At 39.0% G+C, this 288,358-nt stretch overlaps 1 protein-coding gene across 5 annotated transcripts; it reads right to left on the reverse strand.

Annotated features, from left to right (window-relative positions):
* Positions 1-43,179: 43,179 nt before the first annotated feature.
* On the reverse strand, positions 43,180-220,824 carry PLD5 (phospholipase D family member 5). Of its 5 annotated transcripts, XM_069009899.1 has the most exons (11): positions 220,704-220,824; positions 218,451-218,636; positions 144,844-144,980; positions 106,795-106,963; positions 98,554-98,668; positions 74,993-75,120; positions 55,869-56,066; positions 52,448-52,587; positions 50,525-50,690; positions 46,703-46,817; positions 43,180-44,723 (listed from the first exon to the last, which is right to left on the reverse strand). In XM_069009899.1, exons 2-11 carry the CDS (start codon positions 218,634-218,636, stop codon positions 44,488-44,490), a joined length of 1,590 nt encoding a protein of 529 aa, XP_068866000.1. In that variant the 5' UTR covers positions 220,704-220,824; the 3' UTR covers positions 43,180-44,487. The 5 variants fall into 5 exon arrangements, with proteins under 5 accessions (XP_068866000.1, XP_068865999.1, XP_068866001.1 ...); XM_069009898.1 differs by lacking the exon at positions 220,704-220,824 and having other exon boundaries at positions 218,451-219,264; XM_069009900.1 differs by lacking the exons at positions 218,451-218,636; positions 220,704-220,824 and having other exon boundaries at positions 144,837-144,914.
* Positions 220,825-288,358: the final 67,534 nt, after the last annotated feature.

Below are 288,358 nucleotides of genomic sequence, written 5' to 3' on the forward strand. Positions count from 1 at the left end.
TACTGACTGATCTGCCTAATTCTAGGACTTCGGTGGGTCTCTGTTTGTAAATGCTTAATCAATTTCAAAACACAGAACAACGTAAAGTTTCCTTTTCATTTGACCGCAGCTTTATTTTTGCCCCTGTTAACCCAGAATCACATCCTTTAAGCGTGAGATCATTTATCTTAGAAATCATGGGCCACAGCTGTATGAAGTTGGCTGAAGGAAGGTGAATGCTGCAGCGTTTTTCTAAACATCATCTACTTGATGTAAAGAGACTGAGGATCTCAGGTAGGCTGTTAAATGTGTCCATTGCTGAGTGGTTGGAAGAACAGCGCTGTGAAAAAACCCTCTAATCAGGAATAGGTTAAAATACAGGTTTAACAACAGCCAGAGGCTATTGGTTGAAGCCTAGATCCAGCAGAAGTCGGTGTCAAAGCTTTCATTGATTTTGTTGGATCAGGATCTCACCTGGGGAGTGCAAATGAGAAGTCAATGGAACTGCAGTTGCAGAAACAGCACTAAAGCAGCTGTGGTCAATGTTTCATATGTAGAAAAAAATTACAAACCTACATTATGAGCTTGATGTGAAAGTTAAGAGTGGTTTTGAGGTGTCTACCCATTCTGAAGAGAAGCTGTAAGACAACATCATGGGAGATGATTAGAGCATGGCCTGGGCTCTGGCCATTGGGAGTTCCTCTCTCCCAAAGAAAACTCACAGCTGTCTCACATTACTGACTAAAGCAGACTCCTAAGGGGAGAGATTCCTCACAAATTACTTGTGAGAGCACAACAGCACGGTTCAAAATCCCAGAGGACTTCTGGTTACAATTATATAACAATACTAAAGTCCATTGAGCTGATGGCTTAAGCCAGAAGTAACCTTGGCTGATGATGAGCTCCCTTGTATGCTGTAGAAATCCTACCTGGTAAATATTCACAGAGTTTGCACCCACCAGAGCAGCCCCCTGCTCCCTCAGAAGTGAGAACATGAAGCAGTCATTCCTACCCTATAGGAATTGGTTTGGGAGAAGGCAGCGTGCAAGAAATCTCTTTTTGTTTAGTTTAAACAACACCTCCTTGGGTACTCTGAACAACTCATGAATAGTTAGTAACATTATTATTTCTCTTCCCCTCCACTGTTTTTAATGCTAATAGAACCTGAAGGTAGCAGGTTTTTTGTGCTTTGTAAAGTTCCTTTTAAAATCATATTTTATAAGGATTTTTTCTTTGCAAGGTTATGACTAGAAAAGACCTGGAGTTGATGAAAAAAATCTCTCTCTCAGGTGCTGTATTCAGAAACAGATGTGAATTGTCTTCTATGGGCAACTCGTTGACATCTTTTATTGTTACAGTCGTTGGATCAAAAATATAGTGGAGATAGTGGAGACAGCAGGCCTGTGAGCAGCCTAGGAGCAGGCAAGCAGCAAATGGGAACTTCACAGAACTGATTTTGTACGGCAAAAGCTTGGTACACAGTGCCCTCTTTGTTCCACAGAGAAGAGTGCATCCTTCTGAACCTTGTTGTTGCAAGAAATAAGCAAAATTCTAGCTAAGAAGTATGTTGAAGGGATGCCAGCCGTTCAACTAGGCCTCCTTCTTAATCTTTGTGTGTTTGGAAATGCTGTGCAAGTTAGGGCTTCTCCAGCCCAAAGTGGAGACTGCAACAAATTAGCTTAGACATTTGTGTCCCTGCAGGGAGATCTATCAGACACAGACACACAAGCCTTTGCCAGCAGAAGAGGGGCTTTGACTCTCTGCAGGTGCACCAGAACTGTGTTTGCTTCACATGCTTTCTGTTGAAAGGCTCTTGGAGTCTGGAGAATTTGAGGGACCCAAATGCAGGGATCCAGTGAGATGCTCACTTGTTACATTCTCTGTGCCTCTATCAGAGTTCAGCCAGGCTTGTCACAAGCTGGAAATGTCTCTCCCCTCCTAATTTTGGTAGCAACAGCAGGATGGCTCTTTCAGAGAGCCTTCCTCATTGAAAGAAACACAAAATGCAAACGTATCAGGAGCTAAGAGTTTTCACACTCCAGGAGAACACGGAGTTTCTGAGTTAAAAGAAATCTGCATGGGAAGAATCTGAAAGAAGCCTGTTGCCCAGTGGTGGGGAAATGCATGTGGTGGACAGACTGCACTCGGCATCCAGGGATGCGGCAGCTGCTGTGCCTGGCGCACGCACAGGTGCTACTGAGGCCTCAGCTGCTTACAGTTCCAGGAACTGGAGGAAGAGGCAGCCAGAAGGAGCAAAGAAAACACAGATTGAATAATCAGGAAAAGAAGATAAACTGTGCTGAGTGGCAGCTGGTCTTTAGAAAACAGGCTGTGTAAATACCCCAAGGGCCTTGTGCATCATCCCTGGGAAGCTAGTCCCCAGAGAGGGACTCAGCTGGATCACCACGCCACTCCACACTGGAGGTATGTTTACTTCTGCACCGTCTTCAGTGTTTCCTGTGAGAACATTCCCCTGCTCATAATCAGTATCTGCTGACCTTCAACAAGCAGTGTTTCCCTTCTGTGTCTATACACATCTATCTGTGCCAGAAAAAGCCTCCATATAAATTATTTACTGCTGATCTTCTTCAGGCCACTAAAGGAAAAGGTGCAGTCCAGTCCCACTTTTTACAGTGTGGAGGGGAGACAGCAGTGACCAAATAACAGGATTGTGCATTTTGTCTTCAATGCATAGTTGACATACAGCGTGGTTTCTCTACCTGTATATAATGGAAGCAGTTTGTAGGAATAATTTTCTGCATCATATATACTGAGAGTTCTACTGATACTTTTGTGGTGGTAGGGATGGGTGGCTTTTAGAAGAGGGATGCAGCTTGCCAGCAGTGTTTCAGTGACAGCTGTTAATGTTGCTTCTGGCTGTAATTGTGCAAACCATCCTTCAATGAATATTTGACAAAAGGTATCACCAGTCTGCTCTTCTATTTACCCGTAGATCCATTTTGTGTCTGCTATATCCCTTTCTTTTTCTGTTCATCCTTTATTTTTTGAAAATAAATGTGTTTCTCTCTTCTCTCTCTGTCCCTCCCATGGTTCTCCAGCAACATGCCTCATAATGTTCATTCCCTGCAATTCATTTGTACTGGTGGGCTTGCCAGGCCTAGAGGCACACAGAAGTTCTGGCACTGGCTTTGATATGATCTCCAGTGATCTTGGCAAAAGAACTGACCCTAGCCTGGAGCTGTGGGTTTCCTTATTATGGCTCTGCAGAGGCCCTGCAGAGCAGGGGTGACCACAGGAGAGAGACAGCTGAAATGATTTGCTATCAAACAGTTTCTTTGTCTAAGCTGAGGTTTGGACCAGAGGAGCAGTGCTGTCAAAGCAGCACTTAGGTGCCCTCTGGCCCTGCTTGGCACTTGGGCTGTAGCTGTTGTAGCAATGAGACATTTAGTCTTGCACCCTCCAAATCCTTGGTCTCCCTTCCACTGTCCCTAGGCTGTGGTTTCCACCCACCTTTTCCATGCTTTTGGTACCTCTCATCACCCAACACCTGGTTCATCGAAGGAGCTGTCTGTCAGAAAACTTTGGGTAACTGACTTGTTTAGGTAATTAATAAACAAATTCTGCCTAGTACAGTCCACATCAATGGCCTGTCAAGTGTATGCCTGTAGTGCTATAGGCACACTGTGCTTGGTGCCTCACACAGACAACATCCCTGCTCTAAGAAACTATCAGCTTGATTAAGAGGTAAAAACAGGAGGAAGAAGAGAGGAGATGTGCTCCATGGCAGAGATCTGCCCTCTGCCCAAAGCATGCATGTTACTTAGAGTGTTTATTTCATGCAGGGGAAAGGAGCTGGGGGTTAGCTGTTGTCTTTACTCTGTGGGCAAGCAGCAGGTAGTAGGAACAAACCAGGGAGTGGAAAAGTAGTGCAAAGAATTGACTTGCACATTTAGGAAAGGTGAAAGGAACTAAACGCATGGTGACTCCTGGAATCTACTTCTGAACTTACTGTTCCACTCCTTAGTCCTCTATCTAAGATCCATACTGCGTCAGTTAAGGATCTGCGTCATCCCTTTGTTTATTGGCTGTTCATGGTGCCCACAGACTCCAAATGAGAACAGACAATTATTTGCATTTCCTGCAGTACTAGGGAACTTGTGCTGTGTGTGAGAATCTAATTGTTCTAGGAACACAAACAAACAGGAAACACAGAAGCACAGAAAGAAAAGCAAAATTGCTTTCCGTCTAAGAAGATTAAAAAAAAAAAGGAGCTGGAGAGAGAAAGCATTATCACTTCCTTTTCATGTATGGGAACTAGAGCATTAAGAGATCATATAACTTGCTCAAAGTCATCGAGAGGGTGGGCCAGGAAGTGAACCCAATCCATCACTAGCCTTTGCTTGCAGTCCCATCTCTTCATTAAATAAGGACTCTGCTCCACCTGTGCAGGGAATGTGGTCATATAGCTACCTGGCAATAGTCTGAATGGGAGCGTAAAAATCCCGGTTTAGCATGTAGGTTAAATTGTAGTTTTTATAAGGGATAAGAGCTAATGCTGCTAATGACTGGCTACCCAATTCCATAGATCCACGAGAAGGACTCAGATTGTACTCACTTGCACCTGTGACTCACCTAAATCTCACAATTTACAGGAGCTGCAACCACCTAAATGCTAAGGGCAGTGTTTTAGGACAGAAAAGCAGGGGAACTAAAGACTTGGAACAAAAATCTGTTTTGAGCTACCTATTTTTTAATGAAGACTGTCTTGAATATCCTCTTGAAGAAAGCCTGCCTAGAAGTTGCTGAGGGATGGAAAAGACAGCTTGTTTTTCCAGAAGCTGAAGTGGTTGCAGCCACTTGTTGTGTTGCAGGTGAGCAGTGGGCATGCAGCTGGTGGCTCCTGTGAGTCCATCAATTTGCCACTGTCATCACAGCTGCTGGAGATCCATTCCTGTATCCTGCCCTCTGTAAACAGCACATAAGCACAAAGCATCAAGCATCTCTGGTCCAGCATCAGCTCAGGGAGCCAGAGAGCTGCCTGCTGAAAGCTGCTTTCTGTTTGCTTGCAGACGTGTCAATATTTACTGAGTGAGGCTCCACTTTTGCCCAGCTGGAGCATGACAGCTTTGCCACTCTTGCACTCAGTGGCCCTATCTCCCAGCATTAACATCAGGAGGTGATGAGTGACCAGGCTGGCCTGATAAATGGGAAGAGATCTGCAAACAGAGAACAGCAAACACTTCCTGGGGGGCTCAGGACACCTGCTGAGAAAGATGTTCTTTTTTGTGAGGATCAGGTAGCTTCTGATGCTGTAGCAGGAGAGACACAGGAAAGATGCTGTTGGTAGTGTTGGGTGCTGGGGAAGGCACAGCTGTTAGCAGGGATACACAGTGAGCTGTTAAGGTGGTCTTGTGGGGAAGGCACGGTGCCACATCAGAGCTGTAGCTGTGTCACTGGGCTTTCAGCAGAGCCCTGCGAGTGCAATACTGGGGGGGGAATGACAGTCCATGAGGCGCACCAGCAAGGTTGACCCCTCTCCTGTTTCTGATGGGGATGGGGAAGGCAGGACGCAGGACACACTTGCGGGGAAGGTGCCATCACAGGCTGGAAGGCACTGAGCTCTGCTGCACAGTTACAGCTGCAGTTCCTCAGTTATCAGATGTGTTGGAGTGACCCATTATATGCAAATAAAAATCAAGAGGCCAGTTTCTGACGTTTAGTGTTCAAGCTTAATTCTCTGGGATTTCACAGCTATTTGCAGGCACTTTAGTGGCTGACACAGTACAACTAATGGCTTGAATTTGGCCGGAGCTTACTGGCATGGTCTGCTCTGCATTAGGTGGACAATAGCTCCCAGTGGTGGGGACTGGCAGAAGGGAAGGATTAGTAAACAGCAGAGACACTGAGGGAGAATATTGTGAAAAAGATAAGCTGTTCAGCTTGGGATTCTTCTAGATTAGGTTTTTTTTTCATCCTTCTCCTTCAGGACCATAGGGAAGAAATTTAAATGACTGAAAACTCAGCCTTTTTGTACAGCTTAAGTTACAGGATAGTACAATAAGTTCTCCAGACTTGGCTGAGACACCTTCAAAAAATCCCTCAGAGACATCAGTGTTGGTGGCAACATTTCCCAGAGGTTTTAGGAAATGAGAGAGGGTGAACAAGGAGGATATGAGGATAGGAAGTCCAGACATTATATAGAATCATAGAATCATTTAGGTTGGAAAAGACCTCTAAGATCACTGAGACCAACTGTTAATCCAGCACTGCCAAGTTCACCACTGAATGGAAACAGCAGAATGCAGAATTAGGGAGGCAGCGATAGATCACATATTGAAGGAAAAGCTATAGACAATGAAAGGAAGACAGGAAAAAATTATACAAAAATGGGGAATAATGTAGTTTATGCACTAAGTGAGAAATAAGAATTTTGGCAGCTGAACTGTGTGTACAGCCAGGCAGTGTCAGTAGCCTTTTCTGGCTTTTCTAATGCCAAGCTTTTCATCGTGGCTGGTTTAACGTGGTGTGGGACTAATGACACAGAGGTTCAGATTTCCTTTCCTGTTATGGATTTGACAGTTCACCTCAGTGGGGCCTAGCATCCTACAGTGATCGTGAGGGTTCATTTAAATGATTTTTCATAAAAAGTGTATGAAACAAGCTGCCACACCAGAAAAGGGTACCAGCAGGGCCACACTCAGTACTGTCATCTGAGGAGCAGTGCAAGACTGCAAGGATCCCAGCCCTGCTACCCTGATCTAGCAGAGCCTGGGGCAGGCAGCAGCTGCACTGGGCTGCCTCCCAGGAGCAGGGTGGACAAGATCAGCCAACATCTGTTCCCCTTTAATCTCTTGTTCCTTTATGTTTTGGTGTAGTGCTTTTGTGTGTAATAAGTTGCATGCTCTGGCACATCCCCAGCCACTGTCCTGGATGGTGGTTCCTCAGGCAGACAGTGCTGCTGGAACTCCGAGGCTGGGATGTGTTAGGAGGTGGTGCAGGCTACAAACTCCAGCATGTTTCTGCTGGTCCAGCTCCTCCTGCCCTGCTGCGCTTGGCAGGATTCCCGGGGCTCACCAGACCCCATCGGGAAGAGGCTGAACCATGAAACTTGGTTCCCCTTCATGCCACTGCTTCCTGTTGTTTTGATTACAAGAGGTGCAAGTCAGGACAGTGTCCAGAGCTTCCTTTCACCCACACCCTGTTAGGCAGTGTCTGCAAGGACAGTGTCTGCACCTGCAAGGTCCACTCGTCTGGAGCCACCGATGCTTTTCACCTCATGCGGATGCCACTGAAAACATTCAGTTGCTTTAGGAGAAATAGAAAGGGGAATAATGTACTAACAGTCTTCCACAAAGGCCTTGTGCTTTCTCAGGTTCCACTATTGCTTCAGGAATTTTACTGGGACCCTGGGAAGAGAGCTAAAGATGGTTTCTTGATGAGAAAAGTGGCCGCAGATACTCTGTGGCATATTTCCCCATTTAACCCCCTGCTGAAGGAACTCACAAAGCAGCATCTAAAAGTGGCTCCTTGTGAAACAAAGGGTTTAGACAGATTTTAGGAGGGGAGGCACTTTCTCTCCAAGTAATGTATAAAATTCCAGATAACTTTGTTCTGCCTTGGTGTTTGATGGTATGCCTGCAACTCATCCAGGTTGGGAAGCACAGAAAGATAATATTAATTGCCTTCCAACTCTGAGCATTTTGAAATATGAGAGGTGGGATCCTTACAAATGTTTTTCATCCAGAAAATCACCAGCAAGAGGAACATACACAGCACTCAACTTAGCTGAACTAGTGAGGTACCAGCTTCTGCATGGCAGCACACTGCAGCCAGGAGCAGTATCGCACATGGAAGAGCAGTTCAGATGGAAAAGGGATGTCAGGAATACACAATGGAACAGATATTGGAGGGTAGTGAACCTAGAGCAGCTCCAAAGGATTGTGAAATGACCCTTCTCCATGTCCAGTTCTAAGACAAAGCTGGCTGGATTTGTATTCCCAAAACTCAGAGCAAGGGAGGATGAATAAAGCATGAGGCCCTAAGCAGAGGGAGCTGCTGGCTTCCAAATTTTCCAAACCAACATCACTCTGGCCAGCATAGCTCTGCTTGGGTGGATGTGTTCTCCTATTGAAGTCACAAGGGGAAAGGGAGCAAGAAAAGACCTGGAAGGCTGAGCTGCTTGCCCTGCTGTGCTGGTTTTGTCTGGGATGGAGTCAGTTTTCTTCATAGTAACTGGTACAGGGCTATGTTTTGGATTTGTGATGGAAACGGTGCTGATAACACTGGGATGTTTCCTTTATTGCTGAGGGCTTGCACAGCACCCAGGTTGTTCCTGCTCCTTATCCCTGCCACCAGCAAGGGGGCTGGGGATGCACCAGAAGTTGGAAGGGGACACAGCCAGGACAGCTGACCCCAGCTGACCAAAGGACCATTCCACACCACACAGCATCGTGCACAGTGTATAAAGCTGGGGGAGAAGGAGGAAGTGGGGATTTGGAGTTGCTGTGTTTCACCTTCCCAAGGCCCCGTTATGCACAATGGAGCCCTGCTTTCCTGGGGATGCTGAGCACCTGCCTGCCCATGGGAAGCAGTGAATGAATCCCTTGTCTTGCTTTGCTTGTGGGTGTGGCTTTTGCTTTCCCTATTAAATTGTCTTTATCTCCACCCACAAGGTTTCTCACCCATATGAAGTTGAACCACAACACCTGCTGACATGTCCAAGAGGCGGGAACCAGCAGTGGCTGTGACCTGTTGGTGATGCACCAGTGGATATTTGGGCACCTTTTCCTGTCCCCATCTCTTTGCTGGGGTGAGGATGCTGGACTTCCTCATACCTTCTCCCTTGGGGTCTGCACAGCAGGGCAGGTTGTGATGGCTGGGGAGCACATTTAACTGTGGAAGCTGTTGTTGTTCCACAGTTGGCTGTTCAAGGGCTCAACCCTTTGGTTTTTCTTTCACGTTCATGACAGCTTCATTTTCCAGAAGCCAGTGAAAACAGGATATGATGACATCAAGTGAACCTCTCTGATTGCTTCTCCCAGGAAAACAGCCTATGGGCAAGGACCCTACAAAGCCAGGAAGGAACTGCCAGGAAAAACAAAACAGTCTCTTAGCTGTGACTTCCTCTCCAGCTAGGGAAACCTCTGCTGTGTCTTCAGTAACAGAACAGCTTGTATCTCCCTCTTCATGTCACTGCACAGATCAGGTACTTGGATGCCAGACACCCTTTGTATGTTGTTTTGCAAGAGTAGACGGTAAGGGTAAGAGAAACAAACAAAGAGCAATGAGCACTTCAGTACTGGTTGTTCCTTTCCACTTCTCATCCTTCACTGAGAGCCAGTTTGGGAACCTGCAGAGGATGCTGATAAAGAACAGATGGGGCTTTAATTTACCAGAAAGGCCATGGGTTAGTGCTCTCTATTGGAAAATCACTTTGCTTTTTTTTCCTAGCAATTTCTTCTAACTTTGCAGGTTAGAGACATGTCATATGGGCTTACTTGCTCTGGGTCCTGGCTCCTGTGCCATGGAGGCATGAAAGCCTTTTGGGCACAGAGCTGCCCACACCAACTATCCAAAAGACATAAAGAGAAATTTGTTCTCTTTCCTGGGAATCAGTGTTTCTCAGAACAAATGAATCCTCACTTGGTTTGCTTTTGCTTAAACAGAGATACAGGCTTGAATCAGTATTAGAGTCAAAACAAAAGCTGTTTGTTCTTTGATTATTAATCTTTAACAGAAACCTGAAAACAGTGGACTATTGGGATAATGCTGTACTGGATATGGTGCATTAGTGCCTCCAGGATCTGAGATACAGGCTGATGGAGCTGAGTGTTGACTTCTCAATCTCAGGGAAAAAAAATATTGCTGCAGACTGTAGGAAAGATATCTGGTTAGCCATGTTTGCAAATAATCTCTCTGAGAGGAGACAATAAATTTTCCCTCTTTTTTTCTTTTTCTTAAGACTTGTCATCATTGTTACAGTTCAGGCCCATAATGTTACTGTTAGAAGAATTAGGATTTCTTTTCTTAAATATAGGATCTAAGAAGGGAAGGAAGGATTGCTATCTTTTATTGCTTTCTGTTTGGAATCAGTTTAGTTACTTAAGCTTGCTTTGCTTCCCAGATTTTCAGGCTCTGTCACACACAGGGCATGCCTACTCCAGCATCAGCATTTAATTGCAGCATAGCAAGTTCATAAAAACTCTTAACAGGGATGAAGTAACAGCAAGACAGACATCCAGGGAGGCCAGTCATGTCCAGTCAGGGGCTTAAGCAAGCTTGTTAGACCTCACTGCTGCAGCTTGACTGCTGCTGACATCCTGACTACTTGGAGTTAGATGAGCCTGCCAGTGCACCATTCCCTTCTCCAACTGCATTTTAAAAGGGAACATCTTGTGAATCCCTCTGCAAAGTCCTGGTGTTACGTGCCATTCTGCACATTGGGCAGGTTTTCTGGGGCACTCCAGTGTCTCCAGATCACACTGAAGCTTTTAAATCTCTGCACTTTTAAAGATAATGAATCCCAAATCCATGAAGGGAGCTCAGCTCTCTGATTTTCATGCTGCCATATTCCAAGGGCTGGTGTGATCCCATCAGTAGCTAAAGGAGGCTGATGGATGGACAGAAAGGGAATAAAGGGAGGAGGATGATATGGGGATTTTGAATTTGGGTGCCAGGTGGATGATTGACAGCTGACAGAGGGAAAAGTTGGAAAGAGATGTGTCTCAGCTATAACACTGTCCGTCAGACCCCACCAGCAGGGAATCTACTGAGAGGTGAATGGAGGAGGAGAACTGAGTTGGTGAGTATTAATGACTCCAAGACTTGCACAAAAACACCCACTCAGTGCCACAAGAGAGCTGGATATGGCAGGCATGCAGACTGGGCTCAGACAAGCAGACAGGAGATGCCACCTTTGAACTGTCCTGGTTTGTAGCACTTGCTTTATTGAGCACCTCTAACCTGGGCAGGTGGGCAGCTCCTACCAAATGACAGGCCATGCCTCTGTCTTAGCACCATCTGCTTGTGTTGTGCTGATAGGGACCCTCAAAGCCCCAGGAACAGTGTAAGCTCTTCCCTTCCTGTGCAGAGGATGGACACCAACATATCCCTGCGTACCACAGCTGTAGCTCTGCAGCTTTGCTTTGCTTTCAGCACCAGCACTGTGTGATCCTGCCAACTGTGTGAATTCCCAGCTTGCTAAATCTGCTCTTTGAAGAGGCTCAGGCAGCACCAGGGTCTGCAGTGCCACAGCTCTGCTAGCTTGCCCTGTCCTATGCTCCTCAGGCCCTTACTGGAAGACTCCTTGCTCCCCTCTCCTACCCTGCCAGGCAGTTGGGGAGGGCTGCCTGCCCCTGAGGAGGGACCAGGCCGGACCACTTCCATCATGTCCATCCTGTGGGCTGTGAGATGTGGGTAGTTGTGTCCATACTGCCTGATGCCCAGCTCTCAGTCCCTTTGGGCCACTGTAGCACAGCCCTTCCAGCCCACGGCTCACTATTGGTTCATCAGCACAGCAAACATCTCACTGCCCACTGCCGTGAGGCTCTGCCAAATTCTGCTACAGTAGACAAATCCAGGCAGTGAGGAAGCCAAACCTGGACTGCAGGGCAGGAAGAACTTTTGTGTCCCCTCTCCAAACCTGTCTGCACATGTTGGTGGCACTTCACATCAATGCTATTAATTCAGTGCTCACTTCCACACGTCTTGTTCCAGGCACCAGCTCAGTGTTTGCACAGAGCAAGATGTCTCAGCTTCCCTCCCCACCAGAAGAACAGTTCTCCAGAATCAGAGCAAATGGTGATGTGTCCCATGGGCTGCCTCCAACCAAGGGCTCAAACACGTGCTTCACTGGAAAGGCGTGGGAAGTAGAAAATAGCCCTGGTGTGAAATCAGTGTTTCTCTAGAACCAGCCCCCCCCCCCAATATGTTATAGGCTGGCTTTACTCACTAGTCACCTCATGACTGTCAAGTGCTATGAGCTGCTCTTCTTGACCAAGAATTTCTATTCCTGGCTCATACTAGGCTTACCCTAACAGAGCTTTGATCTTTCATTAGAGGAGCAGAATATGAATACCTCCCATTCACAGCCCAGTATGTCACGTGAAGGAAAAATACAACAGGAAAACTACACATATTTCCTTGTTTCATTTCCACCAATTATTCATAGTTCTCTCCTCCTTTATTATCCTGAATAATTTCTCATCACTCTTCAAATACTTGGAGGCCAGGATTCTGCTCCTAATCAAACATCCCTTAGGCAAACTAGATTTTGCTTTTGTAATGTTTTTCTGTGTAGTATCTCCAGCCTCCTAATCACTTTTGTTGCTGTTCTTTGATCTGCTTCTCATTTGCCATGATTCTTCTGGTAAATGGGATTCCTTGAAACGAGCGCAATATTCCATCGAGTGCCATATTCCAGGCGTAGGAGCCCTGTGTGTCCCATTGCGTGTGTGATGTTGCCCTCAGGTGGTTACTCCAGATAGAAAATGCAGCCTTAAAAAAAGCCTTTGATATTTCAGGGCAGATTTGGAACGGCACAGGATCTGCAGAAAGGATAACTCCGTGCTCCCAAGTGATGCCTTTGCAACAGAAACCAGGGCTACACTGGCTTTTTCTGGCTGTTGATACTCAGATCCAGTTCTCTGCATTTTAAGTGTATTTCCTAATGTGCATGTTGCTGTGCTTAAAGAGCAGCAGGAAGAAGCTCAGCTTTGGTGAGCTACACAAAGCTGAAAGGGAATGCTAAGACAAGAGGCACAAGAACTGAGAGACTTTCACCATCATCAGCTTTATTAATACTAATTTTATCACTACAGCTACTTGTCTTGGTCACACTTTTCAGCAATTCTTTTTGTCTCAAAACTCTACACATCATAAAATCTGATTTCCTTTATTACACCATGTGTTGTGTAATTCCTAGATTATAATTCACATAAAGTCATGGAAGGTGCTAGAAGATGACAAGAGACTTTGCTAAAGGTGTAATTAGAAATTCATCATGCTGTCTCTCCCCTGACTTAGCTCTCACAAAGCTAAACCATAGTGCTCACTCATTCCCTTCTCCCATCACAGCCTCCACTGTCTCATTGACTATGGTGCCATTGTTTTTCCAGCCTTTTCTATTCCTCTCTGCCCCTTTGTTATGGAAGTGATCATACTTATCACTGATTTCAAAGTAGAGATACACAGCTGATTTGTTTAGAGGTTATTATGATAGTATATACACGCCTGACCTATTTAATAGATAACAATTTATTCTGGTTTTCTTTTGCTCTGCACTGAGATTCCTCTCTTCACACTGCACTGTTCTCCACAGAGGTGCCCAGAGCTTTTCCTGCAGATCAGCTCTAACTCTGAATTTTTTCATTTAAATATTAGGTAACTGAAACACATTCTTCCAGCTTCCCTTAACTTGTACTGGCACACAGAGAGTTCCATCTGCCATCACTGTCACACATTTAATTTTTGGTTCATTCCCACTGAATACAAATGCAAAAACTCTCACTTGGTTTAAAAGGAGTGGCATTTACTAGGGCCTATGGAAAGTTTTACCAGTCATTCTTATCTTACATGGATTCAGCCACCTCACTGAGCACTTCGTCCTTTGGATATGGCACAAAAGTAAGCTCTAATCTCTGTACTGGCACTGAAGATTTTGCCATTGAAACCGAAGGAACTGGATCGTTCTTGGCTACTGTGTCTCAGCCCTGATCATGGGAGTTCCCTTGCAAATCCCTTCAATCCCACAGTGCTAAGAAATGGATGCTTTCTTCTGTATTTTCTTTCACAACCTCACTTGAGTTCTTGGCTTCCCACAGAACCAATGCTTGTACAATCACTTGGTGGGTCTATAGGTGTGTCGTCCTAGTAATGTCTTGATCTGTTTGCCAATTTCAACAACTTCACCAAGCAGAGATTTCAAAAATAGTTCTGAAAGGTGTTTCTACATGTTTCATGAAAACTGATTGTTTTGGAAGGTGCAGGGGGAGTTTTATAAACACACCTAGAGAGAACAAAGTCTTAGAACAACTCAAGTTAGAAAGCTTTTGTGTTTGTACTTGCAAAATACAAAGTCTTTGTGTTTGCAAATAGTAGCTGCATTTTGCAAATACATGTAGAAAATGAGGCTTCATTAGTTCCACTGCTTGTGGAACTGATTATTAATCTTTGGCAAGCATTCATTCTGCAAGCTGTTGTTGCCAAGTTTTCTTTAGAGCCACTTGTTAAGGGCTTTATCCTTGTACCTTTTGGGAAGGGCCAGTCAGTTATGTATGCTGGGATTTGGCTTAGCTAAGTCTTTGCAAGAATGCTGAAAAGATGAAGGGAAAGAAATATACTTACAGACTTGTTGATAGAGTCTTGTTTACTGTATTCAGACAGATATGTTAAAAAACAATCCCTACCTATTTTCCCAGCTATAGTTCTGGGTCCTCACATTGGGCTCAGGGTCCGTAGTGCTATTTTCTTTAGGTGAGATGTCTGCAGTGCTGTTATTACATTATGCTCAAACATGCCTGGTTTTCCAGACTAGCTGTTTTTAATGAAAAATGAAAATCATATCCTTATGTTAGAAGTTCAGCTGATTCAGTCTTCATTTTCTTAATGCCTCTGGACCTGAAGAGTTTCTTCACATTACTGTTGTTGTTATACAATGTAGGCATAACAACTAATAATGGACAGCAGAGCTACCATAGAGGGAATAAATAATTACTCAGAAAGGAGGCCGCTGAAGTGTTTCCAGATAGCTAGTGCAGTTCCCAAAAGGAGAGGAAATAATGCACAGATTCGGAGCAGAAAAGTCTCCAGAATTTCCATTGAACTGAACAGATCATGAGACTGACTTCTCCAAACACGTCTCCTCTTGTGCATTTCCTCAGGCCTGCAAAGGGGAGCTCACGCTCCAGCAGCCCCTTGGCTGCCTCCCAAACCAGCTTGTGGGAGCCCTGCGGGTGCCTAATGCTCAGCTGGTATCTCTGCAAAACCATGCCTAAATCTGTCCTTCTCCTTTCCCCCCTGAAGCCCTTCTTTGTAAAGGCTACTTTTGGGGAGCTGCCTATGCAGAGCTATGGCAGAGCAATAGGACAGAGAACCTGCCTCTCTCCTGCAATGCACCTATCCCTCACATCCCACAAATCCCACTGATGCTCACCAAAAGCAACACCAGGAGTTTGCCAAGAAAAGGATGGAGAAAAGGAACTTGGGATCTGGCCTGTGACAATAGTTACTATTAAAGAATCCTCAGCAGCAGTAATTCCTATTGAGAAGGATGGAAATCATTCTCTGCCACTTCTTTTTGCGTCAGCCAAGTATGATAATTGCTTTTTTCGATTTTATTTTGTAAATTATATAAATTATTGAGTATAGACCCCCTACTCATACTGATTTATCAGCAACCCTTTGTCGAAGACATGATCTTTTTTTCTGCCACCAATATTTCTGTCACTACAATAATGAAAAATCACCCAGGATATTCTTTTCCTTAAGACATTTATATCTATATTGTCGCACAGATCTTAGGACTAGCCCTTCCCTCAAGTGCATTTGACCAGTTGATTGTGTGTTTTTAACGATTTTTGGTTTCTTTGCACGATGGTAATTTTACATGGCTTGGAGCAATGGTTGCAGGAGATACATAGTGCACTCCTAAGACTGTAAAACAATAAAAATGGCAAAACTGACCAGAGTTTCTCTACTGTTTCTCTACTGACTGTATGGAGTTTACTTCTATATGAGAAATTCCTTGTGTCTAGGCTGCTGTGCACCCAGGTTAGCTGGTGCACAAGCCTGCAAGCCTCCACCACACAACCAAAATGCCAACGATGTGTCCAAGCCCAAGGGGGCTCTGCCTCATGTTACACTCCAGGATTAGCACTCTGTGTGCAGCGTGACAGGACCTGTATCCCAGAGCACAGAAAGGACCTGTGCACCCAGCTTTCAGTGCGTGGCCAGCTGCACACACAGGGACCATCACGTCTGATGCACCCCCAGGCTCTGAGCCCGAGCTCCCAGTGCCTGCTGCCTGCGTCCCATCACCGACATCCCTGAAATACACCTGGGGTATCGCAGACCTAAATACACTGGTTTGGACTTGAAAGTTGCCTTTGTTTTTAATGATGCCACGTCTCTAAATCCAGCACACGTAACAAGCCGCCTGTTTCCAAACAGCTGTTGTGTAACTCAGCTCCCCACCCCCAGAGATGTTGCCTGCCATTCATTTAGTGGGCTCGGTTTCACTGGGAAGTGCCTGGGGGAACCTCTTAGCTCCCTAATTAGCAACAGAAGGGGCCAGTCCTGGAGGTAGCACTGAAACATTTGTGAGGTCTCGTGACAATAAGGGAGGCAGAGAAGGGGCCGTTTCCAGCTGGGAAAACATTAACTTTTATTCAACTTGCAGTGCAGAACAGAGGACTGAAGAGAAACTGTTGGAGGGAAGGTACCTGTAGAAATTATGAGGCTTTCTAGGCAAGAAAAGAGCATTTGTGAAGGGGGAGGAGGGAATGAGAGAGATTATCCACGTTGTCCATTGCTGCAGTCTGAGTTTTATATAAAACACTGTGGAGCAACACAGAAGCCTCGTGGGCTGGCTGCTGGTGGAGACAGGAGCGAGGCATTGCTGCGATCTGCTCTTAGATGTTTGAGCTGCCTCTTGTTAATAAGATTCAGGAATTAACAGCTTGGAAGTGCTTAGGAGCTCAGTGTTTCCTCTGAGGATGTGATCACTGAGGCTGAGGACAGAGCCTGCCATTCAGCACTGAAGTAGACTTAGGTGCAAAACAAGTCTCCCGCCAATCAGCTGAATGTCCTGTGACCATACAAGGAAGGGGAAAACTTTTCTCATCCATTGACCGTATGGTGATGTGCTTGGGGCTGTTCCTTAATCCCCAGGACGCAGATCCATGTGGTAAGCTCTCTGATTTTTCCCATGCAGTTCCATTTCTGAACAAGGCTTTTTTCATACCGTACCAATTGAGAAGAGTTCTGGGAGCCTGAATAGGCCCAGCTTGGACCCATTGGACCTTGGGGACCATTCTCCTTCAGAAGTTATGCAGAGAAATACATCATTCAGTATCTCTGGACTGTGGGAGCAAATACCCAGCGAAGCAAAGGAAGGCCTTGCCAGCCTTAAGGACCTTCTTTAAAAGCAAAGAAAGAGGGTGAAGTTCAAAGATAAAATGAAATTGTCAGGCAATCAGGGTTGCAGAAGCCTGGAGGAGCAGAGGGGAGATCTTAAACTTTCAGATAGCATCCTGCCCTGCAACATCACTGGCCTGGAGCTCACTGGTAGTAGTGGCCGCTCACCAGGTGATCTTGTCCCTGCTATTCATGAAGATCCCTTGTTACTGAACACCATCTGCTCTCTGGTTATATTCTTAAGACAGTGAACCTGATTTTGTGCATAAATAAAGAAAATTATGCAGCAAAGACTTCATGCTGTAAGATGAAGAGCAGCACATTACAGCCAGGGCCATAACACCCAGTGAGGGCATTGCAATGACTCTGAAGGGCAGAATAATAATTTCTGAGTTGCAACAGCATCTCAGGTTATAAAAGAGCTGTGCTAGAAGCTTTTGTGGTCCACTCTTACCCATGTCCGTGAGCTCATTTCATAACCAGAAATCACCAGCTTTCCTTCTTGTGTCTCAGCTTTGGTATTAATAGTATTTATGGGGCTTGGATTATGATTATATGCAATTGGAAATGAGAAAGAAGAAAAGTTAAAAAAAAAAAATTCCTGAATAGAAAAAAAAAGTGGAATTATGCATACTGCAAGCTCCTCTCTTGCACTAGCAGGCACCCAGCATTTTGCAGAACGCCTGCCTGGCCTTTGAGTGCTTTTTCCAGCAGCACTGAATGGGCCTGGGAGAGCTGGCAGGTTATGTTGTGTTTGGCTCCTCCTGCTCGTATCCAGCTGCTAAACCAGCTGAAAAAATACTGTATGCAGTTCCATGTGCGCATTTTTTGTCATTGCTGCAAGGGTGATCCTGCAGATCAGTGACAAGAGCAAGACAAAAACACAGGAAACAAGCTCTCTGTTAGTATGTGATTTGTGCAATGGAAACATATTAAATCCCCTTATAAAATTATGCCAGTTGGAAAAAGACTACAGGGTGGCAACAACTGGAAGTTCAGATGGAGATGCAATAATGAGATACAGTATATCGAATATTAATCTCTGTCTTGTTCATTTTGTTGTTGTTGTTGTTGGGGTCCTTCTTCCCATGCCAGAAGAGCAGCTACACCAGCAAAATCACAGCAGTGGGACAAAGGCAGAAAACTTTCTGATAGTGCTCCAAGGAGGATTTTTAAAAACACATTTGCTGAGACACCCTCCGGTGTAGGGAGATGCCCTGAGACGTTTGTGCGGATCCTTTCCTGTGGGATTCCCCTTTCCTTTTGTGACACATGCATCAAAATCCAGTGGAAGGCAGCCTTGCTGAATCCAGCAAGTAGCTTCTGCCTGGATTTGTGCATTTTGGCCACTAGAGGATGTAAGCGAGAGGGGAAAAATACTATTTTCAACCAGACAATCTGCTGCAGCATCCCAGAGTGGGATTTTCTCTGGGACCCTTTGATCTTTGTCCATCAGAGCTCACACAAAACTCCTGCACATTCCTTGCATATACGTAGACTGGATCCTGACATCTCAGCTATTTCAGATTTATCAGTGGCAGTCTGTTGCCTTTTAGCCCCAGGGCATGAATGGCCTTAGTGTGATCCCTTATATCTGAAGTGAAAGTTCTTCTGATTCCCAAAATCTTTTAGACAGAGAGCAGCAACTTGTATCTTTTCTCTGCAGCATTAACTACCTCCTTGGCTCTTTTCACACACTCCTTGAATAGATCATTTCACTCTCAGATGTTTAAGACAGACCTTCTCTCCCCAGCCTTTACGCTTTTTCCTAGGGCTGAGTAAGAATTGGAATTTTGCTATGGTCTCCTGGAAACATCACTGGCCTGTTGTACCTAAACTTGGCACCTTACAGGGTCCTCAGCTACCTTCTACATGGGCTGTAATTCTTTCCTCTAGTTGCAAATAATTCTCTGGTCTTCTAACTATAGTACCTCTGCAGTCAGGGATACCATCTTCCAAGAAGCCTCGAGAGAGCTGGATTTTGTCTGGGAAATACAATGTGTATTCCAAAGAGTAGGCATGATCAAATACAGCTGTGGTGTAGCAGTAAGTTGAACTTCAACCAGATGAAGGATTTGCAAGCTTTTCTTCCTGATGGCCCTTTTTAATGGCGCAGTGGCTGCATATGAGCTCACAGCAGTACGAGACCTGATCATTACAGAGCTCTCTGGTGATGGGACTCCACTCCAAGCCTTGCACACAGATAGGAATCATGTCCTCTGCAGTAAAATGTAGCTATTCCTATATGGAGTGAAGTACAGCAAAGAGAGTGCAACAATTGCATTTCCCTGGCTACAATTTATCTCGGAATTTTGGGGACAGGGTAATCAGCACAATATTTTAAACCTTCAAAAAATACTTCACAATCTTAAGCTAGTTATTTTTTCTCCAATAATTTTTATGTCAGTATTTTCAGCTTTATCATCATGTGATTGAAAATGAATAATGTCTTCAGTCCTAACTCTTTGTCGTGCACAACAACCAGTAGACTGAGCTTATTTACCACCACTGGAAGAACCAAAGAGTCTCAATTCCAGCATTTTGTGGATGGTAAATAGCAGAAAGTCACACTGATGATAAATGTATTGTACTGTACCTTATAGTTCACATCTTAATGTACAGCCATGGCCTTGGTTGTGTAATTTTTGTCAGTCCTTGAGTTTAAGAGACAACCACTTGTGTCATGGATCTCAAGGTCCTCAATTCAACTGCAAAAAAAGAATGACTAAATTCACATACCTTCATATGTCCTTATTTACGCACTCAAAAAAACCCCAAAACCCTGGAAGAAATCCTTTTTTCTTCTTCCACCTTAAAACTCACTGACTGCAAAGCAGAACCTCAGACTTAGGAAAACAAGCAGCACAGATTCCCCTATTACTTAGAGTTCATGGATAGAAATCTTTTCTATCTGAAGCAGACTCACAATTTAGTTTTTATAACTGGGGCTCACCATTGCCTTATCTTCTCCACAGATGGGGACAGCAAAGTGTCGTGAGAGAACCCACCAAAATGACTAAAATTCAAATTTCAAGTTTCCTTGTTTTGGATACAAATGGGTCATGCACATGCAATGGGTCCTTCTAGCCTAGTCCCTGCCTCTGCTGTTCTGCTTACAGCCTGGAGAGGGGAGGGAAGGTTTTGGTATCAGCCCTCTCTCTGTCTTTTTCACGTTGATTTGGGAACTTGCTAATCAGTTAGGAAATACTTCAGTGACACGGCATGTCACAGACACTGAAGATGAAAAATGTAACCAAATAACCCCAGTGAAAAAGCTTGCACAAGAAGAGCCAGCTCTATCTCAAAACAATAAACCTATTCTCTTACTTTTTAAAAAAATTCAGTTTAATTGCTTTGTCTCTGGGTTTCTGAGACTTTCTGTTTTTTAAGATACTAAGAACATTTCTGAGTCAGAAGACCAGTCCTAGATTTATCATATCGCAATGCTGGATTTAGTTGAAATCCCTAAAACTAGAAGAGAAAAAAGAAAATAACCCCACTCATCAGATAAAGCAAAAGAAAAAGTTTGATTTACAATCTGCTTCTGCAGAAGGCCTCACTCCTATATGTGCAATCAATTATTCAAATAACTTGTTGACAATTGATATAATTATTTCTAATTATTCTTGATTAGAGTCCTCTAATTATGTGATTACATGTTGATGTATGCATCATAAATGCAGAAGATGCAGCCTAGATGAGGAGGAAATATAGTTTTATTTTTCAGTTTATTAATTTTTACTAGATAAAAGGACTCAGAAAGTTTAACTTTCATGATCCTAAACAGAGGCTCACTGAACTCATCTTTATCACATTTCTTTTTGTAAGTTAAGTAGTAGAATGTCTTCAGTTATGGAAGCAAAATTCACTGTGTTTTTTTAATATTTAGGAAGGCTAAAAAACATAGTAGAGTTGTGTGACTGACATGCAAGTAATGTGAGTGTGCATGTTTTCTTTCTACAAAATCAAGTCTGTAGTGCTAAGGTAAGTGGGCTATTCCTAGGAGAATAGAACCATTGGAAAAGCAGCGGTTAATTCAAAGTTAATTTGATAATTTCTCTCATGATTCAGACTTAAAATTTATGTTTCCTTCTACTGTAAATTCAACTATGTTCTTATGATTGTTTAGCATTTTACAATTACACTGCTGCTTAGAAGGTTTTAAGATGTATCAGATAAGCATCTGAATTTGATGCATTAATTCATCTGGGCGTGCAACTGTGAGAGTGGAGGAGATTGCTGGCTCGAAACAGCTGGGGTGTGTGTGTGAGGGGCAGGGGCAGGTTGGGCCTTGCTCTGGTGGCTGCCAATCCCTGGCACCCCGGAGGCAATGCTCCACACCTCCCTCTGGAGTTCCAGTCTAGCCCCAGAGTTGCCAGATGACAGCAAGTCCCACCTGGGGGAATGGCCCAGGAAAGCCAAAGGGCACTTAAACCTGAGGCAAGCCTGTGTTGGCCCTAACTCCTCTTGGAACTTCTATGAGCTGAACACTGCTGGAACTAGGAGTGGTAGCTATACTTGTCCTTTTCTATATATTTTCTGTCTTTCTCCTTCTTCTTCTAAGACCTTCTTGGAGTTTTCAGTAATTTAAAATCAGACAGGCTTGTAGTTTGCTAAGTCAAATGGACTAAATTAATACTTTGTGAAATATCTTATGTTGATTGCATGCTGCTCTAAACCTTTTGCTGAAGTTCTCTGATTTTCTAAAGCTGCCATTAAAGTTTTTTGCTGTTTTGACCTCTTGAGAAGATCTTGTCAGTATTTCTCCCGTGTATTTAACTCAGAGTACATAAAAAACCATAAGCCCTTTTAAGACTCTCATTGAGCAAGTTTTTGGGGCTTTACAGCAACCTAGAAGGGTACTAAGCAAAGCAGATGCTGAGTAAGCTCTATCTAGTGAGCCAGAATTAACCTGATCTCATTGCTCCTATGCATCTTCCACAGTTGAGCAGATTGATTACACTAAAATTTCTTCCTTTTTAAATGATTCTGCTTATTCCAGTCCTTTGCTGATGCCTCCTCCTCATTGATTTTTACAGTCACTAGGGAGCTAGATCCTTCATTGTCATCAGCTATGTAATAAAGATGAGGGAATTATATCTCATAGTGGCAGACCCTTGCATCTGTGTATTGCTCTGAACTACTGCTGGACTTATCACCAGGTTTTCATAATTTTAAGTCCAGCTTCTTGTGCTTGGGCAGAACAGTTCTGTGTGACTCAGTAGCAGGCAAGAGCATGGACTGAGCTAAGGACTGCTGTTGGAACCTCTGTACCTTGGATCACAGCAGCACTTTGCTTCATCTGCATGATATGATTTCTGTTAGGAACAAAGCCAGCCATGCAGAAGTCCTGAAGACAAGAGCTGGATGAGCAGGGAACTGGTAAGATGGAGGGAAGAGCAGATGAGGATGAACTGAGTACCAGTGCTAGCAGTTGCAACCATTCTGAGGGGCTGCTGTACCTGCACCCTCAGCTCTCATTATTTACCAGGTCTGGAAAACCCCACTGCTTCAATTTGACATTCTGGATTATTTCTCACTGAGCTACAGACAACTGCATTCACATGCCCGTGCTTAAACCTTTTATGTCTCAATGGCATCTGAATTCAAAGGTATTGTGGACTGAGTTTACTCTTGCTTAGTGTCTGGCTCTCAGAAAAGACACTACAAAGTATCTAGAGGGACAACAGTTATTATCAGCCTATTGTATACAGTGCCAGTGCTGACATCAAGATTTTTCTGGCCTCAAAGAGTGCAAGGAGGTGAGGGATTTTGAAACAGAGCTAAAAGAATGAAGGTGAGAATCACATAAAGCTTTCCTATCTCTTTCCGGCTTTGTTCCTCTGTATTTACACCCAGCTGAAATGTTGCAACTTGATGCTAGGCTTGGCAAAGCAACGGGAGCAAGAAGAAGCTAGGGATATGCCCAAGCAAAGAGATTTCTGCTCTGAACCTGCAGAGTGGAGGGGAAGGCAACTGGCACCAGGGTAATGTTTCCTTGTAAGATAATGCCATCTTCTGAGCCTTGCTCTAGCAGAGGAGGCAGTGCAAATGAACTTGGGGTACAAGTCTGACAGACCTAGAAGTGCTGCCAACCAGCTATGTCAGCACAGACAGAATGAGATTACATTTGCAGTTAGCTCCTATATATGGTTTAATAGAAGAAGGTTTTAGAGATTTTTCATTCCTTACTGCCTCATACATTGCCATGGAGTATGACAGTGTACATACATCCTGTGCTGCGCTCAGATTGGCTATTACTGCTGTAAGCTTTTCCCTCTGGGGTGAAAACCAAAGATGTGGTATTGTGATAGAGCAGTTGATACTTTCTGGGTTCACTGCTGTGTCACCTTTAAGTCCAGGGCACGTTGAACAGTGCATTTGTGATTCCTCCATCATTCCTGCGGTGGATAGACAATGATAGGATAGACTTGTCTGTGAAACTGATGCTCTGATGAGCAAGTAGGCTTGCCTACTCACCACAGTTCCCAAAGGTATGATCCTGAAGGCATGTTTGTTTGTGATATGCATTTGCTGGTTGAGCTGAGATCACTTATTTGATTAGAAGTGTAAGATGCTGGTGCCAGACTTCAAATCCTATCCTGACACAGAACTGCCACGTAACATGAGGACAGATGAGGAGCTGGGAACTTTCCCAAGCTGTTCCTGTGAGAGGTTTCTTCATGTATATTTTGTTTGATGACAACACACTTGGAAGAAATTCCCCTGAGTGCAGATGTTGTATATTTCTGGTTTTAGTTTGTTTTTTTTTTTTTTATGGAGGAGGCATGGTTTTAGGCAAGCTGTTGCCTCAGCTGCCTGAGTCTTTTAGGAAGGAATAGCTTAGTCATTACTGCACACCTACAAACATCTCAAGCTAGTTACTCTTCCCCCTCAGAGGTCTGATCTAGAAAGGATGCTCAGATCACACCCTGTGCACATGGATTCATGCAGAACACTGTTCCTGCTGCTTCTGTTAACAGCTTCTGGGAGGGTAGTGCTGCCTCTTCCCTCACACTGTAATTCAAGACCCTGATGTTCAGGGCATAAGCAGCAGAGATCTGGCTCTTGTTCTTGCCCTTGCCTGCAAGGATTTAAATCACAGCTCCTGCCTCTCAGCTCTAGCAGGACTTCTGAGCTGGTATATGATAAATCAGCTCTCTGCACGTTGTTTGCCAAGAAGGTAAAGGAAGCAATCCCCAGTAGCACACAGACTTGACTTGCAATGAAAGCAGTAAGGTGCAGTGTTTGTCCACCCGCAGCAGAAGCTTCCTGTGGCCTTGGGACATGTGGTAAGGGATTATGAGCTGCATGTCGCATATGCTTTAAGGGCTCTTGCTCCAGAGGGTACAGCCATGGTGATTATATTTGATCTGAAATGGCATACAATGTGCTTCCTTAGTAGTACTGCACCTGCCTGGCTGGAAATTCTCCCTGAGAACTTTTGAGGATTTTAATATGATGCATTTGCTTCCTTCTTAGTAACAGCCATACCTGATACCTGTCACTAAGAGGTAGTTTACAAAAAATACCAACCTTTGATTGTGGTTCAGGTCTGATATGTAAACTGCTCAGATAAAGGGCAAGTAGCCTTCCTTACTTGCAGTATCTATTACTCTTGGCATTTATTTCCTACAGTCAACTGTTAAACAGCAGCTGTCCCACTTTATGAATGCTAAAAAAGTACAACAGCTCAGTATTTCTCTTTCCTAACAGGCCCATTTTAGAGGCCCTCACTTAGCAGCTTCTCTGATTCATGCCAAATGGAACCAATTTCCATGACTATTAAGGGTCATTTGCAGAGAGTTACACATACCACAGCACAGGTTTGCAGTGAACACTCTCTGAGAGCTGATTTTTCTGCTGGCTATGGTCTGTATCACAGCAGCACCATGACCATTTGTGGGTCTCCCTGAATCTGTGTGAACAGAAGCACTGTATAAAACCACAAAGGTTAAGCGAAAAGATCTACTGCCAAGGGAAATCTCTTATATCTTGTGAACAGCTTTCTTCTTTTTAATGTGTTAACTCCAACCCAAAATTGCTTAACGTAGGAGCCTTTGTTTTATCCCTTGTAGGACATGCATGCATTCCAGATAGAAAAGCCATTTCATATGCTTGAGGAGGATGAAATATGAGTCTGCTGAGTCACTTGGAGTGATTTTGCTTTGAAATTTAAAATGGCACAGTCTGAAGTTAGTTCTGCAAATACCCTAACACTTAGCTATTTTCAAGGCAGGACAAAGCATAAAAATGAAAGAAGAACATTCAGGGCTTCTGAGTTTCCCTCTTTGGATAGCAAAGAGGGCATCTAGCTCTGTGTAGATTCTTGCATAGGGCCGAGCTGTCACTGAGACCCTTATCCTCTAACTATCCCCAGAGAGCTGCAGTGAATGCGACAGAAAGGTTGCACCTAGTTAGTAGCAGTGTGCGAGGATTCATCATTTTTGCAGCCTCATTCTTTGGTTTGAGGCATGCTCTGTCAGACTTGAACTTCACCTAGAGGCAAGGCACTCTGTGCATTTAAATTATAAGCAAAACAAGTAAACAGACAGAAATAAGAAGGTGATTAGCATCATTAAAGGGGTTTGCAAACTCGGTTTGATCTTTCTGCAATTACTTAATGGAACAAATACACTTCAATTTCTGTTAAATCTTTCAGATTGTCTCAATCAAGACTGAGGGGTGTGAATAAGCAGGGATTAGTTTGGTCAATGCTGTGGTGAAAGAAGGGGTAGTGAGTGCTGACCTTGCACGTGTGAATAAAGGGACTTTTAATTCTACAAAGGAGAAGCAGAATGCCCTAGATAACTTATTGAATTGCCTTCCAGACTTACTATGATGTTATCCCCTGTGGCATCAGGTCTGCACAGGCCATAGGTTTGTAAGGGCAAATGACATATGGTGTCAACTTGGCCAGCAAAGGGTTTTTCCCCTTCACTGTTTTTCCTGTGCTTTGTTCACCTTTGTTAAATTCCTCCAGAGCCTCCTGCGTGTTGTAACAGACCTCACCAATGCCAGCTTTTCACTACACTCTTTTCAATAGACTAGTCTGTTGCCCAGAGCAATAGCCTGAGCAAGGCTAGGGACTGAAAAGATCTAAAATTAAAACCCTGCAGAGAAACTGTCTTTGTTCTTTCCCAGAGAAATGAAATACAAATATATCTTTGCCAGAAACAAAGGAACCTGTGTCACAAAGAAATGACAGTACCCTGTCCCTCTCCAGGAGGACACAAGAGGACTGGATGTGGCTCCAGACTGCGAGACACCCAGGTCTGAGAAGCAAAGTGACTGTGCCTTGCTCTCTGTTCCCTTTTCCCTTGCTGAGCACTGAAGGGAGCACGGGAGCCATGTGACCATTACCCTCATGACATCAAGCAGAAAGCGCTGCTGCCATTTGGAAGCTCAGCCTTGCTTAGTTTTCTCCTTTCTTTACATTTCAGATACCAAGCTTTCCCACAGCATGGATTTCTTTGTTACAGTGATGTGTACCCAGGCCAGTGGACTGCACAAGCTGTTCTTCTGCACGGCAAATAACTGCTGTGCGAATCATTCATTTTCCATGCAATGCTTCTGCTGTGAAGGCCATTTTTCAGCAGCTTGGCAGAAGAAAAGGGCCTGCAGAAGGGTGGGACCAGACTATTTTTTCATTTGGCTTGAGAACTACTCAGAATACCTGCATTTTTTGACAGGAAATACCTGAGAAGCCACTAGACTCACCTGCCCCCCTTTCAGCACTCACACATGGTGGGACGCCAGCATGGGCTGTGACTTTGTGTGCGTGGCCCCTCTTCTACAGATTGTTTTTGTTTTTAAATGGGTTTGAATCAAATGAAATGGTAACACCCTTTCATGGAGACACACAAAGGCTCAGGAGGATGATGCTACATGGACTGACTTCCAGTCTTTTATCTTTTGTAGGCACATCCTGCCTGGTACCCTTACATAGTAACTGTCATCAGAAAACATCTTGAGTCGGAGCATGCCTTTGTTTCTTTGTTGCTACTTCTCTTTGTCTCAGGAGCTAAAAGTTTTAAAATGTTGAGGAACAGCACTTACCAACATTGTTAATTTTGATGCTGGCCCTAGCCCTTAAGGCAGGCCAGTGGAGTTGTACTGAGATGTGAGCTGAAAAGTACTGTATGGTGCTGATATAGATGTTTTTCTTTGCTTAAGCTTGGACCTTGTATAAAACAAAGCAATATGAAAATATGTGATGCCGAGCTTAGTTGTGACATAATCCTTCTCAAATTGGCACGTTTCTTTTTATCAAATTCCCCATAATTTTTCATTGTTGTTTCAGGGAGGGGAAGCATTGGAGCAGGACAATGTGCCTTTGGAAACTGAAAGTGTCTTAGCAGGATTGTAGGATTTGAATTGAAGCTCTGCTGAGAAGGGAGGGAGTTCTCTGCCACGGAGCCAAGGAAAAGACCTGTTAAAAGCTTCATGGTACATTGTGTCATTTATGCTTCATAGATTTATTGGCTTTGTGCATTTTCTGCTCATCACCCATGATGCTATAGGTACAAAGTAATTCTGGTTACCTGTAGGTTTGCTCGTCTGAGAACACCAGGAATTTTGAGAAGAAGAGCTTTACTAGCTGTGTATGCGTCTAGGACACCTGGCAGACAATTGGTACCCTCTGCTATGGCAAGATAAGGAGAGACTGAAATGAGATGAAACACTTTGTCTAGTTCCAGAGCAAAGCAAAACGTGTAAGAGTATCTTTGTGCCATCTGGGAGTACCTGAATACTTCAGCATGCCAAAGAGAGCTGCTTGTACCAACCATGACATCTTGGGAATTCTTACTTCTGCTACAGCAAAAGTTGCTTATTTTTCTGATAGTGCCACTTTATAATTCCTTTTTCACAGCATATAAGCAATTCTTTTTATTATTTGAAAGAAGAGACAGTTTCTTGAAGTATTCTTGAGAGAGATTAATGAGCAGTAAAAGCCTGCTCTCTATTTTCATCTAACTACAGTCAGACCTTTAATGACTGGTACTATGAGATGTAGTTATTTTTGTCTGGGATATGATCTCATGCTTTTTGTGACCTACTGTAGCCCAGAACTGGCCCGGATAAATAAATTAAAGGATGTGCTGTGAATTTATTCAGGCCTTTGTCACTGAGTACTCTAGTGATGGCAGACCAACATACAAATTGCTGATGTGAGCTGTTGTTCCTTTGAGCTATGACAAAACTGATCTTTGGTAATCTCTCAAGTGTTACCCTTAAGTGCAAGCAGTTCCTAATCCAGCAGGATGGTATACAGTCTCACTGGGGCTTGCAGTTACTGTGCACATTGTGTAGCTCATTTGGACAACTGGGACTTGATTTTGATCAACAGCTGCTCCAAAGATCTTTGGCTTGACCTCAGAGCTGGGGCTAAAAATGTTAAAATGGTTTCATTTGCTATGAATTTCTAGCTATGAGATCAGACAGGCCTAATTATGGGCATGTTGCTGTGAAGTCAGGAAGCCTGTATGCAGTTTTGAGGAAAAATATCACTAACTGATATAAAGAGAGGGATATTAAGTTTATGTGGAGTACATCAATTGTTTCAAATTGTTACCAGACACCTTCGCTGTGGGAGGACGAGGTTCTGCCTCTGGCTGGGGCCACTACTGACTGCATTTTCAGCCTCTGCCTCTAGGGAAGGAAATGTGCCTGATGGGGCTCTGAGCATTTAACACCACAAACTGGTCTAATGGCCACTGGTCAGGCTGCACCGGATCTCATGGGGCCCTTTGCCAGCATACCTGGGGACTCTCGAGCACCCATCCAAAACTGAACTCTGATACCTGACTCTGGCAAGTGAAACCTTTCTGGTCCTTGCAGAGAGTTTCCTTCATTGCTTGTAAACTTGTATGGGTCCTGTGGGAATGCTAATTTATGCCAGGATTAATCTGTGCACTTCCTTCTTCGAGTCTTGTCTTTGTTACAGAATTCTGCTTTTTCCTGAGGGAGACTTTTGTGTACAACAGGTGCACAGTATCAGGTGGGCAGAAGACCAAAAGGGATCACTTGGGTAGTATCTTAAACTAATACTTCTCACTTCCAGATTGGAGGTCCCCATTCTCTCATTAATTTCTTTGCTGTTAATATAATTCATGTCCAATTCCTGTACACATTCCAGAAGCCATAATGAGAGTAAACCCCTCTCCCACATTATTAACCTAAAGAAATGCAAAACAGGCTAACAAAACTTGGTGGAATTGCAAATGAGCAGTTTTGTAGGCTATATGAATAAAACTTGTGACAAATGACTTTTCTGTTTCCTCCTTATAGAAACGGCAATGGAATAAGTTCCAATTTTTTTTGAATTTCTAGTCCTGGCATTTATTATTAATGTGATGTGTCTGGCCACAGTGTGCCAAAGGCAGCAATGTGCATTCCTGACAATACAGCCTTTAAGGACTAAAGATCATAATCTTGCCATTTTGTTCCTTGTTCTTTTATTTTTAGATTATTATAATGTGGTTTTTACCTTAGGTTCACAGGAAAAACAGATCATTTGAAAACATTCTCCTGTAAAGCATACTTTTTAGCAGCTGTTCTGAACTTTTCATTTGCCTGCTTAAAGATAGATAAGCCAAAATCTTCAAAGTGTTCCATCCTTATCAAAATTTTAAGTCTCTAGTTTTTGTTGTATTGCACATAAGGTTATACTCAAAATAGAAAAGTAGTCCTCTATTGCTGCCTGTTTCTTACTTGGCTCATTCCATAAAATGTTTTAGTTAAAGAGCTTTCAGGATTGGAGAAGGCTTGGGACTCCAGGCATGTTGGGACTGAAACCTCATGGCAGAGCTAATACCTAGATGTGTTTTTCAACCTTTTCCTCAGATGTTGTTATTTTTTCTACTTTCCTGTTTGTTACCCTGTACCTATGGTGCAGTGATGAATGCAGCTTATTTTCTTGGATTACATATTCACTAACGTGTAATATGCTTGTTGTCCTGTAACCTGCAGAATTTTTACTCATGTGAGTGACTTTTATCAAGTCACCATAAAGAAGGATGCATGTCAAGTAGCTCCCTCTATCATACATATATATATAAACCATTGTGGAGGCATTAATTCTGACAAGGCATTGTAACAGCCAAAAATGTGAGGCCTCCTTGCAATAAATTTCACCCTTCAGGGTGAGAATTGACTTTTGCTGTACACTTAGGTCAGAGTACAGATCAGTGATGGGGTGCAGACTTGCACTCTTTTGCACCATTTCCTTGCAAGCACAGAAGTACAGACGTAAAGAGGTCAGGCTGCAGCACTCTGTCTATTTTGGGTGTCTCATGATATGGGTGAATCCATTGTATTGAGTTAGAACAACTTTTCTCTCCGAGTCAGGTGATTGAGAACATGGTATTTTTGAAAGATTATTCTGCTGAGAGTTTGATACTTAAAGCTGAGGACCAGACTTTCCAGTATGGTAGCCACAGCTTGGAATGCTATTTTCATTGCCTATATATATATATTTTTTTTTTTTTTTAATTAAGCTGATGCCACACCCTTACCCATCTCCATTTTCTCTGCTTGTAGATCAGAAGACTTTAAAAAAAAATTGAAGGGGTTCAGGAGAGTGTTCTTGGACTGAAGATCACTGGATGTAGACTTTGCTGCTTTGGTTATCTGTAAAGTATTTGGCTGTGTTGCTAATATAACCAGGGTCCATTTTAAAAGGGCCATCCCTGAAGTTTTCAGTATTTACAACTCTCTAAATTCTGTATCAATATGAACAGAAATGAATGTGCTGATCCTTTGGTTCTCCCTGAGATTATCCCATTGATGTAAATGGCACCTTTCATTAGCAATGGGTTTGTATGACCAGGTCCTTACCTTTTAAGCTTGGCCCTGCAGATACTCTTGGACTGTACTGTTATGATACTTCTACATTAATTGAGATGCTTTAAGCATTTACAAGCTTTTAAAATGGAGCTCACTGAGCTGGTTCTGCTGTAGAAGACATGACCTTTCTGGGAGATCAGAAATCCCTTGGAGGTATGTTAGCATCCTGCTGTTCGCAGGCTGAACATAGTCTTTGGGAGTACTATGTTACACCAGCAGTAAAACCTACCTAAGGGCTTACTGCCAGACTGGTTCAATAGTGGCTATATCCATAAAAAGGGTACAGGGTAGAGACTGGAACATGATTCTTTGGTACTGAGCCATGATTTGTGTTTTCATCTTTGTGTTATCTAGCATCTTGAATGAGTTTTAAACTGCAGGCTGCAGAAGGCTGTGCAATGGTTGAAGAAAGCCATCCCTTCTGTGTCTCAAAATAGCACTTCATTCAGAGGAAAAAATTGAGACATGGGAGCCTGAAAGTGGCTTACTGTTGTTCAATTATTTCTTTGCCCTCTAATTTCAGACTTCCTGTGCATCATTTTGATGACACTGTTTCACCATTGGTTGTGGGACAGCAGGAACGAAGTGATTTGGAAGGTATCTTACAATGAGCCAAACACCTGTTCTGAATATTTTTCTCCTGTCTATAATATGGTTCTAAGGTTCTGGGCTACATTTAGCAGAATTCTCTATGTGGGCTGGAGTTTTGTGTTGGGCCAACAAATACAGGCTGTTCAGGAGTTATTTAACCAGGGACAGCCTGTCTCAGCACACTATTAGTGTGTTATGTGCTTCAGCTACTTTAAAGGGTGTGCTTGTGCTGGTTGTGGCCTGGGTAGGGTTCATTTTCTTCCCAGGGGCTATGCTTTGGATTTGTGCTGAACACAGGGCTGATAATATAGAGATGTTTTTCTTATCGCTGAGCATATTTTGAAAGGAAATTTAACGTGAAAACAGATGTCAGCAGCTGAATTTAAATTTTGTGTATTCTGCAAACTAGTTGTAGTAACACAGTGCACAGTAAGCAGTTAAAGTAGCTAACTATCTGTAAACAGGACTAATATTTTGTTTCCTGCTTCATATATTGTTGTGAAGCTGCATATGTGAAAAGAATATTGAGTTCCTAAATGCAGATTTTTGTGAAGTGTATACTTCATTTTTTTGTGAAAATGGGCACTAAAATAATAATCAAGTAGAATAATTGTCTTGCAAAAAGCATGCGAAATGTGAAAGTGAGGTGCTCTGATACTGTCAGAAAAAAATGGGGACATAAGTATTTTGGGAATTAAGGTAAAGCTTCTCTTCATGGGAATTTATTCTTTCTCCTTGTTCTGCCCTCATCACTCCCGCTGTACCTGAAATCTGTTGAGATGTTGTATTTGAAACACTGTGGGTCACAGTGCAGCAGCTATTGCTCACCCCACTGGGACCTGTGCAGTCAAAAGCTGTGTCATGGTTTGAGACAAGTTTAGGGGGAAACGCTCTGGAAGGAAAGTCTCCTCCACAGAAGGCAGGTTTCAGCACTCCCTCTCCTACCCATACGAAAGGAATTTCTTGGATGAAAGTGAAAAAAACTATTTATTTAACAGAGTGCCAGCAGGGCACAGGGAAAATGAATAACTGTTAAAATATTAAACCTCCTCGATGCAGAGAAAGCTGGTGGATTTAGAGTTCCTTATGTAGTTGGCTCAACCCCTCCCGAGGTCTGAGGCCAGGCTGCCATGTCCCCGCAGCCTCCCTGCTGGTCCACGGGGTCCGATGGTCTGGTTCTCGGATCACAGCTAGGCCCAACAGTTCCAGAAGAAGAAGTTACCTGAGGATTTTGGTATGCCAATATGGAAACATTTCTTGCCTCAGCTAACAGGCTGGCTAAAAGCAGGAAGGTGCTCCCTCGGCTCTGCAGCAGTGAGAACACAGGGGAGTGTGTGTGAGTCCTTGAACACAAACCACTCTGAAGGATTCACCTGGCTTCTCTCCCCCCCCCTCCTGGACCCAGCTTAAAGCTGTGGGACCCATTTCTGGGTAATAAGCAGATGACAGGGAAACACAGTATTATCATAAAATCACCCCAAGACAAGCTGCCTTCCTGGTGCAACATAAAACAGCTCCTACAAAAGCACATGCTACTGAGGCCGGTGCTTATCTCAGGAAATTCAGCTTCCTCCCCTCTCCTGTCAGTCTTTGCCTTTTTGTTTGAGTATTACCTGCTCCTGAGTGTTCTCATTTCCAAACTACTTGGAGCATGAGTCTCCACAGAGCAAAATATTTAGAATTAGATCTGGTTAGAAGCTTTTTAGATGCAAATCAGAGAGGAATTTATGTTCATTTGGTATGGACTCTCTAGTCTTAACAGAATGTGACAGCAGTTCTGGCAACAGAAAATCATGACGACTCTGGCAGTCTCCTGAGAAATGGGAAATGCAGCATAGGGCCTGCTTTCCCAGATTCCAACTAGGATCTTAATGTGAGTCTACTAGAAAAGAGGATCACGTTGCAGAAATCCCACTGGTCTGGCACCAGTGCCAGTGCTCCTCAGGATCCACAGAGCCCTGGATGGAGGCACCAGGTGGTCTGTCAGTGCTGCCTGCTGTGCCTTTGGTGTGTGTATGCACAGAGGAATGGGAGCCAGGGTACTGGGAGCTGGACACTAGGGGCTAGCATCTGAGATTTGGTGCTCACAGAAACACACGCTGACAGAAACAGACCAGAAAGAATGAGAAAAGCATTATGTACTGAAACAAGATTCTTTATTTCAGTGCAGTACAAAGAAATGGGAGTTACTTTGCTTTGAATGAAAGTACCGAAACTAAAAAATGGAGCAGATAAAATACATTTGTGTATTTCTAGGAATCCTTGGATATCAAAGCAGTGAAAAATGGTATCTATGATGCTGCAGCATTAAAATCAATATTTACATATCTTTAAATTAATGCATTACTACCTTGATTTACGTTTTATCATTGGTAACTTAGTTTCCAGCAGTATATTACCACTGACAATGCTGTCTTAGCCATCAGTCTTTCAGCCAGTGATTTGCTTATGTTTAAAATGCATTGGTACAGAAGCAACACTCTGTACCAAGCTAGGTCTCCAAAACCTCAGCAAAATCAGTCTCTTTTTTTCTTCCAAAAGATGAATTTGATCAGTTTTGTTAATTGCATTGAACTTTGGTTATGTATAATAATACTGTAAACAGTGGGCCCAGTTCACAATCAAGTAACACAAACTCGTATTAAGGTCATGAGAAAGTATTGTTTAAAGAAAAAAAAGATTGCTACATTGTCATCCTGCAGCACCAAACACAATGGCTGCTCAGGACTGCACGTTTTCAATTACAGCACTGTTTTTCAGCTTGCATCAGGACAGGTCATCTGTTTTCCTAGTAAATGTAGGTTTACATTTTCAAAGGTACCAAAGCATACTGACATAGTGGTTTGCAGCAGAGTCAATGGCCCCATTTACAGATTCAGGGATAATGTGGGTTTTTTAATAAATAAACATTAAGTACACAGGTATTGCTGTGAACCAAGCCCATTGTCTAAAGGAAGCACATTTCTTGCCAAATTAAGTCTTTACATAAGAACATGTTTTTATAATGAATTTGAATAGCTGCTGTGCAAGTTATTAAAATCATGTGTCTTCCTGCTTGCACTTTGTACAAACACAAAAAAAAAAGAATAAACATGCAGTAAAATGTAGCATTGTTTAGAAAATAATGTGTAAAAAAACCATTCAGTATCTTATATTAAAGCATTTACACTGCATAGGCATTCATATAAGGATATAGTATAATAAAACTTATCAAATATACAAGCATGCAGCAGTTGCCTTATATTCACAGTTCTAGAAATGACCACACATTGATTTCCTCAAATATAAACTGGATTATCCAAAATAGATTTTGCAGCCACTTTCCTTTGCAGTGGCAAACTATGTTCTCATGTGCATTGCAGATACTGACCTATATAACAGGCCTAAGCTATGCCGCTGTATTGTACACATCTGTGATAAATACTGTGTTTTGGAATAGGAAGGATAACGAGAAGTGATCCATACTTCTCATAGCAGAACTTGGAGACTACACAGTGCTTGAATTGAACAAAATATATACGCATATTAATTGTATTCTCCTTAGAGAGTAACACTGTAACCTTGCCACAGATCTAGCTACTGCATAAGCTGGCCATGCAGTTTTCAAAATAAGTTTAGACAGATTTTTCTATTTGATATTTATTCCATCAGAAGAGGTATAGTAGGAAACATATAGTACATACCCTTTTTGCTCTGCAAACTCTGCACAGGACTCCTGATACTTTTAGATTGTGTTGGGAAATACAATGCAGTGCCAAAGTCACACTCAGAGATTTAAAATATGTTTGCAGAGAGATCTTCTTTCTTCATTTGCTCCTTTGAAGGTGGCGGTGTTATATACGATGGTGAGCTTGGACCATCTTAACTGTCACAAGACGAGAAGTACCCAGGTTAGACCCCCTCTGTGGCCAAATGCCACCTGGAGGATAAAGTTGAGGTCACGTGTCTTGAAGTTGTCTGTGGTTTTGACTCACTTGTTATTGCCTAGCTTGGCAGGTTAACCTGGTGTGTGACTCCAGGACAACAGCAAACAGAACACCTGGAGGCGAGGCTTGTGTTAGTTGTGCAAGGTTTGCAAAATTGAGCTCTAGATCCTGATACAGGTTTTGGATGTTCCAAGGTGAAATCAGATTGAGGAGTATGACTTTAGACCTTTTCCCTCCAGGCATTTTTCCAGTAGTGCCTGCATTCTGCTTTTGCCCTGACCTCCCTTGTCTTCATACACAGTAATTTGTGTGCCTTTAAACATCGTGTGCATGCACTTCCTTCTTCTGAGCACTTCAGGTAAAGCTAGTGGAAGTAACCTTGTAGGATGTTACAGCACCAACAGTGCAAGTTGCAGGAATTCATCCTTGTGTACAAAGCAGTAGCAAGGGATTCAGAAACAGCATTTAGGAAAAAAGGAAAAAGACAGATGAGGCAAAGATGGTGGAAACATTTGCTAATTTGCAAAATGGAGTGTGGAAAGGGAAGAAAGAAATGGGGTGGTGATTGCTGTTCTCTCTATTGAAAAAAAAAAAAAAAAGGAAAGGTATAATCCTCTCTGGAATGTTTCATTCAGAGAGAAACACTGCCCTTTGTTTTTTAAAAAAGTGAGCTTTGGCACACATGCAGTGTGGGAATGACAAGGTGAGTAGATGGCTTTGGTGTGTGCTATCAGAAATGGTGACACTGATGTCCCTCTGTGCTGCAGCCAGGAGTCCACTCATTATTCTGAGTCTCTTTGTGTGCATATTTGCATTTTCTAATAAAGGATACTGACCCTTTCCAGAAAGCTGTACTATTTCCTATCAGCCTTACTTAAGAGTAGGACAGCAGTGGAACAAGTCATGGTGGACGTTCCAAGCTCTTCTGGCATAGATACTCATTTTTCCTTTGAGGATGTGTCTCTGTGTGTACACGTGTGAGGAGCCTAAAGTCTGTATTTGGAATCTGATACAAGGACATTTGGAATCTGAGCTGGATAGGGGCATCTGAATGCTTTTATTGTATCAACTAGCACTTGGAAATGGGCTTGCAGCTTTTTTTAGTTGGCTTACTTGCTGCCACAGATGTTGCTTTTCTGCCTTTCTCCAGACTTGTTTAGTAAGATCTCTGTGGTGACATCTGAAGACACAAATGCTGTGAGAAGTGACTGGTTTTCAATGATTATTTGGCAGAAGATCTGCATAAATATACACAGAATCTCATTTTTTAGGCTACCTTTTAAGCTGTATACATTGAGAAATGGACATACGACTTTGAATGCTGAAACCTTTGTGCAGCGTATCAAAAGCAGTTCACTGATTCCTCACTGCATCTCTGCATAATGAGAGCAGCAGTTTAGATGTGGGGACTGTCCATAAAAGTAACAGAGTTTTGGTTTATAAATTTCAGTCTCATTAATCTAAGTTACTGCATTAGCCTCTCAATTATTTTCCCAAGTTTCCTTTGTTGGCAAAAATGAGACCGCCTTGTGGTTTTGATCCTGATTTTCTACATATCTTAATATTTATACTATGTTTTTTGGATTCCTCGCTGAACCTGCCATTCATTTTTCCTTTCCACAGGGAAAATTCTTACAATCTAGTTTAGTAATGCCTTTGAAGAATCTGGAGATTGTTAAAAGCAGATGTCACAACTGTCTTGAGCATAGTGAGAAGGAAGAAAAGCAGCTCTCCTGAGAAGTCTGACAGTTTGCCACAAAGAAATTGTTGCTAAAGCTGTGAGCCCAAATTTCCCACAGAGATGCACCATCTTGTGAGAATTAATAGAAGTCAGATGCATAAGATCTTTGCCTTCTTTAGAAACCTTATCAGCCCTATTTCTAGTAGCAACCTGGCCTATTCCCTCAGAACAGGAACCAATGTTACCTGCTTCTTCCACCTGGCCTACTTAGTGAAGAAATTAGTTCAGTTCATAAAGACGAGGGGTGTTTGATCTCTCACCTTTTCATGCTGAAGTTAGCCACACATTTCAGTCATTGCAAATCTGTCTGTGTAGTAGTGAAGAATGGTTTATTCTAGAATAAAATAAGTTCACCAGAAGAGGTATTTATATCATCAGAAGAACCTCTACCTCATTTAAAGCTTGTCAAGCATTCTCCCCACCCCCACCTTCCATCTCTGTTTCCAAATTTTGTGTATGTGTTTTTCCAGGTAAAGAATTATGTGAGGCAGCTGGAATTATGTGCTTGGCCTCCTTTACTATACTTTTAGTATCTCATTAGATGAGGGATCTCTCAAAGGGAAAAAATATGTTGAACAGCCAGCAGTTTTCAGAAACAGCAGGTGACTAAAAATACTTAATTGTCTTTGCTACTCAAGCAATGACAAGTGTAAGCCTGGACTGGGTTGCTGAAGAAGTAGGAGGCAATAAGAGGACAAGTTAGATGTGAGAAAGCCCTCTGACCTTTAGAAAGAAAGAGCTGTCACTTCCAGGAGCATCCTGCTTTTTTGTCAAGTTTCAAGTAAAACACCAAATACAGGTACAGTGTCTCTTGAAGAAATACAAATGAGGAATACTTGCAGAGTAATTTAAGAGAATATTGTGAAGTAATTGAATGTTAAGCAAATCCACTAGAAAATATTTGTTAGCAGGTCAGTCAACAAAATGTAGGTCTATATACTTCCACTTGAAGAGCTTCTCATTTTACATTTTTATGCTGTCTTGCTTAGACACCACATATAATGGTGCACGTGTTTAATACATAACAGAAAGATTCCTTCCTCATTAAATTCCCCGTTAAGTCCCCCAAAATGATATCTGAAAATAATTCTAGCTTCTAAGTGACTTATAAACTTTATATAGTTGGTTCTTCTGGGAGGATTCCTTTTCCTCATTTGAGTGTGTCAAGTTGGATTGCCTGATGCTTGTGCTTAGTTTTCACCAGTTTATCAGTAGTTCAGAATGGTGTCTGTCTGATGACCGTGCTTGTACATTGAGAGAACACAAGCAAATGCCACGTGTGATGTGAAATCTGCAGGCATGTGCTATGTTGTCAATTCTTGCTTATATTACACTAGAAACTTCTAATGTGCGAAGGAGAGTCCTCTTTCAAATAGTGCTTTACTACTCAGTACCTGCTAAACAGAAATGAATGGGCTTGTATTCATGCTGATTTCTTTCTGTTAAGCATAAGTTTGTAGTTGTTAAAGGTTCTTTCCTCATTCCGAAAACAATCGCAGGAGTTCATTCATATAAAGACAAGCAAGGAGGATGCATAAGGAATACAGGATTTTGCAGAGAAAGGAACAAAACAAAAATGCAGTCCAGAGTTTTTAGGTCAGCATCTAGTCCATTAACTCAAGCTGATTCAAGTTAGTTTGCCTCTGGCTCTTTTTGCCCCTTCCTCTCTACCCTTACTACATTTTATGCTGTTTACAGGAGGGATGGATTTTACTGTATAAGATTCAACATCCACCACATGTTCACACAACACCATTGTGATACATATAATTCATATTGTTCATGTTTGCGGCCATGCAACATAAAATAACGCAAAATAATCCTCTGGAATGCTGCAGTTGCCAGCCATTTTATTATATTTTGTTATGTTCTGTAGCCTGAATTGGCTATCAACCTTCTTTCTGTTCTTAAAGAGGGAATGATCATGGTTATTTTACAGGGTTAAAAAGTTATTGAGTCTTCCTGTAAAATCACAGTGTAGAATTTGTTGTGAGCAAAATAGAGCTTACAACACTACTATAGCAAAATAATTTGCAGCCAGAATTGAATTATGCTCTTAAAATATATTTTTAACAATGTTTTCAGAAATAGGCTGCAGTAGCTTGATTTTTGTCCTACATGTTTTTGAACTGTAGGGAAAACCTGACATTAGCATGTTTATGCAGTTGTATCATATAGATGTGGAATATAAATGTGGTTTCGTGACAATCCAGTTTAAGTTACAGTGTTGAATCACTCAATACAGCTGGATTCTTCACCCAGATTCTCTGTAAATTCCTGATTGCAAGGTAATTCAAACACAGAGTTCTCACAGACTTTTCTTGGAAGCCCATGCGGGGTTATCTAAACAGGAGAGAAATACAAAGCTCCACTTGATGGTAAGACTGGAGTTTATCCATTGACTTCAGCACCCTTCAGAGCATAAAGCACATGAGTTCTTCTTTTCTTGTCTAAACTATTTTGAATGAGGTCTCTTTTACATGCTAGTTTGGCAAGCTTCTAAGGCATTTGTGCAAAGTGATGATCCAAGAGCAACCTGATTCAATACTGAGAAATTCATAAATAACATCCAGCAGTAATTAAAGTGAAAAACTACAGCTAAGAAAAGCAATCTCCTACAGCTTCAGTTGAGCTGCTATACCTTGCAGTGTTAGAAGTGGAGCATGTTCACTGGTACCTTCAACTTGGGAGGCATCACTGTGAATTTTAAACACACCAAGGATTCATTCTGATTTCTTTACACAGATTGCATTGGAGTAAGGATGACTGAAAAAACATGAATATATGATAGATGTAGGTAGAGAAAGGGTAAGAGTGGAAGAAAAACACAGCACCAGAAATTACCATCTGGAAACATACTAAACATTTAGTCAATATTTTTGTATTAAAATGAAGAGTTAATTTTGAAGACCAGAAAGGTTTTAAGACAACTTAGTGCACTCTATAAGGCCATGCTTAGAAGTCAAGTGTATAATGATCTGAGACAGGGATATTTAGGATTTTAGATTGAAGAACTGGAATAGCCAGCTGATGTCTTTTACCATCTTAATGAGAGTGCGTACACTCTTTCCAGTAAATGCACGCTAAAGTCACAAAAAACCCTATAAATTGTCTGGATTTTTTCTTAGATTAGGGTTAACTGGCAGGTAACAGAACTTATTTGTTCAGTTTTTATGTTTGCAAATCTCAACAAAGTAGGAGAATTTAGGCAGCTGGTAGTATAGCAAATAATGGGTACGTCTTAAAAGTAGCCTTTGGAGGCTTTTCTACTTGTTTCTCAAGCTCTCTTCTGAACCACCAGGAGAGATTTACTGGGAGGCACACCTGGCCCTATACTGGGTAAAACCTAAACCTGTTCCTGTTAGGGTACAGCTACAGCCATTGTGCTGTGGCACATAATCCATGCCTTTCGGGTCTTCAAAGAGAAGGTGAGAGTAGTTGTGGATACTAGTTCATGCTTCAGGCAGAAAAAGTAGCTGGTCCAAAACAACTTAACATGCAAGATCTGCAAAGTAGCCACTATGTGATATTTGGACTTCAACCTGTGCTCACAGGAATTTCTATGATTATGGTTTTGATATCAGCCAGATGTTGGGGGAATTCAGATTTTATACTTTGGCAGGACAGAATAATTCAACTGTGTTGTAAATTAGTTGATAATGAACCCAGGAGTAAACTGTGAAATTTAGTTCTTGAACTCGGATTGGATAAAACCACTCCAGTTTAGATGTGCTTGTGGTTTGGACCAACATCTCGCAGTCAGTTTTTGTCTTTTTGTGACTCTAGTTTTAGGTACTAAACTGTAAACATGACAATGTCTTTTTACTTAGGAAGTTTGCTGTATGCCTCAGTACTAAATACAGGATCTTTTGCAGGTCTTCATGTGAGGAACAGTTAAACAAAAACTTGTATGAATAAGGCACTAGTAAATGTTTGCAGCAAACAACAATTACAGTCTATATTCTTTAAGAGTAAAACTGTTCTGTTTAGGAAATTGCCTTTAATATGACAGTTACCAATGCCAGTTAGAAGGGGCCTAGAGAAAGTGCATCTTTTGGGTTATGCCTGTGAGGTCTGGGAGAAACCCCTGAATGCAAATCCCTGTTAAGTTAGGAAATAGCCTGCGCAGTGGTGATACTCAGGAGAGCAGAAGCAAGAGGAAACTAGTTTAGACTCTGAACCCTGCTAAACTAGTGTGAAATCACTGTAATGGATTTGCTTCAGATTTACTACAGTGGTAGAAGGACCTGAAGCCAAAATCGAGGCTGTTGTAGCAAATCTAGTTAAACAGTAACAGCGTTGGCCCAAGCCAAATAATTGGCGATAATCCCCTTAGACAGTTTCAAAAAATAATCTGGTATTTTAAATTTCCTATTTGCTGAAGTCCAAGGATGCACTTTGTCTTTTGGCTAATGTAATAGATCAAGGCCTTCTGTACTGCTTTGGAGCTGACACCATTCTAAACAGTTATTACAGTATTGATCCATACTTCATACCAAATGAAATTTGAGTCTGCCATTCCATTTATCGGATAGCTGGCCAGTATTTCACATTGAAAGTTGTTCAAAACCACCCAAATTCTTCCAATTCATAAAACTAAAACATACTGCCACTTTTAAAATGTACTTTTATGTACAGGGGGGTCATTGAAGCACCAAGAATTCATTTATCTAGCCAATAATATTTGTAAACTAACAGATCTTGTTAGTAGTCATGATGTGCATTTTCCTAGGATCTGTCCAGTAAAACTATTTTACTATTCATTTGTTATACTAAATCAGTCAGTGATCAGTCTGATTTCATCAATAAAATCCTGTTTTATAAACAGACAGCTTAGCTTTACTGTCTGACAAATTTCTGTTCCACTCAGATCCTCCATTATTTATACAAGATGTCATTTACAAAACTTAACACATTTTCAGGATCATAATGCAAGAGGGAATAAACCCCCTACACTGATTGATTACTGTATATTATTGCCATTAGGTGCTACAATTAACAACTCCAGAAAGTGGTTTTTTTTGTTTTATGTAAGGACATCGTATTAAGTTTATCTCAAACTTTAAGATCACCCATCCATGGGGACCTCAGACACTGTACAACTGTCTCAACCAGCTTTTAAAAATGTGGTGGGCTTTTTGTTTGTTCATTTTGTGGGGTTTTTTTGACTCATAAGACTCAAGTTATTGGTGGTATAACAGCTGAAATTTTCACCAGAAATTAATCTGGACTTGTATTAATTTCTTAAACAAAACAAAATATCCACAACACGTAAGTTAAGTGCTGGGGATCTTTCTCCCATACTTGCTATACATACTCTAAATTATATACAGAAGGAAGAAAACCCAGAAATTTCTCCTCACAAAGATCTTTCCTCATAGCAACTCAGAAAACCTTTTTCTTTTTAAATAGTTGTTTCTTATCAGTATGTCAGATTATATACTTTGCTGTGTGTGTGAGACTAATACGTGGCATGTGTTTATCTGAATATCAGAAAATGTTATTGACATTGGAGCTGTGCAAAATATTTTCTGTAAAAGTTGACAATCTTAAAAATTTTTTGTTTCATCATTATTTTCAGTAAGGTGATGTAAATCTTTGCAATTGCAAAAGAAACAAAGATTCTTTGTCAAAAGTGTGCCTTTTGGGGTCATAATTAGTCTTGTGGGGTGTCTCTAGCTGACAGTTTGACGTTGTGCGTATGTTGATTTATTACAATTTCCTAAGCTGTGCTTACCTTAAAATAAATTTTAATTATTTACCTTATAAGTGTAACCTATGTTTTGAAGGTCAAGGTGGGTTTTTGACTTCTTCTTAAGATTAAAGTAATACATTGGAACGTGGTTAGGTTTCTTTCTCTTTTTGCCCTCTGCTTTTGAAGTGTGCCAGCAGGAAATGAGAAGAAAAGTCATCATTTTCAAAAAGGTTCTGTGAATATTTAACGAAATGCAGAATGCAGTTTGCTTTTATGGCTGTATTTCTTCAATGGAAGCAGAGGCATAGTAGTGAAACATTTTTATTATGAAACTATGTATTACATCTCTGACTGGAGAAAAATCTGTCATCAAACATTTCTGTGCATTTCTTCAAAGAGTAAATTCACACTTTCATAGAACAGTTGCTTCTTGGTGCAACTGAGTTGTGATTGTAGAGGCACACTTTTGACACCAACTAAACACTGTGGTCTAAATGAAAGCATCACTTTTCTGTCCATGGAGATGTATTTACCTATACGGATGACATTTTAACAAAAAAATGTCATTTCACAATTTTTATTTCTTTTTAAAGTAGAAGTTAAGAAAGCAAACTCTTCAGGTGTAAAATTCAACAAAATTACTAGATGATCATTTAACGACAATTATTGCATGATTTTGCATAACCCTTGACCTTTTGAAAAAGCAGTATTTGATTTTGAGATGTGCATTGGTTTGATAATGAGTCATCACATACCTGCTGACTCACAGATGATAAATATTTAACTTGGGGAAGAAATTTTCTTGAGATTACAAAAACATAAAAAAAAAAAAATCAGTCCTAGGTTTTAGCTATTAATCCAGAGATTTTCACTGTTAGATGAAATGCATGTAATTGGAAATAACTATTCTGTTGAAAGGAATCCACAGTACTTTGATAAAAAAATCGGAGAGGCTTTAGGGAATATGACAAACTTGATGAGGCCAACCCCAACCCCTCAAAAATTTCTCATACTGTCAGGAGATGAATGAATTACCAGACCTGTAACTTTAATGTATTTTAAGGCTAGTTAGAAGACGTGGAATAGTGATACTCAAAGTAAATGCTCAAAACCAGGAAGTATTTTTATGACTAGGTAGTTATTTAAAGGGAATTATTTATATGGGTGAAACTTTGCTTATTCCTTTACATTTTCTATTACAGTAAACCTACCATCTATTTGTATGTCAATAATAACTGATCTTAGAATGCCATTTCATAGCTTGAATCTTCATTTTGCCTCAAGGTTTGTTCTAGCCAGGTTGGCAATTGGGGAAAGTCCTAAAACAGAAACATTGACACATGCTGATAAATTCAAATGTGGAACATTAAAATTCACATGGAAGCGGAAATGACATTCAGTGTCAGAAGTAACAAATTTGAAAGTCTTAAATAATTCATATAGAGAATATAGGTTAGACAGATTTAATATAAGTGTGCTTTTTCCTAAAAACACCCCCCCCAAACCAAACTTTTTTTTTTGCTTTTTCTTTAAGTCTTTTGTCTGTAAATATGAAAGAAGGCTACACCCCAACATAATTCTTCATTGCAATACTAAACGGTAAAATAGTCTTTCTAATTCACATTGCTCATGGCAGTCTTATTTGAAGTTCCTTTATTAAGTTTGTGGTTAAAGCAGTTTGGGATTTTTGTTGGTTGTAAACTTTTGGCATAATGTGAATACCAGTCCCTTTCAAAAACGGCCTTGAGTTGCTTAATGATGCTTGTGCTGTTCCCCGCGTCTGCTTGGTTGATAACAAGGCCAGCTCCAGCATTCTGTGTAAAAGCATTTCCTACCCAATCAAAATTACCTGCAAGCAAAGGCAGGAATAAACAGTGAGTTTCTAACAATAAAAAAAAAAGAACCAACCAAAAAAAAATGATCTCCTTAAAAGCAATCCAGGATGAAACGCTACCATTTTCCCCAGTGCAGAAATGGAAATCAGTTGTTGGGGTTTTTTTAATACTAGCAGGGAAGAAAAAGCTCCAATACATACCATGCGTAGTGAAGATTGTTCCTGGAAGTTTTAACAGCTCTAAGCCTTCAGAAGTGAAAACAGGTTCTTCTATTTATTCAAAACTAATTTGCTCTTCCTTTCACATCTATTGTATTATTACTCCATTTACTTTCCTCACTGGTCTTTTCAGTGCTAAGAATAATTTTTTTTTTGATGGATAAACCATTTCAAGTTGCAAACTAATAGATCTTTTACAAGTTACCCATTGATAAATACTCTCTGAGGAAAGAAAAATAGATGTTACTGTTTTATGCCAGTTATTACCACCTTTGTCGAAATCTAAGGTAGCCAATTAGCACATTGAATCCTGGGGATAGCAGGGCAAAAAGGATAATTGGACTAATGGAAAACAGGTAAACCAAGTGTTTCAGTTACTTCTTTTTATTTCACTAAAACTGTAGGTATTTTAATATAATTATACACTTACTATTAATTAATTAAAATTTAATTAATATTAATAATATAATTATACACTTAAAAGACATGCAGTATTTTGGATAAAAAAGGCTGTTACTTCAGCAGGAAATGTTAAGCATTCTAAAGCTGTCAAGGATGATAAATTGAAGCTTCATCATAAAGGACATTTTTTCCTATGCTTTCAAGTAAAAGATATATCAGGTCCTTAGCATCCATTGGTATTAATTTCACAGAGCTTTGATAATTTCTTTTATTTGTATGTAGCTGAGAACGTAAGGACAATGGGAAAGAAAAAACCCAACTTGGCTAAGAATCTAAGCTGTGTGGATGAGTTCCAAGGGACTGAGAATTGATCTGGCTATGTAAAAAAATTTAAAATGGAGTGAAAAAAGTTATTTCTGGGAGGGGCGGGTGGGTATCATAAAACCTTCTGGAGATGAGGGAGGAATGAGCTGCAGTATTTGATGTAAAAAAAAAGATTTGGATAGGTTATGAGGTGTGTGTGTTTCGAGCCCATCAGGGTGGGCTGTTCGGAGTAGGTTTTAGTTGTCTCTACACAAGTTGGGATTGTCCCACTGTTGATGTGTGTGGGCCTTGCTTTTGGGTTGCAGCCTTTGCCCTCCCTCGGTCCCTCTGCCCTCACAGGCAGCCAGCCCTTGGCAGTGCATCTGTAAGATCCCTAAAGCATCGAGCTGCAGCAGACCACAATGCATGTCTTCTCTCCTGGCTTTTTAAAATGCCATGAGTTGCTTTTGAATTCAATAGTGGTTTTCTGATCCCATAAGCTTATGCACAACTCAGATTTTTCCAAAGGTAGTTTTCAGCCTGCAATCAGTAGGCATTTGAGTGGTAGTGAACTTTTGTGAGGTGCCATATAGCACCTTTACTTAAATACATCTTCAACCCAAAATACCAGTTAGATATGTACCTAATGTTAGGAGAGTGGCTGAAATGTCATTATAGTAATTGGAATAAGACTTTGGATGATGAGGATGAATGGCATCTGTACGGTATTTGCCAGGATTGACCACAGCTTTAGTGATCACATGGGGAAAGGACAACACTCCATCTTCACTGGCTTGCAGAACCAAGAGGATATGCTAATAATGTATATTAATATACCTGCTTCATAAATTGTGTTACATTTATGTTTTAAGATACTGAAAACAGAATGTTGGTCTTGGGAAACTGATTTGTAGGGGAAGAAAAAGTTTTAACTGAGAAGAGGCTCAAAGCTCAATCATCATCCAGATTCCCAGAGAAATGAACTATTACCTTCACTTAAAAAACATTATCAGCTGTAGACAAAAGGCCTTTGGATACAAACTAGAATTTCTTGAGATGTGGTTACTTACCAATATATGCAGCTCCATCAGTCACCATGTATTTGTTACGATTCAATTTGGGAAGGGAAGTGTTCTTCTGTTCTTTAAGAAAGCAGGCACTCTCTTCCTCAAGGTCAAAGAATTTCTGCCATAAAATAGAAGGAGGCACAGGTTAATGAGAATTGCTCTGTAAGAGACAAAAAAAATACAGTCTGTTCTCTAATCTTTATTGAAAATGAGTTGGTGCTACAGAACAGCTTGAGTTTTTACTGCCAAGCAGTAACTCTAATAAAATGCCAAGCATTAACTTTAATAAAATGTATTTCTAATTAAATTCTCATAGTTTGTGATAGTCCTGCTTTGCCATTCTGAACTATACAAAGTATATGGCTACTTCATGCTAAAAGCAATACAGTGCCAGGTAGTAAAGGCTGTGAAATGAACAAAAAACCCCCATCTTTCTGTTCTGCATGGTAAGAGCCAGGAACTTGTGTTTAGCTCATTTCCTCATTTTTCAAGGGCCACTGGGGTGTGAAGTCTGCTTCAGGATCGGGATTGGCAGACGCAGCAACAACTGAATTAATACCTCTGCAATCACACATTGCATAGCTCCCAACAGGAAACTTGACATTTCAGAAACTTAGAAGCTTCTCAGCATTAAATTTGACATGAAGAGATCAAATTTTCCAGGCAACAAGAGGAAAATGCATCTGTTCTAACCTGGAGGGTGAAGTATGAACAAGTTTAATTTACTTATATATTTATTTATCATTTTAGAGCTATATGCACTCCTTGTCTGATCAGTACCAGACAAAAATGAGCAAGAATACACCTGCACAGCTCAAAAATAGCTTCATGTGGAGGCTCAAGAATACCTTGTGCTGTAGATAGATGTCTGTTCCATGCCACTCCTTTGTGTTTTCCAATTGTCTACAGACAGTTTAGTTCTAGGTCATAACTTCAGCAGGCCATTTAAAAAGCACACACCTTTCTCTGTTCAGCACCAAGCAGAGCTGGCCCCTTCCTGCTGCTCCTTTGAGAGTTACACCAGGCATTCGTGCACTCAAGATGCATTTACAGGGTCAAGTACAAAACTTAGGGAATACAGGATTTAAGGTCCCAAGAAACACAACGGTGAGCTCTTCTCCTTGAGTCTGCCCTTTCTGATTCAAGCTTTAATTTCATGACCACATGTGGTTCAGTGCACAGGACAGAGCATCCCGTAGGTCACTCTTTGCCCTTTGGCTGTGTGCTTATAACATTTAGTCCTCAAACAGCTTTCTACGTGCAAGTTCTTCCCAGGGATCATTTTCTTCAGAGTACTTGTATTGAGTTTGCAATCTCAAAACAGTTTCAGTTGAATCCAGTAATTATTAATGCTTATGTGAATGAGACTCTGAGATGCAGAAAATGCATAATGAGGGACTGTTTTCTAACTGCATTGACCTTGTTAGTTGCCCAGTATTTTCAACGTTTTTTGGCAAAAGAGAAAACAGCCCACTTCTATATAGTGCACACTGTTACAACTCAGTGTTCACAGCTAGGAAATCATGCCCTGCAGTCCCTGCCATCCCTGCCCTCCACAGCAGACTAAAAACTTCACATGCAGCAGCTGGTGGCTGGCTTTGATCAGGACCCTGCAAGGTGTAACAGGGTTACAGTGCCCTCCTTCTAACTCTACACTTCCAGTTGGACAATACAAAAACTTCTATTTGCCTGGTCAGAGACCAGAAGAAATTAGGAGGAGATTCACATCTAACAGAGAAATTACGTCTGCATCTCCTTCTCCAGGAATACCATTGGCAAACCAGTGTACCCTGCAGCTGCAGCCAGCCACTGGCACTCACTGGAAACTTTCAAGCCAAACTGGTCTTTCCATAGGGATAAGAACAAAAAAAAAAAAAAAAAAGGAAAACAATCAAGACAAGGTATATCACAGGGATGAAAAGCTAAATGAAAAATAAGAAGTTATTGAGTATGCTTTGTAGGACTTGGACATACTATCCCCAAAAGAACAGAACAACAGGGGGATAGGAGGTCATGTGGTGCAGGTGTGTGTGGCATTTTGGTCAGAACATAGGGAGGTTTTGCAGCAGCCTAGCAATTTTAAATAAAATTTCAATCAGAATTTGTAACAGGTTTCTCTTAAAACTTCAATGGTTTTATATATAAACACACACAATACATATCTGCAAGACAGTATTTTGTGTACTGAGGTTAGTCTTCTCATAGCCAAAGCAGAACTAAGAGGGAAAAGGAGAATTTTCAATAGTTCAATAGGTAATCTAGTTTTTACCTTGTTAACCTATTCTTTCTCCTCCATACACACACAGAGTTTTTTTTCACTTTGAACCTGGCTATAACAGATGAATACAAAAGAAATGCAGCTTTAAAAAGAAGTTGCTCATCTGACATGCTTTTTGAATTTAAAGAGTATTGAGATGGAGCCTATGGCACAGTTTTCAGTCAAAATCAAATTGATACCTGCAAACTCCAACACTGGCTTATCACTTGTACCACGGTTTATTTAAGGCAGTGGCTCACCCAGACTGGGAAATGTGATGCACAGCATAGAGGGAACTGACTTACTGTTGTACCTTTACAACTCTCTACAGCTGATTTTTTTACTGGAACTTGTTTTTGTATTTTCTAACTGCAGAAACTCTAGCTGGACTATTTACCTAGGACAGATGTTGACAAGTACGTTTTTCTTTCCTTTTATCATTTAGTTCATGACAAGATAAATTCTGTACAAAAGATTTTACCTGCTGTAAATAGATGGCAATGGATATAAGTATTAGGTACCACTTGAAAAAAAAATTCTGAATACATAAATAGAATTTTGATTATTAATATGGACCAAGCTAGAAGTTACTCAGAAGTGAAGTGGCTTAAATGGAGTAAACTATGTATGGGGTTTTTTTTACATAAAACCACATTTTATGCTGTTTTTTTACTGAGGAAACTTACAATAACAACATACATTATAACAAAAAATCTTATTTTTAGCTATGCGTAATACCACTTACTGTGTGTATAACAAATAGTATTTCCTTTTTAGAATTATTGTCAATTTTCAAAAAGCCAGAAGGATTTTACAGGATTGTCAATTTAAGAAATCAAAATAATTCAGCAGATTATTTAGAACTGTTACCTGGAAAAACAAAACAAAACCAGAAAGACCCACAAAAAAGCCCCCAAGATCCAAGGTGGCTGATTTCCAGTGTGCCTCAACTTTATGAAAGGAACTGTATCACACTTAAAGTAGGACTTTACCAAACATTCTGTTCTCTAATACATTAGTATGGTATTTCTAACTTGCCTCTTCTGCATGTCTAATGTGGCCCCAGAGTGGTGTTTCTAGTCTTCTCAAATTTGAATTTGTACTCTGTATTTTAAAAATTTCAAATCTTCATTATTTTTTCTTGTACTTTGCACTTGACGGAAGGACAAGTAGATGCTTACACAGGTTAACAGTAAGGTTACATGAATGCAGACTAAACCATATTTTTGTGCTGTCAGATTTACTCTTATCTCACAATATAAACACGATCCATGGCCACAGTTCACTCTGTTGGCTTTGGTGTGAAAGACCACGTGTGGTGTTTTACAATGGGCTCTCCACCACACTGACTGCCTTTTGGCACCACTGTATTTTTCTGTCTTAATTTTGAATTCTGTTACTACTAGGAGTGAATTATGTTCAATATATTACATTTTCTGATATTCAATGAAATTTAAAGACTTTGACACTAACAGAGAACAATTCTCAGTTGTTAAGTTTTCTTGATTCTTTTTCTTCTGAGGGGTGGGGAATATCTTGTATTTCAAAGCAATATGGATTATACTTACAACTTTCAAACTACAGCTTGGAACTTCAGTGCAAATAGCTTTCAGAGATGAAACGAAGTTAAAAGTAAGGGGATCTGTGTCTCTTGAGAAACTTATGAGAAGCCGTACTTTAATACTTCGTAAAACTAACGCTTCTCTTATCTTCCCATCTAAATATGGCCAGTACCTGTGGAGAAAGAAGACAGTATTTGCGGAGAACTTTAAATTTGGGAGAGCCGCTCCCGTGCCCGAGAGCCGCAGCCAGAGGGCGCTGCTGGCCAGCCCAGACACGGCGACACAGCGCTGTCACAGCTGGCGCACAGGGAGCTGCAACACTGGATCTCTCCCTGGCTGACATCCTTTGTTTAACCCCGATGCATTGGGACCGTGCAGCCTGGGGACTGCAATGCCCTCCGTAATTTCCTCCGTGGGGAACTGGGAGCTGCTGTGCAGGGTGCCTGCGTCCTTCGGGAGCAGCAGATGAGATGGGTCACTTAAGGAGGATGCTATGTGTTTTCCTGAGGAGGGTTGCAGAAATTCTGCCAGGAATGGGATGATGGCTTCCACGGTGCTATTCTCACAAATGATAGCTAGGTTTGTATTCCTGACATTTGGCGGGAGCAGGTCAGGGCAGGCAGAATTAAACAAAGAAAAATGCATGTTTTCTACATTCCAGCAGCATCAAAGCATCTGGGCTAATGAAATGTGAGCTCTACTGTGCCAGAAAATAACTTAGAAGCAGGAACTGGGAGCTGGCAAGGTAGAGAAGCTGGGGCAGTGCCTCAAACACAAAGCCATGCCGTAGGAAAAGCATTGAAGAATTCATGTAGGTGGCTTCCGTGGATCTCCCTAATCCAGCAGATTGCTGAATTCTTCCAGCATGAGAATAAAGTAAGGAGGAGTATAGGAGATAACATAAACTGCAACACTGTAGTGCTTCTACATACTAACATCCTTTCCAACATACAGGCGGAATAGGAGGGATACGTATTGTGAAACTGAGGTTCCTACAGCACTGCCCATGATTCTTTCCCTGTGATGGAGGCTGTACACAAGGAGTTTATTGGAAAAACTCTCTCACAGACTTAAAGAAGTTTATGCTTGGTATCAGTTGTATGATAATTATTTTTTGAAAAATTTGAGCAGAACAGCTCTAAGTAGAAAAAAGTACATAATCACGTGCCTTGTTTGGCTTAACTGTGTTCAAATAAAGTGCATAGATGGAATGGCAGGCTTTGCTAGATTCTAAATTCATTCTGAGCATTATCAAGAGTAGGAGGGACCAGTGGATACCTGCCTCCTGAGTTGGATGGTTTTGATGCACTCTGGCTCCAGTTTTGGACCATGAGTGTTTTTTAATGGTCCATCCAAACTGGCTGTTTAAAAATTATGTGGTTTCATTTGGTTTTAGCAACTCTCAGTTAACCAAAATGTGATATAATTCAAATGTAACCTATGCTGAATTGGGAATTTTCATTTATATGTGTATGCCAATAAGATAATGACATTTCCCACACTGTATACAAGTCACAACATATTATTTCTCTCTTAACACACACACACACACACACACACACACACACACACACACACACTCTGTGGTCTCAGGATAGTCAATATAATAGTGTAAGAAATAGGATTAATGTATAAGCAGACTGCTATATTCCTGGGTCCCAGTCACTTGCAGATGGTCAGACTAGGAAATTTCTGATCTCCTTCAACAGGCAGATCCAAAGTTTAGGACCCAGAACTGGAAATGTCTTCTTAGGTCCCAATTCTGCTCCCATTTACATCAATGGCAGGACTCTCACTGATTTCAATAAGAGCAGAACTGGGCCCCAAGAAATGGGTGCACAGTAGTAAGTAATCTCCTGTGGGTTCATTTTCTCCAGCAGACCCTAGTGGCATTATGGTAACCAGCTAGTCCTGGACTTGGACACTCACCGTTTGGCGTTGGTGTCGATGACAATGGGCAAGTAGTCCATGACAGCAATGTACACAAACTGTTTGGCATCGTCAATAACACTGTAGATAGCTTCAATATCCAGGACTCTGTCCTTGGGGCAGAAGAGTTTAGGTGAATTCTGTGAAAGGAGAAGTTCAAGTACGGCATTAAAAATAATTGATTTATTTTCTCTCTCCCTCAGTCTTCTTGAGATGATAAGTAGTATCCATTATTTTAGTAGAGATTATTAACTAATGCCTTCAGCTGTCCTGCTAGAATACTCAAAGCTACAAAGGAGAGCTATTTGCTTACTTGCCCCTCAAAAGCCCCACCATTTAGATGTAACTGGGGGTAAAATGCAGAAGACACAGACTTCAAAACATCTGCTGTCATCAAAGAAGCTGTAATTGAAGTCACATTTCAGAGAACTTTGTTCCAAAGAGCCCCAGGACGGGTTTCTGTAAGATGGAGTGTTCATATGTTATTGCCACAGGAGCCTGATGCTTCACTTGTGAGCAGGAATTAAGTGTTTTATGTCAGTTGCAGGGAGATACTGTAGTTTTGCAAGAAACTTTTCTTTAAAACAAACACAGCTTCAGGTATAAACTACCCAGCACTGAGCTGGTAAGTGGCAAGCCCAGATCTCAGCTTTTCTGCCTTCTGTCTGGGGCCGTCGAAGGCAAGGGGAAGCCAGCGGAAATTGCTCGTCTGTGGCAGATGTGCCCAGGACTTTCTACTGTCCTGCACAAGCAGGGAGAGAAAAGTGAACCCCCCCTTTCAAGTTGCTTGCAGACACCACCATTCCTGGGGCAGCAGATGTTGAAGGCACTTTAACCCAGCTGAACAGGTGTTTTCCTGCCACTGTATCACCTTCTCACCTTCATTTCTTGCTTGGGTGGCAGCTGAGAGCCAGATGGGTATGTTTCCTTTAGGGACAGATCCCAGGGGTTTTATTAGTCTTCCTTAATTTCAATACACTGCCTGTCACAGTGGTTTCTTATTACTGACTGGTGTTCTTATGGATTTACTACAACTAAGTACAGAAAGTATTAGAAAATTAACCGTAGCAAGATTTCAAGACCAATATTCCAGATCCATTCCTGAACACTAAAAAGCCTAAACCTCTTACACTTTATCAGCCAGTCTGGAAGATGAGTTTGTTGCTAAGCAACACTAAGCCATGATTCCCAAGTGTAACAAAAAAATTCAATGACTGTGTATTATGTTTGTTTTATATAGCACTAACATTGAAATATGTTTCCAAAAAAATGAATTTTGACTCAATAAAAAAGTGTAAAGTAATTTAAAGGTAGTTAAATAATTAAATATAATTTATGTCAATTATCTGAAACTTTTTGGAGGTTGCACCAAGATGTTATTCTTAACACTTGTATTATTCTCTTGAATTTTTAAGTTACAGAACAGCTGAAGAAAGAAATTCTTATGCATTGTATTTTTCAGATACATTCAATATAAATATCAGAAAGTGAAAGACTTCTTGAAGATAATTAGAAGAAAAATTTCAGCAAAAATTCTCTCTGTAGCATTGGGCTTCAACATTCCGCTTGTTACTCTGTGGCACAGCTGATCCCTGCCCTGCAAGTCCTGGACCGGTCTAGGACTTGTCTCCATGTTGTGTAGTAGCACTTGCTGTTCTGATCAAGTACCCACTTGTTCCTCTTCACCTACCAGAAACAGGCCTTTATTTTGTCTGGGAACAGCACCATTCCATGTCCCTACTCGGGGATGTGCTATCCCGAACCCACAGGGAGGCAGCAGCCTGTCTCTGCCCCAGGCAGGACTGCCATGGCAGCAAGGGAACTGCCTGGCTCCTGGGAACTTCCTTCTGATCATTAGTTCAGGAACACACAGCAGCATTAACACTTGCTCCACCAAGTCAGTCCCAAGCAACTCCAGGACTGCACTTCAGAGGGTCATGCTGGCAAACACTGAGAATTTTCTAGTAGGTGAGAAATTTATTGAAGAGCCTGTTTTCAGGAAGGAAGAACCAGCCCAAGTGGCTGTGGATACAAATTCAGGTAGCTCTTGGAATTGGACTTCAGTGATATGAGCTTCTGAGTACCACTGAGTCCTTCCTTTTTTTTCTGAAGTGAAATTTCAAGAGAAGAGGCTTCCTTGCCCATAAGAAAGGAAAAATCACAGAGAGGAAGTGAACACTGAAAACTGAAAATAAGAAGTTTCTGTAGAGTCTCTCTCCATCTGCCTTTGTCTAGGGTCCCAGATTCCTTAAACTAGGCCTTAACCAGCTTTCCATTCTGTCTTCCCCTCCAGGACCGACTCTCATCAGGATTTCTCCATTTCTTACAGATTTCTTAGAAAGGAGTAGGATTTAATTTCTCAGTGCATTATCTAACTGTCCAAAAGTCCATCTCTCATTTCACCTAGTCCTTAAGGTTCTCCAGAATCAATGGAAGTGTCCATTTTTCCAAACCACTATTAATTCTGGCTGTCTTAGGCACTTCCACATTTTCACTCCAAAATAGTTCTCTGTCTCTCCACTGACTGTAGGAGTATGAAAAATCCTGCACAGCAAAACATTGCCTGGCTCCCAGCAGGTAAAGGGGAACCCTGCCCTGTATAACCACTCATCTGCACTGTCTGGTGCCAGTGGCTGTACAACTTAACAGTGGGCTACGTGCCTTGTGTTGTTTTAGACATAATGAGGCTATAAAGCAATGGGGGTTTTCCCCTTGTTTTATAGAGAATGGAAAATAACTCTTAGCAACTTTGTTATATTCCCAATTTCGAAGCGGTAGTTTACACTCACGTAATTACTCCCAAAATGAATGATACTCCTCATCTTCCATCATCTCTATCTCACTGGGTACTTTTTTCCAGTTTTGCTACAGAGCTGCTGAGATGGAGGACTGCTCCACTTCTTTCCATTAAAAATACATGCACAGACAGTGCTTCCATGGGGATCACTGCTTGAGTTTTAGAAGTTTTAAAATGTCATTCGTAAGTTGAAGTAGATGATCTTGTACAGAAGTACAAATGCTTTGCAACAGTGCGAATCCTTTAAAATTGCATTGATAAAAATGCAAGCTCTGATACCAAGCTTATTCTGTATCATTTTCTATGTCAGATTAATGGTTCCTTTACTCTCAAGGCATTCATGTTCTACCTATTAATGTAAGTAAAAGAATCTGATTTGAAGGGTCTCTGTATTGTTTTCTGAACATGAGTGGAAAAGTGTTGAACATTACAGAGAAAGGGAACTTGAATAATGCTCAAATGAAATCCAGCAGCATCTTCAGTCCTGGCAAACTGCATGTCATAGAAATCAGAATTAAAAAAACAATATTGTGATTTGTCAGATTTCCAGGTCTTCCAAAGATCTTGTGGGTTAAGTAAGTTTCTTCCCTTCCCCCCCACTCTGGAACTCATTTCAGAACTTACCGACACAAAAGCTTCCGATTTCGTCTCGTTCAGCTGCAGTGTCAGCTTATTTTGAGTATCGTACACTCCATAGAGTCTCTTAGACCAACTTGGAGGTATTTTATTCTTGTACCTTAATGAGCTATACAGGGCAAATATCCTTTGTAAATCCAGGACCAGGCAGCTACAGTTGTATACAATGACGCCAAGTTCCTTCATCTGTGAAATTAAAAGTTGGATCATTAGCGATGTTTTTGCTGATGGATCTATGGATGTATGCAGCAAGAATGCAAAAACCTCACCTTGGGTACTCTGGTTTTCTGGGTGGCAGTTTCTTCACATGTTAAAAGGGAGATAATGATACTTTTCTCCCACAGAAAGTCAGTACACTGTAAGCATCAACATTCTCAGATATAAATTATGAGGAAAAATAGTCCAAGTAAATACTGACAGCAGAGTACAATTAAATCTGTAGCCTTCAACAGGCACAATTTCACTTCTCATTTAAGTCAAGGCATGTCTCCTGATCATCATAAATCTTGTTTTGGCAGAGATTTCATTAATTGTACATCCGTAGTACCTAAGTTGTTGACAGAATTTCATTTTGAAGGTATTGTCTGGCTTTTGTAACCAAAGTGTAACCACATGCTCACTCTCTTCCCTTCCTTTGCTTTAGAACAGCTCAAGAAAGGACTGGTGTGGGCCTGGATGCTATTGACCTCTTGTTACCTGCATTTCACAATAGTTCAGCCATTTCCTAAAACAAAGCAAGAAGAAAATCTGCATGTATCTGTTGAAAAACCATATGTAGGATAAATATTTAAAGGATCTGTGCTGGGTTTCTGCAGGCAAGCTCTCTTGGTAGCATGCCTGAGAAGTCTGCCCAGCCTGATGAAGGAAATAAGGGTAATATGAACTCTCCAGCATGCTTATTACCCTTTCACACCAGAATATTCCCACCGATGTTATTCCCTCCGATGAGACCTCCACAGTCACATGGTTCCTGGTAAAAGTGTATCTTTCTCTAAAGCCTGTGGGAACTCTGAACCCTGCACTGACAATATCTCAGTGCTTGTTCCAGTGCAATTCTCCCTGACTGCAGATGAGAACCACTCTGCAGGAGTGGGCAGAGGGAAAGCAAAGGAGAAAACTGAACCTTGACTCTTTCTGTGGTGGGTGAGCAGAAATGACAAATACCAATACTCCAGTGAGAAGGCAATTTGATGGGTGACACATTCTTCAGGTCCCCAACCTGGAAATACCACATACCTAAGAATACACAACACTGAGCTATCTCATTCCCAAATATTTGCCAAATAGTTGCAACCACAGGAACAACACCTAATATTATTACTGCCTAATTCAGAATATCTCTGCAAGCTTCTTTAATCTTTTATCCTGCACAGATTAAATTGAAATTTGCAGATAGTTGGAAAAAAGAGACATACTGCACTGAAGCCTTTCATTTCTGGATAAGCCAGTATATTAATTTTGATGCTAAATATAAATATGACCAACATCCTAGCTGAAGAGTCTATTTGGAATAATATCTTTAATTTTTCCCCTGGGTGCTGGTATCTTTGAAGATGCTCCTGTATTCAGCTCTAGGCTGTCCCTGTAGTCTGGGCACTGTTTGTCTCCAAATATTTTTAACTATACATTATCATTGTTTTCACTGTGTGCTGCCAATACAGCTCTCTTAATTGCCAGGCATGCCATTGCAGAGGACTTGTTAATAGTACTCTGTTACATCTATCTGCATAATGTGGTTTAATCGGCTTTTCATGGCTGTTAGTTGATTCTGACATAATTATGTGGTTACAGTTTTCCTTTCATTTATCAGTCCCATTATTACTATTCCACTTTATCCCTTCTATTGAAAGTAAAGATAAAAGTGTCCTCACTGCACACGAGAAGCTGCCAGGATTGCATCTGCATGAGCAGCTCTCCTCGCAACAGGAGTGCCTGCAGTGTGTCCCCTCCCTGTGAATTAAGGGATTGCCCTTCTGCCTAAGTGGTTCCTCATGCACAGAGATAGGGAGGAGGGATGGGGCACTGCTGGGTTTTGTTAAATGCCATTTTTACAGGTCACCACCCAGCCTGAGTGCCACAAGAAGCATTAGCCACGCCTTAGCGCCAGCCTCTCCCACGACCAGAGCACACGGGGAGCACAGGGAGCTGGCCCTCCCTCCCTGGCAGCCGGCTCCTGCGGGAGCCGCGGCCGCTCACCGCCCGCAGGGAATACGCTCCAACCACGGGCTGGAGTGAAGCCACCCAGAGATGTGTTTACAGCGCAGTAAGGAGCCCTGCCTTCCCAAGGTGTTGCGTCTTGCAGCTGGCTTCTCAAAGCACCGATCAAAGCTTTTCCTGCTTCTGAAGCTGTGAGAAGAGCTTTTCCCCACGGGGATTCCCTGCTACACGATAGAGGCAGGGCTCCTTCCCCTCGCTGGGAAAACACAGATATCCTCTTCTCCCAGCTGCCTGTTTTCATTAAGCCTTTATAAACTTAAGTTCAAATTTGACTCAACCTGACCAGTAGATTCAAAGCTATAGGAAGAGGGCAGACAGCGACTGTGATGCTTGTTGTGTGAACAGATTTCCTTAAGAAACCAGTTTAGATGTCAGCCTGTCACCTTGTGACCCTCTCAGCTTAGGTATGATACATCCCCTTGAAATGCAAACAATACACGTATGCAGTAAAACCCCACCAGTCTACTTTCTTGTATAGCAGCCCAAATAAGTTTGGAGACAAAAAAAAAACAACCCTGTTTCAGAAGTACCTTCTACACAGAGCCTAGTTTTACTCCCATACTCTGAGGTGAGGAGAAACTTCTCTTCTTCCTATTAATCATGAAGCCTATAATCCTGGAGGCACAGGAAGAAGCAAGGATGTGCAAGTGACAGATTCAGTATGAAGTGGTATGACACCTAGATAAGGGAAAAGACTTTCTTCCATTTGAGAGCTGCTGTCATTACAGACTTTTTTTTTTTTCCTCAGAAGATAAGCAGAAAAAACATCTATATTGTAAGAATCAAAATCTGAGTGTTGCTCCCTGGCTTGTTATCACGGAAACCTGCTGCTAAGCATCATTTGAGGTACCTGTTAAGGTAAAAACCTTCAGGGAAGAGCTCTTAAGGCAAGGGAATTATTTCGGCATCCTGAGTTTTAAGAGCAATTAATAGAGCAATGAAAATGTCACAGAAAAATTAAAGTGAAGGAGATCTCAAAAAATCAAAACCTTAATAAAATTAAGGAAGATAAATGTGAAATGAAAATACAGAGTCACAAATTTGATTAGCTCAAAATGGAACTGAAATATTTGCATGGTAAAGTTGTACAGATGCTTGTGAGTGACGTTTCCAGGGCATGTGTCAGGGACTGGGGAAAGGAATGGTTATCTGCATAGAGAATTTTATGTCCTCTCTTAAGCAGGTTTCTTCCCCTCTTTGGTAAGAACTACCATGCATGCTCTAATCTAAGAATGAAAAATATAGGAGCTGGTATTCCTTGTTTTTCCCCATGCCATATACATTTGTGCAGAGCAACTGTTAAAGACTACCAAATTACTGTTTGACTTTCTTGCCAATAAGAGCTTTCTTAAAGCATCAGAAAAGTGAATAATTACACTTGGCTCAAGAAATGTAGCGTCCTCCCACTGTACAATGATACTCTAACTACAGAACTCAGTTAAGCTATGAAAAGTAATAAATATGGCCTAGAAAGAAAAATAGCAATTTTTATGACAAGAGGAGGAATTCCTTACTAGATTGGACAAAAAGCAGCATTTCACAAACAGGAATTTTTGCTCATTTTTTCCCCATGTACATTCATAGGCATCCTATGCAAAAAGGAGGAAAAAACATGGGAAAAGAACCTGAACAATCCAAGCTGTGGACACAGAACACTGTAAGTTTCCCAAACTGAGGAACAGTGTTAGCAGGACTTTCCAGGTCTGTTTGGGTTGCGGGCCAGAGAGGGTGCATGATGTGTCCCTACCCTCCACTGTGCAGACGAGACATTACATTTTATATTTACCTTATTTTATATTTACCTCTGAGAGACAACCCCACTGTGTAGGCAAGGTACTATTTGACCTACATAACAGTGACACAATCTGGTTCACAGCTTGCAATATCTGACTCGTGGCAAATGTAGCAGGAAACTTTAGAAAAGCCCTTGTTTAAAGAAAAAGTTTTTTAGCAGCTTTTCACACTTGAAACTGATCCTGTAAACAACAGGCAGCTCTCCTCAGGCATGAACTGCCACTTGCCCAAAAGGTCTGGCCACTGGCAGGTGCCAGGAATCCACTGCCTGTGCTACAGAAACTCTGGATTAACTACAGGTAGCCTATTGCACACAAAATTTACTAAGTAGACTTCTGGTATATAGGACAGTACATGCATGTCATTTGTCTGTGTTTGAAAATGTATTTATATTTGTGCATTCAAGCCTCTGATTTTTTTAATGACGAGTTCCTAAATGAATGACTGAGCAAAGCCAGAATCAAAACAGGGTGAACTAATGGAGTAACAAAAAGCACTCTATACTGATAAATCAATTACTAAAGCCTAAAAGGACCTAAGATTTCAATAGCTTCAAAAGAAAAATAATATACAACATATTCATTATCAGCTTAACACAAACCATAGATATTTTGAGTGGTACTCTCATCTTTTCATAAAATATGCTCTAATTACCCAGTTAGCCTGCGCTCCAAACATACTTTCTTCTTCATTATCAGGATTACCCAATCCCTACTGCAGACCTCCCTTATGTTTACATGTGGTATCCTTTAATACTGAGTGAGTATTTCCCAATCACACACAGCACCACTGAAGGCTGCCTCTGTGCAGCTATTCTTTACCTCTCTTTACCATAACCTGCTGTGTCCATCCCATGCCAGGCACAGGTGACAGGCGAGTGGTGGCCTGAGGCAGCAGTGCATGAGGAGAAGGGCATTCCGATGGGAGTGACCATCAACAGGAGGGAGAGAGTCAGGGATGTGAGAAAGGTAAAAGTGTTTCTTTGTGCAGAGTTGTGTGCTGTGACTGTTGTAGCACACTTTGCTGGAAGAGGCTGACAGGGGTAGTGCTAATCACAAATGCCCTCAGTGTATGACCCCATTCAGGCAGCCGTCATTTTAATGTAAACCAGATGTGCAACCTGATGCTGAAGAGACTGAGAAGGCTGTAGCACTGCCTGGCCCCTCTCTCACAAGACTTCTGCAAGTATTACAGTCCACCACAACAGCAAAAGCATGTGTTTCAGCTAACACTTCACTAGAAACTGCAACCTACCCTTACATTCCTGAGACAAAAACCCTCCTTCTGTGCTTGGCTAGTAATACAGTACAGAGACTTCACACTTTGTTACGTTAAAATCAAAAGTAATGCAGTGAAATCCAAATGCAGCACAGTCCTGCTTCTGCTCCAAATTCCACTTTTTCTTTTCATGTTGCTAAGAAAATGGGAGCTACATTGATTGGGAAATACTAAATAGAAAACATTAATACAAATGGGAAAGCAATGTTTCCCCAGGAAGTTAATAAAACTCTGTCTAGCTTAAACTATTGGAAAGTGAATAAATCTAAATTAACAGCATCTTTGGATGTCAGAAATCATCTAGGGCATAATAAATGTTCTTAGTTGAATTCCCTGTTATTTTGACAACCACAAACTACTTTTGAATATTACTTAGAGAATTCAAACACATTAAATTTGAGAGTAACTGTTTTGTTGTTTAATTGTGCAACTTTCCTGTTTTCCATATACACTTTCATTGAATCAATGGTATTTTTAAAATCCTACATTCAACTCTCAACCACTCTCCAATTAATCACTTTGTGAGTCTTGCACTTGGATCGCTCTTGTGCCTAGCCTATGTCCTACAGCTGTGTAGGTTTTACATTTCTGTCATCTAAGGCTAAAGGACAATTTTCTATCATGTTGGTTTTAAGTAATTTGAAATTAATTACCAGGTAGTATTTCTAATGAACTAGAAAAGAAGTCCTTCCACTTGACAAAAGAATGCAATCTCATCCTAAGCCAGGAACTCAATCTCATCACTGAAAATGGAAAACTGTCACTCAATCCACTGTGCTGAAAATAAATCTTAGCATGTGACCAAGAAAAGGTGATGCATTTGATATAGAGTGCACCCAGAATTGGCACTGAATGTCAGTATAAAGCCATGACACGTCTTCACCAAAAGAAAGGAAGTGGTATAAGCTGTACCCCACTGAAGCTGATAAATTTGAATTGTCAGCCACTAGCAGTCCACTGATCTTTAATTCTCACATTTAGAAAGTACATTTGATAGATTTGGATCTGTAGGTCTTGCAGAATGAAAGTCCCAGGAAGTTACAGCTTCTTATGCTGTTTTTACTAATATTACCTAACGACAAAAAGCTGCCATGATAAGGCAGAGAAGATCTTTGAGGAGCTGCTAATTTTTGTGTTCCCTTCTTTTTTCAGTGGTCCATAGGCCAAGAACACAAAACTGCACAGTGATGCTCTACTAATTTCCACTTCACTTCAGCCTCACCATTATTTTTCACAGCACCCTGATCTTAAGAAAATCATGCTGAGAAAAAAAGATAGGCTTAGCATTTAATTTCTGCTGAAAAGTACTGCTGCTGAGATGCAAAGCAAGTTAGACACCCAGGCAGAAGGGGGGCTTGTTTTAAAATGGTGTGGTTTAAAAAGAATTTTGTGATGAAGAGGTAGCAATGCAACTTCAAAGCAGAAAACCAGAAATCCCCTGTGTCCTCATCACATTAGAAAGAAGCCCCATGATGATTTTCCTTTTTCAGCCACCTGCTCTATTGATATGAAAAACTCAGCAAAAATAAATTTGTTTGTACAAAAAATTCAAATATAGTTTGTTTAAACCATGGACCACTCTGTGATGATGTTTACATAGACCCTACCACAGGATTTTGAGTGCAATTTGGGCTTTTTACTGCAGTTGAAGCTTGCTAACAAACCGAGCCTGACACATGGCTAATTGTCAGAGCAAGCCAGAAGGCAGAACTGAATCAGTTAAAAATTCATTGCCATATAATCTATCAGCATAATTAATATCACTTGGCATAATCACAGCCCAATTTATCATTTTCAAATGACTTTTCAGTTTACAGTTTCATTACCCCCTCAAAGCAGGCAAAAGTGTCTTCTTTAGGGGAAATGGAAGCTTGCAACTGCAAGAAAACATTTTTCCAGGATCATGTTTGATTTATTTCTTGTTTTACTGCAGGAAATTTAATTAATGTGAATTCTAATTTGATTCTGTTTCTCTTCTGAAACACTGTTTTGTTCCTTTTATCAAAGAAAAGTGCAGGCTGGAAAGAAAAGGATCACGTTGTGTTGGCCTCCCATCTCACTGCTGGCAAGCTGCACCACATTTCAGTCTTGGTATCATTCACATGACATTAAAAAATTCACTTCTCCAGTGGAACCCTAAAAAAATGAACAGGTGAAGTGGAAGACCCTGCTAGCTTCTGAAAAGCCTGGACTCTCCCTCACCACGCATGTGCGTGGAGCTCCCACAGTCTCTTTCCATCCTCCGTGCACCAGAGCCTGTCCTGTCAGCCCTTATCTCCCATTCTCTTCACGCAGCTGGAAATCACAGCACGAGCTCTTAGCATTTGTTCTCATCCTATGTAATGCTGCAAAAGGCAGCCTTCATATGTCTTCTGCTGTACAACAGAGAGAGGAGAGTGCAAAGGGCTGATCTCAGAGTAAGGGCAATATTTATGTCGGAACATTTCTCTCAAAGCACACAGTTTCTTTGGGGCTTTTGGATCCACGGCCTTCAGGGAAATGCAACAGCATGTAGTTGACTAATTGGATGCATTATTTATAACATTACTGACACACACAGTGAGTTTTCCTTTTGCAAACTGAATAGAGATTGGTAGCAGGCATGCTGGGGACACAAACTGGGACAATGACATTGCATATGAATTATTGCTATAACTGTTGAACTTTGCCAGACTACCTGATCAGAATTAGAAGCCCATTTTCTTGGTGTAAGCAGAGGCCCAAAGGCATGCTACTTAATTTTTGACTGAGTCTTGATTAAATTCAGTGTACAGGACCTTGAGGTAAGCTAGAAATCCAAGCAGTTTAGATAGGTAAGGCAATTCAGCAAAATGGTACACAGGCAGTCCCAGAACAATGGCTGGCCAATATGAAAATCTATTCTAGAAATCCACTGTTGCTCTATGTCCTTTTCTCCTGAGTAACCATCTCAGATATTTGTGAGGCTTCTGGCTGCTTCAACATGGAAGCAATGTCTCCTGTAAAGATCTGGTCCTGGTATAGGCCCCTAGGAAGAAAACTTGTAATTGAATTAATACATCATGTTTCTGCCTCTGGACTCTAACAGTAAAATTTGGAACACAGAATCGCAGACTGTGTAAGGCTGGAAGGATCCTCTGGAGGTCATCTAGTCTAGCCTCCCTCCTACCAGGGTCATCCTAGAGCACATGGCACAGGATTGTGTCCAGACGGTTCTCGAGTATCTCCAGTGAGGGAGACTCCCCAGACTCTCTGTTGTGGCAATCTGTTCCAGTGCTGGGTCACCCACACAGTAAAGAAGCTCTTCCTCATGTTCAGGTGGAACTTCCTGTGCATCAGTTTCTGCCCATTGCCTCCTGTCCTATTGCTGGGCACCACCGAGCAGAGCCTGGATCCAGCCTCTTGGCACCTCCCTTGAGATACTCATAGACATTGAAGAGGTCCCCCCTCAGTCATCTCTTCTCCAGGTTAAACAGGCCAAATTTCCTCAGCTATTTCTTGAGAGGTTCTCTAGCACTACATTTGAAAGAAATGCCTAATAAGTCATCATACTGATTAGAAAAAGTTGCCTGTCCAATACCATGATTCTCATTACTTCTACAGTTCTCTGAAGACACACTTAACAATTCTGTTTGCAGGCACTGCCTGCCCAATACACCTCCCTCATGCAAGGATTGATAGTTTTCCACTGAGCAGTTCCAGGGAAATGTCAATGATTTCACTGTTTTGATGGCTGCTGTTTACTTAGAAAAGTTAAGAAAGGTGACTGCATGATGACTTCTAAACCAGGCCTTGATGCTTATGACGACAACATCAAAATCTGAAAAGGTTAGTGATGACATTAATGCTGCACATTCATATGGAAGGAATGCTTTGTCAGACTGTTTTGTTCTGCTTGATGACTTATGGGTATAGAAAGATGAGATTTTATTCTGAACTGCAAAGTCATTTGTCTTGTATAGAATGACTGAAATGATTGTCCTTCCTTACCCCGACTCACTGAGATTTATGCCATGGTATTTCAGCCTGATTTACTGTGTGTCTCTTTCACAGGACAATACTAAATCCAGTTTTCCATGAAAGGATTCCAACTTTCAAACAGGAGGTGACTGGGTTCCATTTGGGCACCTTCTGGAGTTGAGGCAGTTCTGAATGAAGACATTTTTCTAGAGGGGAACTGTCATCTGTGCAATATCAAAGTGTGTGTGTGTGGGTGGGTGGGTGGAATCACATATTGGGAAAACACTTTTAGGATTATTTTAATGTTGTTATTTTAATTGTTTAGTTGAAAAAGATTGATCTGATGGGGTATGCTAATAACTAAATCCCTCTGGGAGGAATCTGCCTCCATTTGTTAACATCGCTGACCAAGATTAGTTGCCAGCAAGTTCTTGTGGAAAACGACAGAATAGACTGTGGTGCCTTAGCTCCCCCCTAGAGATTCAGCTGGGGTTTAATGAACAAGCTTTCTTTCAGCCTAACATAAATCAAATTTTTGGGAAAGTGGTGGATTTACTGCTTTTTTTATATCCATGTAAGTTTACTGGTTATTTCAGACTACCACTGGGTAGATCATCACAAACAGGCTTTATAGAGATGTGCCTAGAAACAATTTTAATCTCTGTGACCATTTTTTTTTTAATTTTTGGTTGGTTTTTTTTTTTTTTTTTCAAAGGCAAGACAACTGACAGGTGAGTTATTTGTGATGCAGTTTCTGGGAGATCCTCCCAAACAGTTTTTGTAAATTTCAACAGCTTAACTTTTAGGCTACTGAGTCTTATCTCTAGGCCATGGGCTCGTGTAAGCACACGTCACCAGCACTGTCTATTCACCACAGTATTTGCTTCAAGATAGCAGAAGGGGTCTTAAAAGCTGTCTCTTTTTTTGCACACACTTTTATGGATGATTTTCTATACTGTGTGCAGTGGTGTAAAGTTTGTGTTCTGGCAGCAAATTCCTACATGCCTCCAGTTCCCTGAACACTTTTAGAACCCATCCAAAATTTTCAAGTCTGATAATGTTGTACACTGATATTATTTGTCAAATATCTGAGGGACCAGTAACAAACCAGAACCAATCACACTCTCTTTGCAACATCTATGACTCTTAATTAAGACATAGTGGTGGTATGGCAAGTATTAAAAAGAAAGCAAATGATAATGATGTTAGTTTTACTGGAGGAAGAACCTTCTATTTTCCTTTGGGTTTTGGAGATCCAACTACCTGAATATGCCATGCTGCTTTGGAAAGAAGTCAGTTTATTCATTCAAAATGGATACTCCATAATTTTGCTCTGTGGGCTTATTATTTATTGATTTCCAATCTATTATTGATTACTCCAACAGCAGGAAAACCTGTTCACAGGACTTCCACAGCAACTAAAAAAAAAAAGATGAGAAGAAAATAGAATCATAGGATGGTTTGGACTGAAAATGTCCATAAAGATCATCTAGTTCCTATCCCCCTGTTACAGGCACGGATGCCATTCACTAGATCAGATTGCTCAGGGCCCCATCCAACCTGGCCTTGAACACTTCCAGGGATGGTGCATCTACGATTTCTCTGGGCCAACCTGTTCCAGCACCTCACTACCCTCACAGTAAAGAATTTCTTCCTAATATCCAGTCTAAATCTACTCACATTAAGCCTAGCATTCAGCAGATATTCAGGTATCCAGCTACCTGAATATGCCATGCTGCTTTGGAAAGAACTGAGTTTATCTGTTCAAACAGAATATTGCATCATTTTGCTCTGCAGGATTATTACTTAGAGATTTACAATTTATTATTGATTATTTCAACAGCAGAGAAACCTGTTCTACAGCACTTTCAGAGCAACCAAAAAAAAATCAACAAAAAAATCAAAAACAAGACAAGATCTGTATTTCAGAGGTCAGAAACAGAGTGATGAGCACATTCCTACAGTCAACAGAAATCAAATTAAAACATGCAGCAAGCCATTGATGTATTTTGCCCTCTCCTACATTAAATACAGACACACAATGCAGATGATGCATTGATGCATGTGAGAACAGAGCACAAGAGTGGGAGAAGTATGGCAAATAGGAACAACTTCCTAGTTCCTCAGAGCTGGGAATCAGCACTGCACCCAGAGAAACCAGCCAAGCTGAGACGACTTTCTGGCTCCAAGTGCAAGGTAAATATATAGATCCCATGCTGTTTTCAGTCAGTAAATCACAAACAGGATTATAGGAGTAAGGAGCACACACAAGACACAAGGGGAGCAGCCACATTACCCATGTTCCTGTCCAGCTTTAGCTGGCCCTCTGTGAGCAGTACACAGCAATGGTAAGCAAGAGACAAAATGTCCTTTTGCTTCACTGATATTTATTTGTAAATACTGGATGCACAGGTAATTAATTTCAAGCAGAATAAGCATAATGGGCAACGCTGACTGTCCTGATTTACTGGACGGAACTGAGAAAAAGCCTGTCTCAGTTAAAGAATCAAACAAAACATTTTTTTTTGTCCAAAAATGCAAACTTTACACCATGATAAATGCATGCTGTGAGATCTGCACTCTTCCAAGAGCAACGTATCTTCTTCCAGAGCCCCATTCCTTGGGGGAAAAAGAAAAAAGAAAATAAGAAAGCTGCAATTTTGAAGATAGGTATTAGCCACTAAACTGCTCTAGACTGGGTCAAAGAAAGGAACACCAGCCAAAAGCTCTTAGTGAAAATAATAAAAATATTTTCAGCCTGTCCTTTGAAGGACAAGCTGTAATAGCATCACAGCAGAGTTCTGACAATACAACTAGATTTCTATGCAGCAGGAAATAGAAAAAGGTAATACATAGTCTAAAGAAGTAATTGTCAATACAGCTCTCTAATATTTCCTTATACCTGCTTTCTTCACATATTGCCTCACTCACCTATGCTTGAAGACCTGTGCTGCACTTTTCTGTTATCTTTAAAATATTAGGTAGCTCAGGAAATGATCCCACAGAAAGAAAACCCATAAAGGTTTTTTTTTTAATTATTGGATCACATGGATAACAGCATATCAAAACTTTTTAGGAGATACTCTCTGTCTTACATAAGAAAGATTCATTAAGACAAATACAAATTTAGATAGAATACACCAGGATTATGTTGCCTCTACTTTCATTCCAGTATTACCCATCTGAGCTTGATTGAACCTCATGGACAATGAAGCTGAAAGAGCCTTTTTTCGTGTTATAGGACACTTGAGTCTGTGCTCAGTTTACTAATAGCCGTATGATACTGAACACCACTGGGAGAGTAAGAAAATTAAGCAAATTACTAGAAGAAGATGGCAAAAACTGACAAAGTGCACATTAGGGACGAATCTGTAATTCATTCTACAACAACATTGTATCAAATGGAAACTCTCAATATAACTTTTACTTGACTGAAAAGATGGAATTCTACTGTCAGACAAAGTATCTTATCTCAAAAGGACCAGATGCACCATTACATAACTTCAAGAGACTCTCTCAAATAAAAGTTCAGAAAAACAACTGACTGATTATAGCCTGCCTTTGCTCTCTAAGTTCTGTAAAGATCATCAACAGAAATTCCAAATTTGCAGTTCTTGTCTCAGTGATCAGTTTTGAGAGGTGGCTCTGCTATAGCAAGATTTTGGGGAAGCTGGAAACAAGTAAGATCATCATGATGTATTTTGAGATATATGGAAATCCAGTATTTATTACATATTGGTTTTATTAGAGGACATTTTTTTCACACAAATAAATAGAAAATACAGTGTTCGATGATATAATTTGAGGAAATCATCATTCCCCTTTCCCTGGGAGAGATACATAAAAAGAAACACAGGTTGCATTTGCTGCTGGCAGCATTCCAGAGATTGCTGAATTTTGGGAAAGATTTTATTAGGATCTATATCCCCAGAAATGAAGACCAAGAGAAGAAGGGATAATTCTGGGATGGGTTTTGTCCCTCATACGTGTGGCCTTTGAACTATATCTCCTCCTTATGAGTGTCCTCAATACAACTGGGATGAGACTTTTGAGTAAAGAACCATGTGGATTGCTTCCAATTTGATTTTGCCCACCACAACCAATCAAAGGGTTGGTCCTCTAATATTCCCAGAAACACAAATTACCCCAAACCTGCCACTTCAGGTGCAGCTCTTAATACCATCATTTACCAGCTTTTATCATCTCAGAGTAGGATGAGAAAGAGTTTGGGTTTTATCAGTCTTTTTGTTGCAAGAGATTAGAGGAGAAGGTGGTACAGGTGAATTGAGACTGCTGCTTTTGTCTCCTTTTTTCTGTGCTATAGGAAGGACAACCTGAACAACTCAACTGGAACCCCCATTATTTCTCAAACCAGCCCTGTCCTGTCTGGTGATAAAAGGCAAGACAAACAGACACATTCCAAGTGCTCTTGGAGACATCCTGCTGCAAGCCCTCCTATAGCTAAGTTCAAAAAACTGACTCGCTCTAAAACAAATCAAATATTGGCTCATCAGTTTTTACTTTAAATGGACAAACACAAAAAGTATATCTTTTGACCAACTGAGGTTTTGGGAGTTTCCTCCCTCCCTTTTTTTCCCTTTTTTTTTGTTTCTTTGTTTGTTTTCCTAATGAGTATAGGCTTATTGAGTTCACAAATTTCAGAATCCAATATACTTTCACTGTAAGTATGCACTTGATTATTCATATTTATCATAAAAGACATAACTTTGTTTATCTACTGTATCTACAGATGCCTAATAGATTGTTTTTTGATTAATTCTCATAGCTCTCCATCCCAGTTAATTTGACTGTCAATTCAACTAAATTATTAACAGAATAAATGAACTGGGCAACTTGTTCCTTATCCTTCAAATGTAACTGATACTTCATAATTGCTACAACTTTCATGTGCTGTAGGACTCAATACTAACAAGACAAGTATGTTTTACATACAAATAACCATAATGAAAAAATAGTTCACAGAGAGTTTCTCATTCACACACTGTCACATCTCACCTTCAACAGTACTTTGGCCCTCTTCGGTATTCATTTAGCATCTTAGGTGCATCAAACAAACACCTAACTCCTCAGATTAAACAGGTCTCTGTTTCCAACCTAATGAAAAGTGTTGGGACAGTTTATCTAATTTTCTAGTTACCTTAAATTATGCAGATAAAATCAGCAGTTTGTAACTTATAACAACAAGACAGTAAGAGGAGGCTGGAGAGGAAACTGACTGACAAGGAAATCCTGATGCATTTTTAAGATGAAGAGAAATCAAATGCCTTTCTGAAGTCTTACTTTATATTGGTGAAACAAATCACACAAAGAATCCGACAGACATGAAATGAATGGGAAAATGAGAACAAGATTACATGGTTATTTTTTTGTCTTTAAAGAAGTATGTTTTTCAGCCTGGTTGGCGTTTTTATCCTTAAAAAACCCCTAATTTTTACAGCCTGGTTGTTTTCTATCCTTAAAAAAATTAAACCTTGCAGCCATTCAGCTTAAACTTATGTGAATTTAAAACAATCAGAAGAATGAACAATGCAGAAAATACATGGTACTTAAGAGGCATCTTAGAAATCAAAATCCTCTGCTAGCAGTTTTTACACAGCTCAGAGAAGAAATCATGGGTCTGCTTAGAAACTTTGCCTCAACATCAGCTGAGCCAAAATTTCAGCAGGAATTTTTGAGATAATGCTTTTAAGATGTGCCAGACAAGAGAAAGCAAATGACTCCCTGAGGTGGATCTAGATATTGGGGTTTGTTTAAGAACCAACAAAATGGGAGCTTTTGCAACGAATTGATTGTACTTCACACTTTCCATCCTTATCTTCTGTTCCTGCAGGGAAGTGGCCGCTGGCCCCAGATGCTGAGCAGAAAGCCGGGTCCATCCCTGCTGCATGGCTGCTCACCTGTCTCAGGCATCACCAGCCAGTGGTTTTGGTGCATCCCCTGGCTCCCATCTTATCCACAGCTCTCTAATCTCCAGGATCTCTCCCATTTTAAGGAGTTTTCCTCCAGTCAGGAACTTCACCTTTTTCTGTTTGGGTCCCCCTCCTTTGTTTCAAGACCACTTCCTCCTGGAACCCCAGACAAGACACTTCCCTTCAGTCCAGATGTTTACAGTCAGACTCCACAATTCCAGGGAGCAAACAGCAGGCTTCTACTTGAGACCTTAAACATTCAAATTTGATCATTAACCTTCACATATACACTCAACTACCTGGTATCATTAGTATTCATGACTTATGACTTAAGCTATTTTTTTTGCCTACAAGACTAGCTAATATTAGCCTGATTTGCCTACAAGACTAGCTAATATTAGCCTGATTTCACTTCCAGCAAAGACAATTGGATTAATTTTACTTGTTTCAGGAATTTTCAGTAATAGTATTTTCCAAGAGCTGATTATTTGTTGCACATAAATGCATTTTTCTGAAGTGGTTCAACTAATCCATTACAGTTGTTTGCCCACTGGATTCAATTATTCATGTGTGAATAAAACTTTTCCAAAAATGTTGCTAGTATAAAAAGCTCCAGAAATGTTCATTTTATTACAAACCTCAAGCTCCTTAACAGAATTAAGGAACTAAATGCATTTTCAAGCTTTGCTGGAACTATTGGAGGGAGTAATGGAACAAAATAAATACATGATACATTTTGTTAGCTTATGGGTTATAACAATGGTTATATAACCCATTTCTTTTATTAAGTAATAAAAACCTAGTGGGATAAGGAACTAGAAACTAGAATACAGCACCATGGCCATCTTGATTGTTATTAGTTCAAGCCACAGGCAAAAAATAATCAGTATACATACACAATTTTAGGCATGCTTGAGTGACAAATTTTTCAGTTTTTTACCAGTATATATAAATTTACCAGCAAGAAATGAGATTATTTCACCAGTAAAATCTTACACAGCTTACTATATCTATGAAAGTGGCAAAACTCTGGTTGTTCATAACTCTCAATTTTCAGTGGGTTATGTAATTGGGTAATACTTGGATATATGGATAACAAAAGAAAAAAAATGTATCCCTGACACAAAATCTAGACCTGTACAAAGAAAAATTCAAAATATTCCACTGTGAATGAAAAAACATCCAATTTTTGTAAAATACTGCTTTCAGGAAGTCTAAACAGTACTTTACATTTCCCTGTGGAGTTTGATTTCAGACTGAAGCAGATAGCTGGCATAGATGATGTCAGCCAGCATTACCACAGTTTTGACAAACTTTCAATTTAACTGAAACACAGTTTTACTTGAAGAGTAATAATGTGCTCTTAGCCTTGCTCATAATTTCAAGCCTGAGACTCTGGCAACTACTAAAACTCTGACAGCAGAGGCACAGGGTATGTGCAACTTTAAAGGTTATTCTTAAGTAATATCTGCAGCATATGAAAATCTCTCCTTGATGCAGAAAATTTACTTCTAAAGAAAATACTCATATTGCTTCTTGTCTGTGCTGGCAAGTCAAGAAAATGGCAACAAAACTAAATAAGCTTCTATGAGATTGATTTCTAGCTTATAAACACAAAGAATTCTCCACAAATATTGCAAACCCAAAGCATTTAAGTCTTGATGACGTTTTCCAAGGAGCTGTTAAATTATTGTTTCAGCTTTTGATTTAGCCTCCTAAGAGACAAATGATGCTAACAGACTTGGGGGGTTTTTGGTTTTGTTTTTGGTTTTTTTTTTTAGTGCCAGGAAAAGGGAGAAAAGAGGGAGAGGGAGAGGAACCTGATCCCTCATTTGCAGCTATACTGGGACTCTGGTAACGAGAACTCGTGGGAGATACATTTCCCCAGTGAGGGCTCAGCTCACCGTGGGTTTCAAGATTAGGTCCCACACATGTGCAAAGCATTTTGCTTGAGGAAAGGACTCAGAATAAAATGACAGAGTTCTCTGCTTATTTTGCTGCTTAAGTGAAAAGTTCAAGACAGATTATTATTTTAGGACAGCATATCACATCTCTTTGACAGTTGCCCTGATTTATGAACCTGAAACTCTGGGGTAAGGGAACTGAATACTCATATCTAACGTCAACAGGAGCCAAGCATCTAATTTCCTTTGGCTCTTCTGAAACTGCAGCATACATTTCTCAACTAATTGAAAGCAGATTCTCTTTTACTGTAATGCAGAGAGATTTCGTTTTGCATAGTACAAATATCCTTCTGAGCTTCATCTTATAAATACATATAAAAATATACTGTTATATGACAATAAGATTAAAAAAAGTCCAAATGCATGCAGAAAACGAGTGATAAAATTACAGGGAGGAATCACTTTGGAAACACTGGCCTACAAGGAACTGGCATCAAAGTTTAATGGAGATATGTTAAAGATTTAAGATTTACTTCAGCACAAGAATACCAAACCTATATGGAATTGTATCATCTGTGATGAAGATCATAAATACATAAGCAATATATAAATAATACAATAATCTGTGTAGTAAATGTGCTTCTTTACTCCACATTTATTATTTTCACCGGTACTCAAACCCCCAAATAGAAGAGGCTTCCAAGCTAAACTATTTATAAGCTAAATAAATCCTATGAACAGCTATTTTGTTATGACAGAACAATTTAGCTCATGAGGCACAGATAATGTACAAACATTTTCTGAACTGTCCAAAAGCCCAAACTGTATGTTCTTACATTGACTGAAAATAAAACATCCTCTTCTCCAAGACTTTCTCTAACAACATTGTTTTTCTACCCGTATTCCAGATTCCTTTGTAAACATACCTTTTAAGTAAATTAGTATCATAGGAAGAGCAAAAATCCATTTATTCAATCTCTTTATTAAAATGGCTGATTTTTTTTCACTCAGACTTCCAGTCTCTTAGCTCAAAACAAACCTTAAAAAGTTCAGCACAACCAAGACACACCTTCTTCTCTACAAAATCATTAGAACCTAGGTTCAAAATTATTCCTGTGTTTCTGAGATTCTGCTCATATCTAGAAAGTAAGCTTTTTTACAGCATCTAGTAACTATCTAGGACTGCTTCTTTCCCCCCTCCATTGTATATTTCAGCTATTGAGGTCTCAAAGTTTTCACAGGTTTCACTCCTTAAGTGTGGCTGAGAGCAGCCTCACACAGTCAGTGGTATACAGCAAAAACGAACATGACAGCCACTAATGATCTTGAGACTGCTGCAGAAAGAAAAAAAGGCAGACATACCTACAAAAGGCAAATGAGCCGTGTTACTGACGAGTTCCTCAAAAGGGTCACAGACTGTGGAGAGTTCTTAGCACTGGCTGTTGACAAAGGCCTTAGTGTACATCCTTCAACTCTCATGGTTATGAGGAATAAAAATGTGGAATTCTCTCTAATTCATGCAGCCTTCAAAAATATTACACTATTTGACTTTCAGTACCCATAAATCTGACCCTTCCCAAAGGTAATGGGTATTGAGGTGTAATACCCACTGTCCAGTTGGAAGTCTTTCCAAATCTGGGGTTTGCTTTTTTATATGGCAGATCAGAGGGCCTGGGTCTTGCCCATGATATTACCACAGAGTTTCCACAGTGGTTTGGTATTTACCAATGGGTTTGCTCACTTTTTTTTAAAAATAAATAAACTGGAATATATAGGGACCATCACAGAATAAAAAAAAACCTAATCAAATATTTAAAATTGAAGTATAACCATGGAAGATACCTGTTCTAATGACAAGAAGGAAAATTTATAGTAATATACTCCTGCCAACACAGAAGAGTCATCAAAACTGGGGCAGTACAGTTTTTGAGGCTGGCACTTTTGCCAGTAAACTATCAGAAAAGAAAGATATCCAAGTGCCCTCAAAATGTTCCCTTTTTTTCTCATTCTACCCTCAAAGGGTATAGGATTACTTTTTCAATTAAATTACCTGTCCCAACGATCTCCAGTCTAGGCTGGCACTTCCAATGTATACGTGCTGTTTATCAACAATCCAGAAAGACGACTGAAGCCGACCTTCATTATATGCTGACATGTTCATATACAACACTTCAGCACCTAGAGATTTAAGGACAAAATAATAAATGGCATTACTTAGTGTGAGATAATTTACATTATTAAAAGAAGAAATTACTTCACATTTCACGGCCTCAGTTTCCAAAATTAATGAGGGACGTAATGAAACATACCATTAAGGTTTAAAATCAATGATAAACATTGTTACTGTCCCAATACTTAAGACTTTAATTAACATATATTCCACTTACATGAAGAAACATTTACTTAATGCACGTCCCAGGAACATTCCCATACATTATAACGTTTACCTAATTTCCTTCCATTTTAGATTCAAATAATCAATTTTTTTTTCCAGCACTATATGTTCCTAAAAATAGTTCATTTCTGAATTTCTATTCAGTAGCACAAACCAGCTACATATTGCAATAATGACCTTTGAAATAAGAGTGCAATTAAAACCCCTGCCTAAAAAGCAGACTCTGCTCTGCTCCTCCTGCCCTGTGCAATGGTTTGAACAGGTAGCTGCAGTGGCTGTGGCATGGAGAATTAAGGAAGTAAGCAAAGGCCTAAATAAAGTATGTTGAAACTGCTCTTAATCCTGCTAATCTGTGACACTCAACCTACCACTCTGAACAGCACAGTTTTAATAAGGATTATAGCCCACTGAAATCAAAGGAGCTCCTTGTTGGCTCCATCACATCACCAAGAATGTCTGAATTGGCCCCATCCGTATGTTTGCAGAACTAAATCCAGAATATATTTAATATTAGGTAAGTTTAGGGGATTTCTCACACCACTATTGTTCTTTCAGTGCTCCAGTGTTTGCAAAATTAGGTGATTAATCTGAATTAATCATTGCTGAAGGCATTTTACAGTAACCCACTCATCTTCACATTTCAGTCATGACTAACCAGGGAAGAGAAGTGACAGTAAACAGCAGCCTGGGGGCCAGTAATGGTACCAACCATCTCCTATTAAACATTCATGAGGTACCACAAATTCCAGTAATGGCTGAATATGAGTCACAACTTTCAAAGAATTCCAGGATATATAGAGAACTAAAATGTACTTCTTTTCATTGAACTTCCTATTTTTGATCTCCTGAGAAACATTTGACTTGTAATTTTAGGCAACAGTTACCAGTGCCAAATATTTCTTTATTATTATGAAAACAGTAACTTTCCTTGAAAAAAATTATTCCAGAAGTTCAGACATCAATAAAAGAAGGAAAATCAGGTAAGGTGCCACTTACCATGACGCACCAAACACGCAAAATAGGATTTTGAGCACATTACAGAGTCTGGTTCATTGGTCAATTGCATTTTGTGCAACTCAGCTACCTTTCCAGTTTTTTGTACATTTCACTCACCCACACTCGTCTATGCTTAGAAACAAAGATTTTTCCAATTTCCTTGGAACGTCTTGCTGCTACTTTCAATTCATGCATCAACAAGCAGAACTGTGCTAATTATTGAGAAAATTAGTGTGAAATGGAAAAGAAATCAGAAAACACCGTCGCAGGTGTTAAATGGTTTAAATTGTTTTCTGGTGAATAAACAAAAACAACTGCTATTAGCTAAGGATAACCATTCTGTAAGGCACTAAACTTCTACCTAGTGATCCGAAAACTTTGTTTAAAATCAGGTTTAACAAAGCAATTTGCTTTGATGATGTTTTCTTTCCATACATATAATTTGCAGCATTAAATAGCAGTAGGAATTTAACACCCACAACACACCTACACCAAACAGGTTATAAATGAAATGTTAGGATTTTTGCATAGGAAAGATAAAACAATAGGAAGCAACAATGAGCTTCCTTCTCATAACTGAGAGCCTAAAATAAACACAATTTAAAAACATTTTTTAAATATCCAATCACAAAAAAAAATGATGACTGCCAAAGTTATAACAGGAGACTATTTAACCAGTAATACTAACATTAAAAATAGCAGTCATCATCAGTAACTTGACACAAAATTCCAAAGTTGTAAACCACCAGAATTTGTTGGCGTGGGTTGTTCAGACATGGGCATAAGCAGTGGGATGGGACTATTACCCTAAAATATAACTAGACTTCAATTACCAAAATAGTGACTATAGCAGTGCAGAAGATACTGCTATCACGTATACCACTAAAATCAAAACCTGGAACCCAATTTCTTTTCCTTTTGGAAACAGCCAACTGATAAGGGAACAGGTGAGGAAGCAGTTATCGCCAAGTTAATTTAAAAAAAAGTCTGTGTTGCAAACAGCAGCTGTTCTGCAGCCTATTAATGAGCTCTTACCTTCTGATGAAAGGAAATGTATCAATATTGATAATTTCCTCTGTTCCAGAAGCCCTTGAGATGCTTTGTTAAAATAGGCTTATCAAGCCTTCAACTCAATCCACCATCCCCAGCGTGGTCCAGGCCCCATGAGGAAATTAAATTGGACTGATCAATATGTGAAGCCATAATAGAACTCTCTGTCATGCTCCAGTCTCAATTACACAAAGCTGTGAGTCTACTGAGTTCAACCAGAAGGGCACATTTGTAGGCTTGATGGCTAATAAACATGCCAAATAAATCTAACTATTTTGTTTCACTGGAGATTAAAATTCAGGATAAGAACTTAGAGAAAACCAGTGCTGTCACTTAAAACTCAAGTGGATTTGTCTGTCCCATAAAATTGTACATTCTAAGGGTTGGGACAGATTACAGATTTTCTTCAGAAAAAAACCAAAAACCACAAAAAAGAGACACTGTAGGGATCAAGGCATGTTTTAAGTAGCAGACATTTATCTGAGTACTTTTTCTTCTAGATGGGGCATTTTTTCACACTGCATAAGGGAGATGACTGATGCAGTCTGGGATGCATGGAGCAGGCCCTGCCATTGAGAGCCTGGACCTTCTGCATGTGATGCGAACACAGCCCCTGGAAGCGCCAGGTTGCTACTTACCCTCTAGCTTTCTCTCATAATGGAGGAAGAAAACAGAAGGTATCAGCAGTATTGCAAGAGAGACTGACTTTTCATCCATTAAAAAATAAATCCAATTCCCAAAGTAATCTCAAAGAGGGATGGCCCAAGAAAATGCCATTTACAGTTTCTAGTCTTGCAACATCCTGCCTGGTCCAGCAGCCTGCTCTCAGATACTTCACTAACAATGTCTGAAAGTCCTAGAGCAAGCTTGACTGCAAGAATAGGAATTTGGAAAGAATTGGGATTGTTCAGCCTGGAGAGAAGAAGGCTTCATGGTGGACCTAACTGTGGCCTTCCAGTGCCTGAAGGGAGCCTACAAGAAGGACAGAAGTAGACTTTTTCCAAGGGCATGTTGGAGAGAGGGAAGGATGAGGGGGAATGGATTCAAACTGAAAGAGAGTAAGTTTAGATTAGATATTAGGAGGAAACTTTACTGTGAGGGTGGTGAGGCACTGGAACAAGTTGCCCAGAGAAGCTGTGGATGCCCTGTCCCTGTAAGTGTTCAAGGCCAGGCTGGATGGGGCTCTAAGCAACCTGGTCTAGTGGAAGCTGTCCCTGCCCATGGCAGGGGGCTGGAACTAGATGATCTTTAAAGTCCCTTCCTACCCAAGCCATTTCATGATCCTATGAACCTAAAGCTAGGACATATTTTACATATTTGAGGCAAAGCACTAAACTCTTAGCAGGAGCCTTTGATCAAGAGCTCATCACATACACGCTGTCATGAAAAACCATGTCAGACACATTCTTGGTGCAGATGTGTTGCGGCTGTGGATTTTACTGCTGCTCAAGCAAGGTCACCAGACAGCTACACAAACTGGGAGATTCTTCTTCATGAGAGACTGCAGGAGGCTGGAACTCATTGGGCTGCCACTTGGCCTCCACATCCAAGTTTATGCAACAGTCTGGAGAAGGTGAACCTTCTTTGGAGGTGTTCACTTTCTTGAGGCTTTGGATCCAACACCTGTGAGCAGCTTAGGATATTGTCCTTGTACTGAGGCAATGTCATTATGCTAAATCCCCTCACTGGTGGACGCAGTACATAATTTTTGTAAGGAAGACCCAGAAAGAGCAACTGTTTAGGCTGCTATTATCACAGCTGCCTTGAAAGCAAACATGCAAATTCTGCTTGCCACAGTTTTCAGCACTACCAGTTACAGGCTAAACTCACTCTGGAGTTAGCAAACATAACGCCCAAGAAACAGAAGCTGCATTTGCTTGTACCATGCCTAAAATTGGTCTTCTGTCTTCACAACTTTCTTACTTTCACCACAGTGTTTTTAAAACCAGAGAGAAAGAAAAATAAGGGGAAGAACTTAAGCAGTAAAAGGAGAGCCAGAGTTATCTGGGAAGTTGCAGCAACAGTGACAGGCAATACACAACAGGCAGAGCAAGGATGAGAAAAGCATGGAGAGCCCTGACCTCAGAAGGCCCAACAGTAGGAAAGAGTGCTGCAGCAGAAGAGAGTCTGGAGAGACATGCAGATAAATCACCTGATGGCACGAGTTGGCACTGCACTGTGAGAGCCCTAGGAGAGAGGTCATGGAGCAGGCAGTGCTCTGCTACCTTCTGCTAGGAATGGGAATGTTATAAAGGTGGAGGAGATGAACAGGGTGTTGGAAAAACAGAGCTTGTCAAGTAGAGGTTTCAGCAGGTGATGGAAGGGGAACGCACTGGGGCAGGGGTAGCTAAGACAGGGAGTGGGAAGGTTGTAGAGAGATCACAAAGAAGAAGGCACAGCAGGGTACAAGGCAGTACTGATATAAGAAATGAGTCCGGCCAGGGAAAGCAACACTGCTCACAGCTCTCTTATATTTGCAGTCTGAACCTGACAAATGCACCTGCATGTCCAATCCACTGTGCATCTTCCAGACCCTGTTCCCCATGTCACAACAAAGCTGGGCGCACTAGCAACAGCTGCCCTCTCCTGCTTACCTCAGTCTTGTCATCCCTTCACTCTCCTCATTGCCATGTCCATACACTTCGTTCACATCACAATTTTTCCTCCTCTCCTAATTCTTCGCGTGCAGAAGCAAATACTCTTAAGTAATGAGACCTTCAGAAAGGAGAACGTGAGCTGTGGCCTCTTTGTTCTACCCCCCTGCTGACAGTCACTTGGCACTCACAGATACATATTTTTACCTATGCTTTGGAGGGCAGCCTCAAGTCAGAGTCAAGAGCAAACTTACCCAGTCCATACCACAAACCCTGGAGCTCACAAGCTCATGCCCACAGGAGTACAGCCAGTGCTCGAGCAGCCTGCAGGACACCTTGCATGGCCTCTCTGGGGGGCTAACACATAGGTGAGAAGCAGCATGTGCAACACTTGCCATCGTGCCATAGACCTTCTGTGTTCTTCCAGCTAAACTGCCTTTTCAGATCAGCACAGATGCAGTTAATCACCATGTGCTTACTCAGCAACAGCAACAAAAGATCCCTTATTACCCTTAGGTCCCACATTTATTTTTTAAAATACAATTTGCTCATTAGGATATGGATGTGTCCACATATAGATACATAAAGTGAATGTCTCTTTCCCTACATTTTGCAATATATGCTTTCATTTATTTGCTTTTGATAATAAGCCTTAGCACAAAGTGCAGCCATGAATAAACATAATTCTTATTCCACTGAGACAAAAATCCAGAGTTTTCAATACAAGTGGTCACAAGTGGTGGAGTAGCTGTCTCATTTGGGGCAGACACAAGTGACCTGGGCAGAGGATCACCTCCCCATGAATTTTCAGGCTTCTTTCTCAACTGATTGCAAAAAGCATGGACTTTTTCCAGAAGCCCCATTAGTGTGACCTGCCACCACTCAGAAGAGGACATGTACAAAAGCAGAAGAATGCACAACTTGAAAACAAAGTTATTTTTACTAAATCTCTGAATGATTAAAAGACAAACTAGACTATTTACTATTTCTGTGCTCTTTATGGAATATTGGGTTTGAAATACAATTTAAAAGTCTGCCTGGCCCAGAAAGATTAATGATTCAGATTTATTTTAAAGAGAAAACACTCAAGGACTTTTAGGGAAATCTCTGATGGTAATACCTTAACTTTGAATCAGCTGTTTTGTTTACATTGCCCTCTGCTTCTCTCTCTCTCACGCACATACCTCTGTCCTTTTTAAAAACTACCAGGACTGAATCCTGTCACTCTGGGATTATGTGCTATTCATCTGTCTAAAGCCACAGTAATTTAAAAAAGAAGCAGCCTAAAATCAAAACCTTGCTGCCTTTTCTTTAGCAGCTCTATATTCAACTGTCACACACGCAAAAAATGAAATCATAATTACTCAAAGAAATTACATTCTAGCACGAGTCCAAGTAATCCCCAGAAAGCTTTCGCAGTAACATTTACTTTCATGCCATCCTGGCCTGCCTTAAACTCAAACTACCTGCCTGAGAAACACTCACTCCCAGTGTATGATCAGCCATAAGCTGTGTGCACATGTAGCTTCTCAAAACTGCCTTTAGGAAAACTGGGCTGTTTCTGATGTAGATGTTTTTCACAAAAATTTACTGTAATGCTTACTATCTTGTTTTACAGCATCTGAGGTCACTGACACAAAGATAATTTTGAGGAAATCAGTGCCCAGGAGAGGAATATGTGACCCAAGCTCCATGAGCCCCTCTGGTCTCTCTCCAAAAAGACACAGGTGCCTGCAGCACTGGAATGGCAACGGATGGGCTCACATGCTTGGGGCTGTGGCGTGGGTGGTTCAGGGACAACATGCAGTCACTCTGCCTCCTGCGTGCTGCCACTGTTCATCTCCACTGGCACACTCCCCAGCCAGCTCACGTGTCCCTGTCTGGCTGGAGCTTGGAAGAAAGGCTGCTACAAGAGAGCTCTCCTAAGCAGACAGGCTGCAGTCAAGGATCTCCCTGTGGAGTTGAGGACGTGAGAAGAGAGGTCTCCATTGCTGCCGTCTGACTTCCCAGCCCCCTCTCCAGGCCCTGAGCCAGCTTCTTGCCTGGCTGCCTTCCCTCCCTAGCAGACTGCAACATGCTGTTGGGCTCTGCCCTGCATGATCAGGGGAGCAAATATCCTCTACACTCACCATTTCTTTTTCACTTTGTTTTTTACTCAGTCAGTGGATTGAAATAATTTCTGTGAGGAGGTACAGTCCCAGAAACTGCTCTATCCACACAGCTGTGGAAGCCAAGAGCTGAGAATGTGGATGGGAAAGAGCAGGAAGAAAAAGGAATAGTGACAAATGAGCATTACAAAACCCAGCTCTCTAACTGAAACCAAAGTATTAGAGAATTATAACTTGCATGTTTAAAAAAGGGAAAAAACCCCCAAACCCAAAAAACCAACACCAGTTACCCCCCAAAATAGTAGCATGAACAGATCTCATCTTCAGCAACCCTTCTCCTTCCCTCCACCACCTCTTCAGCTGTGCCAAAGTAGCTTTTTCAGGGAATGAGCTGGATCAGAAGATGGATCCAGGTTAAAAATAAATAAAAATAAGAAGGTTGTTTCAAATGTAGAACAATTCACTAGTCCAGCTCACTACATGGAAGTAAACAATTTTTTCCAACACAGCTGAAGGGGCAGCACAAGTGTGGAAATGAGTGGCTGTGGCTGGGTGCAACAAGATGCAAGAACTGCTTATGCCAGTGCTGCCATTTAAAGGTACACCCACATAGTCTCAGCCTCCATTCCTCTCAAAATCAGGCCTCAGTAATTCCAGGTGGCAAGCACCAGAATTTGTTTGCCTTTTATCTTGCATAATCATTCGTCTTGTGCAAAGTAGATAAGAAGGCAATGCTGGCATTTGCTTGGGTTGGCATTTTCCACATGCTTACACAGGGGTCCACAGTGACACAGAAGATCCAGAAAAGTCCCACCAGGGACCCTCATGCATGCAGAGTTTGCTCACTGGATGCAGGATGGCAGATTTTTGAGAACAAAGGAAAGGTCAGAATTAATTTCTTGCAATTGCTTATTTAACTTCAATGACATCTTGGGAGCTAGTTAGTTCCCAAAGTAACATTTACCTAAATATGCCCTTACTCTGGCTTTGAAGATATCAAATGTTGGCCTTTGTTGCTAGCCCAAGTAATCAAAACACTGATTTCTCAGCTAAGTACCCAGCTGTAGCTAGAGTTCAGTGTGGGAGTGCTACAGCTCTCACCCACATGAATGCATTTTGTGCTGCCTGCTGGGCCCTTTTGATTTACTCAGCAGAAAAACCCCAGAAATATAACTTAAGTGCTTCCCACCCCATCTCACGGGTGAGACAAAAGAGAGGCCTGACAGTATTTCTCTGTAATACTTACCCAGCTACACCTTATTTCTGACTCACCAGCAAATAGTCAGGGGTCCATCACAAATATGACAGCACAGAGATAAAAAGTCCCCTCTTTACCCACAGGATAGACACAGCAGGAGAACACTCCACTTGACTTCTCCATGAATAGAATCATACAACAGCTTGGGTTGGAAGAAAGCTCAAAGGTCATCTAGTTCCAAATCCCCTGCCATGGGTAAGGACACCTTCTACCAGATGGAAGCCCAGGTTGCTCAAAGCTCCATCCAAACTGGCATTGTTTCATTGTTCCAGTGATGGAGCATCAACAACTTCTCTGGACAACCTGTTCCAATGCCTCGCCATGCTCACAGTTGATAAATCATGTGTGGACATGCTTAATTAACATATACACAGAATTTTAGACTGCAAAGAAGGAATAAGCTCATATAACTACAGACCTCTGGTCCTTCCAGTGATGGAAATCCAGGGCATCAGTATGTCCTTAAGACACATGTGCTGCCACCCAGTAGAAAATGCAAGCAGCCAACACTACAGCTCACTACATAGAACAAGACAGGAAAGGACATGCTCCAACTCTACACTTTCCAACCTAGATGTGGCCTCTGAAGCCAGTGATTTCTGTACTGTATTTGCTAAAGAATCTCTTACTGTTTGGGCCAACCTTTAGGGCTCCCATTTTAGTCTGTCTTTAAAATAAAATTAAATTGAGTCCATGCACAAGAATTTAGTGTAATTTAAAAAGCTCCAAACAGCTTTTCCTTCCATTTTAGTAATTTTATCAAAAGTAGCAAACATTGCTGCCTCTTTTAACAAGTGTTGCTGCCTGATGTAGCAAACCTTAGAAAAATTCTCATTTTTTTACTGCCTAGACTCTGATATCAGTATTTTTAAATCAATTTTCACTTCTTTGAGCTATTTGAAGTATTTCATATCAAGTCATAGAAAATTTTGAATGAGAGCATTGATCATCAGTTCAATTCTTTCCCCTTAGCAAAACTCAGCATTCCTTTAAATAGCATTTTCTTAGTACAAATCTCTTCTGAGAGTCTGATGATTCAGTAGAGTCTGTAAGAGAACTAAGATACAACAAAGTTTGCTAGAATATTAAAAAAAAATTCCACATCTTTTTTTGCCCTTCATTATTGGAGAGTAGACTGCTCATTTACTAGACAAAGCTATAAAAGTGATTGCTTTGGAGATTGGGAAAAGTAATTTTCTTAGTTGATTCAGGCGACAAAGCATATTACTGCTTGAAGGAAGACTATAATACAATCAGTAAAAGCATTAATAAGCTGGATTGTGGCTTTCTTTCTTTGCCTAATTATAATTGCATATGTTTTTACTATAAAAGAAGGCTATTTTAAATATAATAGAGAGATTAGTAAACTTGCACACTGCTTACCCCACTTCCTTTTGAAGACTTCTCTTTACTTGGATTAGCATTATGAAGCACTATATTTATTTATATACTTCTTGGATGAAACATCCATGAATTCAGTGACATTTTTTCATCCTAACACATGAGGAATTGGGATCACAACCTTTTATGAATGAAGAAGGCTAAATCTCTACCAAGAAAAATGTGGTGACTATTTATCCCTATCTTTCTTTTTAACTTAGCAACATGATTTCATTCTGATATTTTTATATTCTAAAATCATCAGTATTGGCAACAGCCACTTCTAAATATGCTGACTAGCAGCAACAACACTTGTGCGTCGCTCTCAAAATGCGCTCCTCAGACATCTGGAGCTCTGCTTTGGGTTCTGTCAGTTTCCTTGCCCTGAAGGAGAAATCCCAGTTCCGGAAGGTGAGATACTGCAGGGCAGGCAAAGAGGTGAGAACAGTTTGCCTCCTTGAATGGCTACCGCTTTTCATTTTTACAATACCTTCATAACAGAATCTGTTTTTTTCCCTGCACTTTCATTAGCTGATTCCCTGAGCAGCCCTAGAGTATTATTTACAGGCTACCAAAAGCCAAGAGCACCAGCTGACCTGGCTGTGGCCATACAAGAAAAGCAGAGGCACAGCCAGAAGTAACCTGGCTCTGCCAGTGGCACAGACATTTCTTTTCACTGCTTCTCCCTTGTCTCTCAGCATTTCCCCCATCTCTTTCCTTTGATTCTATCCTGTTGTCTTGCCGAGTCAGCCTTTGACTGCACTACATTTTTTTCAGATCATTCCTATCTCAATGCCAATTATTTTTCTCTCCATGCTGTCACAAGCCCACTAATAACATGCTTCACCTTTTGACGACATTCTGTTCTGATCTTTTCCTAAATTTATTACTCAGTTTTCAGTTTCTGACCTTTGCTTTCATCTGATTCATTCCTCCCTCTTATTTCATTTTCCCCACTACTTTCCCCCAACATAATTCATCCTCCCTCTCCATCACTCTTTTCCACTTCATACTCAGTTCATAATTTCCCTCTTTCCCTTGCCTACTCTTTCATTGTTTCATGTATCATATATATTCATCCAGTTACTCATTCAGTCCCTCTCACTCCAGTTACTTGAGGAACATATTTTGTTTTATAACTACATAAGCAGAATGGCATATTCTTCAAGACTTTACAAATAAATTTGTGGAAAGGAAAAAATATATTTTCTTAATACTTTTAAGGCTAATCACAGCTTTGGGTTACCCAAATTGGTTCTAATTTTATTTTATTTACATGTGCTAGGACTTCTACAGGTATTAACTCATGATACACAGCCAAAAAATAAACAAAGATTTCTGATGGTCAATGCAATTTGGGACTCTGGGAATTTCTTCTTGCTTTCTTAGTCCAAACAACAACTGAAGCTGAGCTATTTATTACCATGAATCTAAGGTTCTTGAAAGAACAAGACATTTCTACAGCCTCTTCTTTTATCAAAGTAAGCACATAGAATAGATACTGTAGCTCTGCTGTAGCAGACTGAAGAGCCTCACACTTGATTTACTATTGTTTTGACCAGCCTGTCAGATGCATTTTTGAGGGGTTCAACATTCTGGCTTGGTCACCCAGATACTTCATACATTTAAATGGAGGCATTTTAAAGAGAAAAATGGATGTGCCCTGATGTCAAAATCAGAAAAATCCAGACAGTGGACAGAGGAAAAATAAAAGGTGTGTGTGGGGAAAAATGCTTTCATTTGAGGAAATATGTAGGGGATACAAATCCATAACTTGTCAGTTAGCAGATTTTTAACATGGATTGACTTTCTTCCAAACAGCCTATTTGAAATGTAGAAAGCAAAATAAAAGGAAGCCACAACTCCACAGATTCTATCTGATTAGCTGGGTGAAGGACACACACAATATACAGTCAATAAAAGTGACTGCACACTGAAATCACAGAGGATTTTAGTGTCGCAGAGGGACCAGACCACAAATATTGTCTCATTTCTCCAATGTAAATATCAGCAACTGCCTGTGAAGGACATGAATACAGGTATATTACTCCCCCGTGACATTTTGAACTGGTGGAGAACCAGGTCTGTAGGACTTCTTTTCCTACTCCAAACCACACAGGACAGACAGAATTGGCTCGAGCACAACAAGGGACAGAGATGGACCAGTTCAGAGCCATTTGGGATGGCAGCAGGGTACAGGACAGGGGCTGCATAACTGGACTGCTTGCAACTGCCCAGGGGATCTCTATGAAAGCGAGGCCAGAAGGCAGCACAGGGCACTTCAAGTCCCAATATCACATCATGGACTTGGTTTCAATCCCTTGTCTTATGGCTGAGAACAGCTGCTCTGTGGTCCTTTGCTTAGGAACTGTTATTTTTGAAAGCTTCTCATTGCAATCATCACAACGTTCTTTTGAAGAGATTTTGAAGCTTAGTATAGATATTATGTAGTCCTAAAACTGCTGGCACTTTTGTCCATCACTTTATGCTAACAAGACTACTGAGATTAAAAGCTTCAAGAGCAGGGATCTGTTTTGAGTCACTGAAATGACTGTCAATTTCTGTGCTACATAATTACTAATACTTACACACTGTAGAAAGCTATTATTTTGTCCAAAGGAAGGGAAAGAGGCTGAAATCACTCTGTTCTCAAGCATAAATATTAGAGAAAATCACTCGGTAAGGGCATGCAGGAAGAGATGGAAAAGATGGAGAGTAACCCAGAGGTATCAGTCTGGGAACTTTGCTTCCAGTTGAATAACTTTAGAAGGAGCTTAAAGTAATTTGCTTTCCAACCATTAGGCTGTATAAAAATTCATAACACACCAAAGTGCTGTAGAAGCCAAAGGTTAGTTTGAGAACTGCTATAGGAGATAACCAGAAAGGTCAATATTAACATCATAGTGGCAAATCCTTGTTACAAAGATCACACTTGGTAACTAATGCTGTATAAACCAGCAAGATTTGGTCACATGGGTTTACTTCATGCTACAGTTGTGCTGCACCCAACAACCCAAGCTGAGTAGCCTTTCCAAAGTGTTCACCAAATGAAGACCAAATGGTGTTGGTCGAAGAGTGCCAGTTTGGTCTGGGCATTTATTAATGCTTCTTATATAACTTTGAGCACACAGTACTTTAATCGGGTTTAAAGCAGAAATGTTATCTTGATTGAGCTAAGTAGCGAAGGAGCTAAAAGAACGTAATACAAGTGTCCCTGTCATGTCACCTCAGGTGATGGTCTTCTCAGAGCTGCCCGAGTTTGAAGTTACACTTCAGTCTAGATGACACAAAAAACTTGAACAAGGTGAGAGACGAAAAACTCAGCCCCACTGAGAAGGCTGGAGCTTGCTTGCAAAACAGTAGCAATCAAGAATATACCAAATCATACCAGCAAGACTCCCGTGACTGACAAAGATACAGTTCAAAGAAAACAGTCAGGCTGCCAGTGGATATTAAGTATATGAAAATCACATGAATGAACAAACCAAAATTGACCTAAAATAAATTAACTTGCTTTCCTTGGACCCCTTTTAGGACCAGTAGCCTTCAACTCTTTTCAGTATGAGATAATGTTAGTGCTCTTGCATACAAGAGAAAGCATGGGGTGCCATAATTTCTGCAAAGGTAGCACAGCTACCTAACAAATGCTTTCTGAGCTCAGACAGCCCTGGCAGCTCTTACCAGCTCTTTCAGTAGCTGTAGGTAGGAACTTGCACACTACCCATATGTTTTGAAAATGTCACAACTAATTTCTGCTAATGCCATCCGTTATTAGTTCCTCTGTACTAAAGAGTGTCAGCAACTCAAACCAGCTAGTGCCACATGGGAAGAATCCATTCCAGCTTGTAAACCATCAAGCAAGATTTGAAGATGATCCCTGTGGCACAAACCTGCTATGTTGGACCTGACTAGGCCCTACCAGACAAGAGAACTTTGCTGTTCACAGGATGGCTGGATTACAAATGCTCACAGTTGTACTGGAGCTTATTAAATACAAAAGTGCTCACTGTTGTCAAGTCCACGAATGCACACACATTAGTACCAGACTTGAGTGCAATGATATTTGCAATCTGAAATTACGTACTAAAATACTGACCAATCTACCATGAAAGACCTTTTCCATTACAAATTTCAAAGCAGAAGAATTATGATATTGTTTCTGTTAAACACCTAACAAATATGCCTCACAGTACATCTAGCCTTAAATAATGAGGAAAGTGAATTAAATGAATGTATTATTATTTACCTATGCATGTTTGAAACAGTGACTACAGATACCGGAAAGCACGTGACTGATATTTTATAATGCAAAAGTACACATCACCAATGAGAGGGTACTGTCTTTGGGTACACAGCCATTTCTCTCAGCAAAGGTATTCATTTTTAAGTCTACAGACACAGAAGCTGTAGAGTTTAGAATTAGGATTTATTGCTTACATATCTGGCTCTAAAAGACACAGAATTTTTGGCTTAAGTGAACCTTTTTCCCCCTTCCTTTTTGCAAAACAAGCCAGCACAACCTAAGGCCTCGGCTGCCTTCAGAATTTAAATTATTATGAAGGTTGTTTTGGTTTTGTTTCCTCCCTCTATTGGCTGTGGATGTGACAGCCTCATACTGCAAATTCTCTCCTGCTAGAGAATTCTGTAAGTCAGGCTATGCCTAAATCTTTTTAACGTTAGTGCGCTTCAGGCTCACAAGAGAAAATAAGCTGCTCACATTGTGAACTATTACGGTGCCTAAAATGAGGATTATTGTGTATCCAGGGGAAGCTTCATTCCCAGATTAGGCATCTAGTTTCCTCTAGAACCTATAATAAAAACCGGATTATCACCAGTTTATTACATTTTTTGAGCTAAAAGACATCCAAACAAGGCAGCAGGCAATGCTGATGGAAAGTGTTTTACCCAGCTCCTCATTTGGAATTACACAGAAGGATTGATACTCCAATAAAGTTTTAAAATTCTGTCCTACAAGTAGAACCTTAAAACAATTCTGTTGCTATTAAGGGTAAGACATTTCTTTCAAAATATATCTGGAGGCAATAGAAGGAGTAGAAGCAGAGTAGGGACTGGAAGCCAGGTTTCTTCCATCCCAAATGAATGTATGACTACTACAGCCATCTTTAAATGCAGATAGAGATTAAAAGATTTTCTGGAAACTGTTAGAAGTCAAATAGGAAGGACCGAGGGAGCACCACTACAAAATATCTTCTGCTTTTAAGTTTAAGATGTTCAATGCTAGCTTAAATGATTTGTTTTCTGTCAGGTGCCTGGTAAGGCAGACAGCTGTAAGGTAAAAACTGGCAGTTTAGAAACTTTCAGACAGAGCAAGATTTTCAACATCATCTTCTGCAACTCAGACAGATGTTCTGTGTTGAAGACATTTGGTATACTGATACACATCTAACAAAAATACTCCTCACCTGCTCTTTTCAGTCATGTTTCATAAGGTTGGATGTGGCTTACTTTAAATTGCAGGACCTAGCTCTCCAACTGAAACAAGTAAGAAACATTGCATACGAATTCTCATGGGATTTAGGCACAAAACCAACACTGAACATTCCCTCATGATCAATGTGTTTGTGGATGTGTGCACACTGTGCAACATAAACTAAGATAAGACAGCTTAGGTGCCTAAACAGAAAGATGTTTCTCCAAAAACAAACCTAGCAGGAGTTTCTGCATGTTAGTGTTGCCTAGATGTTAGGTAAGAATGCTTGAATCTCTGATGCAAAACTAATACCTGCCTCTTTCATTTAAGGATGGGATGCAGCTATCTTTGGAAATTCAGCTTGGTAATTCTCACTACGTAGAACTCTGTCAAAGTTACTATGCATTCTAAGAGGCAGAGAACTTAATGAGATCTTTTATCTTGGAACTGGCTTTAAGATTGCTTGTCATAGGCTTAAAGTTGAGAAAATACCAGGAAACGCTCTTCAGCAGCAACTAATAAAAGCTAAATCAAATCATGCATCTACTCTTTTGTGGTACCCAAGTTATATAAAATAATAATAACAAATGAACAAGGCCTGATTCATAATAAAATATAAAAATGAATTTAAAATCAGATGTCAAAGATGTTGCCAGTGCAATTTTCATTAGCTGCCTTTTGTACACTCTCATATTTTCAAGTGTGACTAAGAGTTTTAGAAAAATGTCAACATTTACAATCTGAAAGGAATGGAAGAGATTTCTCCCCCTCTGTTCACATGCACCTTTATTTAACTCTATAAAACTCAGATCCAAATTACTTGCTTCCTTCAGGAGGATTTACCCCTAATCTATTGGTCCTCTCAAAAAATCCTGCTCACTTCTTTATGAAAAATCATAGGGAAAAAATAGTCTATTTTTGGTACTGCAGCAGGAACTTCCCCCATCTTAACATCCTTCCCTCACACACAGTCTTGGAGAATCCAGCCTAGGAAATGCATGAAGAAAGCAATGGAGCTACAGATCCATTCAATGCCTTACATAAAACCATCCACTGAACATCAGCTGTCAAGAGCACTCTTTACACTCCAATGGAACATGCATCAGATAATATTATTTTTATGGTACATTGTGCAAAAACTGGCCATCCGGACAGGCAAAAATCTCTTCAAGATCCACCTTCAGGATTCCAGCCTTCCATGACACGAATGGAGTGTATTTTCTTTTTAGTCTTTGCAGAGTATTTACACTGATTCTCAACATTTACTTTACATGAAAAGGAATTAAAGACTTAATTAGAATCAGAAAATCCCAGGTTAGAAGGCCTCTCAGAAGATCATCTGACCCAGTTTTTTGTGGAAAAAGGGAGCCTGTATGAGATCATCCAGCACCCTGTCCAGTCACATCTTGGAAACCTCCAGTGATGGGGACTCTACCCATCCCTGAGGAAGGCTGTTCCAGTGAATGATTATTCTTACTGAAAAAAAGTTCTTTCTTACGTTGAGATGAATGTCCTTAAGCACGTAAGTTTATGTTCTCCTTCCAAACTATTATGGAACTATTAAACCCAGCTTTGAAACCAATCTAGATCTTTCCCACGCACCAGAGGTACAAGGCCCTTCCTAATAGAGGCCTGTTTATTTTATTCTTAAAATGGCCAGTGATAGCTCTATTCTAATCTCTTTACAGTCCACTGTCCCCATATTTTGAACATTTTCAGTAGTACTGAGACCAAGTGTTCTGGGCTTAATATAAATCCATGTCATCATTGTTTACCAAAAGCTTTCAAAAAACTCAAGTCACCCAAACCCCAAACAGTTTTAGGCCCAAAGAAACTTACCAGGAAATGTTCCCTCTTAGTCTTATAGCTTTATCTTTTCCAGAAAAAATGGCAGTTTCTCCCAAATGGTCAATTTTGCATTCCTAGGGTCTGCAGTGTACAAAGGGTCTAGTTCAGAAAAAGTGCCCAACTCACAGCTTGTTTCATAAGAAGAAACTGCTCTGATACTCCCAGACAATCTCATCTTTTCTATGACATAACAAACATCTTTCAGTTCTTCTACAGTATGTTAAAAATTACATCTTCCCACAAGAAGATAGGGAAAGGGAACATGATTGTGGCCAAAGGTAAAAACTCATGCCCCCACAACTCTGAAACTATGCAGCACCGTAAGTGTGCCAACAGAAGCAGACAGAATATGGAATTAAACACATTTCATAATTTATATAAATCACATTCACTATTGCTGCCCGTTGTGCTACACTTACGTTAAGACAGTACAGAAAAGTACAGGAAACCCTCAAACTTCTTAAGAGTCCCTTGATATTACATGAACTTGAGCTCTCTGGTGCCATGGCAGATTGAACCTATCTCAACCAGGTTCCAGTGGTCCTTCCTCCCTTGTCAACCCCAGCTATGTGTTTCCTTTTTCTGTGTTATCCCCAGCCTGTGAGATCACACGCTGAGTAATGCAGAAATCTAAAGCAAATGACAATTAAGCTAGCCAAAAAAACAAGCAGTCTGTAGCCAAAGCAGCCCCCTGAACTGTCTTACCACATGATCACTGGTGCAAGGAAGAAGGCAAGGACAACATATGGTGGGGAGAGCAAAGAGGAAGCTGGGATCATGCAGCTGCCCAGATATAACCTGTTTTAATTTGTCATGGAATGGTATCTGTTAGTGTTTCCAATCTAAAGAGCACAACTCAATGCATAAAAAATTTCTAGAGCTTTACTATCTACTCATTTATTTGTCACCCTGCAACAATGTAACTTTTTAGTTTTTCTGTTTTGGCTGTACCTAATTAGGAGAAAGTGTAATCCTGGGCAAATGTACATGAACTCCTCAGTGAACAACAGCTGCAAGTGTGATCTAGTGACTGGATCCTGCCCTAAGACAATGAATTCCTATTATTCTCCAATTTCATTGCTAATACTCAAAAGTGATTAGTTGAGTTAGATGATATTTTTTCCTTAAATCACACTGTGACACAGACAGACTCCTCTTTTCTTACCTGCCTCAGCCACCATTGACAAAAGATAAAATATCCCTTGCAAGTATATGAAAGATGCTTAATGAAAAAGGTGTATTGGGGAAAAAAAGAAATAGTAAAGGAAGCAAGCAATGAAAATTGAAGAAGGAAAATCCATTGGTATGTCTTAAAAATCATGAACACTGTCAGCTAAAATAAGATTGCAATTGGTAAGAGATTTAGATTCTGTACACATGAGAAATAATACAACCTGCTAATTGGAGACAGTGCTATTGAAACGTTACTGATGAACAAAGACTGGTACACAATTAAGTGTAAGGAGGGGGAGGGTTCCAAGCAATGTTTCAATCCAGTAGACTGAGCCACAGCTGAGAAAAGGCTAAAACAATAACCATGAAAACAAGCATTAATAAGCTACTGTCACAGTATGAAGAGGATAAAGAAGAACATGTTTGTTTACACAATGAGCCAAATTTTGTCTAAAGACAGACCTACCTTTCACAAGAGAGTCATATACAGATATGCATAGTATGGATATACATATGTTCTATAAAAATAACATCACAGTTTATAGTCTGTCTAGTAATAATTTTGACAACATGAGCTGGGAGAACTTACATGTGGTTAATTTTTTTAAATTACTAATATACTTCTTTAAATTTTAATTGTGACTATAGAAAACAAATGCTCAGATTTGGCTTCTGGTGCCTGTGTTGCCACTAGCAATCACTGGTTGTCCCCAAGAGACAGAAAGAGCAAGAAACCTCACGTAACAGTGATGTTGTAAAAATAAATTAATTAATACTGTATTTGCAGAGCACTCAGATACCACAGTGAGAAACAGCATGGAAAGGCCTATGAGGAAATTAATCATTCTGCATTCAGTGCAGGATCTGGCAGATATGCAATGAAGAAAGCCTAGAGACATATATTAAATATGAAGATAAAAAAAGATTCTAGCATTACCAGCAGAAATAATATCCCCTGAATGAACATCAACTGCCTTTGGCATTAAATGTTTGATGCATTCTCATTCAATATAAAGGAAAACCCTCTGATTAATATGGTAGGATTACAAGGAGTACCAGCCAGGTATTTTGTGCAAAATACAAAATCTGATAATGTAATTAAAGTCTATCATAAATATATGTTATGGGATTAGTATTTCCTAATTTTTGCATGCTTAATTTTGCAACTAAATAACACTCCCACAGTCCAGCAATTATTAGCGAATGTACATGATCTCAGCACTCAGAGAATCCTGCCACCACAGCTCTAGGTGTGGTATGTGTTAGCACAATAAATCAATCCATGTTTCACACTGCAGCCATTGGATTCCTGTAATCAATCTCCCCTGCTTTACAGCTACCTCAAGTAAGTCAGGATAGCATAAAGAGGGCAAAAAAAAGTCACTGGAGTGATGACAAACCTGCAGGTTCACAGCTAGCTCAGGTGTCTACACTAGCACTGTGTCCTGGGTTGAGGTGTATTCTATTACCATCCTCATGAGCTGTGGAAATCAGGTGGGGCAGTGTTTCCTTGCCTCCTCCCCCCAGACTATCTCGCTGTTAATGGCCCATCATTGTCCTGCCACATGACTCAGAGATAACTCCCTCCGGACTATCTTCTGTTAACGAGCCTAATCAACACTTGGCCTCATGACTCATTACCCCATTGTGAGATGCTCCACCCAGAGGGAGGAACCAAGCATCCCATTGTGGATATAATCTGGGACGCTGAGCATCAAAGGGACTGGCTCCACTGGATTTCCAGAGGACAGGAGCTACACAGCCACCGCTGGACTTTCTGAGGAAGAGCAGACCCCTTCTACTACAGGATCACCACTTCAGAGGATTGCAGCCACCATTCCACCAGACTGCTACCACTACCCTGCCTAATAGGGATTCAGGTTGTATCTTGGCTCTGTCAGTGTTTTCTTTTACTTTCTTTTCCTTTTCTTTAATTTCCATTAAATTGTTATTCTGACTTGGTGCCTCTCACTGGTTTATTTTCAAACTAGTACACACTGCAACTGTGAATTACTGATTTTATTTTACTTCACATCAGTGCAGTTCTGCTCCCCCATCCATGTAAGTTATGCTTCATCTTACCCCATCATCCCACATCTGAAGTGAGATTTCAACCTTCTCTTCTATTAATCAATAGGGACAGCTGCTGGAGAGGAAGGATGTGTGGAGAGGACTCTAGGTAGGATGCACCCTTGCTTTCTACAGTTCTTCAGAAAGGGGGAGAAGAGGCAAGCGGACTTGATGCATGCCTGTCTAGAAAAAGGAAAGATGTGGTGGAATAATCTGTCTGGAAGAAACAGTCTCAACATCTGTGCTGAGATGCAGCAGTACAGGAACCTACCGTGGTTCCTTGTACAAAAAAGCTGAAACACTGCATGAAAACATATGGATGACCAAGTACTGGTCTCCAAGCAATCCCATGTGTTTAAACCCATTCCACTTTGTCAAGGCTACTTAAAGCAGACAGTGCTACGTGAAGATTCCTTTTAAGGTTCCTGGGCAATTTATTAGCAGGTGCATCCAGGGCCAACAGCCAAGTTATCCCTTGCCCTAGCCCTAGGAACCAGTCTGCACCACATGAGGGCACAGCTCAGGGGTTCTGATCACTCAGTCTCCTGAAAAGAAAGGCAAGACTCTTCTATCCTCTCCAAGCAATAGCAATTCTCTTTCATAATCAGCAGAACAACTTGGAGACAGTCTGACTCTTGCATACAACCTGCCTTGGAAAGAAGAGCCAAGGCTATGCCCACCTAGCAAGGTGAAGGCAGACTCAGAAAGGTAGGAAATTCCCAGAGTCCCACTGGCTGTGTATGTGCTTTCTGTCCACTACTGCCCATGGATTGGGTGCCAAGCACGTTTGCTGCTTAGGATCAATCAGAGTAGTTTATCAGCTGATGAAACCCAGAGTAGTGTTTGGACTCTCCTCTGCCTAATTCAGACCAACACCACAAGTCTGGGTTTGGGTCTGTTCAGACAAACATTCTGGTTCTCAGTCTCGAGATGCTTCACAGCTTGGCTGAGCTACTGATACATTTATTGCTTTCTTCACCAAGAGAGGAACGTATCTGTTGAAAAGGGGGCATGGCATATTTTAAAGACAAATCTGACCAGTTGCAGGAAAAAAAAAAATTAGTTGTCTTCATGGATATATGTCCACATGATAATGCACAGTTCCCTTTCAACAATCGGTCCTGACTGATTTCTGAGGGTGCAGGTGGCCAGCCCCTCACAAGCAAAAAGATTAATCATTTTAGTAGATAGATCTTCCAGGACAGCATAGCAAAGATTATTGCTATTTTTTTTTTTTTTTAAGCTAGACTCCCACTGACCTTCTGTTTTACACAAGCAGGACATACCATGAACTGCTCATATAAGGTCTACTCATTTCAACATAAAATTAAGACAACTAAATCTGACTGAATTTAAAACTAATTTATTTCTTTTCAGGAATGCAAAACCAAGTAAAGATTTATCTACCTTTCATGGAGATAAAAACCTAACAACAAACCTAAATGAGTGAAAGAATTGCAACAGAGCTCGCAATCACCTTGCCATAACCAAGACATTCTAATAAAAATATCAGAGTTTGTTGAAATCAGCAGACCAAAACATGGAATAAGAAAAAAAAAATCCTAGTGAGAAATTCTAGAAGTTGCAATATTGATGTTTGAGAAAGGCCAACAGTACACAATATGTATAATTCCAGGGTTCAAAGATGATGATAACGAAACTCACAAGAATTACTAGCAACTTTCTCCAATCCTTTGTAGCTCAGAGGACAAATATATTGATCAATTCATTTGAATACTGTAAGATTTCCTGTCTCAGAAATCTGAAAAAGGCATAAGGGAAACTGAAGCTAGCAAAATTGTAAAAGCCTCTGCTCTGTTTTTTGTTTTTTTTTTTTCAAAAAGCTCACAGGTTTGATTAATTCCCACATTAACTGAAGGAAGTGTTAAACATTTCTCCCCCTTTTATAGCTAAAAATTTCTCCTCATCTTTTTTTGAAAGAGGATAATTTTTGGTATTGGGTATTTTTAATTGATAGTTAAAATATCTATTGCCAGTACACTGATATAAATGTACAGGCCCACCTCTCCCATTCTCTGACTCACAGGAATTGGGATATTAGACTCACAGGGAAAAGAAACAACTTTTTCAAAGATAATTTCACTGACATTGATGTTAAAATACCTATTTCTTTTTCAACAGATCAGAAAAAGATATTTCACATATATCTGACAAAGTATTTGGTATATTCTTACTGGTTATCAAAGGATCGATATCTCTTTTGGTTATGTAGCAGAAATAATCAAATCCCTGAAACAGGCAGTGTCATGAAATGATGAAGGTCTATAGTTATTAATTTTTAAATTAAATTTAAGTTTATTAAATTTAAATAACATGTCATTCTTGATTTAAAAGCCGATCTCCCTCAGGGATAAGGACTTCCATCAGTAATATTCTTTTACTTGTGCAGTGAGGAGGTTATAAGGAATTCAAACAAATATAGATTGATTTTTGTTGGAAGAGGGTGCTCTTTATTCATTACCATGAACAGTCATGCTATGTTAAGGTGCTACTATCCATAACAAGTCCTTTGCTTAATTAATTTTTTTGAGTTCTCTTTGTAATCCAAATAGGCATCTGTGTCAAAAATGATCACCATCAAAATATATAGGTTCTTTTTGCTCTTTGAAAAGAGCACCCTTAAAATCATGCTTTTATCAGATTATACAGATAACTAACAGGAGAAATGTGTATGAGATTGTTAAAACTCCTAAGAGAGACAAATTTCTTTCAGCAATTCTTAAAATCTCTTCACTAGCTTCCACACAGTTTTATATAAAACAAGTTTAGTCATGTAGTGCCAATGCACAATCCCTCTTTGAATAGGGATTTTTGCACCTCAAAGTAACAATTAGGAAAGCAGAGACCAAAGAAATACACATAGCACAGAAAACCTTGTCAGCTCGCTAAATCTGACCAATGGCCCAGTGCATCAGAATCATCAGTACCATACATATGTTGTTTTATTAATTTACTTTGCTGTTGCTCAAAGGAGGAAAAATATCTTGTCCCACAAGGAATTACCCCAGACTCTCAGGTTATGTTGCCTACTATTAAAATGGCTACAGGGAATTTAAACACCTATCTAATCATGTACTGCCTTTTTATTTGCTTGCAAACTGCAAACATCAACTACAGTAACAGCTTCAGATTATTGACATCTACGAACCAGAGAAAGCTAAAGGTTTATAGGGTAACAGTTCCATACCAGTAGTGGGCATTTTATGTATCATCCGAGTCTGCATTTTAAATAATAGGAACATCACGCAGCAGTCAATGGCATGACAACAGAAAGACCTTGGTCTTACCCTTTGTTTTCAAGTCGTTTAATACCTTTGATTCCATGGGCAGTTTATCACTCACTAGTTTTATCTCAATATTTCGGGACGCCAGATCAAGCAATTTTTCAAAAAGACGCTGACCCTGGGAAGAACATTAAAGGAAAGGAGAAGCTGTAAGACACAGAATTGATCAAACTGCATATCAACAAATTAAAGAGGCATTTTAAAACAAGGGCATTATAAACAACAGCTGTGTAACTATGTTCCTAGATATGATTAAACCTACCCTAAAGGTTAGCAACTCAAATTCGTTTTCTTGGAGAAATACTGTTCCAAAGGCCAAAAAGGTTGCTTCCTTTTCCCAGATTGTGCAATACTGACAAGGTGACAGGTGTCAGGCAGAAAATGAAGTGTCCAGGGGTTTTATGCTGCATACGCACATTTTGACATTAACTTTCTTCTAAATAATCACAGCCTCTTGACTTAGGATTAAAAGTTCAAGGAAAAGAGTTTATTGCATTTTTTTCTGTATTGAGTGATATTTTTGCAAGTGGTTCTAACCAGAGTACAACACATTTCCAAGTAGTTGCATGCTCATCTTTAGATGAGTTACACCATGAAGGAAAACTATGATTTTTAGGTATTTTACATGCATTTACTATTTATGCTAAATAAAATTTTACTATTTAAATCCTATTTCTAACACAGAACAAGAAAGGGAATGTCATACTGAGGTGGATACATGTCAAAACAGAAATTAAGACACTTGTTTCACATGAAAAATAAAATTTTCAATTGCCATGCTTTTCCATATCCAAGAAACTAACAAGAAGCAAAACTTCTGATTGCATTGTAAATGTTTAAATTTTAGGTTCAGTATTTTAAATTAAATTTAAAAAGTTAAGTTAGTAACATCCAACTAGACCACATAAAGAATAGACTCTCCAGTGTATTACTCCTGTGTTGTTACTACAATTACAGACAAAGCTAATTTCCTTGCTGCTATTCTAACTTGCTACTTCAGACACCACTTTCAATTAGCAGTTCAATACACAAAGACTTTGGGCTTATGCACCTGACAAAATGCCTGCCCTATCTACACAGTTCACTTTAGATTCAATGTAATGCTTGTCCCAAGGTAAAGCTAAAACAAAAAAAGCAACAGCTATACATCAACTTTCAAACAAACAGGCAGAAGATAAAGCTCTTCACAGAACCGTTACATAATTCTCTGTAATAACTGTTACTCTGAGAAACTTAAGAGGATCTTTCAATTCAACAAAAATGACCAAACCAAGAACAGTTTGGGATGATATAATATGATGTAGCATGGACCAACAAGACCTCAGACAAAAGCCCTCCCCACACATTGAAAACCCATAAGCAGCAGACAGTGGAAAGCCAACCTTTGCGCTGAAATTGACTGCACGGATTGATACTTTGGGCCTTGCTGGGCCTTAAGCATTACACAGCCACAGAAAGTTGTGCCCCCCTGTCTACAGTACAGACCTATTTTTTAATATTCACTTATTTTTAATATATGTGGCAAAATAAGAATACCCATCCTCCTAAAATATAGCTTCCTCAAAATTACCCATCAGCCAGAAGCTGCAAGAACAGAACTACTGTTTGGTTTACTTTTGTAATGTATGCCTGCTTGCTCACTCAAATCCATGGTATAGCTCCCTGCTCATCCCAAGACTCTCAAGAACTTAGCAGTGAACACAATACTGCCATAATGAAAGCATTAAAGAATAGCTAACAGAACAGGAAAACAAAAACATTCTTTGCATGAAGTTCCAAATGCTTCTCATGCTCAGATTCAGCATTTCTCAAGGTGACTAGGTGGTTCCATATGCAAGAAATGCCATCCATGATTTTAACTCACGCACCCAAGAGCCCTGAGTTGCTGTCTAAGTCAAGAAGTGGCTTTCCCTCACATACCTCATCAAGCTAAAAAAAAATCCTTATTTCTTATACCAGAGATTGTGTTGGATCTTTTAAAGAAGAAGAGCAGATGTTACAGAGAATGTAAAAACGAATGAGATAAGAGTGGGGAGGAGATGGATGCTGCATATGGAGTTGTGCAGCTGCTCCAGCACAGTTCTGGGGCAGTGGAGGCACACTGACCGGTCTTCCTGGGTGCCCTGCTCCCTCCCAGAGGGTTTCTCCTGCAAGTGTTACAGTCTGGCGCTGTTAGGCTCTAACGAAATCTGGGAACAGCAATCGCTGCCCTGCTGTCTGCTGAATTCCCAATCCTTGCTTTGCCCCATCCCCCAGCTAACCCAAAGCATCAGGCTCCTGGCATGTCAGAGCTCAGCCAGCCTTTGGATGTGCTTCATATGGGTTCCCCCACTGGAAACACCAGCAGTTTTGGTTTTCATTAGCTGCATCTTTGCAAAAGTGAGTGGGGAAAATTAACGACTAAAAGGTTTGCATTATGCATATCAATTAATATACATATAAGTAGAAACGGCTACTCAGAAAGGTTCTCGATGTTGATTCCATTTACTAGGTAGAAAAATAAACACTGGTTTTGTTTAGGTTATCTGTAAAAACTGATTTTGTCTAGAAGTACAGCAGAAACCCCTAGCATACAAAAATAAACGTGGAAAATGCATTCATAAATTTGATGGAAAATTATTATCATTATCAATACAAATTAATGTGTTAGCTGTTCTGATAAAGAAATGCTTAGAAAGTTAATATCTAAAACTGATAAAATGAATTGCTTCAGGGGGATGGTTCCTAATTTTATTTCCCTATGGTAGTTATTTCTGGATATTATTGTCACTTCTACCTGCAGGAGATTTACATATCATTTATAAAAGCTTTGATAAACAAGCCTGGACTTTCTGTATTAACTGTAGTTTGGAAAAAAAAAGAACCTGGCAGCACCTCCTGAGTTTTCCTTGCTATTAGTACTCCCTGATGTAACCAACATAAGCATAGCTGTCTCCTACAGGCCATGCTGCTGAACAGTCCATCCTATGGGTTAACAGATCGCTTGGAGTGCAGCCCTGCATTCCAATGAAACCATCTTCTCTGAAAATGCATCTGTTTTCCCATCAGGGACACCACAGGCTATTCATTTATGGTTTGTTTTTTTTTCAATTATGTTTATAAATGGTAAAACCTCAAATTGATTCAACATTTAAAGTATCTCTAAGTTGTGATGGTTAAAACTAGGAGTGCACCCACCACAAATATCTGTGTTTATACAGGCACACGAAAATCACCACCTGTGACAGAATTGGAAAGCATTCCTTTGTCTCACCTGTCACTGCATCATCCCTCAGCAGGCATTCATACCCTCCCCAAGGCTTCAGCTAGACACACCAAACTATGAAAAATTCACAACTTGCTTTTAAAAGCAGGTAAATAGGGTTACTAGAAATTCTTCCCTCACTGCTGAAGAACCTAGACTTCTTCTCCATTAATATTAATTTGAAACTCCGTTTCTACACTTTCTGACATGTTTACTTGTAATTTTACTGGTTTGTTCTATGAAAAGGAAAAAAGATGGGATGGAAGGTCTGAAATGTTTTGTTACTGCTGTCAGAACATTTGAAATGCTTCTGTTGAATACAAACCCTTATGCTGTCATTCAGACCACACTCCTTTTGTGAGACAATACCAGGCTGCTGCGCAGCTACGTGACAGTGATCAGAAGAATTTCTGTATACCCAGCTTGTGAGGACTGACAAATAGGAGCAGCCAAGTGCTATGAAACTGTGGCTACCTTATAGCAATATCTGCATTTTAACAAACAATACCATCAGAAATCTGCTTATACTGATAAAATTTTCTGTTACACTTTTCGCAGGCCTGTTTGAAAAAAACTTACCAAAAGTGACAAATATGAATGTAAAAAGTATTTATCACATGAAAAAATGTACTTTTGCATGGCAGCTTTAAACTATCATGAATCTCAAACATCAGTTCCAACTCTACCTGCCACAGAAAACTGGTGAATGTAAAAAACCAAAAAAAAAAGAAAGCTGTCATTACTAAAATGCCCTGAAATTTCTCCCAAAGCAATTTATTGGCAGTCTCTAGACAAGCTGATTGTAGCCTGGCTGATTTCCCTTGCCTGCTCTTGTCTCTATCAGCATAGGTTCCTCATTAGAAATAACATGGGGAAATACAAACATGAAAATGCTGTATTTACTGAAGGACTCTCAAATTGCTTTATTGTATTCTTCAGTAACACAGATTCCTACAGTTCAGAAAATGCTTATCTTTTTAATCCCACAGAAAAAAAACTGGTTATTTCATAGACTTTTCTTCTGGTTTTTTATATGTAATTCTACTATTTCTTCCCCCAAGTTTTCCTATAATCAAGCCTTTGGGTAAATTTCTAAAACATCACAAAAAACCCTAGCATGCTGGCAGAAACCAATAGAGCAAATAAATCAAGAAATCCTACTTTTACTGCTGCTATTTAATACAGAACTTCAGAAACTTAAATGCTTTCCTCAATTCTTCTAACCAAACAACTAATGCAAAGGGAAGGAATATGCTTTCATTTTGAAAACTCTCCTTTCATGGAATTTATTTTCTATGCCTCAGTCAGTACCAGGGAAACACCACCACCTGAAGAGGAGAGATGTTTGTGTAAAGATGAGCTTATAGATGTCTATAGCTCATCCTATTCAATTTCTGCTGGGAGCTGCTAGGTTTGGAGATATGCTTTTCTTTTTTTATTTATTTCCATTTTTTAATAATTTTCAAGGAAAGAAACTTAAGCTCTTTCACTAACATTTGCTCTACCAAACAAATCACTTAAGCAACTTGGGCAGTGCATGTGTGAGTGACTCACGACTTCTCATCAGAGATTCATTACAAATCTGGACAGCTGCCTTGAATGAGACAAAGTATCAGATGGATGGGGCACTTCTCCCATCAAGCCATTTGGGAGATGTGCAGTAGGTTGGTGAACAAAATCAGAAGAATCTATTTTTTATGTGTTACTTGTAAAAATCAGATGCAGATCTACCCTTCAATCATCTTATGTTCATCCAAATATCCATCCAGGGACAGCTGTGTCATAGTCATGGCAATACCAATAAGCCATGAGGCATTGATTCTGATTTGTGAAAAACAAACTGAAGTTTGTGAAGGACTTCCTGGAAATCTAAAAGGTCATTCTAAATTAAAGCTTCAAAATATAAGATGAGCCAGAGGAAATGAACTGTGAAAATTGTGAACTGGAATGATCTTGTATTCACCTCTCTCTTTTCAGTGAAAATAAATCAAAAGCCATCCTCAAAAAAATGTTTCCATTTTCCTCTAATATCTCTAAACATCAGACTGGCACAGGAAGAGTCACATACATTCCACAAAAACCTCAATGCTTTTACATGACAACTATCCTGCTATCTTGAAAACACACATATGACAATGCAAAGTCACCACAATATGTGGATTTTTTTCTGAATGAGAAAAGCAGTGTAGAGAGAACTCACCATTTTGCAAAGCAAGTATTTGTTTACTTGACTGCTTTATGTGTTGAAGCACAGAAACACTGTCTCATCATGTGTCTGCCTTTAGAGAATCCAATTTAGCAAAACTCATCATCTCAGATGACTGAGTGTGGCTGCTGTGACCTGGACAGCTCAGTTGGCATCGAATGTTTATTCAGATTTATAACAACAAAATATGGACAAGCAAGAGTCAAGGACACCAGGTAATGTACCCTCAAACAAAAATAAAAGAAAAATACAGCAGGAAGTTATGCAATTTTATATATGCAAATGTGTATATATATATATATGTATGTCCAATATATATTTGGACAAGATGGACGATATGTATACATACAGATGACACATATATTTGTCATATACATGTATGTGTGTATACAAAGTTGCAGAATTTCCTGCTGTATTTTTCTTCAATATGTATATTGCCCATATGTGTGTGTACATGTATCTATGGATGCATGTAGGTATGTGACTACACAGACGTACACAGAGAATGTAGTTAAACCTTGCAACTAATTAAGAAAAAGAAATCTAGCCAACTCTGCTTTTCTCCTTCAAAAACCCATGTCTGTTAAGTGCTCTTGTGGAAAACCTTGCTTTCCAGTATGCCTTGACTATTCATAAAATGAGAATTGCTAATTATAGAGCAGGATGTGGGTCCATATGGAAAATGGGTATGTCCTTAGTTTCTAAAAAAAAAGAATCATTCACAGAACAACTAGAACTCATTCACTAAGCACTTTACTACCTGGGAGTTTTACATCTTACTCCCTGATCTTTCATAATGCTCCTGCTATGTTGGGCAAATTTCCCCAAACTCAAACTGTAAAGACTTGAGGGCATTGGACTTATTCTTCAATTATAGTATATATATATATATAAAAGTATATATATATATATGGATTATAGTTATTGAAGCTCCTCTGAAATTTCACTTTCACTTCACCAAGTGGAGAAAGCAGATGTAATGATTCAAGTTTTCTCCCTTCCCTTTCACAGATTGAGCTTTGTGTACATTCTCTGGGGCAGCAATTTGCTAAGTAACACTGCCTCTTGGCAATTTTTTAGCAATCAGACTGGCCAATAACAATACAGTGTTTTAGCATGAATAGACAAGCTTGACAGAAAGATCTATCAGCTGTTCTGCCCACACTGCTGTACAAACGAGGAAATGACTGGAATATTAATTGCCTTTAAACACAAGTAATTACTCATTTTTGTAAGACTACTAGCAGGCAGAAGAAGATAACTCAAATAGAATATTATGAAAACTGTTTCATTTTTCTGGCTTTAACTGTGCATTTGAGGACAAAAGACCAAATCCACCTCTTAGATGTCTCTTCTTCTTTTTCTCCCTGCTGAATAGTATTTTACAGTTTTTACTTTGCAATGCGAATTTGGATTTGATGCTTAACTAGTGAAATCCCAATTTCCAGTTTGCTATTTTTTGTCCTCTGTTTGGGATTTGTTAGGCTCTGCCAGTTTTGAAGCAATTGACAGGCTGAATTTTTTTCAGACAATACTTTTGAAAGATTCATGCACACATCGATTTATGCACACATCAATTCATGCACATCCTAGAAACATCTAAGGCACTATCTCTTTGAATTCATCTGCTTGAATGACAGTACATGTGTTTGAAGTTACTTAGGAAATAAATTTAAATAAAGCTTAGCTGCACAATTACATTGTGAAAAAAGTCAATATTTTGATATTCCATAAATTTATTCACAAACCATATTCCAATATTTATAAGCACTCTGAAATGGAGGGTTTGCATTACATTTTATATTCATCTGCTCACCTTATATTTTCAGTATTTTAAATGGACAGGCAGCAAACTTACTCTGAAGAAAAGTTAATGTATGCTGCTCAACTAGGCTACAGCCTATTTCAAAAGAAGCAGAATGTAGTTGGTTAGAATACCAGGATTTGCCTATCATCTACCAAAAGGCATTTTTTACTGCACAGCATCAATAGAACTAGAAAAGAAAGCCAAGAGTTTATGCCATAGTATAATAGAGTTGATTCCTTACAGTTACCTGGCTTCATTTTAGCCCCGTTTCATGTCAGCTGAGTGGCTCCTTTTGGCAAACTATCTATCTAGTGGAAAAGAGGAGATACTCTCAGCCTATCACTTCTTTGATATCTTAGTTTCTCAAGTGATGCTAAATGGAAACCTCTCCTGACCATATTTCTAAGAGGATTGCTCTTAAGTATAAAGTGTTTGTTGGCACAGCATCACTGTAATGCATGTCTGCCTTATTCACTATGATTTATGATTTTTCATTCTGTTCTTAATTGCAGAAGTCTCAAACACTGCTCTCTCCCAAGAGTAATTTTGAAAAGCTATGAATCATCTGATACTATATTGTTCTTTGTAAGTCTATCCCTCTGTTTGGCTGGAGAATTAATCCACATGCTTGCCTTTTTATTTCACCAGTAGCACCAATAGCAAATAATTGCACAGATTCATGAATATTCCCAAATAGGTGGATGTGCAAATATAGATACAATTTGACAGCTTTCTTAAGGTTACACAAAGCCTTTCTTCCCTAAGATGGAAGTGCTGTGAGTATGTGTTGAACATTATCTAGTCCAAGCACACCACCACTCTCAGAAACTCTTCTATTGGCAGGAAAATCCCCATAAGAAAATGAATTTTTAGACTACCCAAACAAATAGTTCTGCTGTAGGGAAGGGTTTTAGTTCTGTAAAATTAATAGTTTGACAATAAGAACAGACTGTTAAGGTCCCACTCTTTCGTTAGGCTAGAACATACCTGGCATGCTGATGGATGGCTGTGATTGAGGTCCCACTGGGAAGATACTATGTCAACAGACTTTTCAGCCATATTAAGCAAATTCATCCAGCCTTGGAAAAGAGACAAATGGGATGGTGCACTGTCTGAATAGTTGATCCCTTCAGGAATATTTTCCACAAGAGCAACCCTGAGAATAGATAAGGAAAAAATAGCCACTTAACAAAAGCACTTTTCTTTATTAGAAGGTTCCAAATTGTAAAGAACGTCATGTTTTGGGCCTGGGGTTCAACATCTGCTCCCAGAGGCTCTCAGCAGTTTGCCACCCTGCAACTCTCTCTGAAGCATGACTGTCATGCTCCACACTTCCCAGAACAATGAAGTGCAGAAATGACCTACTGCTAACGCAGCAAAGCCAAGCAAGCTTTTGAAGCTCTTCAAAATTAGCTTACACAGGGAAAATGTTATTTTTTACAACACAGTAAGTGGGAATCAGTCCTTAAGGTGAGGATGGGAAGAATGAAACAATCTCCTCTTGCTTTGCCATTCTCATCTCTGAATATATTTTCTTTTCTCTAAGGAATGTGGCAAGATTTACACTTCCTGGCATTCTCTTAGGTCTGCTTTTACAACTGATATTTTATTACATCGCACTCCCTACATACAAATTCTCCCTTTCCAACTGCTCTTAGCTACCCAATTTTTCTGCTTTTGTTTACCTGTGTAAGGCTCTAACTGGGATCCAGCGGTTAAAAAAAGAATTATGACCTTTTAGTTTCCTGCTTTTTTTGGAAAGCTCTTTGATCTTACTGTCTAGAGTATTCAAAACATTTTCAAACTAGACTACAGAAATTCATACAGATACAATCACATCCAGGAAGCCAAACAAGCATTGTAGTAAACTGCCAGCTCAAAATAGGCTCCTCTGCTTCAGGGAAATGACGTGTTTCATTCAGCACACCACCTCAATGCTAGATTTCCTTAAATTCCAACAGGTAAAGCCTCTCTCTACACTCAATAGAGGAATTTTAAAATTAAGTTAAGTCAAACAAGTTCTTCAATTCTGTCTTTAGGTAAATTTTCAAATAAATGCTCCCAACATCTGCCACTTTTACTGTGAATGATGCCAACCAGATGTAGGAAAGCTGTAGTAGGAACTTGGAGAATACTCAATTGTATACAAGTACCTCAAGCATTTCCACACTGTTTTTGTACTTGTCAATAGTGTTAATTATCAACTCCAATAATATGAATATAATTTGTAAACTTTAAGTAAAGCATTATTACAGAATTCCAGAGTAAAAGAGAATTGTACATATTTTGACTCTTGGAAAAACCAGTTAGTGCAGTATTTTCTAGTTCATCCTAGAGGGTTCACATGGAAACTTTTACAGCTATTTCAGAATATCAAGCATGTTTGCGAAGCGAATCCATTAAAAGACTGAAAACTGGTACTCATAAACAGTGTTAGGAAAACCCAGCAAGAATTGTGATAAAATCAACCCATGGTCATTACCACACTCTCAATCTCCTGGCCTGGCAAAAAATCCCACCACCCAAACCAGAACAGGCACAGCTCCTCCTGTATGTTCTCTTAGCCCCCAAAATCTGTCAAACAATGTAGGTAAAACTAAGCTGCAATTACCAATGACACTCTCCACATCTTACTTTGAACACACTATTCTATTTATTACCATTAAACTTAGCTACGTTGCAGTCATGGAGTTGTAAATCAGCAAATAAACTGTAAAATGTTAAAAACTCAACTAGATTTTTTTATGCCATAAAGTATATTTCATTCTAAAACATTCTACCTACCTTGTTTACAAACTTTCTGAAATAACTAGTGCTCTAAAAATTGAGTGCCCTTTTAAAAACATTTAGAAATAAACGATTTTACTCTAACACTCAGGGGCTTAGGCTTACTTTTGCCAATAATTCTGTTACTGAATTTCATAAAACTGTGGTTAGATCCCTTGAAAGCCTGGCTTGTTCTTTTTCAATAGTTAGAATTACTAATCATATTGCAGCTCTTAACATGCCCAAGTTTCCAGAACTGTTTTATGGAGAGTTGTAGGATGGCCACCTTCAAAGAGCAAGAAATTGAAGCTGAGAAGATAAAGTGATCTCTACGAGGACATATAACCCCCCTCAGTAATCCAGTTGCAAAGGTGAAAAATGAATGCACCTCTTTCTGGAATCTTCCATGCCCATCTCAATCGCCTCTAAATATGGGAAAGAGTTATTCTGAATATGCTTAAGGGACATTCTTAATATCAAATGATTATTCAAAAATAAAATAATGTCAAATGCAGTTTTGATTTAGCTAGAATTTAAAAGTGCACACCACTCTCTTGAACAAGTAGTGACCAAAATTTCCCAACATTAGAATATTGCCTGACATACAGGGTGTTTTCTAGTGGAACCCATACAAATGAATTACACAGGAGCCCACAAAACAACTGATAGGATAGAATCTGTCACAGTCACTTCCAGTGGCTTTTAATAGTGTTTCCTATGGGCTATACTGAACTTGTGTCTCACTGGAAAGCATTAGCTTAACTTATATTTTTCCTGCCTCTTTCTCTGGCAAGTTGAGAGCTGCCAAAACCCTAACACTGTCACAGAAGGGCCAAAATTATCTGGACGTCATGTAGCTGAGCCCTCTTTGTCAAAGGAGGGTCAATGCCAGCAGGTTGATCAGGACACTCTCCAGTCAGGCTTTTGCATATCTCCAGTATCTCCAAATCCAAAACTCATCGTGTTTGAGATGAAGGACCTGACCCAAACACAGGCATGTTTATTTCTGACTTCACATGATTTAGGTCTGCATTAAACTATAATGCAGGAAGAGTTGTGGCTGTGGGTCATTGCAGTTTACATACATTTTGTTACAGATACCATCAAGATATGCACAAAAGTTGGGGTCTTCCTCATTTCTCATGCGTTAAAACCATTTTTTTGTTCAAAGAAAGTAGCAAGGAAAACTTACTGGGCAATAAGGAATTCAACTCCTCCTAAAAGAGCCCTTTGTCAAGGACAAGGTGCCTCTTGGTAAGGAGGTTTGTCCCAGCTATTGGAATGAACTTGCTCTTCACTGGGAGAACAGCTCCCAACTTCTAAATCTACGTAGCGTTCACCAGGCTATGGCACCAGCACTAAATAACATACATGACTACACAGCTCTTGCCATTGTATAATTCGGGTTTGGTTATCCAGTAGAAGCCAAATGCATTCCAGTTAACAAAACTGTTATTCAGAACAGACACTATCTGGTAATATTTTTCCTACTCTTCTGTTATACCAAATAGCAAGTACAGGGAAGTGGTCACAGCACCAAGCCTGTCTGAGACCAAGAGGGTTTGGACAATGCTCTCAGGCACATAATGTGATTCTTGGGATGTCCTGTGCAGGGCCAGGAGCTGGACTCGATGATCCTGATGGGTCCCTTCCAACTCAGCATATTCTATGATTCTACTTTGTGTTCTTTAGGAAAAATAAAAGAAAAAAAAAGAAAAAAAAAAAAAGAAAAAAATACATTTAATCTAGCTGGGGCACTAGTTAAAATGTTGTTTTCAGAGTGTAGATTTCTCTTTAAAAATGAAATGATTCTGCCAAAAACTTCCAGTGTTAAAACCCAACACCAGGCTCAGCAGTTATATAAAAAAGTCAAGCACCAAGTTTTTATACTAAGTGATTTTGCCTTTATAATACTCCCTTTTTGGTTGGCACAATAGCAAAGTTCCAGTGCTTAGTCAAGATGAGTTTCATTAAAACTTCTGTGCAAAAATTTGAGTTTGCAAGCCCAAATTCCATCAATAAAAGCTAAATTTAGCTTTCATTTTTATTCCACTATGACCCACAAAGAGGTTCTCCAAAATATGGTATTACAAAAACTTCCAGGAGAGAAGGTCATTCACAGACCTTGAGGAAAGTTAGACATAGTGACATAATTTATTCTGCAAAAATGGCATATTAACAAAGGAAACAACAAAGGTACCATGGTGACTAAAGCAGACTTTTCCTATCCTCAAAACCATTAGCAGATAACCTTACACCTGTTGACTGAAGATGTCCTTCCCCTCCCTGAGCTCCTGGTGCTCTCTTTCATCTGATAATGCCAACATAGGCTTTTCTCTTCAGTTTTACAGCTGAATACTCTCAAAACTACCTCACACAGACTGAGAAAGTAATGTTACACAATTTCTGCGAAGTTAGAGAAAAAGACAAGGGTGAGAGTGAGATCCAAGCTCCTCTGAGCTAACAGAAATGTGGCAATAGAATGGTATTTAATGCCTACCACAGAAAAGACCATGACCTCAATAATAAAACTCTTCTGAGCTCAGCTATGACTTGCATTTAGCAATCTCAGTGAATTCAGTACTCAGTTAAGGATTCTTCTTCATCTTTGACAGTTCTTTGGTCAGAAAGCAAGAAGGTTTGTTTCTGATCTCACACCAATTTGTGAAAACAGAGGAAACAGAGGTTCCTAATTTAGCACATGGGTTAATCAGAGTAAAGAGGGCTAGGACAGTGAAAATAGGCAGATGAAACATATCTGTCTCTTGAAAAAATTCGGGGCTATTGGCAGAAATTTATAGCTCTGTCAGAAAGCTTAGCTCTAACAACTCTACCAGTATAAAAGGAATTTTTTTGATGGTTCACACCATATTAAAACAATAAACTCTGGAACATTATTCACTCCAGTTTTTCTCAATCCACAGTCATCCACTAAAGAAAGCCCAGGTCATATGTACTTGAGCATCTCTATATCATCTGAATTTACTCACCATTAAAGGGAAGAAACATGGTAAGAAAACACTGCAATAGTTTGTATGAGACAATAAAGAAACAAAAGATGAGCAAAGGCTTTGACATAAGGATGCTCTATTTCAGACAAGGGAAAGAAAAAAAAAGAAGATAATTGAGAAAGGTCCACGAGTCCTGCCCCTACAGTAGGGTCCTATTTAAAGATACCCTCTTGTGACCCATTTTTCTTTCTTTCTTAACCCAGAAGCCCTGGAATCACCATTCCCTGGCCTGGAAGGACCACATCTACTCACACAGTTCCAGTTCTGCCTTTGTTATAACATCAGAGACTTAATGTTTATTCAAAACCTACCATCTTTCTCACGCCAGTTCTTTCAGTTAAGGCTTCCACCATGTCACCTTCAAACCCTCCACATCCTTCTGCATCACGTCTCTTCTACCACTCTTCCCCCCACTGAGATCTAATCATTAGCTGTCATCCTGGCCGAGAGCACCTTCTCTTTAGCTTCTCAAGTGAACCACAGCTCCAGCTCTTGATTCTGAAGGGGATTAAGAAATTCCCTTCCAGACAGGGTATAATTACAACTTCAAAAACATGCAGAACAAACTCTGTTTTCTGGGTTCACAGAGAAAATATCCTAAAAAATGAGAGAAAGTATAGCACAAATACATTTGGATATTCTACTTAAAGACAGGGGTAACGACTTGGAAGATCAAGTGCAGTAAGTCTGCTTTGAGATCAGAAACGGAGCATAAAGGTATGCAGGGTATTTGGATAATTACACGGTATATCCAGTAAAAAAAAAATCAAACTGTGCATTATATGTAATATTTACTTTGTAATTAATTACATCTAATTCTTCCAGTAGGAGAAGTTACAATATCTGCTATCACACACTTATTCTGTGAATTTCAATTTTAAATAAAATATGTTTGACCCATTAAAGGGAATTTAAGAGGGAACAGCAGAGTTAAAAGTGAAATGCAAAGCAGCTGAGATTGAATTTAAAAGGGACTGTGAGCTCATACACAGTACTCAAATGCACCTAGACTATTAGCACCTGAGAATGTATCACAAGTTCTGTAACAGTCCTCTGACAGTCTTAACTGGTGAGGCACGTGTGTGTGTGTGTGTTTGTACGTGGGCACCTGCCTGAGTACATGTACACAATGCAAACTCTTTGATGGCATTTACTTGTCTGCTTTTTGAATTTTAGTCATGAAGACCTTGATGCTCAGAGACAAAATCTTAGGATGATGAATGCTTAGTTCAAGATTATTCTCTGAATTAGATCTGCAGTGAATGCAGATAAATTGAGGTTTATAATATTAAATATATTTTTATTGCAGACATGCAAAGTACAGAGCTTTATTTGAACATTTCCAAGTATGTGGTAGAGCAGACTAGAGTGATGTTCAAAACGAAGGCTGTACTGCCTTAAGCCAAAGAGGACACACCGGTCATGGGCTTCTGCTCTTTATCACAAGAGTCAGTCAGTGACTCCTCACTCACACTGCTCACGTGGGCCAGTGTGGCACCAAGGCACCCTGACATAAGAAAGGGTCCCAGCACTTTACATTACAAATGCAAGAGACACAGATGCTTTGCTCAGTAACATGTAGCAAGAGCCACTTAAGCTGTCCTGCACCTACTGCAAACATTTTGACAGATCTCCTAAAGAGTGGCCAAAATTCTGTGAATACCATCTGTGACTGGACTCAGAAGGCACAGGCCTCTTCAGCCAAGTGAGTGGCTTGATCCTTTTAAACATGCAGCTGCAGAAAGTGGCTGTGGCACAAGAATGGGAATAAAAAGCCCTGCCAACCTCAAGTATTTACTGAACTCCAGCCTTAAGCACACCAGTTAATTCCTATAATTAGAACTTACAGCTTTCCCCTTCTACGGCCACCTCTTTTTTGCACATAGTTTCTTTTCACTTTTTCTTATTGATCCACAAAAGCAACTGAAGTATGATAACTATATTTCAAAATATATTTTAACTCCTCATCACTTAGGCCTTGTTATATTTTCTGTAATCAACTTGAAGATCACTTTGTTACTGCTGTGCCCACATAATTGTTTTTGTGCCCACTCACCACCATGTCTAGAAGACAAATACAGCATGCGGACATGCACGGCACATCCATTAATCTTGGGAGATTTTATGTCCCACATTCTTGGTTGGTACCATATAGAAAATAAGATTTTCAGACAGCACTTCTGTCAGTGGAACACTATTGGTTTTTACCAGTTAAAGATTAGACTCAATTCTCTAGGTCTATAGAATAAGTAACTCGAAGCACTCCTTCAGAGGAATACCTCTTCTCTTCAGATTGTCCCACGGATTCTTATGTACAATAAAGATGATACCCTCCCTCTCATACCATCATCTTCAGAAAGAATGTACCAATAATAAAGTCCTACTGTGATGAATAACACAATATCTGTGTTTTAACACACCATAAACACGTAAGTTTCAACAGAATTCACCAGTCATCCAAGGTTTAAACCTGTGAATGATTTCTAATTAAACACATTTTAGGTGATAAAATCAAGTTTTCACAGTTGCCTTTCAGATGCAGCTTTCAGTTCCCAAAGGAAAAACTGCATCCAAAAGAGGGAAAGAATTGACCAGATGTTTTACAAAGTCACTTCACCCTATGGGGGATGGTATTTCCCTGGTGTCAAACCAAATCTGAACCTTAGTCAGAAATTCAATCTAGCCTGCTGAGATCATTTTAATACTGGAACCAAGATAGCAGTCATATAAAGTATCAAATGAAAAAGGAGCACAAGAAAGAATAAATAGCAAACATTAAAGAGCTTCATTTATTTTACTGACATGACTGATACTTGCTTCAGTTCAAAAAAACATAAATAAAATGCAATGAGCACAGGGCTTTAAGTAGCCTTACTGATTTTCTTAGGACTTTTCATATGCTTTGTGCAGACTTGGGATTTCTTGTGAATTATGCAGAACAGCCCACTCAATACTGATGTTTTCCCTACACTTTTACATATCCAGGTGCATACCAAAATAATCCTTACCAACTGCCCCTTGTTCCCTAAATGTTGAAATAAGGATGTTGATAGCATCATTAGGACTCAATAAAAAACCCCTCATAGACAAAGAAAAAAAACCTAGAATCTAATTGAAGGGGACAGACAAAATACACATAAAACCCCTTTTGGAATAAAAATACTGTGTGGTTTTGCTTCAGGTTTCTAGCTCTGTTATATTATGCCTGAACTATAGCATTAGTGCACCTGTTTGAAAATACCTAAACAGATTAGGTGTTTTTAAATTATTTCAAAAGCAAATTAATTTGTCTGGTTGTTAAAGTCTACATATACAAGCAAAATGAATCTGAGAACTAGTAATCACAAAAAAAGTATCATCAGCTGAGACTCTGAAATCTCTAACTGGTAGAATTATCATCATAAGAATGCAGATGACCAAAGAAATCTTTAATTTACTGAATTGACATTTAATTTACTGAGAAGACAGGATGTGGAGTTTAGTCTTCTAGACTTCAGTCTGGCATTTCTCACCAATTCAGCAAAAGAAGATTTTTCACAGGTCCTGAACATACAAATCTCAGAACAATTTATCCTCTTTTTCATACCTCTGTAACGATTTATATACATACAGATCAAACAGATAAAGGCCTACTATGCCAGAACATAGAGAAGCTTTATGGAATAATTACAAATATTGCATTGTTTATGACTGGAATAGAATTTTTTTGACACCAGCTAAGGAAAATTAGATTATGAAGCTGAGCAGCCAAGCCATCAAACCAAGAAACAAGCATACCTATATTTAATAAGGAAAATTGTAAAAAAATTATAAAGCTAAAATCTATATAATAGAGGTCTTGTGTTGCTCTTAATTCTCTATATAAATTCAGGCCATGAAAAATAAAAGAACTCAATACCTAAAATTAACAATAGATTAACTAGAGACTTCATTAAGGCTGGTTTGACCAGAAAATCACTATGCTATTCCAATGCTATACTTTATGGTCCCAGCTTTCCCATCTTCATCTATAAGAATTAGTGCCTTATTCCACAAGGAAAGAATTACTTGCTATAGTGACAACTAGTGCTGCAATAGTGACAACTACATCTGAATTTCCAAGACACAGAATGGAGTTTGATTTTAGGAAACATTCAGGTGTCGTATCTAATCATTTAACTTCAGGTGAAATCTTGCAAGAACTGATGAGCACTTGATCACTGCTGTCTAAATCCAGCCTGTGTTGGCAGTTCTTAAAGCCCCACTGTGCTATGTAATCAGTAATTAGAACTGATACATACCACAACTTTCATACTATACCCAAAAGTTCAGCACTAATATAAATTTACTAAACATCATAAAGCAAAAATGGATTGCTTGATAAGGCCACAAGAAGTGTCAAAAAGATATTATTTGAACCAAATTGGCACAGCTATCATCTCACTTTCACCACGTTCTGATGGAAGTTGACCTTTCAAAATTCATAATCAATAGAAAAGGCATTATAAACCGCATTTTTAGATTCTTGCAATTCTTTGGTAGCTGTCACAGCTTTGATTTGCACCCTTTTTAAATGCAATAATGCCTATATTTTCATCAGAAACGAATTTATTAAAGTTCAAGTAAATCTTATTTCACAATCCCTTGTTTGAATTACTCGAAGTTTTTTCTCAAATGAAACACCAAGGCACTTTTATGTCAAAGAAAGCAACAGCATCTCTAGACACCAATCATCATTCATTTCAGAGCACGCTGCAGCTGAATTTCACATACAAGAAGGCACAATACAGAGGTCAAGCGTTGCAGTGTTCTGCTCATGGCTCTCTTTATGCACAACAGATATAAGCCTCAGGGATATGTGTGAAATCTATTTAATGGACACGGACTAAGAACAGAAACTGCCATCTGTTCCTCGTATATATTTGGGCTTTCTGTAAGACACTTCCATTAGGCTATTGTTAGGCTATGACGAATCATGACAAGAAGCTCTAAAATTTGTCTGTGATACGCCCCTGTCCTCGTCACGTCTAAAACGTGCTACAAAACTCTTCAGCACCTCATCACGTGCCAGAATAACTTCCTTTTAGACTGTATTTTCACAATAGTGTTTAAAAACAACAGAGGGAAAACAGCTTGCATTTTGATCTTATTAAAAAAATTCATCGCCAAAGACGGATGTCATATCAACGTTTGCATATGACTGAAATTGATTTGGGGTCACAACAGCACTTCAGGAGCTCATATCTGCTCTGTCAAACTTCAGGTGGCTTAACCAGCTTCCCTATGACTACCACAACTTCATTCTTTAGTTCCCGTATATCTCATCAATTCCCTATTTTTTTTTCCCCAGATGCTTATTCATTCCAGCTCCTTGTGGAGAAACAAGGGAACAAAGACAATTTCTCTCAAGGTTATCCTTCATTATGATGATGTTTTATACAATGAAATTTGAACTTTGTTGATAAGTGCTCAAAATGCATAATTTTGAATGAACTGTTCATTCTCGGGAGATTTTCTTGGTCTTCTGTTCTTGAGAAAAGAAATTATGGGAGGAAGCCAAAGTGGAGTCAGCAGAGTCCTTTTGTGGGGATCATTGGGCTTTCTAAAGACAACAGGCCTACTCTTGTATTTTTTCCTGGGCCTTCTCTGCATCAAAAAAGCTTGTTCCAACCATGTGCAATCTGTTATTTTTCACCATCTTTGCTCTAAATATGCCCTATTTTGAACTCTACCATTCTCATGGCTCCTTCTCCCCTTGCCTCCCTCTTCTGCGTATTACATCTCAGATGACCTCTTTTGTTTTGCTCCTTCTAATTAGTCTTCCTCTCAATAAATTTCTTCCAAATTACTTATTGGCAGAAAATACATTATTATTATTATTATTATATTAAATAATATTAAATTATTTAATTATTCATTATTATTAAATAATCAATTTATTTAATTATTAAATTAAATCTGCAGGACAGATCTGTGCACTCTAATCTGTTCCTCGACCATATCTAATTTGTTACTCAAGCAGTAGTGACAAAGTAGGATTCATCTTTGGTAAATTCCTAGGAATTACTGCATCAGAAAGAAGCAGCATGGGCCAATGAAAAACTCCTGACACTAAACATTATCCAGGGACAAACTTTTAAGTACTGCTACCTAAATTGTCATCATTCAACTCTTTACATCAGATGCCTCATGCAAGTCTAATTTAGCTTACTGCTTTGGGTGAGATTTTTTGTGTATGGTTTTTTGTTGGGTTGGGTTGGTTTTTTAAGGGGGTTTACGGATATCTTGGCAGCTTCCTAATTACAAGAAGCACAGCAGTAACAACTAAGACTTCAAATTACTATTTCTAATGGTAACTCTTTGGAAGTTTCCTGCAACTTTCCTTTAGCTGCAGTAAATACAAAACCAGATATATTGATTTAAAAATGGAACCTGTGGACAGTGTGTAGGACCTTAAGTAGGTATTCCAAATTGAAAGGGAGAAGGTTTCCTGGGTGATCATGTCTCTCTCCTTGCTACTTCAGGCAGAGTTTCATATGCTTTTATTCTTAAATTATCACAAAAGCACAGAATATTCTGAGTTGGAAGGGACCCACAAGGATCATCAAGTCCAACTCTTAAGTGAAAACCTTCTACAGGGGTTTCAACCCATGACCTTGGCATCCAGATAAGGAAAGATAATAGGACAAGGAAGAGTTTTTACCACCACTTGTCATACTGGAGTATTTTTATCTTGCTGTTTTCCTAGGCAGAAAACTGCCTCATTTGATATCCTTTTATCTGCTCTAGCTTTTATCCTCAATAACTGAGATCCCACCCTGTAATTTCTCTCTCCTGTGCTATTTTCATGGATGACAATAATTTCCCTTTTTAGCTTTCACCCTGCACAGCCAAGTGCCTTTAGTATCTTTCTTATTAAAGCAACTTTTCACTTCTAGAACCTTCTCCTACTAAGCACAAGTTCAACCTTCTTGATTACTGATGGTCAGGTGCACACAATATTCCAGATTAAGCTTTATTGATGCCTTTCAAAATGGAATTAATTACTTGGCACTTCTGGTTACATCTTGCCTGATATAAATAGTATTGCATCTATCTCTAAGCAATTCTGTCTACTTTTATTACAGTTCCTCTAAGGAACTGTTTCCCTTAAACAGCATAAAGATGGAAAATCTAGTAAAATTTCAGTTGGACTACTGCCTAGGAGTGACAAAAATTAAACTGTTAACCAAAATGGTACTTACATCCCCATGAGTAACCAAAAGATGCAGTTTAAGATTCACAAATTTGAAAGAAGTGTTTTTCCATTCTCAGTAGGAGAAAAGGGCATTTGTTGATCACTCAGTTATTTTCTGCCTTCAGAAAATAATTATTTTCTTGTTCAAATTTAATTCTAATGATCTCTATAGGAAATGTATCTTTAGGAGGCTCTACAGTTATGTCCTGCTTCTGCATGACTTCTGTAATTTGTGAAGTTCAAAGAGTAAAAAAGATATCAAGACTAAAGAAGCAAACCAATTAAAAGCCAGATGATGCTGAGATGTGTAATAGGCATAAAAAAAAATCTTTTTACAACCCTGTTTTAAAACTGTAAGCAACATGTTCCAATAAAGCAGCTGATACTTGACGTAACTTTTTCTCAAAGTTGCTTCTGAGGATGTTTTATTATTATTTTCAACTAATTCAGGATCAGACTAACCTCAGAACCTAAGGAGCGATAAACTCCACAAAATATGAAACAGGAGAAATGTTGTTAAGCTGTGGCGACAAAAAGAAGGTAAAAATACAGAAAGTCTGCAAAGAACAATTTTGAGGTATTAACCCAGTCCCTGATAAGAAATTGCATGATGGGATCTGCAGAAAAAAACCTTTAAGAAATTGTGCTGAAAGATCTAGGATTAACCCTCAACAGGAGATTAACGACTGCCAGAATCATCTCTGTCATACTGAATCCTAGGGAAGGCAAACACCCCTCTGAGAAGTGCACATAAAAAGTTCACATCACTATAAGGAAGGGCACTACTGCAGAAGAGAATAAGGAGCTCTAACGGGCAATCCAGCAAACAAAACAGCAGACAGTATTACCAAATAATTCAGGTTAGATGATCCCCCTGGGAGTATTTAGTCTAACCTCCTGCTCAAAGCAGGTCCTCTTAGAAGAGGTTGCTCATCACTTTGTCTGGTAAAGTTTTAGATATCTCCAAGGATGGAGATTACATAATCCTCTCTGTGTGCCTGTTTTGATATTTAACACTCTCACAATGGAGAAAAATTTAAATTTAAGAAGAAGATTTCATGACAAAGGCTACTGTTCTACAGCAATTTCCAGCAACTCGAGAAATCAAATAAGGCTTTTCATTTAATGCCAGTCTATGAAAATTCAAAGAGCCTATGTCAATAATAAAGTAAGATACCTTGCTCTAATCCTCATGCTCCTCCAGTTCTTCATTTGCAGCACCCATTCTTGCTTTTCATCTGCAAATGAATGATTTTGTACTTTGAAGTATTAAGTGACATTTCTGTAACTCCAGACCATAAGATCATCTCATGCCTTCTATGATATTATCCTATTCTTTTGCAGAGCTCCCAAATTTTTCCAAACAGTCACAATATTTCTCATCCTAATCTTTGAGCACAGAACACACTCATTAGAATATGAAATGGTATTGATCTCGAGAATCACTAATTCTCAAAAAACCTGCTGTACATTCCCTGCTCATGATTTTACAGTACCCCCTGCTGCCCTCCCTTGTGGAGGGATTTCTCACCCACCAAAAGGTTTGCTCAGACTGATACAGAGTACATCTACTGCCTTACCTTGCTACAGGAGTCAACTACCTTATCACTGGAAATACGTTAGTCTGGTAGAACCTACCTCATACAAACTAAAGGGAATTTTTTATCCCTCTTTCCAATATCTGTGTTAAAGTGTTGTACAACACTGAAGTAAAACTTACAGGCTGGGATTTTTTTTAAGCAGAAGATGTGTTAACTTACAAACACTACCTGGGAAAGCATAAAATTTCAAGTAACCTATTCCAAAGAGACCAGACTTTCATCACATCAGATGAAAGAATTTTCCTGACTTAATCATAAATTATAATGAGCAAATTATAATCAGTAAATTAAAGAAATACAGATGGGATGTAGAAAACTCACTTGCAACAGCGAATGAGATGTATGAAGATGATTAATTAAATTAATCATTAAATTATTACAGAACAAAACCAACTGCAAAACAAGAAAGGTAGATACATAAAAGCAAAAATAAAGCTTATTCCAAAGGAACTACAGTAGGAACACTAAGTAGTAAAGCAGAAATATTCCCTAACATACTCTTGCTCAGCAGTTGTGTTTATAAATTAATTTGGACATTCATAACTAGAAATCTCTACATAAAAATAGGTTCAAGATCACAGGAACACAAAATGTCCTATTATTTTACCTTATACAAAGTGATTAGATATGAAGCCATCTTACCTTGACTCAAAAAAAGAAAAAAACCTCCACATATGTTGGTTACTCATTACTCAGGCTAATCCTTTTCCTTACAAAAAAACCTCAGTATTATTTAATTTCGCCATTTCTGGTATTTTCTGGACCTAGAGTTTCTCAGTTAACACAACTAAAGGCAAGTTCATCAGAACTGCCTGCAGTACCCATATAGACTAAACTACCACTTATGCTTTTCTTATTCTGTCTCTAATACTTATCATAAGCTGTGTGCTATAGTGTCTTACAGTAAACAGTTTATCCAGGCTTACTCAAAGAGTAAAGATTGACAAGTCTGCATTGCTAAAAGTTTATTTTCCCACTGCAAGATAGAAACATCTGACGAAAAACTCAACATTTTGCCTTGCTCCATGCCAATCTACTCCATATCCACTATTCCCCTGGTGGATACCTTAGAGATATAATGAAAGGTTATTACATCCCACATTCTCACAAGTTCAAGACTAAGTTCTGTCAGGTACAGATCATATCATTCCTGGTTTTGTGCAGTATCTAACAGCTTTTGGACAATAATACATTGCACACCATATTAGGCCTATGTCAAGATAGAAAGATAGATGAAAGGACAGACAAAAACAACAGGTTACAATTGGATTAATTTATTGTTCCTAACCTACTTACTGGTAAAAACACCTGGAGCCTCAACAAATAACCTACAACTCCAAGTAGATTCCTACCACCTTGTCACACAACTTTTTGAAGCTATTTCCCCAGTCTACCACTATGGAAGGAGATGTTTTGAAAAGAGGATATTGTTCTGAGGATTTCACATCTCTGTTCCCAAACCCAGAGAAAACTCAGGGCTGAGAAGGAGCAGGGAGTTTGTTTCTGTGAGCTGGTACTTCAGTTATAACTGATTATAAATGTTTTAATAATATCTCTCCTGAAGGAAGAATTTTGATGACTCTCTTTAATCAAACTATGCTTATCAATGCAGATGTTATGGCAGGAAAAACATCTCAAAGTACATCTCTGTCCCTTGGTCCCAGTGATTACCAATAAATAACACAAATTACTGATAACCTGCACAGTACCTTCTAAACAAAGTCCTCCTTACTGATGGTCCAAAGACAGAAATTGAGACAAAACCACAGAGAACAAGAGACTCTAAAAAACTTTATAGCAATGGTGTGGGAGAAGGAAAAAATCCGAAGAGTATCAGCTCATGTCTCTCCTATTTGTCCACTGGCAAGCAAAAACTTCTCACAGAAGTCACTGGTTTCCTTCTGCCTTCCCAGGTGCAAGCCAACTGTTTATGGAAACTGTTCACAGATCCTTCATGTGTCACTCACCTGAGGAGGCAGATGGTGGACTGTGATGAAGCAAACCAAATTAAAATCTAGACTCCCTAAAGTGAATAACAAAATTCCTAACACTTCAGTTGGAACAGAACTTAGCTCCAAGTTACTGATTTTAAATAACCTCCAAGAAATATATATACAGAATTCCACAGTAGCTCATTTTTCAAATAACTGTTTGATCTCATTAATAATCAACTTTAGTTAATTCTGGCCCAGCAATTTTATGTGCCTCATGATTTTATGCATACAAAAAAAGAATAAATAATTAGTATGTAGAAGAATTACAAATGTTCAATTTGCAAGGAATTAAAATTGCAAGTGAATGTTTTTAACAGTCTAGTTTAAATGGTTATTGATAATCAAAAGCACTGTAGAAAAAAAGACATTTGAAGCTGTGAAATATGTGCTGTAAGGGACAGGATCTACTTAGGAGCAGCCTCATCAGTGGGCCCACACACACAACACACAAAATTTAATAAATCACCTGCTCTCTCTTTACACAGTTGCTCTTTCTATGGGTCCTGAACTCTGCATTATTTCCTACACACAGTTTCCACAGACAGCACAAAACACACCACGACACATGCACCTGACCACACCCCTGATATGGTGATTAAGACACCGGTCCAAAAAGGAAGAGGCAAAGAAAAGCTTACAGCTCAGCTCTTCTGCTTTCCATCTACTGCTTACTCTCTAAAGACAGGCACAGACATTCTCACTACTAAGGTCATAAGCTCAGTGGTGTGAGCTCAGCTTGGCTCTGTCTGAGCATGTGTCCCAGATCAGTAATTACCCAGAGGAATATTTTAATTGTGAAACCCAATTTTGCTGAAGGACAAGATGGGGAATTCTCCTAAAAAGGCAGCAGTGTTAGAAATGCAGAGTACAAAAAACCTTGCCTGGTTGGGGTACATTTTTCACTGGAGCAATTTTTTTAATAGATTAAAAAAAAAATCAGTAGATTATGCTCTGCACTTCAGCTCCTAATTCCTACAAAATTTGCATTTCAGTACACAAGGTGTGGTCTGGGATGTGGAACCAATGCCAGCCAGCTCCAAGATGGACCCACCACTGTCCAAGGCCAAGCCCACCAGCAGTGGTAGTAGCATCTCCAGGACAACACAGTTAAGAAGGGGGGCAAAAATAACTGTGCATGAGCAACTGCAGCTGGGGAGAGGAGTGAGAATGTGAGACAAACTGTCCTGCAGACACCAGTGTCAGTGGAGAAGGAGCAGGAGGAGGTGCTCCAAGTGCCACAGGTGAGATTTCCCTGCAGCCCATGGTAAGGCAGCTGTCCCCCTGCAGCCCAGGGAGGTCCACAAGGGAGCAGAGATCCACCTGCAGCCTATGGAGGGCCTTATGGACAAGCAGGTGGATGTGCCTGAAGGAGGCTGTTACCCTGTGAAGCAGGCTCCTGTCAGGACCTGCAAAGCTGTGGAAAGAGGAGCTCCACGCTGGAGCAGGCTTGCTGGCAGGACTTGTGACCCCACAGGGACCCACACTGGAGCAGGGGAAGAGTGTGAGGAGCCCTCCCCTTGAGGAAGAGTGAATGGCAGAGATAACGTGGGATGAGCTGGCCACAACCCTTTCCCATTCTCCTGCACCACCAGGGGGAAAGAGGTAGAGAACCTGGAAGTGAAAATGAGCCTGAAAAGAATGGAGGGGTGGGGAAAGGTGTTCTTAAAATTTGGGTTTATTTCTCATTATCCTATTCTGATTTGATTGGTGATAAATTAAACAGATTTGCCTAAGTAGGGTCAGTTTTGCCCATGGCAGTTAACTGGTGAGTGATCTCTCCCTGCCCTTATCTCAACCCTTGAGTTTTCTGTTATATTCTCTCTCCCCCATCCAGCTGAGGAGGCAAGAGATAAAGTAGCCTTGGGTGGGCACCTGGAATCCAGCTGAGGCCAACCCACCACAGCATATTGTCATGTCTTTCTAATCCTGGCATTATTAAACAGTGAAAAATTTCTTGGCCACAGGAGTTAAAACTTCAATACTGAAAGAATATATTCTAATTTACCTGAAACAGCTGTTCAGGACAGGATTTACTCTTGAGCCTGGGGAAATTTATAACAATATTCCACTGACTTCTTTTAAAGTATCAGGACTAAGTCTTTGGTAATTGGGGTTGTCCATGATTTGATTACTGCAGAGATGAGAAATAAATCATTTACAATACTCCTTTTTCTGGATAGTTTCCATCCTATTGGCCCTCTCCTATTAGCTGTTTTCCGACTCAATTCATCACAATTTTTATGACAAATGCTTGTCAATACTTTATTTACCTTACAAAGCATTCATAAAAGAATTATTTCAATATAAAGTTACATCTCTTTGCCAATTAATGGTTTTGCCTTTTCTCCCCAGCTGTGTTGCAATATAACTTCCTTTCCCAATTTTCCTTAATCCTTCAGGTCTTGGCTGACAGACTTTCAAATACACATTAAGACACCAACTTCAGAAGTTTATGTTGGCACATCCTCACTGCTGTATTTGATTATCCAGGTTTTGAAAAGTTCATTCTGGAAATCTATCCTGGGCAAGAAATGCACTTGGATAATAACACAATCATTACTGCGACTTAGAGAACACAAATGTAAACAATTTAAATTATTCTTATTTTATACTCTCTATATTCTTTTCCTTCTATCTGATTTCAAAGAATAACTAGATTAATAAAATCACTGTTTTATTTGCCACCAGCTCAAATAAAATCAGAAAAATACAATTTTTACCACAAGCCTATTTATAACAGAAAGTGTTTTTTTGACATCTTACAAACATACATAGTAAAATAGCTATCAGTCTATAAATTGCATGTCTGGAAAATAACTAAATCTTTGGACAACCACTTTGATCTCTGGAAGAACAAAGTTAAATATGAAACTCCAAAGAGGTCACCATGTAACATGTCTATTCAATAAGATCAGTGAAAATTACAAAATTATAAATTCTGATGGAGGTTACTAAAATAAAAAGCAGGGCAAGCAGGACAGATCTGAAACAAATACCATCAACACCCTTCCAACCCCCCAAAAAACCCCACAACTGCCACAGGCAGAAGGCAAGTGAGCAAGGCAATAAGAAGCCATGTAGCTATGTAGCTAGTTCATTATTAGTTTGCCACTGTTAAAAGAAATCTCAATAATTTTAGTCTTTGATGCAAAGAAAATGCAGCATGCTTAGCAAGATTTTCTGTAAGCCTCATGCATGAAGCTAATGAAGGATTTTATATAATTTAATCAAATTAATTTCAAATATTATAAGTTATTATTTGATTTTTTTAAAATATATGAAATTCAATCAAGAAGAAATTAAATAACAGATCTCAGGTGCACAGTTTGTGGCAAATTAAAATTAAATGAAAAAATTATGAAGTGTTTTGGTTTGATTTTTAAATTTTATTTTGTTTTTACATTTTATTGTATTATTTGCCTGCTCCCAATATGGAATATAGCTTTCAGTATCAACTAAAGTTCATAACACTATTTTATATTTATGAACTCTATATATCTTCTAGACAGTTCTTCCTTATCTCCTTCATTATTGCTGAATTTTAATTCTGTATTTAATAACTGCACTGCAATTGTAATTTTGAGAGCTTTAGTGAAAGAAGTAATATGTTAGTTAATTAAAATAACAACGTAACTTGCATAATGTGGAAGCAAGTTTCAGTCTACTTTTCAGCCCTAGAGTGTCTGACCTGGAATACATGAGAATCACACTGCTAAGTGTAAATCCATCTTTGTTACAATATGGGAACTTGGAAAATGTACTCATTATTATATTTTGTCATTTCAGCCACTCAAACCAAGAAGCAATAGCCACATACCTTATAATTACCCTGCAGCTATGAAGTGTATCAGTGAGCCATAACAGTATGATCTCATGAAAAAGAAATTACTTCCACTTCAAAGAATATGAAAGCCAAAAATATGCATTGCTGTCTTCTCCTCAGCACATAAACAGACCCCATGAGGGTGGGACTGTCTGAAAATCCAACACGTTCTGCCATTGCAAGCTTTCTACTGTAAGTCAAATAACTAAAAGACAACAAGCAACTAAAATGAGGATTAGAACAATAGTTGTTTGCTGTAAAAGAACCAAACAAACACAAAAGTCTCCATCAACAACCAAGAAAACTAAGAAGCTTTGCTGCCATAATAGTCTATGCTGAACACCCCCCCATGTACCACCCCTCAAAACAACAAGCTCAGTACAAATTCAAATGAGGACCTTTCATCAGCTTCCACATAGTTTAATTCTGAGCTGGGGAGACATCAAGACTATATTGGGCTGTACTTGGCTGGCTGGCTGGCTGACCTTGGGTATTTCAGTGCCTTCGCTCCCAAGCATTCCATAAGGAAATAATTAAAAAAAAAAAAAATTGTTATAGGTAGAAGACATCAACTATTCTACCAAAAACTATCAAGGCCCCAAATCCAGAAACCACATACACAAAGCACCTTCTTGTACAAACCCCAAGAACTGAATGATTGAATTATTAACTACCTGGAATTTGGACTTTATTGTGGTACAAGAAGCAAAAAAAGCATGAATGAATACACATTAATAAAAGAAAATTACTGCAAATTTTCAGCAAGATACTAAGCATTAGCAGAAGCTTTTTGCTTCTAGTTAGTAGTCATACACAAAATAATGGCATCTGTAATGAAAATCACTTTTCCCACTGTTGTCTTCAAATGCGGAGTAAAGTTTCAGCAGCTTGAAAATGCTTTCTATTTTACTATCTCAAATGAGTTCTTTTTCACTGGAAATGGGATATGTTTTTTAGAAAGCCACTGAATGGTTAATGAAATAGGAAAATTTGTGTTACTGTTGCACTACTTTAGTGTCATAGACTTCCAAATAGTCTTGAATTCACTACAAATGCTTTGCATATGAAATAAATCATATGAATTTCACTCTTAATGAGAAAAACGCTGTTACTAAAAATCTTCATTTCACTCCCATATTATTAAAAAAAAAACCAACCAGCAGCCAAGTATTTAAAATTAGGTAAATTTGGGGGGAGAAAAGAAGTAAATTTAACGTGTTAACTCCTCAAACAATCAAAACAATTTGTTACATAGGTGTCTTAGACTAATTTGGAAGTAGTTTGTGATGTAGACTCTCTCTTCAAATGAGAGACCAAGTGGAAACCCTTTGCTCCAGTACAGACTTGCAGCAGTATTTTCAACTTCCAACTCAGTAGTTCCTGCATTCAAACATGGTAATTCCGGATTCATATGATTAGCAATACTCCAGCAGAGAGACTCAGAGACAAGAAATAAGCACTCAGAGGGTGCAGATGGAGACAAGGTGCCCCAACTTGTTGCTGGTGGGAGCAGTGATCACAGCGCATTTTCCTTGCTACAGTCACACTCCTTTCCTCCCATGGCATCCAACGGAGGGGAGTTGGGAGTACTTTAGGAAAGAGATGACCACAGTTTCCCAAAGAAGCAAAATGCCTGGCAGTAAAACTTAAAGGCTCAAGAGGGACATAAACAACCATGACTGCTTCATTAGCAATGTGATAGAGAATTCAGTTACTCCATTTCTGTGCTCTCTTGTTGATTACTATCCTAACTACTTTCATCTAATACCAGTATGGGTCCAACATCACACCAAGCCAGAGTGAGGTGAGCTGTGCTTTGCCTTTAGAACAGTTAACTTGAAGCTGTTGACCCAGCAGAAAAGAGCCTTCTTGGATTTTTAACTAATTATAATAGCAAAAAAATCATGCTGGGAATGTGTTCCTCAGAAAATAAGCAAAGATCCTTTCTTTATCTTTCCCTCTTTCTGATACAGAGATGGGTAATTTTTATTTAGCTACATTTCACGCAGTCAGGTATTCTGCACAATTCAAGACTGGCCACTGTGCATGCAATGTGATGACCTTCTAGTACTGGCTTGCTACAATACTGGCACTAGAACAATATTTACAACACACCTCATTAAAAAAAAGAGACGTGGATAGGAGAGCTCAACGCTTTGCCACTGCTTTTGACCTTCAACAAAACCTGACACAGAATATTTACTGAGTACTGAGGAACAATAACCAAAGGTTAGTTGTTTTGCCACTCTAACTCCAGCTATTTTGTATTCCTAACTCGTCACTTACGTGTAGGAAGAGTATCCCACATTAGAGTCATTATTAACAAAAGGCCAATCAGCATTCTTGCCTCGCTAGATGGTGAGATGCATAGGAAGTCCATTAAGCTTGAATATGTCAAACAAATGTCCCTCTTCATTGTTACATTATTAGCAACAGTATGAGTTCAAAGAATTGAATTACCTGTAACCTGGAAGAGGGGGAAAAAAGGTACATACCATCATCATGATGGATTGCTGGATCTGGAGAGCAAAGGAGAGGAAAAGAGAAGATGCAACAACAACAAAAAAGACTCTTATGAAGACAATTTACTTCTCATATGAAATAAGTTAGTTCCAAATAAAAGGTAACATTTGGAAAATGGATATTTACTCTTTGATTTTGTTACTGTTTAAACATTGCACCTATGTGCCTCCCAAAGAAATTAAAAGCAAACCATTTGTTGCTTGTAGATAAGTCTTTGAATTTGATTAAATACTTTTATTATCTTTAGTAGATTTTTCAAATAAACTCATTTTGGTTATAACTAAAAACAGTGAAGTCAGAATTTGTGAGTTAAGGCTCTGGACACAGCGGTTCCAGTTTACTTCCAGATGAAAGATATAGAAACAACTAAAACCTAAGTTTTCTGTAAAGAATCTACAACAAACTCTTTCTTAGAATTGCTACACGTATGTTATTTATCTAATTGCATACTAGGTCAATATAAGAAGGGAAAACTTAGAGAAATGTTTTTTTTTTTATTAGAACACACAAATACTCCACAAATGTATCAGGGCGACAATGAAGATAACACATACAACTGTAATACCATAACACAGCTAACTAAACTGCAGTCAGGCCCACTGGTAACTCCTCTATCTTGCAATATGGTTTCTCAGAAAAGCTTAAGGATAAACAAGTTTGGTACAGCAACAGACTATCCAGCTGATGGGTCTTTGATTACCAAAGGATTACAAAGAAAACAAGCAAGTCTGTGGTTGCTGAGATCAAAAAAAGCTAACCTACTCTTTTGTAATTAGTGCACACCTTCAGGGTACATTTTTGTCAACACTTCTGAGCTCCTCAAACAGTGTTAAACACCCCACATATAACATTTTTCAGTTTCATTTCCCTGTGGGAGGGTACCATTTTTTCTGCCTTCTTTATATTTTGCTCCTATCAATAGGACTTCCACACTGTGCATTAAGACTGCAGACAGCTCTGTCTGACCCAGATTTTTCTGAGTAACTGGTGAGAATATTGTATGCCCCTTTCCTGACTACTCAGACTAAAATTAGACAATACTGAAGTATATGTATTAATTCCATATTTGTGTACTGTTGAGATCACTACAGAAACTTTACTACCAAGAGCTCCTGTTTCTTGATATTGCTGAATCAATAAATGCTCATGAAACACTCAGTATGCACCTCAATAGTGTTATAAGAAAGTACACAGAAAAGACATTATTTTGGCTTATTATTTACACCTGTGTAAAGCATTCTGAAGGTGGTAGTGACAATCTTCAGAGAAAGTAACTTGCTTAACTGCAAAGTAGCCCTTTCCAAATCCTACCTCTCCTTGTTACGTATCACCTAATGTAAAACTGAGAGCTAAGACAAAATACAGCAACACATATACAGCAACACAAATACAGCAGATGACTGCACTTCAGAGGAAATTTATCATGCCCATTATGCTTTTGCACACAGGGCAAAGGAGGACTAGCAGAGGGGGAAATTACTGCATTGTTTCAATAGAAAGTACATTATTACAGTGGGAAAAAGAAGAAATATAATCAACTCCTCCCTTTCTTTAAGCCCTGGTTAAGGGAAGAAAATAACATCCTTCAAAACAGTCTTGAATATCAACTGTTACACAGCTGTTACATTATTTCAGATAAGAGATGAAAGAAAAATAGTTTTTAAATTTTCTGATCATGTCACTGCCTTTTCTAAAATCTGGACAAAGCACTCAGCACCACTTTCTTTTGCAACAAAGACAATTACTTTAGTTAAATCATCTTGCTTTTAAAGAAAAACCAAAACAATCTCTTTGACTCAATACTCTACTGACCAAGTCACGGGCACCACTCTGTTGATTTGACTTGGCCAATGCTCTACAGAGCACCAATGAGTACAAGCAGTTAAAATATCTGCTGAAACAAAGCTGAGCCTTCTATCCTGGGCTTTTCTACAGAGCTTCTAAGTATTGCATGTAGGCAGGTGACCTCAGTGCCATTTTTGAGCCTAGGAAGCAGTCCTTCCTTTGTGCACCAACAGAGCAGAACATCACCTCTTAGCCCATTATTTTCTGTTTAAAAATAAAACTAAAAAAAAAAAAAAAGGACATAAAGCAAACCCTTTGCACTAAGCCCTCAGGTGGTGAAGAACCACAATATTAGTGAACTTACTAATGGTAAAAGCTTCTCTCCCATGCTTAAAACTTAGCATTCCAGCTGTATCAACTACCATAAATCCTTATGCGGCACTGAAACATTTTGAAAAGCATTTCTTGGCATCTTGCCCTTCAGCACAAGAAAATTTGCATTTTTACAGCATTTCTGCCTGTCAGCACTACAACATTTTAATGGGTTTTGCAGCTGTGGGGAAAATTGAGAGCTGGTCAGCGGATTCTTATGGCAGACTGCTGAGAGACAAGTGCCTGAGGGTGCTGAGGCAGGAGAAACCAGCTGACCTGACCAGTCTTCACACTCCACAGAAAATTCAAACAGCACCTTTCACTTCCAATGAGCGTACCAAAACAAAGGCCCTTCCTGATCCATGGGCTCTGTGTAGCAAGGAACGTTAAAATCCTTTTTTATTGCTTGATCTTAACAAAATAAGCAGCTTTCTGTAAGAACTCATCAAAAAACAAAAGCATAGCCAATTACAACTTCAACTCCCATAATCTGTATCTAGTGTATCCGGTTTTAGTCACAGATCACAGTAACTACTGCAGGCAAGAGCAAAATCAGAGAACCACAGGGTCCCAAGTCTCCTGGGGACAGCAGTGTGGCCGACTTAAAGGTGCTTCTTCAAAGGGCATTACTTAAATGTAGGAGTGAAGGGCAGAGTGAGAGGTAGCAGCAATGCCAGGAACCAATCAGCACATGGAATATCTCTGGAAGGGCTCCATGCTGAGGTGGCTGGCAGAAGAGGATTGCAGTACCAGGAGCTGCCATTCTGCAGGGGAGTCATTCAACATCTGGATGCCCAGTTTTGAAGCATGAATTAAGTTCAGGAATCCAAGTCCAAATAAGGGGTTAAACACACTTTCCTCTGCTAAAAGCAGAATAGCACTTCTTCTCTTGTCCCTTGGTTAAGCACTGACATTATATATTTCCCCCCAAAAGACATCCCTTGGCCAACCCAAGAAGAGTCTGTCTTGTTTCAGTCAGTATACCTTATTAAAGCCTACTAATTGCTGTCACAAAATACAATCCTTCTCAGGAGTAAAGAGCTGGTATATTTTGATTTCAAGTCTAATAAAACTGGCATCACATAAGCACATTGACTGGATTAACTATCTTATGACACAGTCTTCCAATAATTACACCAAAACTAATTAGCCAAATTCTTGTCTTAACCTAATACTTAAAACTGTGAATTCATTTGATATTTGCAGCACTGTGGCCAACACAGATTTATCCTCCAGACACTCTCAGTCTCCAAATATAGACTCGAGATAGTTCATCTAGGCAGGGAACACGCATGTGTGTGGGAGGGAGTCTGAAAACGTTCCAAGGAATGGAGTTTATGCCTCTTTCTAAACAACTGGGGGATAGGGAAAGACCACAAAGAGGCCTGCAATGAAAAGCCCAAGGGAAGGGCAAGCACACCGTCAGAACCTCACACAGCCAAACCCAAATGACAAGGTAAAGAAAGAGAGAAAGAAAACAAGTTATAGATGTCTGTCAAGGGGAAGGAAATTTTAAAAAGTGCAAAAAGTAAGAAAGCAATGAGGAAACATCTCTGTTGCATGACAAGATTCAATCAGTGTGCAAGCCACGAGAAAATGAAGCACACACAAGCGGTAACATGAACTACTTCCAGTCAGAGTTTGTAGATAAAGCATTAACAATTTAACACACCACCATTCATTATTCAAAACATCCACAGTCATATGAAAGTTCTTGAAATGTAGCTTGCTTCTCAGGTTTGATGTTAATGAGAGGAATGGCATTCCCTGCATTAAAGCTTGCCAGTATCCTGCCTATGCGACAGCCACAGTGCCTCTGTCATTTTCCTAACATCAAGGTGTTACATCACTCAGTGCTTAAAAAAAAATTAAAACCTCACCCTTGTAAAGAGCAGATCTGTAGCTCACATTGTCACATCATAGACAGCTAGGTGCTACACTGAAGGGTAAACTACAAAAACATGAGGATCCTGAGGATCTGAGGTGAATTGAAATGAAGAAAGATAAGGTACATTTTGCAAAACTTCTACAAAAAAAAAAAGAAACAGTGACCCAATTCTGTTGAATTTAGAATAAGAAATTTATCTGCCATTGCTGTTTATTATCTAGAATGCCATATATACCATTAACCAAGAGGCACTACATCATTTGGTTTTCTCTGCTCATACTGTAATTGAAGATCTCCAGGATATGCTTATCAAAAAACCCACACAATTGCGTTGTCTACATCTTTCAAAAGTTCATGCTTAATCTCTAGACATGAAAGGACAAGGACACCATCAGAAGAAAAACTTCTTTTAAACCCCGATTTTAGTTACCAAATGCACTACATTACCTGTCCCACTTTCTCCTTAGTTTTGAGAAAGGACCAGCCAATTTTTATTTTATTTAATCACTTTTTGCCCATTAGATTTCTGACCCCCTACCAGGACTATGGAAAGGCTGGGCTAGTTTTTATTTCTGTTCTTCTAATTATCTTCACTGCAGTCTGATGCCACAGTTCTAACATATTCTCAATTTATACACAAAAACACCCTTGTACTACCAAGTTTGTTTTCTCAACATCTTATTTGTTTACACACTCTTTAATTCTGAGCTGATATTTTCAAGATTCATTACCTATAAATGTTATTAGATCTTCCAAATACAACAGTTTGCCCCAGATGAAGTGCCTATTTCCTGACAGTGACTCCAGGCAATGCACCTAAATGGCAGCTGGAGAAGCTCTGCCCCCAAACCATGGCAGGCAGTTTCCTTCCTAACAGAGATGAAGACAGCAGTGCTGCCCTCCGTAGGTGAAGCCATTCTTGCCCCTGTCGTGCCTAAGGAAATCCAGCTGCACGCTTCAGGAACACCCTGCATATCCATTAGTCAGGAATCAGGAGCTGAGACTTCTCAGCACAACAGTAAGTGCTCACTCGGTACCTGTTTAGCTACCAAAAAGAATCTCAGCCTCTTTCTTTTGTTTGTACCATAAGTCTTGAGTAAATAACATTACCATGATTTTAAAATTATGTAAAATTCAAGAGCTGAGGTATCTAGTCAGTCCTGTACCAAGGCATGTAGCAGACACACAAGCCCCTCTCATCAGCTGTTATGTCTATTTAGCTCTTTTGAGCAGCAACCCATTCATTGTTCACCCATCTGTAAAACACACTGAAGTATCCTATCAGAACAACTTTAAAAAGCCTTTCAGAACTACAACAAATATTGTATAAATAGCCCTTGTCACATGCATTAATTAGTTAACCAGATGTTCTTTTTTTATTTCTACATTCAGTTTGTGACTATGTTCATACTAAAAACTTTTTATAAGGCTTGAATATGGCAAATAATTACAGGAACTACTAGACCTTTCATTTTTTTTTTAATAACAAAATCTATGTTGTCTTTTTATTTCCTTCCATACAACCCTTGCTCCTCTCATATGGACACTTTGTAACTGTAAAGAGCAACATTAATTTGGACTGAATAATCCCATATCAATACACAAGAAGTGGGAATTTTATTGCTACTATTTTTCTCTTGGCCCATGAATCTTTCTACAAGGCCCTGATTATCTTGGTATGACTTGAAATGGATATATGTCTTAGCTTATGGTGGTAGAAACCAATCAAGAATCAAAATATTATTTTTCCTGATAAATAAGCATGATTTTATGGTGTTAACAATAATTGAATGAGAATATTCTAAGTAAGAGCTCTCTTATCCAGAATAGAAATTAAATTATATTCTATGATGTTGGCATTTATACAATCCAACAATACCCTAAACTTAATGAATGCCCTTCCTGCCCAGCAAGAACAAACAAAACTGCTTTGCAAAACAACAAAGGAAAATTGAAGGTAAAAACTTTAGTCAGCAACTATTTGAAATCAGCACTGCAAATTCAGCAGATACAGTCAAGGTAGGAACAGTAATAAAAATCCACAGATGAAAAGAATAAAGTACTTAAAGTATCCATTCCCAAAGGACATTGCCAGCACTCAAATTACAGAGGCAAGAGTCTATGGAAATGTTCCAGGATACCTTAGGAGTACTAAGATAGGTTTAACTACTGTCAGATGGTTTTACGTGGTATCTATTTGTATTTCTGTTTTGTTGTTGGTTTAATTTTGGTTTTGGTTTATGGGACTTGTTTGTTTGGGTAATTAAGTTAGGTCCATCCAGAATTGCATCTGATTAAAATTGCATCTTTAAAACTTGTTGCATCCAACAAAATCTTAATTAAAATTAAAATCTTGGGGGGGAAAGAAAGGAAAACTGATAGGTTCATTACTGGCCAAGATGAAGAAAGTCAGGAAGCTCTTCCTGTAACAGACACAAGCTATGTAGCCTGATAAAGCAGTGTTTTAAGAACACCACAGAATTAAACAGACCAAACAAAACAACACCCTTCTAGGTCTTAGTAGAAAGCATTAACTGAATTATTGGTATTTACCCTATGGAATACATTTTAATAGCAAAGTCCTGACTCTCAAAAAACACCTGAAAACATAAAACCTCCCTCAAATATTAGAAGTACTCTTCGGTCTGGAAATTCCACTATGGCCAGAGCAGTACCTCTGACACAGAACCACTTCACTGCCCATTTTAGGTATTCGTGTGACTCTTCTCAAGAGCAAACTGAAAAATTCACTGTTTTCTCCTCTCCTGTCAGACCTGAATAAGTCTTTTCACTTGCAAACAGATGTGTCCCTAGAGAAAAGAACAGTTTGTCTGATGTCACACAGAGGTTACATCTCTACAGCTTTCCCACACCATTCCCCAAAGCTGCTGTAGCAATGGACTGGCTCCAGTTTTGGCAGCATGTCTTGGCCCAAAACTGGAAGGTGTATAGAGCTATCCTTGAGGTGGCTCACATGCATCTATGAAACACACCAGATGGGGCCGCTCTTGCAGTCTGTCACTGTTCCAGTGGTGCTGGCTGCATCTTTGAGGAGACACTTCCACTAGTCCAGCACTTCAGCCTCCATTGCCCCAAATACATCACCTCAAGTATCCTCTAAAGCATTTACTGAACCCTACTCTTCACCAGCATCTGCAATGAACTGTAAAACATGCACTGCCAAGCTGATACAAGTGACCCAAACTGGCTGAAGAAAGGACTAGAGTTTCTGACAGTGAACAAAATCCAAATCACAGCTGCCTGCTTCATGCTAGTGACACATTCATTCTTGCCTTAAAGTGTCATGATCAGTTATGAAGTTTATGCATATTCATATTTTGCTAAACTACTGGTAAAAGTGCATTTTTCTCCAATACTCAGCCAGTAGAAGTGTTGTAAAAATTATTCTTATTCAAGCCCAGATGACTTGAGGAGCTATTTCATAAATAACAACAAAGAAATTTTTTAAAAAATCACTTTATTTTCCCAACAGGGAAAGAAATATTTTGAATATTTTAAAGAAATATTTTGATAAATCAGTGAAAATCAATTAACTATACACTAACTGCCAAACTGACAAAAGATACCAGATATCATCTGTGGTCATATATATGAGTGCAACATACTTATTCCAAGAGTTCCAAGCAAATCTAGAAAAACAGTAAAAAGTCATAGCCAACACTTCCAATGTGCCATTAAATATCCATCAAAAGTTTAGTCTGAGGCAAGATGAATCCTCCTCCTCATATCAGAAGGCATGCAAATCACTGATGGTTCAACACTTAGTACGTGAAGAAATCAGCTTTAAACCTACCAAATTATGATGCTGCCAGTCATAAAAACTCACTTTGAGCTGTAAAATAATTTTGAAATAATCTTATTTGGAAAGGACTGGTCATTAAATAGAGAATAAATGACAGATCTGCATCTGGCACATGCCAAAGCTGGTATTTGCGCACTATTTTTTTGTTTTACAGTCTGGTTGACAGGAAGCAAATTAATAACGGGAAAAAAACCCTAAAACATAAAATGAAAAAATACTAATGCTAATGAAACATTTCTCCAGTGCCTTTTTTTACCCTTGGTCAAGACAATTGGATGTGGGTAAGTTGAATAAAGGAAGAAAACTCATATTCTCCTGATTAACACAGGTCATTGACATCTGCCCAACATTCAAGAGTACTTTTTATCTGACACGTTACACACAATGATGCTCTGACTAACTAGAGAGATGTGGACATACAGAGACCATATCAGAGACCACGGAGAGGTGACTCTGGCTTCACCTAAATTTCACCCACGCATTAAGAGGAAAATAAGCCAGGAAGAAAATCTTCAGAATAACAAAGAAAAGCCCTGAACATTTCACCAAAATATGTCTCCCTGTACATGTAAAGAGCATCTGCTAAAAATGCTCCAAACAAACCTCAACCAGCTGTCCCTGATGCCTCCCAGCAGGGCATTAACACCAAGAGCCGCTGCCCTTGGGGTACAACCCCAGAGCCACCACAGCAAAGGGAGCTGCACGTGGCTGAGGAGAGTCAGCTCAAGCCCACCAGACCCAACAGCTCTGCACAACGCTTTAGGCTTCAGCAGGGATCACACCTGCTGCTTCTTAAGCACGGCACTGCCCAGGTGCTCTGCAAGGCAGGCTCAGGCACCCACTCAGCAGGTCACAGAAATCATCGAGCATGACACACTTGCACTCCTGAGGAGTATCAAATCATGCTAGGCCAGAGGACACTCACAGTGCTGTCCTAGGAGTAGACCCAGAACGCAATACATCTAATGTAATCTGACAGGATAATAAGTATCTTTTTCATATACTGCTCTGAGGGTGGAGAAGCAATTAAAAATAAATGGTGTCACTGGAACAGGTGCTTTCTAGGATCTGATGCAAAGTCAGCTCTGGCTGGACAAACAAGTCACCCTGAAACGGAGCATGAATTCAGGCAGATTCTACAACAATTTTTAGCCACTTTAAATGCCTTTCCCACAAGCAAAAGGAAGAACAATTTATCAGGGATATACATCATACATATTATTATGCTGTGTGGCTATTCTCACCAGGGAGAACAAAAACCTCTCGGAAATGTCACAAATTGGTTTTCAAGATCATGAGAATGACCAGTAATTTTAGATTTAATAACTCTCTTTAGTATAGCCTTACAATCTGGTATAGAAAATGACCTCAGAAATCGTTTGAGTTCTGCTCAGATGAAGTCATTTCAGTCTTCTGAAGACATTAAGGTGAAAAGTGAAAAGAACAAATTAAGCTGAGAAGGGAGAAAGGGAGAATAAAAAAAAAAAAAAGAGAAAAGAAAAAGATCTAATCATAGAGCAGTTCCAGCAACCTACACATGAGAAAGGATACTTTAACACATGAATTGCTCCTTTATCCCACCTGCATTACCTAGGAACCTTAAAGTAATTGAAATTTGATTTTTATTAGCTTGGAACATTTTCTCTGATATCAGTTCATCAATTCTAAGTCATAAAAGGAGAAATAAACACACACTTAAAAAGGTAACTTACAAGAACACAAAATATGTTAATCTCTGTCTTACATCCTAAACAGCATGTATCATAACAGGAAAAACTGTCTTAAGGAGACTCTAGAGCCCTCTGTCCTAAACTCCACAGAAAATAATTAGATTTAATGGAACAAAGAGTAGGGAAAAGAGTAGGTTTGTGTGTTTGAACAAAGTAAGTGGAAGCCCAGACCTATTTGATACAATGTAATTAACAATGAACTATCTACTGGGAGTAATACAGACAGAACAAGATCTAAACACATCAGGAGTTTTGTCACTCATTTTTTAATATGTGAAGACATTCTTTACAGCTGAAAGTAAATGCAAAACAAAAGAAAAATTGTCCTTTTTATTATTATTATTATTTGGTGCCAAAACAAAGGAAAAAAATTGTACTCTGTACAAGTACTGAGGAACTGTATCAGTACGGTACTGTTAATACACTATCTTTTCCATTGAAATCCATTTTGAAAAATGAAAAATATAAGGCAGTATAAGTAGAACTTCTTCTTGTGCAAGTGTGTTGAAGTAGTGATTTCCCTCCCTGGCTTCGGATGTTGAATGGACCTGCATGAGGTACACCAGGTCTTTGCGGTGTCCAGTCAAGAAACTTCAATTGAAAATGTATTCCTTCTTTTGATGCAAAAATAAAAATGACTTCAAATAGAGATCATCTGAAAAATTAGGAGGTTTTATAGCTCATTCTCTATATCACCCAAAACTAAGAGGAAAACAGTCACTCTAGAATTATTAAGGTTGGAAAAGATCTTAAAATCACCAAGTCCAACCATTAACCCAGCACCACCCTGTTCACCACTAGACCACGTCCCTGAGCCCCATATCTATACATCTTTTAAATATCCCCAGGGATGGCGATTCTACACTTCCCTGGGCAACTTATTTCAATGCTTCATAACCCTTTTGATGAAGAAATTTTTTCTAATATCCCACCTGAACCTCCCCAGGTTTGAAGCCATTTCCTCTAATTCTGTCACTTGCCTGTGGGAGAAGAGACTGACTCCCATCTGGCTACAGCCTCCTTTCAGGTAGTTGAAGAGAGCAATAAGGTCACCCCTTAGCCTCCTGTTCTCCAGACTGAACACCCCCAGCTCCCTCAGCCACTCCTCATAAGACTTGTGCTCCAGACCCTTCGCCAGCTCCGTTGCCCTTCTCTGGACTCGCTCCAGCCCCTCAGTGTCTTTCCTGCAGTGAGGGGCCCAGAACTGAACACAGGATTCAAGGTGTGTCCTCACCAGTGCCGAGTACAGGGGGCAATCCCTGCCCTGGTCCTGCTGGCCACACTATCCCTGATACAGGCCAGGTGCCATTGGCCCTCTTGGCCCCCTGGGCACACGCTGGCTCATGTTCAGCTGCTGTCAGCAGCACCCCCAGGGCCTTTTCTGCTGGGCAGCTTTCCGGCCACTCTGCCAGGGCCTGCAGTGCTGCAGGGGGTTGTTGTGACCCAAGTGCAGGACCCAGCAGCTGGCCTTAGTGAACTTCATACCTTTGGCCTTGGCCCACTGATCCAGCCTTTCCAGGTACCTCCTCAGAGCCTTCCTACCTCCAGAAGATCAACACTCCTGCTCAAACTGGTGCTGTTTGCAAACTGACCGAGGTAGACTTGATCCTCTAGTCCATCATGTTGACAGAAAGCATTTTTATGCCAAGTGGAATAGTTATCTTGTAAATAGAAATCTTCAGTTGCTCTTTTACAGGCTTGTTTTCAAAATCTGAGCATCTTGTTCTGTTTAGACATTTAACTATTATGCTTGTCATAGTTTGTTTATTAAATAGAAACCAGTCAATATAAACCTTGCTATGTTCAGAACCCACGCATCACAGAGAAAATCTCCTCCACAATAAGCCAGGGGCAAAGCACTTCCAAGGTAAATGAATGTAAGCATGTGCTGCAGTATGCTTATTTAACAGTGCTGCAAAATCCTACTTGGTGAAATAGCAGAGTAGTTGAAAGAAAGACTTATAAAGCAACAGAAAAAATCAATTGCGGGCCCTTTTTCACAACTGGAGAATAACCATCTAATGAAATTGAAAGCAGTGCATGCAACACACAATAATTGTTCAATATAAATAATTATTGTATATAACCAGATATAATCTCTGAAACTCAGTGTTGCAGGGTACGGTTGAATTCTGAAGCTTTGCATGTCAACAGGAAGATTCGGCTCCTCTCCAGGATACAAACCCTTATCCAAAACAATCCAAACAATATCTAAAGCAATCACAAGCACTGCTCAGGTATCATCACCTACTTGTTTTAGAGCAGAAGTGGTCAAAGCCTCCCTACAATCAAGAAGTGAACTAAACAGGCTTTGCTACTTCTGTCATATAGAACAGCAAATTCCTCCAACGCAAATCCAAACACAAAAGAACAAGTGCCTTTATTATATATGACTCTGAGGAGAAGAGAAATGACCAAAACAGCATCACTGGAACAGAATGCAAGACAGAATCTGCCTTGAAAACGCACACAAACAGAAAGCAAGAAAATCCTTTCAATTATTATCAGAGAAAGGCAATATTGAAAAAAATTATCATGACAACAGTTTTAGTTTTAGCTTGGGAAGCATGGAAAGTAGCTACCATTGCCTTCCTTTCCACCTTGTTCTGCAGTCTCTCTAAAGAGATAGGGCCAAAGCCACAGCCAGAGGTAGGCACTACGCCAGCTGCTACCACTGCTTCAACGGATATTGGAAAAGCCAGTGAGACAAGGATAATTGCGGGCATGTGCAAACTCTGTAGGAACCCTAGCATGACTATCAGCACCAACAAGCAGAAGAAGAGGCTCAAGTTGAGCCTTGAACAGCTCAACTTACTGTTAATAAATCAAACGACCTTGGTTCCAATAGTTTGGATAGCAGACAATCTCTTAATAACTGTAATTTCTTCTGTTTCCCAGATTGCCATTTTTAGAGTTTACCAGTCAATTCCAAAAAAAGTCAAGTAAGTCTTAACTGACGTTATATCAGAGGCTAGCCAAGATTTATTCACAATAGATCAGCCATTAAAATGTACTATTTTCAAATTACAATAATCTAATTTTATAGATTCAGTGTCTAATGGACCCACAGCAAGACAGGCACAATTCCCAGACTGCTAAGCATATCCTCCTAACAAGTCTCATCCATCAGGGCTGCCTAACAACATTATTGTGGATGTCTCAAGAGAATTATTTCCAGCACATAGCAAGCACAAACTGCAAAGCCTGAACTTTTCACAGTCATTGCTACTTTTTTATTCCTTAAATTTCAATCAGTTGCCATTCCTTTTAATAGGATGGGTACCATCAATCCCTCCAGCAATCAGAGAAAATATGCAAAAAAGCCTGATTTTCCACTCCTGACTTATTTTTGTTACAAAGCCCTCAAGAGAAATGAATACATCAATAAAGAGTAAGGTCATTTGGGGAACACATGCAGTAAGTATGCCCCACATAATAAGAGTTTAAGGAATGGTTTATAGAAGAGGAACCTCATGCTGAATTACAACAAGCAGGTCAGAAAAGCTGCATTTGTGTTCCTGAACAATCCAATCACAACAACAGAGATGTAAGCTTTACTGGAAAACACCATTTGCAACATACCTCAAAGATTCCTCTCTCAGGCTACAAAAAGCTCTAGACTCTAAAAATGTTTTCCTCTTACGTTCTCTTTCTCTCTCTTAAAAATCCTATTTTTTGACACAAGCTCCAAAACTTTCTAGCCAGAGAACTTTTCTAGACCACAGTTCTATTTCAGGTGTATTCTCCTTTAAAATAAAAACACAGAAATTAAATTTTCCAAAGAAAAGGGCCATTAACAAACCATCAGCAAAGTTCTCAAATCAACAGCATCTCTTCCCATCAACATTCTTTACAAAATCAATCAGTTAAAATCAAAAAAGAATTCTGTGCTCATACATATAAACTTACATTTGACAAATACTTAAAAAGAAAAAAAAAGGATCATCTGTTACCATTCTGTCTCAGCACATCCTGCAAATTTAAGCCCCTCCTTCTGAATGTCAGTGAAAGTACTCACACAGCAGAAATGTAAGAATTCAATAACTCTTGTCTTATTTATTAAAAGCGCTTAGCCCAAGTACTAAATACATGCCATTGGCAGCAATTGATTTGTGACACTTCAGTTAAGTCTGCAATTCATTTAACACATAAAGGACCCTGGGTTCATTGTGTAGGGAAGGACTCAGCGTTAGCAGGTAGGAGCTGCCAGCACTTGGATACTGTTATTAGAACTGGTTAAGGCAGTTTTTACACACAGCATTTATGTGCCTTCTGGTTCAGGCATTAGTAGCTAGATCACGCACTTGAATCACTCTGTGAAAGGCACCTTAAAATAGAGCTGGGGTCTGAGTTCACTTTTATCCCTGTAAATGCAGAGCAGTTTAATTGACTCTTATGTTTAAAGTCAAAGTGCTGAATTTAGTCTCGGGCTCCTCTAACACAATCCAGGAGGGGACAAGACTGACACATGTGAACCAACAAAAAACACTGAGCAAAGGCAAATATTCTTCGGAGAGGCAGATTGCTGTAACCCATACAAAAAGACAGAAGAAATTAATCTCCCACATAGAAAAAATAATATCCCTGTTTTTCATAGCACTGTGTATCATTTCTACTACAATTTTTTTTTCCCTTTGACGAATACAAAGTGAAGAAGGTGAAGTCCTTCCTTGGCTAGGCACAGCTACCCAGAACAAAATGGGAACCATTAGTTAATACAACTAATAGGAAACATGGCGCAGTAGTTTCCAAGTGTGTTGAAGTCGTGTGCAGCACATTAAAGCCAATGAGCAGAAAGACCTTCCCCTCATCTGACCTAGTTCTGTCAAAGATTCACACATGGAGACAGTGGGTGTAGAGGTGACACATGCAGTATCTTCAAAAATTTTGGAAGGCAACATCTCACAGTGAAAGACACCTAAGACCTTGATGGGGAAAGGAAAGCTGGTTGAACTCTAGAAAATTCAGAGAAGATATCAGAAAGCTGCCCAGACCTGTAGGCGTAAAACAAAGTGAACAAAACTAAACCTAAAAACAATTCTGGGAAAAAGTGCCAAAAGGACAGTTGGTTTCAGGACAAAGCTACCTGATACTGCAAGTATATTCCATCTGAAAGGAGATACAGACTTAAAGAATCCTCTTGGTTTTGGGTCGTTTCTTTTTTTTATTAAGTAGCATGCAAAAAATATTACAAAAACCCATTACAATTAAAGAACCATAATCATATTTTCTGGATTCTGAATTAATGCTGTCTGCAGGGTGACAGGTGCAGCATAAAAAGGCACTGTCCCAAAAGAGTTGTCACACAAAATGAACAAAGAATAGCAGAAATAAGTACCAAAGGCTCAAAGAAACATTAATCTTTCATTAAATTATTCTAAAATGCAAATGTCAATTACCTCCTACCCACTGTACACCTAGCCATTGGTAGCTCAGTAGATTCTGCACAAACAATGGAACAGGGTGCCCAGAAAGGCTGTGGAGTCCATCCTTGGAGCTACACAGAGCATGAGTGTGCACATGCCTGAGCAATCTGCTGTAGCTGACTCTGTTCTGAGCAGAGTCATGGACTGGAGGATGCCCAGAGGCCCCCTCCCACTCCAGCAATTCCATGATCAGATTAGAATGGATTTCTGAGAAGTAATTTAATAATGACTGTTTTTTTCTCAAAGTGGATTAGCAAGGGTGCTCTGTATAAATGTTAAAGTCTTGAAAGAACCCAAACAGAATACAACTGGGAATGAAGTCTACAAATGATTTTTAAGTCAGCTTGGTGGATAGAAGAGGATCTGGGACAGTATGACCCAGGAAAAGCATTGGTCACTAATGAACAGATTCACAGAGGAAGCTGACAGTGAGTAGCAGCAAAATGATATTCAGTCTGGAAATGAAAGGCCCAAAAAATGAATCACCTACTTAAATCAGTTCTGTTTTAAGAACCAAAAGTAAAAAGATATACACAACCATGGCAGGTGTCTGAGGCAAATCTTAATTCAACACTGTCAACACTCATCTCTCTGATCATATCACCAATTTCCTTCACAGTTCATAGGTAAGTCACTGTGTTTATAAGGGAAATGCCACAAACAGGAAATAGAAAAGCTTGCTCTACACAGAAGAGACAGCAATCTTAGGTCAAGAGGCATCAGTGACCTTTCTGGAGGAAGAAAGAAGTGCTCTTGATGAGACAAAGAATTGGGAACTAGGTGATCCACCTCAGTAGTCAATTACTGAAACTTAATGGGCTTTGGCTCAGGTTTACAAAATAACTGATCTAACTCAAAGGTCTTGCTCAAAACACATCAGCTAAAATAACTTGAAGAAGTGTGCTTTATTTTGTTAAACTAACCTCCCAAACCAGAAATTCAAAATGAGAAATCATTTCTTCCTCTGTTAGCTGCTCTTCCCAATACCACAGGACTATGGCAATTACTTCATGCCCTTATATAACACACATATGTTCCTTTCCACCCCAAAAGAGAAGTTTTGTTTGTTACCTCTTACCGACAGTTATTTTGACAGTTCTTTTCTGAGAGTCCATCCTCATCTTCTCCCATAATATCCACTGCCGAAAATATCAGTGCAACCAGAATTGCAAAGCAGCATACCAGTGCAAAGATCACAATGCATCTTTGCTGGGACTGAAAGAGATTAAGATTAAAAAAGTTTAATGGCATGAGCACATTCTAGTCAACTACTTGAGACTCTAAAACTTTTACATAAGATCTAAATTTCTTTGAAGACCACACTGCCATAGCTGTCAACATGAAACACACCTCAGGATGAAAACACTCTCAAAACTGTCCTTCATGTATCACCTTGAGATGTATTTTAAATGTCTCAGACACCGTTAAATAATTCATGTCACAAATAATATTCATAATTTAAACTGCTTTCTGTTTGTACCAGAAGGAAAGCATTATGCATTAAAATAATGACTCCTACATTAACGACATATTTTCTGATTGCGCCTCACAGGTAAAGTACACATTTGGGATGGCACTTAAAAGTTTCATTGTGTTTGGCTGAAATAAAATGTCATTGCAAGAAGAGCAAAGTTTCTTTTTTTGCTACAAAAAGTACCTGACATTGTCAGTATGACTGTCACAGCCACTCAGATACTTTGGCTAGTCCTTGCCCCACAGTATTTATACCATGATGAAAACAATTTCACAGATGATAGACAGGATTCAAGGAAACAACAGGAGACTGTTGCTCAGTATGATCGGTAATGCCCTCCACATCTCCAATTAAATATTAAAACATGGCATAGCACTATGTTATGAAATCTTGCAGTAATAAATCAGATGCACCTGGTAGCGCCCTAGATAAATGTGAAATCTCCTAAAGCAGTCTCTTGACATGCAATTTACATAGTTGCATAAACATAAAGGATATTCTATTCTGAAGCCAAATGTTCAAACAAATATACTGTGCATTTTTCTACTGAAGTAAATTTAAACAAGACCACATACATAAAAATATCAATGTCTAATGTCTGTTTCCACAGCTATTTTCTTAATTTTCATTATTGCCCTGTAATTAAAATGTCACATAGAGGAAAAAGCCTCATAAAGGAATGGGAAAGGGGGAAAGTGCACAGGAAAGTATGGAAAGTGTAAGGGAAAGGAAACAACATCATGCTTGCAGCTGATAACCAACTTCATAGAATTTCCATTGTTTCTGACATTTTGTTTAAGAGGCTGTAAGTTTCAGAGTAATAAGAACATTTTCCCTTACACATAAAGAAAAAGTCTAACTTCTTTTTAAATAAAAAAAACCTCTAAAACTTCCCAGCTAGTGCCCTTCTCAGGAGAAACATGCTCATGTTTCATTTCAGAACAAATCAGATATAAAGATTTTTATTTCAGTCTAAGAAAATCCAAAACACAGCAAATGTCTTCTTCAGACAAACAGGAAAAAACTCATCTGAAATTTAGTGACAAATGTATCCTTTTATCTAACAGTAACACTGAATGTGTGGCTGAGGTTATATGCATATTTTAAATATAATGCACATGAGATACTTTTATACATTTCAAATATATGTTTAAATCTGTATTTCTAATATATTAACTAAAATCTTACAAGAAAGCAGCATAAGAAAATGTTCTTCAGCCATAAAAAAGCCTACTTATGAAATAAATAAAATGTGGGAAGTTTTTTTTTCCTGCTGCTAGGTAGAATCATGGCAACTTTTGAAAAGAGTTGTAAATTACTGCACCTGGGTGTCCAGAACTAAGGCTGCACATTGGGACTTAAGAGAAAATTGTTAAACACTGTCTCACTGCCTCATACTGTTGGGAAGAAAAACTAAGAAGTGCCAGAGAAAAGTAGGTATTCAGGTCTGGGACACTGCTCGATGCCTTTTCCTCATCAGGCCGCTTCAGACTCCTGTTAAGATGACCCTTGTCTCATGCAGTTTTTCTGCAGTACTGCAAGTGTATTCACAGAAACTGTTTGATGCAGGTTCCTCCATGCACTGAATGTATCACCACGGCAGCAAGATAGCAAAGCTGCTCCCATAACCGGCAAACCAAAAAGAGCCTGGGCTCGTTTTCTAGTCCCTAAGAGCAGTGGATATGACCCAGCAGGGCTCACAACAATAGGGCTCTTTTTCCTCCCAAATCAGGCTAACTGCAGCCATTCTACACACTGGGACTAGCTCTGAGTTACGCTGGATAAATTTGTAGCACAAGCATCCTAGCTGCCACATGGTGTGAAAAACTTCATGCTATTGCTCCAGGGAATAACTCCCATCTTCTTGTTATGCTGCCATGCAAGCTGCACAACAACTACACAGAGTAGTGGGATCACTGGACCAGCAGGAACCACATCAGCCTTTGAGGCTGGGCCAGTAACACGGAGACAGCAGGAGATGCTTCACTAAAAGGTGGCCACAGTGTTGTAAATCATAACACACCTCTAGAAACCTCTTAACATACTTAAAGCTTGAAGGCCAAATTCATGTAAAATCTAAACAATAATCTGGTATCACAAGGAGGAGAGGGTGTGGGGGAAAAAAGGTAGCTGCAACAGATGCTTTAAGTTCAACACCAGGAAATTTTATGGTAGCAATTTCTAGGTGCTCATGTTAAAGCAGTATGGAAAGGGGAAGTCAAAATAATTCTGAATGGATCCTCCTAATCTAGCATTAATTTCCATTCCACATAGTTTTGGGAAACATATTCAAGGTTTCTTGACTTCTGCTTTGTAGCTGAAAATCGTATGAAGTTTAAATCCCTGTTCTTTAATGTATACAGCTTGTCAAGCTCTGCAGTTGGAGTCACTGCTGCTCCCTGTAAGCAGTACAAACTCACTACCATTAGTATGATCACTGCTATTTTACAAGCACTAAAATAAAGACAGAACCACACAAACCTATTTTACTGCTCTTATTTTCAGAGCTCCTTTGTATTATGCAGTTGTTTTTGACAACTATAATGGATTATTTCACTTTTTCTTAAGTACCAGCTTAACAGTATGGTAACAAATAGCATAGGGAACCTTTTAAATCAACATTCAAACCCCCACTGTGACTACAGTAGTTTTTACTTGAACTAAGGATAGCACAAAATAGTAAATAAAATAAAGCAAAAATTCCAAGTTTGTGATTCTCCTAACTCTACATTTTTAGCCACAGGTCTGAAGGGTTAAGTAAAGACCAGTAAAAAAAATTAAAGAGAATAAGGAGGATTTTAAAAAGTTTCACAGTTGATGTTGAACTTACTCCTGCTGAGTGGTGGGTTTTTCATTGCTTTTAATTCTATATATTACATTATAAATTAATGTTTGGAAATTGCTTACATTAATATTTATTCTAGAAAAGAAAGAATAAAAAGTAGCTACTTGTATCAAACAAGTCTTCTGAGCCTACCTTTTCACAACACTAATAAGTCCTTATTTTCACGCACTTTGCCATAATGCTCACAATTTTCAAATAATCTTTTCCTAATTAAAACAGATTAGGACAGACCATATCCCTGGTCTATTATACCATCTATGAATGCCTCTGTCTGTGTGTATGTGCAATAGCAGCCTTCAAGAAAGAATCCAAAATTGAAGAGCTCACACCACCGACAGACTAGAAGGAACCTGCTAGGCTGCTCTTCAGACCCCTGTGTCGGTGGGCTTGGGCAGACTGTTTGTTTGATGCTGTCTCGTTGCACATCCCCTTGGCAGCTGGGATCCCTGAGCTTATCAGACCTATGCTTCTGTTTGCTCCAGTAAATGCATTCATCAGCATTCAAACTTTCAGTCTTCAACCCTTGATTACACAACACAGGGTCATGAGGGATCTCTAAAACTTATGCAGTCCATCTGTCCATATACATAGTTATTTGTACGATTATTAATTCTGACAGTTATTTGTTTAACCTGTCCCCAAAAACCTACACTTGAAAGAGATCCTGTAGTGTTTTCAGGCAACCACATCCCATATCTAAGCCCCTGACTGACACCTAACTTAAGTCTCTTATGCTGCAACAATTCTTTTTTTCCTTCCTGTACTCATGGAAAACAGCAAACAGAGCATTTCATTCTTTCTTTTACATATTTAAAGGCTGCTACAGATGCTAAGAGGCCCAGGGCCAGACCACCTACTAGCTTGACTGTACTGATGTGCAAGCCCAGAAATTCTGTTACATGAGAGAAAGATTTGTTCAGAGCTTATGGAAGATTGGGAAAGAAACTCCTGCAGGAACAAAGACTATCAAAAATACCAAGAGTAAAACGTGTTCCTTTCACCTGGCTCAACTAGCTTAAACAACACCTAAGTTAAAATAAATCCACCAAAATGCTGCATTTACTAAAACAAAGCATGGCAATTTTTCATGCTGTTATACCTCCAGGGAGAGAGTGAGAAGAAAAGCAAAATCTGCACAATGGGTATGCAGTACAGTACTATTCAGACTAAAGTTTAATCTGGGAAGGACCTGCTTGTTCATTATTAAGAAAAAGGATAGCCTATGTCAATTAAGGTTATCAGAGCCTGTAATACCCATGCAGAATTGAGAATGAGAGCAAGAAAAAGGCCTCCATTGTTACTGCACTCACATTGCTCAAAAGCTCTTATGAACACTTTACTGGCTCCTAAAGCTTTCAGTTTCTTCACAAACAACAGGCATTTCTGTGAGGCTGAGATTTTAATCAGGAATTTATTCTTCCTCCAATGCAGTACAAGAATGTCCTCTCCCAAAACAGCAGCCATGAAATTGCAATGCTGTATCTACAGAAAAAACTGACTACGTAACAACAAAACATGTCATGGCTTTGAACCTGTGCTTCATTTTTTTATACCTATTTAAAGACTAAAGAATGCAATACTTATACACCATGCTAATACAGAATTTATATCTACTTGTCAGAACTGCTGAGGCTCTAAGAGGCAGGTTTTCACATATCATAATCTGCTCCTTCCTGCAACACACGTGAACACAAAAGTGACAACAAAAGCGCTCGTCTGCAACACCCATAACTGTTCACAGCCCTTACAGAGCTGTTTATGAGTCAGGTTCTATGGCATGCTACAATACGCCTGCCAAAGAGAACAAGGAACTGGACTTCAAGAATTAGCAATCATTCCTGGATTACCCTTGGTTCTTAAAATCGTCATGTGTGTTTATTAGAGAAAAACATTGCTATAAATACTAGTTCTCCTTAATCTGGAATCTGAGTACACTAATAATCTTCAATGCAGCCTTGGATCTCCCAGCTAGTATGATTAATGCCAATCAACACTCAAAATCCTCTTAAAAATAATAGGAAGGAACAGATTCAAGAGTGTGAAGGGAAATTAAATATTTTAAAATTGGCTGGACCTAGTTAGCTTTATCCTTGCATATTTAAGGTAGTGGCTGAAACTAACAGAGAACCTTTGGGACTCATCTCTGAAAACTCACAAGTCTGAGTGAACTATCAGAAGACTGGAAAAAGCAAAAGTGTTACCCGTATTCAAGAAAAAATGGTGAGCAGACAGTAGAAGTTGGGAAACAATAAGCTAGTTATTTTAGCTTCAGTCTCTAGAAAATATGTAGATATCTAGAAAGTATGAAGCTTTGTCATGCAGAAGTCACATCAATCAATTTTGATTTCTATGTTTCCTAGTCACAAGCCCTATTAATCTGTTGGAGAGCTGAAAATAACATATACTCTCACCTTTAATAAAAACTTTCTTACAAACCACAGCAACTATTACAGGAGAGGTGTAAAGCTGGTTGAAATATCAAGCTCATTGAAAAATGGGAGGACATTTTAGAAAAGACTCAGAGGAATCTGCTGTGTATCTGTTTTTGTTCATGTCTCCACTAACAATCCAAATTATGGAGTAGAAATGAAGAGTGCTTATTATGTTTTCAATCAAAACCAAAGCAGTACGAATTGAAAGCATGCTGGAAAACTAGATTAAAATTTAAAAATGTTCTTGACTCTTTAGGGAGTATGTCAACAAAAACAGGTTCTATTTCCATAAAGGAAGATAAAAGAGCTACAAGCAGGTAGGACCAATCAGTTGTCCATATACAGGAACTGAGAAACCACTAGAAAAAAGAATAACCAAAATTATTAACAGGCTGGAACAGATGCTCCAGAAAGACAGACAAAAAAAGGGTAGGAGTCCATAGTTTGGAGAGTAGAAGAAATATGACCAAGGGGTACAATATCTACACATGAGCATCAGGTATAGTGAAGGCAGAATTATTCATCAAGCATCACAATAAGAGAAATAGTGGATGTTTATTGAAACTTCCAGGAGTCAAGCTTCAAAAAGATAAAGTACTTTTTATGAAGATGATATTAAGCATCTGGAATTTGTTGCCATGGGAGGCTATGAAAGCAAACAGCAGCAGGAGGTTTAAAAAGAGTTTAGACAAAGCCGGCAAAAATACGTCCTCATAAGATGCTAGAGAAAACAGGCTGGGATGTGCCCTCTACTAGAGATGATGGGAAACATGCCATTGCCCACTGGTAGGTACACAGTACAGGCCTGGAGACGCTGTGAGTCTGAGCTGCAGAATGTATTTTCTACATTCTTAAATAGCTTAATTTTTCCACAGAAGGAACCAAAATTTATAGCAGAGAACAAGCTGGTCGTGTCACATCATGCCACATTGCGTTGACTTAGACTTCTACATCCTGCTATAATGCCTGAACTGCATGCAAGGCAAAAATAATCCTTAGCCTCTACTTCAAGTTGGCATATTTTGTTCACCTTTCAAGACTGCATGCAGACAGTTTAAAGCAAAATCAACAGTAAATATTTAGGCCTATGGTTACCACTGAAACAAGAGAATCACCAATTAATTCTCCAACCAACACATCCTTTAATATGTTTTCCAAGCAAACAAGAAGACACACTGTCCAGCAATCTCCCTGGCTGGCCAGTTTCTTTTGAATCTGTATTTGAAAGAAAGATTTATATCAATATAATTATCTCAGACATTTTACAAGATCCATATGCAGGTAGATTTGGCTGAGAAAGACACAAGTGCCTCTACCAAGGGAAAGATGGTCCACCACACCCAGGGCTCAGCAGCACGCAGCCTCCTGGAGACGGGGTGGAGGAATCACTGCCATGGGGGAGTTGTGGGCCCTGAGCACACACCCAGAGAAGCAGCTGTGTTGGCTTCACTGCTCTCTGAACAAACGTTTGATCCAACAGCTCAGGCACATAACACATGGACTGGCACATGGCTATAAATAGAAAACCAATAAACTACTTTGGAAGAAATCCAAGGCTTTAGAGGTTACTTCTCTGGACCTCCTCCACAGGGTGCTATACTGCAGAAGGATATTAACATTCAGAACATGAGGTCTGTAACAAAAAAGGGTTTCCAGCACATAACCAGCTAACCTCTGATGCAATTTGTTGACCACAACTGGCATAAGAGAAGGGATGAAAAGCCTGAATATATTTAAGTGTTCATGTGCCCGAATTTTCCTGAAATTGGGCCCTAACTTCTCATCATGGTATATCGACTCAGGCTTCAGCATAATGTAAGGCAGTATTATTATTTGGCAATGTCCAAAAAAGCCATTGTCTACCCTAAAAATAACATTCTACTCAAATCTAATGCCTCCTGCAAAGAGAAAAAGAAAGAAAAAAGGTATTGAACAATCTCAACCTGGCCTGAACAGCCAATTCAGAAGACTATTAATACTTCATTAGTATGAAAAAAACCCCTGTAAATAGGATTTCTGTATTCCAATATATTGTTGTGCATCTTTAAACCTGGACCCTCTGAGAAAGGACTCTTTACTGCAGCTAGCATTACAGCCCTTACTTCACCAGGACAAAACAAAAAAAAAGCACCTAAAATTGTGTTACAAACAGGTATACAAATGCTGTACCTAATTTTATGTATTAGATATTTTATGTACAGATAAGAGACCTTCTATGTACAACTTTAGTTCACAAATATAATTAAAAACTGAACTCTTCAGAAACCAGGTGAAACCCAGCAACTAATCACAGAGCAAACATAGATTTGGTCTATTATTTCCTATCAAGAGCTGGATCCCATAAGGCAACATTTTGAGAAAGAATTAAATCAATAAATACATCAAGATGCAAACCATTAATATATTGCAGAACAGTCCATTTAAAATCAATTATAATCATCAGAGGACAGCTGGGGGAGGGATATAGCAGATGATAAAAAGACTGGCCTAGAGTCTAAAAGTCCTGCTTCTCTCCACACCGAGTTTAATTTGATGCTGACACTCTTAAATCCTAATGAAAAACTAGACTGAAATATCAGAATCTCTAAAAATCAGAATATTCCATGGACACAAAGCAAGGAGTTGCAGTAACTTGCCATATTGCATCTGTCTCTAGCCAGCAATTCTCTTGTTTTCAAAATCAACAGGGGAAAGAAATTGTCTATGGCACTACTCTCTTTTCCATACTTTGCTTGCATTCATCAAAATCACATTCTTCTACGAATCCTAACTCATGAATTTCTTAAATCTCTTCTGGAATGAACTGTTTGTTGTACATGCTCAACTTTTAATCTAAAGATAAATTACATTCCTACTATAGTGAAATGGAATGCTTTAAATTAAAAAGAAGGGGAAAACTGTATTTTTTTCTTAGTTGCTGATTAAACATGCTCAAAACTTTTTCTCTTAGATATTTCAGACTAATTTTAAATGTCTCACCCGGAAAGGGAGGACATCCTACATTTGAAGTACTTGAAGCCATGCTTTTATTTCAGGTTTTAGTTCAGCTTTCATTTTCATTTGGTCACTTTTGAATACAAAAATGAGCTGGAATGCAGAAGTTTCCATTGGCTACAATGACTCCAGAGTGATTTCATCCCAATTCCTCTAGATCAGTCTAATACATGTTGTTCTGGCAGCATAATTCTGCACCAAACTAGGCAGAACTGCAGTAACTAAGACAGCTTTAGCTTTTCAGGTAAGGCTCCTAAAGGAGCAATATGCAACAGATATAAATGCTCAAAATTTTAATAATAACCATGTCATGCTATTAAAGCATGTTCCAGTATAAAGACAATCTGTTTAGATGGCAACATCCAGATATTCAGTACATTTTCACAGGCTGAATACAGGATAGGAAGCACTTGGGAGCAGAGGACAGGACAGGGTGTGCTCTGGCAAACGATGGTATTTACCACTGAAACATCAAAGAGTTTCAGACTCTCTGACAAAGGAGATCAGCAAAATGTTGGGCAGCTATTTTGTGAGCACACGATAAATAAATTTTTATGTGCTAGGAATTTTTAAAAAGAAAATACAGTAAACCTAACAATATCAGTGAAAGCATGTCTGTGACAGATCACTCCGTATCACTGAGACACCCAAAAACCACTGAGACATCTCTGTGTGTCTTACCCATACGTGTGCCATGTTTTCTGAAATCAGAGAGCATTTGTAATGTAGGTTCTGGTTCCAGGACAGTTACCAATTTGTCTCTCTGTGTCTGTATGTGTATATATATATATATATATTCATTCCTAAATACGTATATTTATACACACAAACCAACATGTAATAATGACCACCACCATCCAACATAAATCTGTCTCTAAACCACAAGGACAAATTAGCAGTAGGCAGTGTGAAGTAGCAGCATGAAGGCAGACCAGACTCTATACAGATGAGTACACTGATTTACACTAATTTACATTACAATTATATTACATTACAATACTCAAATTTACAAATGGCAATGCCTCTGTTATGCTTAAAAGTAACTATATTTTAGTACGTTAGTAACTCTAGAAAAAAATTGTAGTAATGTACTCGGTTAAGTAACCTAAGACTTGCTGATAGCACAGCTTCAATTACAAAAGTCACTTTCTTTCAAGAAAGTGTTTTATATAATAGTGCTGCTAATTAAGAGAAACCAAGTGAAATTTTAAAGGAATGAAGAAATTTTATTCACAGTTTGCATATGTCATTTTTGACACATTAAATGATCATATGTACAATCAGCTCAAGCTTCATGCACACAGCTTTTGTTTTACTAAGATACTTTCAAAATGAGACAAGACCAAATAAAAGACCAAAAATAAAAAGTTGTGGCTGCTGGCACATAGACTCCATCAGGGAGGCTGTGAGACACAAATCTGAGCTCAAGTGAAGTTCTGTAGAATTAGAAATTCACCACTACCTGGAGTATGTGTCTTCTTTTCCAAATTAATGAGGCAAAATACTTTATGTTAAAGTTTTAAAATTAGATTTTAGCATTTTATCTTGTGATTGGAACAGGCTAAGAATGTATCTACCCTACCATCAACTACAGCATCATTACATTAAGTTCAACAAAGCAATAATTCTACAATCAAAGGCAAGTGGTGCAACTGAACCTGGAGGGACTAACTAATTTTGTCAGATAAATCACAAATTGCCAGTTTCTCTTTCATAAAGTGTAAAAAGCAAATTAAGAATATTTCAATTTTTTTTTTTAAAGTTTGCTTTCACTCATTCTGACAAGATACACTTAGAGAAAAGTTTTATTAACTCTACTATAAATTAACACAAGTTCAGGAAAAGAAATTATCTCATGTGGGAAGCATTTAATTTTAGCTTATTCTGAATTTTTAAGTACACTGCGAGTACATGTTGAACTAATAGATTTGCCAGTCGGCCAAGAAGTTAATTCCATTGTCAAAGAGAGCACAACCAATGTGACATTCACAATAGGAATTATATTCTACTGTAAAGAGAGATAAAGGAAAACAGAGGTTTTGATCTGCAGCTAATCAGAGATATAAAGGTAAACTAGTTAATTATAGTGATTAAGTGTATCCGATCTATGCTTTCTTTTCTATGGCAGACTCGGGAGGTAATTTAGGTACCATGGTTTTTATCCTACATAATTCTGTATTTGAATTAAATGACAGTGTTCACACTTCTATATTTTAAGTAACTCTACTTGATTGAAAATTCCTTTACCAGCTGAAAAATATGTAATATTATGAGTAAAGATGGGACTGCCATACTGACTTCAGCTTCCCTGAATCACAACAAATGAACAAATATTTGAATATTTACAAAGACAATACATTTATAAGCACACACAAATATACAACAAGAAAGAAAACAAAAAAGAGCACCAAGAGAAATAAAGACAAGAAACAAACAGCAGCAGGCCTTTAAGACCTCCATCTTCTAATTCCCTCTACCACAGTCTCTTTCCGTGTGAGATCTGTTCCAGTGTTCTCAGAGTTCCTCATAGTTGTAGAAGAATTTTTTCTACTCCTAGTGAAGTTGACACATACCATTATGGGTGGAGGAGATAAAGGTACGAGAATCAAGTTAACCAGGCAAAGCAAATTGTCCCTGGATGTTTTCTTTTTTCACTATTCCAATGATATTCATCCTTTCCCCCTTCCCTGCTTCACCAAACAGCAAAAAATAATTCATCACTGTCATGGTCTCACTCCAACTAACAAGCCCCCCCTCTATTCTGCCATCTTACACATTTCTGCCTTCATACAGAGCAGACAAAAGTTGCACAACAAGGACACCAGCTTTCAGAACCAGCAGAAGATAATGGATATCTTGAGGGGAGAACAAAAAAATCAGCACCAGTAGGATCTAGTTTTGAAGGGTCAGAGAGATTATTTTTCTAGAGAGAGCTGCAACCAGGTTCCTGCAGCAGCAGAGTGAAAACTACTGTACTCTGATTAACTTTTCACCTCTCACTGGAATTACCAGATACATCTTCCACCAGAAGCAACACTCCCTGCTGTTTGCCCTTCCTGTGCTGCCTTATCTCCATATTAATAAGGTCAGACTCCTTCTAGTATGTTGAGATATCAAGGTGTCCTGATTTACAGCATTTTTTCAGGTTTTATTTAACAGCCTTGTTTTTCTCATTTGCTACCTTTGTGGAAAAGGCTTTGTCCTACTCTTTTCTTTGTTTATTATATACTGTATATATACTGTATATATATATTACTGTATATATATATTACTGTATATATATTACTGTAGTATTCTACTAATTGGGCTCATTCCCTATTGTTCTATTATCTAGTCAAAATATTTATTTTTATTTTCTTAGTCTGTTTATAGGATAAATAAAATAGTTTTTAAAAATAATAATCTCCACAACAAGATATATAAGTACAATCTATCAACATCATAACTGAGTGGGCAGACGTGTTAACTTGGCTTCCTATATTTTCTTCCTTCAATGGTTTTTGCATCCAAATAATTAAGAAAACACATAAAACAGAGCCCCATTATGTAAAACATTTCCCATTACCGGGTGGCCGAGATTCTCTTTCCCTCAACCCACCTTCAAATATCATGACACCTGACTTGAAAATGTCTTGAAGACCTCCTCCTTTATATTACATAATGTTTAAGTCATTCAAAAGTTTAGTCTAAGTCATTCAGAAGGAAAACCATGAATGCACATGAATATACATATTTACATGCAGAGCCTTGACCACAAAAGTCTCAGTTCAATAGGAAAACTATCTTAGAGATTAAATATGATAACCAACATATATGACTGGTTAAAAAAAATGAATTAAAATATCTATCTAGGGACATGGTTGTTTCCATTAAAATCAAAAAATGTTCTGGCCTACCTGAGTGTGTGTCTAGTTTCATTATTGTTTCAAAGTAGGCAATCATTACATATTTTTTAATGATTGCCAACTTGGAATTTTAATCATTCTGCAAAATGAAACATGGAATGAAAGTACAGTGAAATTCTGTCTTCTTATTCTCAGTTCTGTAGCAGACAACCCTAAAAAAGTAAAAATAGTGGGAGAGATGAAGACAAACCTTAAATACAAAACAGCCACAGAGCAACTTGACATGGTGGTGGCACACATGCCTCAGAGAAGTTTCAATGTTCCTGACAGCAGAGGAGGTGTATTGCACCTCACCAACAGAGATCTTATGTACCAGACAAAGTTCCAGGAAAGACTGACTGCACGCCAAACAGTGCCACTAACCATTATCACCTTTCATCCTACTCTGAAGTCCAATATTTTTCTGGTGCTGGGTTTTTTTCCACTCCCTTTCTTTTCTGACAGCAAACTTCTTTGGGAATACTTTCTTAGGAGGAAAAGAAACCAGCTTATTTGGAATAAAAGCCTCTTATGGCAGGCTGTCAATTGATGAAAATTGCTATGGGCACAGGTTTGTTTTACAGTACCTTACAAGCCCTTTCTAAATTGAAAAATAAAGTGCAGCTGAAGTTTTCAACACAGTATCAGGCCCTAACACAGCAAAGCTTCTGGACAAAGGTAGAGAGATTTATCTGTGAAATCTCAGTCTCAGGTCGACAGTCTCATTCCCAATCTAGAAGTAGCAACAATTTATTAGAAGCTCTCACTCAAAAAAGCAGCCATTTTGTTAAGTTCTATAAAATTTACACAGACATCCACATTTATTTTCCCACACTGTCAGAAATGTTCATAAAATAATGTTCCAAGAGGTCTCAAAATATGAAAGTTTCCTCATTTCTCAGAAAGCAGCAAAATGCTAACTAATTGCTAGCATTTTGGAAGTAATTTGAGATACGCAGATCTTACACAGTCATATTAATTTGCATTTTAAGTTATCTCCTGAAAGCAGTAGCTGTGTATCATACGCACATTGTACTTACAAAAACAAGCTTAGTCCTAATATTTTTTGCATGTGTTGCTTAAGGCCTAAATATATTCCATATGAATAAAAACCAATACAGTGTTTACTGCGTATTCTGGTATAACAACCTATAAAATTCAAGTAAAATTGGGTACATATTTGTTTTCTGAATGTGTAATATTTTAACAAGTATAATTTTAAGCAATGCACATAGATACTCTACTCCTCAAAAACAGCTAATTCAGTATAAATTGATAACATTTCCAGATTACTCTGTCACCGTGTGTCTCTGTACACATTTGTTGAGACAACAGTGATTCCCACAATTCTTCACATGCAGATTCCCTCTTTAAAGGAAATGTAACTCTAATGGCAACAGGGTTGCTTTTCTCAGTTTCCTAGCTATTTATAAAGAAAATTAATAAAATGTTCAGTGGTATAGACACACTAGGTATGTGCTTCTTCCACAGCACATTCAAAACAAACTATTCTTACTTTTTCCTGAGATAATATACAACATTTGAACAAGACAAAACAGACTTACTGCAGAAGCTATATGAGAGGCCAAGCATCTGCTCATACTATCAGTTGATTGATACTCTATATTCATGTCTGTGTAGAGATTATTTTTTAATTACAGGAATTTATTCTCATATTAATCTATTAAGAGATTTTCACAAGAACAGTTACACAGAAAGCATTGCCCCATAAACTGGAAAAAAGTTTCATTTTGTTGAATGGCACGCACTGCATGAACTACTGGTAGCCATGCCAATCAATAGATAGCTAGAAATCAAGAGCCACAATAGAAACCCACAACTATTTTTAATCACAAAATCGCAATTGCAATGAACAATAATATTTAGTACAGTTCAGTATGTCAGCTACAGATCACCTACCATAATTTTTTAAAGTCATCAGTGCTGTCCAGACTACATCCTAACATATTTCACAGCGAGAACTTAATGATCTGGGGTCAAAGTTCCCTTTTCTTGTAAGTGGAGAGATACGGGGAAGATGCACAGACCTCACTACAACCTAACTTTCCAAACACTCAGCAGAGATGCTTGGAATATGTATTCTAAATATACAGCAAAGGACAACATTTTGTAGCAGCTTTGAGCTAAAGACGTGCGTGTGCATGCATTAGAGACAGAAATGTCCACAAACACACCAAGATATTCTATCACTAAAAATGACACTTGCTTTGCAGTAAGCTCAGCGCACTTGTTACATTCAGTAAGGAGTCAGTGGGGAGAGGATTGCTCTGAAGGGCTATGTTTACCCACTAAATAGCCACCATGCATGCTAGCACACTCCCAAGGCAGATTTAAGTTACAGTGTGAGCCATGATCTATGACATTTCTCACATTCCCCATTTTTATAACGATGACAAACTTCCCATCAGCTCCTGCCTTTCTTGGCTACCCACCTTTCTTTTGTATTGAATTTACTATTGGCTTTGAAAAAGCCTCTGTGTATAATAACAATTTTGCCACTGTCTTTAAAAGGAACAAGGCTTAGCTAAACCTTCAGAAAGGATACAGAGGGATTTATATTGCAAAACCAGAAATACACTTTGAATAAAAATGTGATAAATTTCCTTCAAATCATAAAACTGTAGCCCTTCTTTTTCAGGGGGCATTAAAATGCAGACTATGATCACATAAAAGTCATTCATTCTAAACAACCTTTTCAGGGATAATATGCAATTCATTGCTTAAATACTTTGCTTTTTCTCTTGTCTATTCTATCTGTCTATGGAAACTCCAGTTCCCTATGGCCCTAAAAGCATAATTATATATACGCCCAAGCCAAAACTTGTCACTGAGCTCAAATTCAAATTTTGCCAAGGACATAAAACAGTGGCTATAATCTACTATATTAATTTTGCCACATTCATATCTTACAGGCAGGTAGAACACTCATAGCTCAAGCACATCTGTTTATCATGGTCCTCTGCTAGACAAACCTCTTGATCCCATTTTGAGATTACACTAAATATATAAAGAAACACTATTAGATATGGTGTAATGTCACCAACCTGATGCATACTTTTAATACAAAAGCCTTGATCAACATTTCATTGATGCTTCAAAGCATCTGGCATTTCATGGAATATTTAGATACTACCCTATTACATATTACCCTATGACATATTACCAAGAATAGATTGCAGTTTCATTTTCTTTTGCTGCTAAGACTTTTTAATATGTTTATAATTTTCTTTGTCCTATTCTTCTCTATATTCTTTAGGGACCTTTCCATAGCATGCAAAAGCTCTAGATTTTGTTTTTCTTATGATGATTTTGCTCCCCTTGGGGAAAAACCAAATGGCAAAACAACTCCCTTTGTCTGCTAGGATTGCAAGGCTCTGTTTCTTTCTAAACATTAGCTTTGCACTCAGCTGCTGAGCTCTTTACTGAGAAAAAGTGAACAACCTGAACAATAAAGTGTTACAGTAACTTTCTGTTTTCAACTGTGTTCTATCATATACATACTGCTATAATAACCTTACAAAGTCCATAGACTTTCTTCAAAATTTGTGCTAATATAAACATGAACAGAACTTGACCCTTGTTGTTCTTAGCTCCTTCATGGCTGAAACATCTATAAAGTTATTTAGTAAAGATGAAAACATTTAAATACATGTCATTCTGATAAATCTGTTTCTTGCATGGCTTTCAGCTCAATTCTTACATTAAAAAAACCAATGGGTATACTGGAAGTTAACTAAGCTTGCTATCTCAACTACATATTAATAATAAACTGAGGTAGTTTGCAAAAACTTATTACAAAGCTTAGCAGTTCTGCTTGAGAAGCATATGAACTTTTTTATTAAACATGAGGGGGAAAAATAATTAGTTTCCATCAAAGCTACAATAATTCAAACTAAAGGAAATTACATAGCAATTTATAAATTCAATAAATATGCTCGTGCTTATCCAGAGATCCCTCCAAGGACATTGCAACTATTTGCTATATCTGCAGAAATTAATATATTCCCTTTCTGATGTATTGTAGTTGTGCAAATTGCTTTGTAGATGGCAAGATTGGCAATTTATCTCTTTGCTATGTAAGAATGGGCTCAGAGACTGTAAATGATTATTTGACCAAAAGCATCTCAAGTTTTTTGGCTTGAAGCAAGAATTTTCCAGTACTCTGTTCTCTGTTAGACTCTGAAGAATCACAAGCCGAAAGAAAGCAGCCAGGCAATCCTCCTGACTGAAATGAAGATCTACACTTTTGAGAGAGAAGAGAAACTATCTGAAGGTTAAAAATAAAAAAAGAAAGGAAGGGAAAGGAGAGGAGAGGAGAGGAGAGGAGAGGAGAGGAGAGGAGAGGAGAGGAGAGGAGAGGAGAGGAGAGGAGAGGAGAGGAGAGGAGAGGAGAGGAGAGGAGAGGAGAGGAGAGGAGAGGAGAGGAGAGGAGAGGAGAGGAGAGGAGAGGAGAGGAGAGGAGAGGAGAGGAGAGGAGAGGAGAGGAGAGGAGAGGAGAGGAGAGGAGAGGAGAGGAGAGGAGAGGAGAGGAGAGGAGAGGAGAGGAGAGGAGAGGAGAGGAGAGGAGAGGAGAGGAGAGGAGAGGAGAGGAGAGGAGAGGAGAGGAGAGAAAAACAACAAACAGTCTGAAAAAAATTGCAACCACCTTCTTTACCGTAGTTAAGTACAGGACAGAACACAGCACGTGGTCCAACAGATGTTTAAAAATGTAACTAATGATTTGGATGGCACCTTTCTTGAATAGCAAGCCCTGTCTCCTCTACACTGGGCTTCCACAAAACTCACAGGGCTACTTCAAGGAGGGTACCTAATGTGTAGATAAACTGAGCCACTCTGCTGTGGTAAGACAGAGGAAGAGAATAGCCCTGCCCTATCATTATTTTAAAATCTGGAACGTCTATAGGGCAACACCAAAAAGCCATCAAAGTGAATTAATGTCCACTAGGATGATGTCATCCCACAGGCAGTTTAGGATAATGTGGTAGCAGAAGTTGTTTAAGGCCATCTTTCTGAACAGTAATCTCGGCTTATTTCACAAGGTGGTTAAAAGTGAGATGGGAGGTAGTGGGCTGTCTGTAACAGCCAGTGCTGCTAAGAAAAACAATTGAAAAATCTTTATTATTTATTTCTCCAAGGTACACACTCAGCCAGAATTATCAAGAACATGGTTCCCTTATGTGATATTACAGGTTCCAAACCATCCTTTTCAGCCTCTCTGACAGAACAATGCTCTATGGACTAGAATGAGGCAGGTCTATGGGATGAAGGAAAAAAGAAGAGGAAGACAGAAGTTGGAGCTCACTAACTACAGTGGTAAGACAAGTAACTTAAAGTACTACTATTAGAAAAGTGAAAAGATGAATACCACAAAAATATTCCCGGTATTTGTTGCTGAATTTCCCCGAAAATTATATATTGACTTGCAGGCAAATCCAGCAAAAGACCTAAAGCCCCATGCTTGTATCCCCAAGGATGCCCAGCATGAGGGCTTCAGCACTATCACCGAAACTACTGTAACTGTGCTCACTCTCCATGGTCTTGATGTTGGAGCACAGAGCACAATGAAGAAAAAATTCCTGTCATGGTGCATCTGATATTCAAAGAATTCTTCTATAAAGAAGCTAAGCTCAAATTTCTTTTATCTATTTCCCCCCATTTATTTGTGTCTGTTTACCTTTATAAATATACCTTCAGAAGGTATACTTTCATAAGTGTCTGGCACATCCAAAGGAAAAAATCTCAATCTTTTCATGTAAGAATCACGGTACATTTTGCTATTTCTTTGGCAATATTATTATCTTTTTACTATCACTCACTGATTCTCCCCCAATTTCAGCAAGTTCCCTGTCTCACCTCTGAAAAGATATCTTTGCACAGGAGAATAAAGATGCATTGAGACTTTGTAGCATGCCTCAACACCTTCACTCAAATAGCCAGGAAGGCTTCAGTATGTTCTACAAAAATCTTTTGACTGCTGTCAGAAGTGTCAGAAAACAGCATCAAAGTCCCCTGAGAATACAGGAGGATGCCAAAACAGGAGGAGTAGCATAAGCAATTTCCATCTACCATTTTAGATTGTCATTTTCAATAAACACCTGGAAACTTCCAATAGTTTCAGCATGTCCAAGTCCATGACCACAGCTCTTAGGGCTATTATGCCTTACTCCATCTATAATAACACAATAAAACCTATGCAACTGTGACACCTAATTCCAAAATACCAGTCCAATATCAAAACACTCCATGCTACTAATAGTGCAGAAAAATTCACATGACATTTCTGACTTTATTTGCCTCAAATTTATTTTTAAACTATAGCCATCTATGAACATGATGACAGATTTAGCATGAAAACGTATGGAAACATCAGCTTAGTTTCTGGAGTTGAAAGAGACAAGCTGAATTTACTAGAAAGGAAGCGAGACACCAAAGAAAATTTCTTCATATTGTGAATTTTTATACACAGCACAGAACCTGAAAGTCACGAAGTTCTGGTTCACTCATCTCAAAAATCACAGAAAATCTGGAAGAGGTATAGAAAAAGGTAAAAAGGACAATCAGAGTCTAGAATGTTTCTATATAAAGAAAGATTAAATAAGGTGGTAATCTTCAGCTTGGAAAAAGACACGACTAACAGAGGAATGTGACAGAACTATAAATTCGTAAGCAGCATGGAAAAGATGACTATGAAACAGTTATTCACTGTCTCTTCCAATAAAAACACCAGAGGGCATTAAATTAATTACGTTGGCAAGCTTGAAATGAACAAACAAAAAAGGGTATTCAAGGCATTGTTAAGCTGCAAAGTCCCATGCTATGAGACTCATAGGTGATAGAAGCTTACATAGGTTTTAAAGTGGGTATATTTGGGTTTTCTTCATGGAGGAAAGCCCTGGAAGCTAGTAAAGACAAAAGATGCCAACTCCAGGAACTGAAAATTACATGACTGGGTCTGCTTTGCCAGGGTCCCATCAGAGACAGGATACAAGGCTGGCCAGATGTTTAGCCTGAATAACACAGCTGCTCTTGAGGTCCTTGGTACTCCTTTCCTGGAGAACAACTGGCTAAACACTCCAAGACTGTATTTCAGGGCAGTACTGTTCTAAGACACACTCCCTGCTCAATATTAGCAACACAGTCACTTGTGACAAAGAATACAAACACTGAATTTTCTAGAATCTGAGTTCAACAGCTTCAGGAAACATAAAAGAACATTACAGCTCCCAGACAGACCCCACGGCTCCTACTGCCAGCCCACGTTCCAGAAGCCCATGTCAGCTACGAGGGATGTCAGTCCCTGCCCCAGCAGCACCCCAGCAGGGCGGGGCTCCAGCTCCCCACAGTCCTGCCCTGCCCTGGGCACTGCTGAGCCACGGCTGCCCGCAGCACAATGTTGAGCACCAGGGCTGCCCCCAAGGTGCCCTCCTCCCTGGCTGGGCTGGTGGACGGGCCCTGGTCATCAGGCCCTGCCCTGACAGACCCCCACCAGTAGGAGCCCCACTCCTGCTGGACTCTGCTTCCCAGGGAAGCCCCTGGGACATATGGCACTCTGGCCAGTGGTGCCCACTGCACAAAATAGCCTACTCCTCCCACAGCAAGGCAATACAGTCATTGATCCCTCAAAATCTGCACCCAAGGACAACCTCACTGATCACAATTTTTAGAGACACACCTTGCAGGCACAAGAGAGAAGTTACTGCATTGCACACATGCTGTCATGGGTGACAGTGAGGTCTCAGCTGCTCCTGCTTTAGGGACCCGGAGTTCTCACTGTTGAGTGAAGAATGACCATACAATCTGATTCTGTGACCATTTACCTTAAACATATCAATGAAATCACACTATTTCTATGCCCTAGGATTGAAATAAATGGCAAAAAAAGTGTTTAGTTGAACTCTCTTGCATTTACCATAATTCCAGAGTGTTTATTAGGTATCAGTGTGTTAGGCTTTTTGTGAGCCTGAAGTCTGTCCTGGAGGCTTTCATGGAAGTATCTTGTCCTAACCTCCAACATATCTATTCTGAAGAACCTTTTAAAGATTACTTTCTTCTTGCAAATCTTTGTACAGTGAACATTAACTTTCACTTGTCAGTGAACCAGTCACCTTTAACCAGTCACCATTACAAATGAGATGTATTACTTGAATAAAAAATTAAAACTCTGGGCTGATCAGTAAATTTTATTCATGACACAGGAAGAGAAGGAAGACAGAGAAACTCCTTTACATAAATCTGTCAAAATCCAAGACCATTTGTATTTAATTTATGACAAGTGTTGTATGGGTTCATTAAAGTTTATGACCTCAATAAAAACAACAGCAATTGCTACATAGAAACAGCACCAACATGAATTCAGCAAACTGGCTCAAATGTTAAAAAATAAAGCTAGAATGAACACTGTCTGATGTAATGCAAACAACATCCAATTACATCTATCAAAGAAGTAATGATATCAATCTATATCCAGCTACTAATGTATTAGTCCTGGCCTTCAGAGGAGGACACTTTTTCTTTATTATCGTACGAGACCTTGGAGCATCCCGGTGCCACATGCTGTCATGTGTTCTGTGCCAAAACTCAGCTTCCAGATAGCAAATACATTAGATTCATGAAGACAGCAGATTAATTTTCTCCTTGCTTTCTACTTTAAGAATAAAGTTTATTAAGAAAACATAGTGCTTGTCCACTGTAAGAACAGCTCTTATATTTATGGACTTGTGTGATTTCATATATAAACCTTCCATATAAACACAAGCAGCAATGCAAATAAGTCTCAATAACTGCGCACACAAAGGTACTGTGTACTTTGGCTATACGGCCTGCTCTTCTTTCCCAAATAATAATGGAAGATAAATTAATTTTGGCAGTAGCCCACAGCCACCTGAGAAGTCTATTATCTCTATTTTGCCTATAACACACATTTTATGAATTTTTTTGCTCATTTTGAATAGATTCTGATTACAACAAAAGGTAGAGATACTCATCACTACTGAAAAAAACAATTTAAAAGGATAGGTTTCAAGCTCCTTAAGTGTTACAGTGGGGATACTGCAACACGGGTACCAGACAATGAGGCCTGCGGAAAAGAAATATAAGGACCAATTCCTGATAGATGTTTCAGAGATGTTTATTTCTCCAGCCGCATGGCCGGGGCTCTGCCGAGGAACTGCAGCAATCATGGGACCCGAGGGTCCTTGTCCGTGCCAGGGAACACAAAACAACCAATGGGGAACGAGGCTGACCAGGGCCAGGGAAACCCTGTGCCTCCCCTCAGGGCCCCTCTCCCAGGACCACATGGCAGGGGGAAAGGGACCCCAACATTTCACCCCTTTAACAAAAAGAGATTTAAAACTTAACATTGAAAACAACTGGATAAACATAACAAGAACAGTTTCAAAACAAAACAAGCCACCCTCCTGAGTCTTTAAATGTCCAAACAGATTCTCTGGAGCATCTTAAGGCTGACAGAAGGGAGACAGGACTCTCTGAGCATGCTTTGTGGGGAAACTGAGGCAGGAGAGGGTTTCTTCCATTTGTACCTGTTGGAACGCTAAACAACAATAGTTAATTTCTTCCCTCCCCCTTTTCATCCCCCCCTCGGCATTGGAGAGGAGTTGTAGGGAAAGGGAATTGTTCAGGGAAGCCATGGGGTGGAAAATGGATTAGGGATAAATTGGGGATGGGGTAAACTTAGGAAAGGGTTCATATTGGGTATAGGGTAAAAGGGGAAAGTAGGTTGTGGGTAGGGAAGTTGCTGGGGTGGATATTGTTTATAATTTTGTGCATAACGGCTGCCTTTGACTGGAATACCCCCAGGCCCAGTAACATTTTCTGCTTGTAAACCCTTCATTCCTTGCACTATATCAAATTGTACAAGTTCCCCATCTCCTACACTTTGCAGGTAATTTTTAGGGTTATTCCTTTTAACGGCAGTTCTATGGATGAATAAATCTTCCCCTGTATCATCTCGTGTTATAAATCCATAGTGTTTTTACATTGTACCATTTCACAGTTCCTGTGATTTTGGTTGCTTCAACTTCTCCTATCACGTGCTTGCGTGTTTGTCATGGCTGCTTGTCCCGCGTGGCCGCCGCCTCGCTGACTCTGACATCTCGGTCGGGCCCTTGCGTTGCGGCTGCTCCGCGCCCTCTGAGCGGCGCTGCTCCGGCGCATGTCTGGGCTCTGCGCGGCCCCGCTCCGGTGCGTGTCTGGGCTCTGCACGGCCCCGCGCTGCCATCGGCGCTGGCCCCGTGCCCTGCGAGCAGTTCCGCTCCTCCAACTCCACTCTGCTTTGAGTGCGGCCCCATTTTGGCTTGGAGCTGCGCTGCGCGGCTTCTCGTGTCGCTGTGGAAACCGCCGCTTCTCTCCCTACAGGGCTCTCCAAGCCGTGTGCTCAGAGTGGGCTTCCACACCAACCCCTGGTTCCTGGCTGCTCGTGGGGGCCGCCTCTCTGCTGCTCGTGGCCCATGGCACCCGCGGCGCCAGTGGTGTCGCTCCCTCACTCGCGGTCGAGCAGCCGGGGATCCCAAGACAAGGATGGGGTCCACGATAAGGCGCGTGCTCCCAAGGGGGCCGGGCGCATCCAGTGCAGGCACCTCCGCCGGCACAGCTGCAGTCACACGCTCCTGGGATGGCTGCCACATGGTCTCGGCCACAGGATTACGACCATCCTCTGCTCTAGGGGTAATGGGACCATACAAATGCTCTTCAAGAGCTTCAGTGATTAGTGGATCCACGGAGAGGTTCTATCACTAGTGCATGTTCTGTTTGATCCTTTATCTCACACAAGATCTCGGACCAAAAACACCTGTGACTAGTTCCAGGAGGATCAATATCAAAAATTAAGTCTTGAGAAATATAGAAGAAATTTTTGAAAAGCCAGTTAAAAAAATGTTCTAGATCTCCCAGAACAAATACTTCCCTGTTTTGTTGTTCAAGGATTCCTTTAACTTCTAGATACATTTCTTTCTGCGGCTCAGAAAGCCACATTTCCTATGATTCTTCCATAGTCCAGAGAGAATATCCAACCCAAGGCAAGAAGAGAGAGATCTAGAGCGGTTTTTACTCACGAATTTTCTGTCCTTAGGGATCGGTCTTGCCAGCATTTCACCACCATTTTTGCGGATTACTGCAACACATGTATCAGACAACGAGGCCCGTGGAAAGAAATAGATATGGACAGATTCTTGACAGATGTTTCAGAGATGTTTATTTCTCCAGCCGCATGGCCGGGGCTCTGCCGAGGAACTGCAGCAATCACGGGACCCGAGGCGCCTTGCCCGCGCAGGGGAACACAAAACAACCAATGGGGAACGAGGCTGACCAGGGCCAGGGAAACCCCGTGTCTCCCCCCTGGGGCCCCTCTCCCAGGACCACATGGCAGGGGGAAAGGGACCCCAACACTTAAGTTGGTATAATTATGAAAGGCTTGTAAATGTCTCAGCAAATAGGACAAAACATACACTCAATGTCAGTGGGCGAAGCAAGTTTCATTGAATTTAAGGGAACTGGCACAAAATTCACTATGTTGATATCATTAAAGTGAATGAAAAAGATCTGCTAGTCCCACTGGAAACTTGACAAGGCTGTAATTGATCCAAGTTGCTACTAAACAGAATTAGCAACTAATAAACCACCTAGGGAAGAAAACTGTCATCACTGTCTTCTGGCTCTGTAAAATGTATCTGCTGGTGGTTGACCAACACAGAGGAGAAATAAATACAGGCAATCCATTGCAGCTGGGCTATTTCTGGCTATTTCTTAAGCCAATCTCAACAAAGCAAAGAAGATTCTAGACTCTTCTGCTTTGTTTTCAGCACTCTCATGCTCTAAATCTAAATCTAGTCTCTTTCTTCCTTATTCGGGTTTGAGGGGTATTTACAGTAGGCAAACCACTCAACAGTAAAATTATACAATCTACATTAATTCTTTGAGTAAGTCAGAGTTTACCTGGCCATGATTCTAGAACCAGAGAACCAGCTGTGTAAAAAGTGAAGCTATTCAAACAGGAAAAAAATAAAAAACATAAATTTAAAAATCAGTTGTTCAAAAAAATAATAGGGTTTATTAGGTTTCAAAAATGAAACTATTTAGTGTTATGAAGCAGCTTCTCAATTCTTATTTATAAATACATTCTAACATCTCAGCAACAGAACCATGTTCTTTATAGCTATGAATGCAAATCCACTGTGTAATTCTTTTCTGGATTACTGGTTTCTAAAACTTAAGAACAATACATAGGCATCAAGAGAGCAAAGCATAGTGCTCTCTGCCTTCTGAAATATTGATTCTTCAGGTAGGAAGTAAATATTCTAATTCAGATGATGAGTGAGATGTTTTCCATTTTCTTCGATGCACTGTCCCTGCTTCTCTTCATTTAAAGCAGAGCAGCAGGTACGAGACCAATGCTGATAGCACAGTTAGAGTTACATAAATGCACCGTGAATTTCTTAGAGTAACATTAAAAGCAGCAATGAATCTTCGATTTAGATGCTGAAAAGGTTCATTAGTTTAGAGCACCAGTAATTTAAGCATCTTTGTTTTACAGCCTGCAGAAGGAAAACCAGTAGCATTTCCATCTGTTTCTCAGACTGCAAGCACAGTCTGACAGAAAAAGCTATGAGAACTGATTCTGTAAGTCAAAACACATTCAAAGAACACAAGTACCCCAAGTGACTTTCACGATCAGAGAGTAAATTCCAGTTTCCAGTGTTTTCTTTTGTGCTTTCACAGTCTTAACATAGTGTCATTTTCATTTATGCTTAGCAACTCTTGCCTTTATGAGCCCAATCACAGACTCCTTGCCAAATCAAAGTCTGCAAGACTCTCCCTCATGGTAGACAATGTCTTTCACCCCAGAAGTCCAAACCTCACGGTTCGTTTTCAAGCAAGCAGCTCCTGTAATAGGTTCATTACAAACGATGGCATTGGCTGGAGGAGAAGGATGGGGTTGCACGGCCTGGAGTATGACAGCAATACGCAGCCTGGACAGGATCATTTCAGCTGCTTTGAGTAGAGGTGGTCTTGACAAATTCCCGGATAACCTCTTGTATAACTACAGAAACAGCACAGAACGACAGATTATGAAGTATTGTAGCTATTTAAGCCAGATGCCTTGGTTTGGATGACGTGAATTGAATGGTCCTTCTATATTTCCATTTTCAGTCATAATAGAGCAAATATTTCTGAAATCAAAAGAAGGCATGCATATCTTTCATTCTTATTGCCTTGCTATTTTTGTTGAAACATTTGTGAAGTCACATTGATCGCTAAAGAACAGCAGTATGATTCTGTCAGTGATCTTCCATGACTTTCAGGCTACTAGCTAAATGAACCAGGAGGCATGTAAACCACTTGGAAATCAAACACACAACCCTTTCTTGAAAAGATCAACTGTCTCTTGGGTGATTTTTCTAGGGGCACTAGGTGATTCACAGCTATCACGATTCATCTAATACATCTATCTCAAAAAAGTCATCACCAAGACAAACTGAAGTAACAAACTGTACACGCTCAGATCAGCATTCTTAAAGGCAAGCACAAGAAGACAGAGTCTTAATATTTTAGAGTAAATTCCCATATTTCCCACTTTCATGCAAATATCAACCCAGGACTTTTTGTTGAAGGCTCAGCAGAACTCAGAACTCTTTAAAAATCCTTTTGTCTTGGCACTGAGCAAGGAAAACTCTGTTCAGTTCATGAGAACATCTGTCATCAGTGCTAACTGCAACGCAGTAGGATTGAATTTGTGATCATGACAATAGCTTACAGACTACATATGGGTTTTCCAAAGCTTGAGTTCATTCATTTGTTTAGCTGCCTGTTTTCTGTGCTATAGAGGGAAAATACAGGCCATTTTTCCTGACAACACTTGCACGTTTTGGTGGCAAAGACCTGACTGTACAAGGACCCTACCTCCTCCCTCCCTTCTCCACTCCCCCAAGAAAAGTTGTAGCACACTGACAAAACAGCATGTGGAAGTTTGGACTGCCACTGTCTAGAGAGCACATATTCCGTGGGCAGGCAGACTATTTCATTTGCCAGAGCTGTCAAGCCAGCCCTTTCTACAAACACTAGCTTAAGACAAAAGAAAAGAAAAATTGTAACAAAATGTTTTAAAAGCTACATGCAGAGGGCTGAAGCAAAGGCATAGTAATTAAGTGGTTTCCTGGGTAACGAGGGGCAAACTGATCAAATCTGCCTGCTTAAAATTAGATTCTTAAAATCTACATTTAGACATCTAAGAGTTGCACAACTCCCAGGTGTTCTGAGTTGCAGCTGTTTTGATTAACTGCACCTCTAGCAAAGTAAGAAAGTGAGTCCACAGTTTTGGGAATCTAAGTCAGTATGATTCTTCCTCTTCTCCAGTTGTGACTTCAGTATAAAGTACAAAAAGGGCTTGATTTGCCAATGTGTCAGCACCCGCGAACTGTGAGACTGAAGCCAAAGTGACCTTTCAAAAATGTGAACAATGTGAGATTGCTAAATTTAAGCATTAAGACTAGAGGTTTGCCTACCTAAACACAGGTATGATTCCAGACCCCTGTAATAAGAGTACATGACATGAAAGGACAGCTTAAAATCCAGCTGTCTGATTTAGAGGTGAAATTCATGGCAGAAATCCAACAGTGAAGCTTGGAAAATTTCCTTTACCATTCCCCTCATTAGGTATCTGCATTTCTTGAAAGGGGCAACAGGGAAATAACACAGGTGAAGTGGTTAATGCTATACATAAATCCACTGAAATATTCCCCTCTCCATGAGGAACTTTCTGTCTTGCAAGCCTCCTATGAGTGCTCCACATGCTTTATCAGTCCTTTTGCCTTCTGGCAGTCAGTATTAGCAAGCATAAGATCTCTGTAATGAACTGTGCAGCGAGGATTTGAAGAATTACTTAGAAATTTTATTTACATGAAAATGAAACGCACACCCTAGCAGATGGGAAATCGTGAAAGACGGTTAGGACTATCTAAATCATTTTTATTTCAGGAATAGATAAGCTCTTGTGCAGTTTTCTAAACCAAGGAATCAGACATCTGGAGATCTCATTGTTGTAGCTTAAAACCTTATTTTTATACTAGTTTTTCGCATCTTTCTATGTGTGGGAGGCTGTGTGCATGGGAAAGAAAATGGTATTTAGCTGGCTAATCAGTGACTTCCCATTACAAACAAAACCAATTACACATGGTTTTCTCTGCCTTGTACAACAATACCAGCCAGATTCTGGTGTAACTTAATGAAACAATTGGTCTCCTGCTAGGTATGCATTTGTGCAGGTGGTTTACAGTGTTATAATAGAAGTAATGCATGCATGTAATTCAGTAACTAGGGTTCAGAAAAAAACCTTCTGGGTAGAAAGGGAAGTAAGATGTTCTTTCCTCTTATTTATCTGTGATAGAAAATACACACTCTAAAAATGAAAAAAAAAAAGAAAAAGTGACAGGTGGCAAAGAAGCATTTGAATTATGTTCCAGCTCTTTAAAGAATTGAGTCATGGGAATTCTCATCTTTCAAAATAATTTGAAATCTTCAGAATGTTATTCTCTGTGGTGTTTCCTAGAAGGGTTTTTTTTTCACTAATTTAAGCAAGAACAAACAACACTGAATTTTAATTAACTATCAGGTACATCAGTTTCTATTCCAAACCTCCTCCGGGAAACAACTATTTTAGAATTTAACATAGAAGGGTGTTTTCAGTTACAAAATAATATGCGTCTCACTGCAGCCTAGTGAGTGTCAGGCCCTAAAGATAGTAAAAATCTTAAGCTAAGCATGGTCTCCTGTTGCATCTGTTTCCTTAGAGTACACTGTCCATTCAGAAATAGTGCTTTTGATTTTAAAAAAAAAAACATATGCATTTACACAACATAGGCTGAGACTAGAAACTCAGGAGAAAATACGTGTCACTACTGAAAATAGAAGAGATTCTGCAGGTTTGCCATATTCAGCTGTGGGTCTCACTTTGACCATTAAAACCAACAGCACTGACTTTTTTTAAGGTGAGACGGTTACATAGGTTTAGGTTTTGAAACCTCTTAATACCTGAAAAAAAATCAGCTTCATGGTTTTGGTCAGGATCCCCTCTTGAAATTAATGCTGACTCAATGCAACATCCTTCCCCCAAGCTGCTCAGGTGCAGTGTTATGATCTGGTTATTAAAATTGTTAAGAGAGGTGCCTCTGCCTGAATTAAGGTTCATACAAGACTATATGCCAAAGTGAATAGTATGGATTTTATGTAAATTTTATGTAAATGTGAGTGAGCGAGAGAGAGAAACAGAAAAAGGGGGGGTTTGCTGGTGGGGAGAGAAAGAGAGTGACAGAGAGACAGATTAAGAGTAGAAAATACCACCACTCTGTGGATCCCGCTGATCCACTTTTTGTGGCCTTTCTGTGGTGAGGGTCCCACAAAACCTAAGAGTTCACTGGGTTATACATTTGAGCCAGGTGGGAATGCCCAGCTACCTCCCCTGAGGGGGGCAAGTTGGACACTGTCTCTTGTAACAGACTCTGGATCACTTTCATCACTTGGATCCTGTGCAGGGCTCTGGGGCAAGGCCTCAGGAATGAGTCTGGGAGCGCTTTGGGGGTCTTTGATGCATTATGACACCTCCTCAGCTGCCTCTCACGTGAGTGTGGCCTTCCTGGGGTGGGGAGGGGGTTTACAACTGAGCCAGTTTGCCTGAGCGAGGGTGGGTGTTCAATCCCTCTGACCAGAAATTACACCACACACCCAAAACTCTCCTCCCCCTCTCCCGCCCCAATCCCAGCCAGGGATGATTTTCAGCGCAGCTGCTGGGTTTGGTGTTCTTGTGGATACATTCTTCTCCCTCAGCCTTGTTTACTCATGCCTAGACCTGAGAGAATTGGCCAATAGTGTCACCTTTATCTTGTCTCAAGTACCCTTAGGGGGTTTCACTCACAGTCCAAGGTTCCAGTCAGGAGGCCTATTCAGGGAGGGGTGGGCTTCCATGGTCACAGCTTCTTTACACAGTTCTGCCATAATGGGCAAAATGTCCTTCCTGACGACATTTAAATAATTAACCATAACATTTCAGTCTCTCACATGCAGTCTAGGTCAAAATCCTTGTTCTATAGTTTGTGCAACACTTCATACCAAGACATAAAACAGAACTGGCAAGAGCATTCAACTTTCAGTTACCATAAGGTCTTAGTATGGTGCAGGCAGTTGCAATATCCTATGATAATTCTCACTTAGTAGCAAAATTAACAGTAAAACAAACTGAAAAGAGCCTGTCTTTAAAACAGAGAACAATGGGTGACTCCCATTTTTCAGTTACAGTGACATGGCTTGAACTGCATTTTCTTTTTTAAATAATAGTAGTTATGTGATAGCCTAAACAAACCTTCCCCAAAGGTTAACTGCTGTGGCAATTACTTTTCGCCATATACTTTCCACAGCACTTCCCGAATCAGGCCTAGAACCAAAATGTTACACAGCAAAGTCTCAGTGAAGCAGACAATGCCCCAGCCATGGCTTCAGGCAGGGTCAGGGCAGTGAGTGCCAGCCTTGGCCTCTGATATCCCATCAGAGCTCCTGGCTGAGAGTCAATGCATCACACAGCATCCTCAGGAGACTCCAGCTCCTCGTGCCAAAGGTTTCTTTGGGCAACACTAAGAGCACAGCCCACAACATGTATTTTTGACCAAGAGTTTCCAGGTGTATCTAAGCCGTCCATTCTTACAAACGTTACCTCACACACTGCCTACAGCTTTGTTTGGAGACAGCTAAAACAAAATCCACTGAAGCCTTTTTCTTCCCACAGAAAATGAAGAAGTAGTGGGGAGGAGGAGGGGAACTGGAACACCTTTTTTTTGTCTGCTTAGGATGTCATTAATCCTGGAAAACTCTCAACACACCATGCCCAGCAGTAAGCACTCGTGAGATTCAGCCCTAAGCAACTGACTCTGTTTTCATTTCTGATGGCTGAGTCACTGCTGAGTTACTTTCTAAGTAGGAGACTATTCAGCAGCAGGTGAATTAATATCATCACCTCTTCTGGACACCTTTAAACAAACATGGGTATGATCCACAGCAGTGGCAACTATGCCCATAATTAAAATTACATTAAATAGACAAAAAAAAAATCTATGACTTTGGAAAATTTCTATAGTTCTCATACTTCTGCAAGAGCAAATAATTTTTAAGCTATGAAACAAATGTTTATAACAGTGTCCTGTATTAGTGCTGTATTAAAATTCCAGTGTAGTATGTCCAACAAAAATTTTGATCAAAAATTCTTTTGCTGAAGAAAAAGATTATTAGGGAAAAAATGCTGTGTTACAGATGGGAAACAAACTACTTAGAAAACCTTTATACCATTGGTAAATTAATATTATGTACTATCATTCCAGAGAAGTAATTTTTTTCCCTATAATTATCTATTGCTATAAAGTACTTTCTCAAGCAGCATCTTGCAGGTATCTTTTACAGGCATGCATTTAATTATATTGTTCATGAAAAATCCTCCTACACTCTCATCACTGACTGGAAGCATGTATTTTATCTGCTTCCCTACCCCCACTGACACAGATCAGAGCGAATATTTCATTGGACTATTAAAATGATCCACAGCAAATGCACGACTTCCATGAACCTGCACTAGAAAATCTATGAGGCTGAAATAACTGGTAAAACTATTAAGGTCACTCTATATGAATACAAATAGAAAGTATTTTAGCCTTTTTTCATCCTTCAGATTCTTCTACAAATATTTTTTATATTTCTTTTTACTAAAAAGAGACTCTAATCAGCAGTGAAGCCAACTCCATTAGTAAATTTATGAAAGAGGTGTAGCATTTTGGGGACTTGTGATATGCTGACAACACAAAACTTACTATAAAAATTAATGTTTCACTAAGTCATATAAAATTTTGAAATATTATGTAATAAACTTCTTTCTATAACAGTTTATAAATTGCATGTTCTGTGTTATGATGCACTGCATCAAAACTGTTTATTCAGTTAGACTGCTTGCATTTGCCATGACTTCAAGGAGCTCTGAAACTGATGCAATAGAAAGAGTCATGTTTATGCTGTTACACTCTTAAATCTGTTTATTTTTTCCAAGCAAGTAACTCTAAATGAATGTGTCTTACTAGGCTGCAGAACTGCTCCCTATCCAAAGTAAAATTCCTAAATACACATTTGGTAAAAGTTACAAATATTAAACTTGGGGAGGTGTTTGTTTTCTATTTTCTTCAAAAGGGAAGAAGAAGCAATGCATTTGTGCAATGGCATACAACAAATGCTGTTTTTGCAAGCACCGAAGGAACTGCTGCCACCCTAGAGCATGTGTTCTCAATCCATACTAAACTATATCCACAACAACAGTTTCCTAGTATTTCTTAGTTTGTTCTGATACACTTAAACCCAAAATTATGACTGCCTCCTCTCTCAAAACCTAGAAGTATGGCAATTACCTGTCAATCCCAAACCCGTCAAATCCACCAGGATCACCAGGACAGAGAACTCTTTTGGGACTCAGTCATTCAAGCTCTTCTCCAACTTCCTAGAAGACCAAACTAAGCAGTTGGCTTTGGATGATGAATACATGAATGACCTTAACAACAGAAGATATATACACAGGGCACAGCTGGAGATGATGGAACTCCACTTGCTAAGTGCAGGACCACACCAGCACTGAGAGGCAGAGGAAATGCAGTCCATGAGCAGCCCCAGTGCACAAAGAGGAAACAGCCAGCTACAAGCACCATTTCATGACAATCTCTGCAGCAAACAAATGCTAGCAGAGACCTTAATATAGTCTGCCTAAAACATCTCTAGTGTGTGTATTCATTCTTCACATATAACTCACTTTTTCATGCTTTGCATGTACAAGGAAACCAATTTTCTGTCTACCTATGCCATAGTAGAAAAATTATTAGATGCAAGTGCTGATTTTGTGATCAATCCTCTGTAATACTGGAATGAGGAGTAGAACAAAAAAAAGGGTGTTTTTAACATGCCTAATACTTTTGACAATCCTACAAGGAGAAAAATAAGAAAATTAACATTAATGAATACAACAAGTTTAGTCAGAGAAGAATCTAAAAGTTTAATTGTCTTAAAAGACCTTTTCATAAGTTATCAAGCACTTTCTAAAATTAGTCCCTTCTATTTCTTCAACAAAAAGAAAAAAATATATGAGGAACATTTCTTTTTCTAACATAAATTTTGTAGGCCACTTTGAGTCACTGTAAGATCATTTTTATCTGAATGATTTAGAGGTCTGCAGTAGCTCTTTAGTGACTCAAGACCAAATGGCCCAGACAGCATGTTTGTCCCAAATCAAGTATATACTTTTCCAAAACTTAATTTCTAGAATTAGTGCTGGTAAAATCTCTACCACACTACACAAATTTTTCCTTTCTGAAAAGGAAGGACCACAACAAAAAATACTAAGAGTAAGTATTTACAGGAAAAAGCTAAATCAGAGGTGCAGTCTTATAACATCATCTTTCTTGTCATTTCTTCCAAATGCGTATGTAGTCTCAGTCATCCAAATGACTGACCAAATAAATACCCATTATATGACTAAGACAGAGTTCTCCCTGTTACTGGACATGAGTATGTCCAGTCACAGGAAGAACATGTCAGCAGCCTCTACCCTGGTAGCCTGACACACATGTGCCATCTCCTATCCTGTGACAGGGGAGAATTATCACATAAAAATGCTGTCATGAAAGCCACATCACGTAAGGGGAAAAAAGGCTGCAACACAAGGTCTCAAAGCCTCCGAGCTGTTCAAAAGGTTAGAACTATGGAGTTTAAGCCATGACTATTAAGAAAACCACCCTACTACAGTAATGGAGTCAGAAGTGTTGAGGTTTCACCACTGGATTTATCTACCATCTTTGAGTGAATAAGGATCGACACCAGAGATTACCAGCCTTCTGCTGGTAAACAACTTCTTGGATCCAAACATCTTCATGGATCCAAAAGCTCTAGTCAGATACCCAAGATATATATTGGTGAGAAGAGGGGAAGTGGAGCCCCGACACATTGGCAGGGGAGTAGACATCTCTTGCCTCCAAGCTGAAACTTCATAATCAAAAGACATCATAAGCTGACTATGGGCTGCATATCCCCAGGTGACACCGCAACATTGGAAAACATTTAAATGAAATATTTATAACAACAGATTAACAGTACACTAAAGTGCAAGGTCTAGAGAATTTCTTTAGGAATGGTAGCTTCTCATCACCACTCTGTGTAGTGAAGCAAACCAGGAAATCTACCCAAACTGCATCGTGTCTCCCACCAATACATATTAACCATCCTTAGCTCTGGTCAGAGCACACTCCTTTATAGAAGCACTGGGAATGTATCCTGCTCTTCTTGCATCTGCACGCTATCAAGTGGGTATGAAGTTGTCAGTAGCCTTTTGTCTTCTCTAGACTTCTTTTACATGAAAGCTCCACAGTAAGTCTCAGCCTTAATTGTTTTCAGTATTCTCAGCATAGCCATGAAGTACAAGAACAATCAGGTGCTGCAAAATATCATGTTGCTATGAGGGTCCTAAGATATATGGGAAGCACAATTTTGTCCTGATAATTCAAAACACTGCAAATACCACAATACAAACATTAACCAGATGCAGAAAACTATGTATTATCCAGCCACCTTCTCACTAAAGTTGTATTCCTCTGGAAGCTGCTCCCATCAATTATTTCACCTAGGGACCAGACTGACCTTTTCCCCTGCCTTCATTTCTGATGGCATGACAGGATAAAAGCCAAAAGGACAGACTAATGCTGAAAGCATCCATTTTTAACAGTTTCTTCATATATCCCATGGCTGAAGGAATAAAACCCTGTCATGAACACAGATGCATCAGGCATGCTAATACATTATGCAAAACACAGCAAATAATTTATAACTTCCTGAGAGCAACTCATTTTAAGTTATACTACCAGTGTAGTGGCACAGCTTAAAAGATGAATTTCAGTGAGCAAAACCTGATCTGCATAGTAGGTTGATTTTAGAAGCAAAATGAAAATGTCTTAAGAATATAATCCTCCATCACCAAAAAAACTACTCTTCTTGCATACACCTTGCCTGCTGACATATTTTGTTCACTGAAAGTATTCAGGCTCCATAAACATGGATGCTGAGATTTTAAAATACAAACTTATGTCATTATAAGTAAATGCTAGTGCATATATATGTGTATATATCTATATATATATATATATATATGGAGATATTTCAGCATTATGTTTCAATTAAAGTTTAAAGTGGTGTATTTTCATCCTTCACAAACAATATTTATGGAGCATGCAAGAATGTATTTCACTCTAGAATAGTGCCAGACTTGCTGGTGTGGTAAACAGCCTGACACAATTTTTTCACCAGAACCAAACTCTGCCAAAAGTTACCTGGGACATGTAAGCTAGTACTAAACACATGCACAAAGTCATACTGCAGCAGATTCCTTCTGACTACTATCAGCATGAGTGCTTCTGAATGAACAAACTCTTATTTTTTTACCAGAAAATTGGCAGAGTAACAAAGCAAAAATGTACTAAAACAGCAAAACCTGAGAATATTATTGAGTCTTGAATCAAATTCACAGCAGATGCAAATCTATATTTCCTTTCCCTAAACATGTTTTATATTATATATAAGCTCCATAGCTTACATATTTATAATATACCTCTTTAAATAAGGATTACATTTTCAGGCAGATTATCAGACTTCAATTGAGTTACTGAAACAAAAAAAAATATTTAGCCCAAATTCATCTGGATGAATAATACATCCAATTGTTGAATAAGCTTTATTAAATTCTGCACCAGGAAGACACTTCAAATGAACTTTGCTATACCAAGCGTATCTCTTGCACTAATTATACTTTATTAGAATTTAGCACTGTAATAGTCATGTTTACAACTTTTCAGTTTTTCTGGTAAAGCCAGTACATTATTTATAATTTTACTTTTGTTCCTTAGACTTACTAGAAAAAACACTTTGAATAATTAAACCTGATATCTAATGCATTTGATAGCTTGCAATTTGGGCTTCTTGAAGACCATTTACTATTTACATTCTACAAGAAATCATATAATCTAAAAATTTAAAGTGAGAGGCTGTTCCCTCTGGACTAGTCATGTAATTTATTACATTGCTGATTACTATTAAGGGTACACCTTCAGGGGGTGTGTGTGGTGTGTGTTTCTTTTCTTTTTTTTCCCTTCAATAACTTATGCAAGATCTTTGCCCAGGCAACCCAAACTGAAAGAAACAGATCCCTTGTGAACTCACTGCTTTAGTTACTGAACTAATCCATGTCAAGCAAGACACAATGTAAGTTTACTTTAGCTAAAACTCTATCAACAGCAAGTATGTGGCAGTACATGAAAGTTATTTTTCCAGAACGAAATGTTTTTATTAACTTGCTGTTACAGAACCTTATCTGTATTTGACTCATGTAGGAACTAGAGAATCACAAATGTAGAAATGTATGTAACATCATTTGTTATTAATTACGTTCCATGATCACAATAGGGAAAAGCAGTCAGATCTCCTACCTCCAGTATTTTCCTGTAAGAAAATGTAGATGCAGGATAATACTATCTATGGGCACAGTATTCTCCGGGAAGAAACAACAATGTATTCAAGTCTCTTCAGTACAACAGTACTGCTTAATGGTTACTCATCACAGGGGATTTTTGTCAAGAAAACAGCAACAATAATATCAATAATAATAACAACAACAAGCACCACACTTAGATTCATACTAAACATCTTTCCAAGAACCTTACAGCCTGGTTGCCATTCAATTATTGATTTTGCAATCTATTCTGCATAGTAAGGAGGAAAAACAAATCTTTAACACATCAAAGTGCGATGTGCAACATGAAATATATAGGCTATGATAACATGATTGACTTCATTACTTCTATTTCTTGCCATTCAGTGAAACCACTTAGAAAAGGAAAAGATCAGAAAGCATTTAGTGAAAGTTTTAGGGTCTCTTAATTTTTATATTGCTGAGAAAGAACAAATACACAACAAAGATTAAAAATACCAAATCAAACATTGTTTCACATTTGCTGTACACTTTTCTAACTCTCATAGTTGTTCTATAAAGAATCTCCTTTTCCATTTGAATCACAAAGAGAATAATTCCCTACACATCAAGCTGGACTGTCAAGTAAATGTGTTTCAGTGCTCTTCAGACTTATTTAGTAATTTGTTTTCCTTTCACCCTGACGTACTAGAATCTCCTAATCAATAAATTCCTGGACGCAGTAGGCACTTAAAATGAACAGCTGAGTTCCCATACAGGAGATTGGGCTTGATGCTTATTTCAGTCAACACCCACCCGCCTACCCCCAGCCCCCAAAAAACCCCAACAAAACAGTCTTGACAATGAGTCTTGGGAGTAAACACTCCCAAGATGCGTTTCCTCCCTCCAATCCTTTAATACGTACAAAAATGCTAATATGCATATTTTTGTTCTATTATCAGGCATTTTTTAAACCACTAATAGCATTGGTATCAATTTACACTATATTCAGATGCCACATTCATGTGCTTTATATTCTACTTCTATTGTTTTAATAACTAGATCAGAATATTTAAATTGGTACAAATAATAAAATCATTATTCTAAAAAGTTTTTCCTGGTTATTTTTCCCATCAAATAATTACACTAGAGAAACAATGTGATTAACAGGTCTTCATGGATTGAAAACCCTGAAAAATAAAAACTTCATAGCTCCCTAAAAGTCAAAGGCATGCACTGTGCAGATCTGCTTTTTTCTAATAAACAAAACCCCAAAACCCCAACAAAAGAAACCATATAAACATACAGCCTGCATGAATGATTGGCAAAGGTTTATTTATATTTTTATGTATAAAGTCTGTGTCAATGATTATTAATCCAAAATAATTTTAAAAGCCCATACAGCTGTCCTTCTGAAATAAACCAAGTGGACAGACTTACAATTTACATCAAATGCTAGTCAGCAATGTTTCCCAGTTTTAAAAGATTTTATATAAGCTGCACAACATGTTCAGTGCCAGATATATTTGTCACCAACTTGCACTGCTGATCTCTTGCAGAAAAACATAATTCCTCTCTATCTTACATACCGGTTTTTGTTTTAAATACTGATCTCTACCAATTTCATAATCTTTTAAACATTCTTTACAGAGTAATAACCTAGATCTGGTGATAAAGTAAAGAGCTTCTTACCATCCTGATCCACTATTTTCCCCGTCTCTGGAGTTCAGCAGCAAGGAGCTGTTGCTGTTGCACTGCTTACTAGAGACACTGGAGGCTTTGGAAGCAGAGAATGTTTTATGTGGTTAAAATGTATCACCACTGATTATATTTCAGTCCCTCAATTCCTAGCCTTGATGCTCTGGAAATCAGCCAATCCAAGTGATAAAGAGGTTTGCAACAAGAAGTTGCAGAATTTCCACAGTGAATGCTTCATGGAAATGTTTTGCTTCTTGGTACTTGTTTTTTATATCCACTAAATGTTAAAATAAATCCTGGCTCCCTCTTCCCTCCTCCTCTTTTTTTTTTTTTTTTTCCCCCAAAATGAGATTCATATATTGTTCACAAGGGACTTTGGCATTTGCTATAGCTAGGCACAGTGCAGAAAGGCATCATGCCAGATTACGCATACATCTCAGCCAAGATACCTGAATTTTGACTTGCAACACACCCTGTTATTCCAAACATGGATCTTCCTAAGCCAAAGCTCCTAACTGCCAAAATACACAGTGTTTTTGTGAGGCAGCCAAATGCCCCTTCAGATTAGCTAAGAGCATCTTTTATTTGCAATGTGGTTGCTCTTTGTTGGCTTTTCTTTTTTTTTTTTTTTTTTAACACTTTTTTCCCTAGTGAAGACAAGGTGGTAAGTTCCAAAGGGATGAAATGATCAACTGGCACTTCTACTTCCACTTCTCTCAAGAATAAATTTCACACAGCAAATTTCACAGCAAAGTTCCCTGCAATGCTACAACTATAATTAAATATTTAGTTATTATTATAACCATCTTAATGCTTTCAATGATAACCCAGGATGCTGCTGTCCTTGGTGTGATAAAGTAAAATAAATTAAAAAAAAAAATGCAAACAAAACAAAAACAAAGCAAACAAACAAAAAAGCCCCACAAAATCCCACAAACCCAAAAACTAACAAAGACAGTCCTGACTCCACGGACCTTGCTATCAAATAACACAATAAAAGGTGACAAAGAGGGAGGCACAAAAGGAACCAAGTCATACTACTGGGTAGTTTAACAGGTACTTAGAATAATTTCCAAGCTTTTAGGGCCTCACAATAAAGGAGTTTTAAAGAAAGGATTATTAAGAGGCTATGGAGACTACCTTGGAGATGCTCTCAAGAAGAAAGCATATTATTGTACTAAGAGAGCACAAGACTGAGCCTGAAATTTTAATGAATAATGGAAGAGGATAAAGCCATGCTTCTGCAACGACTGAGAGTTTAGAAAGGTCTAGAAAAGTGAAGACTGTATTCTGTTCAAGGAGGGAAAATAAATTCAGAAGAGATGCTTGTAGGTTTCTTCTATTCTGTTTGCAAAAGGATACAATAATGATTTTCACTGAATCTGAATGGGTATGGAAGTGCAGAACTGACCTGAAGAATGCAAGGAAAAGGATGCTGGACTAATTGGCAAGCTTGTTTAATAGGTGAAGATCTGGATGGAAGATTTGAATGTTTGTTGAAACAGCAAGGAACTTACTTTAAGAAATTACATTAAAAATAGGATTTAATCATCAGTTACACTGACAGTGTTGTTTCTGAACTCAGAGAAAGAACAAAGTAATAAATGACATGTGTTATGAATGCCATGGCAAGATTAGGTTGTTTTCCAGAGTGACAAGGAAGCAGCAGGAGGGAGTCTGCAGGAGGCCTGTTTTAGCCATGTTGAGCTGCTGACATCTAGCTGAATAGCCATAAGCAGCTCTCTTTATTCCAGACCCTTCTTCTTCAGCCAGAGCTAAAGCAATTCATTTACAAGGCATCATGGCAAAGATGAATTTGATTTATATTTACAGATCAGATTGTCTGACGTAAATAAAAGGATCACAGTTCAATCCCTAAGAAAAATAGCAAGATGGAGTGGAAAGAGGCACTGAAAGGCTGATGAAGAAGATAGAAGGGTAAAAAATAAGCAAACCAGGGTCTATGAAAACAAGAGAGACAAAATTTCAGGAAGAAAAATGGACAACAGAATACAAGATAGCTCACAGGACAAAGACAATCAGTAGACAGCCCTAGTTTCATTGTTTGACCAGAAAGCTGTCTACAGATACTTTGTCTTGAGCAACATCAACAGCATAGAAGGAGCAGAAGATGCATTGATTGGTAAGTGCCACACCAGAACTCTGGCAGTGACCATAAACAACTCACACAGTTGTATTAGTCACACTGCTAATGGGATTCCCAGAAGAGAGGTTCCACTTCTAATATCACTGAGACCCAACAGAGAATTCTGTGCAACAATTCAATTGCAATCAATCAGGCTATAGAAGTCTTGCTCTATTTAGAAATAATAACTTTTCCATCAGAAAATTTTCAGTCATGTAGTAACATGAATAGTAGTCTACACAAACCTTTTTCTGTAATCCTTGAAATTTACGAAACCCTTAAGCTCACAAAGACATCTGCTGGGATAGTGATCAGATGCCAAATATGAAGACACACAGCCAAGTTGTGCTCCTGCACATTTCTACACCAAATGTGTATGGGGCAGGGTAGTATGGCCCTATGCATACATACAAACAATTTTCAACTCTGCCTTTCAGTCAATGAAGCCAGAATACTTCCATTTTTTACTGAAAAGCAATTCAATTATTGAATGTATACAAATTTCAGAAGGAATTGTGTCATGGCATTCTCACAATTAAAACATGCACCTCCCAAATTCAAGCACAAATATCACCTCCTAAATTCAACTAAAAGACATTTCTATACAGAACAAAAGCTATCATGCACCTATACAGGCAGAAAAAAAGATTCAAGTTGACTAATTTACTTCAGCATTAACACACCTGCTTCGAAACAAAGCCACCTTTTCCACTTACTTTGAACTCCTAACACAGAAAAAGAAGTGCCCACCAAGGGAAAGAACTATGTACTGATATAACTGCAAAAGTTTAAATGTGAACTTTAACTTCTACATCTATAAGCCTTAGAGATGAAATTTTTTTTCTCCCTTCAATTCTTGAAGGATCCACAAGCAATGGGAGCTTAAATTTTCTGGACAGATCCAGAATTTCTCCTTTTTATGAGGAAACCAGCTTCCTCCCAAGTTTGAGTTAGAACCCCAAATTTGATCCTTGCTGACTGGTTACAAACCCTATTGCCAGACTTTACCCCTCTCAGCATATAAATTACCATCATGAGCTCCATACTTCAGAGCCTATTTCAAAAATAAAAATAGAGCTCTCAAAGGCATCTGATAACGTTCTTTAGACCCCTTTAAAAATGTAGTTAGCAGGCCACATAATCTAAACACTAGACAGCTTTTCTTAAGCAATGACATAAAGATGCTCTTGAATGCTCTAGACTATTAAGGAATGCATAACAAAGCTGAAAAAAACTAAAGTTGGATTAGAAGTAATCTATCTTCTGTGATGAAAATAGGTTAGATATGGCAATACAAGTCATTTCACACATGTATTCTTTGCAACATGTAACCATTCAGACTAGAGCCCTCAACCTACAACAACTGAACAGTTACACTAACTGGTACCAAGCATAAAGCAACTGATCAAAGAACTGAATTTTTTCATTGACAAAATTCCTTTTATTTTGGCATTTGATTGTTGTCTGGAGTAAAACAAAAAAAATCAATTTTTCATTAAATGAAAAATCCTGATACATTTAAATACAGAATTGTTGAGCCATTTTGGATTTGCCTGAGATGCCACAAAGCCTCAGGGACACGCAGTTATGGCTCTCTTGGGGCACTCTGTAAGTCTGTCCAAATTGTACCTAGAATTATGATGCACCTTCTCTCCCCATAAGTTGTAAAAATAATGAAAGTATCTATGAACAATTTGTTGTAAATAGATAAAAATAAACCACAGTTTGATAAATAATAAGGCACAAACATGCAAAATTATTTGGCATCACAGAATGAAGACAAACAAGACTACGTATGTCTGCAGAAATTTTAAAAGTCAGCAAACCAAAACAGATAGAAAACCTCAAAGACATCTAGACAAAACATGGACTGTATCAATAAAAGACTTTAACTTCTTTTGCCACAAAGAAATATGTCCAAAGTGGTAAACTGGTAAAATGCTGTATTTTTGTGGGCTAAAAAAGTCAACTGAACACATGCCAAGAAACACAAAAATTCTCCATTCCTTCAAAAAATCTAACTAGAACAGGAACTCTGAAACCAAATGACACAACTATAAATGCCAGTATCAGCTCTTCATTCTTCACCAGTTTCATTATCAACATGGAAAAGCAACAGGATTTGCAGGAAAAAATAAGTTGTAGGAAAGAAAGAGAGGGAAAGCAGAAAGAGGGAAGAAGAGAACTGTCAGAGGCAGGGTAGGGTGCAGAAAGAGGCAGAACTTCACAGTATCTCAGTCTGGTCGATCTTCAAGACTTGCTGGATCTACAAATAAGTAGCTAGCACAAAAAACAACCAACACCAAATATCAAAGATGGACATCCCCACCTAGTCTGTTACTTTTCCACAAACACAGCAGTGTTTCACCTTGCAAGAAGCTTTACCAAAATCTCAGCTATAAGGACATCTTGAAATCACTCACTTACAATTCACATATTCATGTCAATAAAACTTTCCAGTGGTAAAATCCTGTTTTTCAAGAGAACTTGCAAAAGCACAGCCTCAAATACTTCAAATAATGTTCTGAAGCAGAAGGAAGATTAAGACATTCTACTGGCCTTGCAGGAAAGAAAACTTTTATGCCAAATTCTGCTTGTAGAGATTTGCACCTCACACAGTAGGAATATAATTTCAAATCAGCAGAAATACATTCAGATCTTATGAAACTGGTACAGCATCTACAGAATAGAAGAGGCTACTTAACCAATTAAAACCCTACCCAAGCAGTAGTCAAAGATTGAAACATGGCATTACCCAGCCCAAAACTGATGTGCCAGCTCACAGATCACAACCAGAGGCATATCAATACACAGAGGATGATGGGGTTTCATTGCCATCAAGCAGAAATATTGCTAACAAATTTCAAATAAATATTTTCCCATTATTTTCTGAGGAGCTAAAAGTGTGAGTTAAAGGTAAAAACAATTGCAAAAGGAAGTCCATTGCATTTTCTTAAAAAAAAGAGAGAGAGAGAGAGAGAAATATAGAAATATAAAGCCTCCTTATCTATCAGATGCAGCTGAAAAAACATATGAGTGCTGCCTCCCAGAGTCCAGCTGCCTGGAACAAGTCCTTCTATTTTTACAGTGATTCAGCAGCCAAGAAAATCTCCAAGGGCTGAGTAACAATAACTACACTCTCTGTTTCTGCCAACCACTGTTCCAAGGGGGCCACACCGGACCACCCCAGCTTAAGCTACACATAGATTCAGGCCTCTGTATTGCCTAAACAGCACACACAGGTATCAGCTTCAAAATGGAGCTGAATTCATCTTTCTCTTTCACATGCACATGAATCCCTGCCCTCAAAACCTCAGGAAGGAAAACTGAGTTCACAGACCCTCTCTCTGCACAGGTCCCGAGAACGCTGCACAGAGACTCTGTCTCCCACCGCTCCTCCACTTGGAGCAGCCGGGCAGGTGGGCTGTAAGAGCCTGTTCAGCACTCCGGGGAGATGGCTGCACAGGATGGGGCACAGGAGCAAGATGCAGAGCTGCTCTGAGAAGGTGGGCAGCTTCCACTTCGGACATTAGTGTCAAGAGGGGCAATGCCACTGTTCCTATGCAGGCTGCAGCCAAACTACTCAGAGCAGCACAGCATTTCTTGATCTAACCACTGCAATTAGCACACACTGTAATCATATTCTAAAGCAAAAAGCAAATGTTAAAGGAGTCCCACTTAAAGAGGTTTAGTGTTTATTGTATTTTGAGCACTAATCACAAATCACTGTTTTGCAATTTTGCAGCAATCCTTCCATCACACAGTAACTCAAGAGACGTTTCTAAAAACAAGCCAAGTACAAAGAGCATGATCCTATTATTTTAGGCAAAAGAAAACAAAAATTTGCTTTTTTTCATCATTAGCGAAGATCGGACACAGCCTTTAAAGACTGGGAGTGCAATCTGTATAATTCAGCAAACAATTCGTTTCGGCCACTGAGAAATGCGGTTGCCAGGACAGCATTTCCCTTACTAACTTCCAGGGCCGAAGGAGCCCTGGCCCGTATTCCACGCGGGAAGCGGACGGGAGCGGACACAAGCGCCTCCCCCCGCGGCCACCGGGGGGCGGTGCAGCACCGCGGGCGCGCTGCCGGCGGCGGGCGAGGCCGAGCGCGGAGCCGCACCGGTACCCGCGCAAGGCACCTGAATTAACTCCGGCAGGCTGAGCAAGAATGACCACAAGAAACGCTGTCGAGGACTTAATAAGGCAGCGTTTTAATGGAAAGAGCCTACGTAATGCATACACTAAAAATAGCCAATTAGTGTTTGGCCTCCTATGTAACAACATTAGCTGTGTTGATGTAATTACCTTTTGTTTCCATGTGAAATTACACTTAATATGATTTTACTGGATTATAAAAGACATTTCATTTTGCTGCAATACTCTGCCTGATGCCAGTCTAAAACTTTGGTAAAAGAGGAAAGACATGGCAGAAAGATAAATGGTGCTACCACTAAGTTGAAAATAGTTGAATACGAATGTGGAAAAATGGAGCAGCCCCCAAGGAGATCTTCAAGGCTTTGTGTGACCTCAGGGTTACTGTAAATAAAGGTGACCTGTATCTGCTGGACTTCCTTGACCATGACGCCTCTCCACAAAGATCCTGAAAAGGCAAATGCCTGACACACATGCTAAAGTTGGATGGCTCTGGAAAACTCCAGATGAAATACAGAGGCACAGCAGAGCACTACTGCGAAGTCATATGGACAAGAAAATGCTCAGAAAGGCATTGGATGTCTAAGGCTCATATTCCTGCGTGACACAGTACCTGTCAGACATGGTGGCAAATCCCAAGCAACAGGGCCAGGAGAGTGCCAAGCTACTCCAGTATGAAAAGCTCAATGACAGATATAACCTACTTTGAACATCAACACATGAGTCTGCACAAGTGGTTCTCAGGGAAGGGACCAATCTTAAGAAAGAAATTAAAAGTATTTGAACAGCACCAGCACTTGTTCAGGTACCAGACACTGAAGCAGGTGGTGCTGATTAAACCCACTTCCAAATGAAGAGTCATGAGCAAGAAATCAAGCAGGCAAATGACTGCTACAGATTTGTGAAAACTTGAGAAGTGTAGGTGTACACAATATGCATCTCCAGCACAGGCTGAGCAAAAAATGGAGCTGCACAGTGCTGAAAGACATATGCAAGCTCAGTATCCTCCTTACCTTTAGGATTTTGTGAAAAGACACAAGGGGTCAGACAGCTGAACAGAAACAATCTCTGGAAATGACAGATCATTTGAAAAACTGATCATAGCAGTGGATGACAATCTGGCTCACTTGTGTTAAGAATACAAGAAAGAAGAAGAGGGATTTCAGTGGCAAGGTCCTTGAACATATTCTAAAAAATCTGCACAAGCTTCTGGACTAAATTATTTAACCAAAATATTACCCATGTTACAAAAAGGAGAAAACTGATTTAAGGGATGGACTGTTTGCTTAAAAGACAGAGGAACAGTGCAGTTGTGGCTTTACCCTAAACTAATTAAGGCCAAATACAGTGAGATCATTAGACCAAGTCTTTCACTCATTTTACCAAACTTAAAACCTGTCCATTTTACAAAGGATCATAGGATGTATTATTCCATGTCCTGAGGGGTAAGAGGCTCCTATTTATGAAAAAGTGAAGTTGAGTGTCTTACAATAAACTCTGTAAATCCATGTTTTTAAAACAAAAGAAATTGCTGAGAATGAATAGGTTATCTCCCTCTGGAGACTGACGCACAGAGCTGCCAGTCCAATGGCCAGGAGCTTGGAAGTAACGGCACACACAAATCAGAGTGGCAATCTGCTGTCACACAGATACTCTTGACCTAACAGGCACACAAACAGGGGCCTGGGGAGCAACACCGCTCCAACCACAGGTCTGCAAATGGTTTATGCTTACATTAACTATTGGGGGGGGATGACCCTATCAGAAGATCAACACACACACTGCTGCTCACTCACTTTCCCCCTCTCAGTGGCACAAGAGAGAAATGGAAGAACAAAGCAAGGAAACTTGTTGATCAAATTAAGACAGCTTAACAGGTGAAGGAAAAGAAGAGACACACCACCCCCAAACCAGCAAGTGACTCAAAGGAAGTCACTCGCTACCTTCCACAAGCATGGATACCCTTCATGCAACAACCACCATAGAAGACACACACCCTCCCACCCTCCTTCTGCCTCCAGTTTTTATTGCTAAGTAAGCAATTGTAGCTGTATCCCATCCCAATCTCTTTCCCACCTACTTTCCTACTCAGTTTGAGGGCCAAGGGAGAAACAAAGACCTTTGTGCTGTGCAAGCACTCTTAAGCAATAGCCAGTTAGTGCATTATCAACACTATTTTAGCCATGCATCCAAAACACAGTACCACACAGTACTGTGAAAAAGATTAACTACACCCCAGCTGGACAAAGACCAACTCTTTTGCAAGAAAATTGACTGTCATGACAGGCAACCAGAAAAAGAGAGCAATCTGGATAGTATGGACAGCTTCACGTTAGACAGGTCTTAACATGAGAGAGAATGTTGCAACTTGCCTGAAGCCACCATAGATGGAGTTGATGTTAACTCAAAAGACTCCATGGAGAAATAAATTATTAAATCAGATATAACTTCATACATGAACATTCTCAGCCTCGCCCTTTGTCGCCAAAGCATTGCTTGCTTCTCAAATGAAATATTTCTAGTGGTTCTCTGGTGTCAGCTGGTAGGATGACATACGAGCTACAGTTAGGAAAGAAAAGTGAGAAAGAAAAGTCATCAAAAAGGTAGCAAAAACCCAAAGCCAAAATCAAGGCTGCTTGACTTCTCTGCACACATCTTCCAGATGGAAGTTGATCACTGCTTGTAAGGCTGTGTTTTTCAGGCTAGCAAGAAGTGACTGGACAGTGGAATAGTGGTTGAGTAGCAAAGTAAAAAACATTTTGCAGTGAAGCATGAGACAAAACAAGAATATACTGTGCCTGGTGCATACAGAAATTACACTACTCTGGCAGAGGAAGAAATGAATAATATGCATTCATAATAATTTAAATTAATACCCACATTTTAGCAGTGTAGCTGAAATTTAATGTCGGGTAATGAGTAACTTAATGAACTTATTACCGGTCAAGCTGAACTGAAGGCACAGCTTAAGTTCATTAATAGCTTAATCATCTAATAATTTTAAGGCATCCAGAGGCAATTAAAGCCTAGGTATTCTTCGTGGCCAAATTCTTTGCTGCCATAGCGCATATACAATCTCAGTAGTTTCAGCTGTGTTTCACTTGTTGCTGTGTTACAATTGTTTACACAACTGAAAAATATGGTTTTGGTGAGATTGAGAGTTACCTGCCAGGAAAACAAAAATCACCTCTGAATAACTAAGGTCTGAGAAATACACACAGAGAATGGCATACATTGCAGAATGATGTCTTCATCCCTCCCTTTCTTCTTTTGGGAAATGTCTCTTCAGAAGACAAAACCAATGCACACACACCCCCATTAAAGAAGCCTTGATGCTGTTTGCTTGCCTGCGTAACACTAATAGAAGATGGAATGCATGGATTCTTCAGTGAAGAAGAACCTGCATCCCTGCAGTCCAGTCAAGCTGCAAGTTCACAAAATGCTGGTATGGACATGGAGTAGTAGAAGAAGGAGAAGAAAGTCTAGAGAACAACAACAATCCTCCATTTTGATATTTTTTACTCTTATCTATTTACTACAAAGAGAAGCCCAAGACCTCTAAATTTTTTACCCTGTGACAATCTTACATAGTAGTCTATCACCTAATTCACACCACTGTATTTTCTAGTTCTTGTCTGATCGTTGGTAATTTTTCCAAGGTTGGAGGTAAAAACAGTGTTGTTCAGGGGGGTAAGAACCCTTAAAAACAGGCAGAGAAATCCTCTCGGCACTCTGGGTTCCTACAACTAATAACATGCTATCCCAGGTGATGTACAAAACTCTGCAGAACGAAGGCCAACTAGTCTCTCTCAAATTTTACAACTAAATTACAACAGCACTGTTTTCCACTACTGGCTTACATATCTAGTTGACCTACACATCTAGTACATTCCTGAAGAGGCCGTTTAATACTACTGTTAAGAATAACTGTATTTCAAAAGGCAGGGAAAGGAAAATCACATCTGAACATGAAAGAAGAATTATTTTCAAAATATTACATAGCAAATATATAGCAGCCACATTGAATGATTATTTTTGCCAGATCAGAAGTTTTTGACTGGAGCTGGGAAAAGTAAACAATTTTTCCTTTTGTGTAAAATAAGTATCACAAAGACTTTATAAACCAGAAAATTCATTAAATATTAAAAACAGATAAAGTACTGGGAAATTCTGCCCTAACAACGTGCAAAAACTATGACTACTAAATTTAACTGCATACTAAACAGCAAAAGTAGCATCCAGTAGTGCTCTCCACATTACATTTGTTTGTGTTGTCTTTTCAGCCTCTACTGGATAAGCTTCAGTAGCAAGAGACCCAAACACCTCACACAAGGGGTTGAAGAATCCCTAAGTCAGACATCTGAATAATAGAAGCATGATTGGAAACACCTCCACACTGCACTTGGTTGCTGCACACATTGCTTTACAGCAGAGAGAAGCCTGTCTCAAAAGGCATCTTCTTGAATAAAGAACTTGAAAGATCCAATGCTCAGACTTAATTTTTAAATCAATTAAAACCCTCTGTATTATATACATAATACTTCCTACCTTGGTAATTCTTTTTTGGGTGGGAGAGAGAGGGAAATATAACTATTTTCATTATTTACAAGAATTACACATAACGTTTCTGTAGCCAACAAAATACAGCTTCCTGTATCTATAAATTTCCTTAAGAAAGATCTTTCCTTAAGAAAGATCCTTCGAATCTGCTATAAATAATTTGACCACTAATTGGAGACAAAGCCACAGCATGGCCACATAATTTACAGGAACTATTAAAAACCACAAATTAGACTACCCTGAGTTACAAATTACTTTCCACAGATCTAAATATTTGAATTCTTCTTTGCTATGTCTTTACATTTAAATTAATTACATTTGGATTATATTCTGATCTCTTAATATCTGAAGGGAATTGTTGACACCACTTGTACATTCTATCTTTCTCTCCAAACAAGGTAGTTACTTCATGAAAACCAGTCTCTCAGAAAACAAAGTTATACTTGGACATACTCCCCTTGGAAATCTCTTCTGACCACGTTTCAGTAGGCTGCTTTCAAAACTTTATTGAGCCTTCTGAACACAGGAGAATCTCCAGCTAACTCAGTCCTGATTTAAGAAGAATATTGAGTATATTTCTGTGGAAAAAAACAAAACCAGATCCTCCTCATTCCAAAGACCAGCTCTTCAATCCCAAGAACTGAAACTGTAAGATATATTATGCAAATGCAAACCCTACTTTGTTTTCCTGAAGAGTTTATTTTTTGGCTAAATGACGGGTGCACCTTAATTAGAATTTCAGATTGCTTCAAGAGAGTACTTTTGTAAATACACAAGTCTCCTGACCATCTTTGTCTTGTACTGGATTCCAAGAACCAAGAAACAAAGCTTTTCAAGACAGGTAAATATTTATTAATATTCAGGAAGAAAAAGAGTTTGATCAAGTTATAAAAAATCTCATGTCTCTTCTGATGCTTGGAATCCTGAGACGATGCAGCACTGGATGGGTCTCTGGTAAGGGCAGGGCACAATGCCCTTGTCTTCACCTTGGAGAGGTTCAACAAGTCTATGTTCACTTGCACAGGTTGGGCTTTCAATACAGATTCATCTGACACTGGAAGCCATCAAATCTGGAATATGAGCTTAACTTTGAAGAGAACCTTGGTGGGAGACCCTGTTATTCTTTTCTCATCAATAAACCAACAGTTCCTGGCAACAGGTACATATAATAGTTGCACATTGATTAAATACACAACTCAAGTAGCTATCAGTCACCTGTATTCATGACAGGGAGGCATACACCTGGATTTGCTATCATGCAGAATACTAACTCCTTCTACAATAGTCTTCTGGGATGGTCACCATAATCCCCACTTCAGTTTGTTTCACAGAGTGAAACCTGGATTAAACCCACATGTCCATTTCAGGAGTGCAACTAATACTCAAAAACTTCAATTAGGTGTTCAATCAATGGAACTGCAAAAGAGCCAGTTAAAACCTCCTATTTAAACCTCCCAAGTGCATACAGCATGGACTCTCAGCCTTACCACCAAATATGTTTGCTCCAAAGACCTGCTTATATTGCTCTGTACTATTTGTGACTGTAGACATAGCCTGTGCTAGTGCCAGGGCCAGATGAAAACTGAGGGCAGTGGGCCTCTTACAGACACTTGCAATAAAGAAAGACAAGCCCAAAAGTGAAATATAGTGGCTAGGACATTAATCCAGGAGTTAAGAGAACTAACTGAAATCCAAAACCAACAAACTGAGACAAATTGCCATTCTCTGCCTTTATTTCACCACCTCAGCCTTCATGACAAGGCCTCTCACTGCATTTGCACAGCATACTGCATAAAAGGCCCTAATCTCAGTACAGAATGCTAATCCACATTATTATACAATATGCTGTTAAAAATATAAAGGTGACCTCCAACTTTCTCCATAGGCTTTCACACAATTTAATTTCTGTGGGATTAGGATACATGTGTTCATAAATTAAGACTGTGTCCCACAGTGAGCATGGAACCTGCCCAACTTTGTCCCTATGACCTCTGAAGCCAGTCCAACTCTCCGAATGTATTCAAAAGATAACCCCAGAGCCAAGTCCCTCCATCTTCACTGCTACCAGATCTGCGAAACTGATGATAGATGCCTACATATCTTCAAATTTGTAGTGTGTTCAATACAGGTTTACTACTCAGTTTGAACCAAAACAACTTTTGCAGTTGGATAAAAGACAGAAAGCAGTTTCACCAGAACAGGCAGACACTTCAATGGTATACTTCACATTTTGCAACCACTGAATACATACTAAATATTATATAAAGTGGCTATTGCAGTCTCCTGAGCCAAGGGGCTTTTCTTCCTGTAAAGATAAAGTGAATCATCTAAAACTGTTCAAATTCTCCTTCTATCCAAAATAAAGGCATGGTTTTTATAATTTTCTGCCTTTATTTGTAACATTATCCTTTGGACATCTACCACAATATGGACAAATCTCTAGCAATGTAAAAGACTGTCAAACTCTGTGTTATGCACAAATATCTTTAACAGGCATTAAAAAAAAAAAGGTGAAATGGTAGCCTTAAAAAAGGGGGAAGAATAGAGAAGCCTGTAAGCCTGTAATCTGAAGTAGTCTGATGGCATTATCAAATGAGACAAGAATGCCTTTTTGTTTTAACCTGCATTATGTGCCTGCACAGAGGTGTAAAACAAATCACTACTCTTCAATGAAGAAATCCCAACAACAAAAGTGAAAACCCAACTTTTCTGTAACAGAAGCTTGATAAGAACGAACATAAAATAGGTGTTGTCTGATACACACTGTACATACTTGTTGTAGTTTGTATCCCAAGACAGTCAATCATTCTTTGAATTACTGTACTCATACATTTTTACCTAGTCTCTACCTTTTCTTACTTAGACAAAAACTACAGCTGCTGATTGATAACAATACATTTTTACCAAGCTGCTTTTTCAAATTCCATCTTACTAAAAAATGTTGACCCAGTGACTCAGATTTTGTGGAAAATGGAATAAACAGAATTATGTCTCTGAAGAATAGGAGTGCAGCCAACAAAGGTTCTTTGAATATTGCCTGATTTATACTGACCCTCACCTGCTGCACAATGACCACCTACTCTGCAGCACTCCAAACCTATAGGAACTGGAAACACTGGGACTCCAGATGGCAAACAGTGCAGAATGTAAACAGGTTATAAATCACCTGATGAGCTCAAGGTAGGTGTTAGGAAGGCAGGACAGGCAATCCTGTTACCCTTTTTAATTTTATTTTTTAAAATCACAAACTAATACTTGCTTGCTTTAGCATACAGACTCACAGAAGTGTGAAAGTACTTAAAACTATATGCCCTACTTGCACCATTTTTTTTTTAATGAAGAAAAAAGATGACATTCATTTTCTGAAAAAAGGTAATGTAATTATGTCAGGTCTCTGGTTTACAGGCTTACATAAAACATGGCTTTCTGTTATTATTAAAGTGTTTCCTTTTAACGGGGGGGGAAGGTATACTGTAAGTACAGTACTCATTCATGTTCAAATAGAAAGAAAACTAACAAACAAAAGCAAAAAACACACCACTTCCAAAGCCCCAACCCCTAACTCTAACACATCACACTTATAAAGAGAAGGACTCTATTTCAAACTATGACAAACTAAAGACCAAGTCAGTATCTGTGCTGAATATAACAGTAAAAATGAAACACAGCCTAAAGCCCTCAAGACAAGGGCTCCACAGTAATCAGCACTACATAAGCCATCAACATTTCTTCCTGCAGAGTTTAAAATTGAGAATTTTAAAGCCTTGATCTCAAGTTCATTGGAATTAGCAGAGTTTTCAATGGCTTTGGATTATGTCCTAGAGAAATAAGCAGGCACAGGCAGACTGGAATATAAGGCAAGGTAACAGAAAAACACATTAACAGTAAGAATGAGCTTACTTTATTTCCTGAGAAACAATTTGCACACCTGCTTTATTTCAAAATCCTAACACAATTATACTGCAGGCTACATTTGCGTGCAAGAGGCAGCAGTTTCTTTGAACTGAAGATCTTTAGCTTATTTCAGGATAAAACAGTAAAACCGATCATAAAAAATAATAATAAATGTATTATAACCCACAGGGACGTCATAATTTTGTAAGCAAAGAAAAAAACATCACCATTTTTATATGAACTGTAATGAAAAAGATTAGATACTCTGGTCATAACTCTGATTGGCAAAAATGCAAGAACACTAAGTTCTAAATATTTTTTTACGAGGAACCACTATTTTAAGTTGTTAAGCTGATGATCAAGTCTTTAACCTGATGACTAAAATAAAATTTCATCAATCATTCAGTACTACACTCAGTTATAGCTAATGCAGTCCAGCAGCATAAGCATGGACTATGTGGCTCTTAATCTTCCTTTCAGTCTTGTTTTTTATGATTTACTCAAAAGAGAGACATATTTCATGGGCATGCTTCCAGCAATTCAATTATAAAACACATACAATTGTAAAAGCTGACAGAATGTATATACATCTTATTACACTATTTTTCTTCTTTTCCATTTCCCAGCAAAGCAACCCTTATATTCTCAGAAAATACCTCTTATATGTATTTTTGTTAAGTGATCTTTTATCAGTGCAGCAGCTTAATAGTTAACAGGCTTCTGTGCCACACTGTTTGCATATGTAGCTTACAATTTAATGAAAAAAATGCATTTTATAAAGTTACAGAGAAATGTAACTAAGTATTTTAATAACTATCTCTCAAAGACCACTTCTTGGTTTAAATTACTCCAATGACTTGAGCAAAGTTAAATGAGCTGGTAATTTGTTTCCATTTGATAGATTTGTTAAAGAATAAACATGGTTTGGTACTTGATCCTTCACAATCTCCTGTAAGATCTTCAAAGGGAATCTGACGAAATAGGGGCTGGATGAGCAGACGGTGAGGTGGATTGAAAACTGACTGAAGGGCCAGGACCAGAGGGTGGTGGTCTGGATAATGGGACAAAGTATGCCCTCAGCAAGTCTGCAGATGATAGGGAACTGGGAGGAGCGGCTGATATGCCTGGGGGCTGTGCTGCCATCCAGAGGGACACTGGCAGCCTGCAGGAACCTCATGAAGTTCAACAAAAGGAAATGCAAATTCCTGCGCCTGAAGAAAGACAAGCCCAGCAGCACACGTGTCAATACGTGCTGGGGGCAGTCGGCTGGAAAGCAGCTTTGCAGAAGAGGCCCTGGGGATGCTGATAGACACCAAGTGGAACGTGAGCCAGCAATATGCCCTTATGGCAAACAGGACCAGCAGTATCCAGGGTTACATCAGAAGAAGCAGTTCCAGCAGGTCAAGAAGGGGTGATCTTTCCGTCTCTACTCAGCCCTGATGAGGCCACAGCTGCAGTGCTGTGTCCAGTCCTGGGCCCCCCAGCACAACAGAAACACGGGGCTACTAGAGAGAACCAAGCAAAGGGCCATGAAGGCAGTTAAGGGAGTTCATCAGTATGTACAAATGTCTGAAGAGAAGATGTAAAGGCAATAGAGACAGACTTATCAGTGGTGTCCAGTGGTATCTTGCACTGTTTATCAAAATATTTATGGGTAAGTTTTCCTAGCTGTGTGAAGCTATGGCCACATAGAGTATGCAAATACTAATAAATGCTATAAAAGTTATTGGAGCGTGTGTGTCCTGTGTGCCTATGTTTTAATAAGTGCACTCCTCAAAGGAGACAGATAAGAAGCACTTTATGTGGGAAATTAAGTAACTGGTAAGTAATATTATGAATTTGTACTAACAATGCAAGTTTAATCAAAAACGTCTAATAACACACGCCTCAAAGTTTCACCCTTCCTGAAAGGAAACAATAGCTAAATCAGTATGCTAGAAGGCTGAAGACAAGAAATCTGAACTTGCATGAAGTCATATTAAGGCTCTCTGAAGCAGCAGTTATTAAGAATTGTTCATATTAATATTGCCTTTCAAAACTAGGACCTAGACTGTCCTTCACCCTGAAGCCAAACAAAAGCCCTTGTTCAGATACACAGCCTAAGAAGGAGTCCTAGCAAAATGCTAAAATGTAATATGATAGCATTTAAATTTCCACCTGTCAGAACACAATTATATGCTTCAATTTGCTCTTAGCCCCAAGTTCTGCCAGGCAGTGAGGACACATCTTGTAAATTCAAAAACTTCCAAGCATGTCAGAGCCCTACCTCAGAAGTCAGTAGGCAGGTCAACAGAAATAACCTAGTCCTGTCACTTTGGGAAATATTTTCTCTGTTAGGCTTTGGATGAGGGTAAGTAGAACTGGACTTTATGAAAGCTAGCTGTCTAATGACTAATGCTGATATTGACATGGAACAAACAAGAAATTGAAGTAATCTGTCCTCAAATATTCTTGTGTATTGCAACAGCCTGCCACAGCCATCTAGGTTCCTACTCTGAAAAAAACAGAGATCTAAAAAGCATACTCTGTATGAGGCTAATATGAAGTCAAATACATGTCTACAGATGCCACACTGCTTTGCATTTCAACCAACTTGAGTATACCAACCATCAAAAGGGAGGTTTATGATCAGTTCCTCTCCTGTTCTCACATTCCTCCTCCTTTCTTCATTAAATTTGCTCACCCTGCAGCAACATGAATGCTAGATCAGTTCACCTATCTGAAAGAAAGTAAGCAATTCCATTTGGGCAGAAGACTAAGTAAATTTTCTATAAAAATAAACAAGTTAATCAGCTTAGCCTCTGGTCACAAGATCACTAGCAGGAACACAATGAATGTGGCTGACCCCATTTCACTATCAACCTGCAGAGGAGACATGCTTAGAACTGCATCTACAATTTCCAGTGTACCATCTATTCTGGTGAGCTGAAATGAAAAGTTATATTATCATTTATCTAAAGTATTCACATGGTTTACAACTTGTCTACTCGTATATTTTATCACCTTTACCAGATATATCCCCAGAACCCTTATGAAAAGCTCAGCTATTAATCCATTATACATACAGAGAAACAAGTTTCAGTAAGAGCCCAAGGTCACAAGAAAAACAGAAAACCTGTTTCCACTCTACCTTTAAAAGGAGTAGTCCTGAGATACTGTCCTGAGATTTGATTCCCTGTCTATGCCCAAAACATTTCTTTATGTCAGGCCAACTTTAAAAGACTGAATCTAGAAACTGAATATGAACGCATAATGAAGTGAAAATTGAGTAATTTCCATCTGCTCATTTCCATCACTCTTCAAAAAGACTAGCCATTTTCCTGGAAACTTCAAGGAAGCTAAACAAAGCTAACGTTGCAAGAGAAGAAACTTCTGGCATATGAGGAAAGTTGGTCAACATTTTGCATCTCAAAGTAGTACTTCTACTGTTAGAGACTCCTTTCTCTACTACAAAAAGAATTACTCACAAATGTGGTCTGAAATCTCTCAAGCAAAGTAAAAGTCAGCTTAACTGCAGACAGCCTGCCTTGGGAGTAATCCCAGGAAGGTAACAGCCAGGTGCACTTAAGTGCAGGTGCAGGGGAGAAATTAAGCCCACTTCTTTATTACAGTTGGAAATGGCAAACATTTCCCACAGTCAAAGTGAGGTCAAGCTCAGGAACTGTCCACTGAGAGGCCAAACTTGTCACACTTGAAGAGAGAAGGCAGCAAGTGAGGAAGATGACGTGGACATGACCTGGACTTACCAAAATCAAATTGTATTCAACTAACCTGAATGCCTTCTCTGTGAAAAGACTGTGAACTCTGTGGACTAGAGGAAAGCATTCTTACTGCATAGCTGCACATTGGCAAGGCTTCTGACAGTCTCCCATATAACCCTCACAGAAAAATTGGCAAGATGTGCATTGGATAACCATGTATGTCGGGCTGGGAACTGTACAACCCATTGGGCTAAAAGGGCTGCAGACAGCATACAGAGTCCAACTGGTTTGCTGAGTTTCTCAGGGATCACTACCAGGATCACTGCTGGGCAACACAAGCCTACAATTCAGACAGATGTCAGCAGTCTCAAAAAATAGTCTGACAGAAGGCCTGTGAAAGTCAATGGCAATGTAAAGTCCCACACATGGGAAGGGACCACTATGAGTACTAAGAATCAACTTTCTTTCAAATAAGTGATTAAAATTAGTCCACAGAAAAGCAAATGGATGAATTAGCTGGCATTGATGAAGGGTTGCATAGTCATGCAAAAGAATATGTTATCTTCTCTAGAAATCCAGAGCAACAAAAATCTCACAAGTTTTCAACTAAATCCTGAGCTAAAGTATACAGGGCTTTTATTTTTATCTAAGAATATAAAAGGTTGCAGTGGTGTAAAAAACTTAAAAGCACAGACACTTAAAGTCACACAAAATTTAATCTGTTAACAAAAAACAAAAAAAAGCTCAGGAACAGCTGTGGTTCTCCAGGTGGTATATAATTTCTCTTGAGGTCTGTGAGAACAAGGTATCTGCCACTACTTCCATAATATGAAAGAAAATAAACTAGTCCTATGTTTAAGATCCCAAAAGACAAGACAAAATGAAAAGGCAAGTGTAAAATCAACACCTTTATTCCCTCAAACCTTAATACCTAGTGGAAAAGGACACTTCCTGAGAGTGTTAAAGAACTTTTTGCAGACAGGTTGAACTTTAAATAATACCTTCTCCTATCTCTGAAATTAGGATGCATACATAGTCAAGAATTCAGGATTGAGAAAATGAAAAAACTGATATTATTTCAAGTTGCCAACAATGCAATGTTTTTTATCTGCAACCAATAATTAATTTTATTGAAAATGCAAACTTTGTGAAAGTAATATAAGAATTGAAACTGTTGCTATTGCCATACCTGGCATTAATACCGTACTTGGAGCAACTCTAGATCATAAAACAGATGTTCCCATCGGACCTGATGTTCTTATCTGTACTCTTTATATCTTCCTGTCCCACAACAGGAAGAATAAAGGAGAGGAAGGAAGAAAATAAAAGCTTCCTGATTATCTGAAATATCAACTCATGTTTCCCTTATCAAGTGAAACTGCTCATGAAACACAATAGAAAGGTAGGCATTTCAACACTCAGACAGACAATGCTGTCACTCAAATGACAAATGGAGACTAGTCATAGCATGTAATGGGTCATTGACATGAAAAAAATTATGACTGAAGTGACTCACTGTTCTCCCTAAATGCTTCAAGGGGTATAGCAGCCTTACAGATTATATGGTAGGCAATAACAAAGCAAAACTATTATTTCATTTCTGTAATCTTGGTTTAGAATCCTCAGGAAGGAATTCTACTCTTAATGCAGTTTTTCTTTGCAAAGTGGTCTGAAAACTGCTTGCATCTTTACATAAATAAATGGCAACTTGTCTGACATAAAGACTACAGAAAAAAACCAAAAACCCTGTATCTCAAAATAAGGATGTTTAAACAAATCAGGTGAGACCATTACGTTTCACCTCTGTTGTCAGGTGACATCCATACATACAGAATTTGGAAGGAGCTTTTCTAGCCTTGAACAAAACCTCATCTCAGAAATGTTTGTGCAAATGTACATTTGCAAAGGCTTATGTCCAAAGTGTCCATGTGGCCATCTTGAAATTACTCGTGCCTTCTCTGCAAACAGCAAATATTAAAAATAGAGAGCGAGGTGAAGACAGCATTATTTGTGTCCAGTCATACACAGTGAACTGAAAATAAATAAAGAATTTAAGCCAATAGAAAATCCTAAAGAACTTGTCAGCTGCATTATGACTTTGATAAAATTAACTCACAATTAGAATATCCACATCTTGCGGCCCCTATTCAGTCAAAATACTTAATATTCCTCTTTTGAATGGTTTCTGTAGCTTCCACATCCCTCACATGCAGCAGAAGCTAGTTCATTCAGGCAATGAGTCCACGTCTCAGGAAGACATTAGAGTCCATGATACCAATTACATTAAAAAAAGAAAATCAATCTCTGCATCAAAATCCGTGTATGATTTTAGAGCCCACTATTCCAAGGAGCCAACCATAAAAGTTGATTCTGCTGTTCTTGTCTTGTTGCAATATTTGGCCAGTTTGTATGTGAAGATTCATGATAAGAGTTTCATTTCAGGCAGAGCCTTCAGGGGAAATCAGTGAGTTTGCCACTGTGAGTATACCAAAAAACAGACAAAAACAGCAACAAGAAAAAAAACAAAACCCCTAAACCTCTCTATTTCCAATTGCTTGCACAAAAGTACTAAGCTAATACAGAACCCAGAACTCAAACCCACTGCATGAAAAAATCTGAAAACACAGATTTTGGCCCTATCATCTTTCAGGGCAGGTCTTTTCCTCTGATTTGGCTATCCAAGTCAAAAGCTTTCAAAGGCTGAGCTGAACAATCTTGTTTTTCCCCCCAGAACCCTAAAAGAGCTTCCATCTTTCTGTCTACTACTACAAGAGAGTTCTCTTCTCCTTTCAGCAATCTTCCAGCCTACAGTTTCCTTCAGTTTCTTCAAGCTTCACCCTTCCTCTCTTTCTCTGCTTGCCCCATCTCTACCCTAAAGGCTTCTCTGGGCCTCATGGCTCAGTTGCTTTCAAAAATCACTAATCTCTCCCTTCACAGCAGAGCAGCCAGGAAAATATAATAAGGGAACCTTTCTTTTGCTGCCAAGCTGCCTTTTTTTTTTTTTTTTTTTGGGTAAAGGAAGAAAACAACACAATGAATGGTAAATGTGCAATAACTACAACTAAACAAAGCTATGGGTTACAGTATCATGCTTAATAGTTAAAAGTATACACATACATAGACATGTAATTAAAGTTAATTAAGTACAGCTAGAACAAGCTACTGTAAAACCAATGTAACTCGCAGAAGAGAGGCCACCACCAGCATCATCATCATCATGTCTCAAATTAGACATGCAATTATTATCTGGAATGGTATTTTGGGAAGGTATTTCCTTCATGGTGGTAACAATCAAACACCCATCAGTAACTGGTTCCTCATCAAGCTATTCTACTTAAGTCAGGAGTTCCACACTATGAGCCTGAAAAAATTAGCCAGATATGCTATTAAAAATTAATAATGCCCAGAAACAAACTGAGAACATCTGATGCCAAACAGTATCATAAAGTAAATAAACAAAGCAACAAGTATTCCCAAAGGCTCTTATAAAATATTTTTAGTCTTGCAAATACTGGAGAAACACACATTTAAAAAACCCAAAGCACAAACAGCTGTTAGGGAGAGATTTTTAGCAAAAAAGAAATCATAGAAAGCATCAGCTCCAACACAACAACCTGATTAGTCAAAACAGGAAGGGATCTTACAGCCTTTCAAAAATACCACACCCTTCACCTTCTCTTATTTAAGCAATGTATTAAAAAAAACCAAAACAACACAAATATAACATACAGTGGTAACCTGAGAGCTAAAACATATAAAAATTTCAAGTATTTCATGTGTCTTAGGTACTGTGGCCTATAAATCAGAAAGTATTACAGCAGTACTCCAGTAATAAACAGGCATTTCTACATCTGCCATATATTTCTCACGATCAGAGAAAAACCTACTTACTACCTGCACAAATTAACTTGAAAAGATGCACTCTCAGTTGTCTCTTCCTGAAAAACAGAAATAAATGTGCAATCATTTGAAAAATAGATTCCGTAAGAAAAATAAACTGTTTTTTCATCCCTTTCAAGACACAATGGTACAGTTGCTTGTATTTCTCTGCACTGAAAAAAAATCAGAGCTCTCATTTAATTCAAAGGAAAGAGATTCTGAAAGAACATGCTGTTGGATGACACAACGAAGTCACACTGGTGGTGAAAAGTTTTATTGCTCTTCATGTAATCATTGGCTTTTATATTATCAGATCTATAGACCACACTTGCAAGGCTGTCAGCCAACCCAAACTCACTCAACCCAGAAGCTTCCATCTTCCTTGTACCTTCAGGGTTTTCAGAAGTCCATATTCAGTATTTATGAGTTTAAATCACTTAAGAACTTCAGAAAGTGTTGTCCTGACAGAACAGAAATTATGTAGAAAACTTGTAAGAGAAGTGCATTTTTGCAAATCCTACGTGTATTTTACTCATCATACTTTCCCTGGGTGTTTCACACAAGGTGCATCACAGAACACAGCATGCAATACCAGAACAGGGCTGTGGATTTGTTAGAGGAGTTTGAGAGGACAGAGCAGCAGGGTGAGGACAAGGGAATAAAGAAAAATAATTTAAAAAATAAGCACCATGAAAGAATTTATGAGATTATATAAATAGGAAAAAAATGAAAAATTAAGGGCCTTGGGTAGGTAAATCCAACCTTGCAATACAGTGTCTCGTAAAAAATGGATTTGAACAACAGTTATTTAAAGCCAAACAGAATGCCTGGAACAGCCCCAGCACAGACACACAATAGAGGAAAAAAGTGCACAAACTGAAAAAAAAGTATTTTTTAAATATTGAAATTTCCAGCAGACTAAGGTTTCAGCTGTCATATGGTTGCAGAAACAAATTGATTTAGGCTGATGTGCATGAAGTCCATATACACAGAGCCAGAGAAAACAGTGTGGCACATTCCAGCTTTCTGCAGCAGGAGTTTGATGCAGCTAAGACATGACAAAAAGGCTCAGAGAGAACAATATTGCAGAAAATGGGATAAAATAACACAGAAGGGGTTAGCTGCCTGCCACAAGCCCAATGGGGAATTGAAAGAAAAGTCTGCAGGGACAGCAGCTCACATTGACAAAGGAAATTGCATTGTTCAAAAGGATAACGTTTTCCAAAACACTTAAGGGTTTTGTTTCATGCTAGACCCAAAGGAATTGTTATTCAAACAATAAATCATTTACACTGTAAAAGCCTGAAAACAGCATTTGGTGTATTGATATATTTTGATGCTCGTAACATCCCAAGTAAGTACCAGTCAGTCTTCAGCATCATAGATTTGTTTCACATTCTACAAATAACTCAAAAATAGTTTAAAATTGCAAATAATTTCCAAATTGTTTGGCTTTCATTCATCAGTGATCTTTTCGTCTGCTTGTTTTAAGTAACACATTTTCAAGTCATCTTTCCTTAGAACCATCCCATCAGCTGCACTGACCAGGGGGGTTATGTAGTCTTTATTTATGTAACAGGAATTAATTACTCAAAAGATGCACCTTCTCAAGGATCTAAAAATCACAGTTCCAACAGAGAGGCAGCACTGAATATACTTCATCCCATATTGTCTTAAGCAGCACTTATGCACAGGACTGAATGCATGACTCCAAACAACTCTTTACCTAGTCAACAGCAGAAGTCAGCTGTTCACAAAATATACTGGTTTTTTTGTGAAAAGATACAGAGAATTTGTACAGTTTAACAAACACTTCAAACCATGACTGAAACCACATCTAAATGATGTGAAGAGTCGGTGCACTATCCAACCCGAATTTAGCACTATGGATCCTGTTGAAAACTCTGGGAAACTACTTTTCCATAAGGCATCCAAGATCACAAAAGTAAGTAGATAGCTACCTTCAGTATTAGAGCTTATAGGACTAAACACGTGGCTGCAGGCCGTAAGACAATTCTTTAATAAGCAGGAAGAAGTTATGGAATGTACTGACTTAGGGAGAGAAAGAAAACTGAGTGTTTGCTACCTGTGCCAACCCATTGGCTCGAAACCTTTGAAACACTTTATTCCAGAAGGTACCAGTAAATGGGCAGCACAGGGTTACAAATGCACATCAACTTCTGTTTAGGAAGACACAAATCCCCCCCCCACTGTCCTGCAAAGGCTGTTAAGGCTGTTCCAGTCCTAGAGCAAACTGACAGAGCATTAGCTCCAACTTATTCCATTTCACTCATCTTCCCAACCTAATTTATGCTGGCTAGTTTATCACTGCCCAGGAAGAACTAAACAGGCCAACTTCTGTCAGCATCTGCCAGAAAGCCACAAGAATTTCTGTATGACCCCTCATCACTTGTGTTTCTTCTTAGTGTTCAGGAACACAAGCCTTTCTAAATGCTCATGGGTCCTCTCCAACAAACAACTATGGGGAAATAGCAGAACTTGACACTAGTCCCCAGCTTTACTGTAGCCACCAGTCACTCCAATGGACATTCTTCTATTTGCTCATCTAATTAATGTTTCGCAAGAGGCAACAAGGTGTTTTGGTGTTTTCTTTATTTGTGGGGTTTTTCCCCCAATTATTACCATTGAAGCAGGTGCACTTTTGCACTTAAATTAGCACAAAACATGAAAACAGATCATACCTGCTATCATTAATCTGAAATTATATTCCAGTTTAGGTTTGATTTGCTTTTTAGTATGATGGGCACCCTTTTTCACTTACACTTTCTAATGAGGTACAGAAGTATTTTAATGGGGAACAAAGAAATAATTTCACAGATAGCTTTGTTCTGCTGAGTTTTCTTAAGATATCCATTCATTACTCTTGGCACGTAATTACAGTTTCAAATGCACCCTGCACCCATCTGACTTCCTTGTGTATTCTCCATTCTGAAACACCTCAAGGTGGGCTTAAATGGTGAGCAACTGGATCTACATAATTTTTTCATGTTCACATAGATATTACAGTTTCTTACATCCCTTCTGTTATATTAGGATGCCTTCTGTCCTTTTGATAGCCCTGTGCTAACTGCAGAGTGTTCGCAAATAATTTATCCAGCAACAAGCCTGATGATCCAGAGACTTCAAGCTCAAGAAAAAGTGAGGCTTCCAAGGCAGGTTTTTCCTCCAGCTGCTTAGCATGAGGTGTTGAATTTGGTTTTTAGCTCCAAATCTGTGACAGACGAGCTGATGCACTGTCTTCTCTCAAGCAGCTCATATACAACTTGATTCCATAGCAATCAAGTCAATGGATCATGGTTTTGGAACAAGATCAAACAAAAGTGCACAAGCTGCATTTAGGAAACAGTGTCACCTTAAACACCATTCCCAGAAGCAAACAGCCTCAGCTGAGGTAATGCCTGAAGTTTGTTCAGTCCATAAAGCATATTCCTTTATCAAAAAATCTCCTGCCTAGAAAGGATCAGTCATGAAACTCAATGGACAGCAGCACCATTTCTGTAACACAAAAAGCAGCAGTGAGGCTTGACATGTTTATGGTGGCTGGAAGTGCTGAAGACCTTATTAACTTTTAAACATTCCTGTGTTTCAAAACAAATACAAATCTGCTTGTTTAGAGCATATACTAGCTTTTAGAAAACCAAGAGTACCACCCCAAGTAAATATGCCTTTACTGCAGTAACAACAGGATCAAGGATTTTAAGCTGGTCACTATCTCAGCACTGCTCCACGTTTGGTTCTGCTCCAAACAGTTTAAAATGCCTTGGGGAAACCCAGCCTATTTAACGTATCAAAATGCCAGGAATTATCTAAATCACTATTTTTTTATTAGCAGCAGTTCTCAAATACATGAGCTTTTTTATTCCATTAAATATTTAATTACAACTCTAAATAGAGATACATGAGTAGCAACAAAAATAAAAATAGAATGACTGGTGTTTATGAGCTGCAACAACTTTATCAAATACAAAACAAGCCGCTGATTATGTTGACATCATACAGTCAAAAATGAAACTTACTAAGTCCTCTTAAAACCCTGGTTTTAAGATAAGAAATTAATAAAAAGCACTTTATTCCCTACAAATACTGCACATAGAGGGTTTTATAGGTTGTGCAAAAGTGGGGAGAAATAGGTAAATTTTTCTTCATCTTCAGAGAGCAATACTATGTAGTATTACTAAAAATACCACTCTGATACTTCTTCATCTGGGGCTAGATACTATCTACACAGTCAAATTCACAGTGCATTGATCAAAACAAAAGAAGACAAACTCCTATAAAAATACTCAAATCCTATGTTATATTTGGAAAGCCTTTATAAAAGTGAAAGAATTCTGAGGAGCAAATCCTATTAAGAAAAAAAATCAGACCAAGTTTTGATGGATAAGGACTCAAAAAAAGCCTAGTAATAAGTTTCCAATCTAGTAAAAATTATTTCTGATTAAATCAATTCACTTAACTGGCACCAATGTATCATCATTCTCTCTTGCCCCTCCTAAACTTCTGAGGTTCTCCCAATTCCCCACACACATTTCTTTAGCTGAGTGGCCCCTCTGCCCACTCAGGCACAGTAGATAGTCAAGCAAGCATAAAAAGCCCAGCATTTGTCACTTGAGGGGACAGTGGGTTAACTGCCTTCCCTTGTCCCACAAATGACCAAGGAATCTGTGAGTGCCTCATTTCTCCATAAATGGATCAAACGCATCCCCACCAGGCAAAGGAGCACCTATGTACACACCCAGCTCATCGTTCCCCCTCCCATGGGCATGCAGGTCTCAAGCAAGCAGCAGCACACATCCTGGATTTAGCTCTTTAGGGAATACACACTTATTGCCTAATAGAGATATATCCTCAAGTAATCTACTTTTGTTCCCAGAAACTGTGAAGGACAAGTTGAAAACAGCTTGATTGTCCACTCAGACTACACAATCTTACAGACATTAGAGTGTCACTGCATGGGAAAATTAATGTTACACTTTTTCACTCTACCAACTGTCATCTAGGAATGCAAAAATTTAAACAGTTGCATCAAAATCTTATTTTAAGAAACCTCCTTTCAGACTCTGAAATACAACAGAGGAGCTATTTGGTGTAAGAGGATATATGGACCTTGCAAGACGTTAGCAGGGTGCCCATTTTTTTTTCCCCCCTCAGTAATGAAACTATGAAAAAGGCATGGGAAACAGACCTGAAATAATGTTACAAAAAAAACAAAGCAAAAGAAACCCATCTCTTGTGCCTCAAGAAAACATTCCATCAGGGGAGACAGATCTAGGGAGTTTATCACAGGACTTTCTTTTTCAGGAACAATGAAGGGTATATGATTTCCCATCCTGAATGGCAATAAAGCAGGGTTTATTTATCATAGGCATGAGCTGGCCTGTTGTTTCCATCCTTCCACAGTCTGAGAAGTTCTTTTCCCTTCAGTATTTTACCTTCCTGGTTATGGACTGGAAGAAGGCCTAAGGTAAACATACAACCAGTCATAGCAACTAGCTTCTTTGGGCATCCTCTACAGACAGTGAACTGATTGCATTTGTGAGGAGATATTAATTAAGCATAATTTTCCTTGTGTTTTAAGTACTCCTACTGCCCTTAAAAGTGTTACAGTCAATGGTCAGCCACAAGACCAAATCACTGAAGACTGTGGAGTATTTGGTTGTGTAACAGACAAGGAAATTAAGCTGCAAGCTTCTGCATCCTTAAACAAGGATGGTAAATGCTGATAAAAAGAAAGGATGACAATAGCAAAAAACTAATTTGGATTTTCCTTAATGCTGGTAGAATTAGGAAAAGCAAAGCAGTGAAAAGCACTTTTTCTATACCTACACTGAAGTTAATATCTGGAAGAAATGTAGGCTAAGATTTATGTCTTTTTTTCAGAACTAGAAAACTTCATTTCTCAAAAGTCTTGAATGGGCTGAGTTAAATTTATACATGCATACATATATAAATTAGTTTTAAGTGCAACTTTGAAACTTAAAGTCATTTTGTATTACTGTGCAACAACATAAAGTCAGACACTATAAATTAAGCTTGCTACAGTGAATATGCCTCTCAAATTTTTTAAATTTAGCTTTAGAGATTTGCACTTTGAAAGTGACTGATGTTGAAATCATCAGAACTGATATGTTAGATTAATGCAATGTTGAATGATTTTTCTCATATGCCAGAGAAAGAGCTGCTCCTAGGATTAGTGTATTTGGTTTACATGACTAGGTTTTGGGGGGGTGAGGGGCCGCTGCAGAGGTGGCCTCTGTGAGACCAGTGGCTGCCCCATGCTGGACACTGCCAGTTCCAGCTGGCTCCCTGACAAACCTGCTCTTTGCCAAAGCTGGGCCCATCAACAGCACAGGTTGGTGCCTCTGTTGATTACACATATAAGGAGAAAAACTTGCCCAGGAGCTATGGGAGAGGAGCAAGAAAAACGTGAGAGAAACAGCCCTGCAGATGCCAAGGTCAGTGAAGGAGAACAGGAAGGAGGCATTCCAGGTGCCAGAGCAGAGATTCCTCTGCTGCCCATGAAGACAGTAGGTTGTTCCCCTGCAGCCCATGGAGGACCACACCAGAGCAGGTGACCACACTGCAGCCCATGCCAGAGCAGGTGAATGTGCTCTCAAGGAAGCTGTATCCTGTGGAGAGCCCACAGAGGAGCAGGAAGTGCAGCCCATGGCGAGCCCATGCTGGAGCAGTCCATTCCTCAGGTGCACCCCATGGAGGGGACCCATGCTGGTGCAGTTTTTGAAGAGCTGCAGCTTGTGTGGAGGACCCACACTGGAACAGTTGGACGGGGACTATAACCTGTGGCAGAGATCCCACACCACAGCAGGGAACAGTGAGAAGAAGTTGTGACAAAGTGTTATGAACTGACTGCAGCCACCATTTCCCAATACCCTGTGCCACTTGGGGGATTGAAGGGAAGGAGGCTGAAGATTCAGGAACAAAGGACTGAAGTTGAGCTTGGAAAGATGGGGGGAAGGCAAAAGGTGGTTTTAGTCTTGTCCTTGCTTCTCACTATCCTATCCTATATTTAATTGGCAGTAGATTAATTTAAATTTTCCTCAAGTTGAGTCTGTTTTGCCTGTGACAGTAATTGGTCATCTCCCCATCTTCATCTCAGCTAAAAGACGTTCTATCTCGTGTTCTCTCCCTGTCCTTTTGAGGACAGGGAGAGAGAGAGAGAGTGGCTTGGTGGGCAGCTGGCAGAAAACCAAGGTTAACCCACTATAACCAAAAAGAGAAAAACTAACTGTTAGGTATCATATTTTCACTGGGTTGCAATACAAAATTACTTTTGTGTGTGGTAACTACAGAAATAAATTATTCAGGATTTGAAATTCCCCATATCATTTTCAAAAGAAAACATTTAACATTTTTTTTCCCTAGAATGTTATTCAGTATTTTCCCAACACTGTTCAATTATTTTGGTCCACCTTTTCCACTTTTCTGAACATTTATTTTCTCTAATTATGTTTGTCTACAAAACATTATTGGAGAAAGACACCTGCAAGGAAATCAGCATTTCAACATAAGAATTCCCCTCCACACACAGTCTGTCAGCAGTGAAGCAGACTGCATGCTACTACTTCAGCAAGAATCACAACTCATGCTAAGTACCACTGCTCCAGGCAGGCGATCCACATACCGGTCTCCTGTTGAGAAAAAGCCCAAATCCCTCTAACTTGAGTTTGTTCCCTTGATTTTAATGATGAAATCTAAATATAGATACCTATCTCCAGGACCAGACAGACATTTGGAATTAAAATCTACAACTGTACCATCAAAAAGCTTCAAATATTGGAAGCTGATTCTCTGGAACCTTCTGAATTGCCCCCATGTATGTACCTTCCTACACGGCACACACCATTCTTTTTGGGGTCTGACATTATTCCAGATGGCCAATTATTTATACCTGCTTAATGCAAAGGACTGTGACAACTGTGCACCAAGCACAGCATCACCAGTTGGGCAAGGGAGGGGATCATCCTGCTCTACTCTGCACTGCTGAGGCCTCACCTCAAGTGGTGTGTGCAGCTCTGGGTGCCACAATACAAGAAAGATATGAAGCTGTTAAAAAGAGTCACGCCAAAGGAGGCAACGGAGATAGTGAAAGGCCTGGAGACGAAGCCATAAAAGTGACTGAGGTCATTTGGCTTGTTCAGCCTGGAGGAGAGGAGACTGAGGGGAGACCCCATTGCAATTACAACTTTCTCATGAGGGGAAATGGAGGAGCAAGCTCTTTTCTCTGGTGCCCAGTGACAGGACCCAAGGGAATGGCCTGAAGCTGTGCCAGGGGAGGGTTAGGTTGGATACTAGAAAAAGGTTCTTCACCCAGAGGGTGGTTGGGCACTGGAACAGGCTCCCCAGGGAAGTGGTCACAGCACCAAGACTGACAGAGTTCAAGAAGCGTTTGGACAATGCTCTCAGATACATGATATGATCCTTGGGGTGCCCCTTGCAGGGCCAGGAGCTGGACTTGGATAATCCCTGTGAGTCCCTTCCAACTCAGGATATTCTGTGATTCTATGAACTTATTTAACTCAAAAGCCGTCACGTGTTTGCATTTACTTCAAGACTGGGGCTGTTTTGGGAACATGGGTAATGTTTTCTGAATTCTGATTTATATCCTTGCATTATTCTTCCTTAAACTGAAGCCACTGGCACTGTCCAGCAACGGACTGGGCTTGACTGGGTTCTACTCCTGTTAGTGCTTTACATCAAGCTATGTCCACCTTTGTTTAGGTGATGCAGGTTATAGCTATGCACATGGTGTCTTCTGCATCCTTCTGAAGATTACAAATCTGTCTTCTGACTTTTAACATTAGTGTTAATTTTAATGCAAGAGCAGAAATGCACTTGGAAACTGTCCAAAAATGCTTTTGTTGAGAATTTCCAGTATCATAAAAAAAAAAAAAAGAGAGAGAGAAAAACAAAGCTGCCTAACAGACCTTCTAGTTTTTGAATAATAGAAATGGACTGGCAAAATTGGATTTGGGATTTCAACTTTTATAAAGGTATTATGACAGGTGAATTAAAGCTATATTTTATTTATGATTTGGTCATGCAGCTCTGAGAAGTATTCTGGCCACACTTGTCAGGGACCATTGTAAAGTGCCTTAAGCCTAACACTTGCACATCAGATATCTGCCTCTGCTGCCAAGTGACACTGCTACCCCTGTACCTTATAGCCACTTTGCTCCCTGGGTGGCAATGCTGCCAAAGGCACAGCAGTGTGCAACAGCATCAACTGGTCAAGTAACAGCAAGAGTACTTAGAATCTGAAAATCCCAATGTTGCCCTTGCTGCTGATCAGAACTTCAGTAAAAAAACAAGAAATGATGGAATAATTGTCAGTAACTCTCCTAATTATGATTATTCAAAAATAACAGACTGAGGATTGCCAGGAAATAATGCTGTCCTGATGTCAGGTCTCCCCAAAAGTTAGTTTTGAACCAGTGTCTTAAAAGAGAATTTTTTAAATCTTTTAACATAATCAAGCAAATAATTAAATTTAGACATTATTAGAGACAGAGTACCACTACATCTTTGGGAAGGAATATGTGTATTTGTCAAAAATGAATATATGCTTGAAGCGTATCTCTTGTAGCTTAGAAAGAAATCTGTTCAGTTTTTAAGGTTTTATTATATAAAATTAAGTTCTCCAGAATTCTTTGCTGAAGTACCAGGAAAGCAGCTATTCAATACTTGTCATTACTCTGGGATGCAGAGACATGACAGAGAGCTGCTGCAAATTAAACCAGACTAACTCCCATCAGCTAAAGCCTACCAGGTTGGCTACTCTTTCCCAATCCCTACCTCCTCCTTTTTCTCTTAATGAATTCACATTTTATCAAAAACAGGCAACACCAATGAGAAAGAAACAAAAACCACTAAAACCAAAACCACTATGCAAAGAAGCATTTAAGAATATTTCACACATCAGTTTTCTCTCCAACATTTTCAATACCAGGCAAACAATTTCACAAAGAGGCACGAGGAACTAGTTGAAGCAAATACATAGAATCTGAAAAATTTCAGCTCTGCAGAGATTTCAGGTAAAGGTTTGCAACATCACTGTGGTCACATCTACAGTGTTGGAGTTCCTCACATCTCTCTTAAATTCCTCCATTAAGAGTATGGCTCTTCAGCACACTGGCTACAGCATGGGTGTACACTGAGGCCTCACTTCAGCAAAAACTCCTCACTGGGCCTTCAAACACGTTACAGCAGACTCATTTAATCTTAAATGCAGCATCTGAGTTCACAAAAGAACAGGGCTGAGTTGTGTTCACATCTTCCATAGCACAAGCTGCGTTGCTGCCACTTGGAGAAAGATAACCCTACAAAAACAACTAGCCAATGAGCCACATGATATTAAGATCCATTTGAAGAACAATTAATTAGCAAGACACCAGCAATACGTTCCAGATTTTTACTTCCTCTATGGTTAGTCAATAATTAAATATTGATCAATTTTAAAGAACAACTTGTTCTGTGCTTTCAGAAGAGATAATGCAGTTGAATTTTGAACCTCTTTACCATACTCTTGAACATCTTTACCACAGTCCTCAAATTGAAATCTGTGTAAGAAAAACCTAAAACAAACACAAACAAACAAAAAACCACAACACCATAACCCACAACTGTTAGTTTTGAACTCTAGAAACAAACTGTTCCTATATTTGACAACCTTTTTACATAAACAATTTGATACAAATTGGCTTCAGAAGATGTTTTTTAACCCCTCAAACTCTACATGTTGCACATGAGTAAGTTATGCTATTCACTTCAACAAAAGTCAATATGAAATACCTAATGTGACCTACAAGGATTTTACTGTAAGTAATGAACAAAATATGCTGGCCCAATTTCATCCCTATTACAACTGAAATCAATTTAAGAAATCACTCCAATGAAGCAAAACCCAACCCCCTCCTCAATGCTGAAAGAGTACATATGAAACTTCAAAATCTGTTCATGTGTATCTTGACTTGCACTCACTATATACCCTCCTTCTGCCTCACCTGTCCTTGTGCAGCATCAAGTCTGTGATAATATACTTTTACATTCAGTGCCTGTCCATGAATGCTCACTCCTTGTATTTTGATTTTCTTTGTAGGTATCAAGCAACATGATTATCTCAGAGGGAGCTGTAATGAAATGTTACGCAACTTGGTGAGGTGGATGGAGGATGTGAGTATCTTCATTATGCAATACTGGCCATAAGCTATCATATGTCAATGACTATCCCATTCAAAATCATGCATCTCAAAGTAATTGGTTTGTCTCCTGGAGTGGAAGAGTGGAGTGTAGGAAATAACTTCTTTAGCAAGAGAACACTCAAACCCCTCAAAGATTTATCTGAAAACAGAAAATAACAACCTTTCTCCAAAACTGTAAAAGCAAAATAGAATTTATAAATAAATAGACTTCTTTTTATATTCATGCAATAGCCCATCTGTTACGACATTCATGAGTAATGCAGTTACCTTAAACCACAAAACAAAGTATTTTCATGTACCTACTGTTGGCATATCAGTGTACTGCAGGGTAATCACAATAAATGTAAATTAAATAAATACTTTATGGCAAGCTAGATCTATCAATGCTCCAATTTTTTTCCTCTATGCATTGTTCAAATAGGCTGTGGGAGTAAAAATAACTGGATCAAATGAGAGGGAAACCCCCAAAAGAACATGCATTCATGCCACACGAATTACAGAGAAAGCTTTTCACACAAATGCTGCAGGGTTATTGAAGACTACTATTGTGACAAAATATTGGCTTAATAAAAATAATAATAACCCCCAACAACAACAACCCAGCAATAAAACCACACACAAAATCAAGGTTTTGCACTTTCAATCTTCAGATAAGTTAATGCCTATTTTCCTTCTTCCTGCTAATATTGTGATATGATTTATTATACAGGTATCTGACCATTCAGCTACCAGACATCAAACTGTTGACAGATTATTCCCCCCTGCAATTAACAATCATTCATTTGATCGCAGATATCAACATGTAGCAAAATCAGTTACAAAAGCCACAGCTCAGATTTCTGTGCTTTCTATGTTTTAGCTGTACTGAGATAAGGCACTGACCTTTCTTCTTGATTCACAATGGGTGAATACTCCACTTACAAGCTTACTACTGTGAAGCCTTGTTGTCAGCGTGAAGAATCACAAGATTGTGTTAAAAGGCATACAGAATTCAATACCTTTCTCAACATTTGAAATGTGATCTTTGCAAGTGATCATCAGTTCTTGTCATTTCCCCCAAACTATAAACAACTCAAGTTTAAGATTTCACTAAGAGGGATAAAATACTCTGCAGGTTAATGGGAAGGGAGGGTTATAGTCCATGAACTAGTTGGTAAAGGACCTTCTTTCAGACTTCATCTTTAAAGGACTCTACCATGCCATCTAGGATTTTCACGTAATAAAGGCAATTTATCGTTTTAATCAGACCATTTCTATTCAAAGAGACTTCAGGTGGCTGTACCACATGAAATATTTTCCTGTGCCTCTTGAAGTCAATGTGACTGTGATTGCAAATTCACACTCACTAATGTAAAGAATAGCAGACTGTTGCATTATGCAAGCCCATCCACATTCTTTCACATCCCTGTAAATGCAGCTTCTTTCCTGTCTTGATTGTACTGTACACTCTAACAATGGGTTTCACCTAATAAGCTATTCAGGAAACTTACACAGCGTGTAGGTCCTCTCAGCCCATTTCCTTGCTGTTACAAGTAACATGAAAAATGCTTTCAAACATCATCTGAGACAGGAACACTCTGAAGCACCTTAAATTCTCATAAAATATTCACTAGAGCTATCCACAGTATCAGTTCTATTGTGGCCTCCAACACAGTTAAGTCATGTACTACTGCTGCAGGAAGAAAAGTCTTGAAGGAAATCTCTACCCCACATAAGTAGAGTATGTTCAAAGTCCCATGCATGGAGAAGAAAAAGATGGGGGAGGGGAAGAATGAAAATCATATCTAGAATTTAAAAAAAAAAAAAGAAAAATAAAAAGAAAACAGCTGTTTTCTTTTAGCTATTCTAGAATTACATTATAATCACCGTGAGATAAATGCTCTAACCTCCATCTGTACCATCCCAATCTTTCTCCTCCCACATCAGTGCTGAATTTGCTGGAATAGAAGAAGGAATCAGCCAAGAACGTTAAAAAATATTTCCAGTTAGGAAGATACTTGCATGTGGTTTGGAACAGTACTGACATCCCATTTACCTCAGATCTGACCACTATGGGACCTCTAAGTAGCTCCTGTCTCTATCATTTGGAAAATGCCATGCCCAACTACTGGAGCAACACTTTTCTTCTGGAGTCCCAGCTGGCAGACAGCCTAACAGAGCACCTAGACAGTGGTCTAGAAAATAAGGAAAAAAAAAAGAGGTGGGGGGGGGAAAAAGAAGCTGGCTTACGTGCTCCAGTTTGTCTTTCCTCCTCAGCCAGACACTGGCACTGTAGTCCTGCTGCTTGACAGTGCTGTAGAAGTTCGCACCTACTCTGGTGAGGCTTGGGGAAGGCTCCCTCGGTCTGCTCTTCAGCCTCATCTGCTCGAAGCCCTCATGGGGGGATGAGGAGAGCCAGTCATGCCTGACTTCCATCTTGACATGACAAGGCAAAGTCCAAGGGAAAAAAACCAGAAGAAATGAAGAAATTAAGAGGCACTAAACGAAGATGGTCCAAAAAGGAAAAGGATGGGAGAAGGAGAAAAAGAAGGAAAGAAAAAAACCCCTTAAAACCAGAAAATGGTAAGAGAAGGGAGAGACAAGGAGAAATAAGGTAGAAGGAGTGGAGGGAGAAGAAAAGGCTGCAGGTACGAGAGAGGAGCGGGCTGGGAAAGATGAAAGGGCACTCGGGAAAGAAGATGCTCCAAGATGCCGCTGCTTGTTGCCCTGGCCGCCACCGAGCTGCAGTCCAGGACCGACGCAGCGGGAAGCGGCTGCGTGCGGCTCTGCCCGGGACGAAGGCGAGGGGCGGCGCGGCCCCGGCAGCCGAGGCCGGGCGGGGCTGCCGCCTCCAGCCCGCCTGCAGGTTGGCGCAGTGGAGGGGCCGCCGCCCGCCCGGGGATGCGCCCGGCTCCTCCCCCACCTCCCCTCCCCGCAGCCACCTTCGGGGAAGCAGCCAGCGGCACGGGAGAGCCCCTTCCTTTCGAGAGGAGCTGCCGCTGCCGCCCTCCTGGGGCCCCCCGTGCCCCTAGGGAAGTTGTTTCGTTTGCTCTCCCCCCGTCCCGGCGGCACCGACCCGCCCGCAGCCCGCCGAGGGCTGGGCGGCCGCTTGCCACTCCCTCTCCTGGAAGCCTTTGTCCGATCTCCCCACGGCGGAGGCTCCCGGGGCCGCTGCCCGCTGCCCTGTCCTGCCCAGCCCGGGGCGGGGTGTGCCCCTCACCCCGCCCGGCTCCGCCGCGGCCAGCGGGGATGCGGGGCTGTGGGCGCCGGAGGCACCGCGCCGGCCTCTCCCGCAGCCCCTCTCCGTCACCGCGTCCCCTCCCTCCCTGGGCAGGGGCTCCCGGTGCTCTCGGGCGTAACCAGACCGAGCTGCCGGTCCTTTCGCCGGGGCAGCCAGGAGCGCACCTCGCCTGACCAGGAGGCGAAAGCCCCGGCTCGGATCCGGTCCAGGTCCGAGTCCCGCCTGGAAGCCCTCGCCGCTGCAGCGGCTCAGCCAGCACCAGACCTCAGAAATCAAATCGCTTCTGTGGTCCCGGTGGGCAATGTAGCTGGGATGCCCATACTCGTAGATCCCTGGCATCTAGGATTTCTCTCATAAAATAAAAGACCTTTTGGGGTGGTTTCTATAGTCCGCTGCCATCTCTTTTAGTAGAAGTTGATGTGTGTTGCTATTTAGCTCAAACGTGTTTCAGCAGAAAAAAGGACTTTCCTTTTTCACAGTATGAAAAGCCACCTCGCTAATTGCCCACACACTTTGCAAAGCTATATTAGGCATAGACAAGAAAACTTTCTCACACAGTGCATCAAGAAATATTTACTGGAGCTCAGAACAACATTTCAGTTTCTGGTCAATACTTGCTGTCAGGCAAGTGTTTGCATGTATTCCTGTCCTTTGGAAATAGGTGCCTCTATGAGCATGTACAATTAATACATCGACATCTGCAGATTTTTTTTCCCCTGCTACAGAACTAAACTGATGTAGCTATTCAGATAAAGGGATGCTGAACTAGAAGTCTACACTTGAATCCAGTTAACAGAAAATAGCCTTTGAATGGTAAAAAAAGTTCATCCAGACAAATTTCTGAGAAAATTGTAGAAGAGCCCTCAGCTAATCACTTGATCTACAGTGAGCTCTACTTCCATCTGATCAAAAGGCAAATTTAAAATATCCATATGATTGGACTTAAGGTGTATTACTGCAAAATATCAGCCATGAACCAGACAGATAATGATTTTTTCTTGTCAAAATTCCAAGGATAAAGGCAAAACTCATAACTGAGGGCTATTATTAAAAGATAATACTAGTATCTTTGTGAAATACTCGAAAAATAAACTGAACGGTAGCAGAGGTTTGGTAGGAACATAAATTACAGCATCTTCTTCTAAAACTAGAAAGACAATTTCAAAATACTTGCCTAAATACTACTACAAAAAAGAGTGTAACAAAATATCAACAACCAGAACTTTCAGTGTTATACACAATGTTATATACTTTTAACTCACCAGTGTAAAGGATTTGCAGTTTTCTTTCTAATAACTTTCTAGTTTCTTCAGTTAGAAAATTTAGGTATTTCCAAGACTATCAATACAACCTCAAAACACCTGGATCAAAAATGAGACCTATGTGATCCTGCTGCATGCAGGACACACTTGAAGGCACTGGGATTTAATGTATGGCACATCCCAGCTGAAGCAGTTTTAAACTTGATTAGAAGCCTGCTGAACTGAACTTTAGCTGTAGATGCCCATTAAGGAATTCTATATGCTCATAGATGCACCTACTCCCAAAGGACGGGAATAAATGCAAACATTCATTCAGAAGAAAGGAAAAGAAAGGAAAAGAGCCTCTGTGTTTCTTCAAGTGTATCATAACCCAGCAGGTGTACATATACATACATATATATATATCGTGTTCTTAGAAAAACTGCCTGTGCTGTAAAGCAGGAGAGCCTGCTTTGTGCTGGGTTTGCCTAAGAATTTTCACATTGTCTCTATAGCAGTATATGAAGCACTTAAACCTTGTCTTTATCCTTCAGATATTTCTGGTTTATGCTGCCTGCAAATATTAAAAAAGAAAGGTTGTTAGTGTCACTCTGCAGTTGCCACCTGCTTTGCTCCCCATCCCTTAGTACTATAACAGAATCAATATGCCCCTGTACTTGAGTACAAGACATTGTCTCATTCCCCCATATGTATTAAGATTCTTTTTTTTTTAACATATGTTAGCTTTTTGGTAGGGTTAATTTGTCCTACCTTCCCTAGCTGCACTACCAGCAGACCTCAACTGCCAGAGGAACTTCTTTCTGCCTACCCAGGACAGCCAGAAAATGGAGTCCTAAAGTTGCTTTTAGTCTCTAGGCTATAAAGAGAAAGTTTGCTCCTTTTTCCAAACACCTTCTTTGACACGTAGGTGTGCTGCATTCTACTACTACTACTGCCAACATTATTATTATTATCCCAGTCCTACTCTCACTAGGAATGAGAGAGAAAAGGCAAAAAAGAAGCCTGGAAAAAGTCTGTTAAAATCATGTGAGCAAGCTATGCTTGCAAAGCCTTTGTTGCTTACTAACCCCAAGCAGAAAAGATTCCTAGTGGGAAAACATAATCTAATGACTATAAATTTTTGTGGTTTTGTAAAAATTTTACTCAGGTAAAGTAATAAGATAAGAATACAATGTCAATCCCTAGTGAATACATGACTATTAATCTAATTTGAAAAGAGTAAAGAGCTGTTTCCCAGGTTTTGTGTTCCAGTTTATTTCCAGGTTAGATCTATGCAAAAAAAAAAAAAAAAAAAAACCCACCAGTTTTGTTCAAACAACCACAAGCATATCAACAAATTCAACTCTAAGATAATTCAGCTCATTAAAATTCAATCAGATCAGCAATTCCAATTGGCTGTATGAGCTGGATTAAACTGCTGTCTTTCTCTTCCACATAATTTTCAGAACTACCCAAACACCTGCTCCTGTCAAGGCCCTTTGCTTCCACAGCCAGATGACTACAGCAGCAAGGATGACTGAAAATACAAACATCACACTTATATAATTAGCAATAGATCCAAGTCATGCGTATCATAATATGATTTTACCTTACCATGGTTCAGGCTACCATTTTCTTCAATTCACTGCCCATCTTATCAAGACTCAGAGGAACTCCTTTTAAGCAATCTACAGAATTTTCCATTTGCCATACCAACAGGATGAATGCTGTAGGGGGCAGAGTTAACTCAGGCCAATGCAAAGAAAATCAAGATAGAAGTGGAAACGTGTAGGTAGGGCTACAACAGATATATTTTTTTAAAAAGACAGCTTCTATTTCTCCCAAAAATCATATCCAGACAAGTTTTAAAGGACTTGCTCCCTGTGCTCTAGCTTTCTAAACACACTGTTTTTAATGAACAAGTTCTAGCAATTCAACATATCTACAAAAACCTTAGACTTTTTATCAGCAAATAGCGTCTACCTAGAGCCATAAAAACTCCTATAGCACAACTTTATTTTGGCTTCAGAGCTATACTTGCATGCATGCACCTGTAATAGATTCAAAGCCTCCTTACAAAGTACTAATTTCCAATGCAGAGCTGAGCTGCACACAAGCACTGGCCCACTTTTTAGAATGTACCACACCTGACCAAAGCAGCAGGCAGCAATTGCCTGCAGGCTTCAGCTGCTGTCCAGTCAGAGGCGTGTGACTGATGCCAGCTCCAGCAGCAGTCCTGGGCCTGGAAGCCAGGTGGGAAGGGAACTGTCCCCTGCTTACCCGGCTCAGCTGAACTTGTTTCTCATCTAGGAATTGACAAAAACACTCAAATGGGGAGATCTTTTTACCTCCCAATAACACTGGCCTGTCCCAGATTAAATTAATAGTCTTTCAAACAATTTTTAGAATTACCAAAACACCAGCTCTTTCCCCACCCCCCAAATTCTATCAGCCTACAAAGAAAAAACCCATTGCATCAGGCTGTTTCCTCTATGCTGATATGCTGGCAGTGTCACCAAGCCTATCTGCTACTACCTCCTGGAAGCAGCTGCCAATCATTGAAACATGGGTTTGCTATAGGGAAGGACCAGAGAGAAAAAAAAAATAAAGAGAAAACAGATTTTTTTCCCCTATAGTGCAATATCCTACAGCGCCAAGCACTAGGTCAAAATAGTAAAACTCACTAGATGCACAGTAAGAAAAATGTAAGGAAGGAGCTGAACTGCTATATGGAGATGTGTAAATAATTTCTGCATTGTTGCTTTGCCAAATCCTATGCAGCACAGTATGAAACCTTTGTACAGAATTTCTATATCTTCAGTTTTTGGACAAGAATTGAAGTCACAAGTATGTAATGGGAGTTTCAAACCTAAAGTCAAAGTGAAGTTTTGGAGTTGGAGGTGCTTCAGATTTCAGGTTATGAACATATCAGACACCTACTTCAGAAATTACATGGAAGTGTTGTCTAATACTGATAGTGTTGTCTGCTTTAGCTTCCCTGTGTCTTTCTGAATTCAACTATTAACCAAATTCTTCTGTGTCTCTTGCCTGAAATTTTAACCTCAAACTTTTTCTTCTTTGCATGATCTCTGATTCAAAATAAACAAAAACCAACACCAAACAAACAAAAGCCCCCAAAACACAAACAAACAAACACAACAAAACCCACACAAAGAAGCAAATGATAAACCTTAACACACAGAACAACTACCTGTTAGGAACATCATTAATCTTGAGACACCTCTTGTCTGTCAGTTTTGGTGGAAATAAGCCATGTCCCAGACCATGTTAGTCTGGGATTGACAGACTAATAGTATAATTACATAAACTTTGTTTCCTTTAGAAACGAAATAAAAAATACCTGAGACATCAATTAATTCATTTTCCATTTGAAATAAAATATTATCCTGTAAGTATCACCCAAATTTCCACTTTGCCTAGAAGTCCGGGGCTAGAATGTTTCTCCTAGGGCATCCTTTCCACCTCCATGTAACCTAAGAAGGTGCTAAAGTGGCCCCTTGGCTCTGCCTTGTCCTGCATGGATACCAGCATGGACTGGGATGCTCTTACTTTCACTACGGATTGTGAGAGAATATATGATATCTTCCATCTGAAATCAAATTCTGCCTTCATTCCTTCTATGTTCCTTCATCCCTTCCCCCACACCCATCCACACATTGCCAAAGAACATTTTCAGTTCTGGGCCTCAATAATCTTGTCCAGACAAGATTTCATCCTGCACCTTAAAATAGTATTCATTAGTTCCACATACTAATGGGGCCAAATTCTGTCCTCTATTCCACCTCTATGTCCCCACTGAAGTCATGAAACAAAAATAATTTTATAATGAACCTGTAACCAGGGGCCAAAATTTGGCCTATATTTATTTAAAATAAATCTACAGCAAGTAATAGGTGTCCACTTACCCTGAGAATGAGGCATTTTTGTGAAGGGTGCTGGCTTTTCTGTTTACTGGGCAGGTTCACATCTATCTCAGCTTGAGTTCTTCATGCTGAATTTATCTGGTTGGTGCAGCAAAGTGCAATAAGCAGACTGCTGACAAGATCTAAGCTCTCAAGGAGTCTTGCTCTGAAGTGAGTTGTTAAAATTGTTCCAGAGGAGTGGCAGTCAGCAGACAAAACACACTGAAAGGGACAATGTTTTTAACAGTTGTTCAGGGATAGAGGAATGCTCTTTCACTTTTATTTTCAACCCATATATAAATTTTGATTGATAGCAAGGGATATATTCTCTACCTCTGCACAATTTGAGGTGTAGGGAGGAAGGGGAGAGAAAAATTGAACAACCTTTAATGAATCATTGAATCACTAAGGTTGGAAAAGATCTCTAAGATAATTGAATAAAACCTTTGGTACTTTGTTCACCACTAAACCATATCCCCAAGTGCCACATCCACATGCCTTGTGAATACTTCCCAGATATGGTGATTCTACCATTTTCCTGAGCAGCCTGTTCCAATACCTGAATGCTACTACATAAATAAAAAAAGAATGTAAAGAAAATAAATTCAATTAGAGGGTGGGGGAAGTAAAACAAAGAGGAGGAAACATTAGTGAATACTCTTTTTTGCCTGGATTGGTAGGGCAGTATAAGGAAAGAACAGGCTCTAAGATTAGCACTCTTAAACTTCCCCTAAGTACATTTTCACAAGGCTTAATATGGTGCAAAGAAAGAAATGTATTTCAAAAAGAATAAAATAGCACAAAGCCCTTTTTCTTCTTTTTTTTAATATCAGAGTACCTCTGTAGTGTGTTTGTACTTACTCAGCAAAATTTTCATCACAAAAAGTATTAAAACAGGAATTATCCAAAGCAATCTTACACAAAAGACTTTTTTTATCTATAAAGTATATTTCTACCATAAAAAAAAGTATACTTCAAAATAATCTAAAAATTTTTAACATAGAAAAAAAATTTCAATATATTCTACGTAATTTTACAGCACAGAAAATTTTTGAAGATATTTCTCTGAACCAAAGAAAATTATCTAAATTATAACTGCCCTTTGGATATTAGCTCAGAACTTTCTAAATAATGTCAAAGTGCAAGCTACAGTATCAGAAGCTTTAACATAACCTATTTTCTAATTGCAATAAAACTTAGAAGAAAAAGAAATTTATCTGTATTTGTGCCATCCTATCTACCATGGATACAGTTGACTTGCAACGTTTTTCACTGAAGTGTTTGTAAGCGTTTGGATGGTGGCTTCCAGTGAAATACAGGTGAAAGGGTCATTATTTGCTGAAATATTTTCCACTGAGAGAAAGCAGAAAGTTATGCCACAAAAGTCATGACTTTTTTCACCAAAAGAGTTATGTCATGTTACATCAGACATCAGACTTCCTTGTGTGACCAGAAAGATATTTATTGGTGTGACAATACCTAAAATTAGATTAAATAGGACTCATGAGGCAATGTGACATGAGTTCTTTAACTGTGTGCTTATCTTTGTACCATGGCCCAACAGCATTTGGGGTAGTTGCATTTGAATCAGACCAGCTATGCATAGAAGAGCAGAGAGGAAGGACAATGTCCACACATGGTTGGTGCAAGAGAGAAGAAGAATAGACTCTAGCAGCCTGGATTTAGAGTGGTTTGAGTTACAGAGAATCATGTCCTTACAAATAGTGTATTTTTTATAAAGCTTGACTGACCCAGAAGATTACATATATGATTAACATTTCAGGCCAAGTTTTCTAAAGGTTATTATCAATGAGTGCCTAGCATACATTATGGCACAGGTACAATATAAAAAAATTACAGGCACTGTCTCATTCACATTTGCTGTGACAGAGATCTTGGGATTCTTTGTGCAAGGTTTTGCATAGATATATTCTAATTGATACTCTCTGCCTCTCAAGCTTTCTATCTGAATAAACAAGACAGAGATCAGAGAAAGAAAGGAAGCAGTTATTCCATTTTAGCAGATAAAACTTGAGATACAAAGAAGACATGCCAAAAGCTATTATGTGGCCTGTAAAAGACCTAAAGGTTGAGATAGGATCTCCTGGAATTCATGCCACTCTTTAGCCAGAAAGCACACCGTGGTTTTGTGTTAATGATTCAACACTACAGAGGAAATTTCAGCTCACTGGTTATGCAGTAAAGGATTTCACTATGTTTCTCTCCTATGGCTTTACTAACATAAGTACCAGTGAGGGTGCTGAAAATACTATAAATGTGCTGTCAAACAGATATGACCTCAACCAGACTTGGAGAATTCATTACATGATTTTGACAGCTGTATTACAAACTCTTGATTACTTTAACCCTGATGCTATTTCAGTAACACAGAGTGAAGGAGAATAAGGTACAGGAAAACAAAAATACAGACTATATCATCTGTTACTTAAAGGAGGTGGAAATGAATAACTATTGGTGACAAATGCTAACAGGAAACAAAAACACTTCTAATAAGATGGTGATAAAAAGCAAGCAATGTGTACCAGTTTGTGAGTTGCAACAATATGAGGCAAAGATAAAAATTTTCAGGAAAGTGCATTTACCTTGACAACAAAAACGAAGTGGATTCCTAGCACAAAAAGATTAACAGGTAGAGGGCTAGAGGGGTTTTCTACCAAGATAAACTAATACAAAGGAGGAAACCAATGCAAGTACCAACAGTCAGAGTTAGGTTTTTCATTGGTGTCGATCCCCTCATCTGACTCAGCTTTGTTTCTTGGTTATATGGGACATGAGTCAAAGCTGCTAATATTCTGTCCCTGACAAACTGTTTTCCACCTCAAGAAGCAGTAGTTGGTTTGAAGATTGAAACATGTATAGTGTCTCACATTTCAGAAAAATGGGGAGGAATTAATGATGTAGTCTTTCTCACTGCCCCCAAAACTATTTTTTTCCTAATGCATATATTTCTGTTACATTTAACATATTTGAAAGGGGACATGCTGGAGCTGGCCAGAAAAGCTGTTGGTTTATACTTAATTTTACCCATTTGAATATGCACTGATGTGCAGTTGTGTTAATGTGAGCAAAGTGACCAACACTTTGCTGAATCATTGATGACTATGATTCAGAAAGGACTGAAGCTGTCTGAGATCCCTGGGATATAGGATAGTCTTACTTTTTATGAACTTCTGGGAGCAGATTAACATAATTAAACACAATATATTTGCCTTTAGAGCCACAGCTTCAAAGAAACAGTCTTAGCTCATCCTCACTTAGCTGTATCCTCACTTGGAGGTTATACTGGAAGACAAAAGCTGAATGAGGGAGCATGAATAAGTGTCTCTGCAAGCAGTGCTTCCTCTACTGTATCATTTGGTTAGGCCCTTGTATGCAGAGTCAGGCAGCATTGCCATAGCTCCAACCTATCACAGGCACATGTGAGACATGCTCCTGCTGAACTTTGCTGACTTCTTGTACAAAATGTGTTTCATTCTAACAAAATCCACCGGAAATGTATTCTAAGATAAGAGTTATTTTTCCTCATAAACACTCTCAATAGCTTAAACTAAATCTTCTTGAAATGAAAAGTGAAAACTCCTGTGAAGCTGGAAAACTTACTTCCTTAAATCACCAGAATGGCTGTAAACTGGCAAGGGAGGGACTGCAGTATTTACACAGTTTGCATACTCTACTCTAGAAAGGAAAAAATCAAAATTTCTTTAGAGGACTGAAAAATAAAAATAATTAGCGCTTTTATCAAAGTGGAATTTTGATCATCTGCAAAGCCTAGAAACTACTGTAAATGTTCAAGCTATTGAATGTTGAAGCATGCATTACCCTTTCCTGAAAACTGTTGTGGTGCATGTGATCCCTTTTTATATGGCACAAGAGGGATTCAGGTAATCCCTAGATGTGTCACTAAGATTTTTTCATGCAGAAAACATTTGCAATTGTGGTAGTCCTTAGGAAAAGGTAGAAAAGATTGATGCAGTGTAAGGTATTTTAGTATTTAGTAGATATACTGGGTTATTGCTGTTTGTTTTCCAGTTAATTTGCAGCACTCTACTTTCCTTCTGTAAAGTATTTAATTATCCTTATGTAATGAAAGTTAGAAGCTGAAAAACCTGAAGCAGTTACATAAATGCTTAAACCCATCAACCAAATTTATCAGGCGTTCTAGAATTTACAAATTCAAATACAAATTCTTGAAATGTTATAGAAATCAAAATAAGGGCACTTTAGGGATCTTTTCTTTTGAGAGATTTAATATGCTCCATGCTTTGGAATAGAAGTAGAATTTACAAGGGGTTGATTTTGTACCAGGAACGTGCTTCCACATTTCTTGTAAAATTTCATCCACAACTGACCATGTTGTACTTCTAATTCATACAGTTTGCTCATTATGTACTTCTTAGAGCTCACATGAAATTCCAAGAAACTATATAGGTAAAGAATACCCCAGTATCACATACTAAAGAGTTTTCCCAGGCTTCTTCTGTCTGTATTTCTTCTGTGGGGTTGGGAACCAGAACAAGAAAAGATTCTCTCTTCTGTGAATCTCTGTCTTAACAGCAAGGCATAAAAGACAGAAGAGTCCGTTCAAAAAGGAAAGGAAGTTTAGAAATGGAATATTATCTCTGATCGTGGGAACTGCAAAGTGGGAGTTAATTAGAACTGGCTTTCTTGGAATGAAGGCAGTCATGAGGTTTTCACCAGAAGAGAAGAGAGTTTGCTTTTAGAGAAGACTGAGGCTTGTTTTTCTGCAATTCAGTACACACTCTTTTGGGGCTATCCCGTAAGTGCCACATCCCTACAGTCAAAGTATTGATCAAATGTAAGTTCCTTCTGCTGGTTCAATGGATACTTCTTCAAGAGCTTTCCCTGTAACTCTAACTTTAGGCAAATGCCTGGCTAGCACCATCACAAAATCAATAATCTCAGTATTACAAAGAATCATAGAACTTCTAGTTGAAGGGATCAATGCAGCTCATCAAGTCCAAATCCCCGCTCATTGCAGGGCTACCTAAAAGTAAACAGTATGGCTAAGAGTGTTGTCCAGCTGCACCTTGAACTCTGGCAGGCTTGATGTTTCACCACTTCCCTGGGAAGCCTGGCGATTCACCCTCTCACAGGCAGGGAGAGACACTTTCCTAATATCCAATCTGATTTTACCCTGATGCAGCTTCATTCCATTTCTTTGTGTCCTAATGCTGGTCACCAGAGAGAGGAGATCAGCACTTCTTCCTTTGCTGCCTGCCTTGAGGATGTGTCTTAACTAAAGCACGCTAGCAGTCTTTATCAAGTCTGTTAATGACTGTGGGGCCCCAGTCTGAGCACGGCAAACAAAGGGGATGGACTAGCCTGAAGAGGATTGAGCAACATTATGGAGCCTGAATTCAGGTAGCTGAATTCAGAGCAAAAGGAATTTAGAGTGAACAGAGAGGCTGGGGAAAATAGTTTAGCATTTAGCTGTGTGCCTGCGATGTAAAGACCTCCCTAAGTGGAGTTTCTTTATTCAAATTAAACTTTATTCAAATTAAACTGTAATTAAAATTTTCCAGTCTGCTGCGAGGGACTCACAATTCCAGATGAGAATGTCACTATTTACATTTGATTTTGAAGTATCCTTCAACACTCTTCTAATACACTTTAGCTTTATCATCTCAAAAGAACTAAATTCTGTGAAAATTTTATATTTACTTTTCCCTACTAGTAATGTAGTGAAGGAAACCTTAATACTTATGAATATGTTAAGGGAATCCATTTTGAACAATTCTTTACAGAATATTTCTTTCAAAAACTAATTATTAATAATAATGAATATGCCTTCCAAAACTAATAAAGCAATAAACCTACATAATTTCTTCTTCTAATACAAGCTGCAAAGCAGTTCAAAATGGAGAAAGAAAAGCATGCTAAAAAGTTAAAAATTACTCTTTGAACCCTAAACACTAACAGCCTGACATGCTGCTTATGAGCAAAGAGCCAGTCATTGTGAGCTGATATTCCTCCAGTGTTCTTCCAAATACATCTTTTAAGGAACTGAAGTAACTGGCTGGGAAAGGCATCTGATGTAGCTCATGTGAAAGAGCAGTGGGATGTGCCTCCAGATATTTTCACAAACAAAAGAAGAAACACTGGTATGGTTAGGGCTTGGCAGAGAGGAAGCTTACATTCAGGGTAAAATAATCCAGGTACCAGTTAAAAAGTGAGGAAGATCTGGAGCATCCTCCATTACCTTCAGGCCAGATAATGCAGAAATGTCAAGACCTAATGCATAACTACTTGACCAGAGCTGCAGGATGCAGTCTCAGTACCTTGTGAACAGCTGCTCTACCCAGCCCTCTTATTTAGAACCATCATTCACTATGTAGTTTTGAAACTCAAATATAAAAGTTTCAGAATTAATTTTTTAAGAAAGCAAAGGCTTGCCCTTAATCCCCAGAGCACACTACAGGGGCCATAGTATCTCATACAAGCATATCCCATAGCCATGTTCTGTCATGTCTTTATTTAGCCAGCCTAAGGAGGTTATCATCTAATAGCTGGTTGACCCGTGGTAGTTTGGAAGACCATCTAATGGCATTCAAAATATTCAGTAAAAAAGAACAACCAAACAAAGAATCCAATGCAAAATAGTTTCTGCTAACAAATGAGAATTTTGTATGTTGCATATTTGAGGGAGGTGAGTAACCTAGGTTTGTAGAAGAAACCCTGAAAATATGACCCAGTTGCACCTCATGGTTTTATAGAAACAGAAAGCAGATACAGAAGATCACATTTACCAGTGATTTTCGCATTTGGGGATATATCATGTTTCATCCTCTTTAAATTATTGAATTTGTCAATAATATTATGCAAGTTTGTTGTTTTTTTTTTTTTCTGGACACCTTACAGACATAAGTTCCTTGCTTTTGTATTACTAATTAGGCCATTGCCAGCAGTTTCAGAGGTGGTTTGTGGTTTCCCAGAGTATCTGTTTCAGGAGTGAGGAACAATACTGTTACTTCTGTAATTAATGGATTGGCTTATCATTAGGGCTTGGAAATCAGCTGCAATATTTGTGGCTGCAATACATAACTATAGCTTCTGTAGTTTTGTATAGTGGGATAGGAACATCTAATAGCTTGTTACAGAGCCTGCCTTAAAAGCTGAAACATTTGCCAGTCTTCTGCTTGGCGTTATTGACATTTGGTATCAGAGAGGAAAAAGAACACACTGAAAAACAAACAGAAAGAGCACGAAAATAGAGAAGAAACCAGGCAGAAAAGCTTGGAAGTTAAGATATTGATAACAAAATGTTGTCTGGGACAGCAATAATTTCATTTTCTACCATGTTTCCATATCGTTCAGTTCATTCTGTTCAATAGGGCAGGAAAGGCAAGACAAGAGAAGGGAAAAAAGGGGAAAGAAGGGAAGACAAGAAAGGAGGCATTTGTTGGACTCTTCTGTACTTCTAGACATGTACAGAGTGGATTAATCAATAGCCCAGAGGATAGGAGTAGTAACTGCACTGTATGCTTGTCTCCCATGTATAGCAAAATAGGCCTATATACTGTAGTTCTGTCTACCTCTCTACCTATTTCCAGTGAGAAGCAGTAATAGAGATGGGCTCACAGCTATGCATGGACTAAGAATTCTCCTTGAACTCCTGTACTTTGGAACAACATTCTACCTTGTGTCCACTTGGCCTCCCACAGAGGAGAAGGACAAAGAATAAAAGAAGAAAAAAAAAAGAGATATAAAGAAAAGCAGCAGCAGCACATTTTTTAGGCTGCAGGGCTTTTCTTCCTGCAAAAGGAAAGCAAATGGCTTTTTATTCCCATTGCTGCCTGTGGCACTTTTCCTCTCTGTGGATCCCATTAATTTTAACACACTGGTCTTACTGCGTGCATCCAAGTTCCTGTCTCATTTTTGGTGCCTTTTGCTGACCTGAAGACTCACAAGAGGAAATAGGACATAGCTTCACAGGACAAGAGAAGGCAAAAGCTCAAAGTGAAAATTTTCTACAGAAATAATAGATTGTTGACAACCTTGCAAAGTAAGGCAATACTTTCCCCTTCCTCTCTTCATTCATTTTCATTTATTTTACAGTCAGAAAGGGGAAAAGTTTTTCTGCAGAAGTTGAGCTTCTGTCTACTTCTTAAATAGTCAGAGCTTGTAATGCTCTAAAGTGATAATTTCTGGACTAAAGTAAATGAAATCTCTATTAACACATTTGAAATGTAGTTTTTAAGCAAAATGAAATAAAGAAGGTGGAGATGTGACCTTGCAGTTTTCTTCAGTGACTTTGTGTTAGAAATCTTATTCTTTTCATGCTTAATAAATTCCACAAAAATGTCATTAAGGCAGGTGGTTCATAACTAGTATTGATGATCAATGACTAATAATCACACTACCCTATATTTCAAGAAATGCCTAGGTAGCTTTAAATTGCAAAGAGGCAATTGTGTGTTAGTTGGAATTACTGAGTTCTAAGCAATCTCTTTTTCTGGGTCTATTCTTGGTTCGTGATATAAGAATCAAAATTACATTTTCAGCAACTCAGAGCAGTTGAGATTTTAACTCCAAATTTTCTTAACCTTCTTTCGCTGAGATTGCGCAGGACTGTAAATTATGCTGGGTGGAAAAAATGGGAGAAAGTAATGCAATCTTATTTTGCATCAACCACCAGACTTTTTTTTTTCATATTTGATTAACAGTATTCTCTCCTAGTTCACAAGGGAAAGACTTCCTATACAGAATGGAGCATGATTCTATTTTTATGGAGATCAGTACAAACAGGTATTTACTGCCTTTCTGTATTGTCCTCAAAGTCTTTGAAGATGTGATTTTTGAATGTCAAATATTTTTGTATCATCCAAAAAGTATCATATGCAATAAAAATCAAAAATATATTCATTGTTCAAACTGAAGGTAGGTGAGCATGAGCATTTTATGAACTATTTTGCATTCTGCTAGCCACATTTTGTAATCTTCTGAAAGGATATGCCTGTATTTTCTTTGATCTACTGGCAGCATCATTATTTGATCCATACAATTCCAAAGACAGATACAAAAAAATTAAAAATCTGTCTCCCCCAAGATTAATCAACAGCCACCATCACTGAAGTTTGTTCTTAGATTCACAGAGAAAATAGGGAGCTCTAAAGCTATATCACATTTTTACTTGAATAGATTTTATACACAGTGCTGAACTCAGCCATTGAACAATGAATTTTGTGATAGCCTGCTTCCTTAAAGTCCTTTGCCTGCTAGACATAAACAACACATAAATATCTTTCACAGTAAAATTAACCCCTTGTTTCTCTTGACCAAGAGGAAAGAGCATGTTTCAAATGATGCAAAACCAGATTTTCTGAAAATGAAACCAACAATGAGGCGAAGAGAGTTTTTGTCAGTGGAAACTTTTTCTCTCTCCTTTTCTGGTGGTTGTGTATGCAAATGTTTCTACATTTTTGTTACAGGAAATCAAATTTATTTACAACTGCATAAAAATTGCAAGGCATTGATTTTTCTCTGACATTGCTGTTCTGATTATTATTTTGAGCAATAAAAATGAATGCAAACAAATAAACAAACCACCCCCAGAACATCAAGGCAACATGCCAGTTTCCTCACTGCTTCCTGTAGCAGTGCTCCTGTTCCAAGGCTCATCCTTGTTTATAAAACATCTCAGTACATATTGTAATGTTACCTTCGTTTTTCCAAAGCCTTATGGTATTTTCATCACTAGTCAAGCCTTAGGGCATTATCATAAGCTAGAAACAGGGCAGTAAGAACTGTAGTTGTACAAGACAGTACTAAATGAATGCCCTAAATTGCGCAGTCTTAGAACAGCCCAACTTTTCCAGCTGCTGGCTGCAAAACCAGCCAACACAATGGAAGGCTCAGGCCACTACCATGAGAAAAACTGGACCTTTTGTCAGGAAAAGCATGCAAGCTGCAGAGTACAAAAGCATCAGCAACAGACTGACACCTATGTTAGTGTGAAATACATTTTCAAAATAATTTCAGAATTTCATCCAGAAAAGGTACAGTATAGAATTATCATCTGATGCTCTCTCCTCAGTAATGAGTAGTAGCCACAACACTGGCAATCTTAGTCATCACTTTGGTTAGGGGAAGACTTTCTTTCAGCACCTCAAACCTATATTTAAACAAGGGAAATTAATGAACACCAAGGCTCTGGTGCTTCAATTTATCTCCCCTTGCTGCTATTTCACCTCTGTTTAGCAACCTAGGAATCTTTCCAAAATCCACAGAGATACAAATTCTTTACCATACTGGATTAAGTCCTAATGGAGTAAATTCAGAAAAAAAACCCAAGCTTCTGTTTATACTAATGCCAGCGGCCACATCAATCTAGTAACACCATACAGAGCAAAAAGATAGATAATAGAATCTGATTGGGGATTATGTGGGAAGTTCCTTGCGGTTTCTATGGACATGGCTAATTTGTTAAATTCTGTAATGGACTGGATTTTGCATTCATGCAAAACTATCTCTACATCTTCTCTCTGCACAAGGGAAATAAGGAGCTGAGTAACTCTCAAGTCTATTAATTTCTTATTCTGGACTGCAGATACCATCAGTGCATAGGTGCAGAAACCATTCAAGATTATTCTCTGCCTTTCTGCAATCGATTTTGTCAGAGAAAGTCAGGAAAACCAACAAGCTTCATAGCTGAGAGCAGCATTTTGGCATTTGCAAAGCTGTGCAAGCTTCCTGGGTACTTCTTTGTCCTTTTGTAGCCATACAAATTTTACCCCATTTTTACCCCACTATTATCAGTAAAATAAATAAAAACATTAGAGTTCTTTAAAAATTCTCTCAGGAAACATGTAAAACCACACAACTCCAGTAATAGTATTTGTTATTGCTACTGTGAACTGCTCTTTGATCCTAGGGTCAGGAGAAATAGCTTGAAAGAATTTATATTCATTATTCCAAATAATGTGAGTTTCTGTAGAATAATGCTACCTAAATTGGATACTAACATTACTCTCAGAAATAAAGGCCAAAACTCATTACATTCGTTTTTATCTATAGTATAATGCTAGTTAGTTTGACATGGATGCAAAAATATATGCTCCATTATTTAAACTGCAAATACTATGCTATCATAAATAGATCTCTTACAAAGTATTCTTAAAATATTTTTCCTTGCCTAGAACTGATTAAATATTCTCTACCATGATTGTGAGGAATGAGACAACTCTTTGTAGAAATTAAAACAATTTATTAAAACAGAAAAATTGAAAAATTGCAAAAACTACCAAAATATAAAAATTTGGGATCCTAGTGGCTCAAGAGGTATGCCCCAGGAGCGCAGGGATTCAGGAGCTTTTGGCTTAAAGCAGCTCTGAACCTCAGGTAGAAAAAAAAAAAACTTGCAGTCTAGGCTGGTCAAAAAGAAATCTATTTCTAAAAGCCCCTAGAAAGGGGTAGGTTTCTCCAGCACTGCCTTAGCAAGCTGGAGAGGAAGGGAGAATGAGAGGGCGTGTCTGTCTTTTGCTCCCTTTTATAGCTTTTGCTCCGCCCACAGTCCGCCCACAGCCCACCCCTTTGGTTTAAGGTGATTGGTGTTTTCCTTTTGACAGGTTACCTCTGTCAACCAATGGCTCCTCCTTGTCAGAGGGGTGGTATTAGTTGAGATAAGGGTCATGGAGCTTACGGGGGTATGGCTATGGGGGCTGGGCTGTTTGTTGCAACTGGGTTTTGTTTTTTTTTTAAATCTGCCTTGAAACCAAGATACAAGTAAAACAAAAAAAAATACATCCAACACATCTTAAAACACTTGTAAAAGTATACAGTAAACACAGGAAGACCATAAAAACTTGATCTGTGTACCTGGGCTGATGGGTAAATTTTAACATTCAATTTAAAAATATTAAGCTCAAATTAATTAAGACACTTAATATGCAAAGACCAAGCACAAATAGGGATTTCATGCATGACAAGTCCCCCCTTTTTCTCTTATGCTCACATCTTTGGTCTTTGCATTTAAGTGGAGGTGGATAGCTCTTCAGGGATAGATTCAAGCTCTTTAAAACTGTCCCACACTTGCTGGGCAATTTTTCTCTCCTTTCTGGTTTTCTTATTGTTACTATTATTAATATGCATAATCTTTTGAGCGAATGGTGGACGCTGCTGTTGTCCTTGAAGATCCTGGATCAGTGGCATGCTTTGGACGACAGTGGTGATTAGACGGATGAAACAAGGGATTAAACAAGGGAGAAAAATAAGTCCTGTAAGGGAAAGTCCAACAATAATTAAAGCTTTCTTCCACCATTGTCCTTGGAAAATATTTTCCCACCATTCAGAAGTGATCAAGGGCTGCCATTTCTGCACTGGAACATGGGCTAGTTTCCTGATGTTTTGGGTAATCTTGGTGATGGCTTCACCGTGATCATCAATATGGATGCAGCAGTCTGAGGTGTTAAACTTGCCGCATACTCCACCTTCTTCAGCTAGTAAATAGTCCAATGCCAGCCTATTTTGGTACACGGCTGCTCGAGTTTGCCCTTGCTGTGTGTTAAGTAGTTCAAGAGCAAGAGAGGTCTCATTAATGATTACCTCAATTAGTGCTTGCAGTCTGATGATCCGGTTTAGCATGTAGATGGGAGTTCGGTACCCCCAGCTCCCATCCTGTGCCCATGTTGCAGGTCCATAAGTCTCTAGGATCCTCTCGGCTGGCCACTCTTCTTCTCCCCATCTCTGGGTCCCTCCTATTACATGTCTCTTAGTACGGAAAAGTTCATCATAAAGGGAGATTCCAAGGTGGGCTCCAGCGTTTTCAGCAAGTAGGAAGAAGTTTGGTTGAATGGCTCCAAGAGTGCAGCTCCCTTTCCAGCGAGGTGGTAAGTTGGAATAAGCTCGGTTACCACAGATCCAGTAGAGGTCTTGTGGTGCTTCCCAGAAGTGGGGTTGTATACTTGCTGTTGTAATCCAGTACTTGGAAATTTGTGGCAGGACAGAGTATGGATTTCCTTGATCCCAGCACTGCCAGAGTTTTTTAACAGGATTCAAAATGCAATTTTTGTTTTTAACCTTTTCTGCAGACCAGAATACATCTGGTTCTTGAGGTATCCACCAATGTTTTTGCCCATCAGTTACCAGGTACCTTTTGCATATTGTCTCACCAACTTCTTCTAAAAATTTTCTTCCTTTCCTCCAGATGCATTCTTCTCCAATAACAGTATTGCTTAGCAGCCAGGTTTCATTGTCATGTCTGGTTGTGGGGGAAAGATTACTCAGTCGGAGTAAATCGGGGGGTCCAAGACTGACTCCCCGCCAAGGCCAACTCTCCGATTCTAAAGTTCCTCCGCACACCCAGCAATTTGTTAAATTTAGCTGTTGTCCAATCCTTTCTGCCAGGTCAATAAACAAGTTTTTCCTTGACATCAAAGGATTGTTTTCTTTTTGTTTTTCCTTTTCTTCTATGACCACCTCTTGGATCAGGTCAGTGTCACAGGTCTTTCTTTTCAACAAATCTTCTGTCTTGGTTATGTATCTAAAATTGAAACAGAGCCAATCATCTTGGGAGGGGCACTCTCCCTTCTGCTTATGTATTTGGGTGCCAATGTTTTTGCCAATCCAGTACTTGTGACCTTTTTCTGAGCAGATACTCAACCCTGTTATGTTGTAACAAGATGGATTAACATAAGTATGTGCTCGGAAAAAGTGTCGAATTTGAAATGAGCCTCCTTCGCCTGGTACACAGTCTTGTAACATCTGTTACAGCGGCTGTCGGCTGCTTGTGTAAAGGGAGGCCAGAGGACCCAGAGACAGATGACACTCAGTAGCAGGATGTTGCTCACTTTCCCCTTTAGGCATACCCGAGAGGAGCTGTCAGCATTTGGGTTGCCTCTGCTGGTGGGGGTTGTCATCTTTGCTTCTTTCGTCCTTTCTTTAGGCATCTCACCTTCAGATGGTTCTTCAGTGATCTCAGGCTTCTGGAAACTCCTGGTTATTTTAGGGTTGGCCTTGTCAAAGATTAGAGTTATCGTGCCCATAATTTTGGAGTCTGATTGGACTGTTATTGGAAGAGAATGCTGGCTTCAAATGGAGCCTTACTATACAGTTGATGTGACAATATGGTTGTGTGAAGGCAGAATCTGTAAAAGGGAATAACAAAGAACAGAATTAACAGCAAAATATTTTCAACTTAGTTTAACAACTTGTAGCTAGCACTTATTACTGAGGTATAACTGGGGAAGAACTGGGAGTACAGGATTTTATTAACTTGGAGTGAGGGATGCTGAGTGGAGCTTTCAAACAGGGTGTTTAGTTTGATGGTTTGTCTGGAGGTTTCTTCTCTTCAATTGGTGGTGTTACTGGACCCTTCACCCTCTTGACATGCGTCCAGCCCTTCTCAAATGTTCGGACAGCAGTTTCAGTGGTTAGCTGGACCTGAAATGGACCTTCCCAGGATGGGGTTAATGACTTTTCTTTCCAGGATTTTATTAACACCCAGTCACCTGGATTGATGTGATGTAAATTAAAATCAAGTGGGGGAGTTTGTGGTAGAAAACCTCTTTCCCTTAGCAACTCTAGATTTTTGGCAATTATCTGTACATATTGTTGTACATTGGTGTTTCCACACTCTTTCACATTCAACTCTTGTGGTGTAGCAAGGTAGGGTAATCCATACAACATCTCATATGGTGAACAACCCAAATCAGATCTTGGCTGTGTCCTGATTCTAAGAAGAGCAAGTGGAAGGCATTTTACCCAGGTCCATTTTGTTTCCAGCATTAATTTTGTGAGGGTGTTCTTGATTGTCTGGTTCATCCGTTCCACTCTCCCAGAGCTCTGTGGATGCCACGGGGTGTGTAATCTCCAATTTGTTCCTAATTGCTGAGCCAATTGTTGTACAATTTGGGAGGTAAAATGAGTACCTCGATCTGAATCTATGCGGTGGACTATCCCATAACGGGGGATAATTTGCTCGAGGATCACCTTACTCACTGTCTGGGCTGTTGCATTGACAGTTGGAATAGCTTCCACCCAGTGGGTAAGGTGATCAACGATTACCAATAGGTATTTCCACCTCTGGACAGGAGGCATTTCTGTAAAGTCAATTTGAATGTTTTGGAAAGGCCTGATTGCTAATTCAATTCCTCCGCCCGTGTTCTTTTTCATTACCTTTTTGTTAACTTTTTGACAGATTACACAGTCACGGGTTATTTGGTTGGCTATTTCATAAACACCAGTGCATCCAAAGGTTCTGAGATAGTGATCCGCCAGAGCCTTTGAACCCCAATGATTGCTTTGGTGGATATTTTGTAGAATTTCTCGGGTTAAATTTTTGTTTAAAATTTGGCGTTTATCTGGTAAATACCAGCGGCCTTGAGAATCCTCATTAGCACCAATTAAAACTAATTTTTGTTTTTCCTGATCAGTAAAAATGGGCGTGGGTAAAATGTTAGTTTGTGGAATAGTGTCAGTTGTGGGGGTGTTAGTTGGAAGTTGGTTCACTTCCATCACTTTTACCTCTTCTTCCACTGCTGCTTCTTTTGCTGCCAAGTCTGCTAGGTTGTTCCCCCGAGCTTCTTTTGTGGTTCCCGATTGATGACCTGAAATATGCACCACTGAGATCACCTGAGGCAGTTGCAGTGCTTTTAGAATTTTTAGGATCAATTCCTTATGTAGGATATCTTTCCCTTTGGTGTTTAGGAACCCCCTTTCGGACCAGATTTTTCCAAAGGTGTGGACTACGCCATAAGCGTATCTGGAGTCAGTGTAAATGGTCCCGATGCTTCCTGCTAGTCGGTGGAGTGCTTTTTCTAGGGCATAGAGCTCACAGACCTGAGCTGACCAGGTCGGTGGCAATCTGCCCTTTTCTAGCACACACATTTGGTGTCCATCGATCACTGAATAGCCAGAGCATCGTTTTCCATCCACCACTCGAGATGACCCGTCAATGAAGAGGATTTCCCCTTCATTGAGGGGACAGTCCACCAGGTCCTCTCTGACTTTTGTTTGGATGTCAATTATCTCAATGCAATTGTGTTCAATTTCTTTTTCTGATGGGGTCCCATAAAGAAATTGAGCTGGATTTTGGTGTGTACACACAACTAACCTCATGTGGTCTGAGTGCATGAGAATGGCTTCATATTTGACTATTCTTGGGTCAGTTAACCACTCTGCAGCCCTGTGAGCTAAAATGGTTTTGATTGAGTGTGGTGTATGCACTGTCAAGTCTCCACCAAAAATGAGTTTTTGACTCTCCGAGACCAAAACGGCTGCTGCGGCGATGGACTGGATACAGACGGGCCATCCTCTGGACACTGGATCTAGTAATTTGGAAAGAAAAGCAACTGGCTTCCTGACTCCACCCCACTCCTGGGTCAAGACGCCATAGGCAACTCCCTTCTCCACATTAACAAATAGATCGAAGGGTTTTTCTAGTGAAGGAAGGCTTAAAACAGGTGCTTTTGTTAATTTCTCTTTCAGATTTTGTAATTTTTGTGTGTCTGAATTAGTCCAATTAAAAGGTTCTTCTTCCATTAGTTTTTCATATAAAAATTTGGCAGATTGTGAATACTGATCAATCCACAGTCTGCAGTATCCAAATAGGCGTAATAATTGCCGAATTTCTCGTTTTGAAGTTGGAGGTGGTAAATTTAGGATCCCTTCTACTCTTTCAGCACTGAGTTTTTTTGTGCCATGGCCAATTAGATGTCCCAAATACTTCACCTCCTGTAGCACAAATTGTAATTTAGGTTTTGACACCCTCAGCCCGTTCCTCCCTAGAAAATTCAGTAACTGAATTGTAGCAGTTCTTACCGTAGACTCCTGTTCCCCAGAGAGGAGCAGGTCGTCTATGTACTGAGTTACCTGAATCCCTTCGGGTGGAGAAAAGGAACTTAGCAAATCTTCTAGCGCTTGGCCAAAGAGTGTGGGTGCCTCGGTGTAACCTTGAGGCAGGCGAGTCCAGCGCAGCTGCTGCTTCCGTCCAGTGTCTGGATCCTCCCAGGTAAATGCAAAGATGTCTCTGCAATGAGAATCTAGAGGACATGACCAGAAAGCATCTTTAAGGTCAATAACAGAGAACCAGGCATGTGCTGGGGGTACCCGACTCAGGAGTGTATAGGGGTCCTGCACCAGTGGGTACCTGGTTTGGACTCTCTTATTGACCTCACGCAGGTCTTGTACAAGCCGGAATGACTTATCTGGTTTCTGGACAGCCAAAATTGGAGTGTTGTAACTGGATTTGCAGGTCTCAAGAATTCCATCTTGTAATAAGTCCATGATAACAGGCTTCAGGCCCTTTCTTTTGTCCTTGGAGAGGGGATATTGTGGTACACGTACTGGCTGGCTATTTGGGAGCAACTCAATTGTTAGAGGTGTGATGTCCATTTTTCCCCGGTTGCCAGGTTTGGCCCACACTACCGGGTCAATGTGTTGCTCATCTACTAAAGATAAAACAAACAATTTAGTGGTCATTTTTCCACCTTGCGGTACCACCCCAACCCTCAGAGGTATTTGGAAGTCATGTCCTAAAAGATTGATCCCAGCTTGAGGTAGGTATAGCACATCCCCTGTATGGGTACGTCCTTGTATGGAAAGGGTTACATTTTTAATTACAGGAACAGCAAAGCTTTCACCATTAGCACCATATATATCTAATGTATCTTGAGAAATAAAACATCCTGGAGGTGTTTCAGTGACACAGGTTCTTTCAGCACCTGTGTCCACTAAAAACTCCACTTGTTGTCTCTAGGATCCAACTTCTAATTTTATCAAGGGCTCTTTAAGATGTTTTTGCCCCAGAGAATAAAGCCCCTGACCCCTTCAGTTGTTCAAAATTTGTCCCTCCATTTGAAGGACTCCTTGATCTCTCTGCTTTTTAAAACAGTACCACTGCCCGTGGCCTGGTTTATTACAGTATGTACAAATTAACCTCTCAGGTCTTTGAGCAGTTGTGGTAGATTTTATGTTGCAAGCACAAACTTGTGGCTGTTGCTGAGGGCAAATTTGGGTTTGCTGTTGTGGGATGCCCCTTTGGGAAGTTCTTTGTGTAGGAGGGTTGTGGATTGGAGCACTAGTGCTGTTATTCATTATTCGGCTTTTAGCCTTCATCCTCTCTTCATCCCTCCTAACAAAGACTTTTTGGGCTTCCTCCAGTAATTCATCTAGTTCCCTCTCTGGCCATTTTTCCAATTTTTCTAATTTTTTTCTGATGTCAGGCCAGGAGTGAAGCACAAAATGTACCTTTAGCATAGTTTTGCCTCCCTCACTGTCTAAGTCAATGACAGAATAAAGTTGAATGTTATTCCTTAACCGAGCCATCCAAGCTGTTGGGGACTCATCCTTTTCCTGTTCCCCGCAAAATGCTTTTTTCATATTATTAACTCGAGGAACAGCTTCTCTAATCCCTTTTATAATTAAATTTCTGTAGTCTTTCATGTTCCTCCTGCCCTCTTCTGAATTTGGGTTCCATTCAGGGTCTGTCAGTGGTAATTTTTGTTCTCCAATTGGGCCCTGATTAGAATTATTTTCTCTGTCCCAGACTGTCACTCCTGCAGCTCTAATCAATTTTCGTTCCTCAATGGTGAATAAGGAGTGTAGGATGGATTGTATCTCTCCCCAATTATAAATATTAGGGCCGAGGAATTGATCAAATTGGTCAGCTAGACCAATGGGGTCAGCCATCAGGCTTTTCATTTCTTTTTTAAATTCCCGTACCTCAGATGAAGCTAGAGGTACAACTACATAACCAATTCCTCCTTGAGCATTTCCCATGGGTACCTCCCTAAGAGGTAAAATTTTAGACTCATGGGGAGTGCTAAGGCAGGTGGGACAGTCAGGTGTTTTAAATGATTTCTTTCTAGTGCAAGATGCTGGGCCATCCTGGCTAGAAGAAATCCTTTGTCTGGTTGTCTTTTTGTGAGAGCAGGAAGGAACAGAATTTTCTTTTTCACTTTCATTCTCATTTTCTGAGTCCCTTTCGATTGGGTGGCTTGATGAAGGAAGGACCCTTTCTTGTTCAATTTGGACCCTCCTTTCTGGAGGAGTTACTGGAGGAAGGTAGTCTAGGGGGTCCCACTTTGGTTTATTTAATTTAGGTTTTTGTTTTTCTTTCTGTTTGTGTTCTTCTGCAATGGAAAAAATTTGGTTTGAATTTTTATTAAGTCCAATTGAATTAGATTTAGTTTCCTCTTCCAATTCTATTTTTTTGCTTTGGTCTTCATTTTGTTTTTGCCAATAATTTAACCAAATTTTAGCATAGTCTAATTCATCAGAATGTTTTGGAGCTTTGTAATGTACATAAGAATGCAAAGCCTCACAAAGCCATTTTTCAGAAGACCCATACTTGGGCCATCTGAGACCATCTTTGTTAATTCTATGTTTTGGCCACTTAAAAACACAGTACCTAATCATTTGGCACTGGTCTTTTTCTTTAGTTAAAAGATTTTCTTCCCACTTTAGGAGCATTTGTCCTAATGGACTCTCTGGGAAGATTTTGTATTTCTTCATTAGGTCTTCCCTTTTGCTATTCGCCTGTCCCATTTTGTTACTGGGAAGCAAACAAGTAGCTAGTGCAGAAGAAAAAATTTTTTATTTTTTTTTTTTTTTCTAATTAAATAAACCAAAGTATTGTATTATATAAAACAATTAAAATATTGCATAAGGAAATAATATTACAAAATAACCTAAATTCAATACACTATCACAATAAAAAAAAAATGATAATAAAGTTATAAGCATAAAATACAATACAACTAATGTAGAGAAAAGCAAGCAGGGTTAGTAGATATATAAGGGAATGAATGATGGCGAATCTGTGGGAAAATTGGTAGGCTGGTTAGAAACAAATATGTTGCAAGAAAAATTAATTTTAATTATAAAAAGAATAATTAGTGAATATTTAAATTGTTTAAAGTATAACTGAAATTTAGATAGCTTTATACATATATACTTAAAATTTAAGAAACAAGAGTTGTCTTTATTAGCAAAGGAGAGATAAATTTAAAATATTTATAACCGAATTAAAGGAAAAAGATTATAATGAATAACACAAACAGTAATTCAAAATATCAAAGTAGTGTCTTATGATTAAAGCAGATAAAGCAAATTACAACTATAATCCAATAACCCAAACACTCCAAACTAACAGGAAGTATAAAGGTGCTAGATAGCACTGACCACAAGAGTGCAGCTAAAACAAGTTCACACATGCACTTAGGACAGCAAAGGGGTGCAGTTCAAATTAAAGGGACACAAAATGGCGGCCGACCACGTGGCGACCCGAAATTTCAAAATGGCGGCCGACCACGCGGCGGCCCGAAGTTTCAAAATGGCCGCCGACCACGCGGCGAAAAGAAAAAGAGAGGGGTTTAAAATGAGGTTTCTCCTCAGTTCTAGACCCGAGGAGACTGAGACACTAATAAAAATGAATTTGGGGCTGCGCACACCCCTAAAACGTGGAAACCTCCCCCCAGAAAGGCTGATCATCACACTCGATCCTCCCCTCTGTGTCTCTAAAAGGGTGATCCCTCGTGGTGCCCTTAAAAATGAACCCTTTCAAGCACACTCACACACACACTGGGGGCGGCCAACCCCCCCACACACTCTCACAAAAGAATTCCACTCGGAGGTTCCCCAAAAACTAGTAGCCCTTAAAAAGGGTAAGTCCCTAACTAAATTCCCTTTAAGAAGGGTTCAAGCCTTACCACAAGTCTTTCTCCACCGGAGGTGTCCTTTCTCTACTGCAGTAATCCTTGTGGGAGCCCAGAAAATCCAAGGAGAAAAAACCAAAAAAATCGCAAAAATTCAAAAATAGTAAAATTAACCAAAATACCTGGATTTTAGGGCAAAAATAGGATCCCGGCCGAGTCCCCAAAAGAGTTGTGAGGAATGAGACAACTCTTTGTAGAAATTAAAACAATTTATTAAAACAGAAAAATTGAAAAATTGCAAAAACTAACAAAATATAAAAATTTGGGATCCTAGTGGCTCAAGAGGTATGCCCCAGGAGCGCAGGGATTCAGGAGCTTTTGGCTTAAAGCAGCTCTGAACCTCAGGTAGAAAAAAAAAAACTTGCAGTCTAGGCTGGTCAAAAAGAAATCTATTTCTAAAAGCCCCTAGAAAGGGGTAGGTTTCTCCAGCACTGCCTTAGCAAGCTGGAGAGGAAGGGAGAATGAGAGGGCGTGTCTGTCTTTTGCTCCCTTTTATAGCCTTTGCTCCGCCCACAGTCCACCCACAGCCCACCCCTTTGGTTTAAGGTGATTGGTGTTTTCCTTTTGACAGGTTACCTCTGTCAACCAATGGCTCCTCCTTGTCAGAGGGGTGGTATTAGTTGAGATAAGGGTCATGGAGCTTACGGGGGTATGGCTATGGGGGCTGGGCTGTTTGTTGCAACTGGGGTTTTTTTTTTTTAAAATCTGCCTTGAAACCAAGATACAAGTAAAACAAAAAAAAAATACATCCAACACAACTTAAAACAATTGTAAAAGTATACAGTAAACACAGGAAGACCATAAAAACTTGATCTGTGTACCTGGGCTGATGGGTTAATTTTAACATTCAATTTAAAAATATTAAGCTCAAATTAATTAAGACACTTAATATGCAAAGACCAAGCACAAATAGGGATTTCATGCATGACAATGATTAAAAATGCTCCATAGGTAATAGATTTTGATTGTTTGCCCAGTGTCTTCTAATCATACATAAGAATAAGTAAAAGTATCCTGACTCAGCATAATCTGGTCCACTCTCTGACTAAATATATATTTTATCAATGTATTTCCCTCTCTTTTATGTGTGGAAATCTGAATTTTCTTTGTATACACCTCTGAGATGACCACCAGCATTACTGTGCAGAAGGAGAAACTGGACTTAAAAAACCTTTTGCTCCCTTTTGTTAGCATTAATTGCATTTACAATGAGTGTGTTTCATTTCTTATCAGTAGCAAGTCCCTTCCTAGCAATAACTTCAGAATATGTGTTAATCTGGGATGTGATAACACAAATGGAATGTCAACTGGAGCAAACCCAAATATTACAATTTATTTCAAAGACCAAAGTTGTCAGGGAAAGAGGAGGCATTTTAATCTGAGAAGTCACCTCAGCAGGAGTATCTAATCCTCAAAAGAGATCTATTCAATATTGCAACTGCAAATTTGAGCATGGCCAGAAGGCCAAAAAGAAGAAAATAAGTTTATTTCTCTTTCCAAAAAAAGTAATTAAAAGAGTGCCCTCTCTTCTTCTCATTGCTCTTAGAGAGTACAAGGAAAATCAAAGTGTAAAAGGGTGCTGCAGAGAGTGTTGAAGCAGACATAAATTTGAAGGCAGCTCTGAAAAACAGAGACAGCAAGGAGAAAGCTGAGAATTAAGATTCTCTTATTACGGTGTTAGAACATGCTCAAAATATATGATGCATATTGCCTTATTGGGTTTTGGTTATGTTCAGGTACAGAATCAGAGTAATACCTGATATACGGTCTCCTGATACCACTTGCCACTTGAGGTCTTGAGGCTGTTTTTCAGGTTGTTGTCTGCAATTTCTTTTCTTCCTCTATTTCCATCCTGTAGCAGCACTGTTGCATTTTGCTTTTACCAAAGTTATCAAGAGAAAACTAGAAGAAAGTTATAAAAGATAACATATGTATGAATTTGCTCTTGTTACACAGTGGAAGGCAGTTCTGAAAATCATGTATTGGTGGATCATTTGCATTGATAATTATTTCTTTGAATTTATCTTTCAGTTAAAAAAAAGAGTGTGTGAAATGTGTTTTATTACATACTCTATGTGTATGCAAATGGTATATGAGATCTTCTAAATGAGAAAGAAGAGAAAAAACATAGACATACAACAATAGTGGAATTTAGGTGAGGCACAAATTCTCTTTCTATATTCGTCTTTTTTTTTCCCAAAGAATTTAGCAGTTGGACAAACACTCATCAGCAAACTGTCAGCCCTTTGTGTTATTACAGTAAGCAGAAAGCTGCTACTGTCATATGGCCTGTAGCAAATGATGAAATGTTCATGTGGTGTAACTGACACCTGAACGTAATTTCTAAGGGTTTGGGTTTTGTTTGATTTTGTGTGGTTGGGTTTTTTCACAAATTGGTTTCAAATACTTTAAAATATTGAAATAAAATTTCATCTCCCACACATTGGGTATGTGAGCACAAATGGAAAATAATACTATTTTCAAATGGAGTTTAGATGTAAAAAAAAGTCATTTGTAGTGTGTACTTTAGGATCTGATTTTTAACACTTGTACGCACACATGAGAAGTTGTTTTGTTACTCTTATTCCATTAAATAACATTTTCATGGCAGAGAATAATTTTCAATCTATATTTTGTCTAGTCCCATGAGAAGAACAATTAAATGACAGTGGATTTAATATTTTCATGGCATCAAAAAGCTGCACAGATACCTGGAGGAAACAGAAAGTTGGGTTTGCCAAAACAGTGAGCTATAAACACTGTTGTTGCTATTTCGAGGTGAGAGGAAGGAAGAGGCTTCATTTTAGACTGAGACCAAGAGTCAGAAGAGGGATGCTTAGGATCAAATCACCTCTTAGATGCAAATAGATTTCAGTGGCCTCTTGCTTCCCTCAACTGCTCTCTCACCTAAGAAGTGTCAAGATCATGATGTCAAGAAAAGGATTAAGGGATTTTACAGATAACCAGAATTTGAATCAACAACTGAAATTAGAACTTAGCAGAGTCAAACTGGAAAAATAATGCTGTATTTAGTAGTGAGACTGTGAGGGTGAACATCATGGAACTTGACAAATTCATCACCTTCAGTTATGAAGGTTATTCATGTCCTTCTAAAAGATTCACTCAAATGAGGATTTTACAATTGAAATGTAGCAATGACTTTTGGCAATTCAATATTAATATTCTAAGAGGTCAAACAGACATTTAAAATATTTGTCTGACTTTGAATTCTATGAATATTATTAATATATACAGCAGAAAACTCTAACATATGCAACAGGATATTTATGAATGAGTAAAAGATGAAATCAACTTTTGCTCTAAAGTAACCAATTTTTCGTTTTATACTTGCCTCTAAAAAGAAAACAAAATAAATTAGATAATTATATTGGATAATTTTAATTAATGCTGTAAAATAAGTATATGCTAAAAAATCTCTATAAAAATAATAGTTGCAGTAAACATGGTTTAGAGATTATAAAAGAAAGTGTCTGATAAGCTTGTTGAATCACCTATTTTAGAATATATTTAAAGAACATCAGATGTAATTGGAAATTAATTTATTAAATGGTATCTTTTTAAGGTATCTTCTCACTTGAAAATGCTGAGGGACAGGTGAAATGTTCAGATGATGCAAGTCACAAAAGCCACCTGCTGAGGGGTAAGGATGCTTAAAAAAATACTTTGGATCAAGCTTCAGGAAAAGGCAGCACATATATTACGTTCTCCGTCTGGAGGATGTGATCAAAATGGGTCTATCAAAAAAAAAGAGCTTCAACCTCTAAGAGCTTTCACTGTGGTCACAGCTGGAAGCTGGGCTGTGGTTTTGTAGGCCAAGCTTTTACACTTATTGCTGGTAACTATTACAAGTATGTGGAGTGCTGACAGGTTCTTTTCAGGCACTGACCTAGATTTAGCCTGATTCAGTTCAAAGGCCTTTTTGTAGGGAGAAAACCCTGTCCTTCCCTATATTCTGTCTAATTTATACAACTCATTTAGTCTAGAAGACTCTACAGCCTGTAGTACACAAAGACAATTCAAAGCGTCACGGGAAGACACTAAATATGAGCATATCCCAGTTTTATCATCTCTGTGTCTGACAGCAACAAAGATTATTCTATAGCATTATAAAATCATGATTCCCATGAGCTGTTCCCAAAGGACAGGCATCAATCAAAGTTTCAATCTCATTATGGATTGGAGAGCTTTTATCTCCTTTGACAAGTTCAGGTTCAGAAGGATGACTTTGACCTTCTCAGAGTACCTCCAAAGTCACAGAAATTGGTGTCTTTGCCACAGGCACATATTCACATATTTAAGCAGAGCAGATTATAGACATTTTCTACTGTATTCACCATGGGCTTAGATTTCACTTTTCCACTCCTAATAAAATTCCTTTTCACATGAAGAGAAGCCAGGCATCTACCACTACTCTCATCTTAATAATTATCTATTAAAAGTTTACCTATCCTTAAAATACCAAGATTACATTCTAATGAGTACCTTCCTACCTAAATCCTTACATGCTTAGCAAAAAACCCCAGACCTGTGTTTTTCTTACTAAAACAGCTGTGCTCAATCTCAGCTGACCTCAAAGACAGAAGGATGTCACTGGTTACACGGGGAGTTTGTGCCATTCTGTACATTCTGCTCTTTTCAAAGTTATTAATAGTTGTAATAATTTCCATGTTTTATTGTGTTAATGTTCAAACTCTCCAGGGTTCCTGTTTCTTGAATTCTGCTTGTCACACTGCCAATTTGTATAGTTTCTTTAAATCTATTTGAATCCAGTCCTTTCCAGCTACAAGTAATGTAAACAGCATCTACATCTTCAACCAACTTAATTAACATGCAATACATTCTGACTTCTCAGATTGTCACCAAGGGCAAAAATATACAGTAAAAATGAGGGCAGAGGAATTATTGATGTGTAATTTGTAAATATGTAACTGAAATGCTAAAAACTAGTTGGTTTTGGTTTTCTTTTGTGGCCAGTAGTGAGCAAGAAGACAGTTCAAAGTGCCTAAAGGTGGCTTCTCATTTCATTTTCTTGCTGAAGGTTGACTATGTAGGGAACCTAAAAATGAGATTTGTCAGACCAAATGCAGATATGAAGAGCTGTGATGGTCACTTGAGGCTTCTTTTCAAGGTCAGTGGGAAAAAAAAAGGAGTAAATCTTCTTTAAACTGCATGTCTGTAACAGGTCTAATGAATCACTTTCTGCTTCCCCCACTGACCTTAAAAAGAAGCCTCAAATTACTTTTTTAAGTGCATATGCCTTCAGCTTATGTTGTAAATGCCTGAAGTTGGTGAGATGAACTCTACACGAACCTCCTAATTTAGATTATTAAATTTAGGTAGCAACTTCGTGCATAGCTCCAGGCTATCCAGTAATTAAACCTTCTTTTCAAGCACTGAAATGTGTATTATTTTGTTACCTCGCAGTTCATGTTTAGTTTTCAGGCAGCAAAAAGAATTTAGCAGACACATTTGACACCAAAACTCTCCCCACCTTATCCTTCCAGGTCTGTAGCTCCCACTCCATATCCACATCAGACAGACTATGGACTACTCCAGATTATGGAGTAAAAGCCTTTAATTTGTGATGTCATGTGGGCAGAGCCACTTCCTCTTGTGAGGCCCCTATGATCCCAGCCCTCAGCAGGACCATTGGTTCCTTCTGAACAATTGGCTCTGGGATACTGGACAAATTTTTGGACGCAACAGGAAAATTCTAGTTCATAAAAGGTGTGTAACTATTACGATTATACATTGCTTTGCTGGAAACAAGAGACATCCTTGGAGACATTTGGCTGAGATGGCTGCCAGAGTTGTTCACAGTAATTTATGAAATTGGATGATCACCCAAGACACTGGTGGTGGTGAACAAAATAGGAACAGAAGTAGAGAGGTGTCTGACTCGGGCATTAGGAGAGAATGTGTCATCCTTTCCTTGTAGAGTTCTGTCTCAGCCCAGAATCTCTAAATTTTGGCTGGAATCTCCTTCCAGTGCATAGCTGGGACAGCAGCAAACTGAACAAAATGAAATCAAAGTTTGAATAAATGCAAACTATACATTTTTCTTATACACTTATAATAATATACTTCTAACATTTCAAAGAATTTTTACCAATAAGAGGTCGCTGTTTATCAATACAACTTATGGTGGCTCCTGTTTGGCAATAACTATCAACAAACTCTTCACTGATTTAAAATTTTGTTTTCTTTTTTCAACTATTCACAATGCTCTACAAATCATGAGAGTATTTTCTTGATAACAGAACTGCCTTTTAAAAAACAAGCCTGTACTCAAAATATATACATATGACTCTTAAACTGTCAATGCTTCTAAAATTATGTGAGCTTTTGCCCAATTAGGATTTTACGCAAGTAAATGACACACAATTAAAATAATGGCGATTGCCAACAAACTCTTCATCTCTCTGAAGGAAACGGGTTTCCTGCAGCAGCTGGCAGCACACTTAGAATCAAGACACACTCATTGTGTCTGTGAAAGGGGAAAATGAAAGTGTGACTTGTACTGCTGCTACTCCACTGCCATCATACCAGAGCTTTCCAAGCAGGGGGAGCGCAATCCATGCTTGTATCACTGTACTTTTTGGGGTTGTATCTTGTAGTTGTACCGGCAATGAAAACCCCATGGAGCAGTGGTAGCAAAGCACTTCCAGAGAGGAGCAGGAAGGGCTGCAAAGCTGAAGCTACTCTGCACACCAAGCTCCCACCCAGTAATAATCCACGTCTCATTGAGGGGGTAAGTCAAACTGTTTGCTTCTTTCACTGAATAAGAAATGTTCTGCCAGGATGATGGGAGAATTGGAGTCATTGTAAGGGAGGGAAGTTTTAAAACTGTTTGTGAATGCAGTGAGAAATTGCAGCTGTTGCTTTGGGCCACATCTTTTAAAGAGCTAGTAGGGTTGCTTCTGCAGGAATATAAGCAGCTCAGAAAATGCCTTGCTGGTTCAAGACATAGAAAGAGGGTAAGGGTGATGTACATGCCACAGGGCTGCAGAGATACAATGTGCCTTAAGTAGCTGAAGGACTTGAGGAGCAGGTCTTAATTTGGGGAAGGAGAGCAGAGATGTATGGTAGAAATAAAGGGAATTATCAATCACTATGGACTACAGAGGGGAAACACTGACCTTGGAGGCAAATGGTTAAAGAGATAGAAGATAATATGCTGGGATGGTGGATTAACAGGCAGAGTCTGCAGTGGGTCTAGAGGATATGTATATATTTGTGCACATACACAAATATATTTATGTATGTACATGTATATATTTTTTTCTTAAGTTTTCTATAGAGTATAATTTGTCTTTACTAGAGTTGTCAGTAGCTGTTAGAACCATTCAGCAACATGAATATACCCTACTGTGTGTGATAAATAAGTCGTACTTGCATTCAGGCTTATTTATCACACAAGTCAAACATCGTATCACCAGTCTCCTCTTTAATTACTACCCCTACTGAAAGACACTGGCCTGATTTACAGAGCAGTACAGCAAATGTGAGGTTACACAGACTTGATAATGAGCTGTAAGCACCTATGAAAATGAGGCCAACTTTTTACTTGGGTACTGCACAACCCAGAGCTAATGAAGCAGCCACACTGCTGAACACCTCCTGTATAAAACATTCATAATGAAAAGTACATACTGCAGTGTGGAGGCTGGCACTTCGAGAGTTTGTTGGTTTTTTTAGTCACCTACTTTTCCTTGAGCTTTGCAATATCAGTGAGAGCAGAAAGATGGCAAAAGACAATGACTTTGATTTTTGCTGACTGTAAGCATGAAACTGTTTTATTTTATATAGTCTTTAGTCTATCAATTTATTTGAATACCAAAATATTGGCACAGTTTGCTAAAACACAAATCATAACGATAGGAAAAATTCTAAATACAGGGAAAATAAACCTAAATATATAACAAAATATGTCTGACAAGAAAGCTAGGTTCTTTCTAGGTTTTAAGGTTTTGGTTTTTATTTTTATTTTTAATGCTGAAAAAATGTCCATATATATTTTACAAATTTCACAACTGTCTTATGACTACACGTGTCATAATGAAGTCTGTTCTGTTTACTTCTGAAATCAGCATGTGGCTTTTATTATGAACCTTGCTAACCTGCCATTTCATCCTGCTTAAATTCCTGTAGGGCTTGCACAGCTTCAGCACAACTTCCTCTTCGCATGCATTTTTAAAACTAACGTCTTAGGAGAGGCACTGAAAATACCACTTTGACCAACACTCAGCCCTACTGTAAAATGCCTGAATTCTTCTGAAGTTTGTGAAGTTTAGACTATACTCTGGCTAAATTTGTCCCCTTGTTCTTAGAGAAACAAAGGCGATTTTGGTAGCAAACCTGTTATAAGCTATTCAGAGCTTATAGTTGTTGTTTAGTGTTTGAAAGTCTTATTCTTCATGACATGCTTGTTGATCAATATTGAAAAACTACAATTTTAGAGTAAAAATTCCCAAATATTCTGTAATTATAGGATTTGAGGGAAGAGAGCATTTTTTGCAAAATCTAATGCAATGCTGCTTGCAAGTTCCTTGAGAAGTGTAGCAAGGGATTTAAAAATGCAGTTGCAGTCCATAAATGCCCAGGAGAACTTATGCTGAGAAATGATTAGAGACTATTCCCGTAATGTAATGACCTCCCTGAAACTGGCCATGAATGTATTAACAGCTGTACCTCCTCTTCACTAGAGTTGAACCATTACAAAATACTGATAGATTAAAGTGTTAGAAAGTAATTAAACCATAATTGCACAGTGAAAAATAACTATTAGAATGGTGAAGAAAAGAACAAATTTACCAGATTGTTAATGTTTTGTTTTTTAAATACAACATAGCAATGTAATCTACTGGACTACAACATCTTTTCTGGCACCAATGGGAATTTAGAGAAGATTTCAATTAACAATTTTCTTCACTGTTCAACACTGTCAATTAAAACATGAGATATACATTTAAAAGAAGTCTAAAACTGCAGAGCCTCGGAATTTAGATAAGACTTACCTCCATCATTTATATCAACGTCTTTACGTGCTGCAGTACTTTATGTAAATCAGACTGTATTTACATCCTCAAGAAAGCAAAAAGTTAGACAGGACTTCGAGCCTAATTAAGTGCAACAAAGCACCTGATTATGTAAAGAGTTGAGCATAACTCACAGGAGCCTGAAAAGGGACATTTTATCTGCACCCAGCTTCCAAAATATAAAAATATGGTATAATCTGAATTGTGATTTCTTTGCAGCATCTGAGCAGCCTGGACTAGTGGCAGGTGCCCCTGTCTATGGCAAGGAGTTTGGAACTAGATGATCTTTAAGGTCCCTTCCAACCGAAGCCATTCTGATTTTACGATTCTATGATCTGTAGAAAAATATGCCTAGAATCTTTCTGCTTTAAAAAATCATGGAGACTTGTGTTTATCTTTTGAGGAAACCTTGGTCTTCTGATTAACTTCAAACTGCTGTCAGAATCCAACACTTGCCCTTCATCAAAAATGACCCAATTGCATTAGGTATTTTTAAACTGAGGATTACCTGTAGAGAAAAGATCACGCTGAAATGTATTAATTGCATCAATTATCTTAAGTAATTCATTAAAATGTCACAACACCAAGGGATGGCGCTCTCCAGAGTTCATGTATATATATTCTTGGTTGCTTTAATGTTGTTTTTTTATCACCCATAATCATTTAATTCAGGCAAAATGCTTCTCTCTGTATGTAAGGAGAACAATGAAAAATTTGTTCTTTCAGGCCATGTAAAATGTGAAAAACTTGTGCACAGGTCTGAAAGCATTTTTTTTCTAGTTTTCTTTTCATTATTTTGGAAATAAAAATCTCCTAAATAAATCACTGAGAATCCATGGACCATGTAATAATATAATCTCTCACTCTGTTTTATATTTACCGATACTCATAGAGAACGTGTTTTAATTGGTTATTCAGTGCTCCAATAATTATCTCAAACAGAACTAGAGCTTGTTTGTGTTTTAGTTTAAGCTTTAGAAGACAAAAGGAAAAACAAAAAGTGGCAGGTTGATTTCCTGGTCTGACATAAAAAGTAAGACATAAACTATGTAAAGCATGACATAAGCATATGTTAAGTAAATTGAAACCCAGTAGTAGGTTTTGAAGTGGAGTGCTGACTTAGACACAAAGGCCACCAGGCACCAGAGACAATGAGGCATTGTGAGGATTTGATATTTTCAGTCAAAATATGACATGATTATATAACTATATAACTATATATGTGTAACTATTTTTCTGAGAAATACTTTTGAAAATATAATTAACCTAGTAGATGAAAGCATAAGAATATTCGAAGTCTGGACAACACTAAGCACAAAATTACTTATTTTCAGTAGTCAAAATAAGTAATAGTTAGCTCCTTAAGAATTCATGGTTTAGGGTTCACATTCATAGAAATTATTATGTATCATGTAGAAATTAATATGTTGAGTGTGGAGCCATTGAAATGCAGAAGAGAGAGAAGAAACAGATGTGAAGGCATGCAAAGGCTCTGATGCTGAATCAGAAGGCTGAGAGACAGTTCAGAATATTTACCCCATGAATTTTTCACAGAACTTAGAAAATATGGGTAGGAAACACTTAAGGAATTTCTTCACTTCAGAGCGGAATATAATTCTGTGTATGGGAGATAAAGGGAAGGACCAAGAAGAAGCTAAAGAAGAAAATGGAAAAATGCCAAGCTCACAGCTGTGGTATTTCATTGCAAATCAATGATTAATTCCTAATAATACAACTTGAAGACACAAAGATGTGACTGAGCCTTCCAGTTTCCTAGACTTGCACTCTTTGCAGTCAGCAAGAATAAAGGATAATTATTTAATGGGTATATAATTGCAGAAAAACCAACATCAATTTTAGATACTTTGCACCCAGGATTTAACTCGTGCTGTCCAGTCTTTAAAAAGACCTCTCAAAGCATAATGTCATTGTCCAGGAACAAGCCCACAGCTAACCAAAACCATATCTGCAGGATTCAAACTCTACCAGGTAGAAAAATTAATCTGAGCAGTCTTTGATTTTCCCTTGCTTCACAAACTCTAGTAGAACAATTTTGATGTTAAGAAATTAAGACTTTATTATATCCTTTCTATAGTTACTAAGATGTATTTCCACAGTTATGTATATAAATACATAAATACTGATATGTGAGCACGTATAAACCAATCATACTTAATGAATTATGAGATTAAGTATATTATTTTTGTGTTTCAGGGGTTTTGCTTGTATTTTTCTATAAATGTAAATCCCAAAGTTCTTTTCATTTGAAAATTCTTGGCATAACTTGAAGCAGTGATAGTCTGCTTCAGATCAGCATTTCTTATTTTTTTAAAGCAGAACTCTGCAAATGAAAGTGAAGTTCCCACCTCTTTTACTTCTCTAACTCTCCTCCAAAGTCAGACCAAAGACTGACCCATCTTTGTGTGTGAGTCATACTTTAAGCACTTCTCTGACACCCCAGTGGATCTTTCCATACTTTTAGAGAAGATGGGCAATGCAAGAGAGGGATTTATTTCACCACAGAATGATGTGGAACACAATTACTGCACAAATTTATGGTCTTCTGTGAAGAGAGATAGCACTGTTGGGAACAGTGTCACCAGGTACGTGACAAAATGCATAGTCTGGATAGGTTTGGGTTTTTTAAAAATAAATACTGCATAAGCATGGACACGTATAATGTAGATCCCTGCCTGGTATTTCTAATATCTCATTATAAATACATGTGAAATAAGTAAACAGTTCAGTGCGCCTAAATTTGCTGTAATAATTCCTCCACATTAATGAAATCCCAGAAATTTTACATCATCGGTGAACTACATAGAGAGCAGAATTTTTCTTAGATGGCACAAAAAAACCCATAACTGATGAAAAAAACTTCTAGTAGAACTAAAGAGAGTGTCGGATGACACTATGCATGCAACTTTTATCTCTAAAAGCAGAAGAGACTCTGCAGAAGGATGGAACTAGAAGAAACCAGAGCATCCGGTCAAAAATACATGAATTTTTTGCCACATATGGTCTTTAATTCATAGAGGTAGTACATATTTGATGATGAAAAAACACAGTAACTACTGTAAATTATGTTAGAATAAAATTTCATTCAATTTTATAGGCAAGTCAATATAGCAATATTACTAGCATGACTCCAGGTAATTATAAGCAAGTCTAAGCCTCTCAGAAACCATGGATCTATGTCATCTGTTGAAAATAATATTTTTATTATGCAGGGAAAAGATCTGGAAAGTTGTTTTATTTCAGAATAAAAGTAGATCCCAAGTTTCAGAAAATGAGAAGCATTGGTTTGTTGCCATCACAAGTCATCCCAACCTGTCAAAATGGTTAACATAAAGAACAAAACAAATCACTGAGCATTTGAGGTTTTAATCATTCAAATGTGCTCTTGGTATAGTTGGGGTGAACTATTTTTGGTTTTATTACATTTCTGCTACTACAGTTAATGAGTACCATTGCCTCATAGTGCTCCAGTACACACCACACCCTCAGTCAGGCACAGAGTACCGTGTGGCCACTCTGCATCTAACTCACCTTTGGGACTCAGAGTGCACTAATTATGCTTCCCTTTATAAAGCAAAATGCCACTTTGGTTGGATTGCAAACTGTCTGCTGGAAAACTGGGAAAGCTACTGCCAGGGGATCTAGAGTATTTGGTTACATATACATGAGATAAAGGACAGACGAAAAGTAAGAATTCTGTCTTAACTAGAAGGAATTTACCACCTATGAATGGAGAATGTCTAATATGAATTTAATTCCCAGAGCTGAGTTGTGGATGCTAAAGAGCAGGAGCAGAGGAATTTTCCAGCTGCTGAAGCATTTTGTGAAGTTTTCCTTTCTCATGCTTTAGCTGAGAAACAGTGAAAGAGGGTTCTGTAAATAACTTGCTGTCTTGCACCTGCATGGTCTTGTTTTGGTTCACTGAAGAAAATATTTTGAAGTAGGGGTCGTAGCATTCAACCAATCACTCTGGGAGGTGTATGGTCAAGCACCCAATAATGTCATTTCTCTATTGCAAACCAAGTTATATAAACGAGGTGATAATTAATTAAATAATCCCATTTTATCCTGGAATTCCATGTTGTGATTCTCGCCATCCCTGGGGACAGCAGAGACATAAAGGGAAGTAAATGAACTAGCAGCTCAAAAACCAATACCAACAAAATGCTACGTTTTAACTTGGAAATAAGCAGGTTACCTTAAACATGTGGAAGGTTTAGTGATCTTATCAGTTCATTTTATTGCTGTCTCTAATATGTGGGGAAAATACTTTGATTAAGATGATTTTGACCCCTCTGTGAGAATTGTCTTGGGTATTAAATAACTATCCATTCAGTAGTACTGTTACTTGTACCCTGAATGTACTGATAACCATCAGCAGTTCAGGGCTCAGAAAAGACAATCTGAGCATTGCAAATGACAGCATTGAAATTTTGCTCAGAAAAAAAAAGGCTGAGTAGAGTTTGCAAAAGGATTGCTTACCTCCGACAAACATTAGCTAACTTTTCATTTCATTCATCTAGAATGGGCCTTTTGATATTAGAAAACTCTTCAGAAGATAATGAAGATTAACAAAACTTACAGCACACTGTTAAGAGTTTCCTGCCAATTCAACACAGTCCTATCAGAAGTTTGTGTGGCATAATATTGATCTCACATAAAGACTTTTTGACCTGCCAAAGAAAGCCAGAAAAAAATCTTTTTCAGAAAAGTCTGAAAATCACCAATGCTATTGAAATGACAGGTACTATAAAAAATTGACTTATCTATAAAATGAAATGAAATTTTATTTTAACATTATTTACACTAGTTACTGTGATTTTTCATTATCAAAAAGCAACAAATGCATTTGGTAAAAGCTCTCAGATTAATGAAGATGAGAAATAAGATGACTAAATGTAATATATACTCAGAACAGTTTTTCCTCTCTTATGTGCTGTTTTACATAAAAGCAAGCTTTGAAGAATTCAGGTGGAGTACAGTCACATGGATACTTACTCCTCAAAGCAAAAATAAATTAAAATTGCAAAATTATATTACAGTTACATAAAAGAGGTTTCACGACAGCTCTGCAAAGTTGTCTCTTAATGTTCCCACTAGGTATTACTCAGCAGCACACAAGACTGTGCTTTGGTATTTAAAAAGGCAATGAATAAGTAATATCCTTTGTATTAACCAGCTTGCCAAAAGGTAGTTGTGCAACTGTTTCTCCTGGTCATAAAATTTGTATAGAAGTCCATATATTTTCACAATAATTGATTGGGGTGCCCTCTGTATGTAATGTAAATATAAAAGAAAGATTATCGTCTCAGAAAGAGAATATACCAAAAAAAGCATTTTTAATTTAGATGGTATTGTCATCTATATGTAGAATTTGAAGTATTCAGTATTTTGACACATGCAAAATGAAACAGTAAAGGGAGTTAAATAAATTCTTAAACAATAGAAAAGTTAAACAAAACTGTGAATGCTTCTGATTTCAGTCATAAAATTGTAAATAATACTTTAGCTAACTTCCAGTAATTATTTCTGACATATATAGAACCTTTCATGAGTTGTATTCGCAGATTCTAAGTATGTGGAAGAATTTATTTGTGCACAAAATCTGTGCATCATTAAATCTGGAAAGTTTAAAGTCAGAAACACATTCAAATTATTTTAAAAATTAAAGTTAACTTCCATGCAGCATTAGTTTATACTGTAAATAGAGTAAAATGTTGCTTTAGAATGTCTCATCTCTAAAAAAGCACAGAGAGAAGGTGGATATTGATTTGGTTGACATTAATATGAATACACTTCTCGATATTCTGTCTCATGGAACAATGAAAGCCAGAAGAAACTCCATCAGAGCCAAGGGATTCACAGTCCTGCAAAAGTGATTTGAAAAGAGAATATAGACCATTACTTCTTTGGCATCTTTCCAGACAGAATTTTTATCCCGGCACTGCCTGGATTATTTTATTCTAGGCAGTGGTTCAGTGTATGTTACAGATTCAGAGATCCTCCTCTGTGCTTACAATATATATTCACAAGATGAAGAAGAAAAAAACTAACAGCTGTGTAAGTACAGGAATAACTGTTGCCACTGGCAAAGTTTTCTATCATGTATCAGACAGCTGCTCTTTAAGAATTTTTGTGCTTCCTTGTCCCAATTACAACTGCTTGCTCTCTTTTCCTGCCTTCGACTGCCTTTATCCCATTTTCATATTTGTTCTTGTGTCATGTAAATTCACTGCAAAATCACTCAGCTGACACTGGACCTGTTTACATTCACATTTGAGTTTGGCTCGAGTGCGCTTTTGATGTAAATCCCTCTTTGTGCTCTACGTATCATGTGTTGGTTCACATCACAGAGCAGCTATATTATGTACAAGAGACTTTCTGTATGAAACTGAACTGAAAGGTGCCCTCGAAGGATGCACCTCCAGCACTGGCCATTGTATCACCTGCACCAGCTGCTTCTCCCTACACACCTGCTCCTGTTGGATTGCATGCTAATTACATGCTAATTACTGCAGTTGCATGCAACCAGCAACAATCCAAATGTATCTCTTGTTTGCCAAAATAATCCATTTCCTTCAATTTTGATTTGTCTTTGGACACATAGGTGAATTCTTTTTGTAACAAAAGGATGTGATGAAGAATGTAGCCTCTTGACACAGGAGCTGGACAGAAGGCTGTTTGGGACTGTAACGTGAGATAGCAACAGGTCTGTCATGCAATTTAGCATGACAAATGCATATGAGGAGCAAAACATGCAATATGTGCATTGTATCAGTGATGGGGAGGGTAGGGTGAATCCTATTAACACCTGGGAATACTTCGCTATGTCTGTCCTCTCTCTATGCATAGCTTAGTTCACCTTCCTTTCACATTTTTAATGGTAGTCCTCAAAATGAACTGGTAGGAATAGAATTGGGGTGGTGATTCCTATACGACCAAACAAAGCGCAGTGTCTGTGCTTATTCCCAATACTAACTTTGAAGGAGGGTGGAAGATGGGGATCCTTCCCAACTGCGATTGACATGTTGAAATAAAGAGAATGAAGTGACCATATGTTTTGGGATTCTGACTGAAGAGATTGTCATCAAGTCATATATGTGTCTAGCCTGCTAATGAGTAATCCAAGCCTCTTCTGTTACACTGTTAATTTCCTGTGCTGAACAGTGTTTCTCTAAGATTACAATGAGTTTGGGATTTAAGTATTATTTCTGAGGGTGGTATGTTTACACTGAGTCATCCATCCATCCTGATGCCCTCACCTTTCTTGGAGATTCTTTTTAGTAGAAGTTTTGTTTTCTTTCCATTTGTTTGAAGAGTCAGATGGGGTTTTGGACTAGTTTCAAGGATGTTAGCAAATGCTGCAGGGTCAGCTGGAGTGATTAGGGGTTTGTTCTGGGGAGCCCCAGAGCTATCTAAGTGGTGGAGGTCTCCGGGTTGAATCAATCAGAGAACTCCGATTTGAGCTCATCTTCAACTTGAAAGTTTGATGCTTAAAATTGAAGACCCGTGTCCACCCTTGCTCTTTCAGGGGCCTCAGCTCAGGTTTCAGGCACTCCCTATCATACTTTAGGCCTTTGCACTGGAATACCATCAGCTTCAATGTGCAGCTGTGCCTGAGCTCATACATCATCTATAGCTTGAATTCCATAGACAAACTAAAACTTGTAAGAGAGGAAGAAAACAAGAGTATGTATCAGGTACATCTGGTACTAGGCCCAAATGAGGCCAGTACTTACAGCTAACTACCAACACTTTCACTTAGCCCACTTCCAGCCCAAGATACCTTTTAAAATTATCATTAAAAAATAACACCAGAGCTACCTCTCTTTTACTGCTCCTAAACATGCTGCTTTCCCTCTATCCCAATTCTCCTGTGGATTAAATTCTCATCTTCCTGCAGCTGTCTACAACTCTCCTTGCAGGTTGCCTCACCTGCCTCCTTTAAAACCTGATTCAATCCCATGAGCACACCTTGCTGTGACCTTTTACAGCTAGCTTCCACTTTGCTCCCAGCTTGATTAATTTTGCCTCATTTTCTTCCTTCTGTGCTCTTATTTGCACATCTCTCTTATACAATCTATTTGGCCTTGTCCTCTCTTTACCTTTGTCTCTCTCTTCAGTTCTCTGCCTCCTGCCTTCTCTTTACACTCTTTCAAAAGGAACAGGGTTCTCCTTCCTGTGCTCCAAATATTCTTCTTTTTCCTCATCATACAGCCCTTTTCCTATCCTCTTTTGCAAAGCCTTACTATAATAGATTTCTCTCACAGTGACCTTTTGTTTTCAAAAGTGTTAGTCTGCAAAACTGCTTAGCAGTGAAACCTCAAGGATGTGTGCAATGGTAAAAAGAAAAGAATCAAACCTGAGTGCTTGACTGCTGTCTGCATGTAATATTCAGTTGTTCCTTCTCCTCCAGGCTTTGCCTGGACGGTTCACACCAGTTTTCTCCAAAGCACCCTCACTTCATCAGGGCATGATTCACATCAGGGATCACACTGAAAAAGAGTTCGCATAAGACTGCAACAGTGTTGGCTCTCTCCACCCTGTACAATTTTTCACCACCACATCCTCAGTAACCAGAGAACCTCAGGGCCTGTCATAGGCAATGTCAGTGTCAGGTGAAAAAAGAAATTTTGGTGGAATGTAGAACATTCCTCACATTGTTTCAACATTTTTGAACATAAAAGTAATTGCATTTTAAGGCTACAGGAATACCATGTCAGCCAGGTGATAAATAGCTGCCTGCTGTAGAAGGTACCAGCCAGAAGCAACTGGTAGGTATAGGTGCATGCAAGGACAAGGATATTCTTCTGACTTTTTTGGATTTCACTCTGTAGATTTTTTTATTATTGTTTTTATAGTTTGTTCCCCTACGGAATGAGCTAGGCATGTATGGCTCAGTGCTTTACAGACATAATCTAACCCACCATGATGATACCTTCTCCATTATCACACTTGTGGCTCTTCAGAGCTACAACTGATCTCAAGACAGACATTTCTTTCTCTCATTCAACACTTTTCCCATCAAGTTAGTCCATGCTATGTGCATGCTCAAGCATACATGCACGGGTGAAAGAAGTGCTGAATTTTCCAGGTGCCCAATCCCAATCTCCATTTAGGCTTTCTTCTGCAACTGAAAGCAGTAATGACTAGATGCTGCTGCTTTGTACCTGTGCCCACAATGTACCTCTCTCCTGTTTTTTTTTTTTTTAGGTCATGGTCTTGCTCTAAGATCCACAGAATATTGCAGGACTGCCCAGTTTATTACAAACTCAGTGCCAGGCTGTATTCTGATAATTTACTCATTGACCAGATGGCAAATAAATCTTTAGAAATTATGTCAAGTATCAATGGAAAAAGAGAGACCAGATGGAATTATGTTGCTGGCCTCTGATTGAACAGTTCTGGTTTATATGGTCATAACTACATGAGGGCAAAAACCATTTTTACCAAAATCAGTGAAAATCTCTCCATTAGTAGAGAACATGTGGTGATCATAGCTTGAATGGAAAAGTGTATTTTTTTAGAGCAGTTGATACAGGTGGAAAAAATAGACAAGCATTTTTGCACAGACTTTTTTTTAGGTAAGAAAACAGAAACAAAAAACAAAACACTTCAAATAGCTTGTGAAAATTGGTCTCAGCTTAATTATATTCATCAGCCTGAAAAAAAAAAAGAGGTAGGAGTTAGTAGTCGTAAGATAGGGTGATATTTTAGCAAAGGGAGGAGGAGAGAAGTTCAGTAGCTCCTGTGAGAATACAGAAAAAGAAGTAATTATCTCCTATGGAGCAATGAGGTAGGAGTGATGTTTGGCACAAGGGAAATTCTAAAATATTGATCTCATTATATGATTTTTTTGTGGATTAAAGTTATGAGAGTCAATTCCTAGGCTTGTCTTTTAATGATACTTTGAAAGTTTTCCTTGAAATCCAAGATGTAATGGTTATTTTGTGAATGTTCTGCTAATGGTAACATAACTCTTCCAGCAGCTCTATTTATGTCTTGCTTGAAGATTCCTTTTATGTGGAAGTTACACATCTAAGATGTATGTATGTTGAATATCCTGCTGGATAAGTGATAGATACAGATTATTGCACATTTAAGGGGTGATAAATGAGATGCAAAGAAATAAAGAAAGATGAAGAAAGATGAAGAAAGATGAAGAAAGATGAAGAAAGAGGGGAGCCTGCTCCTAGAGAACAGTGGCAAAGGGAAGGAAACCTTAGCTTCTGCTCTCCATCTTCACAGAAGGGACAAAATAATAAAAAGGAAGTTAGAGGGGAAAAGATGAGATAGCCAAACTCCTGCTCTACAAATGAATCTTGACAAATATTAAAGGTACTCTAACGGTAAGTCTGGGACTTTGAAAAGTGAAGAGCTACATTTAAGAAAATAAATTCTCCTGGGCACTCATTAATTACTTCTTTATGACAAGCAGCAGAGGAATGTGAAGCAGCAAAAGACTTAAAAAATTCACCTCATTGTTACATGAGGCAATGAAAAGAAAAGGAGAAAATTCATTAATTCATGGAGACTGGAAGTTTTGTCAGTTTACTTGAAGGTTGTCCATTTAAATGTATCTGCTGACTAGTTGAAATATGCTGAAAAAAAAAATCTTTTTCTTCCTTACTATTCTTTAGGATTACATTGAAAAATCTGCTTTAAGCACTCTATTGCTTTCTGGAGGTCATACCTTGTTTACTTGCTTTTTTAAACCTTTATTCTAAGGCAGGTCAGAGTGAGTACCTTATCCTATCAGTAGTACAGGAATGTAAAAACCTGATGAACAATGAATTTAAGTGAACAACAACAAAAAAGGATAGGCATTTAGTGTGCTTGGTTTGCAGCAGCATCTAAGATTTAAGCTTTCTGGGAACATAGATAAGCAGGTCTTTCCTTTCTGTTCTCTCCTCACCAGAACTGAGGAGATACATTTGTTGTGGGTTTCCCTTCAAGTATTGTTTATCAGGTAATTCTGTGCTTTTTTGGAGAGAAATATAGAGAAAATTTGTCTGCTTAGAGAGAATGTTCCAGAGGAATTTGAAATTCCACTGAACTGGATGTAGTGTTGGATGTAAATGAGAGGACAAGTGGGCCTTTGTAGCTACTACCAAGCAAAACCACCCTGGATATCACAGAGTATGGGGAAACACAATTGCTTTTATAAGTGCAAACTTGACCCCTGCTGTTCTTATTCACTGTGAAATTGTCAATAAGCAATTTTCACTCTTTCATCAAGCATGATATGCATTCAGAGTAAAAAAATAAGAGAGCAGTGTTAGACTAATCAAAATAACGTCCTTATTATGATGAGCTTAATAAGCCAAAAACGTATCTTAATTAATTAGCTTTAAATCAGATGCTAAAAAAAGTATCTCGGTTCTAAGTGGGACCTCAGATTAACTAATTAGTTAATGTTTGCAAAGTGTGGTGAATATGTGGAAAGGGAGGGAGTTTTTTCTGTAGTGCAGGATCTGTGCTTAGTCTGGGGGAGTGTGGTCTCAGCTGAGGCCCTGCCTGGAGCTTGCATATGGGAGAGGATATAACTTGGTGGTTATAGTCAGCTGTTGCCAAAATATCATGGTTCGGAGCTGAACTCTGCTACTGATGTACTGTGACTGGCAGCAAGTCTGTTTTGTTTCCCTATTATAGCAGAAGAGTTAAAGCAGACTACTTTGTTAGGGCAGCAAAGTTCAGTCAGCTGATGGTTGTGATGCTCTTGAAAGGCCATTGAGTGATACTGAATGTGAATTTAATCTCTTTATATCTACTGTGATCAAATGCAGTCCTAAGGATTGTGCTGGTAGGGTGAGGGAGAATAAAGAGGTCTCTGTGGCTTTCACAATGCCACATGCCTGCATGAAAGCAGCTAGGTCTTTTGTTTAGCTGGCATACCAAATTGCTTTGATTTGCAGATGCACAACTGAGGTGAAGTGACCACCGTACACAGGGAAGCATGGAAAAGATTAAAAGCAGAAGAGATTGAGGGGCAGCTGTCAGTGACAGGCAAGAAGCACAGATTGAAAAATGAGGGAAGGCATAAGGTGGGTTATGACACAGGAAAGGGCAAAGTGGGGAACACGTACTTAGTAGCAGTACAACAATTAATCTTCAATTCCTTCCTTGGCAAATGACAACACATTACTAGAAATTGTTTTCTCTCTGAGAATTACTCAGAAATAGACCGGGAGGGGAAAAGTCATGGATTTTTTACTGTTATGGAGTAATTTGAGCACTTGTGAAGGATGGCAGAAGGAATTTATCTGCTTGATGATACTGTGTAGATCAAAGGCATTATAACAAAGCAGGTATGTTCATGCGCCACTAAATTGGCTCTTTCTCACATCCAGATGAGAAGATGACACTTGCTGTATTTTGTACAAAAGTTCATGGCTGCTTGTTCTAGTTGCTTTCCCCTTTGATGATCTGCCTCTCCTTCTACCCTCTGCTAGACAACCTGGGCCACTGGCTCACCACTGGCTGTTGCAGAACTGACATACATGTGTCCGGATTCTTGGTGACTGCCTCAGAGTTTGTATTCCTGCCTAGCTGAGGACATCTGTTCCTCATTAGATTTATCTATGAAGTCAGAAACTAGCTTGGTCTCAGGCTCCTTCACAAAATTACCAAGTAACACATAAAACACTAGTGCCAAAACAGTGTTCTGTGATGTCCACTGACAATAGCTTGAATTAAAGAATCCAAGCCACAGCTTTTTCCATATCCATTTACTCACTTCTTTGTGTGCAGTATCATGCATTTCTCATAATTAATCTTATTTTTCTACTATAAGTTTAATTTTCATAACTACTCAGGTTCATTAAAATGAAGGAAAACATCATTTCCCTTCTACAAAATACTGTTTTACAATGTTTACTATTTTAAATTCCTAAAATGTATTTAATATATTAGTAATTTCTCCACTCTGAGGAGCTCCGTATATGTTCAAGTACAAAAAGGAAACTTCTACTATATTTTTTCTCTTTATGAAAGTTTCATACAATACTCCAATGGAAAAGTGCATGATATATTAAATGCTGTTACTGATTAATTAATATCAGGATTATTTCCCTTGCATTCTTAATATTTACCTTTGCCTCAGTAAGGGCTGTTGCATGCTGCTAGAGGCTTTCCTTGGTTTGGAAGCAATCATTCCTATCTCTATACTTCAGTATATCATCATTTAGAATTCAACAGTGCCTACAAATAGCATCTAATATGCATTATTATGGATTTTTCAGCAATTAATTTCATCTTTTATTATATTGACAATTTATCTGCCTTTTTTTCCCCGACTGATCTTTAGACCTGACTAATCTAATTACTCTTTTGTTCTTCAAAGCTGAGAACAATTTGACTCATCTGAGGAAACCAGGACCACTGAAATGGTAACACAAAATGAAGCTGGCTAACGGGGAAAATAAGTTCAGGTTACTTCAGTATCCTTTCATTGAAAGGATACCTTCTTAAAATTTTAGTTTTACATTTTAGCTGTGTTCTGGCATATACTCAAAAGGAAGAATATGCTATATTTAGAGAAAGCAATCATTTAGAATTCACAGTCATGTGGATTCACACTGGAAACACCAGCCAACCAGAGTGATGAGAAAGTACAGCAACATCAGGGATCCTTACTCTTCCATGATGTAAAAACAAAACTGTGAAAACTGTAGTGGTTTGGCTTGAGAGTCATGTTGGAGTTGGACTGTCTTCCTGTGCACATAGAGGTGAGGCCGAGTATTTCTTTTGCCTACCCAATCTCCTAATTATGGTGAAAGTAAGTTCAATGGGAACCCTGCAGAGCAAAAGGCTCAGATTATCCTTAAATCCACACATCCCCAGAGCCCAACTTCCACATGGATATTGGGGAGGTTCAAATACTCATATGTGTACAAAACCCATCCCCACAATTCCCACCACAAACACAGGACAGGGACCAATGTTACAGCTTCACCCTTCTTACTCTTTTTCTCTTCTTCTAGTCTTCATCCTTTTCTCTCACAGTAAGTTCCTTGACCCCTGCTAATTTACTCCCATGATCTCATTTTACTTCTTTGCCTCAGCTTTTGTACCGCCACCCATACTCTTTTTTTTCTCAGTTCATCATGAAAATATTCCTCTACTTACTTTTCTAAAAAGGGCCTACTTCCCTGTCTTCCCTCTAAAGAGTGTATCACTCCTTTGGTATTGTGTGGGCTCCAGCAACATTTGGAGGACGTGAAGAATCTGGCAAACACAAAGTGAAAGATACAGCATATGAAACAATAATAGACATTGTTTGTAACAATTTTTACAAATTAAGAAAATACATCAATTTTTAATTTGGTAATTTTAAAATGGCTCCTTTAAGTAATTCCAGCTTTCCTTTGAATGATATGAAAAAATCTGACAAAGTGCTGCTAGCATGAGGGCTGTCAGGGGACATGACAGTGATAAGTTTTGAAGAGAAAGCACAGACAAAGAGGTTTGATGAAGTAGAGCACATTTTCTTTGTTTCTGCTTAATTTGATGCAGCAGGGGATATAAATATGACTCTTGGTATCTTGGTTCAAAGAAAAGGAACATAGCAATCTCCTCTCACACAAAACAAAACTCAGCTGAGCCATTACCTGCAAAGGGATCTGGAAGTTTTGATAGCTACTTACTTTTTATCTGAGGTGTGCTTATCAACCCCACATCCAGATCGATTTCATCGCATTTTAGCGTAATGTGATAAGGAAGAAATGGTTTTTAGGAGAACCAGAAGTCAGGCTCAAGACAGTTTCTGCTTTTAGCAAACCTGGGAAGTTGGTAGCTAATCTCTTGCACATTTGGTCCACAGTACCACCACACAATTTTCAAGTGCCTTGTCAGGACAGACGCAATGTCAGAACAGCAGCAGTAAGTCCAATACACATGTTCAGTGCTGTCAGAGGCAGAGCAAAGAAGGCTTGTACAGACTGGAGTTTGGAGAACTGTGGTATTTTTCCTCTGACACAAAAATGTGATGTTATCTCCTGTCTCCCAGGAGATGAGTTTGATTTAAGGAGTGAAGAATTCATTCTGTATAGCTGTTGTGTTGAGGGAGAGATTCATAACAATCCTCAGGATGGTGTCTGAGCAAGAGATGTGCACTTCAGGTGATGTAATTCAAAACAGACTATAAGAATCTAAGGAAAGCTTAAAAAAAATAGGAATCAAAGAAATTTAATAATCTACTGAAAATATCCTCTGTAGCCTGAGGAGTTTATCAAATTCATTATCTTTTTTTTTGTATCAGCATTATTAATTGATTAAAAGAAATCAATGTAGCTAGTGAAACAATACACTTAGCAGACCTTTCAGATATCACAGACAAGAAAAAAGAAGCAGTGACTATCTAAACCACATAGTTCACATACCATCTTTAATCTGAAAATTTTTCACATATGCTATTAGTTTGTGGAAATGTGAATAAGTAGCAAAATGAAAAATACAAAAAAGGCTAAATTTATCTCTAATTATATGTGGTTTGCAGGCTGGGGACTAACTTTCTGCTTTTCAGTGTTTGCTTCCTTTTGTCCTTTTTCTTACTGTAAATATTTTAGAGACTTTCTGACCTAATGGCATGACTGATTTTTTCCAAAATGTCCTTGTAAGTTCTCAGCAGGGAGCTTATACTTATCATTATGCTCTTCTTTAACCACCTATCTTCAGGGAATCACTGCTTTCAAAAACCACCAGGTTTGACCTGAAGCTGTGTGTATCCATGGAAGAGAGAAAACACACCAGTCACACAAATTTTTCCTGTAAGCGCCATGCTTGAATGCTCTGTGCAGGAATGAGATGTCATGTTAAGTTCCATACCTAAGAAATATTTCATTCTTTGCTGAGTCTGCCAAAAAAATAGTCAATTAATGCTAGAGGTGAGCATAACCTACCCTCTAGAAACTAGTAGCAGACAGACAAACATAATTTCATACAATCCAATATTGCTCTAGTGAATAATGCAACCATGCTGATTGAATATTCCCATATAAACCCCAACTCTGAGGAAATTCTGTCCTAGAAGAATGACTTTTCAATGCCACAAGCAAGTGCAAAAAAAAATCCTCCATACCCCCTTTTCATGTATAGAAACAATGTACAAATGAGGTAGAAATTGAATCTAACTCAATACTTCCTTCAAATTCTTTTAACCCTTGAGGTGATCCCAGCCAAAAAGCCCTGAAGCTCCACTCCACCTGCTGGGATCCAACCTATTGGGAGTCCATCTTCTGGTGTTGGCTGCAGCCTTCCATTGAACAGTCACTGTCACAGCTAAGCTTGTGAAGATTCTTTGTGGTGAAATCTCTTCAGATATGTGGGCTGTGGGAACTCAGATTGGTGAGGACAACGCCTGACAGCACCACAGAGGGTCTCTGCAATTACTCACACCAGCCTCACTCATAGGTTTGGAGAGAGAACTGGTAAAAGATTAGACTGTCACTTTTTCTTGCTACCAATAGGTCCTCAGACACCCTGAAAAAGAAAGATGTGTGTGAAAGTGGTGACCATTTTCTACCCACAAAAGGAATCATTCTCCCAAGCAGCCTTTGGCTATACAGAAGCATTGATAGCAGATGAGAAAAATAGCAGAAGGAATTTAAAAGTAGATGCACAGAAGGAAGATTGTGGCCTTCTTGATGTTAATTTTCTCATGCTCAGAAGGTGGACCCTGAATAAGGGAGGTCTTTGACTACATCTTCTGATGAATGTACACTTTTTTATATCATCGCCTATGTTTTATACACCTATTTCTGTACTGTTAATTGCAGCACTGGGCTTTGAGGCTAGGTGAAATGAGGTCTCCTTACTAGGTTAAGTTTTCCTAAAGCAGCTTCTAGAGTGACAGAAGTTTGCTTCAGTATGGAAGAAATAAAATTTAAAGTGAAATTAGTATAGCAAAACCATAAATTGTGCCAGCTACAGAGCTTCATTTGCTAAGCAGTCTGATTCAGCCTGGTACAGATTCAGTTGCTTATCAGCAACTCAGTGTTTGAAATCCCAACCATTGTCACAGGACAGTTTGACACTGCTTTAGCTCATAAACCTCAGTTCCTTGGGGCCCTTCAGTACTGCTAATGAACTAAAATAAGGAAAGGCACCATGTGTTTCACTCACAAAGGGAATCGAAATGCAAAAACCATGACAAATTATTAATATAATTCATAATCCTGCAGAGACAAAGTAGAAGTTTCTGGTGGAAGCTAACAGAATTAAAGACCTAGAAATACTTTCCTGTTTAAAGGACAATTGTGAGAGGTATTTTTCTCAGCGAAATTAATTTTTTCTACCAGAAATTCATGTTGAGCTACTCTGTTTGGGAGGAAAACTTGAATGCAAATAGCTGCAGAATATACTAGCATGTATATGCTAGTATGGGGGAGGGGGTTGTTCCCCAAAAATGGGACTTGTACCCCTTTCCCACAACAGTCAAACCAGGTATACAATTTTTATATAATATTTTTTGAATGTGCATTCATGAAGCTTGTTGCATCTGTTCAGTCTGAAGAACAGGAGGTTAAAGAGGTATCAGATTGTAGTTTTCAACTACCAAGTAGATAGCTATGGAGAAAATACATGGGAAAAGGTCAGTGTCTTTTTGAAAGTGCACAGCAAAAGGAATAGAGGCAACACTCACAAGTTGCAGAAAGGGAAATTCCAAAGGGAAGGTAAAAATTCTCCAATAGGAGTGTGCTTAAATACTGAACCCAGCTACCCAGAGGGGTTGTGGAATCCCTGCCAATGGACTCAAAACTCCTGTGTACAAGACCCAGAGCTGCTCTGACTGAGCAGGTAACTGTGCTGTGAGAAGGTTTATCATGTCCTCCAAAAGTCCTTTCCAAGAAAGTCTCTAAATAGTATTTAGAAGAACTTCATAGTTGCAGAATGTCAAAGTATAAGTGAAATAGCTGCATTAATGAAAGGCAAGGTCAAAAGGTACTACGAATGCATGGAGCTATGTAATCACAAACTCTGTCATTTCAGCATGAAAAATTAATTGAATTTACTTTGAAAACTGGGTCAGAGACAAATTGCTTCATGGATAAGGCTCAATTTATTCTTTACCACATCAAAATCCAAAGCTCAGGTTATCTAAAAATAGTTTGGGGGAAAAAAAATGTGGTTTTGCAATAACATTCGATGTTCTACAAAACAAAATATTCTCTGACATGTACTTATACATGAAAACATCTACTGAGCTGATAAAACATTGATTCAGCTATGACTTTGACAGTGTTCAGCTTCAAATGCTCTGCTTCAAAGATGTGAAGACTACTGGGCAAGTCTAAAAAACCTGAATGATGAAGAATTGATCCACCACTAAGAAGAGATAGTGAATAAGCAAACAACCTGAAACTAAAATTTTTGTCTTTGCTGTAATTCAATCACTGTTTATTAGAACAATGCCAAACATTTCCAGTAGTGCTGTTCATTTGCATTATACTTTCATATACTTACATTCACCATAAATTTAAAAAGAAAAAATAGTCCATGTAATAGTCAATGATTGCACTGATGGCCCCCTACTATGAAATTAAAAATATGGTTTTATTCTGAAAATAATCACCACTCAGAACCCTTCTGTTCATAGGTTAATATTTTTATTGAAAGGGTATTTAAATTGGGTGATACTAATTTAAAAAAAAATTATCACTGTTTACACTGAGGTACTGAAACTAAAATAATAACTGCAATGAAAAATCAATTATCACTTAATAACCTCAGTCATTTGACCAACCAAGATTTAAATCAAAAATAATATGCATGAGCAATAGTATCAATAGACATAAAATTGAATTAGGTTTTTGCCTGTTAAAACATAGCATTTAACTACAGATTTGGCTCACTGAAGAAACACTATAGACAATCATCATATATACAGGTGGATGTACACAGGTGTGTATATATGTATATAGCATACATAGACCTGTCGTTATACATGTGGGCTAAAGAGGTTTAATGTATTTGTCTTATACAGTTGCTGTAGTGCAGCATCATTTAAGATAATATGAGAATAATCAAATAACAAATTTCCATCACACAGAAATTTTTTTAATATCTTGTTCTGTGAGTTGGCAAAATTCTGTGTTAGTCTGTTACACTATGGTTGTCACTGACTATTGTAGCAGTAAAATCCACTCCTATTAGTTTCTGAAAGTGATCTGAATTGTTTGGTCTATTTTCTTTGAATTATCTGTGCCCATCTCTCTAAGAACTCTGGAAACAGAAACACAGCATTGTACAGTGCCACTCTGCCACTTTCCCCGTGTCCTTTTTAAGATCTTTTCACTGAGAACCTCACATTTTTCTTCAAGCAATTTGTATCTACTGTGACACTGCTCTTTTTCCTGACAAATCTTTTCTGCAAAATTCATTAGCATTCCAAATCATCTTTCTACATCTTTGAGTTCCTTCTCCTTTTGTAATCAACCTGTTTCATGCTAAGGAGAAAAACACTTTAATTATTTATTTCTCAATTTAATGCAATGCTGAATAAAGAATAGCCAAATGGCTTCAACTTACACTTTGCACTACACAAAACACTGAAAGAGGATTAATTTCAGCTGCTATTATTCTCCAATGTGAGTTCTCTATAGCAGCTGCATTAAATATTTTATCTAACTCTTCTTTTGCAGCTAATTTTTCCACAGAATACTTTTTCTGGGAACAAGAAGAAAACAGGTACAGTTTTAGCAGGATGAAAAGTGGGTTTCTGTTATGTAAGACTTATCCTTTCTGTAGATTAAGACCCTCCCTTACTAACTTAACAATACATAACAATGGAAAAGAACCCCTCAAAGATAGTCACAGAAGTACTCAGAGAAGCTGTCATTGATTGTATTGTGATCAATGACTTTCAAAAACACCGGATCAAACCCAAAAGGAAATGCGTTTTAAGAAGAAAGATTACTTAAAACATTAACAACAAGTAGGTAGGAAACTCTTGGTAAATAGTTTTTACTTTATACTGCAAGAACATGACATTTGTAATGATAAAGAATTTTTTACTAGAAATAAATCATAGATCACCTTTAAAATAGTTCTTTGTCATATAGCTAGCTTTTCACCTTAAAGTATTTCATATTTATTAAAATTCAAAACATGATTTAAACCTGAAAATAATAAAATTTCTTACAGGAGGAATAAGAGATTCCTCTCTAGCCAACACGAAAGCACTCAAACCACATAGTCAGCTTCAACAGTGAAGCTTGGAAAAGCAGAAATAAATGCACCATCCAAAAAGATTCCCAAAAACGTAGGAAAAAAGTTCTTTCTGTTTCATCCTATGAGATGGACACACTTTTCACTGTAATGAATTAAGTAATACAAAGGCGTTATGTCATTAGTCCAAAGAACAGTTTTGGTCTTAAGAGAAAGTTCATGAGAGTTTTTGGTTCCTTGGCCTTCCTGTTCCCATGAACAACTAAATTTATACCTTCTAAAGTGGTATTGTGCCATCTGACTTAATCAGCTTTAAGGCCCAAACTTTTACCCTAAATCTATATAATCTGGAAATTTTAAATTCTGTGCATTAGAACTTGTAGATTATCCATTTGGTAGGTAAAAGCTGACACACTTAAATATTAATGAGTTTGTCACCAATCCACTTAATCTAAAAACTAAACAGCATTTCAATTACTTCCGGCTTTCTGAGGACAAGAAATTGAACCAAGTTCAATATTATGATGTAAAACCTAGCACTTGTTTCAAGCAGCTCATTTATTATAGTGAGTATATCATCATTGTTATTCACACTCCAGTGTGATCTCCAAATGGCAGGATATATATCATTCAAGTTGATATTTACAAAAGAAACACCACATGCTGCAGAGAAGGACTGGGGAAGGAGTAAGCCTTTCAGTGAGTTTTTTCCTGTGAGAAGCTTACTATTCTTGCCTCTCTGTAAAAAAAAGGCAAAACTCTCAGTATGCTTCAGCCATTGTCTCTTGCAGCCATTTGCCAAGCAAAAAAGGTAACATAGCAACTATTTGTAATCATCTTTCTGAAAATATTTAGACAGATGGTGTGGTGACAAGATGTTGGTAATTGCAGGTTTGAAAGAAAGCATACTTTCAAAATCATCTTAGTCCACCCATTTACAACAGCAGCTTAGCATAAACAATATTGCTCACATAAACGAAAGTTTCAGAAAAAGATTTCGTTAAAAAAATCTTCAGAAGTTTCCCTGGCATAATTGAAAGCAGACATTGTTAGGCAGTTAAATTAACTGATACAGGAAATAATGATAGTAAAATTGTCAAACAATAGCCATGAGAAACCCATATTCTCCTTAAAATTGATTAATAATGCAACAGTGTATAATCCCTACACTATAAAATCTAACATTTATGTAGCACTTAGTAATATTGAATTTCATGCCATTTTTATCCTTTCAATAAATATTAAAGACTTAACAGCCAATCTCCATCAAAATCTGTGATAAAATTTCCCAAGGACTTCAAGGAAGACAGAACTTCAATAATGTGTCTTTGGGAAAGGGTCACTGATTAAAGTGTTTGCCATAGAGCCAAAACGGCTAGAAAAATATGAGATTTAAAAAAGGTAGATTCTTAGGGAACAGAAAAGATGACCTGTAAAAGCCAAGAGAACTGAGATAAACCAAAATTTCACTTCAGATATTTGCAATACCTCTCTGTCTTGGAAGAAAATATCTTTAAGAAAACTGAAAATTGTCACTGATGTACTAATATAATTCTAAATATATTTCTTTTAAAAATGTCTTATATTTTATATTAGCAATTCCATATTAACAATATTGAAAACATTTTAGCTTAGTAATTCAAAAGTGATACATTTGTCATACATCTGAGTTCCACCACAGACACTCACTGATTTCACAAGCTTTTGTGAAATGGAGGCCTGTGGACAAATCAGTCTCATGGCTCAAAAGCTCTCATTGTCCTAGTGAAGATGCCTGGAATCTTATGAAATAACTCTGCAATATCTACATCAGCCAGGGTAGCTCTGAGTTCATTACAAAGACTGTAAGAGGAGCCCATAATAATTGTAAAAACATGAAACAGTAAATAGTAGTTAATAAAGCAAGCGTACAGATATATAGAATTTCTATTTGGAACCTCACCTCAAATTTCTTAACTCTGTGGGACTTTATTTTATTCATGGTACTATTGAAATTAGCAAGTCCATTTCTGGCACACTAATAACAGAGAATAATACTCCTACAATGCATGCCAGCAGACTGATTTTGCCTGTACATTTTCAAGCAGAAACTCTATCAGACAGATAGGATAATATCAAATAAATCTGCAGATCAATGAGTACAAATGAAATGGATGCTCTTGGAGACAGAAGTTCTGTCCAGATTGGCATGGTTCCATTTGAAAGTAACAATTTCTTGCTTGCACAGTATGGACTGTAGATATATCTGTGCTGTGATCCATCAGTTTAAGTGATAAGAAAATTACATTTCTGTATCTAGTAATTCTTCCACCTGTTTTGATGCTGCTAGAAAGTGGTTTATTGTTGGAATTTTAAAAAGGAGAAAGCCCGGGGACTCCGGCGGGGGGAGCAAGTGCAGACCAGCCAATATGGTTGATAAGAGCCAAACTCCGTTTATTAGCAATCCAGAGGCACTTATATAGTATACCAGCTTGTTAACTCTTAAGTGGCTTAAAACTTATCAAAGCACATTTCTACTTCTACCTAACTGGACTTACATTGGCAAGCTTCTATTAGTTATGTTATGATTAAAAGAATTCAGAGTTTACCTCCCTTCTCCAGGTCTTATCTGAACAGCTACAAGTCTCAAACTCCCTCTTAGTTCCCCAGGCCTTTTCTCACACAAGAATTTTCTCATGGAGAGTTTTTCTTACACAGGCCTTTTGCTTGCAGGCTCTTGCTACAGTTCTTTTATTGATCCCAATAATTCTATTTCCCAACAGTTTATAACTGCTGTGCAGGTGACAGGTGCTTTGGAGACAGCAGCACTATGGAATGTAATGATAGTACAATAGTAATTTCTAGCTATTTTACTATAGACACCCAAGGAAATCAAAAGGCATGTTTAAGATTGCCCACGTATGTTTGCTCAGCCACACAGTGTAGGCACTACCATGAACAACTGTATGTAGGACTCATGAGCACAAATAAACACATCCTCAAAGAGTGAGCAGTCAAGGAAAAAGATTAATTGAAAACTTATTTCCAAATATATTTTGCATTTTAAAAGAGTATGAGTTGAAAAAATATCATTAATCATCTTCAAAATTAATCTTAAAGATTTGCTTTTGTTTTTTGAAGCTCTGACAGTTCTTTTCCCTTCTGTACTTGTTTATCCATTCCTAGTGAATTTATTCCAGTTCTGAGTTCCCAAAAGTCTTCTCAGCAAGCCTATAACATCTTCTTCAGCTAACACACTTCAATTACATAGAGCTCATCACTTTGCTGGGAATAGATATGCAGCATAATAAGTAGGGGAAGATAAAGACTTTTCAACTCACTGTCTGCTCATTTTAAAAACACTGCCTTGGTCTAAGCTTTATACTGGCAAAGATCAGCCAGGTATAGCAGAGGAGCCAGTTCAGTCTCACAAAACAGTTTGGTACAGAGTGCTGACTTAATAACATCTAAAAGTGGAAAGTACAGTGCCAGCAGGGATGGAAAAATAAACAGGTGTCACTGCAGGAGAGAGTGATATGCAATATTATCAGTATTCTTACTGCCTCCATTTCAGGAGATCATAAGTGGACTTATGAAATTCCATGACAAGGAAGAAAATCAGCAAGTCAGAAAGACCTGCTACTCTCTGTTAAGTCTGAATATTAAGATATAGCCATTGTGTCACTATTAGCAAAGTCAGACAAGTGTTAAGGTCAGACAGATGAAAGTGCCATGATATTATTTTCTGGAATGAAGCTTGGAAATCGAGTTCTCTGTTCACAAGGCCAGACAATCTTTATTCTATTATTCTTGACTCCTGAAAGCATGATTTTGCATCTAGTTTTGCATAGTTTTTGCATATAATATCATCTATATTATTTTGCCAAATAGTAAGTGATTTCTTTTTCTTCTTAAATTCTAAATGAAATGTGTTTACCTGTTACCAAATTGGGAACCACAGAAGATAAAGTAATTGCCTCAGCTGACTACATTCTAGCATGACATATCTGGATTTAGTTCAAAGATGTGGTTTTTTCTTTTCAGTTAATTAAATCAATAAATAGCCAGTAATATTTTCCAGCTAAATCCCTATGTACATCATATATACTTATTGTTCCAAAGATTTGTAGGTTAGGATCCATTGGCACTTGCAGTGGTAGTAAATAGAATGCTAATTTAGATCTGTGTACATGGAGTAATTGATTATTATTTACAGTTTGCATGAGTTTGCCTTGAGTAAATCAGCATGGAATATTCTGATCCAAACACTTTCCTGAGAAAGACAGTGCTTTGCTCTCCTTTCAGGACACCTCAGTTTCCATATCAGCCAGTAGTTCAGAAATCTCTCCAGGGAAAACAATTCAAACAAACAGGAACTTTTCAATGAGTTTAAAATCTTTTTTTCTGTCAATTCCAAGTCTTCTTTATTAAAATTCTGTCTGAGGCCTTAAGGTAAATTTCCAGCAATAAAAAGTTCTATTTAAGTCAAAACTTCACTGCTAGGAAGTTCTTTAAAGTAAAAACTGAGCATTTAGAAGAGGGGAAAAAGAAGGACAGGAAGTAAAGTCAGAAGCCAATACTCAAAAGACATCCAAAGACACAGACACCCTAGCCTTCAGTAAAATGTTTCTGCAATATGTTATTAGTGCAGAAATGAAAATACATAGTACAACTGAGGTAACACAATCCACTAATTTCCTCCTTCGCTATTTAGCTGAATGTTATTCTAAAAGTTCTGAAAAAGGAAAACCACGTAAACAGCATTCCCTTGAAAAAGGATGTGGAACATAAGGTAGTTCAGAAACTAAACATATGTCAGCAGCAATGTGATGCCATGAAAAAGAAATTATTGTGTACAGTTTTTACCAGGTAACACTCATAATGAAATTACTTCACTCTGCTCAATACTGGTAGAGCCCCACCTGGATTATGAGGCTGACTGCTAACCACTGTAATGCATACAAGATGAAAAGACTGCAGGGAAGAAAACATCGTCCCCAAATGATCGACAAACTATAGAGGAAAGAAAATGGAATCGGTTTGCTCTACAGGGAGAAAAAAGAGCAAATATAAATAAATTTATCAAACACCTAGTATTTTAGAAAATAAGAGCACAAAAATTCTGCAAATGTTCTCTATGATTTACAGTAATGTTTGAATTTCAGCAGAAATATTTATAATAGATGTCAGAATACACCTTGTAATAGGAGAACCAAGGTCTAAACAATTGCCTGGTTGAGGAAACACTCTCATTTTGAAAATGGTTGTATAGTAATTCAGGAATTATGGCAGGCTGTGAGGATAATATATTGATATTCTTCCAATCTCATTTATATTATCCAATGAATAGACATGTGCACATATGTACAACTACATATTGCTTATTCAGATTTCCAAGAGAGACCTTTCTTATTTGAAGAACAAAAGAGCAAGAGCATGAATACAGTGATAACTGTACCAAACCCCAGACTCAGTTCCTGGCGTTCATCAGATTAGTGCGCCTTATAAGATTTACAATCATGGCATGAGATAGCAATTTCACAGTTGTTTTTCAAAATATACTCATGAAATTCAAACTGTTTTACTGTTATTATTCATGCCACAGTACATTTGAAAACTGCAATACTAACATAACTAATCCTGCTCACATATGATGGGCAGGTCTAACATTTTGCTGGTTTCACTGAGTGATATCGTGTCACCAACATTTAGGTTCTCTTTCTGATGATTCCAAGCAGAAGTTCTACTGAAAGTAAGATGACACAGTATGATCTACTGATATTATATTCCGTGTCCATACATTTTAAGAAGGAAGATAAGCACATAAAATGATTAAAATCATAGGTTTTGTCATGCTGCTTTATTTCAGAGTGGCTAAAACATGAGAATAATACAAGGTATTTTAATTGGTGATAAAATAGATTGTAGAGCTATGCAAAAAGGCGTATAGATTGCTGATGTTGGTGGGGGAAGGCATGCAGACAATCAATGTGATTGATAAAACAAGCTTCATTTATTAGCAATACAGAGGCACTTATATAGTGTGAAAGTACAAGCTTATCAGTTCTTTAATTAGTTTAAACTTACGAAAGCGCATTCTTACTTCTACATAACTGGGTTAGATAAAAGACTACATTTGGCAAGCTTCTATTATTTATGTTTTGACTTGAGAGATCAAAGATCTTCCTCCCCTCTCATGGTCAGCACATCTTTATCAGAACAGCACTGTACCTCTTTAAAACTCCCTTTTGGTTTTCAGGCCTGTTTCTCACGCAGGCATTTTCTCATGGAGGCTTTTTCTCATGCAGGCCTTTGCTTGCAGGCTTTTGCTTGTACAGTTCTGTTATTGATTTGTACCCTTTATCAATAATCCAAGTCCCTGATCCTCTAACCATTCTCCAACAATAGATTATAAGTGGAACACTTCAGTCACAGAAATATTAATTTTAAAAGAGATACTTGGTCCTATTCACCCTCTAATATCCTTGGAAGACACTAATTATCATGTTGATATGACGACTTAAACTGGTCAAATCAGGGCCTTCACTTTCACGTAAACCCACTGCATTATCCACAATATCTGATCCTCATTAGTTTCTATGCTAATTTTGCAAATTTTGGAAAACTATTACTTTGATCCTGCAGTCATAAGGGAGCATATGGCTGCTTAGGTTTTGAACCAAGACTGTCCACATTTAGCTTCACTTCATCACAGTATCTACTCCATTTCCCAAGTTTTCTTAAGTTCAAGTCAGTAGTTGGATCCTGCTTGTCTGAGAAGGCGGAGCCAAGGCTGTGTGGTACAGAAAAGGGCTTCTCTAGTTTTGAAATGCAACACTGGCCAGCAGTTGTCACTTAATGGTATTTGAACCATCTGCCAAGAAAGCAACAGAAAAAGTTGGATGTGTTGCCTCCCCTTGGGAAGCAGACACGCTGTGTGGTGTGATGATCCATATCTTTCACCTGTCTGGAGTTTGCTGGCACCCCCACATGGCCTGCATGCCCTCCTTTCCTTCCTGTGAGTATCAGGAGTAGAGAAGAAGCTTGTGGGCACTGGCCACTTTTTTTTCAGATGCGGGTGTTAAAAAGCACATTGGGGTACAGTAATATCCAAGACTATCAAACTGTGGATAAAATTCCAAAGGAAGCTAACAGTAGAAAACATCAAAAGGTTAGTTTCTCATTATACCTACACATTTTTACAATTCACAGGTATGGTTTTCTGTAATTTCGTGTCTTTGCACTAGTGAAAAACTGACTAGAAATCTGTTTCAGACTTAAAACTGCAGAGTTGTTCATTCATCTTGTATAAAATTTTTAGTAAGAACTGACATAACTATAGACCAGAATTTACACAGGGAATAAAACTTCAAAACCTAGAATATTCAAAAGAGAGACAAAGGCAGAACAACAGTCAGTACTTACAAGCAAGTAATTGAGAGATTCAAACGACTGTTAAAATGCATTTTTTTTAACAATAAGGAGCTACTAAGCCATTGTCTCTGAAATTTCAGAAAATGTAAAAGCTTAAGTGAGTGTAAAAAATCAACCATTTTGTTTCAATAGTAATCAGCATTCATCCTTAATGAGGATGATAACTTATCCCATGCAACCATTCCCCTCCTTTATGGAACAGGGTAACAGTTCCCTAAACTTACTTCTAAAAAAATACCTTATTTTTTCAGGTATAATATACCAAAAAATATAAGGATTGTATGTACCTCTAGACAGGAAAATCCCACGAAAGAAGAAATTCAACTTGAAAGCACATCTACTAAAAACTCTTCTAAAAACAAGTTACCAACTTTCATCAATTATTGTTTTGAAGAGCAAAAAGGAGATATTACTTTAAACTTGAGTTACAGTGCTAATATTTATTGGTAAACACTGCCTTTCTGATAGTCAAGAGGGTGATTCTTCAGCTCCCTGTCTGCTTTTTTACTATTAACCAAGCATTACTCAGCACAGACAGGTAATGTTTTTAGGAGCTGATTTATCCCTACAAGTCTAGAGGCTTTGGTATTAGGAATCTTCAAGGAGAGTCAAAACCAATTGAGCACAGGTGGAACTACAAAATGAGTAATGTACCAACAGGGATGGCAGTCCTGAAAAGTGCAACCTGACTGGTAATTAAATACAAGCGTGTGTCTGCTTTTTGCTGAGGGTTGAGAAGTAATAGTCACACCTCTTGCTTATCTAATTCATTCCTGATATCACTCTGCTTTGCAGCACTGAAAAAGCAAGCACCTGACATCATCTAATTGAGAAACCAGGTTTCTTACAGTGCTAACAAGCATTTTTTGAAGCCTGCAAACATCTTGCCTGTTAGAAGAATATGTCTATACAGAATTGCCTCTGACAAGATTTTGTAAGAGTATATACTAAAAGAAATATATTTTCCTAATACAATTACATGATCTGATAGAAATTCATCCCACTTCCAAAATTTATTCTCAATAACCATTTGAAGACAGCATAAGCAAAATAGTGTGCATGTGAGAAAAGACTATTCCTGTGACATTTAAACATCTAGAGGTGTTAAGCACTATAATGAGTGTTAGCAGAGACATACCAAAGATAAAATAGGCACTGTTTTTTCAGTTTCTAATACACTAATCAGCAAAGCTAATAATTTCCCAAAGTGCTTAAATGCATAAGGCAGAACTGAATTAAGTAAATTGCCATGATTAATTGTGAAGATACTTCTCGAGCTGTGTTTTGGCTGACCTTCATGATTTAATTGGCAGTGCTGTAAAATATCCAGTCTCACATACAGAACTGGTTGAATAGTTGACTTCAAGTGTTGGAAGAAATTTTCAAATGTACAATATTAAGATAGAAATCAAATACTTACCTTCATATTTACCTACATATAAGACCACACCTCTGACATTTGGATCCTATATTTCAGCTCCCAAACATGGATTTTGCTGCCTTCAGTCAGGCAAAAAGATATAACAGGTTGTGCTAACATTTTCTTACTGAATTGTTTGTGTTTGCCTTCTGGAATGTATTTTCTTTCATGTGAGCAGACCTCTAGCTAACAAAGATGTTGCAACAATTTGACTCACTGAGTTTCTATCAAGGATGTGGGTATTAATGTGCTCTATAGCAAATGCTGGTACTTCTCATTATAATGCCACTATCCCTTTAGAAAAGCTTATCTGGCTCTTCAGAGAAAATATGACTGTTGTAATTGAATTTAATCCTAAGGTGCATATCTGTTTTGTGACTTGAGTGAGATGAGTGTTAAAGTATCAAACCCCTCCAGACATAAAACAATCTAAATAAATAGATCAGTGAAAACTATGCATATCTGGAATTTTATTTGTCCTTTGTGGCTTTCATTTTTAGTAACAACCATCTCTAAATACATAGAAAGATGTCAAGTAAAAAGTACTGGATTAAGTGTCTGTAACTTTTGCAACAACAAATAGATACCAATATTTGTGAAGTGAATTAGACACGTTAAAACACTGATTATAGAACAATCACTTTGCTGTTATTCTCCTCTAAGGCAAAAAAATTAGAAAACTCTGCTAAAGTTCCTGAATCACCCTGAGGTTATTGTGAGGCCACAAATTTCTGAAGTGAAAGTTTCTTCATCCTGTGAAGACCAGCTACCAGAACAAAAGTACTGCTCTTAAAACGACCTTCTGTCAAGGATATCTTCAAAAAGATTTCTATACCTGCCTGCAAGGTAACGGGCAGGAAGAATTAAAGTTTTTTATTTTTTGAAAGCCGTTATATATGGAGAAAATCATCATTGTATAGACTGACAATGGACAGAAGGACACTTTGCCATGGCATATCCAATTGACATGTTAGTCCTTTGCTTACTCATGAAATCACAGGGTAAGACATTCTATCACAAAATAAACCCTGCATAGATGGCAGTAAGGCAATGGCAACACATTGTTATGTGATTAAGATTTCCAAACCACTTCCTACTTAGGAAGTTGCAGCAGCTCATAATGCTACATTTCATGGATTCTCAAGGGTTCAGATATGATGCTTGTGCTCTTCTTAATGAAATTGGTGAGGCTAGAGACTAATAGCTGCCATTGATCACTGCTCTCTATGTTGATATATATAAATCTTCAGGGAAACAGTATTGCAGCCTTTCAATAATTAAAGTGGGCTTATAAGAAAGATGAGGACAGACTTTTTAGCAGGGCCTGTAGAGATAGGACCAGGGGTAAAAATTAAAACTAGAAGAGGGTCAATTTAGATAAGATATAAGGAAGAAGTTTTTTGCAAAGGCATTGAAGGCATTGAAACACTAACAGATTGCCCAGAGAGGTGGTAGATGCCCCATCCCTGGAAATATTTAAGGTCATGTTGTATTGTCATCCTTCTTCCATTGAAGATGTCCTGCTCATTGCAGGGGAGTCGGACTACAAAACCTTTAAAGGTCCTTCAATTGAAACCATTCTATGATTCTATGATTTATTTTGAATTTCAAAATAAAAGGACTTTAGAATACAGAATAATTCTCTCTGTATGCTTGTGAGATGACAAGAGCCTACACATTTCTGTAGTAATCAAAAGTCACTACCTCAAGACCAGTTCTTCTAACCTGAATTCCACTGGAAATCCACCACTTAAAGAAAAATACAGCCACCATTTACTTTCTTACTGTCTGAAGTATGGGGAAGAGTGCTTCTGCTTCATGACTTACATGACTTAAAGTCTCTTTTTCGTAGTCTTGTTCACAGTAACTAAATACAACAAAAATGATTCAAGACCTATTCTATTAGCTGTCTCAAAGGTGACACGGTTTAGAATGAGATCCAGTTTGAATGTAGGTGAAGTTTGTCATAATGGATTTTATGAAGATAACTTCACAGGGTACCAAGAACTAAATTTCTACACAAGAAATCACAAGTATGCTTATGCATAAACTATAAATGCATGAGACTGTGATCATGAAACCTTGCTCTGACGTTTGGCTGGCATCACATCTGGTTTACCTAAGATCTTCTGAAAAAGGCAGAAAACTCTTGCAAGTGATATTAGGTAAGGTAAAAAAAACCAAAATAACTTCCCTGTTTCTCTCACAAAAAGTAGAATTCTGTGTAACAGTTCTTGTGGAAGGAGGCTGAGAAAACTCTATTTGTTGAGTCAAAAAAGATGGAGAGGCTTTAACTGCCCTCTTCATCTACTTAAAGGCACACTGCAGAAAAGACAAAGCTAGTCTCTTCTCACTGGTACGTACTAAGATATGTATATTCCGCTTTCTGACATTTAAAGAATAATACAAGAAAATATGTGACTTTATCTCTGATGTTTTACCAGACTGCAGTCAGGCACAAATTGTTTTACAGAGAACATCTTTAGAAAAAACCAATATATTTGTAATGCCTAATTAATATGTGTTCCTTTTACTAGATTACTAGAGCACAGGGTGGTATTTCATTAAGAACCATTACACAGAGCAAAGCACACTGAGTTATGCCCTTTATGTTTTATTTGGTCTGCGCTGGATAGAGAATGTAAATAGTGCTGAACCATATCAACTAATGTATTAAAATACATTTGTATATCGTCAAAAAACTCAAAACAGACTTATTACCATTTTAATTATTTTTACAAGCTAACTTCTTAATCAATATCTATAAACCATCACTATCTTTCAGAACAAAAAAATAAACTGCTCTAAAGTAACAGGTTTTTATCTTTACTAACTAACAAATAAGGTCAATAAAAGCTTTCTCAATAGTAAGAAAATTTCTGTATGAGAAGAGAAATGGTAATCAACTTATATCAAAGTTCCAAAGTTTAGCATTTACTCCATGAACTTCTGCAAAGCTTTTCAACAGGATCAATGGTACATGATTTGAGGGAATATCTGATACCACAAACTGGTAGTACAAAAATATGAAAATTATACAGAACTCCTAAAGAGTGAATTTAATAATCATCTTCATGCTAGGAAATTTCTAGCTATGTATTCCCCTTATATATCTAATTCCCACCAATAGGCAACAGTTATTCAGGGCTGCATCCTTATGATGGGATTGTCCATTTTTACCCTTAGGTTTTTACATTAATTTTTACCTTAGGTTTCTACATCACCACTTCATGCCTATACTCTACATGGTCAAGACCAGGAGGGCCTGAGATGGTCTCACATTTTCAATACAATCTAATTCTGTCTCGTGACTCTGTAACTATATCCCCCATGCCCAGACTGTCAGTCTAGTCCAAGTTAAGCTTCAATCATGGGTGGCCTTTTTTCTCAAGTACTTAAAAATTGCCTTGACTGGACCATATACTGTCTGCCTGCTTACCTACACCTCAAAGTCATTTCTGTGGCAGCACCTACTCCTTTGTTTTCTCGCAAATATTTAATGGCACTCCAAAATAGCTACTATAAATATCATCTCAATATAAGCATTTCCAGATCATTCTACATGAACTCTTAGAAATAAATATAAATATAGATTTTTATCAAGTGAATCGAATGCAAAATACATGGTAATTTGGCCACTCTACCAGTGCACACTGCAAACATTTATTCTTTCATCATATCTCATAACAACCTCATGGCTCAAAGGGAGACTCACAGGTTGTGAATTTTTTGTGCATCTCAGCACTTTAATTGAGTTGATATGTAATGTATTTCAAGCAGTATTTAGCTGAGGAGAGAAGTACTGCAATGGCTAAAGAGTAAAACAGAGGACTAGATCTTCAAAGAAAAATAAAAATGTGAAAAAAGATTGTTATCTGTTTTATTGCATAACATATCTTTAGTTAGGAATAATAGTAAAAATAGACTAACAATTAGGTGGAAAAAACCCAGAATTTATCAATGCAGCCAGTGACTCTGCACTGAATTTAAATTATTTAGAAGATTCAAGGTGCCTGATTTTTTCTAATGAAATCAATTGGAATAATAAAAACCCTTTCAAAATATGTTAAGCTTCTTCAAGAATCTACTTTAAAAAGAAACGTAAATCTAATGAACCATCTTCCTTGTAAAATAATCACTTATTCAAAGAGAAAGTAAAGTTTGTAGCAGTTTTGTGCAGTAGAACATTTTCTGCACATATAACGAAGAGATGGAAACCTTGATCTCCAAACAGAGCACAGTTCAAGCTTAACTACAGAACTAAAACTCTTGCTCCATGGCATACATACACACATGTACATTCAAAGGAATGGTTTTGGTCTCCATGAAACATGAACACTGAAATTGCATGTGTCTAGACATGATTTTTTTCATTGCTATTTTTTTCTTGTCACATATTCCTTGTTTCTCATTTGCAGAATCCCATGCTGTTTGCCTAAGCAGTGATAAGGAGGATTGCTAGTAGCTGCACAATTCATTGCAAATGAAGCAGCACCACAACTAACTAACAGCAGGAGCTAAGGCTCACTAAAGCATCTTTAAGTCAGCCCTGAAATGAACAGGGGAACACCACTGGGGAATTCAAAAGAAACACAGTTACCAACATACTATCTGGTTTAGAAATCTTTAAGAGAATTAAAGCCACACAGATTGACCACATTTTGTTGAATAGGATAGCACTCTTCATCACTGTTTGTTTATATGCTCTGCCTTTAATTTTTAATATTATCTTGTATTAGCTCATTACCAAGTATATACAAAGGAAAAAAAAAGATTAATCAAATTCATACTACCATTTGGATTCTACTTAGAGCAATTCCATATTTATTCTGCGGATTGATTAGCTTTAGCTTCTTGGTTAAGAGCTTTGCTAAAAATAGGAGCGAGAAGTAGCGAGAAATGATTCAGGAAGAAAAAACAACCAAGCCCCCAAAGCATTATGATCATCTGTTTCAGCTCAGATAAAAGGCTGAAAAAGACACCA

This window comes from Aphelocoma coerulescens, chromosome 3 (genome assembly GCF_041296385.1).
Source record: "Aphelocoma coerulescens isolate FSJ_1873_10779 chromosome 3, UR_Acoe_1.0, whole genome shotgun sequence".
NCBI classification, from domain to species: domain Eukaryota; kingdom Metazoa; phylum Chordata; class Aves; order Passeriformes; family Corvidae; genus Aphelocoma; species Aphelocoma coerulescens.

Excerpts from the sequence above, each read along its gene's own strand:
- PLD5 (XM_069009899.1), bottom strand. The coding sequence starts at position 218,636 with ATGGAAGTCAGGCATGACTGGCTCTCCTCATCCCCCCATGAGGGCTTC. Across the intron at positions 144,981-218,450 it reads GGAAAGACAAACTGGAGCAC|TCCCAGCAAAGATGCATTGT; the intron begins GTAAGCCAGCTT and ends AATCTCTTTCAG. Across the intron at positions 52,588-55,868 it reads AATCGGAAGCTTTTGTGTCG|AATTCACCTAAACTCTTCTG; the intron begins GTAAGTTCTGAA and ends CTCCTTTCACAG.